This window comes from Hyperolius riggenbachi, chromosome 11 (assembly GCF_040937935.1).
Source record: "Hyperolius riggenbachi isolate aHypRig1 chromosome 11, aHypRig1.pri, whole genome shotgun sequence".
Taxonomy (NCBI): Eukaryota; Metazoa; Chordata; class Amphibia; order Anura; family Hyperoliidae; genus Hyperolius; species Hyperolius riggenbachi.
In genome coordinates this window covers 153,078,668-153,367,025 of record NC_090656.1, presented here as the reverse complement: position 1 = coordinate 153,367,025, position 288,358 = coordinate 153,078,668, and the positions used below count along the sequence as shown (strand labels likewise).

Sequence of the window (288,358 nt, the reverse complement as noted above, 5' to 3'; positions counted from 1 at the left end):
ATAGTTTAGGGGCCATTACCTCTTCAACTATAGTAATTTTTCTTTCAATTGCAAACGAAACTAGTTGTTCAGTTTTCTATTGATTTAAAAAAGCAAAACCTACTGTTGGCTCTAAATTCTAATCTATCACTCCTATTTGCAAACAGATTTCACTGAAGCTGTAAATTGCATCCCAGAACATAGTTTAGGGGCCACTTCCTCTTCAACTATAGTAATTTTTCTTTCAATTGCAAATGAAACTAGTTTTTCAGTTTTCTATTGGTTTAAAAAAGCGAAACCTACTGTTAGCTCTACATTCTAATCTATCACTCCTATTTGCAAACAGATTTCACTGAAGCTGTAAATTGCATCCTAGAACATAGTTTAGGGGCCATTTCCTCTTCAACTATAGTAATTTGTCTTTCAATTGGAAACAAAACTAGTTTTTTTAGTTTTCTATTGATTTAAAAAAGCAAAACCTACTGTTGGCTCTAGATTCGAATCTATCACTCCTATTTGCAAACAGATTTTACTGAAGCTGTAAATTGCATCCCAGAACATAGTTTAGGGGCCATTACCTCTACAACTATAGTCATTTTTCTTTCAATTGCAAACGAAACTAGTTTTTCAGTTTCCTATTGATTTAAAAAAGCGAAAAATACTGTTGACTCTAGATTCTAATCTATCATTCCTATTTGCAAAGAGATTTCACTGACACTGTAAATTGCATCCCAGAACATAGTTTAGGGGCCATTACCTCTTCAACTATAGTCATTTTTCTTTCAATTGCAAACAAAACTAGTTTTTCAGTTTTCTATTGATTTGAAAAAGCAAAACCTACTGTTGGCTCTTGATTCTAATCTATCACTCCTATTTGCAAACAGATTTTAATGAAGCTGTAAATTGCATCCCAGAACAAAGTTTAGGGGCCATTACCTCTTCAACTATAGTCATTTTTCTTTCAATTGCAAACGAAACTAGTTTTTCAGATTTCTATTGATTTAAGAAAGCGAAACCTACTGTTGGCTCTAGATTCTAATCTATCACTCCTATTTGCAAACAGATTTCACTGAAGCTGTAAATTGCATCCCAGAATATAGTTTAGGGGCCATTACCTCTTCAACTATAGTCATTTTTCTTTCAATTGCAAACGAAACTAGTTTTTCAGTTTTCTATTGATTTAAAAAAGCAAAACCTACTGTTGGCTCTAAATTCTAATCTATCACTCCTATTTGCAAACAGATTTCACTGAAGCTGTAAATTGCATCCCAGAACATAGTTTAGGGGCCATTTCCTCTTTAACTATAGTAATTTTTCTCTCAATTGCAAACAAAACTAGTTTTTCAGTTTTCTATTGGTTTAAAAAAGCGAAACCTACTGTTAGTTCTACATTCTAATCTATCACTCCTATTTGCAAACAGATTTCACTGAAGCTGTAAATTGCATCCTAGAACATAGTTTAGGGGCCATTTCCTCTTCAACTATAGTAATTTGTCTTTCAATTGGAAACAAAACTAGTTTTACAGTTTTCTATTGATTTGAAAAAGCAAAACCTACTGTTGGCTCTAGATTCTAATCTATCGCTCCTATTTGCAAACAGATTTTACTGAAGCTGTAAATTGCATCCCAGAACATAGTTTAGGGGCCATTACCTATTCAACTATAGTCATTTTTCTTTCAATTGCAAACAAAACTAGTTTTTCAGTTTCCTATTGATTTAAAAAAGCAAAAAATACTGTTGACTCTAGATTCTAATCTATCACTCCTATTTGCAAACAGATTTCACTGAAGCTGTAAATTGCATCCCAGAACATAGTTTAGGGGCCATTACCTCTTCAACTATAGTCATTTTTCTTTCAATTGCAAACGAAACTAGTTTTTCAGTTTTCTATTGATTTAAAAAAGCAAAACCTACTGTTGGCTCTAAATTCTAATCTATCACTCCTATTTGCAAACAGATTTCACTGAAGCTGTAAATTGCATCCCAGAACATAGTTTAGGGGCCATTTCCTCTTCAACTATAGTAATTTTTCTTTCAATTGCAAACAAAACTAGTTTTTCAGTTTTCTATTGGTTTAAAAAAGCGAAACCTACTGTTAGTTCTACATTCTAATCTATCACTCCTATTTGCAAACAGATTTCACTGAAGCTGTAAATTGCATCCTAGAACATAGTTTAGGGGCCATTTCCTCTTCAACTATAGTAATTTGTCTTTCAATTGGAAACAAAACTAGTTTTACAGTTTTCAATTGATTTAAAAAAGCAAAACCTACTGTTGGCTCTAGATTCTAATCTATCACTCCTATTTGCAAACAGATTTTACTGAAGCTGTAAATTGCATCCCAGAACATAGTTTAGGGGCCATTACCTCTACAACTATAGTCATTTTTCTTTCAATTGCAAATGAAACTAGTTTTTCAGTTTCCTATTGATTTAAAAAAGCAAAAAATACTGTTGACTCTAGATTCTAATCTATCACTCCTATTTGCAAACAGATTTCACTGACGCTGTAAATTGAATCCCAGAACATAGTTTAGGGGCCATTACCTCTTCAACTATAGTCATTTTTCTTTCAATTGCAAACAAAACTAGTTTTTCAGTTTTCTATTGGTTTAAAAAAGCGAAACCTACTGTTGGCTCTAGATTCTAATCTATCACTCCTATTTGCAAACAGATTTCACTGAAGCTGTAAATTGCATCCCAGAATATAGTTTAGTGGCCATTACCTCTTCAACTATAGTAATTTTTCTTTCAATTGCAAACGAAACTAGTTTTTCAGTTTTCTATTGATTTAAAAAAGCAAAACCTACTGTTGGCTCTAGATTCTAATCTATCACTCCTATTTGCAGACCGATTTCACTGAAGCTGTAAATTGCATCCCAGAATATAGTATAGGGGCCATTACCTCTTCAACTATAGTAATTTTTCTTTCAATTGCAAACGAAACTAGTTTTTCAGTTTTCTATTGATTTAAAAAAGCAAAACCTACTGTTGGCTCTAAATTCTAATCTATCACTCCTATTTGCAAACAGATTTCACTGAAGCTGTAAATTGCATCCCAGAACATAGTTTAGGGGCCATTTCCTCTTCAACTATAGTAATTTTTCTTTCAATTGCAAATGAAACTAGTTTTTCAGTTTTCTATTGGTTTAAAAAAGCGAAACCTACTGTTAGCTCTACATTCTAATCTATCACTCCTATTTGCAAACAGATTTCACTGAAGCTGTAAATTGCATCCTAGAACATAGTTTAGGGGCCATTTCCTCTTCAACTATAGTAATTTGTCTTTCAATTGGAAACAAAACTAGTTTTTTTAGTTTTCTATTGATTTAAAAAAGCAAAACCTACTGTTGGCTCTAGATTCGAATCTATCACTCCTATTTGCAAACAGATTTTACTGAAGCTGTAAATTGCATCCCAGAACATAGTTTAGGGGCCATTACCTCTACAACTATAGTCATTTTTCTTTCAATTGCAAACGAAACATTTCATTCTGAATGACAAAGGCTATGACATTGTGGGAATAACCGAGACATGGATGGATGAAAGCCATGACTGGATAGCTAATTTAAAAGGATACAATGTGTTTAGGAGGGATAGAACAGGGAAAAAAGGTGGAGGGGTTTGTCTCTTTGTTAAGAATTCTCTTACAGCTGTCCTCAACCATGAGATGGAGGAAGATTGCGAAGATGTGGAGTCCGTTTGGGTAAATATTCATGGTGGAAATAAAAGTTGCCAATTGCTTATTGGGGTATGCTACAGGCCACCTCTTATTAATGAAGCTGCAGAACTGCGATTACTACAGCAGATTGAAAAAGCTGCAGGTAAAAATGAGGATGACTTGGGCGACTTCAACTTTCCAGACATTGACTGGAGTATTGAGGCTACCCATTCTGGTAAAAGCAGCAGATTTCTGGCAGCACTACAGGACAATTACTTGACTCAAATGGTAACTGAACCAACTAGGGGGCATGCGTTACTGGATCTGATCATTTCTAATAGACCAGATAATGTATCAAATGCGCAGGTTCAAGAACATTTGGGAAATAGTGATCACAACATGATAACGTTTGATCTGGTGACTGATAGGCCACGGGGCAGCGAGACCACTAAAACTATGAATTTTAGAAAAGCAAAGTTCACTCAAATTAGGCAGGCACTAAGTTTGGTGAACTGGGATAATGTACTACAAGGGGAAGACACTGAAGGGAAATGGCAAGCTTTTAAACTTATACTCAATCAATACTGTAGTATGTATATCCCATATGGAAACAAAATGTCTAGGAATAAAAAAAGGCCTCTATGGATGAATAGAAAGGTTAAAGATAAAATGAAGAGGAAAAAGAATGCCTATAAGGTCTTAAAACAGGAGGGGACCGAGGCTGCACTAAGCAATTATAAGGAGTGCAATAAAAATTGTAAAAAAGAAATTAGGCAGGCAAAGATTGAAGCTGAAAAACAAATCGCTAAGGATATCAAATCTAACCCAAAAAAGTTTTACAAGTACATTAACTCTAAAAAAAGAAAGGTTGACTGTATAGGACTCCTAAAGGATGAGGATGGGAACTCAATGGTGGATGACCAAGGTAAGGCAGAGTTATTAAATGCTTTCTTTGCTTCTGTCTTCATGAAAGAAACAGCACTGTTGCAAACTACAGAGGCTGAAGAGTCTCAATCTTCTAACTGTAATATTAAATACTTAACGCAGGAAGAAGTGAAGGCAAGACTAAATAAATTAAAAATAGACAAGGCACCTGGCCCGGATGGCATGCATCCTCGGGTCCTAAGGGAATTAAGTTCAGTTATAGATAAACCCCTTTATCTTATCTTTTGTGACTCTCTTGCAACTGGCAGAGTCCCAGTGGATTGGCGTACAGCCCACGTTTTCCCATTATTTAAGAAGGGCAAAAAATCTGATCCAGGAAATTATAGACCTGTAAGTTTAACATCAGTTGTATGCAAACTATTTGAGGGGTTACTAAGAGATACTATACATGACTTCATAGTAGAAAATAATCTTATTTCTCAGCATCAACATGGGTTTACTAAAGACAGGTCCTGTTTGACTAACATGCTCAGCTTTTATGAGGTAGTGAATGCTAATATGGATATTGGGAATGCTGTAGATGTGATATACTTGGACTTTGCAAAGGCCTTCGACACTGTTCCCCACAAAAGTCTGGTGCAAAAGTTGAGGATGCAAGGACTGGGGAAGAGTCTGTGTTCATGGATAGGGAACTGGCTAATGGACAGAAAACAAAGAGTTGTGGTCAATGGATCGTACTCAAAATGGGAGACTGTTAGCAGTGGGGTCCCACAGGGGTCTGTTCTGGGTCCAGTGCTCTTCAATTTATTTATTAATGACCTAGTAGATGCAGTAGTGAGCAATGTTGCTATTTTTGCAGATGATACAAAATTGTGCAGAATCATCAACTCTCAGGAAGATAGTGTCATATTGCAACAGGATCTGGATAGGATGGCTATATGGGCACATACATGGCAGATGAAATTCAATGTTGACAAATGTAAGGTCATGCATTTTGGACGTACTAATGGTCTAGCACCATACAAAATAAATGGGATACAGTTGGGGACATCAAACTTGGAGAAGGACTTAGGAGTACTCATTGACAACAAGTTAAATAATCGTATTCAATGCCAAGCAGCTGCAGCTAAAGCTAACAAAATTTTGGGATGCATTAAAAGGGAAATAAAAACTCGAGATGCTAGCATAATATTGCCCCTGTTTAACTCTCTAGTAAGGCCACATCTGGAATATGGAATTCAGTTCTGGGCACCACATTACAAAAAAGATATTGCAGTTTTAGAGCAGGTGCAGAGACGAGCAACAAAATTGATGCGTGGGATGGAAGGTCTCACTTATCGAGAAAGGTTAGATAAACTGGGTTTATTTAGTCTAGAGAAAAGACGCCTTAGAGGGGATCTAATTAACATGTATAAATACATCAGAGGGCAATATAATAGCTTGGCGGATGAGCTTTTTGTCCCTAGGCCTTCTCAAAGGACTAGAGGACATGATCTGCGCATGGAGGAAAAACGTTTTAACCATTTATTTAGGAAAAGGTTCTTTACAGTAAGAGTGATTAAGATGTGGAATGCATTGCCACAGGAAGTCGTTATGGCAAACTCTATACCTGCATTTAAAGGGGGCTTAGATGCTTTCCTTGCGTTGAAAGACATCCATGGCTACAATTACTAGGTAATGCCTAATGATGTTGATCCAGGGATTTTATCTGATTGCCATCTGGAGTCGGGAAGGAATTTTTCCCTTTAGGGGCTAATTGGACCATGCCTTGTAAGGGTTTTTTCGCCTTCCTCTGGATCAACAGGGATATGTGAGGGAGCAGGCTGGTGTTGTACTTTATACTGGTTGAACTCGATGGACGTATGTCTTTTTTCAACCAAAATAATTATGTAACTATGTAACTGTGAAACTAGTTTTTCAGTTTCCTATTGATTTAAAAAAGCGAAAAATACTGTTGACTCTAGATTCTAATCTATCATTCCTATTTGCAAACAGATTTCACTGACGCTGTAAATTGCATCCCAGAACATAGTTTAGGGGCCATTACCTCTTCAACTATAGTCATTTTTCTTTCAATTGCAAACAAAACTAGTTTTTCAGTTTTCTATTGATTTGAAAAAGCAAAACCTACTGTTGGCTCTTGATTCTAATCTATCACTCCTATTTGCAAACAGATTTCAATGAAGCTGTAAATTGCATCCCAGAACAAAGTTTAGGGGCCATTACCTCTTCAATTATAGTCATTTTTCTTTCAATTGCAAACGAAACTAGTTTTTCAGTTTTCTATTGATTTAAGAAAGCGAAACCTACTGTTGGCTCTAGATTCTAATCTATCACTCCTATTTGCAAACAGATTTCACTGAAGCTGTAAATTGCATCCCAGAATATAGTTTAGGGGCCATTACCTCTTCAACTATAGTCATTTTTCTTTCAATTGCAAACGAAACTAGTTTTTCAGTTTTCTATTGATTTAAAAAAGCAAAACCTACTGTTGGCTCTAAATTCTAATCTATCACTCCTATTTGCAAACAGATTTCACTGAAGCTGTAAATTGCATCCCAGAACATAGTTTAGGGGCCATTTCCTCTTCAACTATAGTAATTTTTCTTTCAATTGCAAACAAAACTAGTTTTTCAGTTTTCTATTGGTTTAAAAAAGCGAAACCTACTGTTAGTTCTACATTCTAATCTATCACTCCTATTTGCAAACAGATTTCACTGAAGCTGTAAATTGCATCCTAGAACATAGTTTAGGGGCCATTTCCTCTTCAACTATAGTAATTTGTCTTTCAATTGGAAACAAAACTAGTTTTACAGTTTTCTATTGATTTAAAAAAGCAAAACCTACTGTTGGCTCTAGATTCTAATCTATCGCTCCTATTTGCAAACAGATTTTACTGAAGCTGTAAATTGCATCCCAGAACATAGTTTAGGGGCCATTACCTATTCAACTATAGTCATTTTTCTTTCAATTGCAAACAAAACTAGTTTTTCAGTTTCCTATTGATTTAAAAAAGCAAAAAATACAGTTGACTCTAGATTCTAATCTATCACTCCTATTTGCAAACAGATTTCACTGAAGCTGTAAATTGCATCCCAGAACACAGTTTAGGGGCCATTTCCTCTTCAACTATAGTAATTTTTCTTTCAATTGCAAACAAAACTAGTTTTTCAGTTTTCCATTGGTTTAAAAAAGCGAAACCTACTGTTAGTTCTACATTCTAATCTATCACTCCTATTTGCAAACAGATTTCACTGAAGCTGTAAATTGCATCCCAGAACATAGTTTAGGGGCCATTACCTCTTCAACTATAGTCATTTTTCTTTCAATTGCAAACGTAACTAGTTTTTCAGTTTTCTATTGATTTACAAAAGCGAAACCTACTGTTGGCTCTAGATTCTAATCTATCACTCCTATTTGCAAACAGATTTCAATGAAGCTGTAAATTGCATCCCAGAACATAGTTTAGGGGCCATTACCTCTTCAACTATAGTCATTTTTCTTTCAATTGCAAACGAAACTAGTTTTTCAGTTTTCTATTGGTTTAAAAAAGCAAAACCTACTGTTGGCTCTAGATTCTAATCTATCACTCCAATTTGCAAACAGATTTCACTGAAGCTGTAAATTGCATCCCAGAACAAAGTTTAGGGGCCATTACCTCTTCAACTATAGTCCTTTTTCTTTCAATTGCAAACGAAACTAGTTTTTCAGTTTTCTATTGATTTACAAAAGCGAAACCTACTGTTGGCTCTAGATTCTAATCTATCACTCCTATGTGCAAACATATTTCACTGAAGCTGTAAATTGCATCCCAGAACATAGTTTAGGGGCCATTCCCTCTTCAACTATAGTCATTTTTCTTTCAATTGCAAACAAAACTAGTTTTTCAGTTTTCTATTGATTTACAAAAGCGAAACCTACTGTTGGCTCTAGATTCTAATCTATCACTCCTATTTGCAAACAGATTTCACTGAAGCTGTAAATTGCATCCCAGAACATAGTTTAGGGGCCATTACCTCTTCAACTATAGTCATTTTTCTTTCAATTGCAAACGAAACTAGTTTTTCGGTTTTCTATTGGTTTAAAAAAGTGAAACCTACTGTTAGCTCTAGATTCTAATCTATCACTCCTATTTGCAAACAGATTTTACTGAAGCTGTAAATTGCATCCCAGAACATAGTTTAGCGGCCATTACCTCTTCAACTATAGTAATTTTTCTTTCAATTGCAAACAAAACTAGTTTTTCAGTTTTCTATGGATTTAAAAAAGCAAAACCGGGGGCGCTAATGAGGCGCTTACTGAAGTGGATGCATCTCCAGTGAGCTCCTGCTTCCCAGCTTGATTGCCGCAGCAATACTGCACCGATCGGGGCAAGATATATATCCCCAGATTCCTTAGGACCCCAGGAATGCTTGGATCCCCTCGGCAATACCCCATCAGAAGCCATTCATCCACTAGAACCCTTCTTTCGCCGCTGAGATTCAAGAGAAGATTCTCCAAGATGGCTGCCAAGGCCCACACAGAGGGAGAAGCTGTGAGCCCTTTATCAGGAGTTGAGAGCCATCCTGACAGCCCACCTATCGCAGGATCCTCACAGAGGTCTCCGCAGGCTCCCGCACCCCTCGGCACCCCAAAACGTGCATCCCAGACCTCTTCCAAGGCAGCGGTAAGTCAGGCCTCGCGGGCCGCTACGCCTACTAAAAATACGCTTGCCGCATCCAAAAGTGCGCCTGGCAATACTAAAGGTACGCATGCAGCACATGGCAATACGCATGGCGGGCATAAAAGTACGCATACTACTCCACCCGAAAGTACGCATCACCCGCATGAACGTACGCATCCCGGCCATGAAGATACGCGTTCCGACCATGCAAAAAATACGCATTACCAGCAGGAAAGTACGCATGCGGGCCAGGTAAATACGCATCCCCAGCAGAGTTTTGTGCAAACTCTACCAACAGAAAATTTACCATCAGGAATGTCCACAGAACAGCTGATGACAATGATGCGGTCTGTCTTCAAAGAGGAACTTCGAGGGGCTGTAAATGAGCTGTCACAACAGATTGCGGATGTGGGGCAATGAGTCGACCTATTGGAACACCAGTCAGATGAGCTTGTTAAAGCCATCAATGAAGATAGGCTCCAGCTAGATGAGCACGACGAACGTCTGGATGAGGCGGAAGCCAAATTGGAAGACTTAGAGAACAGAAGCAGACGCTCCAATGTGTGTCTGCGTGGACTACCAGAATCATTCGTGGACCTAGAAGCAGTCGCAGCTAATCTTTTTGGAGCCCTTCTCTCGCACCTCGACTCTTTACAACTCCGAGTGGTTCGTATACACAGGTCCCTGGTAAAAATGCGTAATCCAGAATTACCCAGAGACGTCATTGCAAAATTCTATTCGGAGGATATTCGAGATAAAATTCTACTGGCTGCTCGAGGTCTGACAGCCCTCCCAGACGTTCCGACCTCTGTCCAAATCTTCGCAGATCTGGCCCCAATAACAATACTCAAGAGACGTGAGATGAGCCCATATACATTAGCTTTACAGCAGCAAGACATCCGCTACAGATGGGGATTTCCCTTCATGATTACCTTTAAAATTCATAATAAAACACACATTTGCAAGAGACCGGAGGAGGTCGCTAAAATACTCACGGAGGCTGATATACCCTTCACTATCCCTACCCCTCCGAATCAACAACCTAAACCTAGAAGAACAGGAAGACCTGTCCAGTCCTGGACCACAGCACGAGGATCCTCATCCATCCGCCCAAGAGCCCTGGACATGGACACAGCCTGATCTGCGTCTACACCAACCTATGTGCCTCCTCTTCTCGTTTGATTTCTACGAGACTCCCGGTGACAAAACCCCTTTATGATGTGGGTTATGTTACATCGACATTTTCAACAGATGTCTTCTCTTCTCGTTGCAACTAGGACTATATTGTTTCCTCTGACTCCCTTACAGTCGGAAGACGCCCCTTTATGATGTTGAGCATGATACTCTCATTATCGCTTCACCATGGGTTGCCACCTTCGAATCGGGTCGGATGAAAACCTTAGACTTTGTTGGAACATTGCCTTCTTGGGTGATATACGCTATCTTTTGTCTATATAACTTGTTAATTGTTACCTTTAGCGATTTATGGTTGTTATACATGCCCCGATGCCTGGTGTTTAGATATAAGATGTTACATATAGGTTATATGGCAGATCAAGCAGGGACCACTGTTGCTGTCCCCCAATTTTAGGGTGATGTCTGGACTATGGCCCGCGCTGATTGTGTGGACTCTTTTCCAGTCATTGCTTCTGCACACTTGTGCTTGTCCTCCCCCCCCCCCAGGTTGTAAACTTGCATTTATAGCTTACTCCCACCACCCTAGAGTTGAGAACCTACTTTCACCCCATTCTCGCAGCCAGTTTTTCCCCACCCGGGACTCATTGATTTGTAATGCCTTTATATTGTCTGGTATATGTGCTCGTAACATAATCACGTGGATATACCATTACCCATGACGAGCACTGAACCATATAATGTGATTAGTCACAATGTCAGAGGCCTTAATTCCCCCCAAAAACGGAAAAAGGCAATCACGGAACTAGTAAGATCCTCCCCTGACGTGATATGTATTCAAGAGACTCACTTTACCGATAAGTCCCACCCAAAATTCTTTCACATCCATTATCAGAGAACATTCCTGTCTAACTATCATAAAAAACAGAGAGATGTCTTGACTATGTTAGCAAATTCCTTTCCATTCGAATTAACAACACACCTCAAAGACGAAGAAGGCACTTATAGTATTTTGTTAGGTCAGCATCAAGGCAAAACTTTGTGTATCGTCAATATGTACGCCCCACCAGATAAGTCTCTCTCCATGGCCTCTAGGGTCTCTGATCTTTTGGTAACCTTAACTTATGACTCCCTTATTTGGGCAGGTGATTTCAACATGGCCCCTAATAACACATTAGATAGAACACACCCTGTCAGGCCTTCAGATGCCAAAAAAATACCCAATTCTTTGATAAATTGCTAAAGCTTCATTCCCTCACGGACATATGGAGAGAGTTTAATGGTGATAAAAAGGGATACACACACATGTCAGCACCACATAATTCTTACGCAAGGATTGATCTGATTCTGGTATCATCTCACTCAGTCTCTTCCCTAATATTCTCTAGAATTCTGCTGTGCCCATGGTCGGATCATGATCCTGTATTAGCATCATTCCACTCCCTGACCCCTACAACCCAGAAATCACCCTGGCGCCTAAATGAGTCACTTCTATATAATACAGAAATCTATGAGAAAGTAGAATCCTCTTTAGACGACTATTTTCTCCATAACACTTCGGATGAGATGTCACCGGCCATTGTGTGGCTAGCCCATAAAGCCGTGATTAGGGGCAACCTAATTCAGATTGCTTCTAAATTTAAGAGGGAAAGGAATGAAGTACTATCCAATCTAGAACATAAAATTCAGAAACTACATCTGGCTAATCAGATCCAGCCATCCAGATATTTACTTAAACAGATACAAGACCTCCAACTCCAACTGGATGTTATATTAAATTCTGAGGTAGAAAAAGCCTTACGATGGTCAGCAGCAACTGCATACGACCAGATCAACAAACCTAAGATATGGTTAGCATCCAAACTAAGAGCCCAACAATCCATAAATAGAGTGGTTAAAATTAGGGATAAGAATGGAAAGATCACCTCAAGCCCAGATAAAATATATGAAACTTTTTCAGATTACTACAGAACCTTTTACTCGGACGACTCCCCAAACTCCCATTCCCAACAGAGACAAAACTATCTGGACGATACTGTTAGAAAAAGACTGACCAAAAACACGTTAACCATGCTTAACGCAGACATCTCCCTAGAAGAATTACACCAGGCAATTAAAAAGACCAAGCGCTCAAAGGCTCTTGGGCCTGATGGCCTAACCGCCCTCTACTACAAAAAATATGAGACAACTCTTTCACCCCATTTACTTAAATTTTATAATTACATTATGAAAGGTAATACTCCCCCTCCTGAATTTTTGTCCTCGGCAATTGTCGTCATCCCAAAACCCCAAAGGGACCCACTCCTCCCTAAAAATTACCGCCCCATCTCTCTTCTAGGAGTGGATTACAAAATTTTCACCTCCATCCTGGCAGAAAGAATAAATAAAATTCTTCCAGCACTTATCAATAGGGATCAGGTAGGCTTCATCCCAATGAGACAAGCCCCTGACAATATCAGGAAAATTGTTGATTTACAATATTTTTGCAAGCGAACGGCCACATGTATGGCCACCCTATCTTTAGATATGGAAAAGGCCTTTGACCTTATTAAGTGGCCATACATGCTGGCGGTATTGCAACAATATGGAATTAGGGGAAACTACCTGCGATATGCGATAAAAGCCCTATATTCTTCCCCCTCGGCCGCCCTTAAAATGCCTGCCTCTTTGAGAACCACATTCCCAATCCAGAGAGGCACAAGACAGGGATGCCCCCTTTCGCCAGGGATCTTTGCATTGGTCATGGAACCCCTGGCTGAGAGAATAAGAAGAACACCTGAGATCTCGGGGGTTTCAATTAAGTCAACAGAGTACAAACTATCACTATTTGCTGACAACATACTTCTGACCCTGACATCCCCACACACATCAGTCCCAAAACTTCTAGATGAAATAGGGCACTTCTCGACATTTTCTGGATTTAAATTAAATCTAGACAAATCTGAACTTATGATGTCCCACACTCCCCAGACCCAAGCTGTAGCATTAGCGAATTCCCTAGGTCTTACATATCAAGCCAAATATATTAATTACCTGGGCATTAAACTAACAGTAGATCCACAAAAATTATATTCGCGCAACTTCCCACCCATGTACACTAAATTGGCCAAGGACTTGGAGACCTGGGCTGACTACCCCCTTTCAATGTTGGGTAGAGTGGCAGCGGTCAGGATGACATTACTACCGAGACTCTTATACCTCTTTAGGACTATACCGATCTCTATAACGAAGGGACCAATACAGCACTTACAAACATTGATTCAACGCTTTATATGGAGAAACCGAAAGGCCAGGATCAAATATCTAACTCTCGCTAGACCCAGGGATCTTGGGGGTCTCAATGCCCCGCTACTTTTCAACTACTATAAAGCTGCCAGACTTATCCAGTTGGCGAGTGTCAATGTTTCTACAGAAACGGCTACAGAAACGGCTCCTTTATGGGTCGAAATAGAATCTCTCTTGGTGGCCCCTTCATCCATGGCAGGACTTATGTGGGCCCATACTATACCTTACCTATACATAAGATCTCAAACACTTCACCTATTTCAGCATACGCCCTAAGCTTATGGTCTAAATCTAGACACATCTACACTCTACAGTCACAGGTCTCTTGTATGACTAGCATAATATGTAATCCTGACTTCCCCCCAGGCCTAAAACCAGTCCAATATAAATGGTGGATTCAAAATGGGCTGACCAGGGTGGGTAAGTTTCTACTGGCCTTCAAGATATGCACACCGAGACATTTCTGTGAAAAGTATAGAGTGCCAAGAGAGGAGTTAGGTAGGCTTGACGAGATTTTTAGGTATCTAGATACTTTAGATCCTAATAGGACAATATTAACCTTCTCCCCCTTTGAAATCAGATGTAAAAATCGACCCATAGACAGGGGCTTTATATCAGATGTATATGCCATACTCTCTCGCCCGGCCTTGGATGGTAAAATTAAACCTCAGCTTGACTGGGAGAGAGAGTGTGAGTTTGAGCTAACGGATGCTAGATGGGCCCACTGTTGTACCTCACTGACACGCGGATCTTTGTTCTACTCGTCAATCGAGACATCCCTGAAGCTGCTCCACCGAGTTTACCTCACTCCTTACAAATTAAACGTCTTTAATCCTTCTTCCACGGATCTATGTTTCCGTAAATGCAACCAAACTGGGGATTTGTGGCACACTTGGTGGGCCTGCCCAAAAGCACAAATATTCTGGAAGGGTGTCTGGTTTAAGATTAAATTGATAACCAAAATTCAAACAGATTTAGATCCCTCCGTTCTGTTGCTCGGAAACAGACCTGCCGCATTAAAATATGCCACACATAAAATTTATCCAATATGTTGCGGCACAGGCCAAGAGACATTTGGCACGCAATTGGAGGAAGGAGTGCTTATCGGTTGAAGCAGTCTTCGGGGAGCTCAACAATACCATGGCATCGGAGCATATACGGGCTAAAATTTTTGACACTTTAGACAACTTCTACAGGGTATGGGACCCATGGATCGACTAGCAGGAGAACCTTGGCCTTTCACATGTTCTCCATTCATTCTAGTGCCTGGATCTATGCATTTCATCTTAGGGTCTTAAGGTTGCCTATAATTTTCTACCTCTGACAAAAAAATGGGCATTGCTTCCCTCTGAGGTAACGGGAGGTGGTCTAATGGCTGTGTGATTGCAGTTAGAATAATATGTTTTCTCAACTCGTTCCTTCCCCATCCTCCCCTACATCCTTCTTTACCCTTGGATGTCACCTATGGCATGATGTGGTCACCCACCCTAGGTGCGTCCTCATATCCCATTCCCCCATCCTTAATCTTTCCTACCCTATCCCTACCCTCCCACACACCCCCATATGATCAAAAAGTTGGAAAATTTTAGAATCTAACAATCAATGTGTAGATTTGATATATTTATTTTTCTTCAAGTTAAATGCTTTGATTGGCATTGGTCTGTTCACGTGATAAGCTAATATTTGAAACTCCCCGCATGTGGGGAATATCTGATCTCATCTGTTTTGTCATGTGATTTTTCTTAATAAACACCCTTGAAACGAAAAAAGCAAAACCTACTGTTGGCTCTAGATTCTAATCTATAACTCCTATTTGCAAACAGATTTCACTGAAGCTGTAAATTGCATCCCAGAACATAGTTTATGGGCCATTTCCTCTTCAACTATAGTAATTTTTCTTTCAATTGCAAACGAAACTAGTTTTTCAGTTTTCTATTGGTTTAAAAAAGCGAACCCTACTGTTGGCTCTAGATTCGAATCTATCACTCCTATTTGCAAACAGATTTCACTGAAGCTGTAAATTGCATCCCAGAACATAGTTTAGGGGCCATTTCCTCTTCAACTATAGTAATTTTTCTTTCAATTGCAAATGAATCTAGTTTTTCAGTTTTCTATTGGTTTAAAAAAGCGAAACCTACTGTTAGCCCTAGATTCTAATCTATCACTCCTATTTGCAAACAGATTTCACTGAAGCTGTAAATTGCATCCCAGAACGTAGTTTAGGGGCCATTTCCTCTTCAACTATAGTCATTTTTCTTTCATTTGCAAACGAAACTAGTTTTTCAGTTTTCTATTGATTTAAAAAAGCAAAACCTACTGTTGGCACTAGATTCTAATCTATCGCTCCTATTTGCAAACAGATTTTACTGAAGCTGTAAATTGCATCCCAGAACATAGTTTAGGGGCCATTACCTCTTCAACTATAGTCATTTTTCTTTCAATTGCAAACAAAACTAGTTTTTCAGTTTTCTATTGATTTAAAAAAGCGAAACCTACTGTTGGCTCTAGATTCTAATCTATCACTCCTATTTGCAAACAGAGTTCACTGAAGCTGTAAATTGCATCTCAGAACATAGTTTAGGGGCCATTACCTCTTCAACTATAGTAATTTTTCTTTCAATTGCAAACAAAACTAGTTTTTCAGTTTTCTATTGATTTAAAAAAAGCAAAACCTACTGTTGGCTCTAGATTCTAATCTATCACTCCTATTTGCAAACAGATTTTACTGAAGCTGTAAATTGCATCCCAGAACATAGTTTAGGGGCCATTTCCTCTTCAAATATAGTAATTTTTCTTTTAATTGCAAACGAAACTAGTTTTTCAGTTTTCTATTGGTTTAAAAAAGCGAAACCTACTGTTAGCTCTAGATTCTAATCTATCACTCCTATTTGCAAACAGATTTCACTGAAGCTGTAAATTGCATCCTAGAACATAGTTTAGGGGCCATTTCCTCTTCAACTATAGTAATTTTTCTTTCAATTGGAAACGAAACTAGTTTTTCAGTTTTCTATTGATTTAAAAAAACAAAACCTACTGTTGGCTCTAGATTCTAATCTATCACTCCTATTTGCAAACAGATTTTACTGAAGCTGTAAATTGCATCCCAGAACATAGTTTAGGGGCCATTTCCTCTTCAACTATAGTCATTTTTCTTTCAATTGTAAACGAAACTAGTTTTTCAGTTTTCTATTGGTGTAAAAAAGCGAAACCTGCTGTTAGCTGTAGATTCTAATCTATCACTCCTATTTGCAAACAGATTTCACTGAAGCTGTAAATTGCATCCCAGAACATAGTTTAGGGGCCATTACCTCTTCAACTATAGTAATTTTTCTTTCAATTGCAAACGAATCTAGTTTTTCAGTTTTCTATTGGTTTAAAAAAGCGAAACCTTCTGTTGGCCCTAGATTCTAATCTATCACTCCTATTTGCAAACAGATTTCACTGAAGCTGTAAATTGCATCCCAGAACGTAGTTTAGGGGCCATTTCCTCTTCAACTATAGTCATTTTTCTTTCAATTGCAAACGGAACTATTTTTTCAGTTTTCTATTGATTTAAAAAAGCAAAACCTACTGTTGGCACTAGATTCTAATCTATCGCTCCTATTTGCAAACAGATTTTACTGAAGCTGTAAATTGCATCCCAGAATATAGTTTAGGGGCCATTACCTCTTCAACTATAGTCATTTTTCTTTCAATTGCAAACAAAACTAGTTTTTCAGTTTCCTATTGATTTAAAAAAGCAAAAAATACTGTTGACTCTAGATTCTAATCTATCACTCCTATTTGCAAACAGATTTCACTGAAGCTGTAAATTGCATCCCAGAACATAGTTTAGGGGCCATTACCTCTTCAACTATAGTCATTTTTCTTTCAATTGCAAACAAAACTAGTTTTTCAGTTTTCTATTGATTTAAAAAAGAGAAACCTACTGTTGGCTCTAGATTCTAATCTATCACTCCTATTTGCAAACAGAGTTCACTGAAGCTGTAAATTGCATCTCAGAACATAGTTTAGGGGCCATTACCTCTTCAACTATAGTAATTTTTCTTTCAATTGCAAACAAAACTAGTTTTTCAGTTTTCTATTGATTTAAAAAAGCAAAACCTACTGTTGGCTCTAGATTCTAATCTATCACTCCTATTTGCAAACAGATTTTACTGAAGCTGTAAATTGCATCCCAGAACATAGTTTAGGGGCCATTTCCTCTTCAAATATAGTAATTTTTCTTTTAATTGCAAACAAAACTAGTTTTTCAGTTTTCTATTGGTTTAAAAAAGCAAAACCTACTGTTGGCTCTAGATTCTAATCTATCACTCCTATTTGCAAACAGATTTCACTGAAGCTGTAAATTGCATCCCAGAACATAGTTTAGGGGCCATTACCTCTTCAACTATAGTCAGTTTTCTTTCAATTGCAAACAAAACTAGTTTTTCAGTTTTCTATGGATTTAAAAAAGCAAAACCTACTGTTAGCTCTAGATTCTAATCTATCACTCCTATTTGCAAACAGATTTCACTGAAGCTGTAAATTGCATCCCAGAACATAGTTTAGGGGCCATTTCCTCTTCAACTATAGTCATTTTTCTTTCAATTGCAAACAAAACTAGTTTTTCAGTTTTCTATTGGTTTAAAAAAGCGAAACCTACTGTTAGCTCTAGATTCTAATCTATCGCTCCTATTTGCAAACAGATTTCACTGAAGCTGTAAATTGCATCCCAGAACATAGTTTAGGGGCCATTTCCTCTTCAACTATAGTAATTTTTCTTTCAGTTGCAAACGAAACTAGTTTTTCAGTTTTCTATTGATTTAAAAAAACGAAACCTACTGTTGGCTCTAGATTCTAATCTATCACTCCTATTTGCAAACAGATTTCACTGAAGCTGTAAATTGCATCCCAGAACATAGTTTAGGGGCCATTTCTTCTTCAACTATAGTAATTTTTCTTTCAATTGCAAACAAAACTAGTTTTTCAGTTTTCTATTGGTTTAAAAAAGCGAAACCTACTGTTAGCTCTAGATTCTAGTCTATCACTCCTATTTGCAAACAGATTTCACTGAAGCTGTAAATTGCATCCCAGAACATAGTTTAGGGGCCATTTCCTCTTCAACTATAGTATTTTTTCTTTCGTTTCAAGGGTGTTTATTGTGTGTAAGAAACAGGTTCACAATAATTGCATACAAACATTATCAATAGTTCCCCCTTAGGGGAGTGCTAAACAGAAATCTAACATAGAAAGTGTTACATAAACATAATAATCTAATACAAAGTAGAACTCATGTTCTTACCTCCTGAGTAATACTAATAATTCAGTTGATTGAAAACAATAAACCCAGGTAATTTTTCAACTGTTTATCAAAGAGAAAGAAAAAGAGGAGAGAGAGTAAAGGGGAAGGAGAAGAAGGGTAAGGGATGGGGAGAGGAGGGTACAAGAAGGTCCCATGAGTGGGGGTACCACGGCATGCCAATGGGGCCCTTCAGGGGATAGAGTAGGGAAGGGAAAGAGAAAAGAAAAGAAGAAGGAAAATGATGTCTATAACCATGGAGAAAGCTCCCCAGAGGTCAGAGACATCCTAATGCTAGTGAAACATCATCCGGTCCACCGGAATCGGCCTCCCCACAATTTATATCTAACTATATTTGTAACTACCCTTCTTATCTATATGACAAAAAACAGACCCAATGCCAAAGGAATGCATTCAAAATGTCCATCAGAAAGAGTGTAAAGTATATTGTAGGCCCAGATTGTCCTGAAGTTCGATCCAAGGAGACCAAGTTGTCATAAAATAATCCAATTTATCATGAACTTTGGCTAGTATGTGTTCAGAGAGCATTACCTTATTAAGCATGTCAAACACTTGATTGGCATTAAGGGACCTGGCCTTCCAATTATGTGCAATGTGTCGCCTAGCTAGAGCCATAATATGATGTAGAAGCTTGTTGTCCGTGGGAGAAGCATGTCTAGGTCTGTTGCCTAATAATGCGACTGATCAATCGGGAGAAGTTTGTTTATTAAACATAAGAGAGATGCGACCCCATACCGTTCTCCAGAAAGCCACTACAATAGGGCATTGCCACCACATATGCCAAAGCGTTCCTCTTTGTCTGCATCCCCGAGGACAGAGGTCCGATTGTTGAGAACAAATAGCATGCATTCTTGCTGGCGGGAAGTATACCCGGTGTAATAGCTTTAATGAGGTCTCAATAGATGAGTAAAACAGACTATTTTTGAGGAGTGTAGAGCAACAATGGCTCCATCTCCCAACAGACATTGTTCTATTAGAATCACGTTCCCAATCAATCTGAAATTTAGTATTTTCCTCTGTGCCCTCTTTCTTTAACATGAGATAAATAGCTGATATTAAGCCTTTGTCTAAAGGTCCATTCCTAAATCGAATTTCGAATGGAGTATAGACCATCATCTCTTTATTTTGATCAATTGTGGCTATGTATTTAAAAATCTGAGTGGCTCTAAGGCTTTCCCCAGGGGGCACATCTCTCTCTCCGAATAAAACTGTCTAAGATTCATCAATCTGAAGGCTTTCGTGAATTTTCCCAGTGTGACAAGACCCTTAGATTTCCACCAGCTATATAAGTGTGGACGCAGCCCAGGAGGGAAGTCAGGGCTTCCCACTATCTGAGCCATGAGGCTAGTCCTAAGCTTGAGTTTATATGTATATCTCAGTTTGATCCACTGCCTCATAGCACATGTCAGAATTGGTGAGAGATTTTGTAGGGCTTTAATTGGTATTTTAGCTGCCCACATCAGTCCCTGAGCTGAGAATGGAAACACCAATGATGACTCTAGCTCTACCCACATGGGGGCCATATTACCGAGATTGACCAGTGCCAATTGTGCAATCCTGGCTGCCCTGTAATAGTCCAAAAGAATGGGTAGGTTGAGACCTCCCCCCTCCTTAGGTCTGGCCAAAGTGCTGTATTTGATTTTAGCTTTTCTTTTGGACCATATGAATTGGATAATTTGCTTTTGTACGGTGGCGAGATGCGAGGTGTTGATCGGAATAGGCAAGACTCTGAACAAATAAAGGATTTGCGGCAAAAGAGTCATTTTGATGGAATGAATTTTTCCCAATAAAGATAGAGGTAACTTGGACCATCCATCTAGATCCGATGATAGTTTTCTATATAGTGCAGGAAAGTTAACATCGTATAGTTTGTTTGGGTTTAACGGCAAATTAATACCCAGATATTTAATATATTTAGGTTGATGTTGCAAACCAAGGGATAATTGTAAGTCTTTGACTTCCGTGTGGGGCAGTTGTGAGACCATGAGTTCGGACTTATCGATGTTCAATTTAAAGCCCGAGTATTCAGGAAAGTCTTGGATAATCTTTAGAAGCTTTGGGATGGAGGTATGTGCAGAAGATAGGGTTAGAAGAATATCAACCCTCAAACATATTTAATTTATAAGTTCTAGGTCCTATCTTAATTCCCAGGACCTCAGGTGATCTGCGTATTTTAGTTGCTAGCGGCTCTATTACCAGTGCAAAAATACCCGGAGAGAGCGGGCATCCCTGCCTTGTTCCTCTCAGAATGGGGAATCTAATCTGATTATAGGAGGGCAATTTTAAATATGCTGAGGGGGATGAGTATAGTGTTCTAATTGCGTTGAAAAAATTTCCCGAAAATCCGAATTTCCGAAGGACAGAGAACATGTAGGACCATTTGATGCTGTCAAAAGCCTTCTCCATATCAAGAGATAATATGGCGAGGCTCTGAGCAGACTTAAGACAGTGGTGCTGTATGTCCAAGACTTTTCTGATATTATCTGGGGCTTGCCTATGGGGTATAAACCCTACTTGGTCCTTATTAATCAGGGCCGGCAGAACAGTGTTCAACCGTGAGGCAAGTATTGAGGTGAATATTTTATAGTCCACTCCCAGTAAGGCTATTGGTCTATAGTTTTTGGTTGATAGGGGATCTCTGGGAGGTTTATGTATTATGCATATAGCGGAAGTTAAAAATTCTTGGGGTGGAGTTTTCCCTTTCATCAGGAAATTGTAGAATTTGAGTAAATGGGGGCTCAAAAGGTTCTCAAATTTTTTATAGTATAATGACGATAGGCCATCTGGGCCAGGGGCCTTGGATCTTTTCAGGTGCTTGATGGCATTATGCAGTTCCTCCTCATTAATCGGAAGGTTGAGTATGGTGGCGGTTTCCTGAGAGAGCTTGAGAGTTCTCACTGAGAAAAGCATCTTTTTTGTCAGAAGCAGCATCTGACGATTCATCATTATATAAAGTCTTATAGTAATCTAGGAACGCTTGATAAATTCTATCTGGGTTGGATGTAATCTGACCAGATTTGTCCCTAATTTTGATAATTTTATTTGAAATTTGTTTAGTTCTAAGTCTTCTGGCCAACCATTTATTTGGTTTATTGAGCTGTTCATACGATATGGCACCCGTCCATCTCATGGCCTTTTCTATTTCAGCATTAAGAATAGCATCTAATTGTAATTGACTATCCATGATTTGTTTTTGCAGGTATCTTGTAGGATTACGTTGATTCAACCCATGTAGAACTTCTATCTTATGCTCCAAATTAGTAATGACTATCCCTCCCCTTACTACCGTCTTGTGAGCCATCCAACATACTCCCTCATCTATATCAGCAGTAGTATTTTCTCAGAAATAGTCTGTTAGACATGTCTCTATGTCAGAGCAAATGGTTGGATTTATAAGTAGGGATTCATTCAATCTCCACTGAGATCTCAAAGTTTTGGGTATGGGAGAAGTGAGAGCTGTAAGCACAATGTCATGATCTGACCAGGGACAAACTATATGTCTCGAATAAGCCAAAGAAGCAGCACACAGCGAGGAGATAAGTATCAGATCTATCCGTGAGTAGGAATTATGTGGGGCTGAGAAGAATGAGTATCCTCGCTTCCCACCGTTGTACTCTCTCCAGGAGTCAAGTATAGAATGGGTCTTAAACACGCCTATGAATAGTTTTTGATTCTTTGTTATTAGCGAGGGTCTGGGTTGGTGTGTTCTATCTATTTTATCATTTGGCGTAGTATTGAAATCCCCAGCCCAGATTAAGCTATCAAATTTCAAGGTTAGGAGTATTTCGGAAACCTTGTTGATCACAGAATGGGCCTTTTCAGGAGGGGCATATATGTTGGTTATACACAAAGTTTTGCCCTCATATAACCCTGTAATAATTTGATAGGTTCCCGACTCATCTTCCTGATGAGAGATGATTTCTATAGGAAAGTTGTCAGAGAATAGAGTTATAACTCCCCTGCTTCTTTTTTTAAATGAGGACATATAGAATCTCCCGTAGTGCTTATGAAACTGTTTAGGGGGATTAAGAGGAGAAAAATGAGTTTCCTGTAAGCATAGGATATCTGGCGCATGTTTGGTATAACCCTTGAAGGCCTTGTTCCTTTTGGCAGGTGAATTCAAACCCTTGGTGTTGTGGGTCATAATGTTAATGGGTTTAAATGATGAAGGGAGATATACTATCGGACATCAGTGTGAGGAGGGAGGAAAACCTATGGACCAGAAAAAATGTAACACGTGCTAAGTAAAACTGGAGGAAACGCCTACTCCCAACCAGAGTAGGCATCTCCAATGCGCTAAAGAAATATTTGCACACACAAAGTGTTGCATAGTTGGACAAGTGGGTGGCCAAAAATAATATTCGTATCAGCCACCAAACACTGCCCATTGGGGGTGCACCAAGACCTGTGAGCTTTACCGCCTATTTGTATAATAATAGCTCAGATACAATTGGACATATTGGACGCCCCTTAAACAGAAGGTATCTATCTAGGATATGTCTAGTAGAATCACAATACCTAAACCAACAGAGCACAGAATTAAACATCTATACTGTCAACAATCGTAATATAACACTTAGATAAGCCACTTCTTTAATAAAGGAAAATAAAGATATTAAAGAAGCAATAAATGCTGTGTAGCAACTCTTAAACTGTTGCAACTTAAATAGAAAGACTGTCATCGGAGCAGGCCTTCATCATAAAGCAGCCCGCTCCAACTTCTACTCCGTCCTAGGATCTCCATGCTTCCGTTCAGATTCTTAGAGAGACCATCAAAAGAGCGGGCTGGCATCATAAAGCAGCCCGCTCCTACTAAAATCTCCTCCCGGGATCTTCATGTGTCCATCCGGTTACTAGGGAGACTGTCATCAGGGCAGGCTGACATCATAAAGCAGCCCACCCAGATTAGGGCTCCCCAAAGAGGCTTCAATGTTCCAATCACATTCGTATCTCTTCTACCATTGAAGCTTAAAAGTTAGAATGTTATCAACCAGTGGTTATGCCTAGTTTATTGAAAGTACAGCTTTCCCGTCAGTCAGCCAAAGCTCGGTATTGTAATCTCGGCCGATCCGCAGAAGATCCTTGTTCTGGGGAGTCTCCTCTCGAAGAAGCAACTCTGGAGGCTGGCCAGTTTCTATTGCGCCGTGTATCTCTCCTTGGTTTTGGCGCCAATCCTTCCTGTTGCTGTTTTGGATCAGGAATGGTGAATGGGATGTCGGCCTCCGTCAGTGCATCCGCAGCTACTCCTGGGGTTTTGCATACATATTGCTTGTTGTTTTTCTTAAAAATAAGAGCAAAGGGAAATCCCCATTTATAGCGTATGGAAACCTGTTGAAGGGCGGTTGTAAAAGGCCTCATATTCCTCCTTTTCTGGATTGTGATAGGAGCTAGATCCGCAAATAGCTGGACTGATTGAGGCATATCAGGAAGTTATTGAGGATCTCTTGCAGCGAACAAAATTTTATCTCTAATGTCCTCCGTACAGAGTTTGGCAATAATATCCCATGGTAGGGCTGCATTGCGAGGTCTCACTAGAGCTCTGTGGATCCTGATAACTCGAAGTCTTGACGGGTCCACCTGGGGCAATAGAGCCTGGAATAAATTGGCCGCCATCGCCTCAAGGTCCTCCACTGATTCCGGCACTCCACGTATACGTACATTAGCCCTCCTACTCCTGTTCTCCAGGTCCTCAAGTTTATCTTCAACCATATCAAGTCGGTCGTCATGTTGCTCAATTGCTGCAGAATTCGCATTGGTGACCATCACTAGGTCATCAGCTTGAGCCTCCAGTGAGGTGACTCTCACTCCTATATCTCCGATCTGGTCCGAGAGTTCTGTGACTGCAATCTTGAGTTCGGCTTTTAGTTCCGCTCGAAAGATATTGGTAATAGTAGTCAGCAGATGTTCAGCTGACATTCCCGCTATCTGGACTCCTGAGCTATAATCCGGTACATCCTCATTTCCGCATGACCTGTCGTCTGTTGTATGGGTGAGAGCGGCTGTTCTAGCGGCTGTTTGGGCGCGTGGAGTACTGGCATATGTATCAGCTGATGTGGCCGCTTGTACGCATGACTTATGGCCATATGCGTCTGCTGATGCGACCGTTTGTACGCATGTTGTATTGCCATATGCGTCTGCTGATGCGACCGTTTGTACGCATGGTGTATTGGCATATGCGTCTGCTGATGCGGCCGTTTGTACGCATTGCGTAGCGGTAAAAGACGCGTCCATTGCGGCCGTTTGTACGCATGATGCGGATGACGCAGGACGCACTCGCGTAATTTGTACGCATGGGGAGAGGGGCGATGCGTATTTTTGTACGCATGCGGCGCCGCCGCCGAGCTGGGCCTGTTCAGGGGTGACAGGGGGTGCCGCTTGCCGCTGGGAGGGTGACATACCTCCGTCCAAGGTGTGGTGGGTTGCAAGAACAGGTGTGGGTGGTGTTCTTTGTCCCAACTCCCCTCCTTTGTCCTGGGAGTCTCTGGGGCCTTCTTCCCTGGCGGCGGCCATCTTGGAAAACCTCCTTGCAAAACGAAGGGGAGAATGCAGTGGAATATAGGTTGATTTGCTCCTAATTAGGTAGATCCGAGGAGACCTCTGCATAGCCTGGATCCTTATCTTTCCGATGATATATTGTGGGTCCAAATCGGTCCGATCTGAAGGCAGTAATCTCGCTCACAGTGCAGAGCTCACAGATCCAGCTTCTGTCCTGTGGCACTGCTCAACAGCGCCCCCCGTCATTTTTCTTTCAATTGCAAACAAAACTAGTTTTTCAGTTTTCTATTGATTTAAAAAAGCAAAACCTACTGTTGGCTCTAGATTCGAATCTATCACTCCTATTTGCAAACAGATTTCACTGAAGCTGTAAATTGCATCCCAGAACATAGTTTAGGGGCCATTTCCTCTTCAACTATAGTAATTTTTCTTTCAATTGCAAACAAAACTAGTTTTTCAGTTTTCTATTGGTTTAAAAAAGTGAAACCTACTGTTAGCTCTAGATTCTAATCTGTCACTCCTATTTGCAAACAGATTTCACTGAAGCTGTAATTGCATCCCAGAACATAGTTTAGGGGCCATTTCCTCTTCAACTATAGTAATTTTTCTTTCAATTGCAAACGAAACTAGTTTTTCAGTTTTCTATTGATTTAAAAAAGCGAAACCTACTGTTGGCTCTAGATTCTAATCTATCGCTCCTATTTGCAAACAGATTTTACTGAAGCTGTAAATTGCATCCCAGAACATAGTTTAGGGGCCATTACCTCTTCAACTATAGTCATTTTTCTTTCAATTGCAAACGAAACTAGTTTTTCAGTTTCCTATTGATGTAAAAAAGCAAAAAATACTGTTGACTCTAGATTCTAATCTATCACTCCTATTTGCAAACAGATTTCACTAAAGCTGTAAATTGCATCCCAGAACATAGTTTAGGGGCCATTACCTCTTCAACTATAGTCATTTTTCTTTCAAATGCAAACGAAACTAGTTTTTCAGTTTTCTATTGATTTACAAAAGCAAAACCTACTGTTGGCTCTAGATTCTAATCTATCACTCCTATTTGCAAACAGATTTTACTGAAACTGTAAATTGCATCCCAGAACATAGTTTAGGGGCCATTTCCTCTTCAACTATAGTCATTTTTCTTTCAATTGTAAACGAAACTAGTTTTTCAGTTTTCTATTGGTGTAAAAAAGCGAAACCTACTGTTAGCTCTAGATTCTAATCTATCACTCCTATTTGCAAACAGATTTCACTGAAGCTGTAAATTGCATCCCAGAACATAGTTTAGGGGCCATTACCTCTTCAACTATAGTCATTTTTCTTTCAATTGCAAACGAAACTAGTTTTTCAGTTTCCTATTGATGTAAAAAAGCAAAAAATACTGTTGACTCTAGATTCTAATCTATCACTCCTATTTGCAAACAGATTTCACTAAAGCTGTAAATTGCATCCCAGAACATAGTTTAGGGGCCATTACCTCTTCAACTATAGTCATTTTTCTTTCAATTGCAAACGAAACTAGTTTTTCAGTTTTCTATTGATTTACAAAAGCAAAACCTACTGTTGGCTCTAGATTCTAATCTATCACTCCTATTTGCAAACAGATTTCACTGAAACTGTAAATTGCATCCCAGAACATAGTTTAGGGGCCATTTCCTCTTCAACTATAGTCATTTTTCTTTCAATTGTAAACGAAACTAGTTTTTCAGTTTTCTATTGGTGTAAAAAAGCGAAACCTACTGTTAGCTCTAGATTCTAATCTATCACTCCTATTTGCAAACAGATTTCACTGAAGCTGTAAATTGCATCCCAGAACATAGTTTAGGGGCCATTACCTCTTCAACTATAGTCATTTTTCTTTCATTTGCAAACGAAACTAGTTTTTCAGTTTTCTATTGATTTAAAAAAGCAAAACCTGCTGTTGGCTCTAGATTCTAATCTATCACTCCTATTTGCAAACAGATTTCACTGAAGCTGTAAATTGCATCCCAGAACATAGTTTAGGGGCCATTTCCTCTTCAACTATAGTAATTTTTCTTTCTGTTTCAAGGGTGTTTATTAGTTGTAAAAGTTCACATAGAAAAAGTTACAAACATTGTGCAAATGAATCCCCCTCAGGGGACATGCAAAAGGAAAAACTACAGAGATATACATAGCAGTGTCGCATTATAAGCAAAGTAACAGGTACATTCTTATTCTCATTTACTTACTTATACACAATGAAGCTTTATTACAATACAAATTTAAACACGCAACTATTTTGTAGGTTTTATTCCAAGAGAGGATAAGTGAAAGCATACCTAGAAGGTAGAAAAGGAGAGAGGAATAGTAGGAAGGTCCATGGGTGGGGATACCACATCATACCAATGGAGCACTTCCCAAGAGAAAGAAGAGAATATAGACTATATGAGGGAGTAGAATAGAATAAGAAAGTAGAAAGAGAAGAAACAGTGAAAGGAAGAAAATTAGAAATAAGAGTTAAGTGTCACGAACCTCTTAACATCCAATAAGAGTAAAACATTGGCAATAGTTAAACATAATTTTCAATCAGCCTCCATTGCCCCCCCCCCCCCCCAGACCCACCATTGCAAAACTCAAGTATAGTATGCATTGAGTGGTTCTGTCCCCAGAATGCTTTAAAAGGGTCAAAACGTGTGTAAGGTATAAGATAAACTGTTATTATCTTGCCAGGCAATCCACGGATCCCACACTAGCATAAAGTTCTCTAGTTGATCACTCAATTTCGCCTGAATGTGCTCAGATAGCATAACCGTATTGAGTTGGCTAAAGACCATATCCACTGATAGTGTTGTGGCTTTCCAATTGAAGGCCAGATTTCGTTTGGCCAGGGCCATGATATGATGTATCAATTTATTTTCTCTGGACGTAATATTGGGAGGTCTATTACCCAGGAGTGCAACCGACACCTCTAAGGGAGACGTGATCTCTAGTATCTGTGTGACTTTTTTCCATATATTAGTCCAATATAGAGAGGCCTTGGGGCACGTCCATCACATGTGTATAAAATCACCCTTCATTTTACACCCTCTGTAGCATAAATCAGATTGGGAGGGGGCAAATGCATGTGTTCTCACAGGGGTGTAATATGATCTATGTAATAACCTGAGAGCAGTTTCTATTGAGGAGTAATATAGACTCCCTCTAAGGAGTGTGGCACATGAATTTGCCCATCTTGATTCAGACAATTGTATGTTAAGTTCCTCCTCCCAAGCAGATTGAAATTTCAGTTTAGTAGCATCATATGGTGTTGACGTGATCATACCATAGATATCTGAAATGAGTCCTTTATCTACTTTATCTAGAGTCCCATTTTTACACCTAGATTCAAAGGAGGTATATACTACCACCTCACGAGTAGGATCTATTGAGTCCAAATATTCAAATATCTGAGTGGCTCTTGATATTTCAGTAACAGGGATATTATGTTCTAAGCAAAATGATCTTTTGGTATGAATTTTAAATGCGGAGGTGAATTTACCTACTCTGTCGAAAGAGTGATCAATCCACCACTTAAAATTGTGCGGGCTGAGACCAGGGGAAAAATCAGGATTGCCCAGCAGTTTCGTCATACAACTAGGTTGTGCTTGGAGTTTGTAAGTATATCTTGTTTTGTTCCATATTGCTAGGGAGTTTGCTGTTATTGGTGACAACATGCGAATCTTCCGCATTGGTACCGCGTTGGCCCACATGCATCCCTGTAAGGACATTGGACTTAGCATTGCTGATTCTATGTCAGCCCATATTGGTTGAATATTATTATAGTTAGCTAAGGCCAGCTGGGCTATTCTAGCAGCGGTGTAATATTGTTTTAAAATTGGTAAATTAAGGCCTCCCAAACATTTAGGTCTCGCCAAGGTGGCATATTGAAATCTTGCTCGTCTCGATTTCTAGATAAATCTATGTATATCTTTTTGAAAGTGTGTCAAGACACCCATTTTAATAGGAACCGGAATAACTCTGAACAAATAAAGTAACCGTGGGAATAATGTCATTTTAATAGCATTCACTCTACCAGTTAATGATAAAGGGAACAATGACCATTGCTGAAGATCAGCCTGCAGTTTCCTGTATGTGGCAGGATAGTTAGTATCATATATCTTGGATGGGTCAACTGGAAGCTGTATGCCCAGATATTTCAAATGTTTAGTCCTAAGGATCGAGCAAGACCCTGAGCTTCGTGATGCGACATGTTTGAGACCATTATCTCAGACTTCTCCAAATTCAGGTGGAGCCCTGAAAATCTAGAGAAGTTCTGCACAATACCAAGGAGATTAGGAAGAGATGTGTAGGGAGAAGTGAGAGTGAGCAGAATGTTGTCTGCAAAGAGACTGACCTTGTGTTCGGTTTTACCAATCCTTACTCCCTGAACATCTTGGGAATATCTAATTTTAGCTGCTAATGGCTCTATTGATAGTGCAAAAATACCAGGTGACAGGGGGCACCCCTGCCTTGTTCCTCTTAATATTGGGAAGTATGATTGTGACTGGGTTGGGAGTTTGAGGTATGCTGATGGGGCTGAATATAAAACTTTAATTGCATTCATAAACTCGTCTCCAAATCCATATCTGTTCAAGGTGGAAAACATATACTGCCATTTAACACTATCAAAGGCTTTTTCCATGTCCAATGATAAGGTTGCTAATCTTTGTGATGTTCTAATACAATGATGTTGGAGGTTCAATATCTTCCTAATATTATCTGGGGCCTGTCTATGTGGGATAAACCCTACTTGGTCCTTATGTATAAGGGACGGAAGGACTGTATTTAATCTCAGGGCTAGGATTGAAGTAAAAATGTTGTAGTCCACTCCTAATAAGGAGATTGGCCTGTAATTTTTAGTAGAAAGCGGGTCTCTAGGGGGTTTATGGATTATGCAAATAGCAGATGCCAAAAATTCTGGAGGTGGGGTGCCCCCTTTCAGCATATAATTATAAAATCTTATCAAGTGAGGGAAAAGGATATCCTCAAATTTTTTATAGTAGATGGCCGAGAAACCATCTGGGCCTGGAGCCTTAGAGGGCTTCAGCTTTTTGATGACCTCATGTAGCTCCTCATATGAGACTGGAGTATTCAAGGATTTGGCAGCATCTTGTGTCAGCATATGTTTAACATTTTCTTTTAAAAAGATCTCTCCCTCCTTTTTCTCATTATCTGTAGGGGAATCTGAGTATAACTTCTTATAGTACTCTAAAAAGGTATTATAAATCTTTTCTGGATTAGATGTAATTTTACCTGTCGCATCTCGAATTTTGGTGATATTGTTTTGAGTTTGTGTAGAGCGAAGCTTTTTGGCTAGCCACATTTTAGCTTTATTTAACTGGACATACGCCTTGGCCCCTATCCATCTCAGGGCCTTTTCTGTGTCTGCTTCTAGTATTGTATTTACTTGAAGCTGAAGATCAGCTATTTGTTTTTGCAAGAATCTTGTTGGAGTGAGTTGGTTTAACTGATGTAGGGATGAGATTTTGTGTTGGATATTGGCTAATATTATGGACTTCTCTTTTTTATGTTTAGAGGCAATTTTAATGAGTTCCCCTCGCACCACTGTCTTATGGGCCGCCCAGTATGTTCCAGGACCGATCTCTGGTGTTGCATTTTCCTGGAAGTAGTGTTCTAAGCATGTAGCGACCTGATCTCTCACCACAGGATTAACCAAAAGTGACTCATTGAGTCTCCATGGTGACCGTGTTGTTTTTGGGACAGGGGACCTCAACACTGTCAGGACTGAGTCATGGTCAGACCAGGTGGACAGCAAATGTCTAGAGTATATTAATGAAGGGATACACCTGGAGGAGACAAGAATTAAATCAATTCTGGTGTAAGTATTATGTGTGGATGAATGAAAGGTATATCCCCTTTTTGGTCCATTATGCTCTCTCCAGGTGTCTACCAATGAGTAATCTTTCAGAAAGCTGCTAAAGGTTTTGAGTTGTTTTTTAGAAGATGGACGACTTGTAGAACAAGATCTGTCCAACTGGTCATTTGGAGTCATGTTGAAGTCCCCCGCCCATATAATACTATCATATGTGCATGTTAGCAAAACTTTTGAGATCTTTTCTATTGTTTTAAGCTGATCCTGTGGTGGGGCGTACATATTCACTATGCACAGTGTTTTGTTATCATGTTCTCCCAATATTATTGAGTACGTACCGGTCTTGTCAGAATGATGTGTTATGATCTCTATAGGAAAATTGTTAGAAATAATTGTAACAACTCCTCTACTTCGTCTCTTATAAGAAGAAGCAAAAAATCTGCGGTACCTTTTATGATAGAACTTAGGTTCAGCTGTTGGGGAATAGTGGGACTCCTGCAGACACTGGCGTACCTACCGGGGATGCGACCCCCTCAGCCACAGGGGGGCCCGGGGCTGCTCTGGGGCCCGCTCACTGTGCACGGGGGGAGCGCTGCTTTGGACCCCCCAGCAAGGTGCTCAACTGGCCGCAGCGTCTAATAGACGCTGCGCCAGTTCATTCCCCACTGCCCCGCTCCAGCAGCCTGCATAGTCTCCGGCAGGCAGAGCAGGGCTACGGCAAGATGGCCGCCGAAGCCCTGCTCTGGAGACTATTTGTGTCTCCAGTACAGGGCTTTGGCAGCCATCTTGCCGTAGCCCTGCACTCTGCCTGTCAGCGCGGGAGATGTGCTGCAGGAGGACTCGGGGAGCTGCGAGCCAGATGCCGGGAGAGTAGAAGACTTCTGTCAGGTAAGTGAATTGTTTTTTTTTCACAGGTGCATTTTTTTTTCTAGTGTCTGCTGCCTACATTGTGATTTTCAGGTGTCTGCTGCCCACATTGTGATTTTCAGGTGTTTGCTGCCCACATTGCGATTTTCAGGTGTCTGCTGGCCACATTGCGATTTTCTGGTGTATGCTGCCCACATTACGATTTTCAGGTGTCTGCTGGCCACATTGCGATTTTCTGGTGTATGCTGCCCACATTACGATTTTCTGGTGTCTGCTGCCCACATTGCGATTTTCAGGTGTCTGCTGGCCACATTGCGATTTTCTGGTGTATGCTGCCCACATTACGATTTTCTGGTGTATGCTGCCCACATTACGATTTTCTGGTGTCTGCTGCCCACATTACGATTTTCAGGTGTCTGCTGCCCACATTGCGATTTTCAGGTGTCTGCTGGCCACATTGCGATTTTCTGGTGTATGCTGCCCACATTACGATTTTCTGGTGTATGCTGCCCACATTAGGATTTTCTGGTGTATGCTGCCCACATTACGATTTTCTGGTGTATGCTGCCCACATTGTGATTTCAGGTGTCTGCTGCCCACATTACGATTTTCAGGTGTCTGCTGCCCACATTGCGATTTTCAGGTGTCTGCTGGCCACATTGCGATTTTCTGGTGTATCCTGCCCACATTACGATTTTCTGGTGTATGCTGCCCACATTAGGATTTTCTGGTGACTGCTGCCCACATTGCGATTTTCTGGTGACTGCTGCCCACATTGCGATTTTCTGGTAACTGCTGCCCACATTGCGATTTTCTGGTGACTGCTGCCCACATTGCGATTTTCTGGTGACTGCTGCCCACATAAGGATTTTTTGGTCACTGCTGCCCACATTAGGATTTTCTGGTGTGTGCTGCCCACATTACGATATTCTGGTGACTGACTGCTGCTCACATTAGGATTTTCTGGTGACTGCTGCCCACATTACGATATTCTGGTGACTGCTGCCCACATTAGGATTTTCTGGTGACTGATGCCCACATTGCGATTTTCTGGTGACTGCTACCCACATGGCGATTTTCTGGTGACTGCTGCCCACATTGCGATTTTCTGGTGAACTCTGCCCACATTACGATTTTCTGGCCCACATTATGATTTTCTGGTGAACACTGCCCACGTTACGATTGTCTGGTGAATGCTGTCCACGTTACGATTTTCTGGTGAACGCTGCCCACATTACAATTTTCTGGCCCACATTACGATTTTCTGGTGAACACTGCCCACGTTACGATTGTCTGGTGAATGCTGTCCATGTTACAATTTTCTGGTGAACGCTGCCCACATTACGACTTTCTGGTGAACTCTGCCCACATTACGATTTTCTGTCCCACATTACGATATTCTGGTGAACGCTGCCCACATTACGATTGACTGGTGAATGCTGTCCACGTTACAATTTTCTGGTGACTGCTGCTCACGTTACGATTTTCTGGTGACTGGTGCCTACATTACGATTTTCTGGTGAACTCTGCCCACATTACGATTTTCTGGTGAACTCTGCCCACATTATGATTTTCTAAAGGCCCACATTACGATTTTCTGGTGAACTCTGCCCACATTACGATTTTCTGGCCCACATTACGATTGTCTGGTAAAATGCTGCCCACTTTACAATTAATTTACAGTGAAACGCTGCCCCATTACGATTATTTGGCACCTATGGGGGGGGGGGGGGCCCATCCAAATATTCGCAGAGGGGCCCAGTGATTTCTAGTTACGCCCCTGCCTGCAGACACAGAATATCTGAGTTATTCTTTACCAGGTTGGTCACAATCATATTTCGTCTGTGGGGGGAGCAAAGGCCCTTGGCATTCTGGGACAGAATAGCTACAGGTCTAAAAGACATGGAATCTTTTGTATCTATTGCTTGTGGGGTCTTTAGGGTACAAGGGGGAGGTCGGGGGCGCCGAGGCACGACCATGATTTACCAAGACTGCAGAAACAAGAATTAGAGGAGAGAAGATAGGTTCGTGAGAAGAAGAAGCAAGGTTTAGCACAAACAGTGCTATGCACAGGGAGGGATGTGAAGCCATTATTAACCAGGCTTCGCACCAACCTACCCTAAAGGGGACAAACATCGTAGTGCAGGCCTAACCGCCTATAAAGATCGCAAAAGTCATATTACAGATATTTCTATCTAAGCTCCAGTCTGGAAAGCAACTTAACTCAGTAATTGCTACCACTAGCTCAGAATATCTAGCATGCAAATATTCATTCGTTGTTACGGCAGGAAAACATCATAAAACATATATAAACTGATTAATTTTAAGTGTAAACAGATATACAAGACTTTATAATTACTTAGTCCTGAGGTTTAGTTGAAAGGGAGATGCCATCATGTTCTGTATAAACATATAGGTCCTCGAAATTCTCCTGTTGAACAAAGAAAACAAAAATATAACATGCAAATAACAGTAGGAGAGAGAGGATCTCCTATAAACAAGGCACCATATTAGGATAGACTTCTTTCAAGTTCCAGGTCTAGTCATTTCTGTGGGTAAGTGGATCAGCGTTACCCACTGTAGAAGAGTTACGGTCTTCCGTCCAACATCATAAAGTGGACATTGTTTGGTTACAGCTTTCTCTGGAGAGTTCCCTTAGCGGAGTCTTACATAGGATCAGCCCAACATCATAAAGTGGGTCTTTTGTAACTGTAGCAAAGTAGTAATCAAATTGCCCGTAGCTAGAGCACAGACTGAGTACCATAATAGGCAAACGCGTCATATCAGAGCTTGCAGAGAGAATATTTTATTATCATCTCCAAAGCTCCCGGAGAAAGAACATTTAGGTTTCATCCAGCGATTCAGAAGAAGAGTGTCGCATGGAGGTAGCAGATAGACGGTCCTCAGACACGCTAGGTCTTACCGGGGAGGCCCTCATCGGAGTCTGTGACCATCTCCTTCTTGGTGATCTTCTCTGTCCAGGTTGCCCCTGTCGCTTTTCAGGTGGCTCAAAAGGTATCTTTAATTCCTTCAGGGATTCCTCCGCTTCCTCAGGCGTCTTGCAGATATACGTCTTGCTGCTCACTCTAAAAGACAGGGAGAAGGGGAAACCCCACTTGTCCCGGATTGAAGCTTTCTGCAGTGCCATGGTATATGGGCGCATATTTCTGCGCTTCTGAATAGTAGCAGGGGCTAAATCCGCAAAAATTTGTACGGATTGAGGCATATCTGGTAGCGATGTTAAGTCTCGGGCTGCCAACAGGATTTTATCCCTGGTGTCTTCCGTGCATAGTTTTGCTATCACGTCCCGTGGGAGCTCTGGATTGCGGGGCCTCACCAGGGACCTATGTATTCTCACTACCCTTAACAGAGTGTGGTCCACCTGGGGCAGTAGGGCGGAAAAGAGATTTGCAGCCGTAGCTTCCAAGTCCTCTACGGATTCCGGAAGGCCCCGGATCCTGACATTCGCCCTCCTGCTTCTATTTTCTAAATCCTCGAGCTTTTCATCTACGGTGTCAAGCCTATTATGCCTTTTGATTGCGGATTTATGCTCACTCACCGTTGTGGCTAGCTCATCCGTCTGGGTCTCCAGCGTGCGAACTCTGTCTCCCATGTCCTGTATTTGTCTCGTCATGTCCGATACCGCTTCTCTTAGCTCCTGTCTAAAGATGTTCTTCATAATATCAATAAAGTCCGTGGCTGACATGGCCCCAGCGAGTATGGGTGCTGGGCACGAGATCATTTGGCTAGGTAGCGGGGTAGAAGTGCTCAGATCCGAGGCCGCAGCCATACTCTCGCTTCCTCTCGCTGGAGTGCTGGTGGCTATGTTGGAAAAGCGGCGCTTGAACCTTAGCGGTGAGAGAAGCGGGATTTTGCTCGATCTCGTCCTAATTGGATAATCTTTTGAGGCTTGTTGCATTCCTTGGATCCTCCGATGTCCGTGGGTGTAAAAATATCCCAGATCAGAGCGTGCTAATAGCGGCGGTTTTCAGCCTGCAGAGCGGAGCTCACAGCGTGCACATCCACACACCAGAGCGCCGCGCATGCGCCCCCCGTAATTTTTCTTTCAATTGCAAACAAACTAGTTTTTCAGTTTTCTATTGGTTTAAAAAAGCAAAACCTACTGTTGGCTCTAGATTCTAATCTATCACTCCTATTTGCAAACAGATTTCACTGAAGCTGTAAATTGCATCCCAGAACATAGTTTAGGGGCCATTTCCTCTTCAACTATAGTAATTTTTCTTTCAATTGCAAACGAAACTAGTTTTTCAGTTTTCTATTGATTTAAAAACGCAAAACCTACTGTTGGCTCTAGATTCTAATCTATCACTCCTATTTGCAAACAGATTTTACTGAAGCTGTAAATTGCATCCCAGAACATAGTTTAGGGGCCATTACCTCTTCAACTATAGTAATTTTTCTTTCAATTGCAAACAAAACTAGTTTTTCAATTTTCTATTGGTTTAAAAAAGCGAAACCTACTGTTGGCTCTAGATTCTAATCTATCACTCCTATTTGCAAACAGATTTCACTGAAGCTGTAAATTGAATCCCAGAACATAGTTTAGGGGCCATTACCTCTTCAACTATAGTCATTTTTCTTTCAATTGCAAACAAAACTAGTTTTTCAGTTTTCTATGGATTTAAAAAAGCAAAACCTACTGTTGGCTCTAGATTCTAATCTATAACTCCTATTTGCAAACAGATTTAACTGAAGCTGTAAATTGCATCCCAGAACATAGTTTAGGGGCCATTTCCTCTTCAACTATAGTAATTTTTCTTTCAATTGCAAACGAAACTAGTTTTTCAGTTTTCTATTGGTTTAAAAAAGTGAAACCTACTGTTAGCTCTAGATTCTAATGTATCACTCCTATTTGCAAACAGATTTCACTGAAGCTGTAAATTGCATCCCAGAACATAGTTTAGGGGCCATTACCTCTTCAACTATAGTAATTTTTCTTTCAATTGCAAACAAAACTAGTTTTTCAGTTTTCTATTGATTTAAAAAAGCGAAACCTACTGTTGGCTCTAGATTCAAATCTATCACTCCTATTTGCGAGTGGTAGGTGGAGGTTGTGTTGATGTGGAGCTCCTGACTACCAGAGTCATACGGTGGACCTTGCCAGCCCACTGGTTCATTTTTCGGATAGCTGTGGACTGTGAGGCCCTGCTGGTTCTTGGGCCAGCAGGGGCCTACCCTACACTAGCTGGCTGCTGCAGGCCATGGAGCAGCCAGCTCATACCCCCCCTGACCTAGGACAACTGGGGAATGAGACGGATGTTGGAGTAATTGCTGGAACTGTGGTAACGTGGTTTCAAACTTTTGATGTGGAGCTGAAGAAATTGAATGATTTGAAGTTCCTGTGGAAGAAAGAGCAACACAGGTATGGAATCAACTGGTCACCTAGCTTGGTGAATAGTGTTCCTGAACTGAAGGAATTGAAAACCAATTTAATTCAGCAAAGGAAATATGTTGAAATACTGGAGACGCGGGGTGGTGCGTTTAGCGAGTTCATAACGCACCGCAAGCGTCTCCTTGGCTTGGATGATGAATCTAATGCTGATTTTCTGGAGGAAGATTGTTATGTTGTTGAAGAGCAAAGCACTCCAGTAGAGCCACCACATGGGTGAAAACTGATGAAGAGTGTGGCCCATGTACCTCTAAAATGTGTGCGGAATCAAGGAAAAATGAGGATGTTATATCTCCTACCTTGAATGTCTCTATTGCCGCAGAAGATCAGTGTGCAGGTGATGTACTGACTGGAGGTGATAGCCTGAAGTCTGCGAGTGGGACTGACCCAGTTGATGTCTCTTCACCTGTTGAAGATATACATAAAAAGGGTGAACGTTGTGAGAGTATTCATACAACCTCTAAGGTTACCCCAGAACTATGTATACTGCCAGAAGAAGAAGACAATGTTAAAATATGCCCAGAGACCCAAGGATTATCTTTAGATTTAAGTGACAAACCCGTAGCAGAGATAGAGAAAGTTTATAGTTTGCAAGAGAATGTATCAAACCAATGTGGCAATGCTGCAAGTAACGCTGTCTTTTCCTCCATGAAAGTGCATTTGGTGGATGTCTCCCTCCCTCAGAACGACAGTTCTGAGGTTAAAATGGCTGCTGGGGATGCAGGGGATGCATCAGAAGAGGGAAGCATTATTCGTCGTGTGCTCCCTCAGGCTGCAGTAATCCCATCCTCTACTGATGCAGTCAATACGAGCGGCATAGAAATGGGCGAGGATGACGTCAGCGCCGAAACCGGAAGTGAGCGGCCGAAAACCGGAAGTGATGCGGCGGCGCTCGGCGGCAAGAGTAAAGCTGGCGTTCCTCGTGGCAAACTGCCACAAGGAATCCAGAAAGCGCAAATAGACGCAAAAATGAGCCAACATCTTGCTCCCTCCAAGGCAGAGAAAAGGAAAGGGAAAAAATTAGAAAATAATGCGGGCAATATAGTCACTAGGGCAAGAGCGAGAGAAAAAGGGGGTGGGGCCCAGGAGGTATCATTAGAGACAGGAAGTGGGCGGGGAGAGGAGGAAAACAACAAGGAGATTGTGGAAACTGCTCCTGATGGCCCTGCAATAGATTCAGAGGGTAAGACTGTGAATACTAACGTAACTGCTGATGGTGGTGCCTCAGAGTTTCCTTCTCAAACAGGAAATTTGGGGGGGGGGGGGGGGAAACGTTGTGGCATCAGACACAAAGTTGTCGAGCAATGGTTTGGCACTAACCCAAGAGCAAGGTAATATGGAGGAAATGGATGTTGGGGTCAATTTTGTGTTGAAACAGTTTTTGGTAGCATTGAAGTAGCAAAAACTGAACATGGTCTTGTGGCCATAGGTAACACTATTAATGGTAACAGGGCTGAGGATTTGGCTGCTAAAGTTGAATCTGTAGCTGCGTGCCCGGATAATACAGGTACAACTTTTTCTGATATACATGGTTTTGTAGCAGATGCTAAAGCTGATTTTTTTGCAGGTGACAAGAGGTACATTGTTGAAGAACACAGACTAAGGACCTTTCATTATGAAACACATGAATTGATTGAAAATTTGCCATTTCATTTTTATGAAGGTTTAAGTAAAATTTGTGATATTGGATTAGTACCAAAAGTGGAAATTAGGTTTCAGGCTGGGGAAAAAAGATTTTCTGTTTTTGACGGTATTATTTTTTGTTTTGATGAAGGAGGTAATGAGACCTCTAGGGAAAGTATAAAGGAAATTGGTGATAACCACCCTTCACTTAGGTCGCAGCCAAATCCTCAGCCTTCAATTAAAGAAGTTCCGGTGTCTGGTGGAACCTCCTCTGGAAAGGAAGATGAGGTATCTTGTTCGATAGTGGTAGAATCACCACTAACGGGAGATACAGGAAATAGGGAGACCCCCCAACCTCCTCAGCTAGCCTTTGTGACAAGGGGTGGTGAGCCGGTGGACAAAACTTGTGATGCGCCACCTGCTGGCCCCCGCCGCAACTTTTCGTATGCGCAAGCAGCCAAGAATTAGCCTGTTGGCAAGAGGGTGCCTGCTGCCCTGGAGACAGAAGCTGAGGCGCCCATGTCGGGGAGAAGGAATGTTGTAAGGTTAAAATGGGAGGGGGAAACCCCTATTCCAGACAAGAAAAAATTTGTAGAACTTCTCCTCGACATGGGTGTCAAAGCGCAGGATATTTTTGAGATTCTGGCTCCAGGGAGCCCCCCGACATACTATGATGTAAGCTTCCTGACAGGAGACGGCCTGGAATTTTTTTTAGAAGAAAGATTTAAGAGAAGATCTAATGAGTGGCGTGGTTTCACAGCCTCTTCATATACCAGGCAGTCTCCTGTCAGGAAGGCAACAGTGGTGGTGACTAATGAGTCAATTCCCCTGAGAGACATCCTTTCCTGGATGGGTCATTATGTTGACATAGTGTCCCCTCTCCAGAAGATTCTTGATGATCTAGATATATGGTGGGGAGGGTATGAGATTGAGATAAAGTTGCGTAACAGTGAGGGTGGTTTCAATCACATCCCTCGCTCAGCCCTCATAGGAAGAGATAGGATCAGTGTATTCTACCCTGGCCAACCAAGGACATGCAACAAGTGTGGTGGGAGGGGACACTATGGCTATAGCTGTAAAAACCCCAGATGCAGTTTGTGCCAGGAGTTTGGACACGCAGCCAAGGAATGTAAGACCATAAAGTGCAATTTTTGTTTTAAATTTGGCCACCCGTATACTGCGTGTCCATCCTCCTGGAACAACATGTCAACAGAGGAGAAGGAGGTCGTGCTGCGCATAATGGAGGAGTATGCCCGTTCCAAAGCCCTCCTCAAGATCCTTCCTTTGACCGCCCCAGTCCAGTCTCCTCCCATCCAGTCTGCTCCCTCCCAGTCTGAACCTCTTGTTTCTTCCCCTAAGTCCTCCTCTTTGAGTGCAGTAACTAGCATGACCTCCGAAGTACCCCAAGCATCTGGGGGCCCATCCAGGGGGGGAAGTTTTCTTAGGGATGCAGCGGGGGGTGCAGGCACCCTTCAAAACAGAAAAAGGCTAACTAGGCCACCCAATCTGGAGGTGAGAACTTCTCCGCCTCTCTCTAAATCTTCTAGGTCACTGAGGGACCCCTCAGGTCTTAGACAGAACAAAACTGTTCCCATCCCCCCTCCCAATACTCCCTCAGTTCATAACCCCAAGGTCCTCACCCGACCCCCACCTCATCCTCCTGATCCTTCCCCACCCTTGCCCCCTGATCCCTCTGACTTCATCCTTGTGACTTCCCCTAGGAAGGCCAAGGATAAGACAAATAAGAAAAGCCCTGTGGAGGGTTCAGAGATGGCAACATTCAAAGCCATGAACCCTAAGAAGCGGAGTCCCCCAACCACAAGTGACAGGGTGACAAAGAAACAGCAAGAGGCTAGTGTTGGGCGAACAGTGTTCGCCACTGTTCGGGTTCTGCAGAACATCACCCTGTTCGGGTGATGTTCGAGTTCGGCCGAACACCTGACAGTGCTCGGCCAAACCGTTCGGCCACATGGCCGAACTAAGAGCGCATGGCCGAACGTTCCCCGAACGTTCGGCTAGCGCTGTGATTGGCCGAACGGGTCACGTGGTTCGGGCCCGAACGCGCTCTGATTGGCCGAACGGTCACGTGGTTCGGGTAAATAAATACCCGAACCACGTCATATCTCCTCCATTTGTCTGTGGGTTTAGCTTTGGGTAGGCAGGCAGGGTAGTTCGCTCTCCAGCCACGCTAGCCAGGGTCCCCCCAGTCATTGTGTGTCGCTGCTGGGAACAGTAGTACACCGCTCGCTCAGCCACACTATATATAGCATTGTTTACTGCCACTGTGTACCTTGCTCAGCCACGCTATATATAGCATTGTGTTTTCTGACACTCTGTGTACACGGCTTAGCCTGGCTATATAGCATTGTGTGTACTGCCACTGTGCACCTCGCTCAGCCACGCTATATATAGCATTGTGTTTTCTGACACTCTGTGCACACGGCTTAGCCTGACTATATAGCATTGTGTGTACTGCCACTGTGTACCTCGCTCAGCCACGCTATATATAGCATTGTGTTTACTGCCACTCTGTGTACACGGCTCAGCCAGACTATATAGCATTGTGTGTACTGCCACTGTGCACCTCGCTCAGCCACGCTATATATAGCATTGTGTTTTCTGACACTCTGTGTACACGGCTTAGCCTGACTATATAGCATTGTGTTTACTGCCACTGTGCACCTCGCTCAGCCACGCTATATATAGCATTGTGTTTACTGCCACTCTGTGTACACCGCTCAGCCAGACTATATACCATTGTTTACTGACACTCTGTGTACACCGCTCAGCCAGACTATATACCATTGTTTACTGACACTCTGTGTACACGGCTCAGCCTGACTATATAGCATTGTGTGTACTGCCACTATGTACCTCGCTCAGCCACGCTATATATAGCATTGTGTTTACTGCCACTCTGTGTACACCGCTCAGCCAGACTATATACCATTGTTTACTGACACTCTGTGTACACCGCTCAGCCAGACTATATACCATTGTTTACTGACACTCTGTGTACACGGCTCAGCCAGACTATATAGCATTGTGTGTACTTCCACTCTGTGTACACCGCTCAGCCAGACTATATAGCATTGTGTGTACTGCCACTGTGTACCTCGCTCAGCCACGCTATATATAGCATTGTTTACTGACACTCTGTGTACACGGCTCAGCCAGACTATATAGCATTGTGTGTACTGCCACTCTATGTACACGGCTCAGCCAGACTATATAGCATTGTGTGTACTGCCACTCTGTGTACACCGCTCAGCCAGACTATATAGCATTGTGTGTACTGCCACTCTGTGTACACGGCTCAGCCAGACTATATAGCATTGTGTGTACTGCCACTCTGTGTACACCGCTCAGCCAGACTATATAGCATTGTGTGTACTGCCACTCTGTGTACACGGCTCAGCAAGACTATATAGCATTGTGTGTACTGCCACTCTGTGTACACCGCTCAGCCAGACTATATAGCATTGCGTACTCTGCCAGTCAGTGTGTATATTGCTGGGATCAGTAATACTCCACTCACCGCCAACCACTATATGAGCTCACCATGAGTTCCTCAGAGACCTCCGCTGTGAGCAGCACTCCCAACAACAGCAACAGCCAACGCCCCACGCAAGCTATAACATCCACCCCAGCAGCCAGTGGTCAGCAGCAGCCCTCTCCGGAGGAGAATGTTGTGTCCATCGGTCCGTCGCCAGAACGATTAATGAGGGCTGCCATTGAGGAGATGATGGGGCCTGATGTGGAGGAGGAGGTCAGGCTCAGGCCAGCATCCCAAGTTAATGTTGAGGACGATGAGGGGTCTGTGTCTGGGGATGTTGGGGTGGCAGAGGTGGTGGGTGGGTCAGACTCAGGAGAAGAGTTGTATGATGAGGATGATGATCGGGACCATCTGTATGTGCCTCAGAGTCCGACCCCGGAAAACATGTTGTATCGTGTGTTTAGGTACTAAAATCTGCGTTCCCACTTCCCAGTACTGCCCGCAGTGCCCGGGTCGACGGATCCATATAATTTTTTGGGCAGCACTATCAAACTGTGGTACTATGAGTGAGTTGCCATGGTCCTTCTGTGCTGCCTGTCACACTCACCGTCTGTCTGCAGATGGATTGTTCAACACAGCTACGCCATCTGACATGTAGTCCTGGACCTTGACCATCTTCTCTAGGCGATTGGTGTTGGAGGACGTGGAACTGCCCGATTGCTGTTCTGTGGGCTGCTGCATGGGTGTCAGAAAATGTTCCCACTCCAAGGACACTGCCAATACCATTCCCTTTTGGGCACTAGCAGCAGCTTGTGTTCTTTGCTGCCCTCCTGGTCCTCCTGGGTTTGCTGAAGTCAGTCTGTCGGCGTACAACTGGCTAGAGAAGGAGGAGGATGTCAATCTCCTCTCTAAAGTCTCCATCCTCAAGGGCCTGCTGGAATTGTTCCATTTTTGACCTGTCTGACACTTTCTTCAATCAGTTTTTTAACATTGTGTTTGTATAAACTGGGTATAAACCCAGTAATTGGTGTTGTCCAGATTCCAGAATAATGAATAATAATGAATAGTGAATAATGCGCGGGCCGCGTTCAATGCAGTCTAGCATGAATTGAGCCATGTGTGCCAGAGAGTCCTGCCAGACTCCTCTAACTTCATGTTCTTGTAAGCGTTGTGATTGTTGTGATGCACCATATTCGTCACCAGCATCACTTTCTTCCTCTTCTGCTGTCCTTTCCCGCTAAATTGTGGAAGTCCAACGTGCACCGCTCTGTCCCTCGGCAGTGGGGGCATCCAATTCCTGCTCCAACTCCAGCTGTTCCTCGTCCTGTTCTTTGTCATAGCTGGGACCAGCGTTTCCTGAGGCAGGTTGCCTGATGTTGGTATCATCACGCTGATCGTTTTCATCTTCAGAATCCCCCACTTGCATCATGCCAGCGGTTTCCATCTTCAACATTGATTTCTTCAGTAAACACAGCAGTGGTATTGTAATGCTGACTGTAGAGTTGTCACTGCTCAGTCACGCAAAGTGGATTGCTCAAAATTTTGGAGGACTTGGCAGAGATCCAACATGGTGGCCCAATCAGATCCACAGAAGCTTGGTAGCTACTAGCTGCTGGAATGCGCCTCGGCACTGCGCAAAAGCGTGCTAGCATGTGCAGCGTAGAATTCCAGCGCGTAGGCAGGGACATCACCCAGCGAGCGATGGTGCGCTAGATTGAAGCGCTCCTGCATCTCTTGGTGAGTCCTTCAGAAGCGGTACTGGACTTTTAACAATGTTTGTTTTTTTTTCCTTCAACAGAAGATCTGCCACGTTGGAGTGAGGAGGACGCCGCCGACCCCGACACCAAGCTGAACCCCGGCGAACTCCAAGCAGAGGATCTTCAGGAACCCTCAAGGCTTTGAGCAAGCTGAGGAGGATCAGCAGTCCCGACGAGACCTCTCCTCATATGCGACTGAGTGCAGTGGAGCTCCCCAGGACAACCTCTCAGTTGTCACTTTGTCACTGGTCACTTTGTCACTTTGTCACTTTGTCATTTTGTCACTTTGTCAGTTGTCACTTTCTCACTGGTCACTTTGTCACTTGTCACTTTGTCATTTTGTCACTTGTCACTTTGTCACTTGTCACTTGTCACTTTGTCACTTGTCACTTTGTCATTTTGTCACTTGTCACTTTGTCACTTGTCACTTCTCACTTTGTCACTTGTCACTTTGTCATTTTGTCACTTGTCACTTTGTCACTTTGTCACTTTGTCATTTTGTCACTTTGTCACTTTGTCACTGGTCACTTTGTCACTTGTCACTTGGTCACTTGTCCAGATGATCTCGGTACACCTCCTGAGATTCAAATTCCTGCACACATTGCTCTGGGATTTGGGTGTGATGAATGATGCATCTAACTGGCCACCGGAGGCAATTAAGGCCTTCAAAACATTGAAAGCAGCTTTCTTTTCCGCCCCCATTTTGCGTCATGTTGAGTTGTTGACGTCATGTTCATCCTCGGCCTCGCCTTGCATTTCAGTGCGACGTGCATTTTCCACAGAAAAAGGTTGTGAATCCGGGCACAACATTTGTGGCTGTTCCATTGACCTTTCACAGGTAGAAGATTGTGGGGGTGGGAATAGCTCCTCCGAATAGCCCATTGTGTCCTGAAAACTACTCATTGCATTGCTTTGCGCACACATTTTTTTGTCCTCATGCAAGGCCTGAGTTGCACCTGAAAGCGTGGCCTTCTCCTCCTGCGCCTCCTCCTGTTCCATCACGTCTGCTGCTGCTGGGTTAGCGTTGACGCCCGGTCCCTGTTTATTGAACCTCTTATCTTTATTACATTTATGACTGCATGGCGGTAAAAAGCATGCTATCCGCACGCTTCTTGTCCTCATGCAAGGCCTGGGTTGTTGTGTCTCAAAAAGCATGGCCTTCTCCTCCTGTGCCTGCTCCTGTTCCATCACGTGTGCTGCTGCTGCTGGATTACCATTACCGGTCCCTTTTCCTGGAACCTCTTCTCTGTATTACATTTATGACTGCATGGCGACAAAAAGCATGTTACCTGTGCAAAGAAACATGACATTTTCCACATTTAAAAGACAGTTTTTCCTTTGAAACTTTACAATCAATTTTCTCAAAAACTATAAGCTCTTTTTCAAATATTTTTTTTCCTCTTGTACCCACTCCCAAGGTGCACATACCCTGCTAATTTGGGGTATGTAGCATGTAAGGAAGCTTTACAAAGCACGAAAGTTCGGGTCCCCATTGACTTCCATTATGTTCGGAGTTCGGCGCGAACACCCGAACATCGTGGCGATGTTCGGCGAACGTTCGCGAACCCGAACATCTAGGTGTTTGCCCAACACTACAAGAGGCCAGTAATAAAAGGCAAGAGAATTTTGCCAAGGGGAGGTTGGTGAAAAACACACCCCTGGGTAATAAGTATGAGGTGCTATCTGAAGATAGCTCAGTTGTGGATATGGAGACACAGGGTGCTGAGCAGGGTGACGCCTCTTAGGTGTCTTCTGTGTGTCCTTTGTCTAAATGGATTTATTTCATTTTTTGTCCCTTGTGGAAGATAAAGTTTTTGGAAACTCAACCACTCAAATGGCGGTTCCCCCTCCAATAACGCTTGCAACCATTAATGTTGCAAGCATAAGATCAACAAGTGCTAGACGGACAGCCTTATTTTTTCTCAGTACTTTTAAGACTGACATTTTGTTTTTGCAGGAGACTAGGCTTACCTCTTTGGCTGATATCCACCTGGCCAAGAGGGACTGGAGATCTGGTCCGAGCTATTGGTCTCTTGCGGCTGAGCCTTGTAGTGGAGTGGCAGTGCTTTTTAGAACTGGCATGGTAACCTGCCGGCGGGTTGTTGAGGTTGAAATGGGGAGATGCTTAGTCCTGGACGTTGTCGTGAAGGGACAGGACCTCCGACTGATTAACATCTATGGTCCCCAGACTGCCTGGGAGAGGAAGCGTCTCTTTACGACAATCAGGCCATTTCTTTTTACAGCCCAGTCCGTTATCTTTGGTGGTGATTTTAACACCGTGGTCAGGTTGATGGACAGGTCGGGTACCAGAGATCGGCTGGGCACTGATAGTGTTTTTCTAAATAAGATTGTTAGTGAGGCTGGTCTGGTGGATGTTCACTTATAGATGTAGTGATAGACAGAGTAGAATAGATAGGTTTTTTGTTAAGGAGAGTTTTTCCACTACACCCCCTAGGGTGCAGGCGGTTGAATTCTCCGATCACTGTATCCTATCGGTAGATTTGAATGTATCAGATGCCCCTCCCAGAGGTAAGGGTATTTGGAAATTGAATTCGTCTTTACTATTGGAGGAAAGTAATAGACAATCTTTTTTGGATTTTTTTCAGGCACAGGAAACCATCCTGGACTTGTTTGGCAGCACGTCGGAGTGGTGGGAAGTAGTCAAAATGCGTGCAACCGGACTTTTCAAGGGCCTAGCCAGAAAAAAACAGGTTGGTAAATATGTCGCCTACCAAAGATTGAGAAGGAAGCTGGAATTTCTTGTCTCGGAAGGCGGAGATCAGGGGGAGATTTCTGAGGTCAAGCTCCAACTTAAACAGCTGCAGTATGACCGATTAACCTCTTTGTTTCTGGAACGGGATTATGGTAAATACCACTCGCCAGACCCTTTCCAGAATTGCAAACAGGGTATAGAAATCAAGTCAGTCAATGGCCTTAGGGATGTCTCGGGATCTGTGATTAAGTCCAGGTCAGGGATCCTGAGCATTGCTAGTGATTTTTATGCTGATCTGCTTAAGGAGAAGCCAATTGATCAGGCAGGAATGGAAAGCTTCCTGGCTTCCACTCCAGGCCTGGAGGATGTAGACGTTTCTCGACTGAATTTGACATCTGCAATTACGACTGAAGAGGTTGTAAGTGCCATCGAAGGCCTTACTCCAAAGAAAACTCCAGGTCCAGATGGTCTAACGGCGGAGTTTTACAAAGCCTTTAAGAGCATCCTGGCACCGAAATTGGCTGAGATTTATAATAACTGTCTTGCTGAAGGCGTTTTACCGCTTTCCATGAGGCAATCGGCTGTAATTCTGTTGTCAAAAGGTAAGGATCCTGCGATGATTGAGAATTGGCGTCCCATCAGCCTGCTCAATATCGACAGAAAGATCTTGGCAAAAATCTTTTTCTGGCGCCTGTCCCAGGCAACATTCTTGCTTTCACGCCATCAGCATTGCTCTGTCACAGGAAGAACAACATTCTCAGCACTATTGGCTGTCAGGGAGATTCTGGAGCGGAGCAAGGCTGAGGGATGGGGAAAGTACTTGCTGGCGCTGGATCAGTCCAAGGCCTTTGATAGGGTTAATCAAGAGTACCTGTGGCGATTGCTTTGTGTATATGGTTTGCAGGGTGGTTTTGTCAATTGGCTACGCACCTTATATAAAGGGGCTGAGAGTTTCATGTTAATCAATGGCTGGGTTGGTCAGCCCTTTGAGGTAAGTTCGGGGGTCCGTCAGGGTTGTCCCCTGAGCTCACTTCTGTATGTTTTTGCGATCGATCCTTTTGTAAGAAGGTTGGAGAGCAGCATGCTTAGTGGTGTTCCGGTGGGCATCCCTGATTCAGAGCCTCTAAGGGTGGTAGCTTACGCTGATGATGTCACTGTGGTAATCTCTGAGGCATGTGAGGCGGAGGTGGTAGTCTCGGAGATTGCCAGATACTCAGAAGCGTCTGGCTCCCAGATCAACCCAGACAAATGTGAAATTTTCTGCATGGGGAAAGATGGTGAGAACTTTTCTCTCCCTGACACCTTTCCCAGGCCCCAGTCGAAAATTAAGATTTTAGGCATCGAATTTGGACCAGGCAATTATGGCCTTCGAAATTGGGTAAGCAAACTAGAAGATGTCAATACCAAAGTAAATCGCTGGAAGAACTGGCGTTTGTCCTTAAGGGAAAGGATTGACATTATCAAGACCTATCTGATTCCAGCAATGTTATACGTCAGTTATGTTGCGATTTTGCCTCCATCCCTGTATACCAGGATTTACAGTTTGTTCTTCCAGATGCTCTGGGGGAACAAAATGAACATCATTCGAAGAAATGTCACCTACAAAACCAGGCGGGAAGGTGGCCTAGGGATGGTCAATCCTGTCGTATTTTTTTCTCTGATCTTTGTCAAGTACAACATTGGTAGTATGTTATCAGAGGACCCGCCTGGTTGGGTGGGTATGTTCCGCGTCTGGATGGGGCCTTTTCTCAAGAATTGGGAAGGTGGTGGCCCAGTGAAAAGTCTGAGGGCACGGCATGGTTACTTGCCGACCTATGTTGCCCCTTGTCTGAAAATATTACGGCAGTGGGGATTGAGTGTGGAGGATATCAGGTCTGTTGGGAGGAAATCTCTCACGGATCATGTCATAGACTCTTATTTTCATGATCCACTGGCCTTAAGAGATTGCCCAAGCATGGATTTGGAGGAGGGCTTAAAATTGATTAATTCACCAAGGATTCCGAATAAATTGAGGGATATCGCTTGGCTTTCCTTTCATGGTAAGCTCTACGTTAGAGGGAACGTAAGATTCGGGAGGAGTGCAGATCGTGGTTGTCCTCGTGTGGAGTGTGGAGGTGCTGAGAAAACCATGGATCATTTTCTGCTCCAGTGTTCCTTTAATGTAGATATATGCAAACAGGTGGCCGGGGTTCTGAGTATCCCTTTTCTGGAGCATCTGAGTTATGCAGAGTGGGCTTATGGTGCATTTAAGAATCGCCAGGGTTATAATTTGTGCACTTTATACTTAGTCAGTTTAGCTATTAGATACCACACTTGGTTGGCACGGTGTGAAGTCTCCCTTAGGCAAAAAGCCCTTCCTGTTCAGGTGGTGGTTGACAGAATTCTTGGTGAGGTGAAGTATATCCGTTCTTCAAAGAGGGATAAGTTGGGCAGGGGCAATTGGGTTCTGGCATGGCAGAACATTAAGCCCCCCTGACTTGGTGATCCCTCTCGTGGGTGAGCTTCCTATTTCTTAAATCACCCTTGGTAGATTTTTGACTCTTTTTTGACTTAATATTTTTGATGAATGGCCGTAAGCATACTTGGAGCCTGATTCACAAAGCGGTGATAACTCAGTTATCACGCCTAAAAGACTTTAGGCATGATAACCTTTGCACCACTGAGTTATCACCGATTCTTGCTGCTCTTCGCGCGAAGCTCCCGCGCGCAAAACTTTGCAAACGCACAGGCGCGCGAGCAAAGTCCCATAGGGTTCAATGGGCGCTGCGCGCGAAGCGCCCCAAAACTTTACGCGCGGAAAATTCGCGCGAGTTTCTTCTTATCATGCCTAAAGTGAGTTTAGGCGTGATAAGGGGCTTTTCACTCGCGTGCAAACACTTTGCACCGCTTTGTGAATCAGGCTCATGGAGTTGATCCTTTGACTTTATCTTAGTACATGTGGGGTTTTTTTTTTTCTCTTTTCTCTCACTGTCTAGTCCTTTTTGATTAGTTAAGTCCATGTGGTGGTTTTGTCGAGTCCCTTTGGCCCTGCAGATTTTTGCGAATATTCATCTTAGTATGAAAGGGTATGAATGGATTGTTGGTGTTTTTTTTTTTTTTTTTTTTTGGTATGTTGAAAGTTGTCTTATGTTGGCGATGTCTTAGTAAGTCTAGGTTTTTGGTTTTTTCGTTGGTCTTGTGAGTTTGACTGCTCTTTGAATGGGTGACCTCCCTGCTCAGCACTCTGCTTGGTATTTTTTCAGTACTTTGATTGGTTTCTAGATATTGATTCCTCTATTTTGATGCAACATATGGCTTGAAGATTTCTTTATCCTTTTGGATGCGATTATAAGTTTGTCTTATACTGTCTAATTTTCGGATATGGATTATACTCTCTGACACAAATATAGTGTTTGAGGAGTTTTTTATTTTGTGTATTGAATATGGATAAGATTATAAGTTTTCTTTTTTTTTTGTTCTTGTATTATATTGGAAAATGTTTTTGATTTACAGTGTTTCCTGAATGTTGAAGGAAACTTAGAAGGTTGATGCAAATGCGATTAACTATTTATTTATTTATATGTATATATGTATATATATAAATGTTTGATTATTTTTTCTAATAAAAATCCCTATTTGCAAACAGATTTCACTGAAGCTGTAACTTTCATCCCAGAACATAGTTTAGGGGCCATTACCTCTTCAACTATAGTCATTTTTCTTTCAATTGCAAACGAAACTAGTTTTTCAGTTTTCTATTGATTTAAAAAAGCGAAACTTACTGTTGGCTCTAGATTCTAATCTATCACTCCTATTTGCAAACAGATTTCACTGAAGCTGTAAATTGTATCCCAGAACATAGTTTAGGGGCCATTACCTCTTCAACTATAGTCATTTTTCTTTTGTTTCAAGGGTTTTTATTGAAGAAATAAGTACAAATAAAACACAACCATATACAAACATTTGTCTCCCCACATAGGGGAACATTAAGGTAGCTTACATTAAACAGGGTATACATTTCTAATGACATATCAATTTCGAAAAAGATATCATACATAACATGAGAATCTATAGCCATAGTCTTATTCCTAAAATCATAAGGGATAGGGAAGGGAACTGGGATGGGTATGAGGAATCAGGGTAGGGAATAAGGAAGAACGGCGCTGGGGACATGGGTGGGGTTACCACATCATTCCGATGTACCCCAGCACTTCGCTCAGGTAATTGGATGAGGGTAAGAAGGGAGGTAAGGAAACCAGGGGAATGAAACATTGCTCATTATTGCCTGATTTTCAGACCATTGAACACAGACGACTTGTATTATAAGCATCGTATAAATATCACTCGTACACATTGCAGAAACCTAAAATGTATGAAGTGTATATGATAGGCCTTGATTGTCCTGCCACACAATCCAGGGATCCCAGATATTGAAAAAGTTCTCCAGCTTGTCCCAGATTTTAGCTAATATATGCTCGGATAGCATAGTATCATTCAGGCTGTAAAATACCTTGTCAGCTGTTAAAATGTTGGAGCTCCAATTGGAAGCCAAATGTCTTTTGGCTTGGGCCATTATAAATTTCACTAATTTATGGTGTGCAAAAGGTAAGTTTGCTGGTTTGTTGCCTAAAAGGGCAACAGTAGGGTCTATTGATAGGGATTTTCCAAGTATTAAATTAACTTTTGTAAAAATTTGTTTCCAAAAGGCCTGAGCTCGAGGGCACGACCACCATATATGCCACATGTCACCTCGGGAATTGCAACCTCTAAAGCAGTGATTCCCAACCTTTTTTTCCGGCCCGGGGAACACTTTCTGACCATATTTTTCTCCGGGGAACGGGGGGGGGGGGGGGGCGCGCGGGTGTTTGCGCGACCTAGTGGACAGTGCCGTGTGTAGCAGGCTATGGGGGGGGGGGGGCTGGGGTGCGGCTGCATAGCTAGCATAGTTGCCCCAGTATAGGGAGTTTAGTTGCCCCAGTATGGTTAGTATAGTTACCCCAGTATAGTGCCCCAGTATAGCTAGTATAGTGCCCCAGTATAGCTAGTATAGTCCCAGTATGGATAGGTAGTGCCCCAGTATAGGTAGGTAGTGCCCCAGTATAGCCAGTAAAGTGCCCAGTATAGCTAGTATGGTACCCAGTATAGCTAGTATAGTGCCCAGCATACCTAGCATAGTGCCCAGCATAGCTAGCATAGGTAGGTAGTGCCCAGTATAGCTAGTATAGTTGCCCCCAGTGTAGCTAGTTTAGTTGCCCCCAGTATAGCTAGTTTAGTTGCCCCCAGTAAAGCTAGTTTAGTTGCCCCCAGTAAAGCTAGTTTAGTTGCCCCCAGTAAAGCTAGTTTAGTTGCCCCCAGTAAAGCCAGTTTAGTTGCCCCCAGTAAAGCTAGTTTAGTTGCCCCCAGTAAAGCTAGTTTAGTTGCCCCCAGTAAAGCTAGTACAGTTCCCCCCAGTATAGATGCCCAGGATGGGGGGAAGCAGCGCTAGAAGGAGGGGCAGTGGAGGCAGCGGTGGGGAGGGGGGAAATATCCCCCCCCTCCCTCACCTGGGACCCCTCCTTCTGCCTCTCTCCCCCTCCATTTAGCGGTGGCAAGTGCAGGGCGGCTCGGCGGCGGGGAGACATGCGCAGACTTACCACTTCTGCGTTCCAAGCACCGGCAGCGTCATGTCGTCAGATCTCCGCCTTCAATGCCGCCCACTGCTCTTCCGCTAATCAGGAAGCACAGTGGGCGGCATTGAAGGCGGAGATCTGACGACATGACGCTGCCGGCGCTTGGAACGCAGAAGTGGTAAGTCTGCGCATGTCTCCCCGCCGCCAAGCCGCCCTGCACTTGCCACCGCTAAATGGAGGGGGAGAGAGGCAGAAGGAGGGGTCCCAGGTGAGGGAGGGGGGGGGATATTTCCCCCCTCCCCACCGCTGCCTCCACTGCCCCTCCTTCTAGCGCTGCTTCCCCCCTCCAGCGTACTGGACGGCACACCTGGCACCATGCCGCGGCACACTAGTGTGCCGCGGCACAGCGGTTGGGAATCACTGCTCTAAAGCATAAGTCAGAATACGTGGAGGAGAACATGTGCAGCTTTGAAGGTGTATAGTACACGCTGTGGAATAGCTTTATTGATGTTTCTATTGACGAATAAAATAAGCTATTCTTTGTTAATTGAGAACAGCGATGAGACCATTTAGGATCGGATAAAACTATCCCACAGTCATTTTCCCAGTCGAGCTGGCATTTAAGTTTTCGGTCTAGGTCAAAGTTCAAAAGTATAGCATAAATTTCAGATATAAAGCCCCTATCCAGCGAGCGTCCCTTGCATCTTACTTCGAATGGAGTATATACTAAGGTGTCGTTCTGCGTATCTAACGACCTTAGATATTGAAAAACCTGTCTAGCTCTATAGTGCTCATTGGATGGGACAGTAAATTCCTCATAAAACTGAGAGATTTGCATAATTTTAAATGCCCTCATAAATTTGCCTATAGTAACAAGGCCTTTTTCTGCCCACCATTTGAATGAGGTTCTATTCTGGCCCAGTGGGAAATCGGGGCTCCCGATTATATGAGCCATGCAAGAGGTAGGTGCCTGAAGTCCGTAATGGAATCTATACTTGGTCCAGAGCCTTAAAGAGTGCGCTGTTAAGGGGGACAGTTTCGCTAAATTTTGTATTGGGATAGTTTTAGCTCACATTGTAGCTGTCAATGACAAGGGGTTGATCAAATGAGATTCTAAATAAACCCAAAGCGGAGCTGCACCCCCGGAATTAACTACGGCTAATTGAGACAATTGAGCTGCAAGGTAATAGTTCCATAAATGAGGTGCTCCCAGGCCTCCTCTATCTTTGGGCCTGGTTAGAGTTGCATACTTAATCCTGGGTTTGCGTTGTCTCCAAATAAAGCTCTGGATTTGTTTTTGGAGGTTGTGGAGAGCAAATTTTTTAACTAAAATTGGGAGAACCCTGAAAAGGTATAATAGCCTAAGTAGCAGCATCATTTTTACTGAAATTACACGGCCTAACAAGGATATCGGGAAATCATTCCAAGCCTGTAAGTCGAACGGCAATTTCCGAAGTAAGGCAGGTTAATTATAATCATACAATTTTGCTGGGTCCGCTGTGAGGTTGATACCCAAATATTTAATATATTTCGATTGGAATTGTACCCCCAGGGCTTGAGCAAAGTTCTGGGCCTCCTGTTGAGGAGTGTTAGTCACCATTAATTCTGATTTATCCAAATTTAAATGTAGACCCGAGAACAAAGAAAAGTTTTGTATTATTTTGAATAGATTCGGAATGGTAACCTGCGGTGCTGATAGGGTCAAAAAGATGTCATCCGCAAATAAGCTGATTTTATGATCCCTGTTGCCTATATGTATCCCCTGTACCTCATCCAATCTGCATATGGCTCCAGCCTGGGGTTCCATCATCAGGGCAAAAATTCCCGGCGACAAGGGACACCCCTGTCTGGTGCCCCGCTGGATCTGGAATGGCATATGGTCCGGAGATGGCATTTTAATAGAGGCAGTTGGGGCTGAATATAAGACGTCTATTGCTTTCATGTAATTTCCCATAAAGCCAAAGAGACTCAGTGTTTTCTTCATATATGGCCATTTAATGGTATCAAACGCTTTTTCCATATCAAGCGCTAGTAAAGCAAGTTTTATATTTGTACGTTTACAAAAGTGTTGAATAGCTACTATTTTTCGGATGTTATCGGACGCTTGCCTATATGGAAAAAATCCGACTTGATCCTTGTTGACAAGTGCGGGAAGAACTCTATTGAGTCTCTTTGCCAAGATTGATGTTAGTAGTTTGTAATCTATTCCTAACAGGGAAATTGGTCTATAGTTCTTGACTAACAAGGGATCTCTATTTGGTTTTGGGATGACCACCAAAGCGGAAGCTAAGAACTCTGGAGGGGGGGTAGAACCTTTCATTATAAATGAATAGAATGAAAAGGGGCTGGCACAGTGGATATCAGCCTTGGGGGAGGGTTTCCACTATATGGTATCAGGGTGCAGGGTATAGCCTTTTGCGTGCATGGATAGGTAAACTAGATATAGTACAGCTGATGAATAAAAGAAGAGAACAATCCTGCACTGCTCCAAGGCCTTTTTAATTGTATTTCAGTCAGTAAACATCTTCATCCATAAAACACTCAGGTTTTTCACAGGAAAGCAAACATAACTGACATACCCTGTTGTGGTCCTGGCTGTGGGGCAATGTGGGAGTGGCAGCGGCCCGCCTGACGACCGTTTCGCTCTGAATGAGCTTCCTCTGAGGCTCCGGCGAACCTTTCATTATGCTGTTATAAAATTTAAGTAGATGCGGAGCCAGCGTGTGTTCATATTTTTTGTAATATGATGTCGTTAGTCCATCCGGGCCTGTTGCCTTAGGCCTCTTCAGCTTTTTAATCACTTCGTGAAGTTCTTCTGAATTTATGTCCTGGTTGAGGGATATTGCCGTGGGAAGAGTTATAGAGGTAGAGATGTTATGGGCCAAGAAATCGTCACAGGCTTCAAGATGAGAGTCTGGAGATTGGTCTTTATATAGGTTACTATAGAAATTGTGAAATGTTTTATAGATTTTTTCAGGATTGGATGTAACTTTACCCGTCTCATCCCTAATTCTGATGACTCTATTAAGTACTTGCTGTTTCTTAGCTTCTTGGCCAACCATCTATTTGGTTTATTTATTTGCTCATATATGATTGCTTTGCTCCAGCGGATGGATTTCTCGGCATCGCTATTTAAAATCGCGTTTAGTTGTACCTGCAAATCCTGAATTTGCTTCAGAAGATATCTAGAGGGGCGGGTCTGGTTAATAAATGTCAGAGATCTAATTTTATGCTCTAAATTTGACTGAATTATATTCTTAGATTTCTTATGATGGGATGCTAAATGAATAAATTCTCCCCTTATCACAGTTTTATGGGCCATCCAGCAAATGCCTGGAGTTACCCCTGGGGTGTCGTTCTCCTTGACATAGTTGGTAAGGGTTGTGTCAATTTTCTCGTGAATCTCAGGATTTAATAGGAGGGAGTCGTTCAATCTCCATTGAAAAGGCTTTGATCTTGGGATAAGAGATGATAGGACCGTCAATACTGGGTCATGGTCTGACCAAGGTGTTAAGAGATGCCTGGAGTATACCATGGAGGAAATACAATTATCTGTCATTAATATCAAATCAATACGAGAGTACGTATTATGTGGGGCGGAGAAGTACGAATATCCTTTTCTAGTACCATTGTGCTCTCTCCATGTATCTATCAAGGAGTGTTGCCGGAATAAGTTATCAAAGAATATTTTGACTTTCTTAGAGTCAGAGGGGCGTGAGGGATTTGTCCTATCTATTAAATCATTGGGAGTGGCATTGAAGTCCCCCGTCCATATGAGTGAATCGAATTTTAATCCTATTAGTATATCCGATACCTGAGTAATAACTTCTAGATTTTTATCTGGAGGAGCATAAATGTTTACTATACATAAAGTCTTACATTGATGCTCCCCCAGTACAATGATATAGTTTCCTTCAGGGTCCTCAGTATGCGAAGTGACCTCTATAGGAAAGTCATCTGCTATAAGGATTGCGACACCCCTTCGTTTAGTTTTATATGTTGCTAAATAATATCTCTGATATCTTTTGTGAAAGAATTTTGGGTGAGATTGGGTCGAACAATTGGTCTCCTGCAGACATAAAATATCCGGGTTATGTTTAACATATTCACCAAAGGCCTTCTTTCTTTTCAGGGGGGAATTCAGGCCCCTGGGATTATGTGAGAGTATATTCACTGTTTTGTTAGCCATTATCATATAACCACATTAAGTGTGCTACTGTTAAGTGATATTTTCTCTGTACAAATAATCTTTTTGTCATCTGAGTTACATCGGTCTGAATTTGAACTGGGGAAATAGCTATGATTGCTAATGATAGAACTAAGGAAATATAAAAACTCAAGAAGAGACAGCACACCATTGCTGTCCTTCTAATAGGTGATGGGGCCATATTAAATCGGGCCCGTCTCCTGGTAGACATCGGTGGGGGCAACAATAAACACCTGGGCAGATCATCTGCTTTAGTAAACCAAAAATCAGATTGTTATTAAAAAGAAAACATCATGCAAACCATTATTGAACTCCAAATCAAACTGCTTACCTACGAGTCAAAAGTTAACCTGTAAAACAATAGACCTCTTTAACCCCTTGTCCCCCATGCAGGCTGGGATAGCCAGAATGCGGAGCACCGGCCGCGTGGGGCTCCGCACCCTGACTATACCAGCCCGCATGGTCCATGGATTGGGGGGTCTCGGAAGGGGAGGGGCAACCAAGCTTTCCCCTCCCCCTCCGAGCCCTTGTCCAATCCAAGGACAAGGAGCTCTTCTCCACCTCCGATGGGCGGTGGAGGTGGAGGCTGCGGTTTCCTGGGGGGGGGGGGGTTCATGGTGAAATCTGGGAGTCCCCTTTAAAAAGGGGTCCCCCAGATGCCCACCCCCCCTCCCAGGAGAAATGAGTATAGAGGTACTTGTACCCCTTACCCATTTCCTTTAAGAGTTAAAAGTAAATAAACACACAAACACTTAGAAAAAGTATTTTAATTGAACAAAAAACATAACCACGAAAAAAGTCCTTTAATATTCTTAATTAACCATTAATACTTACCTGTCCCTTTAAATAAATGATCCCTCGCAATAGCCTCGGAAATGTTCTATCAGTTACAATGTAACAAAGTTATTACAATGTAACAACTTTGTTACATTGTAACTACGCCGCACCCGACGTAGTTAGGAATTTGGTGTTCCTAAACTTTAAGCAGGCTTTGCTATTAACCGTTAAAGTCGGCGGGTTTTTAAATGTATACATTTTTCCTTTGAAACTTTAACATCGATTTTCTCAAAAACTATAAGGTCTTTTTGAAAAAAAATATTTTTTCCTCTTATTCCTTCTGATCTCCTTAATATATTCTCCAAATTTGAGGCTCTTAGCATTTAAGGGGGCTTTGCTATTAACCCTTAAAGTTGGCGGCTTTTTTATATTATACGGGAGCGTTACGGTTTAACACGAAATTACGGTAGCGTTTAATGCGAAATTACGGCATGAACGAAACGCGAAATTACGTGTTGAAAATTACGCTTACGGTATTTTCAATTACGATTTTAATGGCAATTACGCTACCGTAATTTCGCATCGTAATCGCAAATTTCGCATGCGTAATTATAGTAATGCGAAATTATGAAAATTTCGGCTCAACTCTAGGTATATGGAATTCCCGCCTCTGATAATGCCGAAGCTGCTTCATCGGTGGTTTTACAGTTGTATTGTTTGCTATTGACTGTGAATGACAGCATGAAAGGAAAACGCCACCTATATCGTACTAAGGCTCTTTGGAGAGTTGATGTATAGGGCCTCATCCCCATTCTTTTTGCAATCGTGGAGTGGGCTAAGTCAGCGTATATCTGTACCGACTGGGGGACATCTGGCAAGGCTTCCAGGTCTCGTGCTGCTATTAAAATCTTGTCTCTGGCATCTTCTGATGCTATCTTTGCAATTATATCCCTAGGAAGTTCTGGATTGCGAGGCCTAGCTGCTGCTCGGTGAATACGCACTATTTGCATTAGTGCAGGGTCGATATTAGGGACCAGAGCTGCAAAGAGATTAGAGGCCACCGCCTGAAGATCCTCAAAGGATTCGGGTAGCCCCCTGATACGTACATTGGCCCTCCTACATCTGTTTTCGAGGTACTCCATCTTGTCTTCCACCGTACACAATCTAGTATCTTGCGAATCTATCTGCGCTTTATCAATTTGGACCGCTGCCACAAGATCATCAGATTGCTTTTCCAATATGTCGACTCTCTCCCCCACTTCGTCAATTCTGTTGCTAAGTTCATTGACTGCCTCTCTAAGTTCAGCTCTAAAAATACGCGTTGTGGCACCCAGGAGCTCCTTGTTAGTCATGCCTCCTTGCGTAGTCGCATGCGGATTACTTCTATCCATATGCGGATTTTCATGCGGCTTATACTGGTCGCCATGCTGACTGAGTCTGTTGGGATGCGGATTTTCATGCGTCCTTGACCAGTCTCCATGCGTATCTTCATGTGCATTGTTTCCATTGCCATGCGGATTTTTGTACGCATCAACCCTCTCTTCACGCGTATTTTCATGCGTACTGTGCGTACCGTCAGACGGAGCGCCATGCGTACCAATCACTCCCGCATGCGTATTTTCATGCGTACTTGCCCGATCTTCTGCACTCGTTTTCCACGGCAATCCGGTATTCGGGGGGCCCATCTCGGCAAGCGGGGATGAGGTCGAAGGTCCAGCAGCAGGATGGGATGAGGATGAAGCCGTGGAAGAGCCGGGGAGAGCCTGTGGAGAGCTGACTTGGCTACTAGAAATCCGGGCCTGGTCGGCCATCTTGGAAAATCTTCTCTTGTGCTTTAGAGGGGATAAAAGTGGTCGGACAGCTGGTTTGCTCCTCAAAGGGTATCCCGATGGGGACCTCAGCATAGTGGGTGTCTTGGGATAATGTTTTGAAGTCCATAGATCCACTTGTAGGTGCTAAAATCCACGATGATCTGCCCCAGTTTACTGAGCTCACAGAGAACACATCCTCCCTGTAGCTCTGCACATGCGCACCCCGTCATTTTTCTTTCAATTGCAAACGAAACTAGTTTTTCAGTTTTCTATTGATTTAAAAAAAGCAAAACCTACTGTTGGCTCTAGATTCTAATCTATCACTCCTATTTGCAAACAGATTTCACTGAAGCTGTAAATTGCATCCCAGAACATAGTTTAGGGGCCATTACCTCTTCAACTATAGTCATTTTTCTTTCAATTGCAAACTAAACTAGTTTTTCAGTTTTCTGTTGGTTTAAAAAAGCGAAACCTACTGTTGGCTCTAGATTCTAATCTATCACTCCTATTTGCAAAAATATTTCACTGAAGCTGTAAATTGCATCCCAGAACATAGTTTAGGGGCCATTACCTCTTCAACTATAGTCATTTTTCTTTCAATTGCAAACGAAACTAGTTTTTCAGTTTTCTATTGGTTTAAAAAAGCAAAACCTACTGTTGGCTCTAGATTCTAATCTATCACTCCTATTTGCAAACAAATTTCACTGAATCTGTAAATTGCATCCCAGAACATAGTTTAGGGGCCATTACCTCTTCAACTATAGTCATTTTTCTTTCAATTGCAAACAAAACTAGTTTTTTAGTTTTCTATTGGTTTAAAAAAGCAAAACCTACTGTTAGCTCTAGATTCTAATCTATCACTCCTATTTGCACACAGATTTCACTGAAGTTGTAAATTGCATCCCAGAACATAGTTTAGCAAAAATCAATTAACCCTTCGCACTCTCACATGCAAATGTTCAAACAAATGCATTCACAGATTTACTCATCCAGGCACAACTGTTATCCCTACAGCTAAATTAAAAGCCAGGGTTTTAGTTCACAGAAGAATGCATTCTTATGCTTAGTCACCTATACTGCGTAGAAGTACCCAGGTAAACATAGGTGTCCTAACTCTGGCCCTGTAACATGCATAGTGCAGACATGCAAACACATTCATTGCATCAAACCTATCAATGGATTAGGAGCACACATCCTAACTTCCTCTCCTGGGAAAGACAGTGCATCTTACCAATCGCACAAGGGAGCTAACGTTATGTGTTCATGTGCACCATGCGCATACACCAGCATAAGCTGTCTGCATGCTGACAAACATACAGGGGAAGGGGGGAGTGCACCGAATTGGACCCTAGCCACAGGGGTCAATGATAAGAATAAACATACATATATCCAGGCACATCGCCTCTAGTTAGGACATTAAATAAATTATTAGGGAAAGGGAGGTGCTGAAGGGGGTGTGGCTAGAAACAGCAAAAATCAATTAACCCTTTGCACTCTCACATGCAAATGTTCAAACAAATGCATTCACAGATTTACTCATCCAGGCACAACTGTTATCCCTACAGCTAAATTAAAAGCCAGGGTTTTAGTTCACAGAAGAATGCATTCTTATGCTTAGTCACCTATACTGCGTAGAAGTACCCAGGTAAACATACATAGGTGTCCTAACTCTGGCCCTGTAACATGCATAGTGCAGACATGCAAACACATTCATTGCATCAAACCTATCAATGGATTAGGAGCACACATCCTAACTTCCTCTCCTGGGAAAGACAGTGCATCTTACCAATCGCACAAGGGAGCTAACGTTATGTGTTCATGTGCACCATGCGCATACACCAGCATAAGCTGTCTGCATGCTGACAAACATACAGGGGAAGGGGGGAGTGCACCGAATTGGACCCTAGCCAAAGGGGTAAATGATAAGAATAAACATACATATATCCAGGCACATCGCCTCTAGTTAGGACATTAAATAAATTATTAGGGAAAGGGAGGTGCTGAAGGGGGTGTGGCTAGAAACAGCAAAAATCAATTAACCCTTTGCACTCTCACATGCCAATGTTCAAATAAATGCATTCACAGATTTACTCATCCAGGCACAACTGTTATCCCTACAGCTAAATTAAAAGCCAGGGTTTTAGTTCACAGAAGAATACATTCTTATGCTTAGTCACCTATACTGCGTAGAAGTACCCAGGTAAACATAGGTGTCCTAACTCTGGCCCTGTAACATGCATAGTGCAGACATGCAAACACATTCATTGCATCAAACCTATCAATGGATTAGGAGCACACATCCTAACTTCCTCTGCTGGGAAAGACAGTGCATCTTACCAATCGCACAAGGGAGCTAACGTTATGTGTTCATGTGCACCATGCGCATACACCAGCATAAGCTGTCTGCATGCTGACAAACATACAGGGGAAGGGGGGAGTGCACCGAATTGGACCCTAGCCACAGGGGTCAATGATAAGAATAAACATACATATATCCAGGCACATCGCCTCTAGTTAGGACATTAAATAAATTATTAGGGAAAAGGAGGTGCTGAAGGGGGTGTGGCTAGAAACAGCAAAAATCAATTAACCCTTTGCACTCTCACATGCGAATGTTCAAACAAATGCATTCACAGATTTACTCATCCAGGCACAACTGTTATCCCTACAGCTAAATTAAAAGCCAGGGTTTTAGTTCACAGAAGAATGCATTCTTATGCTTAGTCACCTATACTGCGTAGAAGTACCCAGGTAAACATAGGTGTCCTAACTCTGGCCCTGTAACATGCATAGTGCAGACATGCAAACACATTCATTGCATCAAACCTATTAATGGATTAGGAGCACACATCCTAACTTCCTCTCCTGAGAAAGACAGTGCTTCTTACCAATCGCACAAGGGAGCTAACGTTATGTGTTCATGTGCACCATGCGCATACACCAGCATAAGCTGTCTGCATGCTGACAAACATACAGGGGAAGGGGGGAGTGCACCGAATTGGACCCTAGCCACAGGGGTCAATGATAAGAATAAACATACATATATCCAGGCACATCGCCTCTAGTTAGGACATTAAATAAATTATTAGGGAAAGGGAGGTGCTGAAGGGGGTGTGGCTAGAAACAGCAAAAATCAATTAACCCTTCGCACTCTCACATGCAAATGTTCAAACAAATGCATTCACAGATTTACTCATCCAGGCACAACTGTTATCCCTACAGCTAAATTAAAAGCCAGGGTTTTAGTTCACAGAAGAATGCATTCTTATGCTTAGTCACCTATACTGCGTAGAAGTACCCAGGTAAACATACATAGGTGTCCTAACTCTGGCCCTGTAACATGCATAGTGCAGACATGCAAACACATTCATTGCATCAAACCTATCAATGGATTAGGAGCACACATCCTAACTTCCTCTCCTGGGAAAGACAGTGCATCTTACCAATCGCACAAGGGAGCTAACGTTATGTGTTCATGTGCACCATGCGCATACACCAGCATAAGCTGTCTGCATGCTGACAAACATACAGGGGAAGGGGGGAGTGCACCGAATTGGACCCTAGCCACAGGGGTCAATGATAAGAATAAACATACATATATCCAGGCACATCGCCTCTAGTTAGGACATTAAATAAATTATTAGGGAAAGGGAGGTGCTGAAGGGGGTGTGGCTAGATAAAGCAAAAATCAATTAACCCTTCGCACTCTCACATGCAAATGTTCAAACAAATGCATTCACAGATTTACTCATCCAGGCACAACTGTTATCCCTACAGCTAAATTAAAAGCCAGGGTTTTAGTTCACAGAAGAATGCATTCTTATGCTTAGTCACCTATACTGCGTAGAAGTACCCAGGTAAACATAGGTGTCCTAACTCTGGCCCTGTAACATGCATAGTGCAGACATGCAAACACATTCATTGCATCAAACCTATCAATGGATTAGGAGCACACATCCTAACTTCCTCTCCTGGGAAAGACAGTGCATCTTACCAATCGCACAAGGGAGCTAACGTTATGTGTTCATGTGCACCATGCGCATACACCAGCATAAGCTGTCTGCATGCTGACAAACATACAGGGGAAGGGGGGAGTGCACCGAATTGGACCCTAGCCACAGGGGTCAATGATAAGAATAAACATACATATATCCAGGCACATCGCCTCTAGTTAGGACATTAAATAAATTATTAGGGAAAGGGAGGTGCTGAAGGGGGTGTGGCTAGAAACAGCAAAAATCAATTAACCCTTTGCACTCTCACATGCAAATGTTCAAACAAATGCATTCACAGATTTACTCATCCAGGCACAACTGTTATCCCTACAGCTAAATTAAAAGCCAGGGTTTTAGTTCACAGAAGAATGCATTCTTATGCTTAGTCACCTATACTGCGTAGAAGTACCCAGGTAAACATACATAGGTGTCCTAACTCTGGCCCTGTAACATGCATAGTGCAGACATGCAAACACATTCATTGCATCAAACCTATCAATGGATTAGGAGCACACATCCTAACTTCCTCTCCTGGGAAAGACAGTGCATCTTACCAATCGCACAAGGGAGCTAACGTTTCAACATCCGCTACTGTAATTCACTTTAAAGGGACCCTGAGCAGAGCATGAAAATCAAAATTGGGACTTACCTGGGGCTTCCTCCAGCCCCCGTAGCCCGCGAGGTCCCCTGGCGTCCTCCTGGCCTCTTCCGTGGTCGCTCTGTCTGGTCCAGTAATCTGGCGACTTCCAAGCAAGTAGTCTGTGCACGCTTCCGAAGCCTCCTACGCATGCACGGTACAGGGGTTAGAGAACTGTGCATGCGCAGGAAACTGACGGCACCTGGCGTGATAATGTGGCGGGCGTGCTTCAGGAGTGCGCGCACAGGAGACTTGCTTGGAAGTGGCCGGATTACCAGACCAGACAATGGGACCACGGAAGAGGCCAGGAAGATGCCAGCGGACCTTGTGGGCTGGTGGAAGCCCCAGGTAAGTCCCGATTTTGATTTTCATGCATTGCTCAGGGCCCCTTTAAGTGCCAATCAGTAGCATCATTCACATGAATAATGATGAGTCAAATGGTTTTAAATAAAATAAAAATATGTAATATTTATTTATAAAACACTGCAGAAAATAAAGAAATGCTGCCTGGGCTTGTTTGTTCGGCTCTCTTTTAATTTTCCTTCAATAAATAAATAAATGGGCAGGGTAATTTTTTTTTTATTGCAGGCAGAATACGTTGACGAGTGATACATGCAGCTTTTATAAAGACACTGGGGAAAGATTAAGAGACATTAAATTCATACACACTGAGCAAGGAGAAATTGCTAAACTGCAGTTGCAGTGCTGGCCAGAAACAGCAAATCTCTCACTAGTGTGAGGAAGTGGCCTGTGTCAGGTGATTTTCCCTGTGCTGGTGAATTAACTTACACATCTCTGGCAATAAGGAACTCCTGGATGCAGCCTACCAGAATGCATACGGGTACTTTCAATTATTATTATAAATATCTTCCTTGCATAAAGTACATACGTTCAATGTAAAAAATTGATAAAAATGTAAATATCTTCATTGCTAATTAGTGCTGAGGGGAGTGGTGAAAAGAAAATCTTTCCAAAATTTAGTCCATAGGTTACGATACACTCTACAAAACTTTTAACAATCTTGGTGGAGATAAATCAGGTATTCTAGCAAACATAGACCTAATAGTTTCTTTTATGTTTGCATAATAATGTGAAATGCTTGTTTATTACAGGGTACAACAATCCTGGTTTGAAAGGAAAATATACACTTGGGACCCATGTTTTAAATTTCCAAGCAGAATGATCGGTACTACTGTGTTGTCGTTGCTTTGCTTATACATTGTAAGTCACAACAAATGAGGTAAAACCAAATGAAGTTATTGCAAATAAATAAAATCCTCAAACTACTTCATTATGACTACTTACACTGAATCACATTAGCCATGTTTTCATTAGGGAAATTTATGTAGAGGAAATTGATTGTCACTAATAAGCATACTGTTTATTATGGATGGTCAGAAATGCTGATTTGGCAGAAATTCCCATTTCCAACAATGCGGATTACCGATTCCAAATATCTTTACTTTCCAAGAAGTCTTTTTTTTGGTAATTTTTTAAATTCTCTGATTGGCCAAATACTTCCCAGTCGACTCTGCATTCTCTTATTGGTTCAATGCTTATGAATTCTGCGAATGGGCTAAAATTACCGAGTTGCAGTAATGCTGTATTTCGCGGAAATTCGATTTCCAAATTTCAATTCCGTCGAATCCGATTGAACATCCCTGCCGCTTATTACATATATAGAAAGTAGCATTTCTGTCCTAACTGAATCAATACACATAACCAGTAAGCAAAGCATTCATTTCACAACCTCCACAAGGAACTTTCAATCTATCGGACTTGCCTGATTAGCTCCTGATCTTCTCTTAGGTGTGAGAGAACAGGTTATACTGTACTCATGAATTGTATGGAATATAACACCTACAGTGGCTTGCAAAAGTATTCGGCCCCCTGGAAGTTTTCCACATCTTGTCACATTACTGCGACAAATATGAATCAATTTTATTGGAATTCCACGTGAAAGACCAATACAAAGTGGTGTACATGTGAGAAGTGGAACGAAACTCATACATGATTCCAAACATTTTTTACAAATAAATAACTACAAAGTGGAGTGTGCGTAATTATTCAGCCCCCTGAGTCAATACTTTGTAGAACCACCTTTTGCTACAATTACAGCTGCCAGTCTTTTAGGGTATGTCTCTACCAGCTTTACACATCTAGAGACTGAAATCCTTGCCCATTCTTCTTTGCAAAACAGCTCCAGCTCCGTCAGATTAGATGGACAGCATTTATGAACAGCAGTTTTCAGATCTTGCCACAGATTTTCTATTAGATTTAGATCTGGACTTTGACTGGGCCATTCTCAATCTCAAGTCTTTTGCAGACTCCAAGAGGTTTTCTTCCAAGATTGCCCTGTATTTGGCTCCATCCATCTTCCCATCAACTCTGAACAGCTTCCCTGTCCCTGCTGAAGAGAAGCTCCCCCAGAGCATGATGCTGCCACCACCATATTTGACAGTGGGGATGGTGTGTTCAGAGTGATGTGCAGTGTTAGTTTTCCGCCACACATAGCGTTTTGCATTTTGGCCAAAAAGTTCCATTTTGGTCTCATCTGACCAGAGCACCTTCTTCCACATGTTTACTGTGTCCCCCACATGGCTTGTGGCAAACTGCAAATGAGACTTCTTATGATTTTCTGTTAACAATGGCTTTCTTCTTGCCACTCTTCCATAAAGGCCAACTTTGTGCAGTGCACGACTAATAGTTGTCCTATGGACAGATTCCCCCACCTGAGCTGTAGATCTCTGCAGCTCATCCAGAGTCACCATGAGCCTCTTGGCTGCATTTCTGATCAGCGCTCTCCTTGTTCGGCCTGTGAGTTTAGGTGGACGGCCTTGTCTTGGTAGGTTTACAGTTGTGCCATGCTCCTTCCATTTCTGAATGATCGATTGAACAGTGCTCTGTGGGATGTTCAAGGCTTTGGAAATATTTTTGTAGCCTAAGCCTGCTTTAAATTTCTCAATAACTTGATCCCTGACCTGTCTGGTGGCTTCTTTGGACTTCATGGTGTTGTTGCTCCCAATATTCTCTTAGACAACCCCTGAGGCTGTCACAGAGCATCTGTATTTGTACTGACATTAGATTACACACAGGTGCACTCTATTTAGTCATTACCACTCATCAGGCAATGTCTATGGGCAACTGACTGCACTCAATTCAAATGGGGCTGAATAATTATGCACACCCCACTTTGCAGTTATTTATTTGTAAAAAATATTTGGAATCATGTATGATTTTCGTTCCACTTCTCACGTGTACACCACTTTGTATTGGTCTTTCATGTGGAATTCCAATAAAATTGATTCATGTTTGTGGCAGTAATATGACAAAAGAAAAGTCAAGAAAAGTCTTTTCAGCCAAGTTAAATCTAAAGTTAATTAAAGCTGAACTCTGAATACTGTAAAATGTAAATTTTCTCGGGAAACAGCAAAATCATTTCACCACTATCACGTGGTTTTATTTTCCCCAGCATGAGCAGAAGTGAGCTGTATTGCATTTCAGAAATTTAATTTTCCGAATACTTGCTTAAAGGGACACTTAAGCAGGAATAAAAAATCAGTTTTACTTACCTGGGGCTTCTACCAGCCCCCTGCAGCCGTCCCGTGCCCTTGCAGTCACTCACAGAGCCTCGGGTCCCCTGCAATCAGCTAGTTTAGTTTTTGCTAACAGGCCCGACAGGCCTGGCCACGCGTATTTTTCTTTGCGCTACCGTCCGCAATAGGGTCCTATACCTGTGCAGGATGCTTTTGAGGACGGGAACATGAAGAAGGATACACGTGGCCAGGCCTGCGCAGGTGCAGAAAGCCCGCCGACTCCCTGTCAGGGCATGTCAGCGAAAATGAAACTAGCTGGCAGCGGGGACCGGAGGCTCTGTGAGTTACTGTGAGGGCATTGGATGGCTGCAGGGAGCTGGTAGAAGCCCCAGGTGAGTAAAACTGATTTTTTTATTCCTGCCTTAAGTGTCCCTTTAAGCCCAGAGTGTCCAGTGCAGAAAGAGTTTTTGGCACATCAAAAGGGCAGTGGCGTAGCAATAGGGGGTGCAGAGGTAGCAACCGCATTGGGGCCCTTGGGCTAGAGGGGCCCCCGAGGGGCCCACCCCTCAAACACAGTATTAGCTCTTTATTAGTCATGTGCTGGTAATATTCACTTTTATAGTTGATTTGAATAGTGGTGATCATTAACACACAGTTTCCCATCCCCTTCTTGCACCTCTGATACTGTGGTTGTCCTTGATAAGTTTTGGTGTGTTGCATCAATGGTTATCTATAGCATGGTTGGGGGGCCCCAATGCTAAAATTGCACTGGGGTCCATGGCTACTTAGCTACGCCACTGCAAAAGGGTATGTGAAGTGAAGTATGACATGATGAGATAAATATCTGTATGTACATTCCTGATCCTGCTTAGAACTAGACTGTGTTCGTTTTTTTATTTTGCACTGTTTGGGCTACGAATCCAGAACTTCTCTAAATTTACATAGAGGTGTTACTATCACTGATAACTAATTACGGCAGCAAATCTCTGTGTGGTGTGATGATCAGAGCAGATGTCTGCTTTAGAGTTGGGCCGAACGGTTCGCCTGCGAACGGTTCCATGCGAACTTCAGTGGTTCGCGTTCGCGTCCCGCAGGCGAACCTTTGCAGAAGTTCGGTTCGCCCCATAATGCACATGGAGGGTCAACTTTGACCCTCTACATCACAGTCAGCAGGCCCAGTGTAGCCAATTAGGCTACACTAGCCCCTGGAGCCCCACCCCCCCTTATATAAGGCAGGCAGCGGCGGCCATTACGGTCACTCGTGTGCTGCCTGCGTTAGTGAGAGTAGGGCGAGCTGCTGCAGACTGTCTCTCAGGGAAAGATTAGTTAGGCTTAACTTGTTCCTGTCTGGCTGCATACCTGTTCTGTGAACCCACCACTGCATACCTGTGCTGTGAACCCACCACTGCATACATGTGCTGTGAACCCACCACTGCATACCTGTGCTGTGAACCCACCACTGCATACCTGTTCTGTGAACCCACCACTGCATACCTGTGCTGTGAACCCACCACTGCATACCTGTTCAGTGAACCCACCACTGCATACCTGTGCTGTGAACCCACCACTGCATACCTGTTCAGTGAACCTGCCACTGCATACCTGTTCTGTGAACCCACCACTGCATACCTGTTCAGTGAACCCACCACTGCATACCTGTTCAGTGAACCCACCACTGCATAACTGTTCAGTGAACCTGCCACTGCATACCTGTTCTGTGAACCCACCACTGCATACCTGTTCAGTGAACCCACCACTGCATACCTGTGCTGTGAACCCACCACTGCATACCTGTGCTGTGAACCCACCACTGCATACCTGTTCAGTGAACCCACCACTGCATACCTGTGCTGTGAACCCACCACTGCATACCTGTTCTGTGAACCCACCACTGCATACCTGTGCTGTGAACCCACCACTGCATACCTGTTGTGTTCAGTGAACCAGCCACTGCATACCTGTTCTGTTCAGTGGACCCACCACTGTATACCTGTTTAGTGACCCCGCCACTGCATACCTGTTGTGTTCAGTGAACCTGCCACTGCATACCTGTTCTGTGAACCCGCCACTGTATACCTGTTCTGTTCAGTGAACCCACCACTGCATACATGTTCTGTTCAGTGGACCCGCCACTGTATACCTGTTCAGTGAACCCACCACTGCATACCTGTGCTGTGAACCCACCACTGCATACCTGTTCTGTGAACCCACCACTGCATACCTGTTCAGTGAACCCACCACTGCATACCTGTTGTGTTCAGTGAACCCGCCACTGCATACCTGTTCTGTTCAGTGGACCCGCCACTGTATACTTGTTTAGTGACCCCGCCACTGCATACCTGTTCTGTTCAGTGGACCCACCACTGTATACCTGTTTAGTGACCCCGCCACTGCATACCTGTTCTGTTCAGTGAACCCGCCACTGTATACCTGTTCAGTGAACCCGCCACTGCATACCTGTTGTGTTCAGTGAACCCGCCACTGTATACCTGTACTGTTTAGTGAACCCGCCACTGCATACCTGTTGTGTTCAGTGAACCCGCCACTGTATACCTGTACTGTTTAGTGAACCCGCCACTGCATACCTGTTGTGTTCAGTGAACCTGCCACTGCATACCTGTTCTGTGAACCCGCCACTGCATACCTGTTGTGTTCAGTGAACCCGCCACTGCATACCTGTTGTGTTCAGTGAACCTGCCACTGCATACCTGTTCTGTGAACCCGCCACTGTATACCTGTTCTGTTCAGTGAACCCGCCACTGCATACCTGTTCTGTTCAGTGGACCCGCCACTGTATACCTGTTCAGTGAACCCACCACTGCATACCTGTGCTGTGAACCCACCACTGCATACCTGTTCTGTGAACCCACCACTGCATACCTGTTCAGTGAACCCACCACTGCATACCTGTTGTGTTCAGTGAACCCGCCACTGCATACCTGTTCTGTTCAGTGGACCCGCCACTGTATACCTGTTTAGTGACCCCGCCACTGCATACCTGTTCTGTTCAGTGAACCCACCACTGTATACCTGTTCAGTGAACCCGCCACTGCATACCTGTTGTGTTCAGTGAACCCGCCACTGTATACCTGTACTGTTTAGTGAACCCACCACTGCATACCTGTTGTGTTCAGTGAACCCGCCACTGTATACCTGTACTGTTTAGTGAACCCGCCACTGCATACCTGTTGTGTTCAGTGAACCCGCCACTGCATACCTGTTCTGTGAACCCGCCACTGCATACCTGTTGTGTTCAGTGAACCCGCCACTGTATACCTGTACTGTTTAGTGAACCCGCCACTGCATACCTGTTGTGTTCAGTGAACCTGCCACTGCATACCTGTTCTGTGAACCCGCCACTGCATACCTGTTGTGTTCAGTGAACCCGCCACTGCATACCTGTTCTGTTCAGTGGACCCGCCACTGTATACCTGTTTAGTGAACCCGCCACTGCATACCTGTTGTGTTCAGTGAACCCGCCACTGCATACCTGTTGTGTTCAGTGAACCCGCCACTGTATACCTGTACTGTTTAGTGAACCCGCCACTGCATACCTGTTGTGTTCAGTGAACCTGCCACTGCATACCTGTTCTGTGAACCCGCCACTGTATACCTGTTCTGTTCAGTGAACCCACCGCATCAGTGCGCATACCTGTGCAGTTAAGTGAACCCACCTACCTACGTGAGTGCACGCAGTGTGATATACCACTCCGTGCATACCCGATATGGACAAAACAGGTAGAGGAAGAGGTAGTGCCAGAGCCAGAGGAAGGCCACCCGGCAGGTCTGCGCGAGGTCGTGTAAATGTAATTTCGTGTGGACAGTGCTCGGAAGAAGGCACGTCCCATCACGTCCCAAGATTGTCAGGACGTGGTTGAGTATTTAGCGACACAGAACACCTCATCTTGCTCAGCCACCAGCGCTACTACTAGCACCACTTCCGCTGCATTTGACACTTTGCAAGAATTATTTAGTGGTGAAATCACTGATGCACAGCCATTGTTGTTACAGCCAGATGAATTTTCACCAGCTCATATGTCTGCGTTACGCGGCAACACTATGGATGTAACGTGTAAGGAGGATGAAGGACCTACTGATGGTGCATGTTTGGATTTTTCTGAGTCAAGCGAAGCTGGGCAGGATGGCTACGATGATGACGATGATAGGGATCCTCTGTATGTTCCCAATAGAGGAGATGAAGAGGGGGACAGTTCAGAGGGGGAGTCAGAGAGTAGTAGGAGGAGGGAAGTTGCTGAAAGAAGCTGGGGCAGCTCTTCGTCAGAAACAGCCGGTGGCAGAGTCCGGCACCATGTATCTCCACCTATGTACAGCCAGCCAACTTGCCCTTCAGCATCAGCTGCTGAGGTCCCCATAGTGCCCACATCCCAGGGTGGCTCAGCGGTGTGGACATTTTTTAATGTGTGTGCCTCAGATCGGACCAAAGCCATCTGTTCGCTCTGCCAACAAAAATTGAGCCGTGGAAAGGCCAACACTCACGTAGGGACAAGTGCCTTACGAAGGCACCTAGAGAAAAGGCACAAACAGCAATGGGATGGCCACCTGAGCAAAAGCAGCAGCAGCACACAAAAGCAAAGGCACCCTCCTTCTCCTCTTCCTCCTCCATCAGGTGCATTATCTGCTTCTGCCGCTTTCTCCCTTCCACCTTCACAGGCACCCTCCTCCACTCCGCCTCTGCCCTTGAGCGGTTCCTGCTCCTCTGCCCACAGCAGCAGTCAGGTGTCCGTGAAGGAAATGTTTGAGCGGAAGAAGCCAATTTCGGCCAGTCACCCCCTTGCCCGGCGTCTGACAGCTGGCGTGGCGGAACTGTTAGCTCGGCAGCTGTTACCATACCGGCTGGTGGACTCTGAGGCCTTCCGTAAATTTGTGGCCATCGGAACACCGCAGTGGAAGATGCCAGGCTGCAACTATTTTTCGAGAAAGGCCATACCCCAACTGCACCGTGAAGTTGAGAGGCAAGTGGTGTCATCTCTTGCGAAGAGCGTTGGGTCAAGGGTACACCTGACCACGGATGCCTGGTCTGCCAAGCACGGGCAGGGCCGCTACATTACGTACACAGCCCATTGGGTGAACCTGGTGGTGAACGATGGCAAGCAGGGCGCAGCGGATCAAATTGTGACACCTCCACGGCTTGCAGGCAGGCCTCCTGCCACCTCCTCTCCTCCTGCTACATGCTCTTCGCTGTCCTCCTCCTCCTTGGCTGAGTGGCAGTTCTCCTCTCCAGCTACACAGCCCCAGCTCCGCAGAGCCTATGCTGCATGCCAGGTAAGACGGTGTCACGCCATCTTAGACATGTCTTGTCTCAAAGCGGAGAGTCACACTGGAGCAGCTCTCCTGGCTGCTCTTAAGAAACAGGTGGATGAGTGGCTGACCCCGCACCACCTGGAGATAGGCAACGTGGTGTGCGACAACGGCAGCAATCTGCTTGCCGCTTTGCATATGGGGAAGCTGACACACATACCCTGCATGGCACATGTCATGAATCTAGTGGTTCAAAGATTTGTGGCAAAGTACCCTGGCTTAGCGAATGTCCTGAAGCAGGCCAGGAAGTTCTGTGGGCATTTGAGGCGGTCTTACACAGCCATGGCACGCTTTGCGGAAATTCAGCGCAAAAACAACATGCCGGTGAGACGCCTCATTTGCGATAGCCCGACTCGCTGGAACTCGACCCTGCTCATGTTCTCCCGCCTGCTAGAACAGAAGAAAGCCGTGACCCACTACCTCTACAACTACAGTAGAATGAAACAGTCTGGGAAGATGGGGATGTTCTGGCCCGACAACTGGACACTGATGAAAAATGCATGCAGGCTCATGCGGCCGTTTGAGGAGGTGACCAACCTGGTGAGCCGCAGTGAGGGCACCATCAGCGACTTAATTCCCTACGCTTACTTCTTGGAGCGTGCTGTGCGTAGAGTGGCGGATGAAGCTGTGAATGAGCGTGACCAGGAACCGTTACGGCAGGAACAGGCATGGGACCAATTTTCATCAGACCCAGCTGTTTCCTCAACACCTGCGGCAGCACAGAGGGGGGAGGAGGAGGAAGAAGAGAAGTCGTGTGCAGAAGACGAGTCAGACTCAGAGGATGATGAGCAAGGTGTTTCTTTGGGGGAGGAGGAGGAGGGGACAGCGGCAGGAGAACAACCGCAGCAGGCGTCGCAAGGGGCTTGTGCTGCTCAACCTTCCCGTGGTATTGTTCGCGGCTGGGGGGAGGAGGTTGACTTACCTGACGTCACTGAGGAAGAGCAAGAGGAGATGGAGGGTACTGGATCCGACTTTGTGCAGATGTCGTCTTTTATGCTGTCCTGCCTGTTGAGGGACCCCCGTATAAAAAACCTCAAGGGGAATGAGCTGTACTGGGTGGCCACACTACTAGACCCTCGGTACAGGCACAAAGTGGCGGACCTGTTACCAACTCACCGGAAGGTGGAAAGGATGCAGCACATGCAGAACCAGCTGTCAACTATGCTTTACAATGCCTTTAAGGGTGATGTGACAGCACAACGCCAGCAAGGTACCACTGCCACTAACCCTCCTCCCGTGTCCACGCAGTCAAAGACAGGACGCTCCAGCGATCTCATGGTGATGTCGGACATGTGGATATTCTTTAGTCCAACGCCTCGCCGTAGCCCTTCCGGATCCACCCTCCACCAACGCCTGGAATGGCAGGTAGCCGACTACCTGGCCTTAAGTGTGGATGTAGACACTGCTGTGAACAGCGATGAGGAACCCTTGAACTACTGGGTGCGCAGGCTTGACCTGTGGCCAGAGCTGTCCCAATTTGCCATCCAACTTCTCTACTGCCCTGCCGCAAGCGTCCTGTCAGAAAGGACCTTCAGCGCAGCTGGAGGCATTGTCACAGAGAAGAGAAGTCGCCTAAGTCACAAAAGTGTTAAGTACCTCACCTTTATCAAAATGAATGAGGCATGGATCCCGGAGGGCTGCTGCCCGCCCCAAGACTAAGTCAGTCCCCGCACACACAGCATCTCTGCCTGCACGCCGTGTGACTGGCTGCCTGGCCTGCCCCAAGAAGACTAAGTCGCTCCCAGTCCCTCCACACAGCATGTCTGCCTGCAGGCCGCTTGACTATCTTCTCCGCCACCACCAACAGGGTCCGGGACTCCAGGCGGATTGCTGAATTTTTTAGGCTGTAATAATTTTTCTGGTGCGTGTACATGACTGCCTAATTTTTCTGGCTGCACTGCGGGCAGCTGCAACAACAAAAGAAAAGGCATGTACATGTGCCCATTCCCCTTCGTGATCATTACCTTGCCGTGGTGAAGGGGCTTGCGTATCACAATGAAGCAATGACCGGCGCCTAGATGAGTGTCTCGGGGGGCACACAAAAGATAATAAGGTCATTGCTTCATTGTGGTCAGACCAAATTTGATCAGCTGGACAGTCACTGTTCTGTCATTCAGCTACATCAGCCAGGCGACCATATGGGCTGTAAAGCCACCAAAACCTGCACTCTCGCCATGGTGCGCACCAGTCCAGCACGGCCGTCACTACACAAACAGCTGTTTGCGGTGCGTTACACGGTGAGTTTGGTGTGTCAGTGTGAAGCAGTACCTTAATTACACTACCTGATTGATGTATACACATGCAAGATGTTTTAAAGCACTTCAGGCCTGTCATTTAGCATTCAATGTGATTTCTGCCCTTAAAACGCTGCTTTGCGTCAAATCCAGATTTTTCCCGGGGACTTTTGGCATGTATCCCACTCCGCCATGCCCCCCTCCAGGTGTTAGACCCCTTGAAACATCTTTTCCATCACTTTTGTGGCCAGCATAATTATTTTTTTTTTTCAAAGTTCGCATCCCCATTGAAGTCTATTGTGGTTCGCGAACTTTAACGCGAACCGAACCTTCCGCGGAAGTTCGCGAACCAGGTTCGCGAACCTAAAATTGGAGGTTCGGCCCAACTCTAGTCTGCTTGTTTCAGGTCTGGATTTGAAGGAAAAGGTCCTGGATGTTGTCAGTTGTTGTAAATTTCCAACAACCTTATCCTGCAGATTAGTATGGGATCCAGGGCTGGCGTGTATTGGGAGAAGGGTGGGCCTTACACGCCACTCCTCCAAGTCCAGGCTTGAGTCTGGCAGAGGCGGAGGGTTAATGAACTCACCTGTGGCAATTTGCAAAAGTACCTGCATCAGTCAGTATGCAGTGGGCTGTATGTGGAGCAAGCAGGCTCCAGAAAGGCTGTGTAGCCGAGAGGGCTGCCAGGCCTGTAGCAGCAGGGAAGCTGCTGATGTGGAAGTGCTGGAGGGGAGTTGGACTCCAGTACTGGTAAACCAGGAGAAGCCTGGAAAAAGGTGAGTGGCACCAGGACTGCCATTAGGCCCGTGGCAGGGTGTCACTGAAAAGCCAGTGTGGCTGCAGAAGGCTGTATATTTTGTTACTGTTTATGGACATTGTTTGACTGACAGTAAAGCTGGATTTTTTACTTTTACCCTAAAAAGACTCACTGGCTGGTGTGTTGTGACCCTTGATGCTGCTGACCTACTCTACTAATGAGTTAAAACCCCCAGAATATCACAGTGGCTAAGAAAAAAAAAATCTGAGCCAAGGGAACAGAGATAACTGGTTTAGTAGTTCAAGATCTATATGAATGGGAGCTGAATAACATTAAAAACAATTTTTATGTAATGTGGATATGTAACCCTTTAAACCAAAATAAGACTGGGATTCCACGAAAGTCCTATTTAGGATAACAACTATAAATACAGTTGTTTATCGCATCGGTTTATTTTCACTTTCGATTTGCTTTAAATAAAGTTCCTCCCCACCAATTAAATGAGCCAAATACTCTACTATAGTGCACATAAATGTAACTGAAACTAATTTGGTAATTTATTTTTACCATGGAAAACAATAATCCTGACAGACTATAGCTGTGTACAGACAACAGATTTTCATCGCCTGAGATAACAGTTTGTGATCATCTTAGTTCCAGATCAATACTCAGCACACACAACCCAGCAGACAACATAAAAACATCTAAAACCATGTTAGGCGAATCTAAAGTACATGTGTACCATAATACATTATGACCCTAACGCTTTCCTTGATGGTTTGCAAGTCTAACATAGTACGGCCGCAAAACAGCAGCATTGGTAGGGTACCAAAAGCAAATTAGTGCAGTGAAGACAGCAAAAACGATAAGATTTGTTTGTAGGCAAAATATGAAACTTGTTTTTAGATGATTTAGCATGAAGATTGTTTCATTACAGATTCTCCATAGAGTAGTAAGCTATGCAGTCAGGGATGGCTCAGGGTAATCCAAGCAAAGGAGCAAGTGTATGCCAATGTACTGCAATATTCCATTCATTTATGTTAGCTGGACTTATCAGCAATACTCCACCAGGGTACTCATGCATTAAACCCACATACCCTGAAGTCTCCATGCCTTTCACCTCCCACTTTTGTATTCAAGCAGTTCTGGAGCCACAACACTCCACTATTAGTTTATCTGAAGATTGACCTCACCCATAAGTGTTGTACATCATGCTCACAAGCAGAGTCTAAAGTTGCATAGGTGTTGTTGCTGGTCAAGCTACCAGCATGCAGCCTCTGCTTTCCAGCTCCACCCACCTATGCATTTCACCCAATTAGAGCTTTGTCAAGGTATTGCTTTAGAGGGGGAACAGATTTGACCTATAAGCACACAGACAATGCAAATGATCTTACTGGGATTCTGGGACAGAGAAGCGGTATGCAAGAATGAAATGTATGAATGGTAAAACTCCTTTCTGTTACTGAATATCCATGTAAATTACTCTGTGCTACGTCTATGTAGGTAAGAGCAAGCGACAAATGAAAACATGCATATTTGAACACATGCAAATGTTTTAGAATAATAATCTAAAAAACCCTTAGCTGCACATTAAAGTGAAGCCCATGGGGGCAACATTGATGACAGTAGGGTTAAAAGGAACCCAAAGTGAGTCCTCTTATATGGAGGCTGCCATATTTATTTCCTTTTAAACAATGTCAGTTCCCTGACAGTCCTGCTGATCTCTACTTGCTGCAGTAGTGTCTGAATCACACACCTGAAACAAGCATGCAGCTACTCTTGTTAGATTTTTCACAGAAGCATCTGATCTGCTTACTTGTTCAGGGTCTATGGCTAAGAGTGTTAGATGCAATGGATCAGTAGGACAACCAGGCAATGTGCATTTTTTAAAAGGAAATAAATATGTCTCCATATGCCTCATACCTCTGGTTCCTTTTAAGGGCATATATGCTCTGAGACTGTCAGCAATGAGAGGGGGGTACGATACCCAGTTAGATCCAAGTACTTTTCTATATTTAAAATGTGTTCCTAGCAATTTAGTTGGCAAATTTGTGAATTTACCGTCCTCTTTTCCCTATACTAACACATTGGGGCTGCTCATATGGACCTCTGCTCAGTAATGCCAGTCTCCAGTACAGGTTTAATGGCTGCCTTGTTGTTCCGTATCACCTCTCCATGCACATTCCATCATGCACAATGTAAACTCCATTAATATAACTGGTTATACAACCAGCCTAGAGAAGGATTGACAAACATTTGCAATACAAATCCGTCAGCCAGATGACACACCTACATTTGCCCAGTCTCTATGCTGATGATAAATGGTGTGAATGTCTCTTTCCATGTTTAGGGATCTCATTTTGATATACAGTAGATGTCCTCTTTCACTCCTCTTGTGATCAAGTTTTCTTCTTTCCCCACAATGTGCATTTGGCTGTACTCAGTAAAGTGCCCTTAGTCCTTGAGCTGTAGGTTGACTGCTGAGTCTAGACCTTCAGAACTAGCCTTCCAGCATGGGGTCATATACTTCCTTTTTGGTGTTCCCAATGTGCTACACTACACTACACTACACTGGACTGCATGCACAAGTTGCTGGACGTCCATGCATGTTTGGCTCCTTGCGATGCGCTGGTTCTTGGCTTCACTAAGTGGATAGCATTCCGGTTACCTTCTACATCCCAAAAAACCTACAGATAAGTTAATTGGCTTCCCCCCTAAATTGTCCCTAGACTACAATACATACACTACACAATATAGACATATGACCATGGTAGGGACTAGATTTTGAGCTCCTCTAAGGGACAGTTAGCGACAAGACAATATACTCTGTACAGCGCTGGCACTATATAAATACTAAATAATAATAATAATAACATGCAACTGCACATTTCTACACCTCACTAGAACTGAGGTTTCTCATTTATTACAAAAAGTTATGCAGCTAAAGAAACCTTTTATTTCCCTTTGGTATACTTTGACATGGATGAATGAAAATCTTTCTGTGATGTAATAATACAGTATATTATCATGAGATACTTTAAGTTGCTATGTTTGCCAGCCATTGTATATTTATATTATTTTGGTTTTAATTGTATGATATTTCCTGAACAGTTCGTCACTATGGAATACAGTGTATATACCATCATTGTAAAAGAGATCCACAGTTGGGAGACACAGATGGAACACTGGGCACCCGATATAGCATGGGAAGGATGCAACCAAACTCTGGCTTCATTTAAGGAATTTAATGGCAATTTAGTGGGTAAGCACCAAACATGGGGCCCACTCCAATCAGCTAGTTCTCCTACGTTTTCTCCTTGCAGATAATTTTTCATTTTCTGTTTAAAATAGCTTTTCAGCACTCTGCAGTTGAAAAAGTAGCAAAAAAAAATATTTTTTTTGCTTGCAAGTGGCTTAAAGTGAATGGGAACCGAACTGTAAATAAAAAAGTCAGATATTCACCTAAAGAGAGAGAGGCTCTGGGGCCCATAGAGCATCCCCTCTCCTGGTCCCCGCTGTTGCACTGGCTCCCCCGTAGTGGTATTCGACCGTTTTGGTCAAATACCGCTGTTTCCCGGCCGAAGGGAGGCTTTGGAAATGCTTCGGGAATCTGAGTGGTCCCGAAGACGGGTCGCTCTACACTGCGCACGCGCGAGCGCCCACTATGACGCACTCGCACGTGCGCAGTATGGAGCCGCCTGTCTTCGGGAGGACTCGGCTCCAGAAGACTTCCGAAGTCCCCTCGGTGGGGGATGTGAACAAGGGAGCCAGCGCAGCACCGAGGGCACCGGGAGAGGAGAGGGAAGGCTCATTAGGACCGAGCCTTCCCTCTCCTTAGGTGAGTATCTGACTTTTTTTTATTTAAATATGGGTTCCCATTAGCTTTAAAGGGCATTTTATTGATAAGATGTGAAAAATCCCCTAGGATAAAACTTAGGAGACAAAGTGAATTGGATCAGGCCCGTAATCTGTTTATGGGCAGCACTGAGACTGCCTCACTAGACAATGAACCATTCATATTATGTTTTATGACTTTATGTAGTTCAACAGTCAGCTTTACAACAATGTATTAAATAATGTTCAGAAATGGCCCATTACTCCTAGCCATACTCCAGATGAATAAGATAAGCTATAGGAGAGGAAATACAGTTATTTATGTACTGCCATTCATTTAGTTCAAATTTGGGTACAAAAATTAACCACTTAAGGACCACGGGCTTAAAACCCCCAGTGACCAGGCCATTTTTTTTACAAATTAGGCCACTGTAGCTTTAAGGGCTCGCTGCAGGGCCGTACAACTCAGCACACACGTGATTCACCCCCCCCCTTTTCTGCCCACCAACAGAGCCTTCTGTTGGTGGGCTGTGATGGCTCCCAGGATGTTTATTGATTTTTTTTTATAAATATTTATGTCTTTTTTTTTAGGAATAAATATTTTCTTTGTTCTATTATCCCCTCCCTCCCTCCTAGCCACTCAACGCGATCGGCTGTCATAGGCTTCAGCCTATGACAGTGGATCGCTTTTCTTCCACCCAGGGGGACAGCCGTGTCACACGGCTGTCCCCAGTACAGTGCTGTCGTAGATTGCAGCGCTGTACAGAGTAAATAGTCTCCCAGGGATCGCCGCTGAGACTGCACGCCAAAGTGGTCCTGGGTCCGCCGCCGCGTCCACGCCAATTGCCGTGGAACGGTCTTTAGGTAATTAAAGAGAGGAGAAAGCAAGTTGAGACAGAGACATTGCTTGAGCATCTCTTCCTCCTGCCCCACATATCAGAACCAATGGTATATATATATATATATATATATATATATATATATATATATATATATATATATATACTCCAAAATAAGTCGAGTCATATATATATATATACTCCAAAATAAGTCGAGTCACGGGCAACACTGAGCACACTGAGTAATGTGTATACTAATAGTGACATTCCCATTTGCAGCAATTTACCCAGTGGTAAGTGATACTTTGAGGAAAGGAAATGCCAAGAAAACACAGGTGTGAACGCCCTGGCCACAACAATTAACAAGGGAAGAGGCTGGGGGGAAATACTGGGCTGCAGGAAGGGGAGTGAATAATTGCAGCACTTAGGGGCCAGGAGGAGGTATTGGCTGCACTTAAGGGACAGGAGGGGTTAATGGCTGCAATACTGTATGCAGTGCAGTCATTAACCCCCTCTTGAGCCCCAAGTACAGCCATTTACTTTGCTGGGTAGACTTATACTTGAGTCAATAAAAATTCCAGCTAAAGAGGGCTGAATATTGGAGTTGACTTATATAGGAGATCGACTTCTATTCGGGTATATACAGTATATCAAAGTGCAGGCATTAAACAGAATTCTGAGATGACCATTGAGGAATTCCACTCTACAGATTGGTAACTGGCATATATGAATTTCCCACCAAGGATTCCTACCAATTGAGACCAATGGGAATTCTCTGGACTAAATTGAAATATGGCACCTAGGAAATTCAAATATGCAAGCTCATAGACACTCTGTTTGTTGTGCTGGGGACATACGTAGTCAAACTGTGTGTCAGTGATGTGCTTATTAATCTTGGACTTTACCAATGCAGGAAGAAAGATGAAGAGAGAAGGTATTTTTTATTATTTCAAACCTCAAAGAGATGAACTAGTGACCCATTTTATTTAATCACTTCTGTAAGGGTAGAGACCTTGCCATTTCACTTACCCCAGTGGTCTATATTCCCCTATTCTATTACAGTGGGATGCGAAAGTTTGGGCAATGTTGTTAATCTTCATGATTGTCCTGTATAAATCGTTGGTTGTTAGGATAAAAAATGTCAGTTAAATATATCAGATAGGAGACACACACAGTGATATTTGAGAAGTGAAATGAAGTTTATTGGATTTACAGAAAGTGCACAATAATTGTAACTAGGCAGGTGCATAAATTTAAAATGAAAAAGAAATGAAATCAATATTTAGTAGATCCTCCTTTTGCAGAAATTACAGCCTCTAAACAATTCCTGTAGGTTCCAATGAGAGTCTGGATTCTGGTTGAAGGTATTCTGGACCATTCCTCTTTACAAAACATCTCTAGTTCATTCAGGTTTAATGGCTTCCGAGCATGGACAGCTCTCTTTAACTCACACCACAGATTTTCTATTATATTCAGGTCTGGGGACTGAGATGGCCTTTTCAAAACGTTGTACTTGTTCCTCTGCATGAATGCCTTAGTGGATTTTGAGCAGTGTTTAGGGTCTTTGTCTTGTTGAAAGATCTAACCCCTGTGCAGCTTCTGCTTTGTCACTGATTCATGGACATTGGTCTCCAGAATCTGCTGATACTGAGTGGAATCCATGCATCCCTCAACTTTGACAAGATTCCCAGTCCCTGCACTGGCCACACAGCCCCACAGCATGATGGAGCCACCACCATATTTTACTGTAGGTAGCAGGTGTTTTTCTTGAAATGCTGTGTTTTTTTTTCCTCCATGCATAACGCCCCTTGTTATGCCCAAATAACTCGATTTTAGTTTCAGCAGTCCACAGCACCTTATTCCTAAATGAAGCTGGCTTGTCCAAATGTGCTTTAGAATACCTCGAACGGCTCTGTTTGTGCTGTGGGTGGAGAAAAGGCTTCCTCTGCATCACTCTCGCATACAGCATCTCCTTGTGTAAAGTGCACTGAATGGTTGAACGATGCACAGTTACTCCATCTGTTGCAAGATAATGTTGTAGGTCTTTGGTGCTGGTCTGTGGGTTGATTCTGACTTTTCTCACCATTCGTCGCTTCTGTTTATCCGAGATTTTTCTTGGTCTGCCATTTCGAGCCTTAACTTGAACTGAGCCTGTGCTCTTCCATTTCCTGAATATGTTCCTAAATGTGGAAACAGACAGCTGAAATCTCTGAGACAGTTTTCTGTATCCTTCCCCTAAACCATGATGGTGAACAATCTTTGTTGCTACTCTTCAGAGAAATTTAAGAGGAGGGAAACTTACAATTGACCCCTTTAAATACTCTTTCTCATAATTGGATTCACCTGTGTATGTAGGTCAGGGGTCGCTGAGCTTACCAAGCCAATTTGAGTTTCAATAGTTAGTTCTAAAGGTTTTGGAATCAATAAAATGACAACAGTGCCCAAATTTATGCACCTGCCTAAGTTTGTTTAAACAATTATTGCGCACTTTCTGTAAATGCAATAAACTTCATTTCACTTATCAACTATCACTGTGTGTGTCTCCCAGGGGCGTCTCTAGCCATTTTGTCACTCCAGGCGAGAAATCCTGTGGCACCTCCCCCCCCCCCCCCGTGATTGCCCCCAGTCCCATACCCCGCACCCCTCATGGTGAACACCACTCCTGTGGTGAACCCCACCCCCAAGACCCCCGAAAATCATAATGCAGCAGCGTTTCACCAGAAAATGTACTTATTGCGGCATGGGTTCACCAGAAAATAGTTGTTATGCAGCAGAGCGTTTCACCATAAAATATACTTATTGCGGCATGCACTCACACACACCACACACAGTACACACACACACACTATACACACACACACACACACAGTGTACACACACACACACACACACACACAGTACACACACTGCACACAACATACACACTATACACAGTACACACACACACACTAGACATGCACAGCACAGTACACACACTATACACACACACACACACACACACACACACACACACACACACACACACACACAGAGAGAGAGCACACTATACACAGCACACAGTAGACATACACTATACACATACAGAGATAGGAGTAGTGGAGTGAGACTGAGAATAGCCTGAGATGGAGCAGTTTATCTGTATTGCAGTCCCACATTACACAGAGACTAGTTGCTGGTAATAGGACTGCTGTCCCTGCCAATCTCTTACACAAGTCAGCAAGCAGCCCTCCTGGAGTCTAGGGACTGTCAAAACTTTTCAACCTGTTTAAGACCTTATCTGCACATGCAGTCATTATAACAATGGAGAGAGACCAGACAGATTTTTTCCCACTGACCCTCCAGACGAGTTCTACATCATGCTGTGTATATTTACCAGCTAGCCTGCCCTCTAATTGCACTTTTATCAGCTAGCCTAGTATTTTACATTGCCTTACATCAACAAACCTGAATACAGCAGACACAGGACCAACCCTAAATCATTGAATGAAAGGCGGCCTGGGAGGAAGTCAATGCCTGGCTGCTACACAGTCTCTACATCCACGCAGTTAGCAGTAGCAGAGAGAGAGGGACTGAATTCTCAGGAGTTGGACTCAGGAGCTGATGATGCTGTACTCCTCGGATCCCTGACTAGGATGAGTGCCTTCTCTCACTGACTCATTCATTACTGTGGTTCTTTGAATCATTGAGCTGAAGTCCAGTCAGCCCCGCTGCTGCTGTGGAAACTGACACCTGAGTCAGCTGAGAGGCATTTCTTCTCTCACTACTCAGTGCAGAAGCGCCCTTGCCTCGTCCTGTCGCCTTAGGCGAAAATTTATAGCTGGCTAATGGCTCGGACGCCTCTGGTGTCTCCAATATGATATATTTAACTGACATTTTTTATCGTAACAACCAACGATGTATACAGGAAAATCATGACGATTAACAACGTTGCCCAAAATTTTGCATCCCACTGTACCACCACCAATGTCTTGGGATACACTAGTGTGGAGAAAAGCCCCGTCTTCCAACAATTTTAACAGATAAGGTAACTGGGATTATCCCACATCACAGTTCATTACTTAAGGGTACCTAAGCTTTAACTGACATAGCCTGTCATGACAGGCTCTGACTTAACGATGGAGGTGGGGGGTTAAATACTCACCTGTCCAGAGGTCTTTCATCCAGCTATGTGATTGGGCCACCTCCCTCACAGAATGGACTGAGGCTCTGGCCTCGCCCATCTGCGTAGCTATGGCCTATCCCCACCTGGTAGCCACTAACTTATTGATGGCTGCCAAGCTGAGGGTGGGATGTGGCAACGCAGGGCTTTGACAGTCCTCGGAAACATGGCCCCAACTACACAGCCAAGGAGGGGGGTGGATTGTCAACTTTAACTCAAAGACATAAGGACAGTTAAGTATTTAACCCTGCCCCCCCCCCCCATCCTCATTAAAACAGAGCCTGATATTGATCATTTTAAGCTTATGTACTTTTAGCACAGTTTTAGCAAATTCCCCTCTAGAAAGAAGTCCAGGAGTAGGAAACCATGTCTGCAATATGCATGATCATCATTTATATGAACAATATCTACAAATATTTTGAAAGGCAGTACTTTAAATATTGTTAATACAGTGGCAGTGATAAGTGTTGGGCTGCATTCCTAACAGGGGCGTAGCAATAGGGGGTGCAGAGGTTGCGACCGCATCGGGGCCCTTGGGCCAGAGGGGCCCCGAAGGGCCCTCCGTCAACTACAGTATTTGCTCTCTATTGGACATGTGTTCATAATAATCACTTCTATAGATGCTTTGAATAGTGGTAATCATTAACAAGCTGTTCCCCACCCCCTTCTTGCACCTCTGACACTGTAATTGCCATTGGCAGGTTTTGGTGCGCTGTATCAATTTATGTATAGAGTGCTTGGGGGGCCCCATTGTAAAACTTGCATCGGGGCCCAGAGCTCCTTAGCTACGCCACTGATTCCTAATTTGTCCTGATTTAATTTTGTGTGTTCCTCAACCACTTAACGACCGCCTAACGCCCATAGGCGTCGGCGGGTCGTTAGTGGTATAGCATGGAAACGGCCGCTTGATCGAGCGGCCTTTCCATGCTAGTTCACGGAGACTGTCTCCGTGAACAGCGTGCGAGCCGGCGATCGCGGCTCACGCGCATAATGTAAACATCCGGGGAAGAAATCCCCGCTGTTTACATCACACGGCGCTGCTGCGCAGCAGCGCCGTGACGTAGATCGGCGATCCCCGGCCTCTGATTGGCCGGGGATCGCCGGCATCTGATAGGCAGAAGCCTGTCCTATCCGGCGCAGGACGGAACTCCGTCCTGCGCCACTCACAGGGGGAGGGAGAGGGAGGGAAAGCCGGGGAGGGCGGAAAGCGCTGCGGAGGGGGGCTTTGAAGAGCCCCCCCCCCGGAAAGTGCAGGCAGCCGGCGGCGATCAGACCCCCCCAGCAGGACATCCCCCTAGTGGGGAAAAAAGGGGGGAAGTCTGATCGCCCTGGCTATTTACTGATCGGTGCTGCGGGCTGGAGAGCCCACGCAGCACCGATCAGAAGAAAACCCCGTGGTCCTTAAGTGGTTAAACTCACATACTTTTTATTTCACCCTTCTCCGGTGTCTGGTTTTTCACTACATTTTTAGCATGTGCAGTCACCATGTCATATATCTTTCATATTTTAGTCTGCTACAGGTAAGACCTTGATCATGCTCAGACACATAACCCTAATTCCATATTATACATGATAAAAACTTAAGGTGGCCACACACCATACAATTTTCTAAATATCTTTTCAATTCAAAATTTGCACTCAATTTTTCTGACTGAGTGTAACATTTCAAAAATCTGACCGATGTACCACACACATACTGTATGTTCAATTTGTCCTCAATTATAAAAAAAAAAAAAAAAAAGAAGAAAAGCACAGAAAAAACTTGCTTGGGTCTGTATATCAAGTAATTGACAATCTTACACACTCCGTTTATAAAAATTGACCAGAAATGAAAAAGTTAATATGGGTCTGTCTCCATCCGACCATTATTGGGTTAGTGACGGATGGTAGGCCTTCCCTATACACTACAGCTTCCTGGGGGAAAAAATTCTATCTATACCTCCACATTACAAGCTACCAGTAGTCTATATATGTGTCATATTTGGAAAACAATAGTTGGTGAAGTACACTGTTTAATTACTAGTTATATTGTGAGTTTGCCTCACTTGAAGTATGTTACTCAATATACTCTGTTGTTCTAACTGTCAATGTCAAGTTATGTAACAAGTTTTACATTCTTTTTCTTTCCATAAAACTGTAACGATCGGTGTCAGCACACAGAGAGAATCTGAGTGTTGGTGATCTGCAGAATCACCAAGAATACAGATGTATACCTGATTATTGATGATCTGCAGAATCACCAATAATACAGATATGACTAACCTCTGGACACCTATTGAAGTGTAACTGTAGGCTATCTCCCGAGAGGCGGGAGATACGGGCAGCTTGGCCAGGAACCACCTGAGGGCAGGTGGCCCTGGGCAGTGCAGGAACTATCTCCTAGGAGAGGGGATAGGGATAACCTGGGACCCAATGATTCCCTGCTATACTGGGAATCAGACTATACTGCAGCCAGAGGACTCCTAAGGGATAGAGCCCTTGGCTGTACTGCAGAGAGGCCCCTCTGAGGAGCGGGAGGTCCCTGCAGCTAACTGACACTAGGAGGAATAGTGTCACGGGTAGTACAGACAGACTGAACACTCGAGGGATGAGTGACAGCCTGAGGGGTCGGGCAGGCCAGGTCGGCAACACCCGAGCAAATGGTAATAACAGATATAAATCACAATCCTAGTCTGGGGTGTGAGGTCTCGACACCCAGGAACTAGTCTAGAGAATAACACAGTATCCTATGCTTGGGTGTGAGGTCCTTGGTCACAACAACCTGGAACTGGTCTGAAGTATAACACAGTAATGACACAGTAATCCTAAACTTGGGTGTGAGGTCCTTGGTCACAACACCCTGGAACTGGTCTAAAGTATAACACAGCAATGACACAGTAATCCTAAACTTGGGTGTGAGGTCCTTGGTCACAACACCCTGGAACTGGTCTAAAGTATAACACAGCAATGACACAGTAATCCTAAGCTTGGGTGTGAGGTCCTTGGTCACAACACCCTGGAACTGGTCTAAAGTATAACACAGCAATGACACCGTAATCCTAAACTTGGGTGTGAGGTCCTTGGTCACAACACCCTGGAACTGGTCTAAAGTATAACACAGCAATGGCACAGTAATCCTAAGCTTGGGTGTGAGGTCCTTGGTCACAACACCCTGGAACTGATCTAAAGTATAACACAGTAATGACACAGTAATCCTAAGCTTGGGTGTGAGGTCCTTGGTCACAACACCCTGGAACTGGTCTAAAGTATAACACAGCAATGACACAGTAATCCTAAGCTTGGGTGTGAGGTCCTTGGTCACAACACCCTGGAACTGGTCTAAAGTATAACACAGCAATGACACAGTAATCCTAAGCTTGGGTGTGAGGTCCTTGGTCACAACACCCTGGAACTGGTCTAAAGTATAACACAGTAATGACACAGTAATCCTAAGCTTGGGTGTGAGGTCCTTGGTCACAACACCCTGGAACTGGTCTAAAGTATAACACAGTAATGTAATCTGGCTAAGTGTGAATTCCCAGGTCCACCTGGTTCTAACACACTGTAGGATCTGACTGAGGTCTGAGTGCTCACACATATGTATTCGCAACGGCAGACAACCAGCAACTGACAAGCAAGATCTATATATACTTGCAGTGCTGTGCAGCTCCGCCCGAGCCACTCGGCAATCCAGAGTCCAGCTGGGATCAGCTGATCGGCCTGATCAGCTGATTCCCCTTCTGCTGGTATAAATGTCCTGTCGCCTGGCGCGCGCACGCGTAGCTATCCATCTGTGTGCACTAGAAGGTCCAGCCAAGCCAGACGCGTGTCGCTGCGCGGAAACCGCCGGTCTGAACGCGGAGATAGTCGCCCCGTCACTAGAGCACGCGCGGCATCTCCGCTGTTCATTACAAAAACTTTTCAATAAAAATGATTGAAAAAAAAGCACAAAAAAAAAATTTGATCAGAAAAATCCAACATTCCCAATCTTCTTTTATGAAATAAAAATGGGAAATTTCTCCAACCAATGAAATAAAAAAAGCTTTCAATTTTTTGGGACAACCGTTTTTATTGATTTTCCGAGAAATGAAATCATTTTATTGTATGGTGTGTGGCCACCTTAACTCTACTGTTTTAGCACTCAGATATTCATTTGAAAGGCAGAATGTGATCAGTTTGTTATTGCTGATTTTTCTTTGGAAAGTTGTTGCTGGTTTGTACATATAAACTAGTAAAAAAAAGGAACTCTGATAACCTAAAGAGACACAGAACAAGCAGGACCCAATCTAAAAGCTTCAAAATGTTAGGCAATTTAATATGAGGCATTTTTAAAATGCCTATATGAGTAAATCGTCTGACATTTTAAGTATGCCTTAGCATAAACAAAAAAGCATTTTCACACATAAGCAGCATGTTCACACATAAGCATTATAAATAGCAGGCATTTTATGCTGGGAATACAAAGCTCGATTCTGAGCCATTTAGATGGCTCGATAGATAATTTCCGACATGTCTGATCTCCCGACCGATCGTTTCCGCGCTCGATTCTGCATGGAGGACAATGGCAAAAGATAAGAAAAATGAGCGGAAGATAAGATAATCACCTGCAGAATCGAGCGCGGAAAATGATCGGGCGTGGAATCGAGTGGCAAAATCGAGCCGTGTATGCCCAGCATAAGGCTTGCACAGATATAGCAAGTAAGACTATTTACAGCATTGTTTCAATACTTCCATTTACAACTGTGGGCTTTCCCCCTGCTCTTAAAATTCCATAATGCAGCATTTTAATACTGTGACTAGGCCCTAAAAGACTTGTTTCAAAAACACTGTTTATCAGTCTCTGATAAGGAACTATGGCTACAGCAGGCACATCTGACAACCTTCCCACTGTGATGTGCTCTGTGCTCCAGTGGTCCCCACCTAACCTAATGGGGAGTGTCTGACTGTCTGTGGTAAGGGTTGTATGTGGAGGAACACAGGTCTTTGGGCAGGAGATGGGCAACTGTGAAATGCTACAGGGATTTTGCATTATGAAACTGCAAAACAGAATATTTAAATGAAAGAAAAAAAGTAAATGGCAGTTCAATCTAATCTGGAGGAATACAATTATATGGCATGGTGGGGTCTCACCAAATTAGCGACTGTATAACGAGCATGGTTGCAATCCTTTCTAGATGAAGATAAGTGTCCACCAGCGTAACAGCTTCAGGGGTGCATCACTGCCATACTGTCTGAGATCCAGCCACATACCCTCTCTGCCCCATAATATCCAGCCAACACCATTAGGCAAACACATGGAGAAAGTGAAATGCCAAGCCACAGAGCTGCGGTCCTAAGCTCCGCCCACCTGGTGGGAGGCAGCTCTGTGGCTTTGCGCCTTGTATTCCTCTGAATTAGATTGAACTACATTCATTTACATCTGGGCATTAGTTTTGTTATAGCTGGGCAGTCACGATACTTAGCACTCAAGAGGACCTGTTGTATGTGACCTTGTTTCCGATTTGGATGTTGTAAGGGGACCCACTAAATATAGACATTGGTATACACTACACCAGCACGGGTGAATGCATGCATGGGCATGTTTGGGTTAACTACTCTTTGAATCTTCTGGCCAGAAGTATATTATTACTACTGTGTATTTCCCATTTTGAGTGTTGTTATTGATGCATCAGTCTGCCAATCTATGTTAGTCTCATTTTTGATTTTAATTCTATGTTTATATGCACAGTCTTGGCCTTGTTCATTTAGGTATATTGCATTATGATATGTGTGTCATTTCATTGAACTAATACATTTGTACTTCCTGATAGCACCTTGACCGTATTATTCCTTCATTAATTATATGCATTTTTATTGGTTGTATTACGACATCGTTTTTTTAGTCTTGAATGACAGATTTATGAAAAATTGTTGTATTTAATTTGTTATTAGCACAGATAGCCTCTCCCATTCTTATGTATAATGATTTTCTGACTACCTGATTAGACACACTACTATCATACAATAGAGGAATAACGCTGTCACGTTACGGTATGCTTATACTGTGAATGGAGGTTGTTCTATCCCAGCAATTGACATGCTCAATTTATTCTACATAAATGATTTATTCTACATAAACACTCATTGAGGAATGTTTATGGAGAAACAGGTATTCCAGCTTGGTTACATGATAGTCTCGGACTGACTGACGACTACGGTCACACAGTCAAATCTCACTTGTGTTTCCTGCTGCACCTACATTGAAAGCACAAGTGAGAAATGATCACATGACTGTGACCAGCCAAAATATATCAGTTGTCCAAATCTACCAAATGCTACTCCATGAATTCTACCCTGTAGAAAAAAATGGTCCATCACTACCTATCTGTGGCCATTACCTGAGCAAAAGTATGGTATGTGTGGTATTACTGCTAACACTGACAGCCAAGAAGAGTGACTTTATAGATCATTAGTTATATGTGAGCAGATGTATGGAAAGTATTTTGTCCCGAGGTCCAACATGTATAATGACTATATAGTCTTATATTATGTATTCTTAACTTTTAGTTAGCACTACTGTTGCTCTTGCAGAAATGTTTAAAACCCAAATAATGTAGAATTGTGTTCTATTATTCCACAGAAAACACATGAAGAGACTTTGGATTGGAGAAAAAGGTTTTCTCCCTATAAAATATCACAACCCTTCTCCCACCGAGTCAGTGGTATGTTTGGCTCTAGTGCAATGGGCATCCCATTCCATAAATGTATTTGTTTTACACATTTACCTGGCATCAACACATTCTCTGAAGCACTTTATAAAGTATTCTAACAAGTCACTGCCTCGATGGGGCTCAGTATCTAATGTCCCTACTACAACTTAGGGCCACTTATATTTCAGGAGGTTCATCAGTTAACCTTCCTGTTTGAAAACTAAGGAACCATGCCTGCCAATTCAGCTTGAATTGCATTGGATATGAGTGGTATTACACAGATACAAACATATTGGAAATACGAATAGTTAATTCTTAACTTTTACTGCAAGATTCCAACTATTATTATTTTTAATTAATAAAATGTAAGCCTCATCTGGAGATTACTTCAAAAGGTCAGAAAACGAATAAAAAACAGTGTGTGGCACATCCCAATTGATTACAAGTGAGCAAAATACTACACTGGCAAATGATGTTCCATCTTCCTGCAGCTCCAAGCCTGCACATGCTAAACTGTTATCTAGACGTGTGCACTGCTTCAGTACAGACGAAATTCACAACAGCACATCTGGAGATTATCTTTTCATGCAAATAAAATTTAATAAACAGAATGCTTAATTACCTAATAATAATCATTGACCATATTGTCACAGACAGTGCCCCAATGATCAAGATTATTATTAAAGGGACTCCGAGCACCTCTCATGGGCATGCCTTTAAGACTCCGACCAGTACTGCAAAGTACTTAAAGATGCATACCTTTCTGTAGCTTGTGCTCTCCTCTTTCATTTGATGCCTGAATCGCCATTCTACACCAAATAGTTTTCATTTGATTTCAATTTAAAAGTCATGGCTGCCATCTTGGCTATGTTATAACTTCCGGGTCACTCCTGTCTTCTATGTTAGAGAAGTGCATCACTGAATAAAGCAGCAAGAGGAAGTGACACACATGGCCATTGCAAGAGGCTCCTCCAGAGGGGTCATAGCACGACTTTGTTGGAAGTCGTCTGGCTTAAAGGCATGCCCGCGAGAGATGCTCGGAGTCCCTTTAACAGGCTTACATTAGATTCCGTTTTTTTAATTTAATAAAATGCCTAATTGATTAAAAATTGTATAAGGTTTGCCTAGCTGGACTATGAAGCTGACCATACATTACCCACAAGCATGCCCCCTTCCCCCCCAGGCATAGCTGTTTCAGAGCAATGACTTATGCTGGCAGGTTTGGGGGTATGTGTGATGCTAAATAATCGTTGCTTTCTTCAAAATATGATTAGGTGGCCATACATGATTCCATTTTTTTTATAAGATTTTAATCTATTAGATTATTTTATCAAACCTACCATACACCATTCAATTTTCAAAGCAATCAACCTACAACACATCTGTTCATATTGTTTTCAAAAACAGAATAATTAATATTTTTTTTTAGTGATCAAAAAAAGATTTTCTTCTCTATTCGATCGTTTTGGTAGAATAAAGGGGATAATCAAACTATTTGAATGTACCGTGTATGGGCACCGTTAGTGAGGTCTAGCATGAGGAACAGTGACTGTCATACTAAAGCTCATCAAACATTTAGGCTACTTGCACACCAAGACGTTGTGTTAGGTGCTACGTTAAGGTCGCATAACGTGCACCTAACGCAAGGCCTGGTGCTCTTCGATGTGGACGTCAGAGTGAGCCGCGTTGTGCAGCTCACTCTGGCGTCCGTGATGTCGTGATGCGTACTCTTGGACGCATGCGGCATCACGTGGTCCCGCCGGCCAATCGCCGCACAGAGGGGCCGCACCAGGAAGTAAACACTGCACGTCACAACGTGCAGTGAATATTAATTAGCCATGTGCCTGGCCGCTCTCCGCTCCTCCCCAACATGACTGAGCATGTGCAAACAGTCTAACGCGGCTTAAGCCGCTGTAACGCTATAGTATGCTGCACTTTCGGAAGAACGTGCACCGTTACATGTAACGCAACGTGGGCAGTGTGAACAGCCCACTTGTGTTACATTGCTGTGCGTTGGGGGAGCGTTACAGGCTGCATTAACGTGCGCCTGTAACGTCTCTGTGTGTAAGCAGCCTTAAAGCATAATAACTTTATAAATGCTAGAACTTTAAACACTGTTACTAGTCTGAATTTCCAGCATACTGGGCTCTTTATTTGACTTCTGCAACTCTTTAAATAACATGTGTACATACTGTAGGTTATTATAAAAACATAGATGCACAAAAATAAATTGCCAGGTTGTTTTGTTTTACATGTCATAGGCTGCTATAGCAAGATACTCTGGATGGCAAGTAGCATATATTTTATGGGGTAAGTCTACAGCTCTTACTGGCAAGAAATACAAAAGCTTATAAAAGAATTACAATAGATTTGCTAAAATATCTTCTCTTCTTTTCAGGTTACTTAATACTACACATTGTGCAGTGCTTGTTTGGCATGGCTTTTGTGTATGCATTTGTTGTTCCAGTGCAAAAGGGTGAAGGTCTGATACTCCTGAAAAGTATAGGAATCGCCATGTAAGTGCAGTATGCCTTTCTGATGTATTTTGATGTTTTCAACTTAACTTCTTCCGGACCGACGCAGTACAAATCTACGTTGGGCAGGGGGCGCTGCGGTTCTGACTGGACGTAAGCTCTATGTCCCATTCACCACGCGTCCCCGCCGCTCTCGCCGCTTTCTCCCTGCCGCAATTTGCTCGCCCTGCCGCCTCTATGACGACAGAGCACTGTGAGTCCTGGCCCTGTCATTACTGTAAGCCGTTCCCATTGGCTTACATTGAGTGACAGGGTCAGGAGCCAATGATAGCGGCTCCTGACCGGCGCACAGCGCTCTGCCGTCATAGAGACGGCAGAGAGAGCAGCCTGCGGCGGGGACAGAGCAGGGTGACCGGCGAGAGCGGTGGATTTTTGCTGCGATTCGTCGGGATGCGGCGTTTTAGTGTACCAGCAGCCTCTGGTCCTTAAGGGGGCAGAGGCTGCTTGTACCGAAGTGGTTAAACTTTTTGCACCAGTGCCCATTGTCAAGTATTATGCAATAGCTACGTTGCACAGCATGATAGTTACCCCTGGTTGCTGTTCTTCCCATAACTTAAAGGGGCACTACAGCGAAAGTTTGGCTCCTGGAATTACCATAGTAGCATATTTGTAATAGTGAGACAAACACATATTAGGTAGTGTATCTGGTTACAAATGCTGGATGGATAGCTCCTCAGCAGCAAGTAGTATGGATATCTAAGGTTAACAGGAAGCTGCTTGTTTATTTACCTAAGTTATCTGTACTTGCCCTAATGAGCCAGCCCACAGTTTATCTCACACACAGAGACTATAGATTCAGCTGAGCTGAACAGAGGAGGACGTCGACTATCCAGTCGGCATTTGTAACCAGATGTGTTTCTCCTACTATTAGAAACATTACTAGGGTTATCCCAATAGCCACATTTTTGCTGTAGTGCCCTTTTAAGGCTGGGCATAATTAGTATTGTTGTCAATAGCGTAGCAATATGGGAATGCAAAGGTTGAGACTGCACCAATGCCGCTTAAACCTTAAACGCCCAAGTGGGACCCTTCTTTATTTGCTGAATTAGCATTCTTATTGGTGCTGTAGTGTTGATAGTGGTGATAATCACACCTGTGTGTGCTTTGAATATTGGTAATCATTAAAAAAAAACCTGTTCATCTGCTTATACCTTTCTCAACCAGTGGCAGTCTTTGGAAAGCCAGTTTTGTTGTTCTATAGCATTAGATTATCTATAAATTGCAAGGCGTTAAAAGGGTAAGATTTACACTGAGGGCCATGGTGATACCAAATACCAGCAGTATACCAAACTAAAACTGAGAAAAATTAAGCTACAAGACTTTTATGGATAGTAACACATTTGTATTACAGTAATCACTTGCTTTATTTACATATGCTTGTTGTAGGTATAATGAAAATAAACATGGCAGCTCCCATTTTATTACAGTTCAAGGTTCTTTAGATTGCGAAGAAAGTGACATTTCAAAGATTTACGGTAGCTAGGATTCAGTGGAATGTTAAGTAAACATACGGTAGATTCTTAACCATTCTTATTTTTCTCTGAAGCCTCACAATTGCGCTTGTTATTCTGCTGATGATCCTGCAAATTGTGTTAGCTGGCAAATTCTTCCTGCAAAATAAAATATCACCTGAAGATGCAAAGAAGCCATTAGCTCTAAACAACAGGTATTTATTACGCAGTCACCATTATATTCTGTATATAACTTATTTTTCAGAAAAAAACTGCTAAGTCTTGTTCAGTATTAGTAGAACACACAGCAGCTCCATTCTACTCACACATGTGCAGATCACACTCATGACAAACAGTTGTGCAGAGAGAGAAACAGTAACTCAGCTGTTAACAACTGTCTTCGAAATTCTATAGCGGCAGTTCACAGGGGCGGTTCACATGGGTTTAACCAATTTTAAACGCTGTTCTGCAAACGAGGAGAAAAGTGTTAAGAATCGGTTCCCATTGTACTGTCACGTTTTTCAGCCTCCTAGGGTATATAGGACCGCAAATGCAATCGTTACTAGCAACGTCTTGGAAAAATCGATCGACTGTGTTCCTCACAAAATTGCTAGCAAATGACAGTAAATGCATTGAGCTGCACGCTTCCATGCATCTCAATGAGGGACATGGTCGATCCTGGTGGTAAACAACTCGCATGGCCCTTGGCAGTCGCTCGAGTAAACCAGCCCTTACAAAGAAATCTGAAGCTCTCAATTCCAGCTGGATAATTGTAGCACTGGCCAGTCACAACAAGGAATTCAAGGTGGGAAGTGTTTGAACTTTAAACCACTTGTTGGTCATGAGTAGTCTGCTTCTTATCCCCATATAAATGTTCCAGCTCATTTATAGGCACAAACTGGGAAAACCTATAAGAGTTATGTGACACATTATTCAAATAGATAGACTATGGAAGTCTGTACCAATAGGAAAATATGTGCAGCTGTATGCACAATTGTGTTCAAAAAGATAAAAACTACCTCTTTTTACAGCTCTTTTTAGACAGTCTGAAGACTATTGCATGATCCAATGCCCTGTGGTGGGACCTTACATACTAATTTATGAAGTATAGAAGGCATTTACTGCTCAGCAATCCTGTTCCAGGACAGGTTTGCTATTGTCTCCCAACTGTAAGAGCAAACAAATGTGTACAAATGCTTTTTTCAACCCCTCACTCCTACCCGCGATGCAGACAGGTATTTTCCAGTTTAAAGGTCGCATTAAAGGTTGGTGTAGGGACTGGTATAGTGTTTGGTTAGGGTCAGTGGTAGAGTATGTTTAGCGACATACAGGCCCTTATTCAACCAATCTTTTCTCCTAAGTTTTCTAGTAGATAATGTTTCAGCTTTGGTTTAAAATAACTTTATAGCAGTCTACCTTCAGTGAAGGAAATCCTGACACCCATGGTCTGTGCTGGATAATGTTGTCTGGTTACTACTTTTGTGAATTGTGATTTTAGGTTCACTTTAATGCATACATTTTCCTTTTCAGAAAAGCATTCCACAATTTCAACTATTTCTTCTTCTTCTACAATGTGATCCTTGGATTGAGTGCTTGCCTGTTTAGACTCTTCTGCAGTTTGATTCTGGGGAGTTGGCTGATTGCAAGAATTGATAGGACAATACTGCAACGTGGCTATGGGTCAGCTGACATGGGTAGGATAGAAGTTTGTTTGGAGTGGTTGGTTCTAATCTTGGTGAAGGGCTGCTTCACTTCACTGCTGGGAATTGTGAGCACTAATTATATTACATTGCTGTTTGTATATTGTTTTTTGCTGCTGCAATATCTGGTGGATTGTCTGTTGTGGTTCATCTGATATTAAGCAGCAAGTGTCAGCTTTTAAAAGTACAATTTTTTTTTCTTTTCCCTCTAGTTTGTTTTGCAGCAGGCAATTAGCTAGGGGGAGGGACTAGCTGCAACAGGAGGTATTTGGTCAGCTTCAGGACTCAGTACTGAGCTTGCTCAGTCTGTGGCTTGCTCACTAAGTGGCTGCGACACAAGTGGCATAGGCGTTAAAAACAGGCGTTACAACACAGGCACAAAGAGAGTGGTGAGAGGAAGTAGGTAAGGACTAAAAAAAAAAACAAAACAAAACAAAAAAACCTTCAATCAATATTGCGGTTTTTTGCATTGGTTAGAATGTGCTAGGCACGCTGTGGTGTAGTCTTTAAATTTTGAGGACTCCACCCCAACTTCACTCACTCCACCTCCACTCCTCCACCCCTCCTCCTCCCCTCCCGCCCCCTCCCGCCCCCTCCCCCCCTTCTCCTCCCCTCACTCCCCACACTCCCCAACTTTACTTACTCTCCCTCTCCTCCTCCCCAGCTACACTCAATCTCCCGTTTCATCTTTTACCGCCACAGTTTACTTTAAATAATTTTTCCCCACACAAAAGTCATCATGTTGGACGATGCTGTGCAGTGTACATCCTGCAACATGTATGCATGCCTTGATCAGCGGATTGAGGGTGTTTACTGTTGCCCTGGGTGTGTGCGTGTTGCTCAGTTAGAGGCGGAAGTCGCAGAGCTAAATAAGCATCTCGCAACACTGAGAAGCATACACAACATGGAGAAGAGCTTGGATCTCACGATCCAGACACTGGATGGAACCGTTGAAGATGAGGAGGGTGGAGTACAGCCGGACCAAGAAGCAGAGGCAGACGCTAGTTGGGTCACAGTTAGAAGGGGTAAGGGAAAAAGTGGCAGGGAGGCTAGTCCCGAGTTGTCCCTCACTAATAAGTATGCTTGTTTGCGTAATGTTGGGGAGGATGATTCAGGAGTAGCAATGCTGCAGCAGGATGTGCTCCTTAGCAACCAAGGGGCAGACTGCTGTAACGAGAAAGGGAATAGGAGTGCAGCTAAGGCTAGACAGGTACTGGTGGTAGGGGATTCAATTATTAGGCGCACAGATAGGGTAATCTGTCGAAGAAACCGCGAATGCCGTACAGTCTGTTGCCTCCCGGGTGCTCGGGTTCGGCATGTAGCGGAAAGAATTGACAGATTACTGGGTGGGGCTGGGGAAGACCCGGCTGTCATGGTACACATTGGCACCAATGACAAAGTTAGTGGGAGATGGAAGGTCCTCAAAAAGGATTTTCAGGTACTTGGAGATAAACTTAAAGCAAGGACCTCCAAGGTGGTGTTTTCTGAAATACTGCCAGTGCCACGTGCTACATCTGAGAGACAGAGGGAGCTTAGGGAGTTAAATAAGTGGCTGAGAAATTGGTGTAGGAAGGAAGGGTTTGGGTTCCTGGAGAACTGGGCAGACTTTGCAGTCGGCTACAGGTTCTACAGCAGGGATGGGCTGCACCTTAATGGGGAGGGTGCAGCTGCATTGGGGGAGAAGATGGCTAAACGGTTGGAGGAGATTTTAAACTAGGATCTGGGGGGAGGCGGGAGGATAAAGTCTCAATACGTAGACAAGATGAGGTAAAAAGACAGTGGGAACCTATCATTATGGAGGGTGGAGAGGGGGGTGGGGACAGTGTAAAGATTAAGGAGGTTGGTAAAAATTCAAGTAGCCAATTTCATGTAAACAAAATTGGTAAATGTGGTGGTAAAAATATAAAGTGCATGGTAACCAATGCTCGGAGCCTTGCAAATAAAATAGACGAACTAGAGTTCATTCTGAATGACAAAGGCTATGACATTGTGGGAATAACCGAGACATGGATGGATGAAAGCCATGACTGGATAGCTAATTTAAAAGAATACAATGTGTTTAGGAGGGATAGAACAGGGAAAAAAGGTGGAGGGGTTTGTCTCTTTGTTAAGAATTCTCTTACAGCTGTCCTCAACGATGAGATGGAGGAAGATTGCGAAGATGTGGAGTCTGTTTGGGTAAATATTCATGGTGGAAATAAAAAGTTGCCAATTGCTTATTGGGGTATGCTACAGGCCACCTCTTATTAATGAAGCTGCAGAACTGCGATTACTACAGCAGATTGAAAAAGCTGCAGGTAAAAATGAGGTCATAATTATGGGCGACTTCAACTTTCCAGACATTGACTGGAGTATTGAGGCTACCCATTCTGGTAAAAGCAGCAGATTTCTGGCAGCACTACAGGACAATTACTTGACTCAAATGGTAACTGAACCAACTAGGGGGCATGCGTTACTGGATCTGATCATTTCTAATAGACCAGATAATGTATCAAATGTGCAGGTTCAAGAACATTTGGGAAATAGTGATCACAACATGATAACGTTTGATCTGGTGACTGATAGGCCACGGGGCAGCGGGACCACTAAAACTATGAATTTTAGAAAAGCAAAGTTCACTCAAATTAGGCAGGCACTAAGTTTGGTGAACTGGGATAATGTACTACAAGGGGAAGACACTGAAGGGAAATGGCAAGCTTTTAAACTTATACTCAATCAATACTGTAGTATGTATATCCCATATGGAAACAAAATGTCTAGGAATAAAAAAAGGCCTCTATGGATGAATAGAAAGGTTAAAGATAAAATGAAGAGGAAAAAGAATGCCTATAAGGTCTTAAAACAGGAGGGGACCGAGGCTGCACTAAGCAATTATAAGGAGTGCAATAAAAATTGTAAAAAAGAAATTAGGCAGGCAAAGATTGAAGCTGAAAAACAAATCGCTAAGGATATCAAATCTAACCCCAAAAAGTTTTACAAGTACATTAACTCTAAAAAAAGAAAGGTTGACTGTATAGGACTCCTAAAGGATGAGGATGGGAACTCAATGGTGGATGACCGAGGTAAGGCAGAGTTATTAAATGATTTCTTTGCTTCTGTCTTCACAAAAGAAACAGCACTGTTGCAAACTACAGAGGCAGAAGAGTCTCAATCTTCTAACTGTAATATTAAATACTTAACGCAGGAAGAAGTGAAGGCAAGACTAAATAAATTAAAAATAGACAAGGCACCTGGCCCGGATGGCATGCATCCTCGGGTCCTAAGGGAATTAAGTTCAGTTATAGATAAACCCCTTTATCTTATCTTTTGCGACTCTCTTGCAACTGGCAGAGTCCCAGTGGATTGGCGTACAGCCCACGTTTTCCCATTATTTAAGAAGGGCAAAAAATCTGATCCAGGAAATTATAGACCTGTAAGTTTAACATCAGTTGTATGCAAACTATTTGAGGGGTTACTAAGAGATACTATACATGACTTCATAGTAGAAAATAATCTTATTTCTCAGCATCAACATGGGTTTACTAAAGACAGGTCCTGTTTGACTAACATGCTCAGCTTTTATGAGGTAGTGAATGCTAATATGGATATTGGGAATGCTGTAGATGTGATATACTTGGACTTTGCAAAGGCCTTCGACACTGTTCCCCACAAAAGTCTGGTGCAAAAGTTGAGGATGCAAGGACTGGGGAAGAGTCTGTGTTCATGGATAGGGAACTGGCTAATGGACAGAAAACAAAGAGTTGTGGTCAATGGATCGTACTCAAAATGGGAGACTGTTAGCAGTGGGGTCCCACAGGGGTCTGTTCTGGGTCCAGTGCTCTTCAATTTATTTATTAATGACCTAGTAGATGCAGTAGTGAGCAATGTTGCTATTTTTGCAGATGATACAAAATTGTGCAGAATCATCAACTCTCAGGAAGATAGTATCATATTGCAACAGGATCTGGATAGGATGGCTATATGGGCACATACATGGCAGATGAAATTCAATGTTGACAAATGTAAGGTCATGCATTTTGGACGTACTAATGGTCTAGCATCATACAAAATAAATGGGATACAGTTGGGGACATCAAACTTGGAGAAGGACTTAGGAGTACTCATTGACAACAAGTTAAATAATCGTACTCAATGCCAAGCAGCTGCAGCTAAAGCTAACAAAATTTTGGGATGCATTAAAAGGGAAATAAAAACTCGAGATGCTAGCATAATATTGCCCCTGTTTAACTCTCTAGTAAGGCCACATCTGGAATATGCAATTCAGTTCTGGGCACCACATTACAAAAAAGATATTGCAGTTTTAGAGCAGGTGCAGAGACGAGCAACAAAATTGATGCGTGGGATGGAAGGTCTCACTTATCGAGAAAGGTTAGATAAACTGGGTTTATTTAGTCTAGAGAAAAGAAGCCTTAGAGGGGATCTAATTAACATGTATAAATACATCAGAGGGCAATATAATACCTTGGCGGATGAGCTTTTTGTCCCTAGGCCTTCTCAAAGGACTAGAGGACATGATCTGCGCATGGAGGAAAAACGTTTTAACCATTTATTTAGGAAAGGGTTCTTTACAGTAAGAGTGATTAAGATGTGGAATGCATTGCCACAGGAAGTCGTTATGGCAAACTCTATACCTGCATTTAAAGGGGGCTTAGATGCTTTCCTTGCGTTGAAAGACATCCATGGCTACAATTACTAGGTAATGCCTAATGATGTTGATCCAGGGATTTTATCTGATTGCCATCTGGAGTCGGGAAGGAATTTTTCCCTTTAGGGGCTAATTGGACCATGCCTTGTAAGGGTTGTTTCGCCTTCCTCTGGATCAACAGGGATATGTGAGGGAGCAGGCTGGTGTTGTACTTTATACTGGTTGAACTCGATGGACGTATGTCTTTTTTCAACCAAAATAACTATGTAACCTGCATAAATAGTTTTTGCAAAGGTGGAGCAGTGGAGATATTTTTCCTAAATTACCTCATGTACACCAGAGTTACAGAGTACCCAGCAAGCTCATGGTGAATCAGAATTCCTAGGAATGTGTAAGGGGCTACAATGGACCAAAAGGCCCTCTTGCTAAAATGCTATGGTAAACAAAATTTGCTTTCTTAAAACAGAAAGTAGTTGCAATACTTCAGGTTGGAGTGAGCTCTGAGATGTCTCCCAGTGCATCAATGTTGAAATATGCAAATTATAATAACAAACAAACAAACACAGAACATTTATATAGCGCTTTTCTCCTGGCCAACTCAAAGCGCCAGAGCTGCAGCCACTAGGACGCGCTCTATAGGCAGTAGCAGTGTTAGGGATACTTGCCCAAGGCCTCCAACTGAATAGGTGCTGGCTTACTGAACAGGCAGAGCTGAGATTTGAACCCAGGTTTCCTGTGTCAGAGGCAGAGCCCTTAACCATTACACTATCCAGCCACCATAATAACAATGGATAATTTGCATATTTCTGCAGTGATACACTGGGAGACATCTCGGAACTCACTCCAACCTGAATTATCGCAAATACTTTCTGTTTTAAGAAAGCAAACTTTTGTTTCTCATGAACACCAAAAACCTTTAAAGGGAACCTGAAATGAGAGAGATATAGAGGCTGACATTTTTATACAATTTTAAACAATACCCGTTGACTGACAGTCCCACTGATTATCTGCCTCTTATACTTTTAGCCATAGACCCTGAATAAGCATGCAGATCAGATGGTTCTGAAAAAAATACACGATTAGCTGCATGCCTGTTTCTAGTGTGTGATTCAGACACTACTGTTGCCAGAAAAATCAGCAGGACTACCAAGCAACTGGTATTGTTTAAAAAGAAATAAATATGGCAGCCTCCATCTACCTGTATTGGTTTACCAATAAAGTTATCGCCCATCGCTACCCCTTTTTTTGGAACTGTGATGTCCAAATATCGATTTAGCTTGATAATTAAGTTTTTGCACTTCAGCAACAACAACACCTTTGAGGAGTCCCCCCACACTGTGCAAAACTTAAAAAAAAAATGGAAGGTGTATCAGCTCTTTGTTGACAACTTCTGGACAACTTATGTACCACAGAGGGACACAAGTGTTGACGAGAGTCTGATGGCCTATAAGGGGAGGCTGAGTTGGGTCCAGTACATAGCATCGTCGAGTCGTCAACCGGTTACATCTGGAATACAATACTGTATACCGGCAAAAGAGCTGCGCAGCCGCGATGTGATTAGCTACAATCTGCCATTTTATATAGTCTACAGAGCATGTCAGCCAATCAAGTGTAATGGTATACACCTGTGTTTGTAGTGCCAAATCTAGCCGGAATTGCATAGATTCAGCAAAAAACAGGTGAGAGGTTTGGTCGGACATAATCGTAGACTATGTCACCAGCAGGGGACACCACATGCAGGTATACCTCTCAAATACCCCCTCCAAAACCACTTCCTGCATCTGCATCCTGGAAGCTGCAAAAAAGAACATTAAAAACACAAACACTGGTTCCAGCGATCGCTGGACCTCAAATTACTTCTCCCTCCGAGTTGCTATGACTCAGAGGCGGAATAATATTTAACGTTGCTCAGTGATTCAGCCGCAGCAGGGTGAGCCGAATGACTGCTCACCCTGCGCCCAGCTGACTGGGGAGCATACATATACGTACGCCGCAAATGTCAGGCTGCATAGTTTAGGTCCCTTTTCCATGCATGGTTGAAGGCAGTTTCGGCTTGGGTGTTGGAAAGGTGCCCCCCTGCCCATGGAGTCACATTTGAACACACCTATCCTCAGATGCGACAAGTAAAGTTTTTGTTGCCATTTGGTAATGCTACCATCAAGGCATCAAACGATGACATGCATGGTGTTATTTGGGTGCATTGTAGCTGAAAGACACTAACAACCTACCACAAATTGTAGCCACACCACCCTTACATAAAGGGCTGTACAACTTTCTGTATATATAATATACACAAACACACACACATCCTTGTAGGACAACTCTCATCTGCAACACTGTGTCAGGCCTGGAACCCACTAGGAGCGCTTTTCTGATAGCTTTGTGATTTAAAAAGCTATTGCTAATGTAATGCTATGGGTGTGATCCCACTTGAGCGATGTTATGTTATAAAAATCCCCCATAACATTGCATTAGCAAGAGCTTTTTCAAATCACTAGCACTTACAAAAGGCTGAAAGTGGGTTTGAGCCCTCACCCTACTTTAAAGTTAACCTCCGGACTAAAAATCGACTCAGCAGCACTGAAAAGGCTTGGTTTTTCTTTAACAGTTTCACAGCATCAGAACTTTGTTTCTCTTTTACAAGCCTTATTTTTAGCTGCACAGAAGAAAACTGCCCGGGCTTTTTTCCCCTGATGCTGTGCAAAGCATGATGGGATTTCTGATGTTGTTGTTCTCGTTCTGCTGTTTTGGTGCAAATTTTTTTTTTTTTACATTTTGAATTTGACATTTGAAGCCTAGCGTGTGCAGCTGGGAGGGGTAATCAGGACACAGGACAGAAGTAAACTGCAGACACACAATATAAAGAGAGACAGAAAAAAGTCCTAATGCATATATACACTGCCACTAAAGGCACAACAGAAGAATAAAAACAAACTACACCACGGCGTACATGGATCAGCACCTAATAAATTGTGTGTGTGTGTATATATATATATACATATATATATATATATATATATATATATATATATATATATATATATATATATATATATATATATACATATATATATATATATATCAACAATAAAAAAAGCACGCTTACGGTTCAGGCACACTTTAATAAAACGTTTTAGTGACTTTTTCCATGAGTGACTCTTTAACTTACACATGATGATATGAAACAATACTGTATGTTGGACCTAACAAATTTAAAGTTATCTATTTTTTTCAAGGTTACAAAACATGGATTGGAATGATATTTGTGGATCAGTATCATACCAACCCAGTCCTTGTATGTTTCTGCAATATTCTGCTGACCACCAGAGCTGAGAAAAGACTTAAAGTGATGTTTGCATATTACAACTTTAGTAATTCAACAGGTCGGTGTGATAGATGTATTCTTTAATTTAGATACATATCATTTCAAGATAACACACAGAATTTATTATTGCTAGTTTGTGATCTCCCCGCTTTCTATTAAGTATTTATATAGCGCCGACATATTACGCAGCACTGTACAGAAAAATATTGTCTTGTCACTCCGAGCACCTCTCATGGGTATGCATTTAAGCATACCCACGAACAATTGAGTGTGTCAGCACACTTACCAGCCACTTGTTTTATCCAAACTCCCCCTGGTATTGCCACTATAAAATGCATGGGGCCAGACAACTTCCAACAAAGTCGTGCTATGACCCCTCTGGAGGAGCCTCTTGCAATGGCCATGCATGTAACTTCCTGCTTCATTCAGTGATGCACTTCTCTAACAGAACACAAGCTACAGAACGGTATGCATCTTTAAGTACTTTGCAGTACTGGTCGGAGTCTTTAACTGTCCCTCAGAGGAGCTCACAATCTAATCCCTACCACAGTCATATGTCTATGTATGTATCGCAGTCTAGGACCAATTTATGGGGAAGCCAATTAACTTATCTGTATGTTTTGGGGATTTGGGAGGAAACCGGAGTGCCCTGGAGGAAACCCACACAGACACAGGGAGAACATACAAACTCCTTGCAGATGTTGACCTGGCTGGGATTTGAGCCGTGGCCAGCGATGCAAGCAGGCGCGGAGCTAGGGGGAGTCGGGGTAGGACAAGTGCCCTGGGGCACCTGGTCCCCAAGGGCGCCCTCCGCCTGGCTGAGCTGCGTGTTTTTTTTTGTTTTTTTTTTCGATGGGTGAGGGGAGCAGCGCAGAGAAGAGGGAGAGCTGTGCGGATGGTGGGGAAGGGGGGCCATATCCCCCCTCCTTCCCTCACCTTAGGTGCTCTCTCCCTCCCTCGCTGTCCCCTCCAATGTCCGGGTGGCTGGCAGCGGCGGGCGGAACTCACCTCCGTCTCGCTCCAGCGCCGGCCGGAAGTTCGGGTGCGCAGCCGCTGCTCTGGTCTGGACCAGACCAGAGTAGTGGCAGATCCATCCGGCGCTGCGACGAGACGGAGGTAAGTTCCGCCCGCCGCTGCCAGCCACCCGGACATTGGAGGGGACAGCGAGGAAGGGAGAGCAGCTCTTCTCTGCACTGCTCCCCTCCTGCTGGGGAGGGGGACACCTGACCTGGCAACCTACTCTGGGCACATATACTCCTGCCTACATATACTGGACATATATCCCTGGCTACCTACTCTGGGCACATATACCCCTGGCTACCTACTCTGGGCACATATACCCCTGGCTACCTACTCTGGGCACATATACCCCTGGCTACCTACTCTGGGCACATATACCCCTGCCTACATATATTGGGCACATATACCCCTAACTACATATACTGGGCATATACCCCTGGCTACCTACTCTGGGCACATATACCCCTGCCTACATATATTGGGCACATATACCCCTAACTACATATACTGGGCATATACTCCTGGCTACCTACTCTGGGCACATATACCCCTGGCTACCTACTCTGGGCACATATACCCCTGGCTACCTACTCTGGGCACATATACCCCTGGCTACCTACTCTGGGCACATATACCCCTGGCTACCTACTCTGGGCACATATACCCCTGGCTACCTACTCTGGGCACATATACCCCTGCCTACATATACTGGGCATATACCCCTGGCTACCTACTCTGGGCACATATACCCCTGGCTAACTACTCTGGGCACATATACCCCTGGCTACCTACTCTGGGCACATATACCCCTGCCTACATATACTGGGCATATTCCCCTGGCTACCTACTCTGGGCACATATACCCCTGGCTACCTACTCAGGGCACATATACCCCTGGCTACCTACTCTGGGCACATATACCCCTGCCTACATATACTGGGCACATATACTCCTAACTACATATACTGGGCATATACCCCTGGCTACCTACTCTGGGCACATATACCCCTGGCTACCTACTCTGGGCACATATACCCCTGGCTACCTACTCTGGGCACATATACCCCTGGCTACCTACTCTGGGCACATATACCCCTGCCTACATATACTGGGCATATACCCCTGGCTACCTACTCTGGGCACATATACCCCTGGCTACCTACTCTGGGCACATATACCCCTGGCTACCTACTCTGGGCACATATACCCATGCCTACATATACTGGGCATATTCCCCTGACTACCTACTCTGGGCACATATACCCCTGGCTACCTACTCTGGGCACATATACCCCTGCCTACATATACTGGGCACATATACCCCTAACTACATATACTGGGTACATATACCCCTGGCTACATATACTGGGCATATATACCCCTGGCTACATATACTGGGCACATATACCTCTGGCTACATATACTGGGGACACATACCCCTGCCTACATATACTGGGCACATATACCCCTGGCTACCTGTTCTGTGGACATCTCTACCCCTGGCTACCTGTTCTGGGGACATCTATACTGCTGGCCACCTATTCTGGGGACACCTATAGACCTGGGGCTACCTATTTTTGGGGAAGCACTGCTGTCAGATTGAGTGTATTTTGGGGAACTGCTGCCAGGTGAGAGGTGTCTACCATATTAAGGGGGCATTCTGCCTATTTATGTGAAATGCGGTCTATTTATGTGCCTCATGACTGCTGAATATGTCTTGTTGGGGGCCTCATGGTTACTGAATTTGTCTTGTTGGGGGCCTCATGATTTGTTGGGGGCCTCAAGATCGCTGAATTTGTCTTGTTAGGGGCCTCATGATTGCTGAATTTGTCTTGTTGGGGGCCTCAGGATTGCTAAATTTGTCTTGTTGGGGGGCCTCATGATTGCTGAGTTGGTCATGTTGGGGGCCTCATGTTTGCTCATGATTGCGGAATTTGTCTTGATGGGGGGGCTCACGATTGCTGAATTTGTCTTGGAACATGCTGGAAGGTACATACTGAGGGAGGGTGGGTGAGCATGAGCCTGCTAACCTCCATGTACATTTGAAGGGGCGTGACCAAATGTAGAGCACCCATAACCACGCCCACATTTGGTCACGACCCTTCACCTTAGGGGGCGCATTAATAGTCTTTGTCCCCGGGCGCTGAAAACCCTAGCTACGCCTCAGGATGCAAGTCGAGAGCGTTAACCAGTACGCCACTGTGCAGCCCACTTCAATTGGTGAAAAAGTCCATCAAAGTTAGAGGGGTTAGGGAGCATTTGTATTTAGACCTGATGGAGTGTGGGAACCCAGAAAACATACGAGCTAAGGTCAGTTGTCCACAGGGGGTTAAGGTTAGGCACCCAGAGGGGTTAAGGTTAGGCACCACCAGGGATGTTAAGGTTAGTTGCCCACAACGGGGGATTAAGGTTAGGCACCACTGAGAGGGGATTAATGTTAGGCACCACCAGGGGAGGGTTCTGTGTAAGAGTGGGGAGAGGTTAGATCATAGTTAAATATCAGTAAATATTAACAATACTCCACTATATGAATGACGTAGTCGAATATCGTAATTTAACAGATATTTTATCACTTTTACTGTTGCCCATTTTACTAGATGCAAAAATCGAAGTTACAGTATGGAATAGTAAAATAATTGCACTATGCTGTTGCAGTGTGGCCATACAATGAGGCATAGAATACAATGAAAGTATGCCTTACTGCCACTGTAAATGTATGCTGTGAGTCAACTTAAATGGTGAAATTAATATATAAAAATAGACTCATTACATTCAACGCAAGAGATTGCAAGCCTTTATTCCTAGCAGACCCAAGCCCGTTTAAAAACGGGCTCTAGGGTCTGTGTTTTCTCGCCGCCGCCTGTTACTGCGCATGCGCCCGACACCTGCTCACACGCCTGCCCGACTCCCTGGCCCCTTGTCTCTGTGAAGCTGGGTCCGTGCTGCGCACATGCGGAGTAGAAAAAAGCACGGACCAGGCTACACAGGGACAGCGTGACGCAGGGACACAGGGGTTTTATTATAGAGGATAATTTTGATGATTATGTTCAATATTCTAGGCTCAAAGTGTTAGACTTTAATCAGCTAATTAATCCAAAACACCTGCAAAAGGTTTCTATATAATATATTAGTTTCATCTTTTAAGTTGAATTATTGAAATAAATGGACTTTTGCACAATATTCTAATTTTTCGAGTTTTACCTGTATACTCTAGTCAGGTCACAGGCTACCCCTTCTTTGCATGCTTTGCTGAGTAGAGATGATGTCTAAACATGACTGATCTTCCACCCCAGATGCAAAGTGACTCTGATTCACATGCACTGCATCATGGGAAGCTCAGTTTTCTAAATAAATAAGTTCAGGATTAATAACATACAACCATGAAGTTTCAGCTTAACGTCAATAATTATTACAGCTATTCACACAATGCATTATTCTTGTAACAGGACCTCGTGTGTCAGTTAAAGCCAGAACAAGATGGCTCCTCTTTTACACTCTTCTGAAAAACCCTAGACTCATAATACAAAGGAAGCTAAAAGAAATGAATGACATGGACGCCAGAAATACAGAGATCCAGACCAGACTTTTTCAGGCATCTGTAATGGAAGCTGAAATACGAAGTAACCAAGAAAAGCCAGTTGATGTAAATGATGTGGAAGTAAGGGAACGCCATTCAGTACTTTAATAAAGCCTGTGGAAGAATGGCAATACAAAGGTTCTATGAACACTTCTTTAACCACTTAATGACATGCTGACTTTTAAAAACGTCCTGCTAGAGCCTCTTAATGGCTCCAGTGCTGCTGCCGCTGTGCACTCTCCCGCACGTGCATTCCTGTGCCCGTGAAAATAGTGAAAAAAAAATACACCTTTATTTCCAAATGATATATTGTCACCATACTTTGTACTACGGACATAATTAAAATCTTGTGATAACCAAGACAAATAGGCAGATAAAATGTGTGGGTTTTATGTACAGTAGCAGTGTTTATATTAAAACCATAGGGAATGAAATTGGAGAAATAGTGTATTTTTTCATTTTTTCCTTGTATTTCCCTTTAAAATGCACAGAAAATAAAGTAATTACTGAAAACAAATATCAACCCCAAAAAGCACAATTGGTGTAGAGATATAGATCATTTCATTGTGATAAGTAGTGATTAAGCTATATTGGCAAATGAAAGGGATGAGCATGGAAAGGTGACAATCGCTCTTGTCCGTTAGGGTAAAAACCGCCTTGGGGTGAGGTGGTTAAAGAGTTTCACGTGCAAAAAGTGATGTGTAGGTATGGGTGGCATGTCCACTCTGCAAGTGTAAAGTTAGGCATGCATTATGCATTGTGTTTGGTTGATTGAAAACAAAACAAAACAAAACATTGAATTCTCAGAAAACAATTTTAAAAAGCAGCTTAATTAATGTATTTCGATCAACATTGGTTTGATACATATTGATCAAATGTTGATTGAAACTTGGCAAATAATTTTGTTGAATGGGAAAATGGCATGTCAATCAATATATTTTTTTTTTTGAACGACATTAGGTCAATCACAAAGTGACTGTGAAGCTGGATTTTATGTCAATATATCCTCATTTGTACTGTCAATTGAAAAGACAATGACCAGATTTTAGTTAAGTAAATAACGAGTAAATTTGCTGTTGCACAGCCACCATAATTAAGTACATCCACACTGGATCGGGATTTAGAAGAACAACATAGAACAACACCTCTCCACCATAGCAAAGTTTATTTTTGTGTTGTACCATGGTGAGGTAGAAATGAAATAGCTTTGGAAGTTACAGTGACAAGAGGAACACTGAGGCTTCTGAATTGTTTGGACCATTGCAGTTACAGTTCTCAAAACTGTGTGAGGAGATGAAAAAAAGAATAAAGTGTTGACTGTTGGAGCACTGTGGTTGGCATGATGTTGCACACTGTATAGAAACGGAACTTAAAATAAAATGCTTCTTGTTATGTACTCCCACTATGGCCTTGCTTCATAAAAGTGAGTGCGGTACTTCAGAGAAGGGCGGGAAATTACCGCTAGCGGTAAATGAGGGTTTTTGCAGTGAATAGGTGATTGCAGTGCGAGGTGATTGCGACAGCAGTCGATAAGTGTGCGGTGTGGTGCGGAAAGCTGTCGATATAATTTTCTGAGTGCGGTAGTTTGCCGCTGACTTCCTAAGGACAAAGTGCATGCTGGGTAGAAGTGGGAAGTTTTAGACACACGTGACTTATTTATTATAAAATTATAAATTATTATAATATATATATATATATATATATATATATATATATATATATATATATATATTAATTATTCTTATAAATTATCTAATTGTGTGATTTCTAAAAACCTGGGTGATATTACAACCACCCTTCCTCCTCTGTAGCCTTAAAAATTCCATAACATTAAGTTCAAAGGGCTCCATTTGTCACCTAAAATGCTACTGTGCAGAGCAAACTCGCCAGGTCTTTGTTGGGGATAACAACCTGTTATTTATCGCTTCCTTACTCCCCCTTTTTTATAGTATGCATCCCTGTACATGCCACTTGATCCTAGCAACTTCAACCTAATTTGAGGTTTGTAAAAATTACTGAACTATAACTGCATGATAATGTTAGTATTTTTACCTCATGCAGTATTTGATTCTGTATTTTAAGGAATTATGCAGTATTTCACTTTGTATTTGATGGATTATTGCAGAGCATGCTTTATTTATGTGAGGCTGTCCGTCAGCCTCGTAGCATCCCTGTAAGCACTATAAATCAATTTGCCAACAACAGTAAGAATGAGCACAGCATATATTTTTGCTGTGCAGCGTGTCTAGTTTGAAAAATAAGAGAAGGAATACGGAAAATAGACCTGATCTGTTCTAAGAAATTTTATTATTCAAACTATTTGCCTATCAAGTCACAAGCTTGGACTTTAAAAAAAAATATTTATATATTAATAAAAATTTAGGAAAAATTAACCCAAACTAAACAGTTTGCAATGCCGAGAAAGTCACATGTTTAGGGTATTCTATACAAGGTATAGAATCACCTAATATATATACCAATTAAATGGAATATGGGATCCTGCTGGGCCTATGGTGTCACCCCAATCTCTTCCTCTGGAGCCTTAAAGGATGCCCGAAGTGACATGTGACATGATGAGATAGACATGTGTATGTGCAGTTCCTAGCACACAAATAACTATGCTGTGTTCCTTTTTTTCTTTCTCTGTCTGAAAGAGTTAAATATCAGGTATGTAAGTGGCTGACTCAGTCCTGACTCAGACAGGAAGTGACTACAGTGTGACCCTCACTGATAAGAAATTCCACTTTTTATCTCTTTCTTGCTCTCAGAAGCCATTTTCTGCTAGGAAAGTGTTTAATAGTTTGAATTTCTTATCAGTGAGGGTCACACTGTAGTCACTTCCTGTCTGAGTCAGCCACTTACATACCTGATAATTAACTCTTTCAGGCAGAGAAAAAAAAAAAAAAGGAACACAGCATAGTTATCTGTGTGCTAAGCACTGTACATACACATGTCCATCTCATCATGTCATATGTCACTTCGGGTATCCGTTAAGACGTCTGTTATGGCAGGACGCTTAGCAAGAGGCTTTTCAGGTATGAGTATGTGTGTGAGTCGTTTGAGATTGTGAGAGTGTTCCCTGCATTGATCGATCGTGTCTCTTAATTTATCCCTCTTTATCTAAATCTCAACCCCGGGGATTAACTTCCACCCAACTAGGTGATTTAAATATTAACTTAATTATTAACTAATTTTCTTTGGAGGCGCAATGACCACCACTACCTGTAGATGACAGTATTGTCTATTAGCCATCCAAAACTGGTCATCTCAGTAAATACAGTGGTTTGCAAAAGTATTCGGCCCCCTTGAAGTTTTCCACATTTTGTCATATTACTGCCAAAAACATGAATCAATTTTATTGGAATTCCACGTGAAAGACCAATACAAAGTGGTGTACACATGAGAAGTAGAACGAAAATCATACAGGATTCCAAATATTTTAAAAAAATAAATAAATAACTGTAAAGTGGGGTGTGTGTAATTATTCAGCCCCGAGTCAATACTTTGTAGAACCCACCTTTTGCTGCAATTACAGCTGCCAGTCTTTTAGGGTATGTCTCTACCAGCTTTGCACATCTAAAGACTGAAATCCTTGCCCATTCTTCTTTGAAAACAGCTCCAGCTCAGTCATATTAGATGGACAGCATTTGTGAACAGCAGTTTACAGATCTTGCCACAGATTCTCAATTGGATATAGATTTGGACCTTGACTGGGCCATTCTAACACATGGATAGGTTTTGTTTTAAACCATTCCATTGTTGCCCTGGCTTTATGTTTAGGGTCGTTGTCCTGCTGGAAAGTGAAGCTCCACCCCAGTCTCAAGTCTTTTGCAGACTCCAAGAGGTTTTCTTCCATGATTGCCCTGTATTTGGCTCCATCCATCTTCCCATTAACTCTGACCAGCTTCCCTGTACCTGCTGAAGAGAAGCACCCCCAGAGCATGATGCTGCCACCACCATATTTGACAGTGGAGATGGTGTGTTCAGAGTGATGTGCAGTGTTAGTTTTGCGCCACACATAGCGTTTTGCATTTTGGCCAAAAAGTTCCATTTTGGTCTCATCTGACCAGAGCACCTTCTTCCACATGGTTGCTGTGTCCCCCACATGGCTTGTGGCAAACACTTGAACAGTGCTCCATGGGATGTTCAAGGCTTTGGAAATCTTTTTGTAGCCTAAGCCTGCTTTAAATTTCTCAATAACTTTATCCCTGACCTGTCTTTGGACTTCATGGTGTTGTTGCTCCCAATATTCTCTTAGACCAGTGTTTCTCAACTTTTTTAAACAAAGTTCCCCTTATTGCTACTCCATCTCTGCAAAGTACCCCTGGCGAGTGCACACACACGGCAGAATGAGGGTCCTGGGATGGCTGGCTGAGGGTGCTGGATGGGGAGAGGCAAATGAAGGTGCTTGGTGGGAAGAAGTTGGTGAGAGTGCTGGCTGAGGCTGGCATAGGGTGATTGGTGGTGAGGGTGCTGGCTGAGGCTGGCAGAGGGTGAAGGGTGGGAGAAACAGGCGAGGTGCTGGCAGAGGGTGATGGGTGGTGACTGGGGAGGGTGTTGGCAAAGGGTGATGGGTGGTGTGAGACAGGTGAAGGTGCTGGCTAAGGCTGGCAGAGGGTGAAGGGTGAGAGAAACAGGCGAGTTGCTGGCAGAGGGTGATGTGTGCTGAGAATACAGGCAATTTACAGACACATGCATACTCCATTTACACACACACAATCAACACACACAGTCAGCACACCCACACACTCAGTGTCAGCACACGCACACACGATTTCAGCACACACACAGACACAGTGTCAGCACACACACTCAGTGTCAGGAAACACACACACACACACACACACACACACACACACACACACACACACACACACACACACACACACACACACACACACACACACACACACAGCATCTCCAACTCATGCTGCCCTGTCACGCTGTCACTGTCTCCATTATTGCAGGACTGCAGCATGTGGAGTTGTGTATATTTCTCCTCTTCTCCTCCTCCACATTCCTGAGGTGGGGGCACTGGTGGACGAGCTCATTCTGTCTGGCAGAGGAGCTGCTATAGTTCTTCTCACTTCTGTAACGCTGTTTTATCTAATCAGCTATATTCACCAGTGCACAGAGCTGGAGGGGAAATTTAAATAGCAACACCGAGCAGGAGGTGGGAAATGTAAAATCACTGGCTCAGGTAATATCACTGTGTGTACCCCCTGCAGTGGGGTACGCGTACCGCGTGTTGAGAACCCGTCTTAGACCAAGGCTTTTCAACCTGTGGTACACGTACCACCGGTGGTACTTTGCTGTTGGCCAGGTGGTACACACCAGGATTGCCCGCATGCCACTTGTCCTAGTCCTATCCTGCCTCCACAAAGTTTTGCTCCTCCTCCCTCGCTCCTTGCTGTGCTTCTCTGCGGCATACTTCAGATCAGTGGGGAAGAGACAGCCAGGCAAATGGTGCACAGTAATGGTGCAGATACAGAAAGGGACATCACTGCTCACTTCCTGTACTTGAAGTATACGCGCCGTCACCATGCACCGTTTGCCTGACTGTCACTTCTCTGCAGCTGGCTTACCGATGATCTGAGGTGTGAACTATTCCGCAGGGCAGCACAGCAAGGAGTGAGAGAGGGGGGAGCCGAACTTTGTGGTGAGTCACTGCCCAGCTCTCTGGTGGTGGGACTAGGCTACCTATAATTAAGCGGGGGCGGGGGGGGGGGGGGGGAGGCGAGTACTGTAATAACAGTGCAGATTTGGGCGCAGCGGCGCCATCATAGGCCGAAATAGGAATTACGGCTTTAGCGGCGCACAGTCAGTAACTTCTGCTCCATCAGAAGACAGTGCTGAAGTTGCTTTTAAAACACTGCAATTCGGCTTCCAGCAATAGCCGTATACCAGCTGTATCCTGCGCCCAAGTCTCCCGGCAGGCAGTTCATATGTATGCGGGGGAGAGAGGAACTTGCAAGGCTACCTATATTGGCAATCTACCTACAGATTGCCAATACTGACAATATTGTAGGCTTGCAATCTAATTGTAGTTTTCTCCACCAGTGCCTCCTACTTTTCCCCTCCCATATGCCCTCTTCTTTTCTTAAAGTGTACATGTAAGAAAAAAGTGCCCCGGGGTTTACTTACCTCAGGGAAGGGGAGGCCTTTGTATCCTAAAGAGGTTTCCCCCTTCCTCCACAGTAGAAGGGATCCAGCTCTGGGAGCCCCAAAGTCCTCCTTGTCGGTGTGTGCACATACGCAGTAGTATTTGTTTTCCTTGACTGCAGTGCTTGAGTTTAGGTCAGAGGTTCTGTGGGATTCTAAAAATCAATCAAACAAGCTGACACTTATCTGGGGCTTCTATCGGCCCCGTGCAGCTGTAATGTCCCTTGCCGTCCTCCTACGATGCTCGGTTTTCCGCCGCCGGTCCCAGTTTAATATTCGTCTAAACAGACGAATAATGTTAGCTCCTGCTCGCGTCATCGGGAGCTTACTGCACAGTCGGCGTGTAATAACTCGTGTGATTACAGTGGGACCGGCGGCGGAGCATTGGAAGAGGACGGCGTGGGACATTACCGCTGCAGGGGGCCGATAGAAGCCCCAGGTAAGTGTCAGCTTGTTTGATTCCTAGGTTGCAAAAGAACTCCTTTTAAGTGAAAAGAATATGGTGGCTGCTATATTAATTTCCTTTTAAACTATATGAGTTGACTGGCAGCCCTGCTGATCTATGTCTCTGCAGAAGTATCTGAATCACACCAGTAACAAGCATGCAGCTAACCTTGTCAGATCTGACAATAATGTCAGAAACACCTGATCTGCATGTGCTTGTTCAGGAGCTGTGGCTAAAAGTATTAGAGGCAGAGGATCAGCATGATAGCCAGGTAACTGGTATTACTTAAAAGGAAATAAATATGGCAGCCTCAATATGCCTCTCACTTAATTTCTCCTTCAACTGCTCACAGTTGGAAAATTACAGTTAGAAAATGGCAGTTGGAAAATGGCAGTTGGAAAATGACAGTTGGAAAATGGCAGATAAAATTTGACAGTTGGAAAATGGCAGATACAATTTGACATTTGGAAAATGGCAGTTAACATTTGACAGTTGGAAAATGGCAGTTAAAAGTCCAACTGTCATTTTCCAACTGCCATTTTTGAACTGCCATTTTCCAACTGCCATTTTCCAACTGCCATTTTCTAACTGTCATTTTCAACTGTCAAATTTTAACTGCCATTTCCAACTCATGTTTCAACTCTCAAATTTTAACTGCCATTGCCAACTGTCATTTTCCAACTGCCATTTTCCAACCGACAAATTTCAACTGCCATTTTCCAACTGTCAAATTTTAACTGCCATTTTTCAACTGCCATTTTTCAACTGCCACTTTCAAACTGTCAAATTTTAACTGCCATTTCAAACTGTCATTTTTCAACTGCCATTTTCCAACTGTCATTTTTCAACTGCCATTTTCCAACTGTCATTTTTTAACTGTTGTTTTTTAACTGCCATTTTCCAACTGTCAAATTTTAACTGCCATTTTACAACTGCCAAATTTTAACTGTTGTTTTTCAACTGTCATTTTTAAACTGCCATTTCTCAACTGTCATTCTCCAACAGCCAAATTTCAACTGTTTTTCGACTGCCATTATTTTCCAACTTCCATTTTTCAACTTCCATTTTTCGACTATCCTTTTCCAATTGTTTCCTTCTTCCTTTCCTATTTTATTTATTTCGCAAACACAAGCCTTGAGATCCTCAATTTTGAATGTTGATTTGCCACCTCATATTGTGTTTTGGGGGCTACATTTGCATCACGATTTGCACAATTTAAAACTGGCTATCTCTAACAGTGACAGGTGTCAGATATGGTGGCTGGATAGTGCAATGGTTAAGGGCTCTGCCTCTGACGTAGGAGACCTGGGTTCAAATCTTGGCTCTTGCTATTCAGTAAGCCAGCACCTATTCAGTAAGTTCTTTGGACAAGACACTCTAACACTGCTACTGCCTACTGAGTGCGCTCTAGTGGCTGCCTCGTAAGCGCTTTGAGTCCGACAGGAGAAAAGCGCTATACAAAAAAAGGAAATATTATATGGATAACTGTAGAGAGGGAGTGGAGGAAAAAGCCTATGTTGGCTTTTTATCTTCCTATCTTGCTCCCAGTCTAATGACCCATTTATTGGCTTCAACTTTCATAGTGGTTCTCTTTCCAGGCTAGCAGCACTTTTAGCCACCTTTGAAACTCGTCCACACATTCTCTACCTTAGTGTTTGGAACTTGTGTTCCTCTACGATGGTGACCCTCTTTTTCTTGGGCTACTTCAAATGTATTTGTTTATTATGCATTATGGTGATTTGTTGTTGTTTTTCAGATTAACTTGCACTGTTTTTTTCTTGATAAAGAGATACTTTGTTGCTTTGGAATTTTGGATCATCCTAATTACAGAATGAATTACAGATCTGTCTGTACCGATTTTTTGGAGTGCCAACCATTTACTTCTCTTTACAAAAATGTATGGCATGTGTGTTGCTCTGCATGGCAGTATTAATTGAAATGAGACAGCACTGTGTTAGCACAGAGATGCATGCAGCAGTTTATTGTCAGAACACAGCACAGCACATGAGAGTCTGACACACATTACTGAAATAAGCTCAGCAATGCAGCAGTACATCCTGACCTTCACGGTTGTTATCAAATTACCATTTTAAAGGACCACTATAGTAAAAAAGTAAGCAGTTAAAATCTTTCAGAACCAACATGTTTTGGACTAGTGGAGTTCCTCATTGGGGATACAAAGGGTTTTCTTTGTTTTTTAAAATAATTTCCTAAATGGCAGTTGCTAAGTCTAAAGGCGGCCACTAACGATCCAATCTTTTTCATCCAATTTTACCAAACCTATGTAGTATAAGGGTAAACTGAGTGAATATATTGAATGGATAATTTAGGCAATTACCTTATATTACATAGAAATGGTAAGATTGGATGAAAAATATTGTATCGTTAGTGGCCAGCTTAACTGCCAAAATAGGACCAGCCAGCATCCCTACTCGCACACTATTTTGGCAGTCAGACTTAACAATGGCCGTTCAGCAAATGCTTTTGAAAACTAAGGGAAACCCTGAGACTCAATCGTGAGGAGATGGACAAGTCCAAAACCTGTTAGTTTAGGTCCGCTTCAAAAGCTGACAGAACCGAGAGCTTCCTCTCTGCTCTAAGGAGATAAGCAACAGCATCATAACTTTAAAGAAAAACATTTCTTTGTTACAACTTACAGAAATCTTACAAAAACCCTGCAGTGTTTACTTTCTGGTGTCCTAGGAACACAAAAGGGTTAACCTCCTGTGTTTACATATTAGCCCAAACTATGGCATAGAGTGGCACACCTGACAGCCCCAATTTACACTTGCTGTTTACTTATTGATAAGGCCTAATTAGACAGGCTAATCTCTCTAGACCAGGGCTTTGCACCTGTGGTACGCTTGCCATCGGTGGTACTTTGCTGTTGGCCAGGTGGTACACACCAGATTTGCCTGCCACTTTTTTGTCCACCTGCCACTTGTCCTGTCCTGCCTCCATAAAGTTTGGCTCTCCCTCCCTCGCTCCTTGCTGTGCTGCTCTGCAGCATACTTCAGACCTCAGATTAGTGTGGAGGAGACAGCCAGGCCAATGGTGCACAGTGATGGCGCACATACAGAAAGTGACATCACTGCTCATTTGAAGTATACACGCAGTCACTGTGCACCGCTTGCCTGGCTGTCTCTTCACTGCGGCTGGCTTACCAATGTTCTGAGGTATGAACTATTCCGCAGGGCAGCACAGCAAGGAGTGAGCAAGGGGGGATCCGAACTTTGTGGTGAGTCACTGCCTAGCTCTCAGGTGGTGGGACCAGGCTACCAATAATTAAGCGCGTGGGAGGTGGAACTTGTATGGCTACCTATATTGGCAATCTACCTCTAGATTGCCAAAACTGACAATATGTAGGCTAGCAATCTAGTTGTAGTTTTTTTTTCCCCACCAATGCCTCCTACTTTTCCCCTCACAAATGCCTTTTTTTTCTTAAAGTATACCTTGTAAGAAAAAAGTGTTCCGGGGGTACTTACCTCAGGGAAGGGGAGGCCTTTGTATCCTAAAGAGGTTTCCCCCTTCCTCCTCAGTAGATGGGATCCAGTGCTGGGAGCCCCATAGTTCTCCTCAACGGTGTGCGCATGCGCAGTAGCTGCTCTCTATTCAGGCTCCAGCAGAAACAGGCAAGCCCGATCGCATCCAATCTACTGTGCAGGCACACTGGTGGTACTTGAAAGTTTTCAAGCAATAAAAGTGGTACAATTAGTGAAAAGGTTGAAAAGCCCTGTCTTAGACAACCTCTGAGGCAGTCACTGAGCAGCTGTATTTGTACGGACATCAGATTACACACAGGTGCACTCTATTTAGACATAGCCACATCAGGCAATGTCTATGGGCAACTGACTGCACCCAGACCAAAGGGGGCTGAATAATTACGCACACCCCACTTTGCAGTTATTTATTTGTAAAAATGTTTGGAATCGTATGATTTTCGTTCCACATCTCATGTGTACACCACTTTGTATTGGTATTTGGAATTTCAATAAAATGGATTCTTGTTTGTGGCAGTAATATAACAAAATGTGGAAGACTTTAAGGGGACCGAATACTTTTGCAAATCACTGTATAGCTGGTATTTTCTCAAGTCTAAGTAAATGTAGCTGTGCATGTGTGTATATGTATATATGATATATATATATAGAGAGAGAGAGATATTTCTTATAACCGTATCACAGATCATGCATGCATAATATAGATCTCAGGACACACTTACTAACATCTATACTAAAGGATATAAAAATGTATATATTTTTATTAAACCTATAATCTCATAGCTAATTTCTCATTTGAAAACCCGACACTAGTTTGTGAGCTTTGCGGTCTTTGGCATCAATAATTTGCATTGAAATGAAACAAATTTGATTGGATGTAGCGCCACCCCCTTTTCTGAATTCGAACCCCAGTCACCCAATGACCAGCTGTAACAGGTTTGAGGCTTGTGCCATTAACAGTGCAAGAATGGCAGCAATTAAATATTCCCCTTGAAAATCAATAGGTGAATTTTGATGGCTTTTGTAGGCTCCACCTACCTTTTTGATTAATCCCAGTCATTCAGTGACCAACCGTGCAAAGTTTGAGAACCCTACCATTAACAGTGTAAGAATGGCTGTAGTTTACATTTTCTCAGTGAAATTTGTATTTGTCTCTACTCACTCTTTGGTTATGGGGATAAAAAGTATCCTATATGTTATTCCAGGTAATGTACTATGTGTGTGCCAAATTTAATTGAAATCCGTTCAGCCATTGTTGCGCGATTGTGTAACATACATCCAAACTTTCGCATTTATAATATTAGTGAGATACATAGTAACACAAGGAAGCTTATCACAAATCATTACTGTTAAATTAATATGCAAGCCATGCAGGAGCTAAAAATCAGTTTATTAGGTTTCAGCTAGGCACCGGAATTATAAAAAGCATCTTAAATGACATGAAAATATGTACAGTGAGTAATGTACCATATTTTTCAGAGTATAAGACACTTTTCCTACCCGAAAAATGGGAAGAAAAAGTTCCTGCATCTTATATCCCAAAGACAGGGATCGCCTGCCGATCTGCCTGGATGTCAGGGACTCCCTGTATAGCCGCTATGTGGTCCTCCGATCCCCCGCAGGAGACCTCTCATCTCCTGCCTAGCTCCCCCTAGTGAAGGCTTCTGCTGATTACCCAATCAGTAGAAGCTGTAACTAGAGGAGCAGCGTCTGGAATAGGTGCCACTAATTGTCCTTACACATAGAGGAGCGGAGGAGACACACGGGGGACCGAAGGACAACACAGGGGGATGACACAGGTAAATAGAAAGGGACACACACACACACACACGGGAAAAAGACATAGGGGAATAAAAGGGGACACAGTGGGACACATGGTGGACACAGGAGAACAATGGGGGAAAACATCTACATGACGCGCCTGGAACATGAAGGCACCAGGTTTAGTAAATATATTTTTTTTTTCCCCTGGTTTTTGCCCTCTAAACCTAGGTGCGTCTTATAGTCCAGATCGTCTTATATTCCGAAAAATATGGTACTTAGAAGGTGACACAAAGCTAGAAAGACATAGTATAAAGTTAAATATAAAACACAAAGCCTGACAGTTTAAAAATCATTCATTTTGTTTTGAAAGTATATTGAAGTCTTTGAAAAATGTTCATTCCACTTGCATGCGATTTCTTTTGTCCTTAGATTTGCTTTTATCAAATTTCTTTTGGACAGATGCATTCCCTCCATTCTGATTCTGAGCAAATCTTGCCACTGTAGATACTCCATCCACAAACTTGGTCTTGAACAGGACATTGGCATTGTTGAACATGCCATCTTTTAGAGAGACGACTATAAACTACAAGAAAAGAGATACACTTTAAAAATGGTATATCATGCAACCTCCGTTTAGAGCTATATATATATTTTATTTAGTTTATCTGAAGTGCACCATGGTGGATGGGAGCAAATGCCAATGAGTTAGGCTTGCTTCACTGCATACCAATGAAATTGCCGCCAGGAGATTGGAGCGCAGGGTAAAGCCATTAAAAAGGCTTACCCTGCTCCTACATAATTCCCGGCGGTCTTAATTACTATTTCCCCTCCAGGCCGGCATGGATAGTGGGGGAAATATAATTCGGCTTCAAGCTATTGCTGGCGGCAAAATTACAGTGTTTTTCTGAGTAATTTGTGTTCCATCTGTTGACAGCGCCCAAATCACTCACTGAGCTCTGGTATAGCCGTAATTCCTATTATGGCCTATGACAGCTGCACCCAAATCTCCTGCGCTGTTTTTATAGCACTTGTGGTTCACTGCCCTGCAGGCCACTACCCTGCATTTGACCCAAGCTAACAAAAAAAGGTTAAAGACTGCAATGATTTTCTATGGGCCTGTTCATATGTGCTGTTTGACATGTCCACATGTTGAGGGGCTGTACACAGTAGATTCCCTGCAGAGTTCCTTTAAAGACATATGAGGCTTAAAGAACCACTATCGTAAAAAAAATTATAAAATTTAAAATACATGTGTACATGCTTATAAGAAGTACATTTCTCCCAGAGTAAAATGCACTATAAATTACTTTTCTCCTATGTTGCTGTTGCTTACAGTAGGCAGCAAAAATATGACCATATTACATTTTTGTGATAGCGGTCCTTTAAGTCTCCCACATCAATAAAGTTACACTGAAGCCAGACATTGAGCATTAATCAACATGCATAATATTTCCAAGGTTTGTTTTATGTCACTGGATTTGAACACCGGTTCATTTTTCCCTACCACAGGTCACTTCCCTTTAAAAAAAAACCTCCCATTCATAACTTTAACCGCTACCACAGCCAAATTATTTATATTTTGGTTTTTTTTTGCGGGACAAACCAGGCTTTCTTTGGGTGGTACTTTTAGCTAAGAATTATCTTATTTCCTATGCATTTTAAGGGTACCTGAGATGGGACTCAAGGCTATATTTATACTATACTTTATACTTACCTGGGGCTTTCTCCAGCCCTATGAGGGTCGTGGCCTTACTCGCGGCTCCGTTATCTTCTATTTCTCCCCGGTAATTTGGCCAGTCACACACTCATGCATGCATGGCCTGTCCGTGCGCACCCCCACCACAATCCCATGTCTGGGAGCGTTCTGCTCATGCGCAGTACTACTGCACAGGTGCAGAAGAGCATGGCCGGCCGGTTTAACGAATAAGAAGAAGAAAACGGAGCCGCCTGGTAGGATGGCGAGGGAGCCTATGAGCCTCATGGGGCTGGAGGAAGCCCTAGGTAAGTATAAACATAGCCTGAAGTTCCATCTCAGGTTCTCTTTAAAAAAAAGGTAAGGAAAAAAAAATATAGCTTGAAAATTATGGATAAAACCTACACATTTTATTTGCCCACTTATCTTGGTTATAACAACATCTAAATTAAGTCACTAGTATAATATATATATATATATATATATATATATATATATATATATATATCTATATATGCTACTTTGAAGAACCTAGAATATGACATTTTCAGTTGTTTCACACTTTTTGGTTATGTACTATACTTCCACATGTGTTAATTCATAGTTTGGATGCCTTCAGTATGAATCTACATTGTTCATAGACATGAAAATAAAGAAAACTCTTTGAATGAGAAGGTGTCTGCAGTGTGTGTGTGTGTGTCCAGTGTGTGTGTGTTTGTGTCCAGTGTGTGTGTGTCCAGTGTGTGTGTGTGTGTCCAGTGTGTGTGTGTCCAGTGTGTGTGTGTTTGTGTCCAGTGTGTGTGTGTTTGTGTCCAGTGTGTGTGTCCAGTGTGTGTGTGTGTGTCCAGTGTGTGTGTGTGTCCAGTGTGTGTGTGTGTCCAGTGTGTGTGTGTGTCGTGTGTGTGTGTGTGTCCAGTGTGTGTGTGTGTCCGTGTGTGTGAGTGTCCAGTGTGTGTGAGTGTCCAGTGTGTGTGAGTGTCCAGTGTCCAGTGTGTGTGAGTGTCCAGTGTGTGTGAGTGTCCAGTGTGTGTGAGTGTCCAGTGTGTGTGAGTGTCCAGTGTGTGTGAGTGTCCAGTGTGTGTGAGTGTCCGTCCGTGTGTGTGTCATTTATTTTTATTTATTTTACTTGTAGTTTTAGGCCACTAGATGGCCCCACACAGGAAGTAATGTGTATGTGTTTTTTTGTTGTTGTAATGAGCACAGTCATCAGTCTCTGATGCCGGCGATTATTCACTTTGGGGAACACGTTTCCATACACAGATTGGCAGGTCAGCAACAGGAAACCGCGTGGGATCGTGTGCTGGAATCACAAAACACATACATATCTACGCCCCTGATTCACAAGTGAACTTTTCAGGTTTATAGATATGCATGCCAAGGAACCAGGTAATAAGGATTATCAAGGCAATCCAAATATTAAAGCGGGATTGTCAGGCACAAAATCAAATTCCATTTAAACACTGCACTGTTTTTCTAATGTGGTCAGGAATCTCACCCTGCATTGCAAGCACTCCAATCTATTCAGAAATGTCTCTGCTGTAATTATCTTTTCTCAGTCAGCCAGGCTCTATTCTCTCGTCATCGCTGCCTAAGACAGCAAGAGAGGGGGGAAGCTTGTCATCTCCCCCCCCCCCCCCACATTACTGCTCCTCATTGATTGGCCGAGGGCACTTCAGTGTGAAGCTGCTGAGCTGAAACCTGATGCTGTGCTCACACAGGTTTACAAAGCAAGCCATATAGGACACTGCAGATTGGAGGAGAAAAGTAAGGGAGGAAATTACTTCAGTATTGACATCAGTCTGTGGGAAAAAGAGATGGAGACTGCCAGGAACAGAATTCTCTTAATTTACTATATAAAATTAACTGAAATCAAAACATGGGCACTACAACGCATCTGTTCTATACAGGGAGTGCAGAATTATTAGGCAAGTTGTATTTTTGAGGAATAATTTTATTATTGAACAACCACCATGTTCTCAATGAACCCAAAAAACTCAATATCAAAGCTGAATATTTTTGAAAGTAGTTTTTAGTTTGTTTTTAGTCTTAGCTATTTTAGGGGGATATCTGTGTGTGCAGGTGACTATTACTGTGCATAATTATTAGGCAACTTAACAAAAAACAAATATATACCCATTTCAATTATTTATTTTTACCAGTGAAACCAATATAACACCTCAACATTCACAAATATACATTTCTGACATTCAAAAACAAAACAAAAACAAATCAGTGGCCAATATAGCCACCTTTCTTTGCAAGGACACTCAAAAGCCTGCCATCCATGGATTCTGTCAGTGTTTCGATCTGTTCACTATCAACATTGCGTGCAGCAGCAACCACAGCCTCCCAGACACTGTTCAGAGAGGTGTACTGTTTTCCCTCCTTGTAAATCTCACATTTTATGATGGACCACAGGTTCTCAATGGGGTTCAGATCAGGTGAACAAGGAGGCCATGTCATTAGTTTTGCTTCTTTTATACCCTTTCTTGCCAGCCACGCTGTGGAGTACTTGGACGCGTGTGATGGAGCATTGTCCTGCATGAAAATCATGTTTTTCTTGAAGGATGCAGACTTCTTCCTGTACCACTGCTTGAACAAGGTGTCTTCCAGAAACTGGCAGTAGGACTGGGAATTGAGCTCGACTCCATCCTCCACCCGAAAAGACCCCACAAGCTCATCTTTGATGATACCAGCCCAAACCAGTACTCCACCTCCACCTTGCTGGCGTCTGAGTCGGACTGGAGCTCTCTGCCCTTTACCAATCCAGCCACGGGCCCATCCATCTGGCCCATCAAGACTCTCATTTCATCAGTCCATAAAACCTTAGAAAAATCAGTCTTGAGATATTTCTTGGCCCAGTCTTGACGTTTCAGCTTGTGTGTCTTGTTCAGTGGTGGTCATCTTTCAGCCTTTCTTACCTTGGCCATTTCTCTGAGTATTACACACCTTGTGCTTTTGGGCACTCCAGTGATGTTGCAGCTCTGAAATATGGCCAAACTGGTGGCAAGTGGCATCTTGGCAGCTGCACTCTTGACTTTTCTCAGTTCATGGGCAGTTATTTTGCGCCTTGGTTTTTCCACACGCTTCTTGCGACCCTGTTGACTATTTTGAATGAAACGCTTGATTGTTCAATGCTCACGCTTCAGGAGCTTTGCAATTTTAAGAGTGCTGCATCCCTCTGCAAGATATCTCACTATTTTTGACTTTTCTGAGCCTGTCAAGTCCTTCTTTTGACCCATTTTGCCAAAGGAAAGGAAGTTGCCTAATAATTATGCACACCTGATATAGGGTGTTGATGTCATTAGACCACACCCATTCTCATTACAGAGATGCACATCACCTAATATGCTTAATTGGTAGTAGGCTTTCGAGCCTATACAGCTTGGAGTAAGACAAGATGCATAAAGAGGATGATGTGGTCAAAATACTCATTTGCCTAATAATTCTGCACTCCCTGTAAGTAGATCAAATATTAATCTACATTTTTTTCCTGGCATAGTATGGCGGACCCTGCTGCTTTAAAGCACTGAGCAAAAAGGTAACAATTGAATGATGAGGCTACCACTACTTAGTAAGACAAGCTCTCTGGTTTTACTAGGTTAGAGGCCCTAGCAAGAAGCAAATAAGAGTTTAGTCTGATACAGAATACTCAGTTAAATTAATGAGCCTTTTTCTAATTGTAATTATCCACAAATTGCTAAAGATTAATCTATAGTGAGTGTATTTACCTGCGAGCGTCGGAAGTGTGTCCGAAGCATCTGTCCAATGTTCTGCGTGTGAGAAAGATCAAGGGCAGCATCAACTTCATCCAGAATATAAATTGGTGCAGGTTTAAAAAGTAACATGGCCAATATAAGAGACAAGGCCACAAGCGATCTAAAGAAAACAAAAATTGTTTTAGGAGGAGTACCAATGTCAATGTTCTGTAGATACCATTCATTGTATATTAGGTACCCCATGTTTGTTTCTTACACTGTACAGCTCCATGGAATATGCTGGAACTTTATAAATCAGTAATAATACAACGTGGTTGCCAAAGTGTAATACTTGCTGAATACTTGTGGAATGGTGAGTAGAGATGTCACGAACCTCCGATTTTCGGTTCGCGAACCCTGTTCGCAAACTTCCGCGGAAGGTTCGGATCGCGGAAAAGTTCGCAAACCGCAATAGACTTCAATGGGAAGGCGAACTTTATTTAGAAAAATTTCTACTGGCTGGAAAAATTATAGAAAACTTGTTTCAAGGGATCGAATACCTGGAGGAAGACATGATTTAGTGAAATACACATCAAAAGTCCCAGGCAAAAATCTAGATTTCACATAAACCCCTATTTTAAGGTCACACATCTCATTAAATTTTCAATTACAGGCCTATACTGCTTTACAATATCAGGCAGTGTATCCATCTCTCCCTCACTCCCTCCTCCCGGAGGGAGGATGGTCTCATCTTCCAGGGAATTGTAGAATTTCAAAAGCCAGCTTACACATACCTTGGCCGGGAATTGAACCCAGGTCTGAGTGCATGGTAGATAGCTCTCTTAACCAGGGCTGTGGAGTCGGTCCAAAAATCCACCGACTCCGACTCCTCAGTTTAGGATTCCACCGACTCCGACTCCTCGACTCCGACTCCTCTAATTTGCATATTACAATTTTGTTGATTAAAAGTATGTAACATGAAATTCGTCTCTTAACTGCCATCGCTTAGGAATTTTACAAGACAACTGAAGTGAGAAGGATATGTAGACTACTATATTTATTCCCTTTAGACTAAAACTAGTCCTTGGTAAGAGTACTTGTAAAAGGTACAAACCGGAACAAAGAACATCTATCAGGCCCTAGGCAATGTAAGTGTGGGTACATGTAAGAGTGATGTGCAGGTACTCTGCAGGGGAATGAGGAGATTGTAAACAGACAACACCTCTGTGTTCAATGTGCACAGCATTCTCAGTGGATTCCCTGCAGCTCTGTGGGGAGTGTAACAAAGTAAACCTGAGACAGATGAAATTAAAGTTTTATACATACCTGGGGCTTCCTCCAGCCTCCTTCAGGATAATCAGTCCCTCGTTGTCCTCCTCCACCACCTGGATCTTCTGCTATGAGTCCAGGTACTTGAGCCAGTCTGGTGTAGTGCGCATGCACACACTCCGCCACCAGGAGCATACTACACCTGTGCAGCACTATTGCGCAGGTGCAGAATGTTCCTGGCTGTGGGAGCGGCATGCGGCCGGACAGCGCTGACTGGCTGAATTACCAGGACTCATAGCAGAAGATCCGGGTGGTGGAGGACAGCGAGGGACTGATTAGCCTGAAGGGGGCTGGAGGAAGCCCCAGGCATGTATAAAACTTTACTTTTCATCCGTCTCAGTTACCCTTTAATTTGTAGTCACCAAACCAAATTTTAACAACATATCAAATTATTTGATTTCATCAGCAAAGGGAGTGCATACACTTGCATAAATCTGCATCAATGCAGAATTATTTCCATCTCATTGACCATCTCTATTAGTGACACAGCTACACATCAGGCTTTATTCTTACAGCATAGATGTTATTTAGTATATATAAGAGATTCCTGTGTACACATCATATATACAGTCACAATCAGATGTGTATATTTGACCTTAAAAATACGGGGACTGCTTTATTGAAGCAGCACAAGTAACTAATTTTGATTGGTTTATTTCATTTTTGTGGACTAAGCACAGCTATTACTGTATATATACTGTATATATATACACATTATTTTTAATGACTTATCTGAGAAATAGAACATTTTATCATATTTTCTATCTTAATTACAGTTACAAATTCATTAGGAGTCGGAGCATTTTTTCCCGACTCCGACTCCAGGCACCCAAAATTGCCCGACTCCACGACTCCGACTCCACAGCCCTGCTCTTAACCGCTATACCACCACCAACACTACATGCTGAAGCCAGCCTAGCACGTACCATTGTGATATACCCAAGAGAGAAATGAGCTCTCTCTCTCTCTCGCTTTCTCTCTAGGACTTGATGGTTTTAAGCTAAAAATTCACTTCAATGCCATCAACGGATACCAGCAGAATTTCACAGGCAATTTCGGAATTCTGCCGGATTGAAAAAGCAATTCCGTTTCGACCAAACGGAATGGAATGACCAATTTCCGCCCAAAATTGTGGAAAATACAATTCCACGGAAAGCGGTGACCATCCCTACGAGAGAGAGAGAGAGAGAGAGAGAGAGAGAGAGAGAGAGAGAGAGAGAGATGAATCTACATGGCTATCTGGGGTTCTCTTTGGACAACTGTTGAACACAAAAGGCAAGGCCATGCCTGGGTGGGGTTGAACCACCAACCTTTTAGTTAACAGCCAAACACGCTAACCAATTGTGCCACAGAGACTGTTCTATTCCTGGCCAATGTGAGTTGGCTTTTGACATACTACACATCCTGAAGCAAACTCATTTCTCTCTAGGATATATCATAATGGTACATGCTAGGCTGGTTTCAGAATGTAGTGTTGGTGGTGGTATAGCGGTTAAGAGAGCTATCTACCATGCACTCAGACCTGGGTTCAATTCCCGGCCAAGGTATGTAAGCTGGCTTTTAAAAGCCTACAAATCTTTAAAGGGAACCTTAACTGAACGGGGGGTAAAGAGTTTTACTTACCTGGGGCTATTACCAGCCCCCTGCAGCAGTCCTGTGCCCTCGGTGCCGCTCTGGAATCCTCTTGGTCCCCCGCTGTCACTTAATTTCGTTTTTGACGACTCACTAGTCGCCGGCCGCCATGCGTATTATTGGACGCATTCACCAATGCAATTAGCGCTATTGCGGACCGCAACGCGTACAAAAATACGCGTTGCCGCATTCCGCAAGCGTAGATATGCGGCAACGCGTATTTTTGTACGCGTTGCGGTCCGCAATAGCGCTGATTGCATTGGTGAATGCGTCCAATAATACACATGGCGGCCGGCGACTGGTGAGTCGTCAAAAACGAAACTAAGTGACAGCGGGGGACCAGAGGATTCCAGAGCGGCGCCGAGGGCACAGGACTGCTGCAGGGGGCTGGTAATAGCCCCAGGTAAGTAAAACTCTTTACCCCCCGTTCAGTTAAGGTTCCCTTTGGGCAAGCTCATTTTTCTCTAGGATATATCATAATGGTACATGCTAGGCTGCCTTCAGCATGTAGTGTTGGTGGTGGTATAGCGGTTAAGAGAGCTATTTACCAAGCACTCAGACCTGGGTTCAATTCCCGGCCAAGACCTGGGTTCAGTTCCCGGCCAAAATATATAAGCTGGCTTTTGAAATTCTACAATTCCCTGGAAGATGAGGGAGGAGGGAGTGAGGAAAGTAATAACAATTAGCTAGGAACAAGCCTAGAAGAGCCTAACTAAACTTTCCCTAGCAGAGTCTGTCAGCAGCTGTCCCTTAACTAATTAGTGCAGGCAGACTAGTGAGTAAAACGGCACAAGGACCTTGCCTTTTATAGGGGGGGGGGGGGGCTCCAGGAGTGAGTGCAGTCTGATTGGCAACAATGTGCCTGTTGACTGATGTAGAGGGTCAAAGTTCTGCTCAATAGAGCATTATGGGGCGAATTGAACTTCCGGGAAAGTTCGCCTTCGCAGGCGAAGGCGAACCACCCGAAGTTCGCCTGGAACCGTTCGCCAGCGAACCCTTCGCGACATCTCTAATGGTGAGTTGCATGCTAACACATTTGAATCAGAATACCCTTTTTGTTAACCAGCACTGATGCAAGCAGAGCCCGTATTTAAATGGTTATGAAACTCAAAATTGCATTTCTGCTCTAAAAAAAAATTAAAGAAGGGCAAAAAAACCCTAATAAATACAGAAAAAGACTGGCATAATGTCACTGGAAGCCAGACTTCCACTTCATTGAAGCCAACTGAGAACATTGCCAGTTACTGGAGAAATTACCAGATTGCCTTGTAATTAAGTATAGTATTTGCAAAGCAAAAAAAAAGCAGATAGCGTTCCCTGCCTTCCCCTGGATAGAGGGGATGCCTCATTGCTTAAAACCAATCTGAAACTTTTGAAACAACTAGGACAATTTTATCAATCAGCTTAAAGAGACTCTGTAACAAATTGTTTATCTTTATTTCTTCTATGCTATAAGTTCCTATGCCTTTTCTAATGTGGTCTGGCTTACTGCAGCTTTTCCTAATTGCACAGTAGCTGTGTTATCTCTGTTATATGATCTAATCTTCTCTCTATAGTCGGCACAGTCAGGCTGAGGCAGTCAGACTGGAATGTGCAGGGCTGCTTGTGATTAGCTAGAAGCTGTACACACCCCCTGCAGGCTCTGTGTGACTAACACACTCTGCTTAGCTGAGCCTATTAGAAGCTGGTTAGTTTGTTTGTAAACACTGCCTAAAACTGGCAATTACAAGCCAGGTTTGCAGCAGAGAATGGCAGAAACAGCACAGAGGGGACCAGGAGCACATAATGAATAGAATGGTATGCTTTTTATTGTAAGAATTTCAGAGTACAGATTCTCTTTAAGAGTGAAATGGAAGTTTGAACCCTTTCCAGTAACTTCAAAAAGTATTTTTTTTTCTTATAGCCTTATGCTGTATTTAATGTCTTAAACCAAAGATGACATTTGAGTTTTATACCACTTTAAGTTCATGAAAAAAAACAACAACAAAAAAAAAAACACCAACTAAAAACATTGAAAAATAACTAAAAACATTGAACTGAGCCAGTATATCTACCCATTAAGAATCACCTACCCCCTTCTATAAGTTTCCTACAGAAGTAAGGCCAGCATGGCAAATATCTGGGCATATTTTCTACTGTGGAGTGTTCATTTAGCCAATAGTGGGCTGAAGTGATAAGTCTGTAGCGGGAAAGGGAAAGTGATTGTATTCAAGTAGCATAAATAACCACCTTCATTTTTCTGTAAAAGCTCCCATTCCATGTGTCGCCTTTACTGTATATGGGCGTTGCCATTTTAGAGCACCCCTATTTTACAATGCCTCAATTATGCTGCTCCACCGTTCTGGTAACCCCTAATTCTTGTGCTCTGCCTTCTACAAGATCTAGCTGTATTATATTGCCTCTATCGCAGTGCTTTTCTTATTACAGTGCTTCCAGTTATGAGGTTTTGAATCTGGTGTTTTAGTGTTCCCCCATTCATAGCTCCATCATCCTCGCATTATAGTGCTTCCATTCTAGAGCCTCCACACTATTACAGTGCCTTCATTATAGCATTTGGTCCCCTAAATATGCAACCACCTCACAGAGTCCCTTATCTCTCCCCACGGCTGCAAAAAGGCTGTGAGTCAACTACAGCTTTAAAAAGTCCCTTGACCATAATTTTGCTGATGGCTAGGCAAGACGTTAGAAGCTGGGATTTAACATGGAAGCATAGCAGCTTATGAGGAAATGGAGGAGCCAATCAGGTAAGTATAATACTTCATCTTATCGCCAGCTAACCAATACCAGTTCTTGAAGTAGGAGTTTAAATTCATGAATTTGATTACAATGTATAATTAGAAAGTCACTAGAAATTAAACTGTCAAGTTAGGTCTATGGATGAGTTAGCGAAGCATGACTGTATGAAAGCATGGTATTTGGATACTCTGTGTTTAAAGGGACACCATCGATTAACACGTGTTTTTTAACCTGAATTTGAGACAGTTCCTGAAGTGCTGGTAAATAATGATGTATACAATTAATTTGCTTATCTCTTGTTTACTGTAATAAATTCCTTTCACTCTGAACTGATGGCAGTCTGCTGGATTCTGACGGGAGAGTGAACAATGAGGGGAGGGGGAATTCCTTCACAGTGTATCAGTTAACTCTGTGTGTAACTCTGTGTGAGAGAAACCTCTCAGAAGCTGCCTGTTTCTGAGCGGTCTGCAGAAGAGCAGAGGAAACGTAACTAGTTTAAACATTCATAATTGTCAGTGACTAAACAGCTTTTCATACTTTTCGTGCTTTCAGGGAAAAATACTCTTTAGTCTGATATGCAAAAAGCAACACTTGCATTGAAACAGACACCCCTATGCGAATGATTTGTCCCAATAGAGCCAAATCCTACACACAATGAATTAAAGCTTTTGCCTCTGATATTTAACATGTAAATCAGGAAATGTTTACACAGCTACTAAGACATTTGTACACTCATTTTAGAACACTTGGGTATTGATAGTGTTCCTTTAAAGAGGAACTGTAAGCTCAAAATAATTTATTGCCAGCAGGTAGCCTATACCCAATTTATAGATGAAAACCCAGTATTTTCTGCTAGAAATCCAGCATTTTGCTGGAATTACACCTTTAAGTAGGAAGCCACGCCCCCTCATGAGGCTGCTCCGCGGCTGTATATTCATTAAGCTTGTGCGCACTGCCTTCTGGGTAGTGCCATCATGGGTTGCTAAGGGGGAAAAAAAACAGCAGTCCTCACTGTCATCAAGGTGGGACATGTGCACGAGGCAGAAGAAGTTTATCTTGCAGCCTCCGATGGGATGATTGATCATCCCTCTCTGCCCTGTGAAGCTGCCGCTGCCACTATCAGGTCAGCGACATGTGTTTAACTCTCCTCATCCCAGCTGGAATCCCTCTTGTCAGCTCTTCCTACAGCCTCCGATGATCTTCTAACTCTGCCTGCATGTCATGTGCATTCACCCGACATGCAGGCAGAGTTAGAAGATCATCGGAGGCTGTAGGAAGAGCTGACAAGAGGGATTCCAGCTGGGATGAGGAGAGTTAAACACATGTCGCTGACTTGATAGTGGCAGCGGCAGCTTCACAGGGCAGAGAGGGATGATCAATCATTCCATCGGAGGCTGCAAGATAAACTTCTTCTGCCTCGTGCACATGTCCCACCTTGATGACAGTGAGGACTGCTGTTTTTTTTCCCCCTTAGCAACCCATGATGTCACTACCCAGAAGGCAGTGCGCACAAGCTTAATGAATATACATCCGCGGAGCAGCCTCATGAGGGGGCGTGGCTTCCTACTTAAAGGTGTAATTCCAGCAAAATGCTGGATTTCTAGCAGAAAATACTGGGTTTTCATCTATAAATTGGGTATAGGCTACCTGCTGGCAATAAATTATTTTGAGCTTACAGTTCCTCTTTAAGTTGTCATAGCCAGTGTACTTTTATTTTGTAGATTTTAAACTATTGCCCTTGAATAAGTGTATTGCTTATATTAAATAACACACACTAACACACGCTACCTTGCAGACCTTTGGGCATCCTAGTTGTCAACCTGTTGCGGTAATAGGGTGACATTTCAACCCATGCTTCCTGGAACACTTACCACAAGTTAGGCTGGTTTAATGGACATTTCCTACTTACCATTCTCCTAAGCTGGTCACACACTAAATCAACAGAACAGATGTGGTGATAAAACAGAAAGATAGGGCTGGCTGCTTCTTCCCTATAGAGTGCTAATAGTCTGTAGATGTACATTGTGACATTGTCCTGCTGTAGTACAAAATTGTCTCCAATCAAGCACCATCCACAGGAAATTACATGTCACTGCGAAATGGAGTAATAGCCATACATATTCATCATCCATTTTACCCTGGAAAAATCTCCCACTTTACTACCACCAAAGACATCACCAGACCATTACATTGCCTCTACAATGCTTGACAGATAGTGTCATTTACTCCTACAGATTTCAGCATATTTTCTTTACTCTGCATTTCACCAATGTTGTGGCACCGTCTTTCCCAAATCTTTTTTTAGACATGTTTGTGCTCTTTTGCCCATCCTGCTCTTCACTACTTAAAAGGACCCTGAAGGGTGAGGGGATATAGGGAACACAATTTAGGTATTTACCATCAGAGGCTTCTCCTGTCCTCCCCACCATTTCTGGCCAAGTCTAAGTATCTACATTTTTCACCTAGGAATCTACCAGATTTACTTTAAGATTTATCATTTGTGGATACTTTATAATTAAGCTGGGGCTCATACTCTATTGTGGATAGAGCAAAGCACTGTACAAAATTACCAATTTCTTGGCAATTTCATGCTTGGAACAGCCTTTCTTTCTCAGAATAAGAATATACTGACGAGTTGTAGTAATCAAACCTACAAGTGTTGACGATCCAGACACTCCGCTAGTCAAAAAGAGGGAATTTTCATTGCTTCTTTAAATCAAATCAACTGTGCTAAAATTGCAAGAGGGATTTTTAATGGTCAATTAACTTTTTAAAGTGATAAACCTGGAAACAAAATATTTCAATGGAACAGGTCTATCACTTCACTGAAACAAATTGATAACATTGCCAATGGCAATATAAATTATCAGACGGTCTTGTAACGCACGCACGCACGCACGCACGCACGCACGCACGCACGCACGCACGCACGCACGCACGCACGCACGCACGCACGCACACACACACACACACACACACACACACACACACACACACACACACACACACACACACACACACACACACACACACACACACACACACACACACACACCCCTTACCTCTGTCCACCACTTAATTCCGTCAGATTCTCTTTCCATGTGCTGCCCAGAGCAACCTTAAACTCCAGTCCATCCAAAACAGACTGCCCCTCAGGAGGAGCCAGCTTGGCATTTGCCCCCGGCAACAGAGTTGAGAAAATTGAACCAAAGTCTTCATTTACCTAAATTTCACAAAGAAAATATCTGATCTGAACTGGCAGCCGTTTCTATTTCAGTCTCTACAATGTTTCAAATGTGAAAAATCTAACTCCAATACATGCTCATTTTTACCTTCAGCCATGCTGCTTTTAGAGCCTCATTTTTCTTCTGATCAAGTCCTGTGATAGTATCTAAAATTTTTGACTTGTCATTCTCCACAATTCTCTTCTTTTTCATTAAGTCGTTGTACTATTATAGAGACACAGAAATAAAAATGATTCTTGAAATACAATATGATCTGACCTCATATGTACATGCTTTAGGCCCCGTTTACACTTAATCAGTTGGTGTGCGTTAGTACGCGTTTTTTCCATAGCAGTGCATTGGGAAGAGGATTTCAGTGTTAAGTGTAAAAGAGGCCATAGGAAAACATGGGCTTTACTTTGAAAATCGGTTTTCTTTCAGTTATAACTGAGAGCAACTGATTAAGTGTAAAAGGGCCCTTATTCTTTTTCTTTAAAGCCATAAACAAAGAATGTGATGCATCACAATGCATATATGTACTGCTTCCACCAGCCACCCTGGGACTCCCTGAAATGGTCTCGTTTCAGTGAGCTGTAGAGGTTTTCTTCTGCATGTCCACATGGATCAGCTTTTTTGAAGTGCATCTTGAGTTACACAACAGGAACATAATTGCTTTCTATATGGCCAAATTCCACCCCAAATGCCTATAAGAAATGGTTTTGATTATATTTTGACATTTAATGGATGAATGGCTGTATAAGTGTCCTCACTTGTCCTACCTGAACCAACTTCCTATTTCAGTAGTGTCAGCATTCCAGCAGTTCAGTGCTAGATACACATCTAAGCATTATTTTGTCAAACATCTCAATGTACTTAACATGGAACAAAACCTGCCCTGTTGTACAGTAGAACAGCATTGGCAGATGCTTCTGTGCCAATTCAAAAAGGGCTACCTGACAGAAACGTATGCCAGGTCCCTCTGCCTCTCTCCTCTTTGTGTCTGCATCCAATCAGTGGTGGATTACTGTTAGCACATGGTATTCAAGCCTAGAGATTTCATATTAGAGGTCGATCCCTTGCTCCTATCTTATTTGCTCCTATCTTATGTATATTGTGCCACTAAAGTCCATCTGACCAAATAAATGGTTACATCTTGTGAACGTTTGGTGGACTTGCCTTTGGAGATTGTCACGTCACATAGATTAACACATGTAGTGGGCTTACATAGTATTCCTCAGTAGGGATGGCCCTGATTAGGAGAACTCACGGAGAAGCATGTGATCAGCTGATAGATGTGTAAGGTCCTGATTGGCTGTGATGACTTCCTGGTTTAATACATGATCATGACCAGAAAATCAGAACCTTACAAATCTATCAGCTGTTCAAACTGATCACATGCTTCTCCATGAGTTCTAAGCAGGGCCATCCATATTCCTCAGTAGTAGCTTCTTGTTTATATTTCACATCCTGCATTGCACAGGTATGTTTTGATTGACCATTATTAACTCCAATCCTGTATAATTTACATAAAACTAAATAGCTCTAAACTGCCACCAACAACCACCTTTGTACCTCGTCACCTGACTGGCCATATACAACAGTACATTTTGAATGTTATACTGAACAAAGTCACTGAATAAAGAATGACATGCAAATTATGACCTTTGCAAACATCTTAAACTGGTATATGATAAAAGGGTTTAAAAATGAAAGGGTAATGTGGTAGCTTACCTCAATGATTACAAAATCTTTGCAACAAAAGATTTTATTAGTGATAGCACAGGCAACGCATTTCGCGGGTCTGAGCCCGCTTCCTCATGCCAATAGCAGTGCCTACGTTTGAAAAAAAAAAGGGAAGACTCTCTATTCTACTGGTAACATAACATAATATGCATACTAATATAGTATAAAAAGTATATAGTACAACAATGTGAATATTACATTATAGTGTTATCCTATTTTGATATAGTCTGTTATACACACACTTTGAACAGTGGTTCTTAAAGGGAACCTTAACTGAAAAAAAAAAAGTTTTACTTACCTGGGGCATCTACCAGCCCCCTGCAGCCATCCTGTCCCCTCGCAGTCACTCATGGCTCCTCTGGTCCCCCGCTGCCAGCTAGTTTCGTTTTTGCCGACTGGGAGCCGGCTGGCCACCATGCGCACGTTTTTACGCATCCCTGCTGGTGCAGGAAGCTATTGCAGGCGTCAACAAGTACATTTTTACGTTAAAATTGTAATAAATAATATATATATATGTGTATGTGCGTGCGTACTGTATGTGTATGTGTATGTGCGTGCGTACTGTATGTGTATATGTGCGTGCGCACTGTATGTGTATGTGCGTGCGTACTGTATGTGTATGTGCGTGCGTACTGTCCATTTATGTGCGTGCGTACTGTATGTGTATGTGTGTGCGTACTGTATGTGTATGTGCGTGCGTGCGTATGCACACACACACATTATATTATATTATATATATATATATATATATATATATATATATATACACCGTATATACTGGCGTATAAGACGACTTTTTAACCCCTAAAAATCTTCTGAAAAGTTGGGGGTCGTCTTATACGCCGGATGTCAGTCAGGAGTATGCCGGGTGCCAGGCAGAGTTGTAAATACCGTACTTATGGTGCAGTCTCCACCTACTTGCTCCTTGCGAGCAGCCGCTCGCACGGGTAGCAGTGCCTCTTCCGGGGTCACCTGACTGGTGATGCGTGCGCTCCACTGATGACGCTCATAGAAGAGATTGCCGGGCTCTTCCATGAGCGTCATCAGTGGAGCGCACACATCACCGGTCAGGTGACCACGGAAGAGGCACTGCTACCCGCGCAAGCGGCTGCTCGCAAGGAGCAATTAGGCAGAGAATGCGATCTATTAACCAGGGGACTGCACCATAAGTACGGTAGGAGCAACTAGGCGGAGAATGCATAAGTAAGGTATTTACAACTCTGCCTGGCACCCGGCATGCTCGCTCACACAGGGGTAGTCTTATACGGCGAGTATACCCCAAACTGTATATTGTAAGAGGAAAAGTTGGGGGGTCGTCTTATACCCTCAGTCGCCGTATATACGGTATATACGGTATATATATATATATATATATATATATATATATATATATATATATATATATATAGTATATATATATATATATATATATATATATATATATATATATATATATATATATATATATACACACATATATAAAAAAAAAGCATGTGTAAATACCCCCAATGTCTAATACAATATGTATGATTTAATATCTGATAATATTTAATCTAATAGCTACTACTCTTAATTCATCTAACTAAGCAATTGTTAAGAACCACTGTTCGAAGTGTATGTGTAACAGACTATATCAAAATAGGATAACGCGATAACGTAAAGATCACATTGTTGTACTACATATTTTTATACTATATTAGTATGTATATTGTGTTATGGTACCAGTAGATTAAGGAGTCTTCCCTTTTTTTTTTTTTTGCAAACGTAGGCACTGCTATTGGCCTGAGGAAGCGGGCTCAGACTCATGAAACGAGTTGCCTGTGCTATCACTAAAAATCTTTTGTTGTTACAAAGATTTTGTCATCATTGAGGTAAGCTACCTCATTACCCTTTCATTTTTAAACTGTATTTAAACGCTTTTATCATATACCATTGTCTCCACCTGCTTCCTGCGGTCGGTTGCCCCTCTGCAACCCATCTTTGTGAGTAGTTCTTTACTTCCGAATTATTTACTACTTTATCTTGACATACTACACCATTGGGCTCCCTACATTTTTTTGTCTCCTGTGTATTTTTCCAGAGTTTATTTTAGCACCCAAAACAAACCACATCTTAAACTAAACCTATATGAAAAAAAACCAAAAACCCTGGAGGGTACTTACCTTGGGAGGGGTAAGCGTCTGGATCCTACTGAGGCTTCCCCCATTGTCCTCCATACCAGCAATCCAGTGATGGTAAGCCCCCCGAAAAGCGGGGGAGGTAAATATTTGCCTATCACGATCCAGCCCAGTAGCAGTTTTCCCATTGGGCTCAGGCGGAAATAGGAGCCTGATTGGGTCTGCTCAATTGCACAGACGACTCCGCTATTTTCACCAGCGCCGAATGGAGAGCCGCTACTGCACTGGAGACCTGAAGGATTGCTGCGCCTGCACAGTGCTAGTCAGGGAGTTTTCAGGGGAGCCAGCGCTGGATCCCCAAGGCTACAGAGGACAGGGGAAACCCCAAATTAGGATCCTGCGGCTTCCCTCACCTGAGGTAAGTACCCCATAGTGGCTTTTTTTTGTTACAGGTGTACTTTAAAGTTAGCTATACACTTCTCAATTTCTTCTGTCGATACCTGGCCGATTAGGTCAAATCTGCTAGAAATCAATGCCCCAACATGCAATACAGTGATTTTTGTCAAAACTCGATTGTATTGGATGAAAAATCTTGATCAGCGGCTTGATCAGCGGCGGGTTGGGAGCAGCGGCAGATCGACAGCCCATAGTGTTGCACTGCATCCAAGAGTGCAACGGTTTAATAGATTTTTAATACATTTCATGCTGAAATCTCTTAAAAATAAATGTGCAGTGCATGAAGGGATTTGATCACCTAGTACCTTCTCTAATCACTTTATGAAGTGCGAGAGACCTTAGTTCAGTTCTAAGATCATTCATGGGTTAACTTTTTTTTTTTTTTTTTTTAAATACCATAGAAAATCAGGTTCTAACAAGAGTTTTCTGAACCATCCAAGCACAGCAGTGTCAACAGGCCAGAAACTCACCCTCTCTTCTGCCTGTGTCAACATATTCATGGCTCTCATGTTTACATTTCGCCCAAGTTTTTCTTGCATTTCTTGCAGTTTCTGCAGCCTCTGTCCTGCTGCCTTGGGATTGTTTGCCTTGAAATCAAAAGCTGTGTCTTCTTTGCCAAAGAGATTCCTTTCAGAAGCAATCCATTCATAGTCATTGAGCATTCTTGTAACCTATACAAACAGAACAAGTTGTATTTAAACAGTTGAGATGACCAATGGTTTTCTCATGCTGCGATATTCTTCACTAATGTCACCATTATATGCAGATTAAGTTAATATTATGTATAGATGATTATGAAATTATCTATAGTGTACTGGGAGGGGGGTATAGGACTACATGTAGTATGAATGAGCCCTATTATAAATCACTGCCATTAGCGCTGCACTGTATGATGCAGTACAAAGCAATACAGTCATCCCATCTATACAATTTCTGCCACTTTATGACCTAAACCCCCCCCCCCAGTAGACTACATGCGGTTACATATCTGGCCTCGATTTCAGTACTACCCCCTGAATAAAACAATTCAGAGACCAGGCTTTACATTCAACAGACTTCTCACATTTTTCCAGGAAAATCATTTACATTATTTCCTTTTAAACAGATAACTGTGCTCTTAGCTGTATGGCGATTTTAGAAAAGTGAAAATTTTAAACCTGCAAACAATCAGTAGCAAGGGTAACGGAAATTTTAAACACCGAAGAATAGAGCCCTCCAGACTAAAGCTTTGCTAAGGCCAAAGAACATTTCTTTACTTCGGTACTGATTGACTCAATCGGTAAGGCAGAAGGGATAAAAAAATCTTGGGGATACTACATGAACACAGTTGTCATGGTATCAGGGCTTGGATTCAATACAAAATGTTCTCCTGAGTTTTCTCTAAAGAGAGAGAAAACTTTTTTTTAGATGCCAGCATAAGACATGAAATAAAGTACACAAAATAATTGTCCCAAATTAATGTAGGTCTGATATGACATCTTGCTAGGTGATGAAAAAGGGCACATTTTCAGTAAAGTGAGAGAGTAGACAGGATTACCCTTGCGGCAGAGTCGGCACTGTCCTTTTTGTGCTTGCTGATATTATGCTCTAGCTTTTTTATCTTGAGCTGGTGGTCATTGTTACATTCACGCATTTTGGCAGCTTCAGAAGACTTGCTCCTGATTTCTTGGTCATGCCCCATAATAACTTCCTTTTGCTTAGCCAGCTCTTCCTGGGCTTTCTTGACCGTTTCCTGTCAAAATACATATTTGATAAAATATACAAATGTACAACAGATTACCAGACAACAGACTGTTTTCTACATGGAATATATGGTTACCGTTTTATTTGATACTTCAGCTGTCATGCTGTCTATTTGACCTTGATAACTTTTGATAGCTTCATCCACAGCTTCTATTTGCTGTTGGTAGGTGGTCTGCTCCCTCTTCATTTCCTCAAGTTCTAACACAAGAGCATCAACTTCCTGTGATAACACAAAGTTAAGAATTCTGAAAAAGCCTACTTTGTACCAATTAGATCATCTCTATTTTTAGCTTAATTAAAACAAAAACAAAAAAGACTTGTACTTAAATATTGTAATCTGCATTCACCTGGGATGTGCCATTATGTAGTTTTCACTACAGCCCCTTTCCATCCCCCCCTCCTCCCAACTAGAATTACATTAAAACAAGTTAACTGTGCAGCACTGTGCATGCTCTGGCTACATAGCAGACCTTATTCCTGCTGTTCCCCATCAAAGTGTTATTCACCAGCTGAGGAACTGAACTACCATCGGTAGCGCAGCTCACACTTGAACAGTAGCGCAGTCAAAGGGAGATTCTCATGCAGCAGCTGTGGGTCTGAGGAGGATCCAAGAAGCCTCTGGACTATAATGAAGCTTACCACTACTAAGTATCTAATTTATAACCTTTTCTTCCTCACAGGTTTGCTTTAACCAATATGTTTTTTGGCCCTCAATTCTCATCACTATGCAAACGACTAAGGATTTATTGTCAATGTAAATAATGGCAGTAAAGCCTCGAATACCTGACTAAAGTTGGCCGAGGCGGCCGTCAACGATCACCTTAGCCGATAGGCGTGTGTACAGAAGACCCCGACCAGCAATGGCAGCTTGGTGGATCAACTTGGCTGAGAACTTCTTTAAAGATGCTGCTACCCTGCGTGACGTCACGCACTTGCGACTGTCATCCCTCCGCCCCCGCCCCCCACATAGCAACAGAACGCATTGTCAGCTACACACCTGACCCCCGTCTGTGCAGGCTGGCCAGCGATATCGCTAGGGATATCAGGTTCCGATCCCCAACAGGCCAGATTCCAAAGAATTTGGGGGTACCAGTGCAAGAATGGGAGGATGAGGGAAGACTTTAGGACCCCAAGGCTTACGCATGTTCCAAGACAGTGGGTCCCATAAACAAACAGAGGGAGTAAGAATCCCAGCCAGGAACATTGCACTTATAAAATGGAGATCAAGTCCGGCTCCTATTTAGCTCTCCAACTTAAATTATTAAATATAATAGTAGTGAGTGTAGTGAGTTTACACTATTCAATAATTAGATTTTTCATAATTTTTGATACTAGATTGTCTTTTAGTGTTTATTGGGATTACCTGTAGTCCTACTACCGCTCCATGTTTGTGCTACACTATCATTAAAGACTAAGGCCTCGATTCATAAAACTGCCTGCGAGCGGGGAAAGTCGAGCGGGGAAACACCGCTGTCGGTATTTCCGCCTTCAGGGTGGTAATTCATAAAAATTTAGCTACTTGTGATATACGTGCGGAGATACTCCGCTGTAGGCAGGCGTTAGGCTGTCGGGAGACGTGCGGAAACAGGGGAAGCAGGCGGAATCCCTCCGTGCGGTGTTCTCTCTGCAGCTGCTTGGGAGGTCTGTCCCATTCACTGCAACGGATTCCGCACGCTTCTCGCCACATCAGAGGTAGCGGTAATACCCGTCCGCATACCGCTACCTCTAATCTTTATGAATTGACATTTGTTACTGTTGCTGTGATAATCACCGCGCAAGGCGGTGATTGATCACTCTGCTCGCAAATGTCGGCTTTTCATGCGGAAAAAGCCTTTATGAATGCATATTTTGGTGTGTGGTCGGTAAAGTGAGCGTTTTTTTGCATTTCCGAATGCGGGAATGCTTTATGAATCGAGGCCTATGTGAATAAAGGCTAACAGCACCATCTAAGCTTGGCACAGACCTGTTGCTTTTCTTTCATCTTCTTACTGGATGCATCTGCTTTCTTTTTGGCTGCATCTAGCTTCTGCTGAGCTTCCTTTAGCTCCTTCTCGCGTTCAGCTTCTGCATTTTTCATTTTGTGTTCAAGGACCTTGTATTTCTCCTCTGCCTTTTTCTGAACCTCCTTTGTCTTCTTTAGCGTTTCTTCACTCTCCTCTGATTTTGGAACAGAAAATTGAGACTGCTTATACCAGGGCTTTTCAACCTTTTCACTAATTGTACCAGTTTTATTGCTTGAAAAATTTCAAGTACCACCACTGCACAGTAGATCTGACCCGTTCAGGCTCAGCGGTTTCCACCACAGCCCGAGCGACAAGCCGCTAATGCGCATGTGCGCACATTGACAAGAAGATCTTCGGGGGGTCCCAGAGCTGGATCCCCTCTACTGAGGAGGAAGGGAGAAACTTCTTTATAATCCAGAGGTTTCCCCCTCCCAAGGTAAGTACCTCCCAAGGGCACTTTTTCCTTACAGGTACACTTTAAGAAAGGGGGGGCATATGGGAGGAGGCGTTGATGGGGAAAAGGATATAAATTAGATTATTAGATTGCTAGCCTACAGATTGCAATTATTGGCAATCTGTAGGTAGATTGTCAATATAGGTAGCCTTTCCACTTTCTCCCTCCCCTGCTTCAATATAGGTAGCCTCCACCACCACCAAAGAGCTGGGTAGTGACTCACCACAAAGTTGGGTTCCCCCTTGCTCTCTCCTTGCTGTGCTGCCCTATGGAATAGTTTAGACCGCAGATCAGTGATAACCAGGCTGCAGTGAAGAGACAGCCAGGCGAACAGTGCACAGTGACGCACGTATACTTCAAATACAGCAAGTGAGCAGTGATGTCACTTCCTGTATTTGAAGTATACCTGCCGTCACTGTGCACCATTCGCCTGGGTGTCTCCTCACCGCTGATCTGAGGTCTGAAGTATGCCGCAGGGCAGCACAGCAAGCGAGCGAGGGGTGGCTGAACTTTGTGGAGGCAGGATGGGACCAGGACCAGAGGCAGGTGGGCAATTAAGTGGCAGGCAAACTTGGAGTGTACCACCTGGCCAACAGCAAAGTACCACTGGTGGTACACGTACCACAGGTTGAAAAGCCCTGGCTTATACAATATAAAGACACTGGTATATAGTAACCTTTATGCCCTAATTTCAATGGGACCAAAAAAGAACCACAAATTCTTTCAGGAATAAATAAAAATAAAGGATCGCAGTTACCAATGGTTTGCTTCAGTGATTCCAATTCTTCCTGCTGTTTGTGATAGGAACTCTGCTGCAGTTTTGTTTGAAGGAGATCAGCTTCTTCAGATTTCATATCCCACTGTTGTTTTAACTGTCGATACCTTTAAAAAGAAAATTGACTTCTTAAAGAGAATCTGTACTCTAATATTCTTACACTAAAAAGCATACCATTCTATTCCTTATTTTCTCCTGTGCCCCTCTGTGCTGTTTCTGCCACTCTCTGCTGCAATCCTGGCTTGTAATTAACAGTTTTAGGCAGCGTTTACAAACAAACTAACCAGCTTGTGATAGGCTCACATAAACAGAGTGTGTGAGTCATACAGAGTGTGCAGGGGGCCTGCAGAGGGTGTGTATCGCTTCTATCCAATCACAAGCAGCCCTGCACATTCCACACATTCAAGCCTTAGCCCAACAGACACGACAGAGGAAAGGAGATAAGATTTATTACAGAGACAGTGCAATTAGGAAAGGCTGCAGTAAGCCAGAGCACATTAGAACAGGCATAGGAACTTATAGGATAGAAGAACTAAGGCTGAAAAATTTGTTACAGAGTCTCTTTAAAGAGAAACTCCGACCAAGAATTGAACTTTATCCCAATCAGTAGCTGATACCCCCTTTTACATGAGAAATCTATTCCTTTTCACAAACAAACCATCAGGGGGCACTGTATGACTGATATTGTGGTGAAACCCCTCCCACAAGTACATACTCTTGGCAGTTTCCTGTCTGTGAACCTTGCTGCATTGTGGGAAATAGCTGTTTACAGCTGTTTCCAACTGCCAAAAAAACCATGGAGCAGCTACATCACCTGCCAACAGTAAAATTGTTCACTGGAGTTCCTCTTTAAAATGGAACTACAGTATAGTCAACATTTCCCCTCTGCTCCAACATATTAGCCACACTGTAAAAGCTTCTAGAAACTACTTTTTTTTAACAAAGGTTTATAGACTATAGCTTCATACACATACTACAGAGAACTCAACCAAGGTGAGCAATCGACACCATATCTTCTGAGAATCTAGTATGAACAGGTGTCCCACATCACTTAAAGAGACACAAGTATTGTTTTCCTGTTTTTTTCACTTGGCTCACTGTTATCTGCATGAGCCAAGCAGAATTGCAGACTTCCAGGTAAAAAAACAAATGGTTTATTCAGCTGAAATACACAGGCAAAATCTCACGACTTTCCTGGTCACAGTTGCCATGCAGGGGCAGGAGGAGGCAGAGCTGTTTGCAGTAGCTCTGCCTCTTGGTGTGTTGCTCCCCGCCTCTCTGTTCATTCATCCCTAATTATTCCACCCCTCATGGCCATGCACATGGCCATGCGCCCAGACAGGCGCATAGCATTACAATACATTAGCCAGGCTAGAGCCACCACCCGGAAACAGGAAGAGGGGTCGCGGCCATTTTATCCAGGAATTTTTAAAATGCTCTAAAATGATAACTAAAGGGCTCAGAATTGCTGCGAACAGCATGCTACAAGTTCTGCACAGAAATGTATTTTTTTTCTTCTAAATTTAATTTCGCTTCAGACTCACTTTAAGAGACCTGGCATCTCTAATCACAGACTTTGAGTAGAGGGTTTTGTGGAGTGGCACACCTTACCGTGAGTTATTCAGGTGCATAACCTGGATGTAAAGCAGCATCCAAATATCATATACAGAAAAGTTCTACGTTTGGTTAGCACACTGTTTGCAAGTTAAGGCTCCTTATTCTTCAGTGCTTTGGCCAAACACTATGTAACCAAGGGGCCACATAGGGCCCCCTTCATCAGAAAAGTGCAGACATAGAAAAGCTTTGTATGACTGCACTTTTCTGGTGAAGACGACCCTGCGGGCACCATAAACAATTGTCATTTGGTGTTTGACCAATGCACTGAAGAATAAATAACCTTAAAGTGAACCTCCGGACTAAAAATCGACTCAGCAGCACTGAAAAGGCTTGGTGTTTCTTTAACAGTTTCACAGCATCAGAACTTTGTTTCTCTTATACATGCCTCATTTTTAGCTGCACAGAAGAAAACTGCCCGGGCTTTTTTCCCCTGATGCTGTGCAAAGCATGATGGGATTTCTGACTTTGTTGTTCTTGTTCTGCTGTTTTGGTGCAATTTTTTTTTCTTTTACATTTTGAATCTGACATTTGAAGCCTAGCGTGTGCAGCTTGGAGGGGTGATCAGGACACATGACCGTTGGAACTGTGTCTCCTGCTCCTTGTCACCTCTTTTCAACCAAAAAGATGGCTGCCCCCATGACAAAGATGGCAGCCCCCATGAATCACAAACATTTGCCTGTTTTTTTTAAAACAGGGTGGGTAAGAGATTATATTACCTATCTATTCTAATTAACATAACTAATGTAACTTGATGACAGTATGTTTGTTTAGGCTGAAGTTCCCCTTTAACTTGCACATGGTGTGCTAACCAAACTTTGGACTTTCAGTAAACACAGACTTAGGGCCAACAAACAAGCACTCCATTTTCAAACTCTCCCCACCCACCGAAAGCTGCTATATGGTGCACTGCTCGGTTGTTAACTATTTGACATTCCTGGACGTGAAACTCACGTCCAGGAAGCCATGTGCGCTCCTGCGCGTCCACGCGGCCGATCGCGCGCGTGCACGCGCGCTCCCGGCCAGCGGTTTGTTAGCCAGTGAATCAGTGAATCGGGCAACGGTGCACGATCACTGATTCCTCTCCCCCGCAGAAAAAGCGACAGCTTCTCTCGGAAGCTACGCTTTTTCTGCGTCCTATGTCGCTCTAAGCGTACGTGGTACGCTTAGAGTGACGTCACTGTAAACAACTCATGGCTGCCATCTTGTGGCCAAAAAGTAAACTACATCTAAATGTTAAATAAAAATACACATATATTTACAAAAAAAAATACAATTTCAATCCCACCCTCCCAAAAATACCCACATAAAATGTTTAATTAAAAAAAAACTAAAACATTACAATTAAAAAAAAAAAAAAAACACAAATATTTACCTAAGGGTCTAAACTTTTTAAATATCTATGTAAAGATGAAATATTTCTTTTTTTTTTTTATTATAAGCTTGTAAATAGTGATGAATGCAAAACGGAAAAAATGCACTTTTATTTCCAAATAAAATATTGTCGCCATACATTGTGATAGGGACATAATTTAAATGGTGTAATAAACGGGACAAATGGGCATATACAATACGTGGGTTTTAATTATGGAGGCATGTATTATTTTAAAACTATAATTGCCGAAAAGTGAGAAATAATGATTTGTTTCCGTTTTCTTCTTATTCTTCCTTTTAAAATGCATTTACAGTAAAGTGGCTCTTAGTAAAATGTACCCCCCAAAGAAAGCCTAATTGGTGGCGGAAAAAACAAGATATAGGCCTCAATTCACTAAGCTTATCTCCTGTCTTTAATAACTCTTCTAGAGTTGTTACCATGGTGATAAGGCATGTAGTATTCAGGAAACATTTTACCTCAGGCAAGCCTAAAGTTAACTCTTCTGTCTTTAAATTAACTCTCCAATCCTTAAAATAACTCCATAGTTAAAGACAGGCTGTTAATTAACTGCGTGTGAAAATAACTACAGAGGAGGTAAATTAACTACAGAGGAGGTAAATTAACTACAGGAGAGGTAACTTAAGGAATGAAGAGGTAAGATAACTCTCTCACGTGTGGAGGTAAGTTTTCTCTTGCTTTATTATCTCTAGCATGATCTTAGTGAATTGAGGCCATAGATCAGTTCATTGTGATAAGTAGTAATAAAGTTATAGGCTAATGAATGGGAGGTGAACATTGTTCGGATGCATGAAGCGAAAAACGACTGAATGCGAACTGGTTAAGGAATATTGGCCCTAATTAATTTCATTTTTTTTCCTAGATAAAATTTTTATATTTTAACAATAATATGCCTTTTATCCACCAACAAGCAAGAAAACCCTCAATAATAATTTGAGCAGTACCTTTTCAGCGTACTGCAATTGAAAAAAAAAAAACACCACTATAATGTAGGTGAAAAATATTTTAACGAAAAAAAAAAAAAAAAAAAGGATCTCCAAGCAGAAAGCGGGAGAAAAGTTAATTGAATAATGGTCATGGAGTCAAAATAGCAAAAAGGGACTTTTTCTCATTAAGTTGCCTTTCCCTTGAAATTGAGCAATCAAATGTATCTGGAACACTGATCCATGTAAGAGAATACCTAGAAAGAAGGGTGAGAGTCTGCATGGGAGATCATCTGCAGTCAAATGAATCAGGTCAGCCAGCCACAGTTCAAGATGCCACTTTGGGGCTTGTGAGATTGTTGGTATTTCTTATAAAATTGTACTGCAATGTTCCTAAAGGAAATCTGAAGTGAGAGAGATATGGAGACCGACATTTCGTTTTGTTTCAGGTTTGAGTCAGACACTACTAATGCTGGAATGATCAGCAGGACTGCCAGGAAACTGGTATTGTTTAACCTCCTTGGCAGCTCGTCCATAGCCGCTGGAGGGCGCCGCTCAGGACCTGGTGGGCCGATTTTCTTTTTTTTTTAAAACACTGCGTGTCTTACCTGATCGCCGCTGCCCGCTGCTACCCGCCGCGTTAGAGTGCCCCCCTCCCCCCGAGCGCAGCCTGGCCAATCAGTGCCAGGCTGCGCTGAGGGGTGGATCGGGACTGCCAATGACGTCACAACGTCATCACGATCGTCGCCATGGCGAAGGGGGAAGCCCTAAAGGAAATCTCGTTCAGAACGGGACGTCCTTATGGGAATACGCGCCGTCGGCAATCGGAAGGGTGGGAGGGATGCGGAAGGGAGGGGTGAATCATGTAGCTAGCGCTAGGCTAGCTACATGATAGAAAAAAAAAAAAAGAATTCAAAAAAATAGTGCTGTGCATCCACCCTGGCGCATTTAATAGAACGCCAGGGTGGTTAAAAGGAAATAAATATGGTACTGTATGCAGCTCATTTCAGGTTCCCTTTACAAGAGCTTACTGTGGTAACAGCGAGAGGTGTAAACAAGTTTATACAATCCCAAGAGATCACTAGAACATCTATCCTCCACTAATTGATCCAGATCTCAGACACAAAATGCTCTCTTCTTGCAGCGATTTGAAATCACATGGTCTATGTTTGTTCCTCTCCAGTCACATGTAGTCTTGCTGTAGATTCCATGGAGTAAACATTTCCTGGGACATAATAATGGCAGTATTTGTATAGCGCCTTTCTCCTGTCGGACTCAAAGCGCTTGCGAGGCAGCCACTAGAGCGCACTCAGTAGGCAGTAGCAGTGTTAGGGAGTCTTGCCCAATGAACTCCTTACTGAATTACTGGCTTACTGAACAGGCAGAGCCGAGATTCGAACCCAGGTCTCCCATGTCAGAGGCAGAGCCCTTAACCAGTACACCATGCCAGCTGAGGTTGCTGGCTGTATTTTCCCTTTACCCTGGGAACTTCTACCGATGACATTAGGATGCTGTGCTCCACTCCAATGCAAGTGTTTTTTTTTTTTTTGTTTTTTGAATCATGTTACTTTTATTTACTCCCTGCACCACCCAATAATAGAAAAAGTCATAATACAAAAATCAAGAAATAACACACCAACTGATGCGTAATTCAACCATTTATTTAAAGAGGAACTGTCGCGAAAATCTTAAAATGTAAAACACATACAAATAAGAAGCACATTTCTCCCAGAGTAAAATGAGCCATAAATTACTTTTCTCCTATGTTGCTGTCACTTACAGTAAGTAGTAGAAATCTGACATTACCGACAGATTTCAGACACATCTTCTCATAGGGGGGTTCTCAGGGTTTTCTTTATTTTTTAAAAGCACTTAGTGAATGGCAGTTGCTCTGTCCAACTGCCAAAATAGTGTGCAGCGAGCAGGGAGGCTGGACAGCATCTTTGTATTAATCATTTTCAGGGAAAGTTTTTTATAAAGAATAAAGGCCATGCTGATAATCCCCCATGAAGAGATAGGTAGTAGAAATCTGACATTACCAGCAGGTTTTGGGCTAGGCCATGTCAGATTTCTACTACCTACTATAAGTGACCGTAACATAGGAGAAAATTAATTTATGGCTCATTTTATTCTGGGAGAAATGTACTTTTTATTTTATATGTGTTTTAAGATGTTCGTGACACTTCCTCTTTAAGCCTGTTTTATCAAAAAATTCATCTAAAACCAAGACTTCCAAGGAAATAGTTGGGCTAAGCGCGACGAGCACTAGCTCGGCCATTTTGTGGCTTATCTTACTACTGGGGTAATCTTTCATATTATTGTGGCGGCCAACGCATAATACTACCAACCTGTTTGGAGACTCTTCACTTATTGGGGCTACCATTTTTAGTTCTTTTCATTGGCTGAACTTTGTCTGGGCACACTTCTTAGTTTCATTTGCTTTTTTCTTTTTTCCCACTAACTATATGCACATAGCACTTTCCAAATAGCACCTTTTGTAAAATTATCTCTTACAATAGACCTGTCATTTATGTACCTTATGAGTCAATACATGATCATTTGATTGCTATTTGCACTTTCTATTTGATGCATACCCTCTTATGTTTCTTGTAATGGCTCACATCACTGCATGTATTTACACAGTCTATTAGATATTTTTGATGCCGTGTTACTATTTTGGTGGCCAGTACAGCACACATTGGAAACCATACAGAACTTAATTTTAAACTATTACTATTTTTATATTTAAAATATATTTAAAAGTATATTTTATGGCTTACCCCCTTCATGTACATCTGTATTTGAGGCTTATGGACCTTGTGGCCACACTTTAGTTTTAATAGATTTTATGATAAATCAGGCTTAAAGAGGAGCTGTTAGGTATAAGGTCTCAGAAAAAAAACACATATCAGTAGCTAAAGATTGGCTGTACTTACATTACATATGCATTTCACTGTCCACGTTTGGATTTCACAGAATTTTTATATAGTATTTGCAGAGAATGATGCTCCTGACAGCTCATGGCAGGTTCCATGTTTGTCTGTCTCCTATGAAGCCAATTCTGTCGTCATGTCCTCCCTGCTTCCTGATGATTCCACTCACACAAATGATCCGTAATGGAAAACACTACTGTGCAGTGAATATTAATTAGCCATGTGGCTAGGAACAATAGCGGGTTCATGCAGTATACTCTGCCCGGAGATTTTTCAGTGCTGTGAGCTGGACTGCGTTACACACTGTTGTAACATGAGCCTGTAACTTCTCACTAGCAGCAGAGGGGAGGACCCAAGGTGGGAAAAAGCAGCCCCAGAATGCTTTGCAGTATGGTATGCGGCCTCTCGGCCTCTTAAGAGCTTGGGTCTAACAGCCTTGCTGTTCAGCACACATCAAAAGTAAGAGATTTTTAACTTCAGTATTGCCTTTTTGGCTTCCTTCTAAACTGTTTAACACAGGAGAATAGAGGTTTAAATTAGCTTTTGCAGCCTGACAGTTACTCTTTAAATATTGTGGAATTATGCAGCTGTAGAAGTGATATAGTTTCTTGATTTTTGAATGGGGGATTTCTTGTTCTTCTCTTCACTGTGTAACTTATGATCGGGTCGAAGACCCACATCCCCTTTACCATATTCTCCATATTTAGGGTAGATACTATATTATGCAGTAATTGAAGATAACTTGCGCTGCAAACGGCAAATTGTTTTTAATAGGTTATATAGAGTAAATTAATGTTTGCCAACTCATGATACAATCTTAATTGTACAATATTACCCCTTCTATGTAATATGGAGGACTCAATACACAGGACTGAGTATATTCACTCAGTTCACCTCCCCCCAAAGATTTGACAATATTGTACAATCCAGATAGCATCATAAGTGGGCGCCTTAAATGTTCACACCTACACAAGCTGCATAATTTGAACAGAGAAGATAATACTGGGTTCCAGCAAATGTGACCACTGTACCTTTCAGCTGTATTTTTCAGAGCAGCCAGTTCTTTCTCCACATTTTGCAGCTCGGTCTCCTTAGATCTCAAATCATCCTGAACATCTTTGATCTCCTGAATCTTCGATAGCACAGAAGGGGCCTGAGAGCGAGCACCTGCCAAACAGAGACTGGGTTACAAAATAACATTTCCACATATATTGATGTGTTCTATAGGAGGTCAAACAAACATCATGCAAGCTAGCTTGTAACTCCACATCTTTTGCTTGATATTTAAGTTACTTATACATGAAAAAAGACATTTACCGCCACTTAATGTTCCTTGCGGATCAAAAGTATCCCCACCAAGTGTAACAGTTTTGGTCATTATCCTTTTGTCGAAGGTCACTTTCTTAGCATTGTCCATTGAATCACACACCAGCGTAGATCCAAAGACGTACTCCATAGCTTTTTGCAGCTCCGAATCATAACCCACCAGAGTAAGAGCCAGGTGCACGTTGTCAGGGCCCACCTTAATAAACAAAAAAAAGCCAATTACAAATACCGTATATTCCGGCGTATAAGACGACCGCCCAACTTTTCCAGTTAAAATAAAGAGTTTGCCATATACTCGCCATATAAGACTACCCCCTCTTCACAACCTGCCTCCTCTGTCCTCCTGGCCCACCCCTGTATACACCCTTTGTATATTACTGGGTGCTGCAGTCATCCAGGGGAGGGAAAAAAGTTCAGGCTGTGTGATTTTAGAACTGGGTGTCAGGTGTGGGGTGTCAGTATTTGTGCCAGGCAGAGCTTACCGTGGGCAGCAGCCTTGGCGGAAAGGTCCGCTCGTGTCCTGGGTCCTTCTATGTCCTCCACTGTCCCCCTGCATCATTCATGTCCGTGTCCCGTGTTTGAAGATTCAAAGCTGCAATACAGTAACTAGCATCTTGCGAGCAGCCGCTCGCATGGGTAACGGCAGCTTCCTGGTTCCGGGTCACCTGACTGGTGACGTGCGCTCCACAGTTCAGTGTCTTCCGCTTCCTACGCACATGTCACCAGTCAGGTGACCCGGAACCAGGAAGCTGCTGTTACACACGCGAGCAGCTGCTCGCAAGATGCGAGTTACTGTATTGCAGCTTTGAATCTTCAAACACGGGACACGGACACGAATGATGCAGGGGGGCAGTGGAGGACGTAGAAGGACCCAGGACACGAGCGGACCTTTCCGCCAAGGCTGCTGCCCACGGTAAGCTCTGCCTGGCACAAATACTGAAACCCGCACCTGACACCCGGCGTATAAGACGACCCCCCACTTTGCAGAAGATTTTCAGGGTTCAAAAAGTCGTCTTATACGCCGGAATATACGGTACTATAATACACGGTTTCTTCTTTTTTGACAAAGTGCTTAGCTTCATGTTAGAGCTGTAAATGGTAATTATAGTAGTATAGTAATAAGCTGGTTCGTTAAAGATCAATTAGTATCATTCCCAACTTTTGCGACGAAGATGTACATTTTTTTTTCCATCATATCTTTGAGAAAAATAGAATTGTACAAAAAAATTAAACATCAACATTGAATGAAGTACAAACACAACAAAGATAAATTAACCAGTAAAATAATAAGCAGCAAAATAAAATATTTTGAGTTCACAATATGTATTCTGGCAGCCCATCTGTAGTCCACATTTTCCCCAAATTTCTGATTGCCCATTTTCTTGTAGATGCATCTATTCCTGTTGTCACTAAATGTCGACTGTATTTATTTATTTAGCAAAATAAGGTACAAACCATCAAAATAGCTATAGCTTGCATAAGTTAAACATCTTTTAGCTTATATTGATCATATTGTACACCAACTAGCAGTCAATAGAATTGTTAAGGATGATCAACATTTTGGGGAAAAACAAACAAACAAACAAACCCTTTTCTAAATATCAGATTAAAATGATTCCCATTTCCTTTTCAAATAGGATACAGAAGATTACAATTCCCCTTTCCTTAAAGCAGGGGTCCCCAAACGCTTTGGGTCGAGGGCCGGGTCAACATACTTCAGACTGCTGGGGGGCCCAGAGTATACATAAATTGATGTAGAAACCTTTGCAGGCCAGACAGTGAAGCATATCCAGGTGACAACCTGCAGTCCAATTAGACAACAGTGTCACCTGATATGGAATTTGATTGGAAAACAGCAAATTACTGCTTTCTGGCTTCCATGTGGATGGGAGGTGCCAGCACTGTTATTCTATATGCGGATCACCAATATTTAAAGATGTAGCTAACCGCATCTATAAGCATTACATTTTGTGTGTGGGGGGCCAGTAAAAATGTCTCGGGCCATATTCGGCCTGCGGGCCTTAGTTTGAGGACCACTGCCTTGAAGTATACACAAAGTGAAAGATATGTAGGCTGCCATATTTATTTCCTTTTAAACAATACCAGCTGCCTGGCAGTTAAGTTGATCTTGTGGCATAGGTAGTGCCGGAGTCACAATCCTTGAACAAGCATGCCGCTAATCCAGTCAGATATGAGTCAGAGCACCTGATCTTATGCATGCTTGTTGAAGTCTATAGGTAAAAGTATTAGAAACACAGGATAAGGGGAAAAGGCAGGCAACTTGCATTGTTTAAAAGGAAATAAATATGGCAGCCTCCATATCACTCTCACTTTTGGTTCCCTTTAACAGCTTAAATTAAACAAGTTAGTCTGTCCCTCTCGGTGTTACAAGCCCTACTGCATAGAGCCAAACTAATCCATGCCATGCACTGATGAGGATCAAACAATCCGAAACAGTCTGTATGCATGTTGGATTATTATGGCTCTGTACAAATTAACAAGCTGACACATCATTGCATTCCAGCGGTTCTGGAGGTGTGTTTAGCTTCTAAGGGTACAATGGTTAATTTGCATATATTCAGCAGTGATGCACTGGGAGACATCTCAAACTCACTCCAACCTGAATTATCGCAAATTCTTTCTGTTTTAAGAAAGCAAACTTTTGTTTAAATTAAACAAATGCTAGGTTTTTTTGGACTGGTTATATAAAAGCTTTCCTACAGATTCCCATTCCTACATAAAAAAGCATATTTGTTAAGGTGTCCTTCCCATAGATCAACTAAGCAGGCTGACACTTACCAAGTTTTTGGCCACATTAACTGTATCATTTCCTAAACGGCGAGCTGAAATTTTGTTAAGTGGAATAATTGTGAGTCTCCGCTTTAGCTCTCCCTTTTCCAACAGTTTTTTACCTGTGACCTGAAGTGTTCCAAAAGACAAAATGGCAAGTTAAATATGAATAATTATTCATTAACACTGGAACATTTTGTTAGTGAGTTTATTTTGTTGCCACCTCATGCTAGTCATCTGAGTGACTTACTACTTCTCCGTTTTGTATGACATGGTGGGTGAAGCAGCACAAAAGGTATTCTGCTTACAGTCCCCCATGATCAGGGCCGGATTTGTGCTCTCCAGCGCCCAAGGCCCGCTTTCATCAACCGCCCTCCTGAGTCTAAATGAAGGCTGCATGTGTGCTAGTAATGTAGCAGGGTGTCGTAGTTATATCACACATCCCCAAAACACACTGAGTTAATTAGTTCCCCGAAACAATTGGTCTCAATGATCTGGCAGGATTAGATTGTGAGCTCCTCTGAGGACAGTCTACATGACATGACTATGTACTCTGTAATGTGCTGCAGGACATGTCAGTTTTATATAAATCCATAATTATAATACAGTAGGACATTAGACTAGGACTATGGTAGGATTAGATTGTGAGTTCCTCCGAGGACAGTCAGTGACATGACCATGTACTCTGTAAAGTGCTGCAGAAAATGTACCTGCAATATACGTAATAATATGGTAAGACATTAGACTAGGACTATGGTAGGGATTAGATTGTGAGCTCCTTTGAGGACAGTCAGTGTGACATGACTATGTACTCTGTAAAGGACAGTCAGTGTGACATGACTATGTACTCTGTAAAGTGCTGCAGAGGATGTCAGTGCTATATAAATACATTATAATAATATGGTAGGACATTATACTACGACTATGGTAGGGATTAGATTGTGAGCTCCTTTGAGGACAGTCAGTGTGGCATGACTATTTACTCTGTAAAGTGCTGTAGAAGATGTCAGTGTTATATAAATACATAGTAGTGCAAAATGCTACTAGCTACCTTGTAGTGTCCCAACTTAAACTGAAGTTGAAATGGGCAGTGGAGAAGACATTCCTCCAGCCCCTTCCATGCCGATTGCTCCCTCACTGTCCTCCTCTGCCTCCTGGAACATCTGGAATTGGCCCCACAAAACCCTTCGGTCTGGGGCATACTGCACATACACGGCCTGGCCGCAAACACGTTCATGTGGCTGGGAGTGTTCTGTGCCTGTGTGTAGCTGGACTGTGCCTGCGTTGACTGGTACACTTTATTGGGGCCAGTTCTGGACGATCCAGGAGGCAGAGGAGGACGATGGAGCAATCGGCATGGAAGGGGCTGGAGGAAGCACCAGGTATGTATATTGTTTTTTCTCCTGTTTCTCCGGTACACTTTGCTCTTTGTATGGAAAAGAAGTAATAATGAATCCAGGAAAGGGGGGTAGAGAAAGCAAGGGAGGAAAAGTGGGCAGAGAAAGAGAGGGTAATCCGAGAGACAGAAAGGGAGGGTGGGAGAGAGGGTGGACAGAATAAGCATAGAAAATCAGAGCAAACAGACAGCATGTGTACTGTACACGTGTAATAGTGAATACAGAGTGTTAAATGAATTTGCACACATGACATTACTCACGTTGCAATCACTATGTTTTAAACATAATTCACCTACATATCAATCAGCACACTTTGGGGGCTTTACAGTTCCTCACAGCGAAAGACAAAGCCTGCATTCCCCAATGTGCCCTTCTCTCACCTCTAACACTGCCCTCATAAATTCAGCGAAAGGTTAAGTTCAGCTGTGTGTAGGAAGTCAAGAGAGCGGGAGGATTGTCACAGCTATCACAGTGCGTGCAGTTCCAGCACACGCTGTCTGCAAAGTTATTGTGCTTCCTGGTTTCCTGTTTACATTTCACAGACAGCCCGTTATATTCAACATTTTACTGCCAGTATGTGCTTTCTACACATATCTGGCATCCGTACACCCTCTCATCTGCCTGCAGTTCGGCATAGTTACTCATCCCTGCAGCAAGAAAGGCAGTCTCCCTTCTTCTTCTTCTCGAGCGATCCATCTCCTCTCTGCTTCCAGTCCCCCATAATGCCGGGCGGAGGGGCGGAGCCAGATAACAGCCGACCTGTATATTAGGAAGACGGAAAGACAGACCGCGCTGCTGGGACACGTAACTGTAGTAAGCGGCCGACTCTGCAATAAGTTAAGCAACTAGTGGGATTATCCGCCCCAAGCCCCGCCCCGCCCTAGGCACAAGCCTAGGAGGCCTGTGCGCAAATCCGGCCCTGCCCATGATAAGCAACTTGTGAGGTTTGGGTCCTCAGGCCCTTTAGCAGGAGATCTAGTAGGTTCACCATTCAGATTACTGTATACATAGGGGCCTATATATAAAATTAGATGTATGCAATACTGCTAAAACAATTGTGTTTATTATTTTTCACCATGTTCCATCTCCCGATTTATAAAAGTGGAGATAATCTGAAAAGGTCACCAAATTTCAGAAATATTGCTAGAAAAGCATAATTTACATTTTTACAGTATTGCCATAGGTAAAGAAATCTGAAACAAAAAAAAAGACAAAATTAGTGCAGTTTATTTTTGAATTTTAAATGGGGAACGGTGAAAAATAGTTATTTTTTTCTTTTACAGTATGAGCCTCAGAGGAACTTGTACATCTACATCCCCAGTTTTATCTCTGAAAAGGTAAATATTAACCGTAATACACAGCATCATTAAATGAGATGATTAGGCAAAAGGGAGTACAAGCCACTATTTTAGTGTAGAACATAGAATATTTCACCCAATAGTTGCACCGGTTTCTAAACACACAGCCTTCCTGGTCTCTTTTTTTTTTTTAAATAGACCAGCAATATTGTCTTTTTTTTTTAAATTTCTTTAAGAATAATTACAGAAAACCTATGTCCCGAGAAAACCACACAGTCCAACTGTTGATAAATACGGAGATAAATGCATGGCGATAAACTTGTGAAGAAGAGTATATAAAAACAAAAAGGGAACATTTTCAAAACTGCCATTCTTCCCAATTGAGGTTTTACCCCTTGTTTGTGTAGGATATATCTGCATCTACTGCCAGCATTGGGCCCCTGAAACTGGACTAGCCCTGCCACATGTCTGCGGTTATATGGTGCAAACAAATCTCTGCACTGCAGTTTTGTGCATAAACTGTCTCCGTGTCAAATTAAAATCCCTTTAAAATGTTATTGTGTGTTTTATTGTAGTTACACTTTAATTCCTAATGTGCTAGTTATTAGCCATTTCATACCATGCACACACCATTAAATTTTTACTGGCCAACTACTGACCAATTTTACTACTTCCATGTAGTACGAGATCTTAGCAACACAAACTGCTCATAGTATTCAGATCCTGTTGGCCCTCACAGTATGTGGCGGTGGTACAATTGACCGATCATATTGTATTCTGTGTACAAACCCTTCACCTGGTACAACTGAATACAGCAATGACAACTCCCATACCCACAACAGCCTTTGTGAAAATGACCAATATCTTGTAAATTTGTAGTTGAGGAAGCACTTACTTCAGTATCTACAACAACATTGTACAGTCGCCCTCCTGCCACAACTTCTAAAGCAGTTGAATTAGAAATGTCTTTTACAGTGATCAAAGTTGCAACAAGACCCTTCACGCGGTTCTTATCCCAGTTCTTTTCTGGATCTCTGCAAGACAAAAATACAAGAAAATCACCACCACCATATATCATAGATTTTAGAAATGAACTATAAATTACTTTTCTCCTATGTTGCTGTCGCTTACAGTAGGCAGTAAACAATTAACAGATTTGACAGGTTATGGACTAGTCCATCTCCACGTGGTAGATTCTAAGTATTTTCTTTACAAAAGCCCTTCGTGAAAAGGATCTATACCAAGATGAGGGCCAGCCTCCCTACTTGTTTGCACACTATTTTGGCAGTTGGACTGAGCAATGGCCATTTGGTAAGTGCTTTTGTAAATAAAAATCTGAAAGATCTGTCAGTTTTCCACTGCCTACTGTAAGTGACAGTGCCATAGCAAAAAAAGTAATTTATAGTGCATTTAACGCTGGGAGAAATCTTTATTTTATATGTATGCATTTTAAAATTTTAAGTTTATAGTGGTCCTTTTAACATATTAAAAGTTTGGGGAAGAGCAAGGAGGAGAATTGCACAGAATGTGGAGAGCCCATGGAAATTTGTTGCAGCCATACATAGGAAGTTATGAACAAGAAGCACATGCACATTGTGTTTGTGTAGGAGGTCTGAGATACACGTGAAGCATAAAGTAATATGAAATAAAGTGGGCACTAATATATATATATATATATATATATATATATATATATATATATATATATACTGCGGGCCAAGCATTAGGAGCATAAAAGTTAGTTCATGTTTTATCAGAAAAGTGCATAGACCAGTGTTTCTCAAACCTGTCCTCGTTCATGTTTTGCAGGCAACCTCACCTATGCACAGGTGGGGTAATTAGTATCTCAGCTATGTGGATTCCATGTAGCTGAGACACTTTTTACCCCACCTGTGCATAGGTTAGGTTGGATGCAAAACATGCACCATTGGGGAGTCACGAGGACAGGTTTGAGAAACACTAGCATAGACTCTTACCTGTATTCAAAGTGCAGGCTGGAGTAACGTGCCATCAGCGACTCATAGGTTTCTCTAAGGCGCCCAACATTTCGGGAAAGCTGTCTACGCTTTTCCAAAAGCTGTTCTTCCTTTCCATCTACAGAAACAAATCATGTCACATTACAGTCTATACAGGGTACTAGTAAAAAAAAAAAAAAAAAAAAAAATCAGCAGATAAAAAAAGGGCATGTATACCTTCATAATTAAGCTTCTTAATTTCCGCTTCAAGTTTCTCTTTGTTTTTCTTTACGGCTTCAAAAGCCTCATTGTCTTTCTTGTAGCCGCTGTCCATATTCTTTACCTCAGTTTGTTTGGTCTTTAACTCTTGCTGTGCATGTTTCAGCTTCATTTGAGCCTGTACAAGACCAGCAAACTTCATTAACATCTGTCAACGCTGACATTTCAGCCAGCCTTGAAGTATTCCCAGCCAAAACTTTCCCCTCCTCAGTTTGAGAAGAGATAGTGGTTTAACAGAAACAAAAAAACCTATCTATATATACACAATAGAGTAAGTGCCTCAACCTTCAAGAAAGAAGAAGTAGCGCCCTGCCCCCAGGGTCGGTCCAAGCAAGAAGAAGGGGTCGGTCCAAGCAAGAAGAAGGGGCCTGTCCAAGCAAGAAGTAGCGCCCTGCCCCCAGGGGCGGTCCTACACTTGCAGCCGAGCTGGAGGGGGTAGCGGACAGGAAGGGGGTATTGGGCACAGCAGCGGGGAGGGGGGTGGGTCGGACCCCCCCCCCCCCTCCCTCACCTGGGTCCCAATCTGCACTCCCCCCTCTAGCTGAAGTTCAGCAGCAGCCGCCGCTATTAGTAAGAGACAGTGGGCGGGGATGACTCGCCTCTTCCGCGTTCCAGCGTGCGTTCCTCTGTCGCCACTTCCTGCAATGCCGTCCACTTACAATACAGTGGGCGGCATTAAAGGAAGTGACGACAGTGGAACGCATGCTGGAACGCGGAAGAGGTGAGTCATCCCCGCCCGCTGCCTCTTACTAATAGCGGCTGCTGCTGCTGAACTTAAGCTAGAGCGCAGATGAGGGACCCAGGTGTGCCCAATACCCCCTCTTCCTGCCCGCTAACCCCTCCAGCTCGCCGTATGCTACGCCGAAGGTCGGCTAGTCACTATTATTTTAACATGTTCATGCTGAGAGACATAGGCAGCAATGACAAGTAAGATGCAGAGGGAATACAGATAGCAATGCCACAATCTTTTATAGTGAAGTGGGGAAGGTTTAATTTTCGGATTTAATCGGATCGTAAATAGAATCGTAATCGAATCGCACAAAGAATCGTATCATGTAGATTGGGCTTAAAACTTCTGCTAGTATTTTACTGTACTGTGTCTGCTGACAAAATCTCTCCTCACCTCCTATTCAAGTGATTTGGATTACCTTGAAGTGAAGCAGTTTTTCCTCCGTTTCTTCCTTGGTCACAGGTGACAATTGCTGGCGATCCCCAAAAAACGTTTTTTTCCAATGTATTCCAATGGTTGGGAATTCAGTAGTGCAATTGCACTATTCTGGCCGCGGTCACTCTCTAATGCAAGTAGCCATGGCCGTCCGCACGTTGGGCAAATTGGGGCATGTGCCCTCACCCCCCCGGCCGTCCCCGCTGCAAGGCAGGAACAGAGTCAGACCTCCGATCAGCCGGCGACCACTAGCGCTGATGCTAGGACCTAGTGGACACCGCACTGATATGCGGGGGGACATCACTTCCGCATATGCAGCGTGGTGTTCACGAGTACCGTGCGCCCGCACTAACTGGTCGCCGGCTGATACCGAGGTCTGACTCTGGGTTGCTCCTGCCTGACAGCGGGGACGACCAGGGGGGAAGGCTGCTGGGTCGATGGTGAGTGAGGGGCACCTGTCGCTACCTAACCTGGGGAGCGCCTGTCGCTACCTAACCTGGGGGGCGCCTGTCCCTACCTAACCTGGGGGGCGCCTGTCCCTACCTAACCTGGGGGGCGCCTGTCCCTACCTAACCTGGGGGGGCGCCTGTCCCTACCTAACCTGGGAGGCGCCTGTCCCTACCTAACCTGGGGGGCGCCTGTCCCTACCTAACCTGGGGGGCGCCTGTCCCTACATACACAGGGGGGTCCCTGTCTCTACATACACAGGGGTGTCCCTGTCACTACATACACAGGGGGGTCCCTGTCACTACCTACACTGGGGGGCACCTGTCACTACCTACACTGGGGGGCACCTGTCACTACCTACACTGGGGGGCACCTGTCACTACCTACACTGGGGGGCACCTGTCACTACCTAAACTGGGGGGCACCTGTCACTACCTAAACTGGGGGGCACCTGTCACTACCTAAACTGCGGGGCTCCTGTCACTACCTAAACTGTGGGGCTCCTGTCAATACCTAAACTATCCAGGCCAGCCATCCCAGCATCACTACCAGCCCAGAATCACTGTCAAAAAGGCCACAGCATCACCACTAGTCAGGCCAGCATTTACTTCAACCAGCCAAGCACAGTCCAGCATCACCGCCAGCCAGGCCACAGCATCACTGCCAGGCCTTTCAGCCCCACACATCATCCCCAATACAGCCCAAAACAGTATTGCCAGGCACAGCAGCCAGTAGAGGAGAATTCAGAAGCCAGGTGAGAGGTGTCTACCATATTAAGGGGGCATTCTGCCTATTTATGCAAAATGCTGTCTATTTATGTTCCTCATGACTGCTGAATTTGTCTTGTTGGGGGCCTCATGGTTACTGAATTTGTCTTGTTGGGGGCCTCATGATTGCTGAATTTGTCTTGTTGGGGGCACATGATTGCTAACTGTGTCTTGTTGGGGGCACATGATTGCTAACTGCGAGACTATGGGAAAAGCTGAATCATCATCATATGAGACAATAGCATTAAACCTACTTTTTTAGCTTTTTAAAACAGAAAATAAAACTGGGAGGTTTTAAAAAAAGTGAGTAAATTTTTCAGGAGAATGAAATGGTTTATCTTCACAGTTTATTTTCAACTTGGATTTTCCATAATGTTCATGTAGGAGTTAAAACATTTGTATTTAGTTTAACCCTCCTGGCAGTACGTTCGGGGTAAGCCGCGCAGGAGGATTTCTCAGGCCCTGCTGGGCCGATTTGCATAATTTTTTTTTTTGCACTTTGCTAGCTGCGTGTGCACACCGATCGCCGCCGCTACATGATTTAAAAAAAAAAAAAAAAAACTGCTGCGCTGCCCCCTGGCGGTTTTTAATAGACCGCCAGGAGGGTTAAATTGCTGTTGGCACTTTGCGATAAGTGACTTTTGGGTTGCAGTTTGGGCACTCGACCTCCAAAAGGTTAGCCACCACTGTCCTAATCTAATGTCCCACCAGTGCCAAGTTCATGTAAATTTGTCTCCACCCGTGACCACACCCACATTCTGGTCCATGACCACAACCATTTTTTCGCACAATGTAACCCCATTTTTCGGCATGCTACGCACAACGTGGCCCCATTTGCCGCGCTATTTCTTCCCCCTTTTGCCCCCCTGGAAAATTTTCTGCGGACGCCCATGCAAGTAGCGCGATTGCAATTAGGGCTAAGTGCAACACATGCAATAATTCTGGATGAGTTTGCACTCTAATTCAAAGTATACAAATGGCTGAAAAATGGCGGGCCAAATGTTTCTCTTTAAGTTTAACATACTCAAAAGGTTTCCCAATGTCCGGCTTCTGTCTGTAGCCCCGCCCCTAGCAGAAGGTCATAGGCACTTCTCTGATTGGAGCTAGAAAAGCACCTATAACCTCTTCTGCTAGGGTGCACAACTACGGACGGAAAACTGTGTTAAAGCTCTAAGCGCATCACTCTTAATATGAATGCTAATAATTATGAAATTAGCAGCACTCAATGTTTTGGCATTGCACAACTATTTTTGCTAAAAAAAACAACAAAAAAAAAAACCTAGCAGCATGGGAGTTGCTTCCACAGCACAAACATATGTCGTATGTCATCACTGTCACTGAATTATGCATAGGAGTTTGATACCCTGGTTTCTTTCCGCAGCAAAACCGTACTGTCGCCATGACAAGAAATTGAGCTATAGGCCTCAACTAGGTGCTTTAAATATATTCATTGAAATAAATAAAGCTGTTCAATGCACCAAAAAAAATGTGCATTGTAATAAATGCAAATTTTCAATCATATGCAGTAAAAAAAAAAAAAAAAAAAGATAAAAACGTGTATCACTACTATTCTTTTAACCACTGCAGGACCACAGGCTTACAACCCAACCCCCATCACCCCCCCCCCCCCAATTTCTGTCAGAAATTGCGATTTCAATGCGATTCACGATTTCCTTCAAATGAAGCTTTGTTCCCCATCTGTGCTTGTTTGTTCCTCCTCTGTCCCCCGTCTCTCTTTGTTCCCCCTTTGCCTCTTTATGCCCCCTCTGGGTTTCTCCCTTTCCACCTTTGTGTCTCTGTGCCCGCTCTGTTTCTCTCTGTGTCCCCCTCTGTGCCTCCTCTGTCCCCCAAGCTGCATCAGTGCTGGACGTAGCTTCCAGCACGAGTCCAGCGATGCCAGTCTATCCATTTCGCCTCCTACACGGAATACTTCCTGTATGTCATGTGACATACTTGCTGTACTTGCGTTTTGCCAAGCACAAGAGTCGGCAGATGGCGATAGAGGACAGACAGCGTTGGACTCGTGCGGAAGATATGTCCAACGCAGCGGGCCACACGTCCCGGGACTTTGGGGAAGTGTGAAGCAGCTTTTTCGAACTTCACCCATGTAGAAATGACGTGATTGCGATTTCGGTTTAAATTCGATTTATCTTTCAGGCCTATCTACGGTCCTTTGAATTTTGTTTTAAGCGGGCTCTTCAGTGCTTGATTTTCCCTCCCTCCTCCGTCCCCTTCCCACCCCCCTGCACTGTCCTCAATTGAATAGGATGGCAATCTGTCCTCTTCTCCACCTCTCATAGGCATCAGCCTATGAGAGGGCTTTGATTCCTAGCCGCTGAGGGACAGGCAAGTGTCCCTTGTACAGCGCTGCACTAGATAGGAAAAAAAACAAAGAAAAAGACAGGAGGCCAACATAGCCTGCAAACCCCCTGCCTGTTGGGGCAATCTCAGGTTATGTGACCTGTTGGTCACTTGTAGCAAGCTAGTCCACTGCCCACTAGAAGTAGCAAATCAACTGACTTTTGTGGGATGCTCTTGTGAAAGCCAATGGCTATTTAGATTCTGCACCTTGGAAAAGCTCCTACCTGCCTTTGGTATCAGTTTCAAAAGCGATAACGTTTTATGGGAATAATTATAAACAGGTCTACACCCAAATGTAGTAAAAATTTAATGCAACTGGCCCTGGAGTACAGTGAACAATATTGCAAATTCAAATAAACCCCTAATTTTGATTAGGTCAGAAATGTGTTTTCAGACCCATCTAATTATAATGGAGAAAAAAATTACACTGTTTTCATGTTAAAGAGGAACTGTAGTGACACATAGAAGATTGCAATAAATTGTTCAAGATACCCACATTTACAGAGTAATTTTCCTGGTTTAAGCATTAGAACCACTTCCTATATCTATATACTGCACGTAACCCTGCTGTCCTAGTGATGTTTAGCCTAGGCTGATGTGGAATGCCCCCCCCCCCCCCCCTACTGGGAGAACAGGTAAATTTTCTACTGGATTTAGAGCCCTCAGTAACAAACATTCAGCAGAGATCACCACGCAGGACTTAAGATGTCACCACCTGTGATAAGCTTAAGAATGTAAATCAGGGTGAGAAAATACTTTAAAAATGGGCAAACCCTGACTAAATAATGTATAAATTAATATTGTGTAAAAAAAACAAAAAAAAACACATTTTATTAGGTTGTTTTCACTACAGTTCCCTCTAACACTTTCTGCATTTTTTCCTTTTAAACAGTAAAGGAGAGGATTATGAAACACAGTACCTGTTTGGCCTCGGTTTCTGCTTTGCTCATATCATTTTTGCAAGTCATCATCTGTCCAGCAAGAGTGGCTTCCTCGCCATCATCATTACTGGACAGCCCAGCAGATACGGCATTAAAATGTTGCTGAGCGGCAGTAAGGGCCTCTGCATCCTTCTGACTGGCTTCCTGCAAGGAGCTCAAGCTGTCTGTGATCTTCTTCACTTCTTTTTCTTTATTAGTCAATGTCTTGGCATCCTTTATTGAAGAAGTCAGAATAATCCCATCAGAGGCACAAATCTATGGGCTACTGTATCCAATAATAAACAAGTAAATCGGAATACCTTACCTCTTCCATGGTCTTTACCAAATCCTTGCGCTTCTTTTCTTCTCCTTTCACGTTTTGTTTTACTAGATCCAAGGCACTCTGGGCCTTTGTATCAGCTCTCTGAGCCTCTGCAAGGCCTTCTTCCAGAGACCGCAATGCCCCTCCAATTTCCTGCAAAACAGATCGGGATAAAGCAATTGCCACTAACTTACAATATTGAAGAGTGATACCAATATACAGTAAGAGCTACTGCTGCAATAAAAGGTGTCCCGAAACACATAGCTGACGTACCTTATCTCTCTTTTTTTCAAGTTCTGATATTTCTTTGCCCAGTTCTTTCACCCTCCTTTCATTCTCTGCCATAGTCTCCTGCAGCTTGAGTATAGCTCCTTGCATCTCTTTTAGCTCCTCATCACAGCGCACTCTGGTCTCTTCGGCACAAAGAAACTGATAGGCCACATATAGACGGCTCAAATGTTCAATTTCTCTTGTTAACTTCTGGTATTCCAAATAGGATGATCTTTCCTATCAATGACATATGGAAATGACAGTCAGGAGATCTGAAACAAGGTAGACATTGCATTTAGGGCCCTTTTCCACTAGCAATCACACATCAAAATCACCAGTGAATGGGGGTTTTCATTAATTTTGTTATGCGATTGCGATTTTTCATTTGCATTGCATTATCCCTCTTAAAATCGCTCAAGAAAGCGATTGCAATTTGCGATTTACAAATCGAATCACTATAGTGGAAAATACTTCTCATGATTTCTATGATAAAGGAGCAACCCTAGCGATTTAAAAATCACTAGCGATTTGCGATTTTGCAATTTAGCTGTGCAGTGCAAAAAAGGCCCTAAAACTGGTCCTTTAATACTTTCAGCACTATATAGAGAAAACAAAAACAAAGAAGGGTACATAATATACAGTACACACGACAATACAGACATTGGAGCTGGATCGCTGTCTGTGCAGAGCATTAGGTGTGTGCATTTGTGTTTAAGCTAAGAGAAAAAAAGCTGAATGTTATCATTTAAACTAGAATTCAACCACAGTACCAGACCCATATTATGCTGTACTAGTTGTAAATATAAATACACAAAAGATAACCTAAGTCTGGAGGATACTGCAGGTCTAAAACAACTTTTAATAACCATATAAAATTAACAATAGGTGGCACTATTACACTTCCTAATATAGCTGCACGGTGAAGCAAGGTTCCAATTCCAAGCAAAAAAAAAAAAAAAAAATACAAATCTGAATCATCAAGCGCCAATCTAATTAACAATCCTTTAACTGAAAAAATATGAATAAAAAGTAAAACCAATTGATTCTTTACAATCCAACCAATGCACTATTTCCCATCCAAAACCACACATTCACTCACAGACAAGCGCCGTCTGAAAAGGAGGCTGCCATATTTATTTGCTTTTAATCAATACCAGTTGCCTAGCAGCCCTGCTGATCCTCTGCCTCTAATACTATTAGCCATAGCCCCTGAACAAGCATGCAGCAGATCAGGTGTTTCAGACTAACCATTTCACCTTATGCATCGAAGCAATTTTCACCTCCCATTCATTCGCTAATAACTTTATCACTACTTATCACAATTTATTGATCTATATCTTGTTTTTTTCCGCCACTAATTAGGCTTTCTGTGGGTGGTACATTTAGCTAAGAGCCACTTTACTGTAAATGCATTTTTACAGGATTAATAAGAAAAAAATGGAAAAAATTCATTTCTCAGTTTTCGGCCATTATAGCTTTCAAATAATCCATGCTACCATAATTAAAACCTATGTATTTTATTTGCCCGTACGTCTCGGTTATTATACCATTTAAATTTTGTCCAAAACACAATGTATGGCGCCAATATTTTATTTGGAAATAAAGGTGCATTGTTTCCGTTTTGTGCCCATCACTATTTACAATCTTATAATTTAAAAAAATGTTTGTAGCATACCCCCTTCAAATGCATATTTAAAAATTTCAGACCCTTAGAGAACTATTTATGTTTTTTTTTGTTTTTTGTTTTTTTTTTTTAATTGTAATTTTTTTTTTCCATTACAAATTTTATTTGGGGAATATTTTGGTGTGGGACATAAAAAGTCAATTTTTAATGTTGCTATATGAGTAATTTGTAACGTAAAAAAAGTGTAGATGTAGTTTTACTATTTGGCCACAAGATGGCCACCTTCATTTTTGGTTTCCCTCCTTGTACTTCTCGCTAAGCGGAAGTACAAGAGGGATGCGGAAATTCTTCCGGGCAGAAGAACTGAAGCCTCACGGGTGAGCGCTTCCGTTTTTCTGCGGGGAACAGGGATCGGTGATCGGGAACCATGTTCCCTTTCACTGATCCCAGGGCTACCGGGGGACACGGGGGCGCGATCGCGTGCGGGGGAGTGCAGCGGAGCAGCCGCCCGGACGTGAGCTTCACGTCTGGGCGGCTGAAATGGTTAAAGTCAGATCTGAAAGGACTAGCTGGATGCTCGTTTCTGGTGTTATTCAAGAAAGTGTCATTTACCACTGGGTAAATTGCTGCAAATGTGAATGTCACTAATAGTACACAAATTACTCAGTGTGCTCAGTGTTGCCCATGACTCCTGTATAAGTCGACCCCTATACTTAAAGGGAGCCGAAACTGAGAAGGCTATGGATTTTTCCTTTTAAAACAAATAGTTGCCTGACAGTCCTGCTGATCTCTAAGGCTGTAGTAGTGGCCAAATCACACACCTGAAACAAGCATGCAGCTAATCCAGTCTGACTTCAGTCAAAGCACCTGATCTGCATGATTGTTGAGGGGCTGTAGCTAAAAGTATTAGAGACACAGGATCAGCAGGAGAGTCAGGCAACTGGTATTACTTTAAAAGGAAAAATCCATATCCTTCGCAGTTTAGGTTCCCTTTAACGAGTCAAACCTAAATTTCTAGACTTATACTCGAGTATATACGGTATGTTAAAACCATAGGTTGTTACAAAACATTGGTTGTGATAATGACATAGCAGTGGATTAAGGTAATAGTAGCAATAGACCCTTCTGTTAATGTCACTGGGGTATAACCTAACTTCACACTGCAAGACAGATATAGTAACACCACATGTTTCATGCCCCTAAAATTGGGTGCTTCCTCAGGGGTACATTAAAGGATACCACAACTGAAATGTGACATAATGAGATAGACATGTGTATGTACAGTGCCTAGCACACAGATAACTATGCTGTGTTCCTTTTTTTCTTTCTCTGCCTGAAAGAGTTAAATATCAGGTATGTAAGTGGCTGACTCAGTCCTGACTCAGACAGGAAGTGACTACAGTGTGACCCTCACTGATAAGAAATTCCAACTATAAAACACTTTCCTAGCAGAAAATGGCTTCTGAGAGCAAGAAAGAGGTAAAAAAGGGGAATTTCTTATCAGTAAGGGTCACACTGTAGTCACGACCTGTCTGAGTCAGGACTGAGTCAGCCACTTACATATCTGATATTTAACTCTTTCAGGCAGAGAAAGAAAAAAAGAAACACAGCATAGTTATCTGTGTGCTAGGCACTGTACATACACATGTCTATCTCATTATGTCACATTTCAGTTGTGGTATCCTTTAAGTGCTCCTGCAAAAGTCTATCTATACATAAAACATTACATCATATCACACAACAAAATGACAGCCTTTCGGCTCTTATAGCAACCAACAAATGTTGTAAATATAACAGTTAAATATTCTTGGAGGTCAAAACTTACCTCTTTAAGCTTGTGTATAGTTGGTGTGATCTCTTCATCCAGAACCTAGAGAAGCAATAGATAGTGAACACTTGTGCTTGTTAATTAAAAAGAGCAATACTTAATGTGGCATTGTTTTAATCCACTGGAGGAAAAAGAAATATGCTGTTTTGAGTAGTGAAGTTCTTTACTTTAAACATCTGTCTCATGCAAATTTATTTTGTGAAGACCTGTATGCACATATCGCCAGCAAAACAATTGTAATGTTAGGTAAACTAGTACTAATCCTAAACTAATTGAAAGTTTGTACAGCTTGCTTGCATCGAGAATGGTGGAAAGTCTCAATGTGAGAGATAAATCAATTGAATTTGCCATATAATGTAGGAATCAATCAAATTCATATGGGAAATCAACCAACGTGGCATATCGGGTCATAATTGACCAGTGTATAATTAGCTTATGTGTGCAGGTTTGATGTAATTCCTTCACCAGCAAAATATTCTGAGTCAGAATTTTACACTTACATGAAGAAGCTCATGCTTTCTGTTTCACAGTTACAGAATACACTATCAAATACATTCCCAGCATGCAGTACCCTATATACTACACCAGGTAATCAACAATAACATTTTTCGTTGTTTTAAAGGATATGTGTGACGCCGTCGATATGAAATATCGAATGCGTCATGGAGTTACGAACGCCAGTTCTTCGCAAACCAACCAAACTGACAGTTTCTGGTTTAAATACACTTTTTTTTCCCTTCGCCAAAGGGCTGGAGAAATCTTTTCATGGTCAGTTAATTAGCCTCCTGTGAAAAGACTCTCTGCCAGCACAGGGGACCCCCTGAGGTGTTTATGACCTCATCCATCAGGTGAAGGGTAGATATCAGTTGACAGAAGCTCATAAATTGTAGCTTTCTCCAGCCTGATTGGCCCCGACCCAGAAGGAGTCCGACACATAGCTGCCTTGTGGCCTGAGTTGAAAGGAGACAGGAATGATCCTTATCACGCCATCTGGCGGCACTCAAGGATTCAACAAACTGAAGAACCTATATTTAATAAATAGGCACAGTTTGGTAATATTTCTGGTGTTCCCAAGATCGCAGTTCCCTCAAATTCACGGAGTTTATTAGATTCCACACGACACTGGTCCTGAGAGATTTTCAGCCCTCTGGATCTTTCGGAACCAGTGCCAGTAAGGTGAAAGTGGGGGACGGTGCTATTAGCGATCCAGACTCCTCGTGTTTGGTATTAGCAGATTCACCCACTTGTGCCGATTATGAATATTTATTCGGGTTCCTGATATTACCCAGGGGCATGCCGAGAGCGGGCAAAATATGAATTGGCCCAAACTTCTCCCTGCCTAAGGGGGCACTGCCTTATTCAAATTGCACAAGGCTGGACTTGTACGTGTCATAACTCCCCCCCCCCCCCTACAGTGAGGAACAAAACTGACATGACCCAAAAGTCCAGCGTCCTTTACCTTCAATCTGATGCCTAGTAACATCCTGGCAGCCCGCAAGGACACGGGCCAAAACCTCCATCTTTGAACTTTCTAACAAAGGCCTGTTGGCCGCATGGCAACCGCCATTTTGGGACTTTCGCCAAAGACTTGCGATTGCCGCATGGACTACCAATAACGGTATTTGAACTGTATATAATCTGACATTCTGTTCCCTTTTCCTCTCTTCTCTCTGTCAACTCAATCTGTTCTAAAATAAGCTGTGTGTATGTAGTTTAGAAATAAACTAACGATTTTATCGTTCAGTTGTGTGCCTTTTCTGGTCATCTGATTGCTGCTATAACGAATCTGCCCTCTGAAGAGTCAGTCATACTACCGCATTGTTTTATTACTTGCTAATAACTTGTTGATTTGCTAGCTAGGTTGTAAATAACCGTTTCTTCCTTTTAGGATTAGCTAGTACCAGATTTCTTGTGTGAAATCGATAACGTTCGTTTCTCGATTGTAAATACAATTCCAGATTGCATCATATAGGGACCCAGTAACCTTTCTTTAACGTCACATTGCTCACAGTCTTTAAGCCGTCGGAAGTGACTATTCCCCGAACGGTGATTTGAGCGTGTTGAACGTGATTGGGCTGGCTACAGTGTTATGATAGCGTTGGGGTCTCTTCGCCCTAGTTGGAGACTGTCTGCTCCATTCATCCAATCAGACAGTGGTGGCAGTGTACTTACCCGGTTTCCAGCGCGAAATCGATATTTTTAGTTTACAGATTGTATATACACAATCAGAATTGTACATGTATGGGCACCTCCAACCAATCTTAACCGTTTACTACGCACACAGTGAATTTGCCTCCAGCAGTCTCTAGTGCATGAGACCTGCATGGCAACAGTGGCCTAGTAATACGGGATTGGTGGATGTTTGTCCCATTACATATTGTCGGCAGCTGCGCGACCAATCTTTATTGTGAGTCTGCAGGAAACAAAGCAAGCGCTCACCAATATGGGCCGCATCTGAATGACTCACCACCTCATATGCACCGCTTAAATAGCTCAAATACACACTCAGCAATCAGACAGATGCAAAACATATGCAAAACTAAACTAAATACTTACCATGCAAAACAGGATAGCACAATGGGTGCTGCTAGCCTGGTAGTTACAGAACTGTGGATAAAAAATAGGTAAAAGGCTGCGCATCCCTGACCCAATACTGTACAATTGAATGGTTAATCGCTGTGGCGCACACCGCCCCCCCTGGACTAAAATGTACGCCCGCATCCAAACAATGCAATACTGGTCTATGGAGAAATTTTAGCTTCCATCATAGTTTTGCATGCAAAAATATAGATATACTGGACATCTGCACCAACGTTGAGGTAAATCTCCAGAGCAGATGTCCTAACACTAAAATGACCTAAGTTAAAAGCAAATGTCTTTACCCTGGCAGCTGCTATGCTAAAATGTGTAACTTACATTCAAAACAGACAGCAGGAAACAAAGCAAGCGCTCACCAATATGGGCCGCATCTGAATGACTCACCACCTCATATGCACCGCTTAAATAGCTCAAATACACACTCAGCAATCAGACAGATGCAAAACATATGCAAAACTAAACTAAATACTTACCATGCAAAACAGGATAGCACAATGGGTGCTGCTAGCCTGGTAGTTACAGAACTGTGGATAAAAAATAGGTAAAAGGCTGCGCATCCCTGACCCAATACTGTACAATTGAATGGTTAATCGCTGTGGCGCACACCGCCCCCCCTGGACTAAAATGTACGCCCGCATCCAAACAATGCAATACTGGTCTATGGAGAAATTTTAGCTTCCATCATAGTTTTGCATGCAAAAATATAGATATACTGGACATCTGCACCAACGTTGAGGTAAATCTCCAGAGCAGATGTCCTAACACTAAAATGACCTAAGTTAAAAGCAAATGTCTTTACCCTGGCAGCTGCTATGCTAAAATGTGTAACTTACATTCAAAACAGACAGCAGGAAACAAAGCAAGCGCTCACCAATATGGGCCGCATCTGAATGACTCACCACCTCATATGCACCGCTTAAATAGCTCAAATACACACTCAGCAATCAGACAGATGCAAAACATATGCAAAACTAAACTAAATACTTACCATGCAAAACAGGATAGCACAATGGGTGCTGCTAGCCTGGTAGTTACAGAACTGTGGATAAAAAATAGGTAAAAGGCTGCGCATCCCTGACCCAATACTGTACAATTGAATGGTTAATCGCTGTGGCGCACACCGCCCCCCCTGGACTAAAATGTACGCCCGCATCCAAACAATGCAATACTGGTCTATGGAGAAATGTTAGCTTCCATCATAGTTTTGCATGCAAAAATATAGATATACTGGACATCTGCACCAACGTTGAGGTAAATCTCCAGAGCAGATGTCCTAACACTAAAATGACCTAAGTTAAAAGCAAATGTCTTTACCCTGGCAGCTGCTATGCTAAAATGTGTAACTTACATTCAAAACAGACAGCAGGAAACAAAGCAAGCGCTCACCAATATGGGCCGCATCTGAATGACTCACCACCTCATATGCACCGCTTAAATAGCTCAAATACACACTCAGCAATCAGACAGATGCAAAACATATGCAAAACTAAACTAAATACTTACCATGCAAAACAGGATAGCACAATGGGTGCTGCTAGCCTGGTAGTTACAGAACTGTGGATAAAAAATAGGTAAAAGGCTGCGCATCCCTGACCCAATACTGTACAATTGAATGGTTAATCGCTGTGGCGCACACCGCCCCCCCCTGGACTAAAATGTACGCCCGCATCCAAACAATGCAATACTGGTCTATGGAGAAATTTTAGCTTCCATCATAGTTTTGCATGCAAAAATATAGATATACTGGACATCTGCACCAACGTTGAGGTAAATCTCCAGAGCAGATGTCCTAACACTAAAATGACCTAAGTTAAAAGCAAATGTCTTTACCCTGGCAGCTGCTATGCTAAAATGTGTAACTTACATTCAAAACAGACAGCAGGAAACAAAGCAAGCGCTCACCAATATGGGCCGCATCTGAATGACTCACCACCTCATATGCACCGCTTAAATAGCTCAAATACACACTCAGCAATCAGACAGATGCAAAACATATGCAAAACTAAACTAAATACTTACCATGCAAAACAGGATAGCACAATGGGTGCTGCTAGCCTGGTAGTTACAGAACTGTGGATAAAAAATAGGTAAAAGGCTGCGCATCCCTGACCCAATACTGTACAATTGAATGGTTAATCGCTGTGGCGCACACCGCCCCCCCTGGACTAAAATGTACGCCCGCATCCAAACAATGCAATACTGGTCTATGGAGAAATTTTAGCTTCCATCATAGTTTTGCATGCAAAAATATAGATATACTGGACATCTGCACCAACGTTGAGGTAAATCTCCAGAGCAGATGTCCTAACACTAAAATGACCTAAGTTAAAAGCAAATGTCTTTACCCTGGCAGCTGCTATGCTAAAATGTGTAACTTACATTCAAAACAGACAGCAGGAAACAAAGCAAGCGCTCACCAATATGGGCCGCATCTGAATGACTCACCACCTCATATGCACCGCTTAAATAGCTCAAATACACACTCAGCAATCAGACAGATGCAAAACATATGCAAAACTAAACTAAATACTTACCATGCAAAACAGGATAGCACAATGGGTGCTGCTAGCCTGGTAGTTACAGAACTGTGGATAAAAAATAGGTAAAAGGCTGCGCATCCCTGACCCAATACTGTACAATTGAATGGTTAATCGCTGTGGCGCACACCGCCCCCCCTGGACTAAAATGTACGCCCGCATCCAAACAATGCAATACTGGTCTATGGAGAAATTTTAGCTTCCATCATAGTTTTGCATGCAAAAATATAGATATACTGGACATCTGCACCAACGTTGAGGTAAATCTCCAGAGCAGATGTCCTAACACTAAAATGACCTAAGTTAAAAGCAAATGTCTTTACCCTGGCAGCTGCTATGCTAAAATGTGTAACTTACATTCAAAACAGACAGCAGGAAACAAAGCAAGCGCTCACCAATATGGGCCGCATCTGAATGACTCACCACCTCATATGCACCGCTTAAATAGCTCAAATACACACTCAGCAATCAGACAGATGCAAAACATATGCAAAACTAAACTAAATACTTACCATGCAAAACAGGATAGCACAATGGGTGCTGCTAGCCTGGTAGTTACAGAACTGTGGATAAAAAATAGGTAAAAGGCTGCGCATCCCTGACCCAATACTGTACAATTGAATGGTTAATCGCTGTGGCGCACACCGCCCCCCCTGGACTAAAATGTACGCCCGCATCCAAACAATGCAATACTGGTCTATGGAGAAATTTTAGCTTCCATCATAGTTTTGCATGCAAAAATATAGATATACTGGACATCTGCACCAACGTTGAGGTAAATCTCCAGAGCAGATGTCCTAACACTAAAATGACCTAAGTTAAAAGCAAATGTCTTTACCCTGGCAGCTGCTATGCTAAAATGTGTAACTTACATTCAAAACAGACAGCAGGAAACAAAGCAAGCGCTCACCAATATGGGCCGCATCTGAATGACTCACCACCTCATATGCACCGCTTAAATAGCTCAAATACACACTCAGCAATCAGACAGATGCAAAACATATGCAAAACTAAACTAAATACTTACCATGCAAAACAGGATAGCACAATGGGTGCTGCTAGCCTGGTAGTTACAGAACTGTGGATAAAAAATAGGTAAAAGGCTGCGCATCCCTGACCCAATACTGTACAATTGAATGGTTAATCGCTGTGGCGCACACCGCCCCCCCTGGACTAAAATGTACGCCCGCATCCAAACAATGCAATACTGGTCTATGGAGAAATTTTAGCTTCCATCATAGTTTTGCATGCAAAAATATAGATATACTGGACATCTGCACCAACGTTGAGGTAAATCTCCAGAGCAGATGTCCTAACACTAAAATGACCTAAGTTAAAAGCAAATGTCTTTACCCTGGCAGCTGCTATGCTAAAATGTGTAACTTACATTCAAAACAGACAGCAGGAAACAAAGCAAGCGCTCACCAATATGGGCCGCATCTGAATGACTCACCACCTCATATGCACCGCTTAAATAGCTCAAATACACACTCAGCAATCAGACAGATGCAAAACATATGCAAAACTAAACTAAATACTTACCATGCAAAACAGGATAGCACAATGGGTGCTGCTAGCCTGGTAGTTACAGAACTGTGGATAAAAAATAGGTAAAAGGCTGCGCATCCCTGACCCAATACTGTACAATTGAATGGTTAATCGCTGTGGCGCACACCGCCCCCCCTGGACTAAAATGTACGCCCGCATCCAAACAATGCAATACTGGTCTATGGAGAAATTTTAGCTTCCATCATAGTTTTGCATGCAAAAATATAGATATACTGGACATCTGCACCAACGTTGAGGTAAATCTCCAGAGCAGATGTCCTAACACTAAAATGACCTAAGTTAAAAGCAAATGTCTTTACCCTGGCAGCTGCTATGCTAAAATGTGTAACTTACATTCAAAACAGACAGCAGGAAACAAAGCAAGCGCTCACCAATATGGGCCGCATCTGAATGACTCACCACCTCATATGCACCGCTTAAATAGCTCAAATACACACTCAGCAATCAGACAGATGCAAAACATATGCAAAACTAAACTAAATACTTACCATGCAAAAAACAGGATAGCACAATGGGTGCTGCTAGCCTGGTAGTTACAGAACTGTGGATAAAAAATAGGTAAAAGGCTGCGCATCCCTGACCCAATACTGTACAATTGAATGGTTAATCGCTGTGGCGCACACCGCCCCCCCTGGACTAAAATGTACGCCCGCATCCAAACAATGCAATACTGGTCTATGGAGAAATTTTAGCTTCCATCATAGTTTTGCATGCAAAAATATAGATATACTGGACATCTGCACCAACGTTGAGGTAAATCTCCAGAGCAGATGTCCTAACACTAAAATGACCTAAGTTAAAAGCAAATGTCTTTACCCTGGCAGCTGCTATGCTAAAATGTGTAACTTACATTCAAAACAGACAGCAGGAAACAAAGCAAGCGCTCACCAATATGGGCCGCATCTGAATGACTCACCACCTCATATGCACCGCTTAAATAGCTCAAATACACACTCAGCAATCAGACAGATGCAAAACATATGCAAAACTAAACTAAATACTTACCATGCAAAACAGGATAGCACAATGGGTGCTGCTAGCCTGGTAGTTACAGAACTGTGGATAAAAAATAGGTAAAAGGCTGCGCATCCCTGACCCAATACTGTACAATTGAATGGTTAATCGCTGTGGCGCACACCGCCCCCCCTGGACTAAAATGTACGCCCGCATCCAAACAATGCAATACTGGTCTATGGAGAAATGTTAGCTTCCATCATAGTTTTGCATGCAAAAATATAGATATACTGGACATCTGCACCAACGTTGAGGTAAATCTCCAGAGCAGATGTCCTAACACTAAAATGACCTAAGTTAAAAGCAAATGTCTTTACCCTGGCAGCTGCTATGCTAAAATGTGTAACTTACATTCAAAACAGACAGCAGGAAACAAAGCAAGCGCTCACCAATATGGGCCGCATCTGAATGACTCACCACCTCATATGCACCGCTTAAATAGCTCAAATACACACTCAGCAATCAGACAGATGCAAAACATATGCAAAACTAAACTAAATACTTACCATGCAAAACAGGATAGCACAATGGGTGCTGCTAGCCTGGTAGTTACAGAACTGTGGATAAAAAATAGGTAAAAGGCTGCGCATCCCTGACCCAATACTGTACAATTGAATGGTTAATCGCTGTGGCGCACACCGCCCCCCCCTGGACTAAAATGTACGCCCGCATCCAAACAATGCAATACTGGTCTATGGAGAAATTTTAGCTTCCATCATAGTTTTGCATGCAAAAATATAGATATACTGGACATCTGCACCAACGTTGAGGTAAATCTCCAGAGCAGATGTCCTAACACTAAAATGACCTAAGTTAAAAGCAAATGTCTTTACCCTGGCAGCTGCTATGCTAAAATGTGTAACTTACATTCAAAACAGACAGCAGGAAACAAAGCAAGCGCTCACCAATATGGGCCGCATCTGAATGACTCACCACCTCATATGCACCGCTTAAATAGCTCAAATACACACTCAGCAATCAGACAGATGCAAAACATATGCAAAACTAAACTAAATACTTACCATGCAAAACAGGATAGCACAATGGGTGCTGCTAGCCTGGTAGTTACAGAACTGTGGATAAAAAATAGGTAAAAGGCTGCGCATCCCTGACCCAATACTGTACAATTGAATGGTTAATCGCTGTGGCGCACACCGCCCCCCCTGGACTAAAATGTACGCCCGCATCCAAACAATGCAATACTGGTCTATGGAGAAATTTTAGCTTCCATCATAGTTTTGCATGCAAAAATATAGATATACTGGACATCTGCACCAACGTTGAGGTAAATCTCCAGAGCAGATGTCCTAACACTAAAATGACCTAAGTTAAAAGCAAATGTCTTTACCCTGGCAGCTGCTATGCTAAAATGTGTAACTTACATTCAAAACAGACAGCAGGAAACAAAGCAAGCGCTCACCAATATGGGCCGCATCTGAATGACTCACCACCTCATATGCACCGCTTAAATAGCTCAAATACACACTCAGCAATCAGACAGATGCAAAACATACGCATTTTTTATCCACAGTTCTGTAACTACCAGGCTAGCAGCACCCATTGTGCTATCCTGTTTTGCATGGTAAGTATTTAGTTTAGTTTTGCATATGTTTTGCATCTGTCTGATTGCTGAGTGTGTATTTGAGCTATTTAAGCGGTGCATATGAGGTGGTGAGTCATTCAGATGCGGCCCATATTGGTGAGCGCTTGCTTTGTTTCCTGCTGTCTGTTTTGAATGTAAGTTACACATTTTAGCATAGCAGCTGCCAGGGTAAAGACATTTGCTTTTAACTTAGGTCATTTTAGTGTTAGGACATCTGCTCTGGAGATTTACCTCAACGTTGGTGCAGATGTCCAGTATATCTATACTTTTGCATGCAAAACTATGATGGAAGCTAAAATTTCTCCATAGACCAGTATTGCATTGTTTGGATGCGGGCGTACATTTTAGTCCAGGGGGGGCGGTGTGCGCCACAGCGATTAACCATTCAATTGTACAGTATTGGGTCAGGGATGCGCAGCCTTTTACCTATTTTTTATCCACAGTTCTGTAACTACCAGGCTAGCAGCACCCATTGTGCTATCCTGTTTTGCATGGTAAGTATTTAGTTTAGTTTTGCATATGTTTTGCATCTGTCTGATTGCTGAGTGTGTATTTGAGCTATTTAAGCGGTGCATATGAGGTGGTGAGTCATTCAGATGCGGCCCATATTGGTGAGCGCTTGCTTTGTTTCCTGCTGTCTGTTTTGAATGTAAGTTACACATTTTAGCATAGCAGCTGCCAGGGTAAAGACATTTGCTTTTAACTTAGGTCATTTTAGTGTTAGGACATCTGCTCTGGAGATTTACCTCAACGTTGGTGCAGATGTCCAGTATATCTATATTTTTGCATGCAAAACTATGATGGAAGCTAAAATTTCTCCATAGACCAGTATTGCATTGTTTGGATGCGGGCGTACATTTTAGTCCAGGGGGGGCGGTGTGCGCCACAGCGATTAACCATTCAATTGTACAGTATTGGGTCAGGGATGCGCAGCCTTTTACCTATTTTTTATCCACAGTTCTGTAACTACCAGGCTAGCAGCACCCATTGTGCTATCCTGTTTTGCATGGTAAGTATTTAGTTTAGTTTTGCATATGTTTTGCATCTGTCTGATTGCTGAGTGTGTATTTGAGCTATTTAAGCGGTGCATATGAGGTGGTGAGTCATTCAGATGCGGCCCATATTGGTGAGCGCTTGCTTTGTTTCCTGCTGTCTGTTTTGAATGTAAGTTACACATTTTAGCATAGCAGCTGCCAGGGTAAAGACATTTGCTTTTAACTTAGGTCATTTTAGTGTTAGGACATCTGCTCTGGAGATTTACCTCAACGTTGGTGCAGATGTCCAGTATATCTATATTTTTGCATGCAAAACTATGATGGAAGCTAAAATTTCTCCATAGACCAGTATTGCATTGTTTGGATGCGGGCGTACATTTTAGTCCAGGGGGGGCGGTGTGCGCCACAGCGATTAACCATTCAATTGTACAGTATTGGGTCAGGGATGCGCAGCCTTTTACCTATTTTTTATCCACAGTTCTGTAACTACCAGGCTAGCAGCACCCATTGTGCTATCCTGTTTTGCATGGTAAGTATTTAGTTTAGTTTTGCATATGTTTTGCATCTGTCTGATTGCTGAGTGTGTATTTGAGCTATTTAAGCGGTGCATATGAGGTGGTGAGTCATTCAGATGCGGCCCATATTGGTGAGCGCTTGCTTTGTTTCCTGCTGTCTGTTTTGAATGTAAGTTACACATTTTAGCATAGCAGCTGCCAGGGTAAAGACATTTGCTTTTAACTTAGGTCATTTTAGTGTTAGGACATCTGCTCTGGAGATTTACCTCAACGTTGGTGCAGATGTCCAGTATATCTATATTTTTGCATGCAAAACTATGATGGAAGCTAAAATTTCTCCATAGACCAGTATTGCATTGTTTGGATGCGGGCGTACATTTTAGTCCAGGGGGGGCGGTGTGCGCCACAGCGATTAACCATTCAATTGTACAGTATTGGGTCAGGGATGCGCAGCCTTTATTGTGAGTCTGTTCACCGTACTTCCTGCGTATGCTAACGGGAGCAGATTAGACGGGATTGGCACGCTCTGTCGCTTTTTCTTTCTTCCCTCTGACGATCCAGCAACCGGTCTCGTTGTCCGTCTGCGCCCGTACTTCCTGCGTACGCTAACGGGAGCAGATCTCGACGGGATCGCGGGGCTGGATTGTCACATTGGTGGGCAGTGGTGGTGATAGCACACCCCAAAACCAGGCATAGCCAGCTTTTGGGAAATCAGAGCGCAAAGATCTGACAAACTCAGTCTTTGCAACCAGAATAATAAGACAGTGGTCACTAAGTATCCTGTCTTGCAGAACCGAAGTTCTGGGCACAAAACGGTACACATTGATCTACCTTTCCTAACTGTTTCTTTGCTATATCCTACTCTTTCTTGTACTCTTCTCTTCTGAATGTCTGATTCAGTTCAGTTTCACCAGAATTGGTCAGTTCCTAACTTGCATGCCCTCTGCGAATCGCACGGCATTGCTGCTTGCAGCACAAGCAAGGCTGAGCTGGTGGCATAACCCCAGAGATGGAATCCTTGTCGCCACCTTGCTTAATGCCTCTATTCCCTGCAGTCCTGATAACCCCGGAGTGGTTGGCAAACCTGACCGGCGAGGATCTGCGCTTGTACCAGGAGTTCCGAGAATGTCAGCGCCAGCATGAGGCAGAGATGCTCCAGCATGAGGCGGAGGAGCTCCAGCGTGAAGCAGAGCACCAAGAGTGGCTGCGCCAGTTTGATCTCCAGGCCAAGGAGCGACGACTCCAGCGGGAATTGGAGTTGGCAAACCTGACCGGCGAGGAACTGCGCAGATACCAGGAGCACCGAGAGTGTCTGCGCCAGTGGGATCTCCAGATCGAAGAGCTACGGCTCCAGCGTGAATTGGAGTTTGCCCAGCTAACCCAATCAAATCAGCACTCTTCACTATGTGTTTCGGTGGAGAGATGCGAACCTCTACCCGTGACCCCCACAGCAAAACTTCCTGCCATGGAAGAGGGCACGGAACGAGACTTTCCTGTGCGCACCTCTGAGAGGGCGTACCATCAGGTTCCTGTACCTGACAGCCAGAGAACTCTGGTGCTGGGCAGTCACAGAACACTGTCCCAAGACTTGGAAGGAGGTAAGCCTACTGCATTTGCTCCTCCTGGTCCGGTGAGCGTTGCGCCACCGAGACCTGCAGCTGCTGCTATTGCTGCATCCCAGTCTGACACACCTGCCATTCGCACGTGTAATCTTTGTGGCTTGACTGGCCACATACAGTTCTTCTGTCCCAAGAGGAAAAGAACGACTGTCCCTAGCCCGAAGATGGCTAGCAACCCTGATCCATCACCTGCATCACCCTCTGCACAGCCTGTCAGCGTGTCAGAGATGCTCTACGGTTCCGGAAATCTTCACAGTGCTCCAGTGGACGACCAGATCATCTTTTGCTCCAGTGCTCCAGAAGCAGATGTTTCCTTGGTCTGTTCCGACCTTCCCACAGAGGAAGATATTCTCCCACAAAAGCGCCTCACCCTGACTGAAGTCAGGCCCAACCACCACAACCCTGTTATCCCAGGTCCCGAGAAGGCCGGATGGGGGGTGGGTTTTCCAGAGTGGGCTGTTGCTGAGTTTCCCTCTCCTCCTGTGCTTGGCACTGATCTAGGCACGCTTATGTGCCCTTCGGAATTTCCTACTGATATGCAGGAGTTCCCAGCAGGACTCCCTGACCACCAGGTACTGTACAAGCCTTTGGGAAAACAGGGAGATGTCAAACCCTTACCTGCTAATGCTACTGTACCTAACGCCGCTGGGCGGGAGGTACCCTCAGATTTACATGTACCAGCAACTGACTGTCTTTTATCTCTTTCTGCACCTGTTATTACTAATGAAATTGCATGTGTCAGTGATAATTGTGATAGGAACGCTGTACATTCTTTGGCCATTACATGCCCTATGGCCAGCCGCATGAACTCAGAGCTGACAGCAGGGATTCCCTCTGACAATTCTGACTTTCAGGCGGGTGACACTCATGCTAAAAATGACATGTCATGTTATGCAAATGCTTTTGATAATGTTGTGCATGTTTGTGAGAGTACGCTGGGTGATGCCTTCAGTGTCACCGGCAGTCTGGACTCAGAACTATCTGGAGAAGTCTCGACTTCCCCTGATATCTCTGACCACCAGACCAATGTCAATATTGACATGATTTTGATTAACCCAAGAGGTGATGTTTACTGTGGTGGGCCTGTGCAGACAGACACATACAGTACTGTTGGTAACCTGAGCTCAGAGCCTGCAGGCATTCCTGTCAGCTCTGACCCCAGAGAGTTTGATTTTCAGCAGCTGACCTCAGATCGCACTAGGCAGCTGGCTGAGACTTGTAGTCCCACATCCGTGAGGATACTACAGAGCGACTCCAACCTGCGTGCGCTTAGTGGCCAGACCGCTAAGCCGCCAGCAGTGGAAGCTCCACTACAGGTGTACAGGGAGAATGGTAACTACTCCAGTGAACCCATTCCCCCATGTAACTGACACCCCAGGTGAAAGCACGGTCCATGTGGATCTGTTAGAAGCCCAGTCAGATAGAACGCAGTTAGTTCTGGGAGAGCACGGCCAATTAGAACAGGAAGACACAGGTCCCCTGCCAGGCTTGATAGCTCCCACACGAGAATTGGCGGATGATGTGAAAGTCACCCCCCACCTCTCGTACTCCCCGAAGGCCTCGCTGAAGCGCACTGCGCCCCCACAGCGAAATCTTCGCAGCAACCCTGGGCAGGATACAGCAGTTCACAGAAGGGACCCGGGGACTCACAAGCCCTTATGGCAGATCCCCTACAGCGCCTCTCCGGAGGTGCAAGCAAAGGTGAAGATGAAGTATGAGGAGATGTTACAGATGTCTGTCCTCCGCAAATCCTCTAGCTCACAGACCACCATGTTCTGTGAGGCCTATAGGATGCCGGACGACATCCCAATAACCGTTGCGTATCCCATGACTCCCCTCGGTGATCTGTTGGATTGGCTGGCATCCGCCAACTACCTAACGATCATAGATCGGAGCTACGGATACTGGCAGATTCCAACCGTGCCCAAGGCACGCCTGGAATCCACATTCACCCTGCCCTTGGACTTAAACACCTCGATGCGGATGTCTTTTGGCATGATGAATGCCCAAGCCACCTTTCTCCAGGCGTGGAACGACCTGTGGAAGAGCAAGCACGGTTGTACAGTCACGTACCCGGATGACATCCCTGTGTTCCCCACGACTTGGGAGCAACACTGCGATCACTCGTCCCTGGTACTAGGACAGCTGTCAGCTGACAATCTGACCGTTGAACCAGACACAGATCAGATTGTCATGACAGAGGTACAGGCCTCTCTGGGAACAGCGGGATACTACAGGACGTTTGCGAAGCCCTGTAGCCTCCTGGCTAAACCACTGACCAACACAAAAAGGGCAACCCCCAAGGTCATGTGGAACCCAGGCTTCCCCGCTGTACTGAGCCCAAGTAGCAAGTTGGTATTGCTTCAGTCAAGGTCCTGCTAACCGCTCCTTCCCCAATCTTGTAAAGGGGGGAGATGTGACGCCGTCGATATGACATATCGAATGCGCCATGGAGTTACGAACGCCAGTTCTTCGCAAACCAACCAAACTGACAGTTTCTGGTTTAAATACACTTTTTTTCCCCTTCGCCAAAGGGCGGGAGAAATCTTTTCATGGTCAGTTAATTAGCCTCCTGTGAAAAGACTCTCTGCCAGCACAGGGGACCCCCTGAGGTGTTTATGACCTCATCCATCAGGTGAAGGGTAGATATCAGTTGACAGAAGCTCATAAATTGTAGTTTTCTCCAGCCTGATCAGCCCCGACCCCAGCAGGAGTCCGACACATAGCTGCCTTGTGGCCTGAGTTGAAAGGAGACAGGAATGATCCTTATCACGCCATCTGGCGGCACCCAAGGATTCAACAAACTGAAGAACCTATATTTAATAAATAGGCACAGTTTGGTAATATTTCTGGTGTTCCCAAGATCGCAGTTCCCTCAAATTCACGGAGTTTATTAGATTCCACACGACACTGGTCCTGAGAGATTTTCAGCCCTCTGGATCTTTCGGAACCAGTGCCAGTAAGGTGAAAGTGGGGGACGGTGCTATTAGCGATCCAGACTCCTCGTGTTTGGTATTAGCAGATTCACCCACTTGTGCTGATTATGAATATTTATTCGGGTTCCTGATATTACCCACGGGCATGCCGAGAGTGGGCAAAATATGAATTGGCCCAAACTTCTCCCTGCCTAAGGGGGCACTGCCTTATTCAAATTGCACAAGGCTGGACTTGTACGTGTCATAACTCCCCCCCCCCCCCTACAGTGAGGAACAAAACTGACATGACCCAAAAGTCCAGCGTCCTTTACCTTCAATCTGATGCCTAGTAACATCCTGGCAGCCCGCAAGGACACGGGCCAAAACCTCCATCTTTGAACTTTCTAACAAAGGCCTGTTGGCCGCATGGCAACCGCCATTTTGGGACTTTCGCCAAAGACTTGCGATTGCCGCATGGACTACCAATAACGGTATTTGAACTGTATATAATCTGACATTCTGTTCCCTTTTCCTCTCTTCTCTCTGTCAACTCAATCTGTTCTAAAATAAGCTGTGTGTATGTAGTTTAGAAATAAACTAACGATTTTATCGTTCAGTTGTGTGCCTTTTCTGGTCATCTGATTGCTGCTATAACGAATCTGCCCTCTGAAGAGTCAGTCATACTACCGCATTGTTTTATTACTTGCTTATAACTTGTTGATTTGCTAGCTAGGTTGTAAATAACCGTTTCTTCCTTTTAGGATTAGCTAGTACCAGATTTCTTGTGTGAAATCGATAACTTTCGTTTCTCGATTGTAAATACAATTCCAGATTGCATCATATAGGGACCCAGTAACCTTTCTTTAACGTCACATTGCTCACAGTCTTTAAGCCGTCGGAAGTGACTATTCCCTGAACGGTGACTTGAGCGTGTTGAACGTGATTGGGCTGGCTACCGTGTTATGATAGCGTTGGGGTCTCTTCGCCCTAGTTGGAGACTGTCTGCTCCATTCATCCAATCAGACAGTGGTGGCAGTGTACTTACCCGGTTTCCAGCGCGAAATCGATATTTTTAGTTTACAGATTGTATATACAATCAGAATTGTACATGTATGGGCACCTCCAACCGATCTTAACCGTTTACTACGCACACAGTGAATTTGCCTCCGGCAGTCTCTAGTGCATGAGACCTGCATGGCAACAGTGGCCTAGTAATACGGGATTGGTGGATGTTTGTCCCATTACATATTGTCGGCAGCTGCGCGACCAATCTTTATTGTCAGTCTGTTCACCGTACTTCCTGCGGATGCTAACGGGAGCAGATTAGACGGGATTGGCACGCTCTGTCGCCTTTTCTTTCTTTTACCTCTGACGATCCAGCAACCGATCTCGTTGTCCGTCTGCGCCCGTACTTCCTGCGTACGCTAACGGGAGCAGATCTCGACGGGATCGCGGGGCTGGATTGTCACAGTATGCTAGCTACCCTTAAAAGAATTGTCAGGCAAAAAAAAATAAAAAATTAGTTTCACTTATGTGGGGCTTTTACCAGCCCCCTGCAGCCATCCTGTGCCCTCAGTCACTCACTGCTGCTCCAGTCCCCCACTGCCAGCTAGTTTAGTGGGCGGCCCGCACTGCGTCCATTTTTACGCATTCCCGCTGGTTCAGGAACATTAACATATACGTTTTACGCGTTACTGGTTCTACACGTAAAAAATTACGTATTGAAACAGTAACGCGTAAAAACGTATGTGTTAATGTTCCTGCACCAAAGGGAATGCGTAAAACTGGACGCTATGCGGCCCGCCGACCCAGAGGTTGGCAAAAACAAAACTAGCTGGCGGAGGGGGACCGGAGCAGCAGTGAGTGACTACGAGGGCACCGGATGGCTGCATGGGGCTGGTAGAAGCCCCAGGTAAGTGAAACTTTTTTTTTTTTGTCTGACAATTCCTTTAAGCTACACTTTAACTTAGAAATCTGTCAAATACATAAAAATAAAATGCTTACTGTATGTATTTCTTTGAGCTTTGCCTCTTTCTTCTCAATGGTTTTTTGAGCAGAGATTTTCTTGCATTCATACATCCTGGTTCCAGCTGCTTCTTCTATCATTGCAAGAATCTGTTCAAAATGAAAGGCTGTTATATTTCCTAACAACTTATTTGCTAAGCACCGCTACTGCAACAGTTGTATCCTACTGGAATTAACGCTTTTGTTACACAGCCTGTGTTTACATCTATGACAAATAAAATCTATATTTTATAGGGGCTCATTTCAGTGAATATAGAGAAGGTCTCTGCAATTTTGAGCACAACACAGTACCCTATTGTAGGAATAATAAAATATATACACAAATGTATTTTTCAGGACATATCAGGAAAGGTGAACAGTTTTGCCTCTGTGCAAGGGACCGTAAAGTAAACCTAAGCACTAGATTTTTTTTTTTATTTTATATTGCAAATAAAAGCTACCTTTATATTCCACTCTTGTTCAAGATTATACCCATCTTTGATCTGACTCTTATGTCTCATTCTTGAGATATCCTCTACTGTGGATTGGGCTAGCTGGTGGCAATAGTAACTGGCTCCCTGGAATGCGTACAAGAAAAAGAACCACCAGGAAATGTGGGCACCCAATTTCGGCAAGTACAATATCGGTATATTTACTGATATTCTACATTTTTAAATTGGGAATTAAAATCATGAAATATCTGTAAATTATACCAATATTTTACTGCAACTTAAAAAAAAAACCTGTACTGAAAAAAATTCCCCTGGGGGGGTACTCACCTCAGTAGGGGGAAGGCTCTGGACCCTATCGACGATTCCCCCATCCTCCTGTGTCCCACGGCGGTCTCGCTGCAGCCCCCAGAAAGCACAGGTGACAATTTGTCGTGCTGTGCAATATTTACTTTTTCTGGCTCCAGCGGGGGCGCTGTTACGGCTCTTCCCACAGAGATAGGCGAAAATAGCTGATCTCCGTCGGGTCCGCTCTACTACGTAGGCGACTTGTGCAGGAGATCGGCTATTTCCGCCTATTTCCGTGCAGAGAGCGGATACTGCGCCTGCGCTGGAGCCAAGGAGCTAAATATGTACATCGCTGCTGCTCCGGGAGGATTTTCACCGCTGCCGTGGGACCGAGGAGGACGGGGGAAGCCTCAATGGGATCCGGAGGCTTCCCCCACCCAAGGTGAGTACCCCCCAGGGGAGGTTTTTTCGTTACAGATTTTCTTTAACCTAACCCTATTCTCACACAGAACCCTCCCCCTCCATCTACCTCTAATCTTGAAGGAACACTATCAATGCCCAAGTGTTCTAAACTGACAATACACAAATAATGTCTAAGGAGCTGTGTAAACATTTTTCCTACTTTTCATGTTATATATCAGAGGCAAAAGCTGTAATTCATTGTGTGTAGATTTTAGCTACGTTTAGAATGTCTCATTTGCATACATGAATCTCTGCAGTCTGACATGCTAAGAACAGTGTAATATTGAAGAAGAGTTACATTAAAACAAAAGCCTATCAGGTTTCACACACACACACACACACACACACACACACACACACACACACACACACACACACACACACACACACACACACACACACACACACACACACACACATGACAAATGTTTATGTTGCACATAAGACATTTCCTCTGCTCTTTGTGAGAAAAAGCTCTGCCCGTCTCTGACAGCTCTCTGCACACACACAAAAAAACATGTTAAAAAAAAAAAAAAAGGAGCTGTCAGCCATACTATGCCAGGATATAAAAAAAGAACAAAACAAAACAAAAAAAAACACATAAGTAGATAAATACCAGCTCTACTTACATGACAGATGTATTGTACTGTCCACAATTTGATTTCAGTGAATTCTATGAAACAAAAAAAAGGAAATGCTGAAAATCCTGTTCCCTGGCAGGGGTCATCTTTAGTCCCTCCAGCGAAGCCAATGCTGAGGTAATTTCCTCCCTTACCCCCACCCCTCCTCCCCACAGCAATAGCCAGCGCTACGTCAGTGGCACCCCCGGCATCCATGAGAACCCACCATCCCTGCTACCATATCAATAGCGATTCCCCCTGCATTTACTCTCAACCCTGCAGCATCCATCTCGTCTCGCAGCATAACAGTGCTTAGCAGGGAAGAATAGATGCAGCTCCATCGCCTGGAACCTTGTTGAGGCGAATTTGTGTGCGCTACATATATTCTTCCCCGCTAAGCTCTATAATGCTGTGGGGCGAGCGCCAATGCTACAGGGTTGAGAGTAAATGCAGGGGGAATTCCTTTGGAAATGGTAGCAGGGCCGGGGGTCCCCATGGATGCGGAGGTGCCCACTGAATAAAGCCGCAAAGGTGCCTGTCGGGCTGGAGTGCGGAAAGGGGGCGGACAGTGGCAAACCTGAGGTGGCCAATGAGAGAGGGATAGGAGTGAGTGACACAAGCAGCAGCCAATTAGGCTGAACTAGCTGTGTCTGGGTCGAAAAAAGTAAAGAAGAACTCCCCCCCCCCCCCCCCCCGCAACTTCTTTTTTTTGCAGCTAATTGCTGCATACCTTAGATCTGGGGACATGAGGATTCATCAGTAATATAAAATAAAAAAAAATAAAAAGTAAGATTAGTTTTGAAGTTAGGCATTGCCTTTTTAGAATCCTTTTTATCAGAATTGCAGACAAAACTAGAGAACTGATTTTGGTTTTTATGCGTAACAGTTACTCTTTAATCGATCGTGTTCCTTTACCCTCCTTGCCGGTTATCCCGAGCTCAGCTTGGGGTAACCTGCGCAGGAGGATTTCTCAGGCCCTGCTGGGCCGATTTGCATAATTTTTTCTTTCTTACACGCAGCTAGCACTTTGCTAGCTGCGTGTAGTACGCGATCGCCGACGCTACCCGCCGATTCGCCGCTACCCGCCGCGTCGAGCCCCCAGACACCTGCGCAGCCTGGCCAATCAGTGCCAGGCAGCGCTGAGGGGTGGATTGGGATTCCCTATGACGTCCCGACGTCGGTGACGTCATCCCGCCCCGTCGCCATGGCGACCGGGGAAGCCCTGCAGGAAATCCCGTTCTGAACGGCTCTGATTACTCTGCGCTGCCTCCTTGCCGGCGGGAATTAGACCGGCAAGGAGGTTAACAACCTCCCATCTGATGCCTAAACCTAAATCTCTCCCCCACATCGAACCTTAAATTACTTCCCCCTTCACACCTAGCCTTAGAGGAATCCTCAGGAAAAATATACAAAATGAGATTTACTTACCCGAGGCTTCCTCCAGCCCCTAGCAGCAGATATGTCCTTCACCGCAGCTCCGGTGGCTCCCGGTCCCCTCTGTTGAGGATGCCGACCTCACCAGGTCAGCATCTACAGAGCCTGCGCGAGAGCCGCTCCTGGTCGCACTGATGTGGTTCAAGGTGTACTGCGTAGACGCAGTAGTTGTGGGTGGCTCCCGCGCAGTAGATGCTGACCTGGCAAGGACATATTGGCTGCCAGGAGCTGGAGGAAGCCCTGGGTAAGTAGATCTCATTTTGTCTGATGATTCCTTTAAAGACTCCCCCCCCCCACCCCCAAATCAAGCCTAACCTTAAAGAGTAACTGTTAGGCATAATATGTTAAATCTATTTTCTATTTTAGCCTATTACATACACAAAAAGGATTGTAATAAGGCAATGTAAAAAGTTAAAATCCTTCTTACTTTTTTCCCTAATGGGTTTTTCTCTCCCCATGCCTGCAGGACGCAAGGCCGCAGAACAGAAATGACAGGCAGGCTGATTGGCTAAAGCCTCTGTCAATCACCGCTCTGCTCTGCGATTGGCCGCCTGCTCTCCCCTTGTCTGCGGCGGTGTAGCCGCTGTAAGAGCGCACGGAGGGGGGCCAGAGGCTATCTCCTCTCACTGTCCTCTGCCCCCCCTCCTCCAGTGTGATGTCCGCGCCCCCCCTTCTGCTGCCGCATTATCCTTCTTCCCCGCACAGAACTTTGGGGAAGGATAAAGGCAGCGCACAGACTCCAGGAATAATGTTCCCAGGCGCTGCAGTTCCCCCCATACTCTCTGCACTGCCGCCGGTGGAAGTGCAGAGAGTATAGGGGGGAACTGCAGCGCTTGGATCTATTGTTAGGCGAGTCTTTGCCAGCTGCAGCCTTTCCTCCCCGCTGTGCTGAGGATAAGTGCGGGGAAGAGGGGGGTGCGGGGAGGGGAGGGGGAAGAATATACCCGGAGGAATCAAGATGGCCCCTGCCATGAAAAGGATGACCCTTTATTTATGCTATAAAATTATATTGAAGGAAACCGAGGACAGTGCAATACATCTGTTATGTAAGTAGAGGAAGTATTTATCTACTTACATATGTGTTTTCTTTGATGGGCATGTTTTTGCTAATAGTGCCTCTTTAAAGAGGAACTCCAGCCTAAACAAACAGACTGTCATTAAGTTACATTAGTTATGTTAATTAAAATAGATAAGTAATATAATCTCTTACCCACACCGTTTTAAAAGAACAGGCAAATGTTTGATTTCATGATGGCAGCCATCTTTTTGGTTGAAAGGAGGTGACAGGGAGCATGAGACACAGTTCCAACTATCCTGTGTCCTGAGCACCTCTCCCAGTTGCTAGGCAACGTGAACAACAACATAGGAAATCCCATCATGCTCTGCACAGCATCAGGGAAAAAAAGCCAGGGCTTTTTTTCTTTGATGGGTGGAGCTTAGTTAAAAATGCAGCTAAAAATGATGCTTTGGTAAGAAAAACAAAGTTCTGATGCTGTAAAACTTAAAAAAACACCAAGCCTTTTCAGTTCTGCTGAGTAGATTTTTAGTTCGGAGGGTCACTTTAAAGCCTCTTTTACACTATACGCTGAAAAACCTGATGCATTTTAACATTCTATAGCAGTGTTTTTTGAGGGGAAGAAAAAAAAACTGTTAAAATGCATATACAATAGTGTGAACTGAGCCATAGGAAACCATGCGCATTGCTTTGAAAATCAGCCGTCCTTTCAGTTATACCTGAGGGCAAATTATATAGTATAAAAGGACCATAAGACTAAAGTTCCATGACTAACCTTAAAACTCTCTCCACGGACACCTTACTTTAAATGCCACCTGGGTGCCCATAGAAAATATTGGTAAAAGTAACACCTGTGAAGTCAAAATTTCACACTTTTACCAATATTTTCTAGAAGAGACAAACCAGTGCACAATCTTCTGCCTCTAATAGCCACCCAAAGTTTCTGCATCACCCTAGACGACCCCCTCCCTCTTGTATTAATAGAGAGTTACCTCAGATAGGCAGAAATTAATTACTGGTTGAACTCTACAGATGTTCGTCTTTTTTTCAACACATCTAACTATGTATGGAACTGTCCAGATTAAAAAAAAAAAGTGAGAGACGCAGGTTATATTTCTAGAATTTGCAGAACAAGGTGGCAGCTCCTGTGACATGTAGACAGTAAATTCTACAGCTCTCACCAGTGAAGTAAAAAGGACAATGTACAGTACATTAGTGAAACAATGTAATTTACTTATGCAAAACATGGCCTAAATGAGATCAAGTGAACAAAGCTTTGGTTCAGTTGTACATTAAAAAAAAAAACACCTCAAAGTAGCAAAGAGAAATTGAAGGGGAAGGGGAGGAAGAAACACTACTTACCCCTTCATACTAAGATTAATCTATTATGAAGCTAGATTGTTCCTCTATTTCACCTGCATTTCTAGGTAGTGTACTTCTAGCAAGCAATCACACACAGTTAAAGTGAACCCGAGGTGTGAGTGATATGGAGGTTGCCATATTTCTTTCCCTTTAAGTATGGTGACCATATGTCCCGCTTTACCCGGGACGCGTCCCGCCTTCGGGGGGCGCTGTCCCAGGCTGCATGAGGTCCCGGGAAACGTCTCGCTTTTAGCAGCGGGACGTCCCGGCCTCGGGACTCTGGCCACCATACAATGAACTATTTTTTTTATTATTATTATTTAGTATTTATATAGCGCCGACATATTACGCAGCGCTGTACAGTATATATATATATATATATATATATATATATATATATATATATCTCTATATATATATATATATCTCTTGTCACTAACTGTCCCTCAAAGGAGCTCACAATCTAATCCCTACCACTGCCATATGTCTATATTATGTAGTGTAAGTACTGTAGTCTAGGGCCAATTGGCCAATTTTTTTTAGATGGAGCCAATTAACTTATCTGTATGTTTTTGGAATGTGGGAGGAAACCGGAGTGCCCGGAGGAAACCCACGCAGACACGGAGAGAACATACAAACTCTTTGCAGATAGTGCCCTGGCTGGGATTCGAACCAGGGACCCAGCGCTGCAAGGCGAGAGAGCTATCCACTACGCCACCGTGCTGCCCAGCTAGCTAGTTCATTCCCCGCAGCCCCGCTCCAGCCTGCATTGTCCTCCTCCGGCAGGCACAGGCAGAGCAGGGCTACGGGAAGATGGCGTCCGGAGGCGGAGCCCTGTACTGGAGACAAATATGTTTGCCCACAGTGCGTTTATCTTGTACTGACATGTTTGCCCGCATTGCGTTTATCTTGTACTGACATGTTTGCCCGCAGTGCGTTTATCTTGTACTGACATGTTTGGCCGCATTGCGTGTATTTTGTACTGACATGTTTGCCCGCAGTGCGTTTATCTTGTACTGACATGTTTGCCTGCAGTGCGTTTATCTTGTACTGACATGTTTGCCCGCAGTGCGTTTATCTTGTACTGACATGTTTGCCCGCAGTGCGTTTATCTTGTACTGACATGTTTGCCCGCAGTGCGTTTATTTTGTACTGACATGTTTGCCCGCAGTGCGTTTATTTTGTACTGACATGTTTGCCCCCATTGCGTTTATTTTATGCTGACATGTTTGCCCGCAATGCGATTATTTTGTGCTGAAATGTTGCCCATTGCGTTTATTTTGTGGTGTCTGGGGTAACTGTTGCTGCATTTATTATTTAATGTTCATAGTTGGCTGTGTTTGCTGCTTTGCGGTTATGGCATACTATTAAATAGCATCACACAGTTTCTGCACACCTATGATGTGAATCCACGTTTGACCACATCACGGCGTAAACACTGCTTTCTTATGCCTCGCTGTTGCATCATTCTGTTAGCTCCGCCCATAGAATGTCATGACCATGCCCATTTTTCGCGCGCGCTGCAGACACCAAATTTTTTGGCGCACCCCCTATTTTTCGACGCGGTGCGCTCAGCGCGCCGCAGTCCCCCCCCCCAATTCACCCCGTCCCAGGTTGAGCCTACAAAAATCTGGTCACTCTACTTTAAGCAATACCAGTTGCCTGGCAGCCTTGCTGATCTATTAGGCTGCAGTAGTGTCTGAAGTACACCAGGAACAAGCACACAGCTAATCTGATCAGTTCTGACAATACTGTCAGAAACATCTGATCTGCAATGCTTGTTCAGGGTCTATGGCTAAAAGTATTAGAGGCCGAGGATCAGCAGGATAGCCAGGCAACTGGTGTTGCATAAAAAATAAATGTCAGCCTCCATATAAGTCTCACCTCAGGTTCACTTTAAACTCCTACTATTGCAGCCTGTCTAAAAGTTTCGTTTTTGTCTGTTGGAAATAATAGATTTGACCCATCTGATGGGAAATTGCATGGTGTGTACCATGCATTAGACGCCTCTGTAAGTAGTAGCAACATCTAATAATCTCAAATTGTGAAAATCGGATTGCCACTTGGCCTCAATTCACCAAGTTTATCTCCTGTCTTTAATAACCTTTCTGAGCTGTTTCTACTGTTATCACCATGGTGATGAGCCATGTAGTATTCACTAAACAATTTACCTCAGGAAAACCTAAAACTAACGTTTCAATCAATAAAATAACTACAGAATTCTAACCTCTTAAAGTACCCCTGAACCAGTGTTTTTTATGCTGCAGGTGCTGTGACTGAGCCACGGCAAAAATCTCAGCATAATTTGCCCCCTGGTACCCCCACTCTGCTGTTCTGTGATCTTCGACTTCTGACAGAACGTCGATGTAGTGGAGAGGAAGAGGCCGTTTATCTCCTCTTTGCCTGCTCTTTCGTCCTTGCTAGTGGGTGGCATAGTTACTGCCTGTCTCGCAGCTCTCACTATGCAGCAGGAGAGCTGTGAAGCGTGACCTCAGGCAGAGCTGTGTATTTAGATACATTTTGAATCTAGTGTACAGAGCGGTACAAATATTGCTTGTGTGTGCCCTTTTGTGGCAATCAGGAACATTACAGCCTGTCCACTGCTCTACAGAGACAATGTACAGAAGTTGGCGCTGACCCGGAATTAGAGGGTCAGTGCTTTTACTGTGCGCATGCAGAAATCAAGATATGTAATTACAGAAGAATGGGGGAGCTGGAGTGCCCGATATGACAGCGAGGGAAATCCTAATAAGGTAATTGTGTCATGTTTTTTACCTGACAGGTTATTTTTACGGATTCAGGTGTACTTAAAGGGACTCTGTAACAAAAATGTCATTGTGTTTTCTACCATCCTACAAGTTCCTTATCCTATTATAATGTGCTCTGGCTTACTGCAGCACTTTATACTATCACCATCTCTGTAATAAATCAGCTTATCTTTCCCCTGTCGGACTTGTCATCCTGTGTCTGGAAGGCTGCCAACTCTTCAGTGTGATCTGCTATGCATGCCCCCTCTATGCACACTCCCCTGTGTGTGTGTTATTTACATTAGCCAGCTTTTCTCTGCTCTCTGCAAGAAGAAACAAACAATCAGCTTGTAACTCTTCAGTGAGTTGCAGGGGGAAAGAAACACAAAAGTGATCTCTTGAGATACAAAAGGAAGGCTGTATACAGCCTGATTGTGTGTGGATGTATTTTCTATGTGTGGACATACTGTACATCAACCTACTTCCTGTTTTGGTGGCCATTTTGTTTGTTTACAAACAAACTTTTTAAAACTGTTTTTGACTGCTTTTAATGCGGCGGGGAGTGGCGAAATTGTGACAGAGGGGAATAGGAGATGTCCCCTAACACACTGTTATGTTTACTTTTGTGTGATTTTAACAATACAGATTCTCTTTAAAGACAGGCTGTTAATTAACTGCATGTGAAAATAACTACAGGTAGTCCTCGGTTAACGAACGAGATAGGGACTGTAGGTTCGTTCTTAACCTGAATCTGTTCTTAAGTCGGAACATTGTGCCATCTCTGTCCCCATTACCTCCTCTGTGCCTCCAGTGTCCTATGTGTCACCTCTGCCTTTTGTACCTGTTTATACAAGTTTAAAAGCCATTTTTTCTTTGATTTTTTTTTTAAATCGATTTTATCAAAAACTACAAGTCCAATTCGAAACAATTTTTTGTCTTGTTCCCATGGAAACAGAGAATCCATGCCGTTCGTATCGGCGGGTCATTCGTAAGTCAGGGACTACTTGTACAGAGGATGTAACTTAAAGTGTACCAGAGCTGAAACAAAAAGTTTTATACATACCCGGGGTTTCCTCCAGCCCCAATCGCTCGGATCGCTCCCACGTCGCCGTCCTCCGCTGTCTGCAGCTTTGGGAACCGGGTTCCGTCACTTGGACAAGTCTATGACAGAGAAGTGCGCCCTCTACCTATCTCTCCAGCGGCTGCTGGAGAGACATGCAAGCAGCGCACTTCTCTTACGTCAAACTGGCTCCGATTGATGGAACCCGGTTCCCGAAGCTGCGGGCAGCGGAGGAGGGCGGCATGGGAGCGATCCAAGCGGATGGGGCTGGAGGAAACCCCAGGTATGTATAAAACTTTATTTGTTTCAGCTATGAGTCCCTTTAAGGACTGAAGTGATAAGATAACCCTCTCATTGTAAAAACGGATCTCTACTCCTTAATAAGGCAAGCTTCTTTAGTGAATTAACACTGAAAATACCGATGTGTGGTGGTAAGTTTTCTCTTGCCTTATCACCAGCATGATCTTAGTGAATTGAGGCCAATGACAAATTCATTGAAGCACAATTGGAGCCAGCACTGGCATAAAGGTTTGAAAAAGGAAATATAAAGAAAACATTTTATACCTCAGGAGGCTTCATGTTCAAAACTTTGGTAATCCTTCCCTGTAACAGGAAAAAAAACATGAAGATATTACTGAAAAGTAAAATATTAAAAAAGTGTGATTAAAATTTTTCCCCACTGGTGAAGTGTAAATTCATCACTTTTTAGCCAAATCAGACTTTTGATGACACAAACCATAACCTAAATTCTTAGAATTGGCAAATATAGGTGAAGATGAACAGGACCATCTAACATACTACATGCAACAGTCATCAGTGACAGAATTCATACCTGCATGATGAGAAAGTGGGGATTGTTGACATTGAGACCCACTGACCCAAAGAGATCTTGTACACGAGTGTTGTTGGCGTTTACTCCATTGATTAGATATTTATTCCTGCCGCCTAGCACAACCTTTACAGAAGAAAAATTAAGTAATAAGCACAAGAACACAAAGGCTCATTCTGCACACATTTAATGTTACAAATAATTACCTGTCTTGTCACAGTAATTTCATTGTGTGCCTCAAATCCAAGAGGGCTCTGCTGTTTATCATGATTATCAAAGGTGATCGAAACTGTGGCTTTAGTTATCCCAGCTTGACCATTTTTGTAAACTAGATCCTGTAAATTAGATGCTCTCACCTGTTGTGGAAACAAATTGCACATGTTGAGCATTATCTTTTTTTTTTTTTTTTTCATATACTTCTCACTCTGTGCAGGTACATTATAATCTTATTTTATAATAAACTCGGGTATAGTAAACTACCTCTCTAAGTCCTGGCCAATCTCCACTATAAGTCTAGAGGAGCAACACCTGTTATAGTAAGCTCGGATATAATAAAACTGTTTGGCTCCTATGTGATTCTGACTCTGGATATAGTAAAAAGTGGGCGGTGCATGCGTCATATGTCAGTGTGAAACCCATGATCTGCTGCTCTCTTCAGGCTGGTGCTGCAAGTCCCGTGCACGGAGGTATTGGAACATCTCACAGGAAGCGAGTGGCTGTCTATTTGGTGACAGCTGCAAAATTTTTTTTTAAGTTTCTTACAGCTGCAATTTTTAAAGTGTACCAGAGCTCGTTTAAATAAAAAGGATTTATACATACCTGGGGCTTCCTCCAGCCCCATACACTCTGATCACTCCCACGCTGCCGTCCTCAGTCTTCTGCAGCGCCGGTACCGGGTCCCCGCATTTCCGTCAGTCAAAGCCAGTCTGATGTAAGAGAAGTGCGCCCTCTACGTATCTCTCCAGCAGCTTCTGAAGAGATACGCAAAGAGCGCACTTCTGCATAGAGTGGAGGCGACTGACGGAAGTGCGGGCACCCGGTACCGATGCTGCAGAAGACTGAGGATGGCAGCATGGGAGCGATCGGAGCATATGGGGTTGGAGGAAGCCCCAGGTATGTATAAATCTTTTTATTTAAACAAGCTCTGAGTCCCTTTAAAGAGACTGTGAAGTCTCCCAAAAATGAGGTTTTTACTTTAAGGGCTGGTTCAGACGGACGTTTGCAGAGCGCTTACTGCCAGCGTTCGGGGCTTGGCGTTAAACGCTCCCATTCAAGTGAATGGGAGCGTTTGTACCAAGCTTTTACGCGCGTTTGCATAAACGCGGCGTTCGGGTCCCGCTTTTCACTGGCGTTCAAGGAGCCCCTGGAAGCTACATGTTGCTTCCAGGGGCGGTTAACCGCGACGGGTAATGTCCCCCTAGGGGAAGAAAAAACGCGACCGCATCTGAACGCAATGTGAACGCTGCTGAAAGCCTGAACGCATCACGAACGCAACGCCTCCAAACGTCCGTCTGAACCAGCCCTAAAGAGAACCAGAGACGAAGCACCCTCATGTATTTTATTACATTTATCAGTGCAGTGGGAACATGACAGTAAACACCTACCCTGCTTTTAGTTTCATTGTTATCTGCTTAATTAGTCTATTAGCAGCTGTGATAAGAATCCCCGACTGGCTCAGTCTAGGTTTGACCTGGAATCATTATAGCTGAGTCACTCTTCTGTGGAGTCTTTTCAAGCCCAAACCTGCCACCTCCGGACTCAGATTTCCTTCTTTGCATACTGAGAGCTGTGATGACATGGGAGGGGCTGCTCCTGCTGAGAGAGAAGCTCTGAAACAGACAAGTGTGGCTGCAATATGATCCCTGTGTGCTCTGTGTGCACTAGATACTGATGATGACTGCAGTTGCATTCCTATAAGAGACACTTCCTACAGGCAGCTGCACATCATACCAAAATGAAAGCACATAGATGAAAGGCTGCATTTAGCCTAGATAGCAGCATAGTCTCATATAGCCTAGACAACACATCCAGCACAACTCATAACCCGGAAGGAGAAGGGATATGAGCCGGCGGCCATATTTGATTTTTCCTGGAGCAATAATGGATAAAAAAACACTAAAAAAGGCACACAAGAGCGGCAAAATTATCAGGTAGAGCATTTATTCTTTACAAGCTATCGACTGATATGTTTATTTTGTGTGAAACGTTCATCTCTGGTTCCCTTTAAAAACCTCATTAACATTATTGCCCCCTCATAAAATGCCGCAGAACCGCGGCTGAAAACACCCTCAATCACCCCTAACCCGGCCAGCAAAATTCACGACTTTCTTGGTCGTGGATTTTGCTGCCGCCTCTGTGCGCGTCAATCAGCGCGTATCTCCGCCTCTCCCCGCCCCTCTCAGGGAAGACAGAGCGGCAGGGGAGAGGAGGCGATCCGCCCTGATTGACACGCATAGAGGCAGAGCTGCTCTGCCTCTAAGCGGAAGGAGCCCGTGATGTACCCCCGAGAGTTTGGGGTGATTGAGGGCGTTTTCAGCCGCAGTTCTGCGGCGTTTTAAGAGGGGCAATATTGTTAATGAGGTTTTTAAAGTTAAAAACTTCATTTTTGGGAGACTTTAGAGTCTCTTTAAGGATCCCTGAATACTCTACCAGTAATATGTCCAGCCTGGCTATGCAGCCCTAATGTATACTTGTAGTCCCCCAAATGTGCAAGTGCTTGTACTATACCTCCAATGGGTGCACAGAGATGCTCATTTGCAGCAGAGAATGCTGGGCCATTTCTAGGACAATTTCTGATATAGTAAACCACTTTCCTGGTCCCTTGGCGTTTTCTGTAACAAAATTATAGTGGGCAGCACAGTGGCTTAATGGTTAGCACTATTGCCTTGCAGTGCTGGGTCCCCGGTTCGAATCCCAGCCAGGTCAACATCTGCAAGGAGATTGTATGTTCTCCCCATGTCTGTGTAGGTATCCTCCCACATACCAAAAACATATAGATAAGTTAATTGGCTTCACCCTAAAAATTGGGCCTAGACTACAATAAATACACTACACAATACATAAATAGACATGAGGGATTCGATTGTGAGCTCCTCTGAGGGACAGTTAGTGACAAGACTATACAGTATATCCTCTGTACAGCATAGCGGAAAATGTCGGCCCTATATAATTACAATGTTCTCACCAAGGCTAATTAGGTGGGCGGGCCGCCCGGGTGTTTTGAAATCCTGGCCGGGGGGGGATAATCATGGGGTGCCATCTGCGATTCAGCGGAGGGCAGGGTGTCTCAGCCAGGAGCAGTGCCGAGCAGTGTGGGGTAGAGGGAATACCTATGAGTGCAGAAGCTGGGTGACCGACCTATCCCCCCCCCCCCCAACCAGCAGATACAGCTTTACTGGCTCCGGGCTCTCTCAGACGCTAGAGCACCAACCTGATCCACGCTGTCTCCTCCCTCTGCGATGCCACACATACTGCTTCCTGTTTTGGTGTGCGCAACATTGCAGAGAGAGGACACAGCACGGACCAGGCATCTGGCTGGTGCTCTAGCATCTGAGACAGCCCCAGAGCCGGTGAAGCTGTATATACCGCGCGGGTGGGTCCGAGGTGAGCTGCCCCACTCCCCACTAGCCCACCAGCAGCCAAACCCAAGTCTGAGCCACTCTCCTAACTAGCCACCAGCCTGACCACCTATTCACCCACCCCACTAGACACCAGCCTGACTACCTACTCACCCACCCACCCCACTAGCCACCAGCCTGACCTACCTACCCACCCACCACCCCAGCTTGACCTACCTACCCACCCCACTAGCCTGACCGACCTACCTACCCCACTAGCCACCAACCTGACCTATCTACAGACCCACCCCACTAGCCACCAACCTGACCTACCTACAGACCCACCCACCCCACCAACCTGACCTAGCCCACTAGCCTGCCCTACCTACAGACCCACCTGGAGGTCGGCCTGACGTCATCGCTGGGGACCGGGATGGAGCTGCGGCGAGGGACATGCTGGCAGCTTGGGGCTGGAGGAAGCCCCAGGTAAGTAGCGCTTGTTTTATTATTTTTTTCCCCTGATAACTCCTTTAAAGGGAATGTCCGAGCTGCACACACACACAAAAAACGACATCTACTTAGCCGGGCCTTCCTCCAGCCCCTAGCGGCCGCTATGTACTGTGCCTGCACAGTACACTTCACACCACATGCGAGTGATTGACAGCGGCACTTGCACAGGCGCAGTAGAGGCCGACCTGGTGAGGTCGGCCTCTGCACCATCAGGGACCAGGAGTCAGCGGCTGAGAGCAGAGCTGTGGCGAGGGACATAGCAGCTGCTAGGGGTGGAGGAAGCCCAGGGTAAGCAGACGTCCTTTTTTATGCAGCTTGGATATTACCTTTAAAGGGGAACTGAAGAGAGCGGTATATGGAGGCTGCCATTTTTATTTCCTTTTAAGCAATACCAGTTGCCTGGCAGCCCTGCTGATCCTCTGCCTCTAATACTATTAGCCATAGCCCCTAAACAAGCATGCAGCAGATCAGGTGTTTCAGACTTTAAAGTCAGATCTGACAAGACTAGCTGCATGCTTGTTTCTGGTGTTATTCAGATACTACTGCAGAGAAATAGACCAGCAGGGCTGCCAGGCAACTGGTATTGATTAAAAGGAAATAAATATGGCAGCCTCCGTATACCTCTTACTTCAGTTCCCCTTTAAGTATTTCATATTTTTCCTTACCTGTTTAAAAAGCATTTTATGACAATGCATTAAAATATCACCTAGGAGACGTGAATTGCATATGGGCCTCTATCACTGAAGCCTATTTCACAGTGCGACGTTAAAGTTGCACGTTAGAAAATGTTTTAACGTGGACTAACGCACAGCAATACTGAAGTCTGTGCAACATTCACAGTGCGTACATTGCGTTTGTGTGTAACGTGTAGCATTATTAGAAGGTGCTGCATGCTGTGCGTTATTAACTACCTTGGACTGTTTGCACATGCTCAGTAATGACCTGGAAGCATAGATCCTGAACAAGCATGCAGATCAGGTTCTCTGACTAAAGTGAATTCCTGTACAGTGTCTAGATTTTCAGCCACGTAAAATAGATCATTTTGCTTGAGGAAATCTAAAGGGTGTACATGGATTTATTATTGTGTCTGCTACCAGCACCAGATACCATGAGTGGAACCATTGTAAAAAGGACATTTTGGGGAATGAATCCTGGATGTACAATTGCAGTAGGAGTGAGGTACAAAGAGTACTAAATACAGGAGGTGGCACGTACATACAGCAAATTATTATGGTAGAACACAGATGGTCAAACTTTGAGCATCTTTTAAGTTGAGCGCAGTTAACCTTATAGAGTGTGGGAAATAGTGAGTGGAAAACTTAAAGGGAACCTGGGGTGAGACACATATAGAGGCTGAAATTTATTTCCTTTTAACCTTCTGGGGGACCGGTTGCCTTAACCAGTTACCTGTGTAAGATTGGAGATGCCAAGAAGAAAACAAATGGAATCGAGAATATTGGATTTTCCACTTCCATTTAGTCCAGTAATGGCATTGAAGAGAGGGTCAAACCCATTTATTTCAGTTCTTTGAGCATAAGACTTGAAGCCTTCTATAATAATGGATTTTATGTGCATTTTCCCGTTTGCTGTACCTAGAAGAAAAGAGAATAATTATTTAGACTGTGGATGAACAGCACAGTCATAACATCCTTAAAGAAACAACCAGTGCAACCACTTCAAAGACTGTTTATACCAATCTGCATTATCAAAATCAATAATCACTGCACACAGATTTATGAGCAACTTGGGCAATATCTTTAGACGAATAGGCAATTTTTTTTTTTAATTAAATAAAAAAAAAAAAAAAATAGTGAAGATATCACTTCGGAACCCCAGTGAATTAGAACTTTAGTTTCAAAAAAGGTTTTATTGAACATTAGCTCAAATTATGCAATAACAGCAATGACTTTAACCCCTGTGAAGGGGAAGTATACGGTAAACATCTTAGTGAATTAGAACTTTGAGTACAGGTAGATGAACTTTGCTCTGAGGCCTGGGACCCACGGGGAGTGATTCTGCAGCACTTGCTGATCTATTTTCTAATCAGGATACCACCTTGATGCTGGGAATACACGAGTCGATCCGGCGGCTCGATTAGCGCCGGATCGACTCCTGCCGCGTCCCCGCTTGTCCAGATCGATTCCCGCGCGGGCGCTTCCTTAACTTCCGCTCGATTCCCCGCCCGGGATTGAGCAGGGAAGTGATCCGGCGGGTCATCGGACCTGTCGGAAATTATCAATCGAGCCATCAGCGGCTCGATTGATAAGGGCGCATCGACCCGTGTATGCCTAGCATTAGGATCCTTTTCCACTTGCTGCAATCTGCTCCAAAAAGCAGATCGCAGCCCTTACTCGATTTACATGTAAATCGCGGTGCTCATTTTCTATTAGCATGATTACATTTTTTCCCATTCGCTGGCCTACACAATTTGTGGTGCAATTGCACTCCAATTGCAACAGTTCACAGCGAGTGAAAATTAAAAGGTTGCGGGATCGCATCTCAGCATGATTTTGCATACAATTGCGCATCCCAATGGAAAAAGGACCCTTATGCTGGGAATGCACAGGTCGATTCTGGCACTCAATTCTGCACCTGATCGTTTTGCCCGCTTGATGCTCTTATCTTCCGCTCATTTTTCTTATTTTTCCAATTCACTTCAATGACAATCTAACCATCTTATCAGCTCAGAATCGACCCGTGTATTCCCAGCATTACAGGTGAATTAGTGGTATATCAAGATAGCACATTCTTATGCATATATACTTCACTTTGCTTCTTTTGCACAACCACTGTATGAATTTTGTATGACAAAATGACAAACCCCAGCAAGGTACAGAAGAGACAGGGAGGAGCAGTAGAGTGTAGTGTTAGGCACTGAAGAAAAAGCAAGGAGTTTTGAATCAGGATGATACCTTTTATTGGCTAACTTAGAGATGAATAAACTGAGCTTTCAGCTTATAATAAGCCTTTGTCAGACTTGGTTTCTGACAAAACATGAAAAACACAGCTTGTATATACACTGACATACAGAGGAGAAACATTCTTTAGCAAACATAAATAAATGTAATTAGATGCCTTAAAGGGAACCAGAGACGAACTGTATAAAAAAAAATGAAAAAGCTTTTATACATACCTGGGGCTTCCTCCAGCCCCATAAGCCTGGATCGCTCCCACGCCGCCATCCTCCGCTGCCTCTATCGCCGCTCCCGGGTCCCGTCACTTCCGGTGGACGCAGCCAATTGTACGCAAGAGCAGGGACTCCCTCTATAGCCTTACGCATGCGCCTGCATAGTATGGAGGGAGTCCCTGTTCTTGCGTACAATTGCCTGCATCCGCTGGCAGTGACGCACTGCGCTTGCACCGACTGGCCGAAAGTACGGGACCCGGTACCGGCGGATAGAGGCAGCAGAGGACGGCGGCGTGGGAGTGATCCAGGCTTATGGGGCTGGAGGAAGCCCCAGGTATGTATTAAATCTTTTGTCCAACGTCTCTGGTTCTCTTTAACTGTTACATCAGGAGGCTTTCCTAGGCATCCCGGCTAAATTGATATGTTGAGGAAACTGTTGATCTTATGTAGGGGTAAAGGGACCCTTAGGCCCCGTTCAGACTATACGCGCTGCCATGCGCATTTTGGCAGCGCGTATAGTGGGCGACACGCAAGAACAGTAGAAGGGCATAGACAGTCCTTCTACCGTTACCATCATATGCGCACTATCGCGTGCTGAATGCATTTTTGGGAATCGCAGCGCAGATCCCATTCATTGTAATGAATGGGATCTGCAGCGCATAGTAGCGCACGATCAGACGTGTTGCGTTCCGATCGCACAGTCATCTGCACTACATGATGCGAACGAGGCCTAAGCAGAGGAGTTGGAAGACGGAGAATGCAAATTGAAATAAAGTCACAATTGTTGTAACCATGCAAGGAGTTTAGCAGCAAACTGAATATTTTACAGACAATCGTTCCACTTGCTTCCAGACTTACTACTGCCTTTACATATACTAGCACAGAAGTCAAAATGCTTTTCATTGACTACATTAAAACAACTGTCAATAGTGAAGAAGAGATCAACAAAAATTCTCCCATGAAAAAGAAGCGTGCACGGAACTGTCATCACGTATCAAAAAAAGAGTGGAATTCAATAGCATGAATGAAGTATATTCCCAGCACCATAACTAGAGCGGCAGCATCAGACCCGCGTACAGATCACGATATATAAACATACACAACTCGTACAACAACACTTACGGGAAGCGCCAACACATCCACTTTCAAACTGTACACTGCTTTGGCGCCCGGTGTGTTGTGTCTGATTACGCTGCCTGTGGATTTGTGCTGCCCCGCATGCGCAGTAGGAGACTGTGCGGCCACAGTTCCTGTTGAATGATGCTGCTGGAGATAAAATACTAAATATCTCCGCTTCCACACCTCTTACACTCCCCAAATTTTCAGGGTATGGAGGGGACCCCCCGAACGACCTCTATGCTAAATTGCAGCCCCCGAAACCAGCTGGTTCAGAAGATAGATTGGAGAAATCTATCTCGGGAACCAGCGGGTCTCGGGGGCTGCAATTTAGCATAGAGGTCGTTCGGGGGGTCCCCTCCATACCCTGAAAATTTGGGGAGTGTAAGAGGTGTGGAAGCGGAGATATTTAGTATTTTATCTCCAGCAGCATCATTCAACAGGAACTGTGGCCGCACAGTCTCCTACTGCGCATGCGGGGCAGCACAAATCCACAGGCAGCGTAATCAGACACAACACACCGGGCGCCAAAGCAGTGTACAGTTTGAAAGTGGATGTGTTGGCGCTTCCCGTAAGTGTTGTTGTACGAGTTGTGTATGTTTATATATCGTGATCTGTACGCGGGTCTGATGCTGCCGCTCTAGTTATGGTGCTGGGAATATACTTCATTCATGCTATTTTTTGATACGTGATGACAGTTCCGTGCACGCTTCTTTTTCATGGGAGAATTTTTGTTGATCTCTTCTTCACTATTGACAGTTGTTTTAATGTAGTCAATGAAAAGCATTTTGACTTCTGTGCTAGCATATGTAAAGGCAGTAGTAAGTCTGGAAGCAAGTGGAACGATTGTCTGTATAATATTCAGTTTGCTGCTAAACTCCTTGCATGGTTACAACAATTGTGACTTTATTTACGTTGACCATATGTCCCGCTTTACCCGGGACGCGTCCCGCCTTCGGGGGGCGCTGTCCCAGGCTGCATGAGGTCCCGGGAAACGTCTCGCTTTTAGCAGCGGGACGTCCCGGCCTCGGGACTCTGGCCACCGTACAATGAACTAGCTAGTTCATTCCCCGCAGCCCCGCTCCAGCCTCTGCATTGTCCTCCTCCGGAAGGCACAGGCAGGGCTACGGGAAGATGGCGTCCGGAGGCGGAGCCCTGTACTGGAGACAAATATGTTTGCCCGCAGTGCGTTTATCTTGTACTGACATGTTTGGCCGCATTGCGTTTATCTTGTACTGACATGTTTGCCCGCAGTGCGTTTATCTTGTACTGACATGTTTGCCCGCAGTGCGTTTATCTTGTACTGACATGTTTGCCCGCAGTGCGTTTATCTTGTACTGACATGTTTGCCCGCAGTGCGTTTATCTTGTACTGACATGTTTGCCCGCAGTGCGTTTATCTTGTACTGACATGTTTGCCCGCAGTGCGTTTATCTTGTACTGACATGTTTGCCCGCAGTGCGTTTATCTTGTACTGACGTGTTTGCCCGCAGTGCGTTTATCTTGTACTGACGTGTTTGCCCGCAGTGCGTTTATCTTGTACTGACGTGTTTGCCCGCAGTGCGTTTATCTTGTACTGACGTGTTTGCCCGCAGTGCGTTTATCTTGTACTGACGTGTTTGCCCGCAGTGCGTTTATCTTGTACTGACATGTTTGCCCGCAGTGCGTTTATTTTGTACTGACATGTTTGCCCCCATTGCGTTTATTTTATGCTGACATGTTTGCCCGCAATGCGATTATTTTGTGCTGAAATGTTGCACATTGCGTTTATTTTGTGGTGTCTGGGGTAACTGTTGCTGCATTTATTATTTAATGTTCATAGTTGGCTGTGTTTGCTGCTTTGCGGTTATGGCATACTATTAAATAGCATCACACAGTTTCTGCACACCTATGATGTGAATCCACGTTTGACCACATCACGGCGTAAACACTGTTTTCTTATGCCTCGCTGTTGCATCATTCTGTTAGCTCCGCCCATAGAATGTCATGACCATGCCCATTTTTCGCACGCGCTGCAGACACCACATTTTTCGGCGCACCCCCTATTTTTCGACTCGGCGCGCCGCAGTCCCCCCCCCCAATTCACCCCGTCCCAGGTTGAGCCTACAAAAATCTGGTCACTCTACTTTATTTCAATTTGCATTCTCCGTCTTCCAACTCCTCTGCTTAGGCCTCGTTCACATCATGTGGCGCAGAAGACTGTGCGATCGGAACGCAACACGTCTGATCGTGCGCTACTATGCGCTGCAGATCCCATTCATTACAATGAATGGGATCTGCGCTGCGATTCCCAAAAATGCATTCAGCACGCGATAGTGCGCATATGATGGTAACGGTAGAAGGACTGTCTATGCCCTTCTACTGTTCTTGCGTGTCGCCCACTATACGCGCTGCCAAAATGCGCATGGCAGCGCGTATAGTCTGAACGGGGCCTAAGGGTCCCTTTACCCCTACATAAGATCAACAGTTTCCTCAACATATCAATTTAGCCGGGATGCCTAGGAAAGCCTCCTGATGTAACAGTTAAAGAGAACCAGAGACGTTGGACAAAAGATTTAATACATACCTGGGGCTTCCTCCAGCCCCATAAGCCTGGATCACTCCCACGCCGCCATCCTCTGCTGCCTCTATCCGCCGGTACCGGGTCCCGTACTTTCGGCCAGTCGGTGCAAGCGCAGTGCGTCACTGCCAGCGGATGCAGGCAATTGTACGCAAGAACAGGGACTCCCTCCATACTATGCAGGCGCATGCGTAAGGCTATAGAGGGAGTCCCTGCTCTTGCGTACAATTGGCTGCGTCCACCGGAAGTGACGGGACCCGGGAGCGGCGATAGAGGCAGCGGAGGATGGCGGCGTGGGAGCGATCCAGGCTTATGGGGCTGGAGGAAGCCCCAGGTATGTATAAAAGCTTTTTCATTTTTTTTTATACAGTTCGTCTCTGGTTCCCTTTAAGGCATCTAATTACATTTATTTATGTTTGCTAAAGAATGTTTCTCCTCTGTATGTCAGTGTATATACAAGCTGTGTTTTTCATGTTTTGTCAGAAACCAAGTCTGACAAAGGCTTATTATAAGCTGAAAGCTCAGTTTATTCATCTCTAAGTTAGCCAATAAAAGGTATCATCCTGATTCAAAACTCCTTGCTTTTTCTTCAGTGCCTAACACTACACTCTACTGCTCCTCCCTGTCTCTTCTGTACCTTGCTGGGGTTTGTCATTTTGTCATACAAAATTCATACAGTGGTTGTGCAAAAGAAGCAAAGTGAAGTATATATGCATAAGAATGTGCTATCTTGATATACCACTAATTCACCTGTAATGCTGGGAATACACGGGTCGATTCTGAGCTGATAAGATGGTTAGATTGTCATTGAAGTGAATTGGAAAAATAAGAAAAATGAGCGGAAGATAAGAGCATCAAGCGGGCAAAACGATCAGGTGCAGAATTGAGTGCCAGAATCGACCTGTGCATTCCCAGCATAAGGGTCCTTTTTCCATTGGGATGCGCAATTGTATGCAAAATCATGCTGAGATGCGATCCCGCAACCTTTTAATTTTCACTCGCTGTGAACTGTTGCAATTGGAGTGCAATTGCACCACAAATTGTGTAGGCCAGCGAATGGGAAAAAATGTAATCATGCTAATAGAAAATGAGCACCGCGATTTACATGTAAATCGAGTAAGGGCTGCGATCTGCTTTTTGGAGCAGATTGCAGCAAGTGGAAAAGGATCCTAATGCTAGGCATACACGGGTCGATGCGCCCTTATCAATCGAGCCGCTGATGGCTCGATTGATAATTTCCGACAGGTCCGATGACCCGCCGGATCACTTCCCTGCTCAATCCCGGGCGGGGAATCGAGCGGAAGTTAAGGAAGCGCCCGCGCGGGAATCGATCTGGACAAGCGGGGACGCGGCAGGAGTCGATCCGGCGCTAATCGAGCCGCCGGATCGACTCGTGTATTCCCAGCATCAAGGTGGTATCCTGATTAGAAAATAGATCAGCAAGTGCTGCAGAATCACTCCCCGTGGGTCCCAGGCCTCAGAGCAAAGTTCATCTACCTGTACTCAAAGTTCTAATTCACTAAGATGTTTACCGTATACTTCCCCTTCACAGGGGTTAAAGTCATTGCTGTTATTGCATAATTTGAGCTAATGTTCAATAAAACCTTTTTTGAAACTAAAGTTCTAATTCACTGGGGTTCCGAAGTGATATCTTCACTATTTTTTTTTTTTTTTTTTATTTAATTAAAAAAAAAAATTGCCTATTCGTCTAAAGATATTGCCCAAGTTGCTCATAAATCTGTGTGCAGTGATTATTGATTTTGATAATGCAGATTGGTATAAACAGTCTTTGAAGTGGTTGCACTGGTTGTTTCTTTAAGGATGTTATGACTGTGCTGTTCATCCACAGTCTAAATAATTATTCTCTTTTCTTCTAGGTACAGCAAACGGGAAAATGCACATAAAATCCATTATTATAGAAGGCTTCAAGTCTTATGCTCAAAGAACTGAAATAAATGGGTTTGACCCTCTCTTCAATGCCATTACTGGACTAAATGGAAGTGGAAAATCCAATATTCTCGATTCCATTTGTTTTCTTCTTGGCATCTCCAATCTTACACAGGTAACTGGTTAAGGCAACCGGTCCCCCAGAAGGTTAAAAGGAAATAAATTTCAGCCTCTATATGTGTCTCACCCCAGGTTCCCTTTAAGTTTTCCACTCACTATTTCCCACACTCTATAAGGTTAACTGCGCTCAACTTAAAAGATGCTCAAAGTTTGACCATCTGTGTTCTACCATAATAATTTGCTGTATGTACGTGCCACCTCCTGTATTTAGTACTCTTTGTACCTCACTCCTACTGCAATCGTACATCCAGGATTCATTCCCCAAAATGTCCTTTTTACAATGGTTCCACTCATGGTATCTGGTGCTGGTAGCAGACACAATAATAAATCCATGTACACCCTTTAGATTTCCTCAAGCAAAATGATCTATTTTACGTGGCTGAAAATCTAGACACTGTACAGGAATTCACTTTAGTCAGAGAACCTGATCTGCATGCTTGTTCAGGATCTATGCTTCCAGGTCATTACTGAGCATGTGCAAACAGTCCAAGGTAGTTAATAACGCACAGCATGCAGCACCTTCTAATAATGCTACACGTTACACACAAACGCAATGTACGCACTGTGAATGTTGCACAGACTTCAGTATTGCTGTGCGTTAGTCCACGTTAAAACATTTTCTAACGTGCAACTTTAACGTCGCACTGTGAAATAGGCTTCAGTGATAGAGGCCCATATGCAATTCACGTCTCCTAGGTGATATTTTAATGCATTGTCATAAAATGCTTTTTAAACAGGTAAGGAAAAATATGAAATACTTAAAGGGGAACTGAAGTAAGAGGTATACGGAGGCTGCCATATTTATTTCCTTTTAATCAATACCAGTTGCCTGGCAGCCCTGCTGGTCTATTTCTCTGCAGTAGTATCTGAATAACACCAGAAACAAGCATGCAGCTAGTCTTGTCAGATCTGACTTTAAAGTCTGAAACACCTGATCTGCTGCATGCTTGTTTAGGGGCTATGGCAGAGGATCAGCAGGGCTGCCAGGCAACTGGTATTGCTTAAAAGGAAATAAAAATGGCAGCCTCCATATACCGCTCTCTTCAGTTCCCCTTTTAGAGAGCCTAAGCGCTTTGAGTCCTATGGGAGAAAAGCGCTATAGAAATGTTATTGTATTGTATTTAAAGGTAATATCCAAGCTGCATAAAAAAGGACGTCTGCTTACCCTGGGCTTCCTCCACCCCTAGCAGCTGCTATGTCCCTCGCCACAGCTCTGCTCTCAGTCGCTGACTCCTGGTCCCTGATGGTGCAGAGGCCGACCTCACCAGGTCGGCTTCTACTGCGCCTGTGCAAGTGCCGCTGTCAATCACTCGCATGTGGTGTGAAGTGTACTGTGCAGGCACAGTACATAGCGGCCGCTAGGGGCTGGAGGAAGGCCCGGCTAAGTAGATGTCGTTTTTTGTGTGTGTGTGCAGCTCGGACATTCCCTTTAAAGGAGTTATCAGGGGAAAAAAATAATAAAACAAGCGCTACTTACCTGGGGCTTCCTCCAGCCCCAAGCTGCCAGCATATCCCTCGCCGCAGTTCCGTCCCGGTCCCCAGCGATGACGTCAGGCCGACCTCCAGGTGGGTCTGTAGGTAGGGCAGGCTGGTGGCTAGTGGGGTAGGTCAGGTTGGTGGGGTGGGTGGGTCTGTAGGTAGGTCAGGTTGGTGGCTAGTGGGGTGGGTCTGTAGATAGGTCAGGTTGGTGGCTAGTGGGGTAGGTAGGTCGGTCAGGCTAGTGGGGTGGGTAGGTAGGTCAAGCTGGTCGCTAGTGGGGTAGAGTGGTCAGGCTGGTGGGGTGGGTAGCTGGGGTGGTGGGTAGGTAGGTCAGGCTGGTGGCTAGTGGGGTGGGTGGGTGAGTAGGTAGTCAGGCTGGTGTCTAGTGGGGTGGGTGAATAGGTGGTCAGGCTGGTGGCTAGTTGGGAGAGTGGCTCAGACTTGAGTTTGGCTGCTGGTGGGCTAGTGGGGAGTGGGGCAGCTCACCTCGGGCCCACCCGCGCGGTATATACAGCTTCACCGGCTCTGGGGCTGTCTCAGATGCTAGAGCACCAGCCAGATGCCTGGTCCGTGCTGTGTCCTCTCTCTGCAATGTTGCGCACACCAAAACAGGAAGCAGTATGTGCGGCATCGCAGAGAGAGGAGACAGCGTGGATCAGGTTGGTGCTCTAGCGTCTGAGAGAGCCCGGAGCCAGTAAAGCTGTATCTGCTGGTTGGGGGGGGGGGGGGGGGAGATAGGTCGGTCACCCAGCTTCTGCACTCATGGGTATTCCTTCTACCCCACACTGCTCGGCACTGCTCCTGGCTGAGACACCCTGCCCTCCGCTGAATCGCAGATGGCACCCCATGATTATCCCCCCCGGCCAGGATTTCAAAACACCCGGGCGGCCCGCCCACCTAATTAGCCTTGGTGAGAACATTGTAATTATATAGGGCCGACATTTTCCGCTATGCTGTACAGAGGATATACTGTATAGTCTTGTCACTAACTGTCCCTCAGAGGAGCTCACAATCGAATCCCTCATGTCTATTTATGTATTGTGTAGTGTATTTATTGTAGTCTAGGCCCAATTTTTAGGGTGAAGCCAATTAACTTATCTATATGTTTTTGGTATGTGGGAGGATACCTACACAGACATGGGGAGAACATACAATCTCCTTGCAGATGTTGACCTGGCTGGGATTTGAACCGGGGACCCAGCACTGCAAGGCAAGAGTGCTAACCATTAAGCCACTGTGCTGCCCACTATAATTTTGTTACAGAAAACGCCAAGGGACCAGGAAAGTGGTTTACTATATCAGAAATTGTCCTAGAAATGGCCCAGCATTCTCTGCTGCAAATGAGCATCTCTGTGCTCCCATTGGAGGTATAGTACAAGCACTTGCACATTTGGGGGACTACAAGTATACATTAGGGCTGCATAGCCAGGCTGGACATATTGCTGGTAGAGTATTCAGGGATCCTTAAAGAGACTCTAAAGTCTCCCAAAAATGAAGTTTTTAACTTTAAAAACCTCATTAACGTTATTGCCCCTCTTAAAACGCCGCAGAACTGCGGCTGAAAACGCCCTCAATCACCCCAAACTCTCGGGGGTACATCACGGGCTCCTTCCGCTTAGAGGCAGAGCAGCTCTGCCTCTATGCGTGTCAATCAGGGCGGATCGCCTCCTCTCCCCTGCCGCTCTGTCTTCCCTGAGAGGGGCGGGGAGAGGCGGAGATACGCGCTGATTGACGCGCATAGAGGCGGCAGCAAAATCCACGACCAAGAAAGTCGTGAATTTTGCTGGCCGGGTTAGGGGTGATTGAGGGTGTTTTCAGCCGCGGTTCTGCGGCATTTTATGAGGGGGCAATAATGTTAATGAGGTTTTTAAAGGGAACCAGAGATGAACGTTTCACACAAAATAAACATATCAGTCGATGGCTTGTAAAGAATAAATGCTCTACCTGATAATTTTGCCGCTCTGGTGTGCCTTTTTTAGTGTTTTTTTATCCATTATTGCTCCAGGAAAAATCAAATATGGCCGCCGGCTCATATCCCTTCTCCTTCCGGGTTATGAGTTGTGCTGGATGTGTTGTCTAGGCTATATGAGACTATGCTGCTATCTAGGCTAAATGCAGCCTTTCATCTATGTGCTTTCATTTTGGTATGATGTGCAGCTGCCTGTAGGAAGTGTCTCTCATAGGAATGCAACTGCAGTCATCATCAGTATCTAGTGCACACAGAGCACACAGGGATCATATTGCAGCCACACTTGTCTGTTTCAGAGCTTCTCTCTCAGCAGGAGCAGCCCCTCCCATGTCATCACAGCTCTCAGTATGCAAAGAAGGAAATCTGAGTCCGGAGGTGGCAGGTTTGGGCTTGAAAAGACTCCACAGAAGAGTGACTCAGCTATAATGATTCCAGGTCAAACCTAGACTGAGCCAGTCGGGGATTCTTATCACAGCTGCTAATAGACTAATTAAGCAGATAACAATGAAACTAAAAGCAGGGTAGGTGTTTACTGTCATGTTCCCACTGCACTGATAAATGTAATAAAATACATGAGGGTGCTTCGTCTCTGGTTCTCTTTAGGGCTGGTTCAGACGGACGTTTGGAGGCGTCGCGTTCGTTGGCGTTGCGTTCGTGATGCGTTCAGGCTTTCAGCAGCGTTCGCATTGCGTTCGGATGCGGTCGCGTTTTTTCTTCCCCTAGGGGGACATTACCCGTCGTGGTTAACCGCCCCTGGAAGCAACATGTAGCTTCCAGGGGCTCCTTGAACGCCAGTGAAAAGCGGGACCCGAACGCCGCGTTTGTGCAAACGCGCGTAAAAGCTTGGTACAAACGCTCCCATTCACTTGAATGGGAGCGTTTAACGCCAAGCCCCGAACGCTGGCAGTAAGCGCTCTGCAAACGTCCGTCTGAACCAGCCCTTAAAGTAAAAACCTCATTTTTGGGAGACTTCACAGTCTCTTTAAAGGGACTCAGAGCTTGTTTAAATAAAAAGATTTATACATACCTGGGGCTTCCTCCAACCCCATATGCTCCGATAGCTCCCATGCTGCCATCCTCAGTCTTCTGCAGCATCGGTACCGGGTACCCGCACTTCCGTCAGTCGCCTCCACTCTATGCAGAAGTGCGCTCTTTGCGTATCTCTTCAGAAGCTGCTGGAGAGATACGTAGAGGGCGCACTTCTCTTACATCAGACTGGCTTTGACTGACGGAAATGCGGGGACCCGGTACCGGCGCTGCAGAAGACTGAGGACGGCAGCGTGGGAGTGATCAGAGTGTATGGGGCTGGAGGAAGCCCCAGGTATGTATAAATCCTTTTTATTTAAACGAGCTCTTTACACTTTAAAAATTGCAGCTGTAAGAAACTTAAAAAATTTTTTTGCAGCTGTCACCAAATAGACAGCCACTCGCTTCCTGTGAGATGTTCCAATACCTCCGTGCACGGGACTTGCAGCACCAGCCTGAAGAGAGCAGCAGATCATGGGTTTCACACTGACATATGACGCATGCACCGCCCACTTTTTACTATATCCAGAGTCAGAATCACATAGGAGCCAAACAGTTTTATTATATCCGAGCTTACTATAACAGGTGTTGCTCCTCTAGACTTATAGTGGAGATTGGCCAGGACTTAGAGAGGTAGTTTACTATACCCGAGTTTATTATAAAATAAGATTATAATGTACCTGCACAGAGTGAGAAGTATATGAAAAAAAAAAAAAAAAAAGATAATGCTCAACATGTGCAATTTGTTTCCACAACAGGTGAGAGCATCTAATTTACAGGATCTAGTTTACAAAAATGGTCAAGCTGGGATAACTAAAGCCACAGTTTCGATCACCTTTGATAATCATGATAAACAGCAGAGCCCTCTTGGATTTGAGGCACACAATGAAATTACTGTGACAAGACAGGTAATTATTTGTAACATTAAATGTGTGCAGAATGAGCCTTTGTGTTCTTGTGCTTATTACTTAATTTTTCTTCTGTAAAGGTTGTGCTAGGCGGCAGGAATAAATATCTAATCAATGGAGTAAACGCCAACAACACTCGTGTACAAGATCTCTTTGGGTCAGTGGGTCTCAATGTCAACAATCCCCACTTTCTCATCATGCAGGTATGAATTCTGTCACTGATGACTGTTGCATGTAGTATGTTAGATGGTCCTGTTCATCTTCACCTATATTTGCCAATTCTAAGAATTTAGGTTATGGTTTGTGTCATCAAAAGTCTGATTTGGCTAAAAAGTGATGAATTTACACTTCACCAGTGGGGAAAAATTTTAATCACACTTTTTTAATATTTTACTTTTCAGTAATATCTTCATGTTTTTTTTCCTGTTACAGGGAAGGATTACCAAAGTTTTGAACATGAAGCCTCCTGAGGTATAAAATGTTTTCTTTATATTTCCTTTTTCAAACCTTTATGCCAGTGCTGGCTCCAATTGTGCTTCAATGAATTTGTCATTGGCCTCAATTCACTAAGATCATGCTGGTGATAAGGCAAGAGAAAACTTACCACCACACATCGGTATTTTCAGTGTTAATTCACTAAAGAAGCTTGCCTTATTAAGGAGTAGAGATCCGTTTTTACAATGAGAGGGTTATCTTATCACTTCAGTCCTTAAAGGGACTCATAGCTGAAACAAATAAAGTTTTATACATACCTGGGGTTTCCTCCAGCCCCATCCGCTTGGATCGCTCCCATGCCGCCCTCCTCCGCTGCCCGCAGCTTCGGGAACCGGGTTCCATCAGTCGGAGCCAGTTTGACGTAAGAGAAGTGCGCTGCTTGCATGTCTCTCCAGCAGCCGCTGGAGAGATAGGTAGAGGGCGCACTTCTCTGTCATAGACTTGTCCAAGTGACGGAACCCGGTTCCCAAAGCTGCAGACAGCGGAGGACGGCGACGTGGGAGCGATCCGAGCGATTGGGGCTGGAGGAAACCCCGGGTATGTATAAAACTTTTTGTTTCAGCTCTGGTACACTTTAAGTTACATCCTCTGTACAAGTAGTCCCTGACTTACGAATGACCCGCCGATACGAACGGCATGGATTCTCTGTTTCCATGGGAAGAAGCCAAAAAATTGTTTCGAATTGGACTTGTAGTTTTTGATAAAATCGATTTTAAAAAAAAAATCAAAGAAAAAATGGCTTTTAAACTTGTATAAACAGGTACAAAAGGCAGAGGTGACACATAGGACACTGGAGGCACAGAGGAGGTAATGGGGACAGAGATGGCACAATGTTCCGACTTAAGAACAGATTCAGGTTAAGAACGAACCTACAGTCCCTATCTCGTTCGTTAACCGAGGACTACCTGTAGTTATTTTCACATGCAGTTAATTAACAGCCTGTCTTTAAAGAGAATCTGTATTGTTAAAATCACACAAAAGTAAACATACCAGTGTGTTAGGGGACATCTCCTATTCCCCTCTGTCACAATTTCGCCGCTCCCCGCCGCATTAAAAGCAGTCAAAAACAGTTTTAAAAAGTTTGTTTGTAAACAAACAAAATGGCCACCAAAACAGGAAGTAGGTTGATGTACAGTATGTCCACACATAGAAAATACATCCACACACAATCAGGCTGTATACAGCCTTCCTTTTGTATCTCAAGAGATCACTTGTGTGTTTCTTTCCCCCTGCAACTCACTGAAGAGTTACAAGCTGATTGTTTGTTTCTTCTTGCAGACAGCTCTGCCCGGTTGTCTGTAATTCTGCAGTATGTGACTCATCAGTATGCGAACAGAGGATTTATCCAGCTTGTAAAAGAAAAGAGAGCAGAGAAAAGCTGGCTAATGTAAATAACACACACACACAGGGGAGTGTGCATAGAGGGGGCATGCATAGCAGATCACACTGAAGAGTTGGCAGCCTTCCAGACACAGGATGACAAGTCCGACAGGGGAAAGATAAGCTGATTTATTACAGAGATGGTGATAGTATAAAGTGCTGCAGCAAGCCAGAGCACATTATAATAGGATAAGGAACTTGTAGGATGGTAGAAAACACAATGACATTTTTGTTACAGAGTCCCTTTAAAGTACACCTGAATCCGTAAAAATAACCTGTCAGGTAAAAAACATGACACAATTACCTTATTAGGATTTCCCTCGCTGTCATATCGGGCACTCCAGCTCCCCCATTCTTCTGTAATTACATATCTTGATTTCTGCATGCGCACAGTAAAAGCACTGACCCTCTAATTCCGGGTCAGCGCCAACTTCTGTACATTGTCTCTGTAGAGCAGTGGACAGGCTGTAATGTTCCTGATTGCCACAAAAGGGCACACACAAGCAATATTTGTACCGCTCTGTACACTAGATTCAAAATGTATCTAAATACACAGCTCTGCCTGAGGTCACGCTTCACAGCTCTCCTGCTGCATAGTGAGAGCTGCGAGACAGGCAGTAACTATGCCACCCACTAGCAAGGACGAAAGAGCAGGCAAAGAAGAGATAAACGGCCTCTTCCTCTCCACTACATCGACGTTCTGTCAGAAGTCGAAGATCACAGAACAGCAGAGTGGGGGTACCAGGGGGCAAATTATGTTGAGATTTTTGCCGTGGCTCAGTCACAGCACCTGCAGCATAAAAAACACTGGTTCAGGGGTACTTTAAGAGGTTAGAATTCTGTAGTTATTTTATTGATTGAAACGTAAGTTTTAGGTTTTCCTGAGGTAAATTGTTTAGTGAATACTACATGGCTCATCACCATGGTGATAACAGTAGAAACAGCTCAGAAAGGTTATTAAAGACAGGAGATAAACTTGGTGAATTGAGGCCAAGTGGCAATCCGATTTTCACAATTTGAGATTATTAGATGTTGCTACTTACAGAGGCGTCTAATGCATGGTACACACCATGCAATTTCCCATCAGATGGGTCAAATCTATTATTTCCAACAGACAAAAACGAAACTTTTAGACAGGCTGCAATAGTAGGAGTTTAAAGTGAACCTGAGGTGAGACTTATATGGAGGCTGACATATATTTTTTATGCAACACCAGTTGCCTGGCTATCCTGCTGATCCTCGGCCTCTAATACTTTTAGCTATAGACCCTGAACAAGCATTGCAGATCAGATGTTTCTGACAGTATTGTCAGAACTGATCAGATTAGCTGTGTGCTTGTTCCTGGTGTACTTCAGACACTACTGCAGCCTAATAGATCAGCAAGGCTGCCAGGCAACTGGTATTGCTTAAAGTAGAGTGACCAGATTTTTGTAGGCTCAACCTGGGACGGGGTGAATTGGGGGGGGGGGGGGGGGGGACTGCGGCGCGCTGAGCGCACCGCGTCGAAAAATAGGGGGTACGCCGAAAAATTTGGTGTCTGCAGCGCGCGCGAAAAATGGGCATGGTCATGACATTCTATGGGCGGAGCTAACAGAATGATGCAACAGCGAGGCATAAGAAAGCAGTGTTTACGCCGTGATGTGGTCAAACGTGGATTCACATCATAGGTGTGCAGAAACTGTGTGATGCTATTTAATAGTATGCCATAACCCCAAAGCAGCAAACACAGCCAACTATGAACATTAAATAATAAATGCAGCAACAGTTACCCCAGACACCACAAAATAAACGCAATGGGCAACATTTCAGCACAAAATAATCGCATTGCGGGCAAACATGTCAGCATAAAATAAACGCAATGGGGGCAAACATGTCAGTACAAAATAAATGCACTGCGGGCAAACATGTCAGTACAAGATAAACGCACTGCGGGCAAACATGTCAGTACAAAATACACGCAATGCGGCCAAACATGTCAGTACAAGATAAACGCACTGCGGGCAAACATGTCAGTACAAGATAAACGCAATGCGGCCAAACATGTCAGTACAAGATAAACGCACTGCGGGCAAACATATTTGTCTCCAGTACAGGGCTCCGCCTCCGGACGCCATCTTCCCGTAGCTCTGCCTGTGCCTGCCGGAGGAGGACAATGCAGGCTGGAGCGGGGCTGCGGGGAATAAACTAGCTAGCTGGGCAGCACGGTGGCGTAGTGGATAGCTCTCTCGCCTTGCAGCGCTGGGTCCCTGGTTCGAATCCCAGCCAGGGCACTATCTGCAAAGAGTTTGTATGTTCTCTCCGTGTCTGCGTGGGTTTCCTCCGGGCACTCCGGTTTCCTCCCACATTCCAAAAACATACAGATAAGTTAATTGGCTCCATCTAAAAAAAATTGGCCCTAGACTACAGTACTTACACTACATAATATAGACATATGGCAGTGGTAGGGATTAGATTGTGAGCTCCTTTGAGGGACAGTTAGTGACAAGATATATATATATATATATATATATATATATATATATATATATATATATATATATATATATATATATATATATATATATATATATATATATATATATATATACACACATATATATACACACTGTACAGCGCTGCGTAATATGTCGGCGCTATATAAATACTAAATAATAATAATAAAAAAAATAGTTCATTGTATGGTGGCCAGAGTCCCGAGGCCGGGACGTCCCGCTGCTAAAAGCGAGACGTTTCCCGGGACCTCATGCAGCCTGGGACAGCGCCCCCCGAAGGCGGGACGCGTCCCGGGTAAGGCGGGACATATGGTCACCGTACTTAAAGGGAAAGAAATATGGCAACCTCCATATCACTCACACCTCGGGTTCACTTTAACTGTGTGTGATTGCTTGCTAGAAGTACACTACCTAGAAATGCAGGTGAAATAGAGGAACAATCTAGCTTCATAATAGATTAATCTTAGTATGAAGGGGTAAGTAGTGTTTCTTCCTCCCCTTCCCCTTCAATTTCTCTTTGCTACTTTGAGGTGTTTTTTTTTAATGTACAACTGAACCAAAGCTTTGTTCACTTGATCTCATTTAGGCCATGTTTTGCATAAGTAAATTACATTGTTTCACTAATGTACTGTACATTGTCCTTTTTACTTCACTGGTGAGAGCTGTAGAATTTACTGTCTACATGTCACAGGAGCTGCCACCTTGTTCTGCAAATTCTAGAAATATAACCTGCGTCTCTCACTTTTTTTTTTAATCTGGACAGTTCCATACATAGTTAGATGTGTTGAAAAAAAGACGAACATCTGTAGAGTTCAACCAGTAATTAATTTCTGCCTATCTGAGGTAACTCTATTGATACAAGAGGGAGGGGGTCGTCTAGGGTGATGCAGAAACTTTGGGTGGCTATTAGAGGCAGAAGATTGTGCACTGGTTTGTCTCTTCTAGAAAATATTGGTAAAAGTGTGAAATTTTGACTTCACAGGTGTTACTTTTACCAATATTTTCTATGGGCACCCAGGTGGCATTTAAAGTAAGGTGTCCGTGGAGAGAGTTTTAAGGTTAGTCATGGAACTTTAGTCTTATGGTCCTTTTACACTATATAATTTGCCCTCAGGTATAACTGAAAGGACGGCTGATTTTCAAAGCAATGCGCATGGTTTCCTATGGCTCAGTTCACACTATTGTATATGCATTTTAACAGTTTTTTTTTCTTCCCCTCAAAAAACACTGCTATAGAATGTTAAAATGCATCAGTTTTTCAGCGTATAGTGTAAAAGAGGCTTTAAAGTGACCCTCCGAACTAAAAATCTACTCAGCAGAACTGAAAAGGCTTGGTGTTTTTTTAAGTTTTACAGCATCAGAACTTTGTTTTTCTTACCAAAGCATCATTTTTAGCTGCATTTTTAACTAAGCTCCACCCATCAAAGAAAAAAAGCCCTGGCTTTTTTTCCCTGATGCTGTGCAGAGCATGATGGGATTTCCTATGTTGTTGTTCACGTTGCCTAGCAACTGGGAGAGGTGCTCAGGACACAGGACAGTTGGAACTGTGTCTCATGCTCCCTGTCACCTCCTTTCAACCAAAAAGATGGCTGCCATCATGAAATCAAACATTTGCCTGTTCTTTTAAAACGGTGTGGGTAAGAGATTATATTACTTATCTATTTTAATTAACATAACTAATGTAACTTAATGACAGTATGTTTGTTTAGGCTGGAGTTCCTCTTTAAAGAGGCACTATTAGCAAAAACATGCCCATCAAAGAAAACACATATGTAAGTAGATAAATACTTCCTCTACTTACATAACAGATGTATTGCACTGTCCTCGGGTTCCTTCAATATAATTTTATAGCATAAATAAAGGGTCATCCTTTTCATGGCAGGGGCCATCTTGATTCCTCCGGGTATATTCTTCCCCCTCCCCGCACCCCCCTCCTCCCCGCACTTATCCTCAGCACAGCGGGGAGGAAAGGCTGCAGCTGGCAAAGACTCGCCTAACAATAGATCCAAGCGCTGCAGTTCCCCCCTATACTCTGCACTTCCACCGGCGGCAGTGCAGAGAGTATGGGGGGAACTGCAGCGCCTGGGAACATTATTCCTGGAGTCTGTGCGCTGCCTTTATCCTTCCCCAAAGTTCTGTGCGGGGAAGAAGGATAATGCGGCAGCAGAAGGGGGGGCGCGGACATCACACTGGAGGAGGGGGGCAGAGGACAGTGAGAGGAGATAGCCTCTGGCCCCCCTCCGTGCGCTCTTACAGCGGCTACACCGCCGCAGACAAGGGGAGAGCAGGCGGCCAATCGCAGAGCAGAGCGGTGATTGACAGAGGCTTTAGCCAATCAGCCTGCCTGTCATTTCTGTTCTGCGACCTTGCGTCCTGCAGGCATGGGGAGAGAAAAACCCATTAGGGAAAAAAGTAAGAAGGATTTTAACTTTTTACATTGCCTTATTACAATCCTTTTTGTGTATGTAATAGGCTAAAATAGATTTAACATATTATGCCTAACAGTTACTCTTTAAGGTTAGGCTTGATTTGGTGGTGGGGGGGGGGGGAGTCTTTAAAGGAATCATCAGACAAAATGAGATCTACTTACCCAGGGCTTCCTCCAGCTCCTGGCAGCCAATATGTCCTTGCCAGGTCAGCATCTACTGCGCGGGAGCCACCCACAACTACTGCGTCTACGCAGTACACCTTGAACCACATCAGTGCGACTAGGAGCGGCTCTCGCGCAGGCTCTGTAGATGCTGACCTGGTGAGGTTGGCATCCTCAACAGAGGGGACCGGGAGCCACCGGAGCTGCGGTGAAGGACATATCTGCTGCTAGGGGCTGGAGGAAGCCTCGGGTAAGTAAATCTCATTTTGTATATTTTTCCTGAGGATTCCTCTAAGGCTAGGTGTGAAGGGGGAAGTAATTTAAGGTTCGATGTGGGGGGGAGATTTAGGTTTAGGCATCAGATGGGAGGTTGTTAACCTCCTTGCCGGTCTAATTCCCGCCGGCAAGGAGGCAGCGCAGAGTAATCAGAGCCGTTCGGAACGGGATTTCCTGCAGGGCTTCCCCGGTCGCCATGGCGACGGAGCGGGATGACGTCACCGACGTCGGGACGTCATAGGGAATCCCAATCCACCCCTCAGCGCTGCCTGGCACTGATTGGCCAGGCTGCGCAGGTGTCTGGGGGCTCGACGCGGCGGGTAGCGGCGAATCGGCGGGTAGCGTCGGCGATCGCGTACTACACGCAGCTAGCAAAGTGCTAGCTGCGTGTAAGAAAGAAAAAATTATGCAAATCGGCCCAGCAGGGCCTGAGAAATCCTCCTGCGCAGGTTACCCCAAGCTGAGCTCGGGATAACTGGCAAGGAGGGTAAAGGAACACGATCAATTAAAGAGTAACTGTTACGCATAAAAACCAAAATCAGTTCTCTATTTTTGTCTGCAATTCTGATAAAAAGGATTCTAAAAAGGCAATGCCTAACTTCAAAACTAATCTTACTTTTTATTTTTTTTTTATTTTATATTACTGATGAATCCTCATGTCCCCAGCTCTAAGGTATGCAGCAATTAGCTGCAAAAAAAAGAAGTTGCAGTGTGGGGTGGGGGGGGGGGGGGGGAGTTCTTCTTTACTTTTTTCAACCCAGACACAGCTAGTTCAGCCTAATTGGCTGCTGCTTGTGTCACTCACGCCTATCCCTCTCTCATTGGCCACCTCAGGTTTGCCACTGTCCGCCCCCTTTCCGCACTCCAGCCCGACAGGCACCTTTGCCGCTTTATTCAGTGGGCACCTCCGCATCCATGGGGACCCCCGGCCCTGCTACCATTTCCAAAGGAATTCCCCCTGCATTTACTCTCAACCCTGTAGCATTGGCGCTCGCCCCACAGCATTATAGAGCTTAGCGGGGAAGAATATATGTAGCGCACACAAATTCGCCTCAACAAGGCTCCAGGCGATGGAGCTGCATCTATTCTTCCCTGCTAAGCACTGTTATGCTGCGAGACGAGATGGATGCTGCAGGGTTGAGAGTAAATGCAGGGGGAATCGCTATTGATATGGTAGCAGGGATGGTGGGTTCTCATGGATGCCAGGGGTGCCACTGACGTAGCGCTGGCTATTGCTGTGGGGAGGAGGGGTGGGGGTAAGGGAGGAAATTACCTCAGCATTGGCTTCGCTGGAGGGACTAAAGATGACCCCTGCCAGGGAACAGGATTTTCTGCATTTCCTTTTTTTTGTTTCATAGAATTCACTGAAATCAAATTGTGGACAGTACAATACATCTGTCATGTAAGTAGAGCTGGTATTTATCTACTTATGTGTTGTTGTTGTTTTTTTTTTTGTTTTTTTTTTTATATATATATCCTGGCATAGTATGGCTGACAGCTCCTTTTTTTTTTTTTTTTTAACATGTTTTTTTGTGTGTGTGCAGAGAGCTGTCAGAGACGGGCAGAGCTTTTTCTCACAAAGAGCAGAGGAAATGTCTTATGTGCAACATAAACATTTGTCATTGTGTGTGTGTGTGTGTGTGTGTGTGTGTGTGTGTGTGTGTGTGTGTGTGAAACCTGATAGGCTTTTGTTTTAATGTAACTCTTCTTCAATATTACACTGTTCTTAGCATGTCAGACTGCAGAGATTCATGTATGCAAATGAGACATTCTAAACGTAGCTAAAATCTACACACAATGAATTACAACTTTTGCCTCTGATATATAACATGAAAAGTAGGAAAAATGTTTACACAGCTCCTTAGACATTATTTGTGTATTGTCAGTTTAGAACACTTGGGCATTGATAGTGTTCCTTCAAGATTAGAGGTAGATGGAGGGGGAGGGTTCTGTGTGAGAATAGGGTTAGGTTAAAGAAAATCTGTAACGAAAAAACCTCCCCTGGGGGGTACTCACCTTGGGTGGGGGAAGCCTCCGGATCCCATTGAGGCTTCCCCCGTCCTCCTCGGTCCCACGGCAGCGGTGAAAATCCTCCCGGAGCAGCAGCGATGTACATATTTAGCTCCTTGGCTCCAGCGCAGGCGCAGTATCCGCTCTCTGCACGGAAATAGGCGGAAATAGCCGATCTCTGTCGGGCCGCTCTCCTGCACAAGTCGCCTACGTAGTAGAGCGGACCCGACGGAGATCAGCTATTTTCGCCTATCTCTGTGGGAAGAGCCGTAACAGCGCCCCCGCTGGAGCCAGAAAAAGTAAATATTGCACAGCACGACAAATTGTCACCTGTGCTTTCTGGGGGCTGCAGCGAGACCGCCGTGGGACACAGGAGGATGGGGGAATCGTCGATAGGGTCCAGAGCCTTCCCCCTACTGAGGTGAGTACCCCCCCAGGGGAATTTTTTTCAGTACAGGTTTTTTTTTTAAGTTGCAGTAAAATATTGGTATAATTTACAGATATTTCATGATTTTAATTCCCAATTTAAAAATGTAGAATATCAGTAAATATACCGATATTGTACTTGCCGAAATTGGGTGCCCACATTTCCTGGTGGTTCTTTTTCTTGTACGCATTCCAGGGAGCCAGTTACTATTGCCACCAGCTAGCCCAATCCACAGTAGAGGATATCTCAAGAATGAGACATAAGAGTCAGATCAAAGATGGGTATAATCTTGAACAAGAGTGGAATATAAAGGTAGCTTTTATTTGCAATATAAAATAAAAAAAAAAATCTAGTGCTTAGGTTTACTTTACGGTCCCTTGCACAGAGGCAAAACTGTTCACCTTTCCTGATATGTCCTGAAAAATACATTTGTGTATATATTTTATTATTCCTACAATAGGGTACTGTGTTGTGCTCAAAATTGCAGAGACCTTCTCTATATTCACTGAAATGAGCCCCTATAAAATATAGATTTTATTTGTCATAGATGTAAACACAGGCTGTGTAACAAAAGCATTAATTCCAGTAGGATACAACTGTTGCAGTAGCGGTGCTTAGCAAATAAGTTGTTAGGAAATATAACAGCCTTTCATTTTGAACAGATTCTTGCAATGATAGAAGAAGCAGCTGGAACCAGGATGTATGAATGCAAGAAAATCTCTGCTCAAAAAACCATTGAGAAGAAAGAGGCAAAGCTCAAAGAAATACATACAGTAAGCATTTTATTTTTATGTATTTGACAGATTTCTAAGTTAAAGTGTAGCTTAAAGGAATTGTCAGACAAAAAAAAAAGTTTCACTTACCTGGGGCTTCTACCAGCCCCATGCAGCCATCCGGTGCCCTCGTAGTCACTCACTGCTGCTCCGGTCCCCCTCCGCCAGCTAGTTTTGTTTTTGCCAACCTCTGGGTCGGCGAGCCGCATTGCGTCCAGTTTTACGCATTCCCTTTGGTGCAGGAACATTAACACATACGTTTTTACGCGTTACTGTTTCAATACGTAATTTTTTACGTGTAGAACCAGTAACGCGTAAAACGTATATGTTAATGTTCCTGAACCAGCGGGAATGCGTAAAAATGGACGCAGTGTGGGCCGCCCACTAAACTAGCTGGCAGTGGGGGACTGGAGCAGCAGTGAGTGACTGAGGGCACAGGATGGCTGCAGGGGCTGGTAAAAGCCCCACATAAGTGAAACTAATTTTTTTTTTTTTTTTTTTTGCCTGACAATTCTTTTAAGGGTAGCTAGCATATTGTGACAATCCAACCCCCGCGATCCCGTCGAGATCTGCTCCCGTTAGCGTACGCAGGAAGTACGGGCGCAGACGGACAACGAGACCGGTTGCTGGATCGTCAGAGGTAGAAGAAAGAAAAGGCGACAGAGCGTGCCAATCCTGTCTAATCTGCTCCCGTTAGCATACGCAGGAAGTACGGTGAACAGACTGACAATAAAGATTGGTCGCGCAGCTGCCGACAATATGTAATGGGACAAACATCCACCAATCCCGTATTACTAGGCCACTGTTGCCATGCAGGTCTCATGCACTAGAGACTGCCGGAGGCAAATTCACTGTGTGCGTAGTAAACGGTTAAGATCGGTTGGAGGTGCCCATACATGTACAATTCTGATTGTATATACAATCTGTAATCTAAAAATATCTATTTCGCGCTGGAAACCGGGTAAGTACACTGCCACCACTGTCTGATTGGATGAATGGAGCAGACAGTCTCCAACTAGGGCGAAGAGACCCCAACGCTATCATAACACGGTAGCCAGCCCAATCACGTTCAACACGCTCAAATCACCGTTCGGGGAATAGTCACTTCCGACGGCTTAAAGACTGTGAGCAATGTGACGTTAAAGAAAGGTTACTGGGTCCCTATATGATGCAATCTGGAATTGTATTTACAATCGAGAAACGAAAGTTATCGATTTCACACAAGAAATCTGGTACTAGCTAATCCTAAAAGGAAGAAACGGTTATTTACAACCTAGCTAGCAAATCAACAAGTTATAAGCAAGTAATAAAACAATGCGGTAGTATGACTGACACTTCAGAGGGCAGATTCGTTATAGCAGCAATCAGATGACCAGAAAAGGCACACAACTGAACGATAAAATCGTTAGTTTATTTCTAAACTACATACACACAGCTTATTTTAGAACAGATTGAGTTGACAGAGAGAAGAGAGGAAAAGGAACAGAATGTCAGATTATATACAGTTCAAATACCGTTATTGGTAGTCCATGCGGCAATCGCAAGTCTTTGGCGAAAGTCCCAAAATGGCGGTTGCCATGCGGCCAACAGGCCTTTGTTAGAAAGTTCAAAGATGGAGGTTTTGGCCCGTGTCCTTGCGGGCTGCCAGGATGTTACTAGGCATCAGATTGAAGGTAAAGGACGCTGGACTTTTGGGTCATGTCAGTTTTGTTCCTCACTGTAGGGGGGGGGGGAGTTATGACACGTACAAGTCCAGCCTTGTGCAATTTGAATAAGGCAGTGCCCCCTTAGGCAGGGAGAAGTTTGGGCCAATTCATATTTTGCCCACTCTCGGCATGCCCGTGGGTAATATCAGGAACCCGAATAAATATTCATAATCAGCACAAGTGGGTGAATCTGCTAATACCAAACACGAGGAGTCTGGATCGCTAATAGCACCGTCCCCCACTTTCACCTTACTGGCACTGGTTCCGAAAGATCCAGAGGGCTGAAAATCTCTCAGGACCAGTGTCGTGTGGAATCTAATAAACTCCGTGAATTTGAGGGAACTGCGATCTTGGGAACACCAGAAATATTACCAAACTGTGCCTATTTATTAAATATAGGTTCTTCAGTTTGTTGAATCCTTGGGTGCCGCCAGATGGCGTGATAAGGATCATTCCTGTCTCCTTTCAACTCAGGCCACAAGGCAGCTATGTGTCGGACTCTTGCTGGGGTCGGGGCTGATCAGGCTGGAGAAAGCTACAATTTATGAGCTTCTGTCAACTGATATCTACCCTTCACCTGATGGATGAGGTCATAAACACCTCAGGGGGTCCCCTGTGCTGGCAGAGAGTCTTTTCACAGGAGGCTAATTAACTGACCATGAAAAGATTTCTCCAGCCCTTTGGCGAAGGGGAAAAAAAGTGTATTTAAACCAGAAACTGTCAGTTTGGTTGGTTTGCGAAGAACTGGCGTTCGTAACTCCATGGCGCATTCGATATGTCATATCGACGGCGTCACATCTCCCCCCTTTACAAGATTGGGGAAGGAGCGGTTAGCAGGACCTTGACTGAAGCAATACCAACTTGCTACTTGGGCTCAGTACAGCGGGGAAGCCTGGGTTCCACATGACCTTGGGGGTTGCCCTTTTTGTGTTGGTCAGTGGTTTAGCCAGGAGGCTACAGGGCTTCGCAAACGTCCTGTAGTATCCCGCTGTTCCCAGAGAGGCCTGTACCTCTGTCATGACAATCTGATCTGTGTCTGGTTCAACGGTCAGATTGTCAGCTGACAGCTGTCCTAGTACCAGGGACGAGTGATCGCAGTGTTGCTCCCAAGTCGTGGGGAACACAGGGATGTCATCCGGGTACGTGACTGTACAACCGTGCTTGCTCTTCCACAGGTCGTTCCACGCCTGGAGAAAGGTGGCTTGGGCATTCATCATGCCAAAAGACATCCGCATCGAGCCGTTTAAGTCCAAGGGCAGGGTGAATGTGGATTCCAGGCGTGCCTTGGGCACGGTTGGAATCTGCCAGTATCCGTAGCTCCGATCTATGATCGTTAGGTAGTTGGCGGATGCCAGCCAATCCAACAGATCACCGAGGGGAGTCATGGGATACGCAACGGTTATTGGGATGTCGTCCGGCATCCTATAGGCCTCACAGAACATGGTGGTCTGTGAGCTAGAGGATTTGCGGAGGACAGACATCTGTAACATCTCCTCATACTTCATCTTCACCTTTGCTTGCACCTCCGGAGAGGCGCTGTAGGGGATCTGCCATAAGGGCTTGTGAGTCCCCGGGTCCCTTCTGTGAACTGCTGTATCCTGCCCAGGGTTGCTGCGAAGATTTCGCTGTGGGGGCGCAGTGCGCTTCAGCGAGGCCTTCGGGGAGTACGAGAGGTGGGGGGTGACTTTCACATCATCCGCCAATTCTCGTGTGGGAGCTATCAAGCCTGGCAGGGGACCTGTGTCTTCCTGTTCTAATTGGCCGTGCTCTCCCAGAACTAACTGCGTTCTATCTGACTGGGCTTCTAACAGATCCACATGGACCGTGCTTTCACCTGGGGTGTCAGTTACATGGGGAATGGGTTCACTGGAGTAGTTACCATTCTCCCTGTACACCTGTAGTGGAGCTTCCACTGCTGGCGGCTTAGCGGTCTGGCCACTAAGCGCACGCAGGTTGGAGTCGCTCTGTAGTATCCTCACGGATGTGGGACTACAAGTCTCAGCCAGCTGCCTAGTGCGATCTGAGGTCAGCTGCTGAAAATCAAACTCTCTGGGGTCAGAGCTGACAGGAATGCCTGCAGGCTCTGAGCTCAGGTTACCAACAGTACTGTATGTGTCTGTCTGCACAGGCCCACCACAGTAAACATCACCTCTTGGGTTAATCAAAATCATGTCAATATTGACATTGGTCTGGTGGTCAGAGATATCAGGGGAAGTCGAGACTTCTCCAGATAGTTCTGAGTCCAGACTGCCGGTGACACTGAAGGCATCACCCAGCGTACTCTCACAAACATGCACAACATTATCAAAAGCATTTGCATAACATGACATGTCATTTTTAGCATGAGTGTCACCCGCCTGAAAGTCAGAATTGTCAGAGGGAATCCCTGCTGTCAGCTCTGAGTTCATGCGGCTGGCCATAGGGCATGTAATGGCCAAAGAATGTACAGCGTTCCTATCACAATTATCACTGACACATGCAATTTCATTATTAATAACAGGTGCAGAAAGAGATAAAAGACAGTCAGTTGCTGGTACATGTAAATCTGAGGGTACCTCCCGCCCAGCGGCGTTAGGTACAGTAGCATTAGCAGGTAAGGGTTTGACATCTCCCTGTTTTCCCAAAGGCTTGTACAGTACCTGGTGGTCAGGGAGTCCTGCTGGGAACTCCTGCATATCAGTAGGAAATTCCGAAGGGCACATAAGCGTGCCTAGATCAGTGCCAAGCACAGGAGGAGAGGGAAACTCAGCAACAGCCCACTCTGGAAAACCCACCCCCCATCCGGCCTTCTCGGGACCTGGGATAACAGGGTTGTGGTGGTTGGGCCTGACTTCAGTCAGGGTGAGGCGCTTTTGTGGGAGAATATCTTCCTCTGTAGGAAGGTCGGAACAGACCAAGGAAACATCTGCTTCTGGAGCAAAAGATGATCTGGTCGTCCACTGGAGCACTGTGAAGATTTCCGGAACCGTAGAGCATCTCTGACACGCTGACAGGCTGTGCAGAGGGTGATGCAGGTGACGGATCAGGGTTGCTAGCCATCTTCGGGCTAGGGACGGTCGTTCTTTTCCTCATGGGACAGAAGAACTGTATGTGGCCAGTCAAGCCACAAAGATTACACGTGCGAATGGCAGGTGTGTCAGACTGGGATGCAGCAATAGCAGCAGCTGCAGGTCTCGGTGGCGCAACGCTCACCGGACCAGGAGGAGCAAATGCAGTAGGCTTACCTCCTTCCAAGTCTTGGGACAGTGTTCTGTGACTGCCCAGCACCAGAGTTCTCTGGCTGTCAGGTACAGGAACCTGATGGTACGCCCTCTCAGAGGTGCGCACAGGAAAGTCTCGTTCCGTGCCCTCTTCCATGGCAGGAAGTTTTGCTGTGGGGGTCACGGGTAGAGGTTCGCATCTCTCCACCGAAACACATAGTGAAGAGTGCTGATTTGATTGGGTTAGCTGGGCAAACTCCAATTCACACTGGAGCCGTAGCTCTTCGATCTGGAGATCCCACTGGCGCAGACACTCTCGGTGCTCCTGGTATCTGCGCAGTTCCTCGCCGGTCAGGTTTGCCAACTCCAATTCCCGCTGGAGTCGTCGCTCCTTGGCCTGGAGATCAAACTGGCGCAGCCACTCTTGGTGCTCTGCTTCACGCTGGAGCTCCTCCGCCTCATGCTGGAGCATCTCTGCCTCATGCTGGCGCTGACATTCTCGGAACTCCTGGTACAAGCGCAGATCCTCGCCGGTCAGGTTTGCCAACCACTCCGGGGTTATCAGGACTGCAGGGAATAGAGGCATTAAGCAAGGTGGCGACAAGGATTCCATCTCTGGGGTTATGCCACCAGCTCAGCCTTGCTTGTGCTGCAAGCAGCAATGCCGTGCGATTCGCAGAGGGCATGCAAGTTAGGAACTGACCAATTCTGGTGAAACTGAACTGAATCAGACATTCAGAAGAGAAGAGTACAAGAAAGAGTAGGATATAGCAAAGAAACAGTTAGGAAAGGTAGACCAATCTATTCGCTATCAATGTGTACCGTTTTGTGCCCAGAACTTCGGTTCTGCAAGACAGGATACTTAGTGACCACTGTCTTATTATTCTGGTTGCAAAGACTGAGTTTGTCAGATCTTTGCGCTCTGATTTCCCAAAAGCTGGCTATGCCTGGTTTTGGGGTGTGCTATCACCACCACTGCCCACCAATGTCTGCTCACCAATCCAGCCCCGCGATCCCGTCGAGATCTGCTCCCGTTAGCGTACGCAGGAAGTACGGGCGCAGACGGACAACGAGACCGGTTGCTGGATCGTCAGAGGGAAGAAAGAAAAAGCGACAGAGCGTGCCAATCCCGTCTAATCTGCTCCCGTTAGCATACGCAGGAAGTACGGTGAACAGACTGACAATAAAGATTGGTCGCGCAGCTGCCGACAATATGTAATGGGACAAACATCCACCAATCCCGTATTACTAGGCCACTGTTGCCATGCAGGTCTCATGCACTAGAGACTGCTGGAGGCAAATTCACTGTGTGCGTAGTAAACGGTTAAGATTGGTTGGAGGTGCCCATACATGTACAATTCTGATTGTGTATATACAATCTGTAAACTAAAAATATCGATTTCGCGCTGGAAACCGGGGTAAGTACACTGCCACCACTGTCTGATTGGATGAATGGAGCAGACAGTCTCCAACTAGGGCGAAGAGACCCCAACGCTATCATAACACGGTAGCCAGCCCAATCACGTTCAACACGCTCAAATCACTGTTCGGGGAATAGTCACTTCCGACGGCTTAAAGACTGTGAGCAATGTGACGTTAAAGAAAGGTTACTGGGTCCCTATATGATGCAATCTGGAATTGTATTTACAATCGAGAAACGAAAGTTATCGATTTCACACAAGAAATCTGGTACTAGCTAATCCTAAAAGGAAGAAACGGTTATTTACAACCTAGCTAGCAAATCAACAAGTTATAAGCAAGTAATAAAACAATGCGGTAGTATGACTGACTCTTCAGAGGGCAGATTCGTTATAGCAGCAATCAGATGACCAGAAAAGGCACACAACTGAACGATAAAATCGTTAGTTTATTTCTAAACTACATACACACAGCTTATTTTAGAACAGATTGAGTTGACAGAGAGAAGAGAGGAAAAGGGAACAGAATGTCAGATTATATACAGTTCAAATACCGTTATTGGTAGTCCATGCGGCAATCGCAAGTCTTTGGCGAAAGTCCCAAAATGGCGGTTGCCATGCGGCCAACAGGCCTTTGTTAGAAAGTTCAAAGATGGAGGTTTTGGCCCGTGTCCTTGCGGGCTGCCAGGATGTTACTAGGCATCAGATTGAAGGTAAAGGACGCTGGACTTTTGGGTCATGTCAGTTTTGTTCCTCACTGTAGGGGGGGGGGGGGGAGTTATGACACGTACAAGTCCAGCCTTGTGCAATTTGAATAAGGCAGTGCCCCCTTAGGCAGGGAGAAGTTTGGGCCAATTCATATTTTGCCCGCTCTCGGCATGCCCCTGGGTAATATCAGGAACCCGAATAAATATTCATAATCGGCACAAGTGGGTGAATCTGCTAATACCAAACACGAGGAGTCTGGATCGCTAATAGCACCGTCCCCCACTTTCACCTTACTGGCACTGGTTCCGAAAGATCCAGAGGGCTGAAAATCTCTCAGGACCAGTGTCGTGTGGAATCTAATAAACTCCGTGAATTTGAGGGAACTGCGATCTTGGGAACACCAGAAATATTACCAAACTGTGCCTATTTATTAAATATAGGTTCTTCAGTTTGTTGAATCCTTGAGTGCCGCCAGATGGCGTGATAAGGATCATTCCTGTCTCCTTTCAACTCAGGCCACAAGGCAGCTATGTGTCGGACTCCTTCTGGGTCGGGGCCGATCAGGCTGGAGAAAGCTACAATTTATGAGCTTCTGTCAACTGATATCTACCCTTCACCTGATGGATGAGGTCATAAACACCTCAGGGGGTCCCCTGTGCTGGCAGAGAGTCTTTTCACAGGAGGCTAATTAACTGACCATGAAAAGATTTCTCCAGCCCTTTGGCGAAGGGAAAAAAAAGTGTATTTAAACCAGAAACTGTCAGTTTGGTTGGTTTGCGAAGAACTGGCGTTCGTAACTCCATGACGCATTCGATATTTCATATCGACGGCGTCACACATATCCTTTAAAACAACGAAAAATGTTATTGTTGATTACCTGGTGTAGTATATAGGGTACTGCATGCTGGGAATGTATTTGATAGTGTATTCTGTAACTGTGAAACAGAAAGCATGAGCTTCTTCATGTAAGTGTAAAATTCTGACTCAGAATATTTTGCTGGTGAAGGAATTACATCAAACCTGCACACATAAGCTAATTATACACTGGTCAATTATGACCCGATATGCCACGTTGGTTGATTTCCCATATGAATTTGATTGATTCCTACATTATATGGCAAATTCAATTGATTTATCTCTCACATTGAGACTTTCCACCATTCTCGATGCAAGCAAGCTGTACAAACTTTCAATTAGTTTAGGATTAGTACTAGTTTACCTAACATTACAATTGTTTTGCTGGCGATATGTGCATACAGGTCTTCACAAAATAAATTTGCATGAGACAGATGTTTAAAGTAAAGAACTTCACTACTCAAAACAGCATATTTCTTTTTCCTCCAGTGGATTAAAACAATGCCACATTAAGTATTGCTCTTTTTAATTAACAAGCACAAGTGTTCACCATCTATTGCTTCTCTAGGTTCTGGATGAAGAGATCACACCAACTATACACAAGCTTAAAGAGGTAAGTTTTGACCTCCAAGAATATTTAACTGTTATATTTACAACATTTGTTGGTTGCTATAAGAGCCGAAAGGCTGTCATTTTGTTGTGTGATATGATGTAATGTTTTATGTATAGATAGACTTTTGCAGGAGCACTTAAAGGATACCACAACTGAAATGTGACATAATGAGATAGACATGTGTATGTACAGTGCCTAGCACACAGATAACTATGCTGTGTTTCTTTTTTTCTTTCTCTGCCTGAAAGAGTTAAATATCAGATATGTAAGTGGCTGACTCAGTCCTGACTCAGACAGGTCGTGACTACAGTGTGACCCTTACTGATAAGAAATTCCCCTTTTTTACCTCTTTCTTGCTCTCAGAAGCCATTTTCTGCTAGGAAAGTGTTTTATAGTTGGAATTTCTTATCAGTGAGGGTCACACTGTAGTCACTTCCTGTCTGAGTCAGGACTGAGTCAGCCACTTACATACCTGATATTTAACTCTTTCAGGCAGAGAAAGAAAAAAAGGAACACAGCATAGTTATCTGTGTGCTAGGCACTGTACATACACATGTCTATCTCATTATACATTTCAGTTGTGGTATCCTTAAATGTACCCCTGAGGAAGCACCCAATTTTAGGGCCATGAAACATGTGGTGTTACTGTCTTGCAGTGTGAAGTTAGGTTAAACCCCAGTGACATTAACAGAAGGGTCTATTGCTACTATTACCTTAATCCACTGCTATGTCATTATCACAACCGATGTTTTGTAACAACCTATGGTTTTAACATACCGTATATACTCGAGTATAAGTCTAGAAATTTAGGTTTGACTCGTTAAAGGGAACCTAAACTGCGAAGGATATGGATTTTTCCTTTTAAAGTAATACCAGTTGCCTGACTCTCCTGCTGATCCTGTGTCTCTAATACTTTTAGCTACAGCCCCTCAACAAGCATGCAGATCAGGTGCTTTGACTGAAGTCAGACTGGATTAGCTGCATGCTTGTTTCAGGTGTGTGATTTGGCCACTACTACAGCCTTAGAGATCAGCAGGACTGTCAGGCAACTATTTGTTTTAAAAGGAAAAATCCATAGCCTTCTCAGTTTCGGCTCCCTTTAAGTATAGGGGTCGACTTATACAGGAGTCATGGGCAACACTGAGCACACTGAGTAATTTGTGTACTATTAGTGACATTCACATTTGCAGCAATTTACCCAGTGGTAAATGACACTTTCTTGAATAACACCAGAAACGAGCATCCAGCTAGTCCTTTCAGATCTGACTTTAACCATTTCAGCCGCCCAGACGTGAAGCTCACGTCCGGGCGGCTGCTCCGCTGCACTCCCCCGCACGCGATCGCGCCCCCGTGTCCCCCGGTAGCCCTGGGATCAGTGAAAGGGAACATGGTTCCCGATCCCTGTTCCCCGCAGAAAAACGGAAGCGCTCACCCGTGAGGCTTCAGTTCTTCTGCCCGGAAGAATTTCCGCATCCCTCTTGTACTTCCGCTTAGCGAGAAGTACAAGGAGGGAAACCAAAAATGAAGGTGGCCATCTTGTGGCCAAATAGTAAAACTACATCTACACTTTTTTTACTTTACAAATTACTCATATAGCAACATTAAAAATTGACTTTTTATGTCCCACACCAAAATATTCCCCAAATAAAATTTGTAATGGAAAAAAAAAAATTACAATTAAAAAAAAAAAAAAAAAAAAAAAAACAAAACATAAATAGTTCTCTAAGGGTCTGAAATTTTTAAATATGCATTTGAAGGGGGTATGCTACAAACATTTTTTTAAATTATAAGATTGTAAATAGTGATGGGCACAAAACGGAAACAATGCACCTTTATTTCCAAATAAAATATTGGCGCCATACATTGTGTTTTGGACAAAATTTAAATGGTATAATAACCGAGACGTACGGGCAAATAAAATACATAGGTTTTAATTATGGTAGCATGGATTATTTGAAAGCTATAATGGCCGAAAACTGAGAAATGAATTTTTTCCATTTTTTTCTTATTAATCCTGTAAAAATGCATTTACAGTAAAGTGGCTCTTAGCTAAATGTACCACCCACAGAAAGCCTAATTAGTGGCGGAAAAAAACAAGATATAGATCAATAAATTGTGATAAGTAGTGATAAAGTTATTAGCGAATGAATGGGAGGTGAAAATTGCTTCGATGCATAAGGTGAAATGGTTAGTCTGAAACACCTGATCTGCTGCATGCTTGTTCAGGGGCTATGGCTAATAGTATTAGAGGCAGAGGATCAGCAGGGCTGCTAGGCAACTGGTATTGATTAAAAGCAAATAAATATGGCAGCCTCCTTTTCAGACGGCGCTTGTCTGTGAGTGAATGTGTGGTTTTGGATGGGAAATAGTGCATTGGTTGGATTGTAAAGAATCAATTGGTTTTACTTTTTATTCATATTTTTTCAGTTAAAGGATTGTTAATTAGATTGGCGCTTGATGATTCAGATTTGTATTTTTTTTTTTTTTGCTTGGAATTGGAACCTTGCTTCACCGTGCAGCTATATTAGGAAGTGTAATAGTGCCACCTATTGTTAATTTTATATGGTTATTAAAAGTTGTTTTAGACCTGCAGTATCCTCCAGACTTAGGTTATCTTTTGTGTATTTATATTTACAACTAGTACAGCATAATATGGGTCTGGTACTGTGGTTGAATTCTAGTTTAAATGATAACATTCAGCTTTTTTTCTCTTAGCTTAAACACAAATGCACACACCTAATGCTCTGCACAGACAGCGATCCAGCTCCAATGTCTGTATTGTCGTGTGTACTGTATATTATGTACCCTTCTTTGTTTTTGTTTTCTCTATATAGTGCTGAAAGTATTAAAGGACCAGTTTTAGGGCCTTTTTTGCACTGCACAGCTAAATTGCAAAATCGCAAATCGCTAGTGATTTTTAAATCGCTAGGGTTGCTCCTTTATCATAGAAATCATGAGAAGTATTTTCCACTATAGTGATTCGATTTGTAAATCGCAAATTGCAATCGCTTTCTTGAGCGATTTTAAGAGGGATAATGCAATGCAAATGAAAAATCGCAATCGCATAACAAAATTAATGAAAAACCCCATTCACTGGTGATTTTGATGTGTGATTGCTAGTGGAAAAGGGCCCTAAATGCAATGTCTACCTTGTTTCAGATCTCCTGACTGTCATTTCCATATGTCATTGATAGGAAAGATCATCCTATTTGGAATACCAGAAGTTAACAAGAGAAATTGAACATTTGAGCCGTCTATATGTGGCCTATCAGTTTCTTTGTGCCGAAGAGACCAGAGTGCGCTGTGATGAGGAGCTAAAAGAGATGCAAGGAGCTATACTCAAGCTGCAGGAGACTATGGCAGAGAATGAAAGGAGGGTGAAAGAACTGGGCAAAGAAATATCAGAACTTGAAAAAAAGAGAGATAAGGTACGTCAGCTATGCGTTTCGGGACACCTTTTATTGCAGCAGTAGCTCTTACTGTATATTGGTATCACTCTTCAATATTGTAAGTTAGTGGCAATTGCTTTATCCCGATCTGTTTTGCAGGAAATTGGAGGGGCATTGCGGTCTCTGGAAGAAGGCCTTGCAGAGGCTCAGAGAGCTGATACAAAGGCCCAGAGTGCCTTGGATCTAGTAAAACAAAACGTGAAAGGAGAAGAAAAGAAGCGCAAGGATTTGGTAAAGACCATGGAAGAGGTAAGGTATTCCGATTTACTTGTTTATTATTGGATACAGTAGACCATAGATTTGTGCCTCTGATGGGATTATTCTGACTTCTTCAATAAAGGATGCCAAGACATTGACTAATAAAGAAAAAGAAGTGAAGAAGATCACAGACAGCTTGAGCTCCTTGCAGGAAGCCAGTCAGAAGGATGCAGAGGCCCTTACTGCCGCTCAGCAACATTTTAATGCCGTATCTGCTGGGCTGTCCAGTAATGATGATGGCGAGGAAGCCACTCTTGCTGGACAGATGATGACTTGCAAAAATGATATGAGCAAAGCAGAAACCGAGGCCAAACAGGTACTGTGTTTCATAATCCTCTCCTTTACTGTTTAAAAGGAAAAAATGCAGAAAGTGTTAGAGGGAACTGTAGTGAAAACAACCTAATAAAATGTGTTTTTTTTGTTTTTTTTACACAATATTAATTTATACATTATTTAGTCAGGGTTTGCCCATTTTTAAAGTATTTTCTCACCCTGATTTACATTCTTAAGCTTATCACAGGTGGTGACATCTTAAGTCCTGCGTGGTGATCTCTGCTGAATGTTTGTTACTGAGGGCTCTAAATCCAGTAGAAAATTTACCTGTTCTCCCAGTAGTGGGGGGGGGGGGGGGCATTCCACATCAGCCTAGGCTAAACATCACTAGGACAGCAGGGTTACGTGCAGTATATAGATATAGGAAGTGGTTCTAATGCTTAAACCAGGAAAATTACTCTGTAAATGTGGGTATCTTGAACAATTTATTGCAATCTTCTATGTGTCACTACAGTTCCTCTTTAACATGAAAACAGTGTAATTTTTTTCTCCATTATAATTAGATGGGTCTGAAAACACATTTCTGACCTAATCAAAATTAGGGGTTTATTTGAATTTGCAATATTGTTCACTGTACTCCAGGGCCAGTTGCATTAAATTTTTACTACATTTGGGTGTAGACCTGTTTATAATTATTCCCATAAAACGTTATCGCTTTTGAAACTGATACCAAAGGCAGGTAGGAGCTTTTCCAAGGTGCAGAATCTAAATAGCCATTGGCTTTCACAAGAGCATCCCACAAAAGTCAGTTGATTTGCTACTTCTAGTGGGCAGTGGACTAGCTTGCTACAAGTGACCAACAGGTCACATAACCTGAGATTGCCCCAACAGGCAGGGGGTTTGCAGGCTATGTTGGCCTCCTGTCTTTTTCTTTGTTTTTTTTCCTATCTAGTGCAGCGCTGTACAAGGGACACTTGCCTGTCCCTCAGCGGCTAGGAATCAAAGCCCTCTCATAGGCTGATGCCTATGAGAGGTGGAGAAGAGGACAGATTGCCATCCTATTCAATTGAGGACAGTGCAGGGGGGTGGGAAGGGGACGGAGGAGGGAGGGAAAATCAAGCACTGAAGAGCCCGCTTAAAACAAAATTCAAAGGACCGTAGATAGGCCTGAAAGATAAATCGAATTTAAACCGAAATCGCAATCACGTCATTTCTACATGGGTGAAGTTCGAAAAAGCTGCTTCACACTTCCCCAAAGTCCCGGGACGTGTGGCCCGCTGCGTTGGACATATCTTCCGCACGAGTCCAACGCTGTCTGTCCTCTATCGCCATCTGCCGACTCTTGTGCTTGGCAAAACGCAAGTACAGCAAGTATGTCACATGACATACAGGAAGTATTCCGTGTAGGAGGCGAAATGGATAGACTGGCATCGCTGGACTCGTGCTGGAAGCTACGTCCAGCACTGATGCAGCTTGGGGGACAGAGGAGGCACAGAGGGGGACACAGAGAGAAACAGAGCGGGCACAGAGACACAAAGGTGGAAAGGGAGAAACCCAGAGGAGGCATAAAGAGGCAAAGGGGGAACAAAGAGAGACGGGGGACAGAGGAGGAACAAACAAGCACAGATGGGGAACAAAGCTTCATTTGAAGGAAATCGTGAATCGCATTGAAATCGCAATTTCTGACAGAAATTGGGGGGGGGGGGTGATGGGGGTTGGGTTGTAAGCCTGTGGTCCTGCAGTGGTTAAAAGAATAGTAGTGATACACGTTTTTATCTTTTTTTTTTTTTTTTTTTTTACTGCATATGATTGAAAATTTGCATTTATTACAATGCACATTTTTTTTGGTGCATTGAACATCTTTATTTATTTCAATGAATATATTTAAAGCACCTAGTTGAGGCCTATAGCTCAATTTCTTGTCATGGCGACAGTACGGTTTTGCTGCGGAAAGAAACCAGGGTATCAAACTCCTATGCATAATTCAGTGACAGTGATGACATACGACATATGTTTGTGCTGTGGAAGCAACTTCCATGCTGCTAGGTTTTTTTTGTTGTTGTTTTTTTTAGCAAAAATAGTTGCGCAATGCCAAAACATTGAGTGCTGCTAATTTCATAATTATTAGCATTCATATTAAGAGTGATGCGCTTAGAGCTTTAACACAGTTTTCCGTCCGTAGTCGTGCACCCTAGCAGAAGAGGTTATAGGTGCTTTTCTAGCTCCAATCAGAGAAGTGCCTATGACCTTCTGCTAGGGGCGGGGCTACAGACAGAAGCCGGACATTGGGAAACCTTTTGAGTATGTTAAACTTAAAGAGAAACATTTGGCCCGCCATTTTTCAGCCATTTGTATACTTTGAATTAGAGTGCAAACTCATCCAGAATTATTGCATGTGTTGCACTTAGCCCTAATTGCAATCGCGCTACTTGCATGGGCGTCCGCAGAAAATTTTCCAGGGGGGCAAAAGGGGGAAGAAATAGCGCGGCAAATGGGGCCACGTTGTGCGTAGCATGCCGAAAAATGGGGTTACATTGTGCGAAAAAATGGTTGTGGTCATGGACCAGAATGTGGGTGTGGTCACGGGTGGAGACAAATTTACATGAACTTGGCACTGGTGGGACATTAGATTAGGACAGTGGTGGCTAACCTTTTGGAGGCCGAGTGCCCAAACTGCAACCCAAAAGTCACTTATCGCAAAGTGCCAACAGCAATTTAACCCTCCTGGCGGTCTATTAAAAACCGCCAGGGGGCAGCGCAGCAGTTTTTTTTTTTTTTTTTTAAATCATGTAGCGCCGGCGATCGGTGTGCACACGCAGCTAGCAAAGTGCAAAAAAAAAATTATGCAAATCGGCCCAGCAGGGCCTGAGAAATCCTCCTGCGCGGCTTACCCCGAACGTACTCCCAGGAGGGTTAAACTAAATACAAATGTTTTAACTCCTACATGAACATTATGGAAAATCCAAGTTGAAAATAAACTGTGAAGATAAACCATTTCATTCTCCTGAAAAATTTACTCACTTTTTTTAAAACCTCCCAGTTTTATTTTCTGTTTTAAAAAGCTAAAAAAAGTAGGTTTAATGCTATTGTCTCATATGATGATGATTCAGCTTTTCCCATAGTCTCGCAGTTAGCAATCATGTGCCCCCAACAAGACACAGTTAGCAATCATGTGCCCCCAACAAGACAAATTCAGCAATCATGAGGCCCCCAACAAGACAAATTCAGTAACCATGAGGCCCCCAACAAGACAAATTCAGCAGTCATGAGGAACATAAATAGACAGCATTTTGCATAAATAGGCAGAATGCCCCCTTAATATGGTAGACACCTCTCACCTGGCTTCTGAATTCTCCTCTACTGGCTGCTGTGCCTGGCAATACTGTTTTGGGCTGTATTGGGGATGATATGTGGGGCTGAAAGGCCTGGCAGTGATGCTGTGGCCTGGCTGGCGGTGATGCTGGACTGTGCTTGGCTGGTTGAAGTAAATGCTGGCCTGACTAGTGGTGATGCTGTGGCCTTTTTGACAGTGATTCTGGGCTGGTGGTGATGCTGGGATGGCTGGCCTGGATAGTTTAGGTATTGACAGGAGCCCCGCAGTTTAGGTAGTGACAGGAGCCCCGCAGTTTAGGTAGTGACAGGTGCCCCCCAGTTTAGGTAGTGACAGGTGCCCCCCAGTGTAGGTAGTGACAGGTGCCCCCCAGTGTAGGTAGTGACAGGTGCCCCCCAGTGTAGGTAGTGACAGGTGCCCCCCAGTGTAGGTAGTGACAGGTGCCCCCCAGTGTAGGTAGTGACAGGTGCCCCCCAGTTTAGGTAGTGACAGGGACCCACCTGTGTATGTAGTGACAGGGACACCCCTGTGTATGTAGAGACGGACCCCCCTGTGTATCTAGGGACAGGCGCCCCCCAGGTTAAGTAGGGACAGGCGCCCCCCAGGTTAGGTAGGGACAGGCGCCTCCTAGGTTAGGTAGGGACAGGCGCCCCCCCAGGTTAGGTAGGGACAGGCGCCCCCCAGGTTAGGTAGGGACAGGCGCCCCCCAGGTTAGGTAGGGACAGGCGCCCCCCAGGTTAGGTAGGGACAGGCGCCCCCCAGGTTAGGTAGCGACAGGCGCCCCCCAGGTTAGGTAGCGACAGGCGCTCCCCAGGTTAGGTAGCGACAGGCGCTCCCCAGGTTAGGTAGGGACAGGCGCCCCCCAGGTTAGGTAGCGACAGGCGCTCCCCAGGTTAGGTAGCGACAGGTGCCCCTCGCTCACCATCGACCCAGCAGCCTTCCCCCCTGGTCGTCCCCGCTGTCAGGCAGGAGCAACCCAGAGTCAGACCTCGGTATCAGCCGGCGACCAGTTAGTGCGGGCGCACGGTACTCGTGAACACCACGCTGCATATGCGGAAGTGATGTCCCCCCGCATATCAGTGCGGTGTCCACTAGGTCCTAGCATCAGCGCTAGTGGTCGCCGGCTGATCGGAGGTCTGACTCTGTTCCTGCCTTGCAGCGGGGACGGCCGGGGGGTGGGGGCACATGCCCCAATTTGCCCAACGTGCGGACGGCCATGGCTACTTGCATTAGAGAGTGACCGCGGCCAGAATAGTGCAATCGCACTACTGAATTCCCAACCATTGGAATACATTGGAAAAAACGTTTTTTGGGGATCGCCAGCAATTGTCACCTGTGACCAAGGCAGAAACGGAGGAAAAACTGCTTCACTTCAAGGTAATCCAAATCACTTGAATAGGAGGTGAGGAGAGATTTTGTCAGCAGACACAGTACAGTAAAATACTAGCAGAAGTTTTAAGCCCAATCTACATGATACGATTCTTTGTGCGATTCGATTACGATTCTATTTACGATCCGATTAAATCCGAAAATTAAACCTTCCCCACTTCACTATAAAAGATTGTGGCATTGCTATCTGTATTCCCTCTGCATCTTACTTGTCATTGCTGCCTATGTCTCTCAGCATGAACATGTTAAAATAATAGTGACTAGCCGACCTTCGGCGTAGCATACGGCGAGCTGGAGGGGTTAGCGGGCAGGAAGAGGGGGTATTGGGCACACCTGGGTCCCTCATCTGCGCTCTAGCTTAAGTTCAGCAGCAGCAGCCGCTATTAGTAAGAGGCAGCGGGCGGGGATGACTCACCTCTTCCGCGTTCCAGCATGCGTTCCACTGTCGTCACTTCCTTTAATGCCGCCCACTGTATTGTAAGTGGACGGCATTGCAGGAAGTGGCGACAGAGGAACGCACGCTGGAACGCGGAAGAGGCGAGTCATCCCCGCCCACTGTCTCTTACTAATAGCGGCGGCTGCTGCTGAACTTCAGCTAGAGGGTGGAGTGCAGATTGGGACCCAGGTGAGGGAGGGGGGGGGGGGGTCCGACCCACCCCCCTCCCCGCTGCTGTGCCCAATACCCCCTTCCTGTCCGCTACCCCCTCCAGCTCGGCTGCAAGTGTAGGACCGCCCCTGGGGGCAGGGCGCTACTTCTTGCTTGGACAGGCCCCTTCTTCTTGCTTGGACCGACCCCTTCTTCTTGCTTGGACCGACCCTGGGGGCAGGGCGCTACTTCTTCTTCTTTCTTGAAGGTTGAGGCACTTACTCTATTGTGTATATATAGATAGGTTTTTTTGTTTCTGTTAAACCACTATCTCTTCTCAAACTGAGGAGGGGAAAGTTTTGGCTGGGAATACTTTAAGGCTGGCTGAAATGTCAGCGTTGACAGATGTTAATGAAGTTTGCTGGTCTTGTACAGGCTCAAATGAAGCTGAAACATGCACAGCAAGAGTTAAAGACCAAACAAACTGAGGTAAAGAATATGGACAGCGGCTACAAGAAAGACAATGAGGCTTTTGAAGCCGTAAAGAAAAACAAAGAGAAACTTGAAGCGGAAATTAAGAAGCTTAATTATGAAGGTATACATGCCCTTTTTTTATTTGCTGATTTTTTTTTTTATTTTTTTTTTTTTACTAGTACCCTGTATAGACTGTAATGTGACATGATTTGTTTCTGTAGATGGAAAGGAAGAACAGCTTTTGGAAAAGCGTAGAGAGCTTTCCCGAAATGTTGGGCGCCTTAGAGAAACCTATGAGTCGCTGATGGCACGTTACTCCAGCCTGCACTTTGAATACAGGTAAGAGTCTATGCTAGTGTTTCTCAAACCTGTCCTCGTGACTCCCCAATGGTGCATGTTTTGCATCCAACCTAACCTATGCACAGGTGGGGTAAAAAGTGTCTCAGCTACATGGAATCCACATAGCTGAGATACTAATTACCCCACCTGTGCATAGGTGAGGTTGCCTGCAAAACATGAACGAGGACAGGTTTGAGAAACACTGGTCTATGCACTTTTCTGATAAAACATGAACTAACTTTTATGCTCCTAATGCTTGGCCCGCAGTATATATATATATATATATATATATATATATATATATATATATATATATATATATATATATATATATAAATATTTTAGTGCCCACTTTATTTCATATTACTTTATGCTTCACGTGTATCTCAGACCTCCTACACAAACACAATGTGCATGTGCTTCTTGTTCATAACTTCCTATGTATGGCTGCAACAAATTTCCATGGGCTCTCCACATTCTGTGCAATTCTCCTCCTTGCTCTTCCCCAAACTTTTAATATGTTAAAAGGACCACTATAAACTTAAAATTTTAAAATGCATACATATAAAATAAAGATTTCTCCCAGCGTTAAATGCACTATAAATTACTTTTTTTGCTATGGCACTGTCACTTACAGTAGGCAGTGGAAAACTGACAGATCTTTCAGATTTTTATTTACAAAAGCACTTACCAAATGGCCATTGCTCAGTCCAACTGCCAAAATAGTGTGCAAACAAGTAGGGAGGCTGGCCCTCATCTTGGTATAGATCCTTTTCACGAAGGGCTTTTGTAAAGAAAATACTTAGAATCTACCACGTGGAGATGGACTAGTCCATAACCTGTCAAATCTGTTAATTGTTTACTGCCTACTGTAAGCGACAGCAACATAGGAGAAAAGTAATTTATAGTTCATTTCTAAAATCTATGATATATGGTGGTGGTGATTTTCTTGTATTTTTGTCTTGCAGAGATCCAGAAAAGAACTGGGATAAGAACCGCGTGAAGGGTCTTGTTGCAACTTTGATCACTGTAAAAGACATTTCTAATTCAACTGCTTTAGAAGTTGTGGCAGGAGGGCGACTGTACAATGTTGTTGTAGATACTGAAGTAAGTGCTTCCTCAACTACAAATTTACAAGATATTGGTCATTTTCACAAAGGCTGTTGTGGGTATGGGAGTTGTCATTGCTGTATTCAGTTGTACCAGGTGAAGGGTTTGTACACACAATACAATATGATCGGTCAATTGTACCACCGCCACATACTGTGAGGGCCAACAGGATCTGAATACTATGAGCAGTTTGTGTTGCTAAGATCTCGTACTACATGGAAGTAGTAAAATTGGTCAGTAGTTGGCCAGTAAAAATTTAATGGTGTGTGCATGGTATGAAATGGCTAATAACTAGCACATTAGGAATTAAAGTGTAACTACAATAAAACACACAATAACATTTTAAAGGGATTTTAATTTGACACGGAGACAGTTTATGCACAAAACTGCAGTGCAGAGATTTGTTTGCACCATATAACCGCAGACATGTGGCAGGGCTAGTCCAGTTTCAGGGGCCCAATGCTGGCAGTAGATGCAGATATATCCTACACAAACAAGGGGTAAAACCTCAATTGGGAAGAATGGCAGTTTTGAAAATGTTCCCTTTTTGTTTTTATATACTCTTCTTCACAAGTTTATCGCCATGCATTTATCTCCGTATTTATCAACAGTTGGACTGTGTGGTTTTCTCGGGACATAGGTTTTCTGTAATTATTCTTAAAGAAATTTAAAAAAAAAAGACAATATTGCTGGTCTATTTAAAAAAAAAAAAGAGACCAGGAAGGCTGTGTGTTTAGAAACCGGTGCAACTATTGGGTGAAATATTCTATGTTCTACACTAAAATAGTGGCTTGTACTCCCTTTTGCCTAATCATCTCATTTAATGATGCTGTGTATTACGGTTAATATTTACCTTTTCAGAGATAAAACTGGGGATGTAGATGTACAAGTTCCTCTGAGGCTCATACTGTAAAAGAAAAAAATAACTATTTTTCACCGTTCCCCATTTAAAATTCAAAAATAAACTGCACTAATTTTGTCTTTTTTTTTGTTTCAGATTTCTTTACCTATGGCAATACTGTAAAAATGTAAATTATGCTTTTCTAGCAATATTTCTGAAATTTGGTGACCTTTTCAGATTATCTCCACTTTTATAAATCGGGAGATGGAACATGGTGAAAAATAATAAACACAATTGTTTTAGCAGTATTGCATACATCTAATTTTATATATAGGCCCCTATGTATACAGTAATCTGAATGGTGAACCTACTAGATCTCCTGCTAAAGGGCCTGAGGACCCAAACCTCACAAGTTGCTTATCATGGGGGACTGTAAGCAGAATACCTTTTGTGCTGCTTCACCCACCATGTCATACATAACGGAGAAGTAGTAAGTCACTCAGATGACTAGCATGAGGTGACAACAAAATAAACTCACTAACAAAATGTTCCAGTGTTAATGAATAATTATTCATATTTAACTTGCCATTTTGTCTTTTGGAACACTTCAGGTCACAGGTAAAAAACTGTTGGAAAAGGGAGAGCTAAAGCGGAGACTCACAATTATTCCACTTAACAAAATTTCAGCTCGCCGTTTAGGAAATGATACAGTTAATGTGGCCAAAAACTTGGTAAGTGTCAGCCTGCTTAGTTGATCTATGGGAAGGACACCTTAACAAATATGCTTTTTTATGTAGGAATGGGAATCTGTAGGAAAGCTTTTATATAACCAGTCCAAAAAAACCTAGCATTTGTTTAATTTAAACAAAAGTTTGCTTTCTTAAAACAGAAAGAATTTGCGATAATTCAGGTTGGAGTGAGTTTGAGATGTCTCCCAGTGCATCACTGCTGAATATATGCAAATTAACCATTGTACCCTTAGAAGCTAAACACACCTCCAGAACCGCTGGAATGCAATGATGTGTCAGCTTGTTAATTTGTACAGAGCCATAATAATCCAACATGCATACAGACTGTTTCGGATTGTTTGATCCTCATCAGTGCATGGCATGGATTAGTTTGGCTCTATGCAGTAGGGCTTGTAACACCGAGAGGGACAGACTAACTTGTTTAATTTAAGCTGTTAAAGGGAACCAAAAGTGAGAGTGATATGGAGGCTGCCATATTTATTTCCTTTTAAACAATGCAAGTTGCCTGCCTTTTCCCCCTTATCCTGTGTTTCTAATACTTTTACCTATAGACTTCAACAAGCATGCATAAGATCAGGTGCTCTGACTCATATCTGACTGGATTAGCGGCATGCTTGTTCAAGGATTGTGACTCCGGCACTACCTATGCCACAAGGTCAACTTAACTGCCAGGCAGCTGGTATTGTTTAAAAGGAAATAAATATGGCAGCCTACATATCTTTCACTTTGTGTATACTTCAAGGCAGTGGTCCTCAAACTAAGGCCCGCAGGCCGAATATGGCCCGAGACATTTTTACTGGCCCCCCACACACAAAATGTAATGCTTATAGATGCGGTTAGCTACATCTTTAAATATTGGTGATCCGCATATAGAATAACAGTGCTGGCACCTCCCATCCACATGGAAGCCAGAAAGCAGTAATTTGCTGTTTTCCAATCAAATTCCATATCAGGTGACACTGTTGTCTAATTGGACTGCAGGTTGTCACCTGGATATGCTTCACTGTCTGGCCTGCAAAGGTTTCTACATCAATTTATGTATACTCTGGGCCCCCCAGCAGTCTGAAGTATGTTGACCCGGCCCTCGACCCAAAGCGTTTGGGGACCCCTGCTTTAAGGAAAGGGGAATTGTAATCTTCTGTATCCTATTTGAAAAGGAAATGGGAATCATTTTAATCTGATATTTAGAAAAGGGTTTGTTTGTTTGTTTGTTTTTCCCCAAAATGTTGATCATCCTTAACAATTCTATTGACTGCTAGTTGGTGTACAATATGATCAATATAAGCTAAAAGATGTTTAACTTATGCAAGCTATAGCTATTTTGATGGTTTGTACCTTATTTTGCTAGATAAATAAATACAGTCGACATTTAGTGACAACAGGAATAGATGCATCTACAAGAAAATGGGCAATCAGAAATTTGGGGAAAATGTGGACTACAGATGGGCTGCCAGAATACATATTGTGAACTCAAAATATTTTATTTTGCTGCTTATTATTTTACTGGTTAATTTATCTTTGTTGTGTTTGTACTTCATTTAATGTTGATGTTTAATTTTTTTGTACAATTCTATTTTTCTCAAAGATATGATGGAAAAAAAAAATGTACATCTTCGTCGCAAAAGTTGGGAATGATACTAATTGATCTTTAACGAACCAGCTTATTACTATACTACTATAATTACCATTTACAGCTCTAACATGAAGCTAAGCACTTTGTCAAAAAAGAAGAAACCGTGTATTATAGTACCGTATATTCCGGCGTATAAGACGACTTTTTGAACCCTGAAAATCTTCTGCAAAGTGGGGGGTCGTCTTATACGCCGGGTGTCAGGTGCGGGTTTCAGTATTTGTGCCAGGCAGAGCTTACCGTGGGCAGCAGCCTTGGCGGAAAGGTCCGCTCGTGTCCTGGGTCCTTCTACGTCCTCCACTGCCCCCCTGCATCATTCGTGTCCGTGTCCCGTGTTTGAAGATTCAAAGCTGCAATACAGTAACAAGCATCTTGCGAGCAGCTGCTCGCGTGTGTAACAGCAGCTTCCTGGTTCCGGGTCACCTGACTGGTGACATGTGCGTAGGAAGCGGAAGACACTGAACTGTGGAGCGCACGTCACCAGTCAGGTGACCCGGAACCAGGAAGCTGCCGTTACCCATGCGAGCGGCTGCTCGCAAGATGCTAGTTACTGTATTGCAGCTTTGAATCTTCAAACACGGGACACGGACATGAATGATGCAGGGGGACAGTGGAGGACATAGAAGGACCCAGGACACGAGCGGACCTTTCCGCCAAGGCTGCTGCCCACGGTAAGCTCTGCCTGGCACAAATACTGACACCCCACACCTGACGCCCAGTTCTAAAATCACACAGCCTGAACTTTTTTCCCTCCCCTGGATGACTGCAGCACCCAGTAATATACAAAGGGTGTATACAGGGGTGGGCCAGGAGGACAGAGGAGGCAGGTTGTGAAGAGGGGGTAGTCTTATATGGCGAGTATATGGCAAACTCTTTATTTTAACTGGAAAAGTTGGGCGGTCGTCTTATACGCCGGGTCGTCTTATACGCCGGAATATACGGTATTTGTAATTGGCTTTTTTTTGTTTATTAAGGTGGGCCCTGACAACGTGCACCTGGCTCTTACTCTGGTGGGTTATGATTCGGAGCTGCAAAAAGCTATGGAGTACGTCTTTGGATCTACGCTGGTGTGTGATTCAATGGACAATGCTAAGAAAGTGACCTTCGACAAAAGGATAATGACCAAAACTGTTACACTTGGTGGGGATACTTTTGATCCGCAAGGAACATTAAGTGGCGGTAAATGTCTTTTTTCATGTATAAGTAACTTAAATATCAAGCAAAAGATGTGGAGTTACAAGCTAGCTTGCATGATGTTTGTTTGACCTCCTATAGAACACATCAATATATGTGGAAATGTTATTTTGTAACCCAGTCTCTGTTTGGCAGGTGCTCGCTCTCAGGCCCCTTCTGTGCTATCGAAAATTCAGGAGATCAAAGATGTTCAGGATGATTTGAGATCTAAGGAGACCGAGCTTCAAAATGTGGAGAAAGAACTGGCTGCTCTGAAAAATACAGCTGAAAGGTACAGTGGTCACATTTGCTGGAACCCAGTATTATCTGCTCTGTTCAAATTATGCAGCTTGTGTAGGTGTGAACATTTAAGGCGCCCACTTATGATGCTATCTGGATTGTACAATATTGTCAAATCTTTGGGGGGAGGTGAACTGAGTGAATATACTCAGTCCTGTGTATTGAGTCCTCCATATTACATAGAAGGGGTAATATTGTACAATTAAGATTGTATCATGAGTTGGCAAACATTAATTTACTCTATATAACCTATTAAAAACAATTTGCAGTTTGCAGCGCAAGTTATCTTCAATTACTGCATAATATAGTATCTACCCTAAATATGGAGAATATGGTAAAGGGGATGTGGGTCTTCGACCCGATCATAAGTTACACAGTGAAGAGAAGAACAAGAAATCCCCCATTCAAAAATCAAGAAACTATATCACTTCTACAGCTGCATAATTCCACAATATTTAAAGAGTAACTGTCAGGCTGCAAAAGCTAATTTAAACCTCTATTCTCCTGTGTTAAACAGTTTAGAAGGAAGCCAAAAAGGCAATACTGAAGTTAAAAATCTCTTACTTTTGATGTGTGCTGAACAGCAAGGCTGTTAGACCCAAGCTCTTGAGAGGCCGCATACCATACTGCAAAGCATTCTGGGGCTGCTTTTTCCCACCTTGGGTCCTCCCCTCTGCTGCTAGTGAGAAGTTACAGGCTCATGTTACAACAGTGTGTAACGCAGTCCAGCTCACAGCACTGAAAAATCTCCGGGCAGAGTATACTGCATGAACCCGCTATTGTTCCTAGCCACATGGCTAATTAATATTCACTGCACAGTAGTGTTTTCCATTACGGATCATTTGTGTGAGTGGAATCATCAGGAAGCAGGGAGGACATGACGACAGAATTGGCTTCATAGGAGACAGACAAACATGGAACCTGCCATGAGCTGTCAGGAGCATCATTCTCTGCAAATACTATATAAAAATTCTGTGAAATCCAAACGTGGACAGTGAAATGCATATGTAATGTAAGTACAGCCAATCTTTAGCTACTGATATGTGTTTTTTTTCTGAGACCTTATACCTAACAGCTCCTCTTTAAGCCTGATTTATCATAAAATCTATTAAAACTAAAGTGTGGCCACAAGGTCCATAAGCCTCAAATACAGATGTACATGAAGGGGGTAAGCCATAAAATATACTTTTAAATATATTTTAAATATAAAAATAGTAATAGTTTAAAATTAAGTTCTGTATGGTTTCCAATGTGTGCTGTACTGGCCACCAAAATAGTAACACGGCATCAAAAATATCTAATAGACTGTGTAAATACATGCAGTGATGTGAGCCATTACAAGAAACATAAGAGGGTATGCATCAAATAGAAAGTGCAAATAGCAATCAAATGATCATGTATTGACTCATAAGGTACATAAATGACAGGTCTATTGTAAGAGATAATTTTACAAAAGGTGCTATTTGGAAAGTGCTATGTGCATATAGTTAGTGGGAAAAAAGAAAAAAGCAAATGAAACTAAGAAGTGTGCCCAGACAAAGTTCAGCCAATGAAAAGAACTAAAAATGGTAGCCCCAATAAGTGAAGAGTCTCCAAACAGGTTGGTAGTATTATGCGTTGGCCGCCACAATAATATGAAAGATTACCCCAGTAGTAAGATAAGCCACAAAATGGCCGAGCTAGTGCTCGTCGCGCTTAGCCCAACTATTTCCTTGGAAGTCTTGGTTTTAGATGAATTTTTTGATAAAACAGGCTTAAAGAGGAAGTGTCACGAACATCTTAAAACACATATAAAATAAAAAGTACATTTCTCCCAGAATAAAATGAGCCATAAATTAATTTTCTCCTATGTTACGGTCACTTATAGTAGGTAGTAGAAATCTGACATGGCCTAGCCCAAAACCTGCTGGTAATGTCAGATTTCTACTACCTATCTCTTCATGGGGGATTATCAGCATGGCCTTTATTCTTTATAAAAAACTTTCCCTGAAAATGATTAATACAAAGATGCTGTCCAGCCTCCCTGCTCGCTGCACACTATTTTGGCAGTTGGACAGAGCAACTGCCATTCACTAAGTGCTTTTAAAAAATAAAGAAAACCCTGAGAACCCCCCTATGAGAAGATGTGTCTGAAATCTGTCGGTAATGTCAGATTTCTACTACTTACTGTAAGTGACAGCAACATAGGAGAAAAGTAATTTATGGCTCATTTTACTCTGGGAGAAATGTGCTTCTTATTTGTATGTGTTTTACATTTTAAGATTTTCGCGACAGTTCCTCTTTAAATAAATGGTTGAATTACGCATCAGTTGGTGTGTTATTTCTTGATTTTTGTATTATGACTTTTTCTATTATTGGGTGGTGCAGGGAGTAAATAAAAGTAACATGATTCAAAAAACAAAACAAAAAAAAAACACTTGCATTGGAGTGGAGCACAGCATCCTAATGTCATCGGTAGAAGTTCCCAGGGTAAAGGGAAAATACAGCCAGCAACCTCAGCTGGCATGGTGTACTGGTTAAGGGCTCTGCCTCTGACATGGGAGACCTGGGTTCGAATCTCGGCTCTGCCTGTTCAGTAAGCCAGTAATTCAGTAAGGAGTTCATTGGGCAAGACTCCCTAACACTGCTACTGCCTACTGAGTGCGCTCTAGTGGCTGCCTCGCAAGCGCTTTGAGTCCGACAGGAGAAAGGCGCTATACAAATACTGCCATTATTATGTCCCAGGAAATGTTTACTCCATGGAATCTACAGCAAGACTACATGTGACTGGAGAGGAACAAACATAGACCATGTGATTTCAAATCGCTGCAAGAAGAGAGCATTTTGTGTCTGAGATCTGGATCAATTAGTGGAGGATAGATGTTCTAGTGATCTCTTGGGATTGTATAAACTTGTTTACACCTCTCGCTGTTACCACGGTAAGCTCTTGTAAAGGGAACCTGAAATGAGCTGCATACAGTACCATATTTATTTCCTTTTAACCACCCTGGCGTTCTATTAAATGCGCCAGGATGGATGCACAGCACTATTTTTTTGAATTTTTTTTTTTCTATCATGTAGCTAGCCTAGCGCTAGCTACATGATTCACCCCTCCCTTCCGCATCCCTCCCACCCTTCCGATTGCCGACGGCGCGTATTCCCATAAGGACGTCCCGTTCTGAACGAGATTTCCTTTAGGGCTTCCCCCTTCGCCATGGCGACGATCGTGATGACGTTGTGACGTCATTGGCAGTCCCGATCCACCCCTCAGCGCAGCCTGGCACTGATTGGCCAGGCTGCGCTCGGGGGGAGGGGGGCACTCTAACGCGGCGGGTAGCAGCGGGCAGCGGCGATCAGGTAAGACACGCAGTGTTTTTAAAAAAAAAAAGAAAATCGGCCCACCAGGTCCTGAGCGGCGCCCTCCAGCGGCTATGGACGAGCTGCCAAGGAGGTTAAACAATACCAGTTGCCTGGCAGTCCTGCTGATCATTCCAGCATTAGTAGTGTCTGACTCAAACCTGAAACAAAACGAAATGTCGGTCTCCATATCTCTCTCACTTCAGATTTCCTTTAGGAACATTGCAGTACAATTTTATAAGAAATACCAACAATCTCACAAGCCCCAAAGTGGCATCTTGAACTGTGGCTGGCTGACCTGATTCATTTGACTGCAGATGATCTCCCATGCAGACTCTCACCCTTCTTTCTAGGTATTCTCTTACATGGATCAGTGTTCCAGATACATTTGATTGCTCAATTTCAAGGGAAAGGCAACTTAATGAGAAAAAGTCCCTTTTTGCTATTTTGACTCCATGACCATTATTCAATTAACTTTTCTCCCGCTTTCTGCTTGGAGATCCTTTTTTTTTTTTTTCGTTAAAATATTTTTCACCTACATTATAGTGGTGTTTTTTTTTTCAATTGCAGTACGCTGAAAAGGTACTGCTCAAATTATTATTGAGGGTTTTCTTGCTTGTTGGTGGATAAAAGGCATATTATTGTTAAAATATAAAAATTTTATCTAGGAAAAAAAATGAAATTAATTAGGGCCAATATTCCTTAACCAGTTCGCATTCAGTCGTTTTTCGCTTCATGCATCCGAACAATGTTCACCTCCCATTCATTAGCCTATAACTTTATTACTACTTATCACAATGAACTGATCTATATCTTGTTTTTTCCGCCACCAATTAGGCTTTCTTTGGGGGGTACATTTTACTAAGAGCCACTTTACTGTAAATGCATTTTAAAAGGAAGAATAAGAAGAAAACGGAAACAAATCATTATTTCTCACTTTTCGGCAATTATAGTTTTAAAATAATACATGCCTCCATAATTAAAACCCACGTATTGTATATGCCCATTTGTCCCGTTTATTACACCATTTAAATTATGTCCCTATCACAATGTATGGCGACAATATTTTATTTGGAAATAAAAGTGCATTTTTTCCGTTTTGCATTCATCACTATTTACAAGCTTATAATAAAAATAAAAAAAAAAATATTTCATCTTTACATAGATATTTAAAAAGTTTAGACCCTTAGGTAAATATTTGTGTTTTGTTTTTTTTTAATTGTAATGTTTTTGTTTTTTTTTAATTAAACATTTTATGTGGGTATTTTTGGGAGGGTGGGATTGAAATTGTATTTTTTTTTGTAAATATATGTGTATTTTTATTTAACATTTAGATGTAGTTTACTTTTTGGCCACAAGATGGCAGCCATGAGTTGTTTACAGTGACGTCACTCTAAGCGTACCACGTACGCTTAGAGCGACATAGGAAGCAGAAAAAGCGTAGCTTCCGAGAGAAGCTGTCACTTTTTCTGCGGGGGAGAGGAATCAGTGATCGGGCACCATTGCCCGATTCACTGATTCACTGGCTAACAAACCGCTGGCCGGGAGCGCGCGTGCATGCGCGTGATCGGCCGCTTGGACGCGCAGGAGCGCACATGGCTTCCGGGACGTGAGTTTCACGTCCAGGAATGTCAAATAGTTAACAACCGAGCAGTGCACCATATAGCAGCTTTCGGTGGGTGGGGAGAGTTTGAAAATGGAGTGCTTGTTTGTTGGCCCTAAGTCTGTGTTTACTGAAAGTCCAAAGTTTGGTTAGCACACCATGTGCAAGTTAAAGGGGAACTTCAGCCTAAACAAACATACTGTCATCAAGTTACATTAGTTATGTTAATTAGAATAGATAGGTAATATAATCTCTTACCCACCCTGTTTTAAAAAAACAGGCAAATGTTTGTGATTCATGGGGGCTGCCATCTTTGTCATGGGGGCAGCCATCTTTTTGGTTGAAAAGAGGTGACAAGGAGCAGGAGACACAGTTCCAACGGTCCTGTGTCCTGATCACCCCTCCAAGCTGCACACGCTAGGCTTCAAATGTCAAATTCAAAATGTAAAAGAAAAAAAAATTGCACCAAAACAGCAGAACAAGAACAACAAAGTCAGAAATCCCATCATGCTTTGCACAGCATCAGGGGAAAAAAGCCCGGGCAGTTTTCTTCTGTGCAGCTAAAAATGAGGCATGTATAAGAGAAACAAAGTTCTGATGCTGTGAAACTGTTAAAGAAACACCAAGCCTTTTCAGTGCTGCTGAGTCGATTTTTAGTCCGGAGGTTCACTTTAAGGTTATTTATTCTTCAGTGCATTGGTCAAACACCAAATGACAATTGTTTATGGTGCCCGCAGGGTCGTCTTCACCAGAAAAGTGCAGTCATGCAAAGCTTTTCTATGTCTGCACTTTTCTGATGAAGGGGGCCCTATGTGGCCCCTTGGTTACATAGTGTTTGGCCAAAGCACTGAAGAATAAGGAGCCTTAACTTGCAAACAGTGTGCTAACCAAACGTATAACTTTTCTGTATATGATATTTGGATGCTGCTTTACATCCAGGTTATGCACCTGAATAACTCACGGTAAGGTGTGCCACTCCACAAAACCCTCTACTCAAAGTCTGTAATTAGAGATGCCAGGTCTCTTAAAGTGAGTCTGAAGCGAAATTAAATTTAGAAGAAAAAAATACATTTCTGTGCAGAACTTGTAGCATGCTGTTCGCAGCAATTCTGAGCCCTTTAGTTATCATTTTAGAGCATTTTAAAAATTCCTGGATAAAATCGCCGCGACCCCTCTTCCTGTTTCCGGGTGGTGGCTCTAGCCTGGCTAATGTATTGTAATGCTATGCGCCTGTCTGGGCGCATGGCCATGTGCATGGCCATGAGGGGTGGAATAATTAGGGATGAATGAACAGAGAGGCGGGGAGCAACACACCAAGAGGCAGAGCTACTGCAAACAGCTCTGCCTCCTCCTGCCCCTGCATGGCAACTGTGACCAGGAAAGTCGTGAGATTTTGCCTGTGTATTTCAGCTGAATAAACCATTTGTTTTTTTTACCTGGAAGTCTGCAATTCTGCTTGGCTCATGCAGATAACAGTGAGCCAAGTGAAAAAAACAGGAAAAAAAATACTTGTGTCTCTTTAAGTGATGTGGGACACCTGTTCATACTAGATTCTCAGAAGATATGGTGTCGATTGCTCACCTTGGTTGAGTTCTCTGTAGTATGTGTATGAAGCTATAGTCTATAAACCTTTGTTAAAAAAAAGTAGTTTCTAGAAGCTTTTACAGTGTGGCTAATATGTTGGAGCAGAGGGGAAATGTTGACTATACTGTAGTTCCATTTTAAAGAGGAACTCCAGTGAACAATTTTACTGTTGGCAGGTGATGTAGCTGCTCCATGGTTTTTTTGGCAGTTGGAAACAGCTGTAAACAGCTATTTCCCACAATGCAGCAAGGTTCACAGACAGGAAACTGCCAAGAGTATGTACTTGTGGGAGGGGTTTCACCACAATATCAGTCATACAGTGCCCCCTGATGGTTTGTTTGTGAAAAGGAATAGATTTCTCATGTAAAAGGGGGTATCAGCTACTGATTGGGATAAAGTTCAATTCTTGGTCGGAGTTTCTCTTTAAAGAGACTCTAACAAATTTTTCAGCCTTAGTTCTTCTATCCTATAAGTTCCTATGCCTGTTCTAATGTGCTCTGGCTTACTGCAGCCTTTCCTAATTGCACTGTCTCTGTAATAAATCTTATCTCCTTTCCTTTGTCGTGTCTGTTGGGCTAAGGCTTGAATGTGTGGAATGTGCAGGGCTGCTTGTGATTGGATAGAAGCGATACACACCCTCTGCAGGCCCCCTGCACACTCTGTATGACTCACACACTCTGTTTATGGGAGCCTATCACAAGCTGGTTAGTTTGTTTGTAAACGCTGCCTAAAACTGTTAATTACAAGCCAGGATTGCAGCAGAGAGTGGCAGAAACAGCACAGAGGGGCACAGGAGAAAATAAGGAATAGAATGGTATGCTTTTTAGTGTAAGAATATTAGAGTACAGATTCTCTTTAAGAAGTCAATTTTTGTTTTTAAAGGTATCGACAGTTAAAACAACAGTGGGATATGAAATCTGAAGAAGCTGATCTCCTTCAAACAAAACTGCAGCAGAGTTCCTATCACAAACAGCAGGAAGAATTGGAATCACTGAAGCAAACCATTGGTAACTGCGATCCTTTATTTTTATTTATTCCTGAAAGAATTTGTGGTTCTTTTTTGGTCCCATTGAAATTAGGGCATAAAGGTTACTATATACCAGTGTCTTTATATTGTATAAGCCAGGGCTTTTCAACCTGTGGTACGTGTACCACCAGTGGTACTTTGCTGTTGGCCAGGTGGTACACTCCAAGTTTGCCTGCCACTTAATTGCCCACCTGCCTCTGGTCCTGGTCCCATCCTGCCTCCACAAAGTTCAGCCACCCCTTGCTCGCTTGCTGTGCTGCCCTGCGGCATACTTCAGACCTCAGATCAGCGGTGAGGAGACACCCAGGCGAATGGTGCACAGTGACGGCAGGTATACTTCAAATACAGGAAGTGACATCACTGCTCACTTGCTGTATTTGAAGTATACGTGCGTCACTGTGCACTGTTCGCCTGGCTGTCTCTTCACTGCAGCCTGGTTATCACTGATCTGCGGTCTAAACTATTCCATAGGGCAGCACAGCAAGGAGAGAGCAAGGGGGAACCTAACTTTGTGGTGAGTCACTACCCAGCTCTTTGGTGGTGGTGGAGGCTACCTATATTGAAGCAGGGGAGGGAGAAAGTGGAAAGGCTACCTATATTGACAATCTACCTACAGATTGCCAATAATTGCAATCTGTAGGCTAGCAATCTAATAATCTAATTTATATCCTTTTCCCCATCAACGCCTCCTCCCATATGCCCCCCCTTTCTTAAAGTGTACCTGTAAGGAAAAAGTGCCCTTGGGAGGTACTTACCTTGGGAGGGGGAAACCTCTGGATTATAAAGAAGTTTCTCCCTTCCTCCTCAGTAGAGGGGATCCAGCTCTGGGACCCCCCGAAGATCTTCTTGTCGATGTGCGCACATGCGCATTAGCGGCTTGTCGCTCGGGCTGTGGTGGAAACCGCTGAGCCTGAACGGGTCAGATCTACTGCGCAGTGGTGGTACTTGAAATTTTTCAAGCAATAAAACTGGTACAATTAGTGAAAAGGTTGAAAAGCCCTGGTATAAGCAGTCTCAATTTTCTGTTCCAAAATCAGAGGAGAGTGAAGAAACGCTAAAGAAGACAAAGGAGGTTCAGAAAAAGGCAGAGGAGAAATACAAGGTCCTTGAACACAAAATGAAAAATGCAGAAGCTGAACGCGAGAAGGAGCTAAAGGAAGCTCAGCAGAAGCTAGATGCAGCCAAAAAGAAAGCAGATGCATCCAGTAAGAAGATGAAAGAAAAGCAACAGGTCTGTGCCAAGCTTAGATGGTGCTGTTAGCCTTTATTCACTTAGTCTTTAATGATAGTGTAGCACAAACATGGAGCGGTAGTAGGACTACAGGTAATCCCAATAAACACTAAAAGACAATCTAGTATCAAAAATTATGAAAAATCTAATTATTGAATAGTGTAAACTCACTACACTCACTACTATTATATTTAATAATTTAAGTTGGAGAGCTAAATAGGAGCTGGACTTGATCTCCATTTTATAAGTGCAATGTTCCTGGCTGGGATTCTTACTCCCTCTGTTTGTTTATGGGACCCACTGTCTTGGAACATGCGTAAGCCTTGGGGTCCTAAAGTCTTCCCTCATCCTCCCATTCTTGCACTGGTACCCCCAAATTCTTTGGAATCTGGCCTGTTGGGGATCGGAACCTGATATCCCTAGCGATATCGCTGGCCAGCCTGCACAGACGGGGGTCAGGTGTGTAGCTGACAATGCGTTCTGTTGCTATGTGGGGGGGGGGGGGGGGCGGAGGGATGACAGTCGCAAGTGCGTGACGTCACGCAGGGTAGCAGCATCTTTAAAGAAGTTCTCAGCCAAGTTGATCCACCAAGCTGCCATTGCTGGTCGGGGTCTTCTGTACACACGCCTATCGGCTAAGGTGATCGTTGACGGCCGCCTCGGCCAACTTTAGTCAGGTATTCGAGGCTTTACTGCCATTATTTACATTGACAATAAATCCTCAGTCGTTTGCATAGTGATGAGAATTGAGGGCCAAAAAACATATTGGTTAAAGCAAACCTGTGAGGAAGAAAATGTTATAAATTAGATACTTAGTAGTGGTAAGCTTCATTATAGTCCAGAGGCTTCTTGGATCCTCCTCAGACCCACAGCTGCTGCATGAGAATCTCCCTTTGACTGCGCTACTATTCAAGTGTGAGCTGCGCTACCGATGGTAGTTCAGTTCCTCAGCTGGTGAATAACACTTTGATGGGGAACAGCAGGAATAAGGTCTGCTATGTAGCCAGAGCATGCACAGTGCTGCACAGTTAACTTGTTTTAATGTAATTCTAGTTGGGAGGAGGGGGATGGAAAGGGGCTGTAGTGAAAACTACATAATGGCACATCCCAGGTGAATGCAGATTACAATATTTAAGTACAAGTCTTTTTTGTTTTTGTTTTAATTAAGCTAAAAATAGAGATGATCTAATTGGTACAAAGTAGGCTTTTTCAGAATTCTTAACTTTGTGTTATCACAGGAAGTTGATGCTCTTGTGTTAGAACTTGAGGAAATGAAGAGGGAGCAGACCACCTACCAACAGCAAATAGAAGCTGTGGATGAAGCTATCAAAAGTTATCAAGGTCAAATAGACAGCATGACAGCTGAAGTATCAAATAAAACGGTAACCATATATTCCATGTAGAAAACAGTCTGTTGTCTGGTAATCTGTTGTACATTTGTATATTTTATCAAATATGTATTTTGACAGGAAACGGTCAAGAAAGCCCAGGAAGAGCTGGCTAAGCAAAAGGAAGTTATTATGGGGCATGACCAAGAAATCAGGAGCAAGTCTTCTGAAGCTGCCAAAATGCGTGAATGTAACAATGACCACCAGCTCAAGATAAAAGAGCTAGAGCATAATATCAGCAAGCACAAAAAGGACAGTGCCGACTCTGCCGCAAGGGTAATCCTGTCTACTCTCTCACTTTACTGAAAATGTGCCCTTTTTCATCACCTAGCAAGATGTCATATCAGACCTACATTAATTTGGGACAATTATTTTGTGTACTTTATTTCATGTCTTATGCTGGCATCTAAAAAAAAGTTTTCTCTCTCTTGAGAGAAAACTCAGGAGAACATTTTGTATTGAATCCAAGCCCTGATACCATGACAACTGTGTTCATGTAGTATCCCCAAGATTTTTTTATCCCTTCTGCCTTACCGATTGAGTCAATCAGTACCGAAGTAAAGAAATGTTCTTTGGCCTTAGCAAAGCTTTAGTCTGGAGGGCTCTATTCTTCGGTGTTTAAAATTTCCGTTACCCTTGCTACTGATTGTTTGCAGGTTTCAAATTTTCACTTTTCTAAAATCGCCATACAGCTAAGAGCACAGTTATCTGTTTAAAAGGAAATAATGTAAATGATTTTCCTGGAAAAATGTGAGAAGTCTGTTGAATGTAAAGCCTGGTCTCTGAATTGTTTTATTCAGGGGGTAGTACTGAAATCGAGGCCAGATATGTAACCGCATGTAGTCTACTGGGGGGGGGGGTTTAGGTCATAAAGTGGCAGAAATTGTATAGATGGGATGACTGTATTGCTTTGTACTGCATCATACAGTGCAGCGCTAATGGCAGTGATTTATAATAGGGCTCATTCATACTACATGTAGTCCTATACCCCCCTCCCAGTACACTATAGATAATTTCATAATCATCTATACATAATATTAACTTAATCTGCATATAATGGTGACATTAGTGAAGAATATCGCAGCATGAGAAAACCATTGGTCATCTCAACTGTTTAAATACAACTTGTTCTGTTTGTATAGGTTACAAGAATGCTCAATGACTATGAATGGATTGCTTCTGAAAGGAATCTCTTTGGCAAAGAAGACACAGCTTTTGATTTCAAGGCAAACAATCCCAAGGCAGCGGGACAGAGGCTGCAGAAACTGCAAGAAATGCAAGAAAAACTTGGGCGAAATGTAAACATGAGGGCCATGAATATGTTGACACAGGCAGAAGAGAGGGTGAGTTTCTGTCCTGTTGACACTGCTGTGCTTGGATGGTTCAGAAAACTCTTGTTAGAACCTGATTTTCTATGGTATTTAAAAAAAAAAAAAAAAAAAAAAGTTAACCCATGAATGATCTTAGAACTGAACTAAGGTCTCTCGCACTTCATAAAGTGATTAGAGAAGGTACTAGGTGATCAAATCCCTCCATGCACTGCACATTTATTTTTAAGAGATTTCAGCATGAAATGTATTAAAAATCTATTAAACCGTTGCACTCTTGGATGCAGTGCAACACTATGGGCTGTCGATCTGCCGCTGCTCCCAACCCGCCGCTGATCAAGATTTTTCATCTAATACAATCGAGTTTTGACAAAAATCACTGTATTGCATGTTGGGGCATTGATTTCTAGCAGATTTGACCTAATCGGCCAGGTATCGACAGAAGAAATTGAGAAGTGTATAGCTAACTTTAAAGTACACCTGTAACAAAAAAAAGCCACTATGGGGTACTTACCTCAGGTGAGGGAAGCCGCAGGATCCTAATAGGGCTTCCCCTGTCCTCTGTAGCCTTGGGGATCCAGCGCTGGCTCCCCTGAAAACTCCCTGACTAGCACTGTGCAGGCGCAGCAATCCTTCAGGTCTCCAGTGCAGTAGCGGCTCTCCATTCGGCGCTGGTGAAAATAGCGGAGTCGTCTGTGCAATTGAGCAGACCCAATCAGGCTCCTATTTCCGCCTGAGCCCAATGGGAAAACTGCTACTGGGCTGGATCGTGATAGGCAAATATTTACCTCCCCCGCTGTTCGGGGGGCTTACCATCACTGGATTGCTGGTATGGAGGACAATGGGGGAAGCCTCAGTAGGATCCAGACGCTTACCCCTCCCAAGGTAAGTACCCTCCAGGGTTTTTGGTTTTTTTTCATATAGGTTTAGTTTAAGATGTGGTTTGTTTTGGGTGCTAAAATAAACTCTGGAAAAATACACAGGAGACAAAAAAATGTAGGGAGCCCAATGGTGTAGCATGTCAAGATAAAGTAGTAAATAATTCGGAAGTAAAGAACTACTCACAAAGATGGGTTGCAGAGGGGCAACCGACCGCAGGAAGCAGGTGGAGACAATGGTATATGATAAAAGCGTTTAAATACAGTTTAAAAATGAAAGGGTAATGAGGTAGCTTACCTCAATGATGACAAAATCTTTGTAACAACAAAAGATTTTTAGTGATAGCACAGGCAACTTGTTTCATGAGTCTGAGCCCGCTTCCTCAGGCCAATAGCAGTGCCTACGTTTGCAAAAAAAAAAAAAAAGGGAAGACTCCTTAATCTACTGGTACCATAACACAATATACATACTAATATAGTATAAAAATATGTAGTACAACAATGTGATCTTTACGTTATCGCGTTATCCTATTTTGATATAGTCTGTTACACATACACTTCGAACAGTGGTTCTTAACAATTGCTTAGTTAGATGAATTAAGAGTAGTAGCTATTAGATTAAATATTATCAGATATTAAATCATACATATTGTATTAGACATTGGGGGTATTTACACATGCTTTTTTTTTATATATGTGTGTGTATATATATATATATATATATATATATATATATATATATATATATATATATATATATATATATATTACTATATATATATATATATATACTATATAATATATATATATATATATATATATATATATATATTTTATATATATATATATATATATATATATATATATATATATATATATATATATATATACACCGTATATACTGGCGTATAAGGCGACTGAGGGTATAAGACGACCCCCCAACTTTTCCTCTTACAATATACAGTTTGGGGTATACTCGCCGTATAAGACTACCCCTGTGTGAGCGAGCATGCCGGGTGCCAGGCAGAGTTGTAAATACCTTACTTATGCATTCTCCGCCTAATTGCTCCTACCGTACTTATGGTGCAGTCCCCTGGTTAATAGATCGCATTCTCTGCCTAATTGCTCCTTGCGAGCAGCCGCTTGCGCGGGTAGCAGTGCCTCTTCCGTGGTCACCTGACCGGTGATGTGTGCGCTCCACTGATGACGCTCATGGAAGAGCCCGGCAATCTCTTCTATGAGCGTCATCAGTGGAGCGCACGCATCACCAGTCAGGTGACCCCGGAAGAGGCACTGCTACCCGTGCGAGCGGCTGCTCGCAAGGAGCAATTAGGTGGAGACTGCACCATAAGTACGGTATTTACAACTCTGCCTGGCACCCGGCATACTCCTGACTGACATCCGGCGTATAAGACGACCCCCAACTTTTCAGAAGATTTTTAGGGGTTAAAAAGTCGTCTTATACGCCAGTATATACGGTGTATATATATATATATATATATATATATATAATATTGTGTGTGTGTGCATACGCATACACATACGCACGCACGCACATACACATACAGTACGCACACACATACACATACAGTACGCACGCACATACTGTGCGTGCGTACGCACGCACATACATGGACAGTACGCACGCACATACACATACAGTACGCACGCACATACACATACAGTACGCACGCACATACACATACAGTGCGCACGCACATACACATACACATACAGTACGCACGCACATACACATACACATACAGTACGCACGCACATACACATACACATACAGTACGCACGCACATACACATATATATATATTATTTATTACAATTTTAACGTAAAAATGTACTTGTTGACGCCTGCAATAGCTTCCTGCACCAGCAGGGATGCGTAAAAACGTGCGCATGGTGGCCAGCCGGCTCCCAGTCGGCAAAAACGAAACTAGCTGGCAGCGGGGGACCAGAGGAGCCATGAGTGACTGCGAGGGGACAGGATGGCTGCAGGGGGCTGGTAGATGCCCCAGGTAAGTAAAACTTTTTTTTTTTTCAGTTAAGGTTCCCTTTAAGAACCACTGTTCAAAGTGTGTGTATAACAGACTATATCAAAATAGGATAACACTATAATGTAATATTCACATTGTTGTACTATATACTTTTTATACTATATTAGTATGCATATTATGTTATGTTACCAGTAGAATAGAGAGTCTTCCCTTTTTTTTTTTTTCAAACGTAGGCACTGCTATTGGCATGAGGAAGCGGGCTCAGACCCGCGAAATGCGTTGCCTGTGCTATCACTAATAAAATCTTTTGTTGCAAAGATTTTGTAATCATTGAGGTAAGCTACCACATTACCCTTTCATTTTTAAACCCTTTTATCATATACCAGTTTAAGATGTTTGCAAAGGTCATAATTTGCATGTCATTCTTTATTCAGTGACTTTGTTCAGTATAACATTCAAAATGTACTGTTGTATATGGCCAGTCAGGTGACGAGGTACAAAGGTGGTTGTTGGTGGCAGTTTAGAGCTATTTAGTTTTATGTAAATTATACAGGATTGGAGTTAATAATGGTCAATCAAAACATACCTGTGCAATGCAGGATGTGAAATATAAACAAGAAGCTACTACTGAGGAATATGGATGGCCCTGCTTAGAACTCATGGAGAAGCATGTGATCAGTTTGAACAGCTGATAGATTTGTAAGGTTCTGATTTTCTGGTCATGATCATGTATTAAACCAGGAAGTCATCACAGCCAATCAGGACCTTACACATCTATCAGCTGATCACATGCTTCTCCGTGAGTTCTCCTAATCAGGGCCATCCCTACTGAGGAATACTATGTAAGCCCACTACATGTGTTAATCTATGTGACGTGACAATCTCCAAAGGCAAGTCCACCAAACGTTCACAAGATGTAACCATTTATTTGGTCAGATGGACTTTAGTGGCACAATATACATAAGATAGGAGCAAATAAGATAGGAGCAAGGGATCGACCTCTAATATGAAATCTCTAGGCTTGAATACCATGTGCTAACAGTAATCCACCACTGATTGGATGCAGACACAAAGAGGAGAGAGGCAGAGGGACCTGGCATACGTTTCTGTCAGGTAGCCCTTTTTGAATTGGCACAGAAGCATCTGCCAATGCTGTTCTACTGTACAACAGGGCAGGTTTTGTTCCATGTTAAGTACATTGAGATGTTTGACAAAATAATGCTTAGATGTGTATCTAGCACTGAACTGCTGGAATGCTGACACTACTGAAATAGGAAGTTGGTTCAGGTAGGACAAGTGAGGACACTTATACAGCCATTCATCCATTAAATGTCAAAATATAATCAAAACCATTTCTTATAGGCATTTGGGGTGGAATTTGGCCATATAGAAAGCAATTATGTTCCTGTTGTGTAACTCAAGATGCACTTCAAAAAAGCTGATTCATGTGGACATGCAGAAGAAAACCTCTACAGCTCACTGAAACGAGACCATTTCAGGGAGTCCCAGGGTGGCTGGTGGAAGCAGTACATATATGCATTGTGATGCATCACATTCTTTGTTTATGGCTTTAAAGAAAAAGAATAAGGGCCCTTTTACACTTAATCAGTTGCTCTCAGTTATAACTGAAAGAAAACCGATTTTCAAAGTAAAGCCCATGTTTTCCTATGGCCTCTTTTACACTTAACACTGAAATCCTCTTCCCAATGCACTGCTATGGAAAAAAACGCGTACTAACGCACACCAACTGATTAAGTGTAAACGGGGCCTAAAGCATGTACATATGAGGTCAGATCATATTGTATTTCAAGAATCATTTTTATTTCTGTGTCTCTATAATAGTACAACGACTTAATGAAAAAGAAGAGAATTGTGGAGAATGACAAGTCAAAAATTTTAGATACTATCACAGGACTTGATCAGAAGAAAAATGAGGCTCTAAAAGCAGCATGGCTGAAGGTAAAAATGAGCATGTATTGGAGTTAGATTTTTCACATTTGAAACATTGTAGAGACTGAAATAGAAACGGCTGCCAGTTCAGATCAGATATTTTCTTTGTGAAATTTAGGTAAATGAAGACTTTGGTTCAATTTTCTCAACTCTGTTGCCGGGGGCAAATGCCAAGCTGGCTCCTCCTGAGGGGCAGTCTGTTTTGGATGGACTGGAGTTTAAGGTTGCTCTGGGCAGCACATGGAAAGAGAATCTGACGGAATTAAGTGGTGGACAGAGGTAAGGGGTGTGTGTGTGTGTGTGTGTGTGTGTGTGTGTGTGTGTGTGTGTGTGTGTGTGTGCGCGTGCGCGCGCGCGCGTTACAAGACCGTCTGATAATTTATATTGCCATTGGCAATGTTATCAATTTGTTTCAGTGAAGTGATAGACCTGTTCCATTGAAATATTTTGTTTCCAGGTTTATCACTTTAAAAAGTTAATTGACCATTAAAAATCCCTCTTGCAATTTTAGCACAGTTGATTTGATTTAAAGAAGCAATGAAAATTCCCTCTTTTTGACTAGCGGAGTGTCTGGATCGTCAACACTTGTAGGTTTGATTACTACAACTCGTCAGTATATTCTTATTCTGAGAAAGAAAGGCTGTTCCAAGCATGAAATTGCCAAGAAATTGGTAATTTTGTACAGTGCTTTGCTCTATCCACAATAGAGTATGAGCCCCAGCTTAATTATAAAGTATCCACAAATGATAAATCTTAAAGTAAATCTGGTAGATTCCTAGGTGAAAAATGTAGATACTTAGACTTGGCCAGAAATGGTGGGGAGGACAGGAGAAGCCTCTGATGGTAAATACCTAAATTGTGTTCCCTATATCCCCTCACCCTTCAGGGTCCTTTTAAGTAGTGAAGAGCAGGATGGGCAAAAGAGCACAAACATGTCTAAAAAAAGATTTGGGAAAGACGGTGCCACAACATTGGTGAAATGCAGAGTAAAGAAAATATGCTGAAATCTGTAGGAGTAAATGACACTATCTGTCAAGCATTGTAGAGGCAATGTAATGGTCTGGTGATGTCTTTGGTGGTAGTAAAGTGGGAGATTTTTCCAGGGTAAAATGGATGATGAATATGTATGGCTATTACTCCATTTCGCAGTGACATGTAATTTCCTGTGGATGGTGCTTGATTGGAGACAATTTTGTACTACAGCAGGACAATGTCACAATGTACATCTACAGACTATTAGCGCTCTATAGGGAAGAAGCAGCCAGCCCTATCTTTCTGTTTTATCACCACATCTCTGTTCTGTTGATTTAGTGTGTGACCAGCTTAGGAGAATGGTAAGTAGGAAATGTCCATTAAACCAGCCTAACTTGTGGTAAGTGTTCCAGGAAGCATGGGTTGAAATGTCACCCTATTACCGCAACAGGTTGACAACTAGGATGCCCAAAGGTCTGCAAGGTAGCGTGTGTTAGTGTGTGTTATTTAATATAAGCAATACACTTATTCAAGGGCAATAGTTTAAAATCTACAAAATAAAAGTACACTGGCTATGACAACTTAAAGGAACACTATCAATACCCAAGTGTTCTAAAATGAGTGTACAAATGTCTAAGTAGCTGTGTAAACATTTCCTGATTTACATGTTAAATATCAGAGGCAAAAGCTTTAATTCATTGTGTGTAGGATTTGGCTCTATTGGGACAAATCATTCGCATAGGGGTGTCTGTTTCAATGCAAGTGTTGCTTTTTGCATATCAGACTAAAGAGTATTTTTCCCTGAAAGCACGAAAAGTATGAAAAGCTGTTTAGTCACTGACAATTATGAATGTTTAAACTAGTTACGTTTCCTCTGCTCTTCTGCAGACCGCTCAGAAACAGGCAGCTTCTGAGAGGTTTCTCTCACACAGAGTTACACACAGAGTTAACTGATACACTGTGAAGGAATTCCCCCTCCCCTCATTGTTCACTCTCCCGTCAGAATCCAGCAAACTGCCATCAGTTCAGAGTGAAAGGAATTTATTACAGTAAACAAGAGATAAGCAAATTAATTGTATACATCATTATTTACCAGCACTTCAGGAACTGTCTCAAATTCAGGTTAAAAAACACGTGTTAATCGATGGTGTCCCTTTAAACACAGAGTATCCAAATACCATGCTTTCATACAGTCATGCTTCGCTAACTCATCCATAGACCTAACTTGACAGTTTAATTTCTAGTGACTTTCTAATTATACATTGTAATCAAATTCATGAATTTAAACTCCTACTTCAAGAACTGGTATTGGTTAGCTGGCGATAAGATGAAGTATTATACTTACCAGATTGGCTCCTCCATTTCCTCATAAGCTGCTATGCTTCCATGTTAAATCCCAGCTTCTAACGTCTTGCCTAGCCATCAGCAAAATGATGGTCAAGGGACTTTTTAAAGCTGTAGTTGACTCACAGCCTTTTTGCAGCCGTGGGGAGAGAAAAGGGACTCTGTGAGGTGGTTGCATATTTAGGGGACCAAATGCTATAATGAAGGCACTGTAATAGTGTGGAGGCTCTAGAATGGAAGCACTATAATGCGAGGATGATGGAGCTATGAATGGGGGAACACTAAAACACCAGATTCAAAACCTCATAACTGGAAGCACTGTAATAAGAAAAGCACTGCGATAGAGGCAATATAATACAGCTAGATCTTGTAGAAGGCAGAGCACAAGAATTAGGGGTTACCAGAACGGTGGAGCAGCATAATTGAGGCATTGTAAAATAGGGGTGCTCTAAAATGGCAACGCCCATATACAGTAAAGGCGACACATGGAATGGGAGCTTTTACAGAAAAATGAAGGTGGTTATTTATGCTACTTGAATACAATCACTTCCCCTTTCCCGCTACAGACTTATCACTTCAGCCCACTATTGGCTAAATAAACACTCCAAAGTAGAAAATATGCCCAGATACTTGCCATGCTGGCCTTACTTCTGTAGGAAACTTATAGAAGGGGGTAGGTGATTCTTAATGGGTAGATATACTGGCTCAGTTCAATGTTTTTAGTTATTTTTCAATGTTTTTAGTTGGTGTTTTGTTTTGTTTTTTGTTTTTTTTCATGAACTTAAAGTGGTATAAAACTCAAATGTCATCTTTGGTTTAAGACATTAAATACAGCATAAGGCTATAAGAAAAAAAATACTTTTTGAAGTTACTGGAAAGGGTTCAAACTTCTATTTCACTCTTAAGCTGATTGATAAGATTGTCCTAGTTGTTTCAAAAGTTTCAGATTGGTTTTAAGCAATGAGGCATCCCCTCTATCCAGGGGAAGGCAGGGAACGCTATCTGCTTTTTTTTTGCTTTGCAAATACTATACTTAATTACAAGGCAATCTGGTAATTTCTCCAGTAACTGGCAATGTTCTCAGTTGGCTTCAATGAAGTGGAAGTCTGGCTTCCAGTGACATTCTGCCAGTCTTTTTCTGTATTTATTAGGGTTTTTTTGCCCTTCTTTAATTTTTTTTTAGAGCAGAAATGCAATTTTGAGTTTCATAACCATTTAAATACGGGCTCTGCTTGCATCAGTGCTGGTTAACAAAAAGGGTATTCTGATTCAAATGTGTTAGCATGCTACTCACCATTAGAGATGTCGCGAAGGGTTCGCTGGCGAACGGTTCCAGGCGAACTTCGGGTGGTTCGTGTTCGCCTGCGAAGGCGAACTTTCCCGGAAGTTCAATTCGCCCCATAATGCTCTATTGAGCAGAACTTTGACCCTCTACATCAGTCAACAGGCACATTGTTGCCAATCAGACTGCACTCACTCCTAGAGCCCCCCCCCCCTATAAAAGGCAAAGTCCTTGTGCCGTTTTACTCACTAGTCTGCCTGCACTAATTAGTTAAGGGACAGCTGCTGACAGACTCTGCTAGGGAGAGTTTAGTTAGGCTCTTCTAGGCTTGTTCCTAGCTAATTGTTATTACTTTCCTCACTCCCTCCTCCCTCATCTTCCAGGGAATTGTAGAATTTCAAAAGCCAGCTTATATATTTTGGCCGGGAACTGAACCCAGGTCTTGGCCGGGAATTGAACCCAGGTCTGAGTGCTTGGTAAATAGCTCTCTTAACCGCTATACCACCACCAACACTACATGCTGAAGGCAGCCTAGCATGTACCATTATGATATATCCTAGAGAAAAATGAGCTTGCTTAAAGGGAACCTTAACTGAACGGGGGGTAAAGAGTTTTACTTACCTGGGGCTATTACCAGCCCCCTGCAGCAGTCCTGTGCCCTCGGCGCCGCTCTGGAATCCTCTGGTCCCCCGCTGTCACTTAGTTTCGTTTTTGACGACTCACCAGTCGCCGGCCGCCATGCGTATTATTGGACGCATTCACCAATGCAATCAGCGCTATTGCGGACCGCAACGCGTACAAAAATATGCGTTGCCGCATATCTACGCTTGCGGAATGCGGCAACGCGTATTTTTGTACGCGTTGCGGTCCGCAATAGCTCTAATTGCATTGGTGAATGCGTCCAATAATACGCATGGCGGCCGGCGACTGGTAAGTCGTCAAAAACGAAACTAAGTGACTGCGGGGGACCAGAGGATTCCAGAGCGGCGCCGAGGGCACAGGACTGCTGCAGGGGGCTGGTAATAGCCCCAGGTAAGTAAAACTCTTTACTCCCCGTTCAGTTAAGGTTCCCTTTAAAGATTTGTAGGCTTTTAAAAGCCAGCTTACATACCTTGGCCGGGAATTGAACCCAGGTCTGAGTGCATGGTAGATAGCTCTCTTAACCGCTATACCACCACCAACACTACATTCTGAAACCAGCCTAGCATGTACCATTATGATATATCCTAGAGAGAAATGAGCTTGCTTAAGGATGTGTAGTATGTCAAAAGCCAACTCACATTGGCCAGGAATAGAACAGTCTCTGTGGCACAATTGGTTAGCGTGTTTGGCTGTTAACTAAAAGGTTGGTGGTTCAACCCCACCCAGGCATGGCCTTGCCTTTTGTGTTCAACAGTTGTCCAAAGAGAACCCCAGATAGCCATGTAGATTCATCTCTCTCTCTCTCTCTCTCTCTCTCTCTCTCTCTCTCTCTCTCTCTCTCTCTCTCTCTCGTAGGGATGGTCACCGCTTTCCGCGGAATTGTATTTTCCACAATTTTGGGCGGAAATTGGTCATTCCATTCCGTTTGGTCGAAACGGAATTGCTTTTTCAATCCGGCAGAATTCCGAAATTGCCTGTGAAATTCTGCTGGTATCCGTTGATGGCATTGAAGTGAATTTTTAGCTTAAAACCATCAAGTCCTAGAGAGAAAGCGAGAGAGAGAGAGAGCTCATTTCTCTCTTGGGTATATCACAATGGTACGTGCTAGGCTGGCTTCAGCATGTAGTGTTGGTGGTGGTATAGCGGTTAAGAGCAGGGCTGTGGAGTCGGAGTCGTGGAGTCGGGCAATTTTGGGTGCCTGGAGTCGGAGTCGGGAAAAAATGCACCGACTCCGACTCCTAATGAATTTGTAACTGTAATTAAGATAGAAAATATGATAAAATGTTCTATTTCTCAGATAAGTCATTAAAAATAATGTATATATACAGTAATAGCTGTGCTTAGTCCACAAAAATGAAATAAACCAATCAAAATTAGTTACTTGTGCTGCTTCAATAAAGCAGTCCCCGTATTTTTAAGGTCAAATATACACATCTGATTGTGACTGTATATATGATGTGTACACAGGAATCTCTTATATATACTAAATAACATCTATGCTGTAAGAATAAAGCCTGATGTGTAGCTGTGTCATTGATGCAGATTTATGCAAATGTATGCACTCCCTTTGCTGATGAAATCAAATAATTTGATATGTTGTTAAAATTTGGTTTGGTGACTACAAATTAAAGGGTAACTGAGACGGATGAAAAGTAAAGTTTTATACATGCCTGGGACTTCCTCCAGCCCCCTTCAGGCTAATCAGTCCCTCGCTGTCCTCCACCACCCGGATCTTCTGCTATGAGTCCTGGTAATTCAGCCAGTCAGCGCTGTCCGGCCGCATGCCGCTCCCACAGCCAGGAACATTCTGCACCTGCGCAATAGTGCTGCACAGGTGTAGTATGCTCCTGGCGGCGGAGTGTGTGCATGCGCACTACACCAGACTGGCTCAAGTACCTAGACTCATAGCAGAAGATCCAGGTGGTGGAGGAGGACAACGAGGGACTGATTATCCTGAAGGAGGCTGGAGGAAGCCCCAGGTATGTATAAAACTTTAATTTCATCTGTCTCAGGTTTACTTTGTTACACAGTAGTACTATACTCTACATATGCACTCCCCACAGAGCTGCAGGGAATCCACTGAGAATGCTGTGCACATTGAACACAGAGGTGTTGTCTGTTTACAATCTCCTCATTCCCCTGCAGAGTACCTGCACATCACTCTTACATGTACCCACACTTACATTGCCTAGGGCCTGATAGATGTTCTTTGTTCCGGTTTGTACCTTTTACAAGTACTCTTACCAAGGACTAGTTTTAGTCTAAAGGAAATAAATCTAGTAGTCTACATATCCTTCTCACTTCAGTTGTCTTGTAAAATTCCTAAGCGTTGGCAGTTAAGAGACGAATTTCATGTTACATACTTTTAATCAACAAAATTGTAATATGCAAATTAGAGGAGTCGGAGTCGAGGAGTCGGAGTCGGTGGAATCCTAAACTGAGGAGTCGGAGTCGGTGGATTTTTGGACCGACTCCACAGCCCTGGTTAAGAGAGCTATCTACCATGCACTCAGACCTGGGTTCAATTCCCGGCCAAGGTATGTGTAAGCTGGCTTTTGAAATTCTACAATTCCCTGGAAGATGAGACCATCCTCCCTCCGGGAGTGAGGGAGAGATGGATACACTGCCTGATATTGTAAAGCAGTATAGGCCTGTAATTGAAAATTTAATGAGATGTGTGACCTTAAGATAGGGGTTTATGTGAAATCTAGATTTTTGCCTGGGACTTTTGATGTGTATTTCACTCAATCATGTCTTCCTCCAGGTATTCGATCCCTTGAAACAAGTTTTCTATAATTTTTCCAGCCAGTAGAAATTTTTCAAAATTTTTAAGTTCGCCTTCCCATTGAAGTCTATTGCGGTTTGCGAACTTTTCCGCGATCCGAACCTTCCGCGGAAGTTTGCGAACAGGGTTCGCGAACCGAAAATCGGAGGTTCGTGACATCTCTACTCACCATTCCACAAGTATTCAGCAAGTATTACACTTTGGCAACCACGTTGTATTATTACTGATTTATAAAGTTCCAGCATATTCCATGGAGCTGTACAGTGTAAGAAACAAACATGGGGTACCTAATATACAATGAATGGTATCTACAGAACATTGACATTGGTACTCCTCCTAAAACAATTTTTGTTTTCTTTAGATCGCTTGTGGCTTTGTCTCTTATATTGGCCATGTTACTTTTTAAACCTGCACCAATTTATATTCTGGATGAAGTTGATGCTGCCCTTGATCTTTCTCACACGCAGAACATTGGACAGATGCTTCGGACACACTTCCGACGCTCGCAGGTAAATACACTCACTATAGATTAATCTTTAGCAATTTGTAGATAATTACAATTAGAAAAAGGCTCATTAATTTAACTGAGGATTCTGTATCAGACTAAACTCTTATTTGCTTCTTGCTAGGGCCTCTAACCTAGTAAAACCAGGGAGCTTGTCTTACTAAGTAGTGGTAGCCTCATCATTCAATTGTTACCTTTTTGCTCAGTGCTTTAAAGCAGCAGGGTCCGCCATACTATGCCAGGAAAAAAATGTAGATTAATACTTGATCTACTTACAGGGAGTGCAAAATTATTAGGCAAATGAGTATTTTGACCACATCATCCTCTTTATGCATCTTGTCTTACTCCAAGCTGTATAGGCTCGAAAGCCTACTACCAATTAAGCATATTAGGTGATGTGCATCTCTGTAATGAGAATGGGTGTGGTCTAATGACATCAACACCCTATATCAGGTGTGCATAATTATTAGGCAACTTCCTTTCCTTTGGCAAAATGGGTCAAAAGAAGGACTTGACAGGCTCAGAAAAGTCAAAAATAGTGAGATATCTTGCAGAGGGATGCAGCACTCTTAAAATTGCAAAGCTCCTGAAGCGTGAGCATTGAACAATCAAGCGTTTCATTCAAAATAGTCAACAGGGTCGCAAGAAGCGTGTGGAAAAACCAAGGCGCAAAATAACTGCCCATGAACTGAGAAAAGTCGAGTGCAGCTGCCAAGATGCCACTTGCCACCAGTTTGGCCATATTTCAGAGCTGCAACATCACTGGAGTGCCCAAAAGCACAAGGTGTGTAATACTCAGAGACATGGCCAAGGTAAGAAAGGCTGAAAGATGACCACCACTGAACAAGACACACAAGCTGAAACGTCAAGACTGGGCCAAGAAATATCTCAAGACTGATTTTTCTAAGGTTTTATGGACTGATGAAATGAGAGTCTTGATGGGCCAGATGGATGGGCCCGTGGCTGGATTGGTAAAGGGCAGAGAGCTCCAGTCCGACTCAGACGCCAGCAAGGTGGAGGTGGAGTACTGGTTTGGGCTGGTATCCTCAAAGATGAGCTTGTGGGGTCTTTTCGGGTGGAGGATGGAGTCGAGCTCAATTCCCAGTCCTACTGCCAGTTTCTGGAAGACACCTTGTTCAAGCAGTGGTACAGGAAGAAGTCTGCATCCTTCAAGAAAAACATGATTTTCATGCAGGACAAAGCTCCATCACACGCGTCCAAGTACTCCACAGCGTGGCTGGCAAGAAAGGGTATAAAAGAAGCAAAACTAATGACATGGCCTCCTTGTTCACCTGATCTGAACCCCATTGAGAACCTGTGGTCCATCATAAAATGTGAGATTTACAAGGAGGGAAAACAGTACACCTCTCTGAACAGTGTCTGGGAGGCTGTGGTTGCTGCTGCACGCAATGTTGATGGTGAACGGATCGAAACACTGACAGAATCCATGGATGGCAGGCTTTTGAGTGTCCTTGCAAAGAAAGGTGGCTATATTGGTCACTGATTTGTTTTTGAATGTCAGAAATGTATATTTGTGAATGTTGAGATGTTATATTGGTTTCACTGGTAAAAATAAATAATTGAAATGGGTATATATTTGTTTTTTGTTAAGTTGCCTAATAATTATGCACAGTAATAGTCACCTGCACACACAGATATCCCCCTAAAATAGCTAAAACTAAAAACAAACTAAAAACTACTTTCAAAAATATTCAGCTTTGATATTGAGTTTTTTGGGTTCATTGAGAACATGGTGGTTGTTCAATAATAAAATTATTCCTCAAAAATACAACTTGCCTAATAATTCTGCACTCCCTGTATAGAACAGATGCATTGTAGTGCCCATGTTTTGATTTCAGTTAATTTTATATAGTAAATTAAGAGAATTATGTTCCTGGCAGTCTCCATCTCTTTTTCCCACAGACTGATGTCAATACTGAAGTAATTTCCTCCCTTACTTTTCTCCTCCAATCTGCAGTGTCCTATATGGCTTGCTTTGTAAACCTGTGTGAGCACAGCATCAGGTTTCAGCTCAGCAGCTTCACACTGAAGTGCCCTCGGCCAATCAATGAGGAGCAGTAATGTGGGGGGGGGTCGATGACAAGCTTCCCCCCTCTCTTGCTGTCTTAGGCAGCGATGACGAGAGAATAGAGCCTGGCTGACTGAGAAAAGATAATTACAGCAGAGACATTTCTGAATAGATTGGAGTGCTTGCAATGCAGGGTGAGATTCCTGACCACATTAGAAAAACAGTGCAGTGTTTAAATGGAATTTGATTTTGTGCCTGACAATCCCGCTTTAATATTTGGATTGCCTTGATAATCCTTATTACCTGGTTCCTTGGCATGCATATCTACAAACCTGAAAAGTTCACTTGTGAATCAGGGGCGTAGATATGTATGTGTTTTGTGATTCCAGCACACGATCCCACGCGGTTTCCTGTTGCTGACCTGCCAATCTGTGTATGGAAACGTGTTCCCCAAAGTGAATAATCGCCGGCATCAGAGACTGATGACTGTGCTCATTACAACAACAAAAAAACACATACACATTACTTCCTGTGTGGGGTCATCTAGTGGCCTAAAACTACAAGTAAAATAAATAAAAATAAATGACACACACACGGACGGACACTCACACACACTGGACACTCACACACTGGACACTCACACACACTGGACACTCACACACACTGGACACTCACACACACTGGACACACACACACACTGGACACACACACACACACACTGGACACACACACACACACACACACACACTGGACACACACACACACTGGACACACACACATACACTGGACACACACACACACACTGGACACACACACTGGACACACACACTGGACACAAACACACTGGACACAAACACACACACACTGGACACACACACACACACTGGACACACACACACACACACAGCAGACACCTTCTCATTCAAAGAGTTTTCTTTATTTTCATGTCTATGAACAATGTAGATTCATACTGAAGGCATCCAAACTATGAATTAACACATGTGGAAGTATAGTACATAACCAAAAAGTGTGAAACAACTGAAAATGTCATATTCTAGGTTCTTCAAAGTAGCATATATATATATATATATATATATATATATATATATATATATATATATATATATATATATATATATATATATATATATATATATATTATACTAGTGACTTAATTTAGATGTTGTTATAACCAAGATAAGTGGGCAAATAAAATGTGTAGGTTTTATCCATAATTTTCAAGCTATATTTTTTTTTCCTTACCTTTTTTTTAAAGAGAACCTGAGATGGAACTTCAGGCTATGTTTATACTTACCTAGGGCTTCCTCCAGCCCCATGAGGCTCATAGGCTCCCTCGCCATCCTACCAGGCGGCTCCGTTTTCTTCTTCTTATTCGTTAAACCGGCCGGCCATGCTCTTCTGCACCTGTGCAGTAGTACTGCGCATGAGCAGAACGCTCCCAGACATGGGATTGTGGTGGGGGTGCGCACGGACAGGCCATGCATGCATGAGTGTGTGACTGGCCAAATTACCGGGGAGAAATAGAAGATAACGGAGCCGCGAGTAAGGCCACGACCCTCATAGGGCTGGAGAAAGCCCCAGGTAAGTATAAAGTATAGTATAAATATAGCCTTGAGTCCCATCTCAGGTACCCTTAAAATGCATAGGAAATAAGATAATTTTTAGCTAAAAGTACCACCCAAAGAAAGCCTGGTTTGTCCCGCAAAAAAAAACCAAAATATAAATAATTTGGCTGTGGTAGCGGTTAAAGTTATGAATGGGAGGTTTTTTTTTAAAGGGAAGTGACCTGTGGTAGGGAAAAATGAACCGGTGTTCAAATCCAGTGACATAAAACAAACCTTGGAAATATTATGCATGTTGATTAATGCTCAATGTCTGGCTTCAGTGTAACTTTATTGATGTGGGAGACTTAAAGGACCGCTATCACAAAAATGTAATATGGTCATATTTTTGCTGCCTACTGTAAGCAACAGCAACATAGGAGAAAAGTAATTTATAGTGCATTTTACTCTGGGAGAAATGTACTTCTTATAAGCATGTACACATGTATTTTAAATTTTATAATTTTTTTTACGATAGTGGTTCTTTAAGCCTCATATGTCTTTAAAGGAACTCTGCAGGGAATCTACTGTGTACAGCCCCTCAACATGTGGACATGTCAAACAGCACATATGAACAGGCCCATAGAAAATCATTGCAGTCTTTAACCTTTTTTTGTTAGCTTGGGTCAAATGCAGGGTAGTGGCCTGCAGGGCAGTGAACCACAAGTGCTATAAAAACAGCGCAGGAGATTTGGGTGCAGCTGTCATAGGCCATAATAGGAATTACGGCTATACCAGAGCTCAGTGAGTGATTTGGGCGCTGTCAACAGATGGAACACAAATTACTCAGAAAAACACTGTAATTTTGCCGCCAGCAATAGCTTGAAGCCGAATTATATTTCCCCCACTATCCATGCCGGCCTGGAGGGGAAATAGTAATTAAGACCGCCGGGAATTATGTAGGAGCAGGGTAAGCCTTTTTAATGGCTTTACCCTGCGCTCCAATCTCCTGGCGGCAATTTCATTGGTATGCAGTGAAGCAAGCCTAACTCATTGGCATTTGCTCCCATCCACCATGGTGCACTTCAGATAAACTAAATAAAATATATATATAGCTCTAAACGGAGGTTGCATGATATACCATTTTTAAAGTGTATCTCTTTTCTTGTAGTTTATAGTCGTCTCTCTAAAAGATGGCATGTTCAACAATGCCAATGTCCTGTTCAAGACCAAGTTTGTGGATGGAGTATCTACAGTGGCAAGATTTGCTCAGAATCAGAATGGAGGGAATGCATCTGTCCAAAAGAAATTTGATAAAAGCAAATCTAAGGACAAAAGAAATCGCATGCAAGTGGAATGAACATTTTTCAAAGACTTCAATATACTTTCAAAACAAAATGAATGATTTTTAAACTGTCAGGCTTTGTGTTTATATTTAACTTTATACTATGTCTTTCTAGCTTTGTGTCACCTTCTAAGTACCATATTTTTCGGAATATAAGACGATCTGGACTATAAGACGCACCTAGGTTTAGAGGGCAAAAACCAGGGGGAAAAAAAAATATATTTACTAAACCTGGTGCCTTCATGTTCCAGGCGCGTCATGTAGATGTTTTCCCCCATTGTTCTCCTGTGTCCACCATGTGTCCCACTGTGTCCCCTTTTATTCCCCTATGTCTTTTTCCCGTGTGTGTGTGTGTGTGTGTCCCTTTCTATTTACCTGTGTCATCCCCCTGTGTTGTCCTTCGGTCCCCCGTGTGTCTCCTCCGCTCCTCTATGTGTAAGGACAATTAGTGGCACCTATTCCAGACGCTGCTCCTCTAGTTACAGCTTCTACTGATTGGGTAATCAGCAGAAGCCTTCACTAGGGGGAGCTAGGCAGGAGATGAGAGGTCTCCTGCGGGGGATCGGAGGACCACATAGCGGCTATACAGGGAGTCCCTGACATCCAGGCAGATCGGCAGGCGATCCCTGTCTTTGGGATATAAGATGCAGGAACTTTTTCTTCCCATTTTTCGGGTAGGAAAAGTGTCTTATACTCTGAAAAATATGGTACATTACTCACTGTACATATTTTCATGTCATTTAAGATGCTTTTTATAATTCCGGTGCCTAGCTGAAACCTAATAAACTGATTTTTAGCTCCTGCATGGCTTGCATATTAATTTAACAGTAATGATTTGTGATAAGCTTCCTTGTGTTACTATGTATCTCACTAATATTATAAATGCGAAAGTTTGGATGTATGTTACACAATCGCGCAACAATGGCTGAACGGATTTCAATTAAATTTGGCACACACATAGTACATTACCTGGAATAACATATAGGATACTTTTTATCCCCATAACCAAAGAGTGAGTAGAGACAAATACCAATTTCACTGAGAAAATGTAAACTACAGCCATTCTTACACTGTTAATGGTAGGGTTCTCAAACTTTGCACGGTTGGTCACTGAATGACTGGGATTAATCAAAAAGGTAGGTGGAGTCTACAAAAGCCATCAAAATTCACCTATTGATTTTCAAGGGGAATATTTAATTGCTGCCATTCTTGCACTGTTAATGGCACAAGCCTCAAACCTGTTACAGCTGGTCATTGGGTGACTGGGGTTCGAATTCAGAAAAGGGGGTGGCGCTACATCCAATCAAATTTGTTTCATTTCAATGCAAATTATTGATGCCAAAGACCGCAAAGCTCACAAACTAGTGTCGGGTTTTCAAATGAGAAATTAGCTATGAGATTATAGGTTTAATAAAAATATATACATTTTTATATCCTTTAGTATAGATGTTAGTAAGTGTGTCCTGAGATCTATATTATGCATGCATGATCTGTGATACGGTTATAAGAAATATCTCTCTCTCTATATATATATATCATATATACATATACACACATGCACAGCTACATTTACTTAGACTTGAGAAAATACCAGCTATACAGTGATTTGCAAAAGTATTCGGTCCCCTTAAAGTCTTCCACATTTTGTTATATTACTGCCACAAACAAGAATCCATTTTATTGAAATTCCAAATACCAATACAAAGTGGTGTACACATGAGATGTGGAACGAAAATCATACGATTCCAAACATTTTTACAAATAAATAACTGCAAAGTGGGGTGTGCGTAATTATTCAGCCTCCTTTGGTCTGGGTGCAGTCAGTTGCCCATAGACATTGCCTGATGTGGCTATGTCTAAATAGAGTGCACCTGTGTGTAATCTGATGTCCGTACAAATACAGCTGCTCAGTGACTGCCTCAGAGGTTGTCTAAGACAGGGCTTTTCAACCTTTTCACTAATTGTACCACTTTTATTGCTTGAAAACTTTCAAGTACCACCAGTGTGCCTGCACAGTAGATTGGATGCGATCGGGCTTGCCTGTTTCTGCTGGAGCCTGAATAGAGAGCAGCTACTGCGCATGCGCACACCGTTGAGGAGAACTATGGGGCTCCCAGCACTGGATCCCATCTACTGAGGAGGAAGGGGGAAACCTCTTTAGGATACAAAGGCCTCCCCTTCCCTGAGGTAAGTACCCCCGGAACACTTTTTTCTTACAAGGTATACTTTAAGAAAAAAAAGGCATTTGTGAGGGGAAAAGTAGGAGGCATTGGTGGGGAAAAAAAAACTACAACTAGATTGCTAGCCTACATATTGTCAGTTTTGGCAATCTAGAGGTAGATTGCCAATATAGGTAGCCATACAAGTTCCACCTCCCACGCGCTTAATTATTGGTAGCCTGGTCCCACCACCTGAGAGCTAGGCAGTGACTCACCACAAAGTTCGGATCCCCCCTTGCTCACTCCTTGCTGTGCTGCCCTGCGAAATAGTTCATACCTCAGAACATTGGTAAGCCAGCCGCAGTGAAGAGACAGCCAGGCAAGCGGTGCACAGTGACTGCGTGTATACTTCAAATGAGCAGTGATGTCACTTTCTGTATGTGCGCCATCACTGCACCATTGGCCTGGCTGTCTCCTCCACACTAATCTGAGGTCTGAAGTATGCTGCAGAGCAGCACAGCAAGGAGCGAGGGAGGGAGAGCCAAACTTTATGGAGGCAGGACAGGACAAGTGGCAGGTGGACAAAAAAGTGGCAGGCAAATCTGGTGTGTACCACCTGGCCAACAGCAAAGTACCACCGATGGCAAGCGTACCACAGGTGCAAAGCCCTGGTCTAGAGAGATTAGCCTGTCTAATTAGGCCTTATCAATAAGTAAACAGCAAGTGTAAATTGGGGCTGTCAGGTGTGCCACTCTATGCCATAGTTTGGGCTAATATGTAAACACAGGAGGTTAACCCTTTTGTGTTCCTAGGACACCAGAAAGTAAACACTGCAGGGTTTTTGTAAGATTTCTGTAAGTTGTAACAAAGAAATGTTTTTCTTTAAAGTTATGATGCTGTTGCTTATCTCCTTAGAGCAGAGAGGAAGCTCTCGGTTCTGTCAGCTTTTGAAGCGGACCTAAACTAACAGGTTTTGGACTTGTCCATCTCCTCACGATTGAGTCTCAGGGTTTCCCTTAGTTTTCAAAAGCATTTGCTGAACGGCCATTGTTAAGTCTGACTGCCAAAATAGTGTGCGAGTAGGGATGCTGGCTGGTCCTATTTTGGCAGTTAAGCTGGCCACTAACGATACAATATTTTTCATCCAATCTTACCATTTCTATGTAATATAAGGTAATTGCCTAAATTATCCATTCAATATATTCACTCAGTTTACCCTTATACTACATAGGTTTGGTAAAATTGGATGAAAAAGATTGGATCGTTAGTGGCCGCCTTTAGACTTAGCAACTGCCATTTAGGAAATTATTTTAAAAAACAAAGAAAACCCTTTGTATCCCCAATGAGGAACTCCACTAGTCCAAAACATGTTGGTTCTGAAAGATTTTAACTGCTTACTTTTTTACTATAGTGGTCCTTTAAAATGGTAATTTGATAACAACCGTGAAGGTCAGGATGTACTGCTGCATTGCTGAGCTTATTTCAGTAATGTGTGTCAGACTCTCATGTGCTGTGCTGTGTTCTGACAATAAACTGCTGCATGCATCTCTGTGCTAACACAGTGCTGTCTCATTTCAATTAATACTGCCATGCAGAGCAACACACATGCCATACATTTTTGTAAAGAGAAGTAAATGGTTGGCACTCCAAAAAATCGGTACAGACAGATCTGTAATTCATTCTGTAATTAGGATGATCCAAAATTCCAAAGCAACAAAGTACCTCTTTATCAAGAAAAAACCAGTGCAAGTTAATCTGAAAAACAACAACAAATCACCATAATGCATAATAAACAAATACATTTGAAGTAGCCCAAGACAAAGAGGGTCACCATCGTAGAGGAACACAAGTTCCAAACACTAAGGTAGAGAATGTGTGGACGAGTTTCAAAGGTGGCTAAAAGTGCTGCTAGCCTGGAAAGAGAACCACTATGAAAGTTGAAGCCAATAAATGGGTCATTAGACTGGGAGCAAGATAGGAAGATAAAAAGCCAACATATGCTTTTTCCTCCACTCCCTCTCTACAGTTATCCATATAATATTTCCTTTTTTTGTATAGCGCTTTTCTCCTGTCGGACTCAAAGCGCTTACGAGGCAGCCACTAGAGCGCACTCAGTAGGCAGTAGCAGTGTTAGTGTCTTGCCCAAAGAACTCCTTACTGAATAGGTGCTGGCTTACTGAATAGCAAGAGCCAAGATTTGAACCCAGGTCTCCTACGTCAGAGGCAGAGCCCTTAACCATTGCACTTTCCAGCCACCATATCTGACACCTGTCACTGTTAGAGATAGCCAGTTTTAAATTGTGCAAATCGTGATGCAAATGTAGCCCCCAAAACACAATATGAGGTGGCAAATCAACATTCAACATTGAGGATCTCAAGGCTTGTGTTTGCGAAATAAATAAAATAGGAAAGGAAGAAGGAAACAATTGGAAAAGGATAGTCGAAAAATGGAAGTTGGAAAATAATGAAATTTGGCTGTTGGAGAATGACAGTTGAGAAATGGCATTTTAAAAAGGACAGTTGAAAAACAACAGTTAAAATTTGGCAGTTGTAAAATGGCAGTTAAAATTTGACAGTTGGAAAATGGCAGTTAAAAAACAACAGTTAAAAAATGACAGTTGGGAAATGGCAGTTGAAAATGACAGTTGGAAAGTGGCAGTTGAAAAATGGCAGGTAAAATTTGACAGTTGGAAAATGACAGTTGGAAAATGGCAGTTGGAAAATGGCAGTTGAAATTTGTCGGTTGGAAAATGGCAGTTGGAAAATGACAGTTGGAAAATGACAGTTGGAAATGGCAGTTGGAAATGGCAGTTAAAATTTGACAGTTGAAACATGAGTTGGAAATGGCAGTTAAAATTTGACAGTTGAAAATGACAGTTAGAAAATGGCAGTTGGAAAATGACAGTTGGAAAATGGCAGTTGGAAAATGGCAGTTCAAAAATGGCAGTTGGAAAATGCCAGTTGGACTTTTAACTGCCATTTTCCAACTGTCAAATGTTAACTGCCATTTTCCAACTGTCAAATGTTAACTGCCATTTTCCAAATGTCAAATTGTATCTGCCATTTTCCAACTGTCAAATTTTATCTGCCATTTTCCAACTGTCATTTTTCAACTGCCATTTTCCAACTGCCATTTTATAACTGTAATTTTCCAACTGTGAGCAGTTGAAGGAGAAATTAAGTGAGAGGCATATTGAGGCTGCCATATTTATTTCCTTTTAAGTAATACCAGTTACCTGGCTATCATGCTGATCCTCTGCCTCTAATACTTTTAGCCACAGCTCCTGAACAAGCACATGCAGATCAGGTGTTTCTGACATTATTGTCAGATCTGACAAGGTTAGCTGCATGCTTGTTACTGGTGTGATTCAGATACTTCTGCAGAGACATAGATCAGCAGGGCTGCCAGTCAACTCATATAGTTTAAAAGGAAATTAATATAGCAGCCACCATATTCTTTTCACTTAAAAGGAGTTCTTTTGCAACCTAGGAATCAAACAAGCTGACACTTACCTGGGGCTTCTATCGGCCCCCTGCAGCGGTAATGTCCCACGCCGTCCTCTTCCAATGCTCCGCCGCCGGTCCCACTGTAATCACACGAGTTATTACACGCCGACTGTGCAGTAAGCTCCCGATGACGCGAGCAGGAGCTAACATTATTCGTCTGTTTAGACGAATATTAAACTGGGACCGGCGGCGGAAAACCGAGCATCGTAGGAGGACGGCAAGGGACATTACAGCTGCACGGGGCCGATAGAAGCCCCAGATAAGTGTCAGCTTGTTTGATTGATTTTTAAAATCCCACAGAACCTCTGACCTAAACTCAAGCACTGCAGTCAAGGAAAACAAATACTACTGCGTATGTGCACACACCGACAAGGAGGACTTTGGGGCTCCCAGAGCTGGATCCCTTCTACTGTGGAGGAAGGGGGAAACCTCTTTAGGATACAAAGGCCTCCCCTTCCCTGAGGTAAGTAAACCCCGGGGCACTTTTTTCTTACATGTACACTTTAAGAAAAGAAGAGGGCATATGGGAGGGGAAAAGTAGGAGGCACTGGTGGAGAAAACAACTACAATTAGATTGCAAGCCTACAATATTGTCAGTATTGGCAATCTGTAGGTAGATTGCCAATATAGGTAGCCTTGCAAGTTCCTCTCTCCCCCGCATACATATGAACTGCCTGCCGGGAGACTTGGGCGCAGGATACAGCTGGTATACGGCTATTGCTGGAAGCCGAATTGCAGTGTTTTAAAAGCAACTTCAGCACTGTCTTCTGATGGAGCAGAAGTTACTGACTGTGCGCCGCTAAAGCCGTAATTCCTATTTCGGCCTATGATGGCGCCGCTGCGCCCAAATCTCCTGCACTGTTATTACAGTACTCGCCTCCCCCCCTGCTTAATTATAGGTAGCCTAGTCCCACCACCAGAGAGCTGGGCAGTGACTCAGCACAAAGTTCGGCTCCCCCCTCTCTCACTCCTTGCTGTGCTGCCCTGCGGAATAGTTCACACCTCAGATCATCGGTAAGCCAGCTGCAGAGAAGTGACAGTCAGGCAAACGGTGCATGGTGACGGCGCGTATACTTCAAGTACAGGAAGTGAGCAGTGATGTCCCTTTCTGTATCTGCACCATTACTGTGCACCATTTGCCTGGCTGTCTCTTCCCCACTGATCTGAAGTATGCCGCAGAGAAGCACAGCAAGGAGCGAGGGAGGAGGAGCCAAACTTTGTGGAGGCAGGATAGGACTAGGACAAGTGGCATGCGGGCAATCCTGGTGTGTACCACCTGGCCAACAGCAAAGTACCACCGGTGATACGTGTACCACAGGTTGAAAAGCCTTGGTCTAAGACGGGTTCTCAACACGCGGTACGCGTACCCCACTGCAGGGGGTACACACAGTGATATTACCTGAGCCAGTGATTTTACATTTCCCACCTCCTGCTCGGTGTTGCTATTTAAATTTCCCCTCCAGCTCTGTGCACTGGTGAATATAGCCGATTAGATAAAACAGCGTTACAGAAGTGAGAAGAACTATAGCAGCTCCTCTGCCAGACAGAATGAGCTCGTCCACCAGTGCCCCCACCTCAGGAATGTGGAGGAGGAGAAGAGGAGAGAGATACACAACTCCACATGCTGCAGTCCTGCAATAATGGAGACAGTGACAGCGTGACAGGGCAGCATGAGTTGGAGATGCTGTGTGTGTGTGTGTGTGTGTGTGTGTGTGTGTGTGTGTGTGTGTGTGTGTGTGTGTGTGTGTGTTTCCTGACACTGAGTGTGTGTGCTGACACTGTGTCTGTGTGTGTGCTGAAATCGTGCGTGCGTGTGCTGACACTGAGTGTGTGGGTGTGCTGACTGTGTGTGTTGATTGTGTGTGTGTAAATGGAGTATGCATGTGTCTGTAAATTGCCTGTATTCTCAGCACACATCACCCTCTGCCAGCAACTCGCCTGTTTCTCTCACCCTTCACCCTCTGCCAGCCTTAGCCAGCACCTTCACCTGTCTCACACCACCCATCACCCTTTGCCAACACCCTCCCCAGTCACCACCCATCACCCTCTGCCAGCACCTCGCCTGTTTCTCCCACCCTTCACCCTCTGCCAGCCTCAGCCAGCACCCTCACCACCAATCACCCTATGCCAGCCTCAGCCAGCACTCTCACCAACTTCTTCCCACCAAGCACCTTCATTTGCCTCTCCCCATCCAGCACCCTCAGCCAGCCATCCCAGGACCCTCATTCTGCCGTGTGTGTGCACTCGCCAGGGGTACTTTGCAGAGATGGAGTAGCAATAAGGGGAACTT

At 43.4% G+C, this 288,358-nt stretch overlaps 2 protein-coding genes across 5 annotated transcripts; one reads left to right on the top strand and one right to left on the bottom strand.

Annotated features, from left to right (window-relative positions):
* Nucleotides 1–121,195: 121,195 nt before the first annotated feature.
* Nucleotides 121,196–206,837, bottom strand: LOC137538903 (structural maintenance of chromosomes protein 2-like). 2 transcript variants are annotated; one of them, XM_068261325.1, is made up of 25 exons: nt 206,757–206,837; nt 203,915–204,099; nt 198,647–198,796; nt 198,444–198,566; nt 198,176–198,214; nt 188,175–188,285; nt 170,803–170,847; nt 167,357–167,590; nt 167,087–167,236; nt 166,762–166,995; nt 161,060–161,219; nt 160,844–160,961; nt 159,763–159,901; nt 156,182–156,301; nt 153,374–153,578; nt 153,088–153,223; nt 145,176–145,300; nt 143,925–144,118; nt 142,038–142,181; nt 141,756–141,950; nt 140,689–140,889; nt 136,011–136,127; nt 135,741–135,901; nt 127,015–127,162; nt 121,196–122,173 (listed from the first exon to the last, which is right to left on the bottom strand). In XM_068261325.1, exons 2-25 carry the CDS (start codon nt 204,080–204,082, stop codon nt 121,985–121,987), a joined length of 3,606 nt encoding a protein of 1,201 aa, XP_068117426.1. In that variant the 5' UTR covers nt 204,083–204,099; nt 206,757–206,837; the 3' UTR covers nt 121,196–121,984. The 2 variants fall into 2 exon arrangements, with proteins under 2 accessions (XP_068117426.1, XP_068117427.1); XM_068261326.1 differs by lacking the exon at nt 206,757–206,837 and adding an exon at nt 206,679–206,721.
* A 403-nt stretch (nt 206,838–207,240) lies between these two features.
* On the top strand, nt 207,241–281,207 carry LOC137538933 (structural maintenance of chromosomes protein 2). Of its 3 annotated transcripts, none has more exons than XM_068261370.1 (25): nt 207,241–207,321; nt 211,187–211,371; nt 216,609–216,758; nt 216,839–216,961; nt 217,191–217,229; nt 227,091–227,201; nt 235,657–235,701; nt 238,896–239,129; nt 239,250–239,399; nt 239,491–239,724; nt 245,423–245,582; nt 245,683–245,800; nt 246,769–246,907; nt 248,363–248,482; nt 251,105–251,309; nt 251,460–251,595; nt 259,009–259,133; nt 260,191–260,384; nt 261,623–261,766; nt 261,854–262,048; nt 262,915–263,115; nt 267,829–267,945; nt 268,055–268,215; nt 275,323–275,470; nt 280,229–281,207. In XM_068261370.1, the coding sequence occupies exons 2-25, from the start codon at nt 211,204–211,206 to the stop codon at nt 280,415–280,417; spliced, it is 3,606 nt and encodes a 1,201-aa protein (XP_068117471.1). In that variant the 5' UTR covers nt 207,241–207,321; nt 211,187–211,203; the 3' UTR covers nt 280,418–281,207. The 3 variants fall into 3 exon arrangements, with proteins under 3 accessions (XP_068117471.1, XP_068117472.1, XP_068117470.1); XM_068261371.1 differs by lacking the exon at nt 207,241–207,321 and adding an exon at nt 207,381–207,399; XM_068261369.1 differs by lacking the exon at nt 207,241–207,321 and adding an exon at nt 207,917–207,935.
* Nucleotides 281,208–288,358: the final 7,151 nt, after the last annotated feature.

Bases quoted from the DNA above. Each gene is read 5' to 3' on its own strand.
- LOC137538903 (XM_068261325.1), bottom strand. From the start codon at position 204,082: ATGCACATAAAATCCATTATTATAGAAGGCTTCAAGTCTTATGCTCAA. The intron at 159,902-160,843 runs GTAAGAGTCTAT...TTTGTCTTGCAG, and splicing joins AGCCTGCACTTTGAATACAG to AGATCCAGAAAAGAACTGGG. The intron at 153,579-156,181 runs GTAAGTGTCAGC...TTGTTTATTAAG, and splicing joins TTAATGTGGCCAAAAACTTG to GTGGGCCCTGACAACGTGCA.
- LOC137538933 (XM_068261369.1), top strand. The intron at 211,372-216,608 runs GTAACTGGTTAA...TTTCCACAACAG, and splicing joins GCATCTCCAATCTTACACAG to GTGAGAGCATCTAATTTACA. The intron at 245,583-245,682 runs GTATACATGCCC...TTGTTTCTGTAG, and splicing joins TAAGAAGCTTAATTATGAAG to ATGGAAAGGAAGAACAGCTT.